We start from the raw sequence: 288,358 nt of genomic DNA, 5'->3' as shown, positions 1-288,358 counted from the left end.
GAACAAAATACCGGCTCTCCTTTTATTGGTATGTGTTTAGATGTAAGTAAATTGATCTTAATACCTATTAATTATTTTGCAGAATTGATTAACTTATAGTAGTCAAAGTCAAATAAACTCTATTCAAATAGGCTTCAACTAAGCGAGGCTTTTGAACAGTCATTATAAATATTTAATTTATTTTACTGAATCAACCATATTGTCGGAAAAAGTAGAGCTCTTGAGAAGAACATACATATACTAATGGCTGTAGTAATATACACAACAAATTAGTTTGTAACATGCTGCATGCAAGATAATATGATTCATGTTCAAAGTTAAGGCGACACTAATTGCCAGCGACCTTGAGCGATATGAGTTCACGGCTGCCGGCCCACCATCTATGTAACAAAGCCAATATTTTCAAAATTCTTGCGTGGAAAACAGTTTATATGCTTACAATCCTCGTTATTCACTACTAATCTGAATAAATGAACCTATACAAAAAAGTACAAGCTATAACAATAACTTTTCTGAGAGAAGTACCTAAAATATGCGTCACGCCATGCCAAAAAACTTGTTTAACTTTAAAGAAATGTGGTAGTTCAAAAAGGCGCGGCAGTGTTAACTAAAACCAACAGCAAGCATTAGCAACCTACAAATAAGACTTAAGGATATGTGTAACAGGATTAAGTAGTGTTCATAGCTCGAAATGCTATACTTTCACCACAAAACTTGTCTAAAAACCCCATGTTTGCGTGTTTTCTGCTTAGTCTGCGCCTTTAAAACCGTTAATATGAAATATTTTTGTAAAGAAATAAAAACTAAACTGTTTAAATATGTATTGTACATTGAACACATCGACCGTAAAATGCTTAAAACTACGACTAGACTACGCTATAATAGAGGTATAATCTTAATATATAAAAATTACGTGACACGTTGTTTGTCCGCGATGGACTCCTAAACTAATGAACAGATTTTAATGGGGATTACTTCATGGAGTGCAGTTTAGTCCAACTTGAGAGATAGGATACTTTTTATTTCGATTTAGGACCTATCATTATTTTTATTGCCAATATTTGTTTTGTACGGAGATCTTTTCTGTGAGAAAATTTATAGACGCACGGTTTGACAGTTCTGCTGTGAAACAATTTCAATACAGTTAACAACAGGGAGCAATAACGTTCTATATTATGTATGACAGGGAGCATATTTTTCTATATTATAATTCTTGGTGTTATGAAATATCATTGACAAATTCATAAAAAAACAGTTCTTTATTTATTATGCACAGAACAACGTCGGTCGAGTCAGCTAGTAATATATAATAATAATATTAAAATCGTAAAAGCTGAAACCAAATTGTAAGCTCTCAATTCTTTATGATTTCGGTTTGTTAGAGTACCCTCCTTAATCCCTTATCTGACAATATCTACGGGACTATAATCGGATTCCTGAAATCGATACTCTTCGTATTGGTCCTGTGTCAACAACATTCGGGCCAGCGGGATTGAGAAGTCCTTTATATTTTTTACATAATATTTATGCAACAATAACTCCTGGAAATCACATCAGGATAGTCCAGGCTCGATTTTTCATGTTCCAATAAAAATTTTGTAATATAATTTTCTGTTGAGAGATGACTGTTTGCATAAAACACTTTTAAAGGATAAAAACGCGTGTAATTTAACTGTTTTAACATTTGATTTTTGCGTAAAACTTAAATTTTTATTTTAGTTATCTTATATAGTTTATCTCGTTTTCAGGGGGATGTTTACGCAAAAATCTAATGTAAAAACAGTCACGTGTTTTAATCCATTAAAAGTGTTTTGATTAAAAGTAACACACGCGTTAATCAAAGAAATTACAATGATTTTTTTTTATGGAATAGGAGGGCAAACGAGCGTACGGGTCACCTGGTGTTAAGTGATCGCCGCCGCCCACATTCTCTTGCAACACCAGAGAAATCATAAGAGCATTGCCGGCCTTTAAGGAAGGTGTACGCGCTTTTTTTGAAGGTACCCATGTCGTATCGTCCCGCACCCGTAACACCCCACAAGGAAGCTTCCTTCCACAGCTTTGTAGTACGTGGAAGAAAGCTCCTTGAAAACCGCACTGTGGAGGACCGCCACACATCCAGATGGTGGCGATGAAATCCTAACTTGTGGCGTGTCGTGCGAAGGTGGAATTCGGCGGCAGGAATCAGGTTAAACAGTTAAACAGCTCTTCGGAACACACCCCGTGATAAATGCGGTAGAAGACACACACATTATTTGCAACATTTAAAAATTAAAGTGCGACATCCAAGAATGTTAAGTCGAGTTAGTAACTCTTTTGTTGGTCGGTGAATAAGCTGTTGCACACTAAATAATATTATGACTGTTCATTGTCAGTACATTTATAAAAATTTAATATACGTTCACAAAAAGCGTCACCTTTTTGCTCTTAATAGTTATTTTCATTATTATATAACACTAGAAATAAGGGATTGCTTGTAACTAATTCTAGTAGGCTTTATAAGATACATAATAGCTTTAAGGGTAAATGTATACACTTTTATAATTAAGTGCCAGCCACTGTGCAGGCATTATCTATAAATAAATTTAAATGTTTTATTAAAAAATGGCCCACTCTCAACACGGCATTTTAGTTTTAATTATTAGCAAATTTTAATATAACATGTCAACGTCACACGTTGTTCGAGACTGGCTCGAGTACACGCACCTGGGCGTAGTATTAGTTGCCGCACTTTGCGACTACCCTGCGGTATCTGGTTGAAGCTGAGCGGAGACCAATCCGTAATCTATGTTATGGGGGTTAGTCACGGCTACTGAGGAAGAAAATTTCCAACGCCGTCTTTGTGCGATATATATTTAGATACATAGATATCCGATAGTCGTTAGTTTTTCGGAAGTTAAAAGACTTTTTTTATATTTAGAACAAATCTTTAAATAAAGTATTGGTACAAATTCCACTACTTTAAATATAAAATGAGCCAAATTGTAGGCTTCGATTAAGAGGCACTAGAAATTAATTGAAAACGGATTCCACTTCCGATCAAGTCCCTCTGAATTGCTCAATTTGTGAATAATAATTGGCACCGAAATAGTTCTGGTAATCTAAATTTCAAATGTTTGTTGAATTACCTATTTTCTCATTCTCTAAGCTAAAAAAAAAAAATATTAGGTTTTTGTACTTTGAAAATCGAAAATAATTTTACTAATTGGGGTTCAAATGTGAAATTGACGTTGGACTGAAGCATTTGTTGAAACATTTTTAACACGCTTATCCGTTCGAGTGACGTATCGTCATAAAATCTTGTATACTTACAAGTACATGAAATTTTGTTTTTAAAATTTTATCTGTGTATTAATCCTAGAAGTGAGGGTTGTCACTTTAAAACATAAAAAATTGTTTAGATTTACAAGCGACATCTCAAGTCAATTTCCTAAAATGTAAATATTGGGGTTGAGCAGGTTATCAACTGTAAAGTACATCCTGTAGATGAAGCCACAACCTGAGAGTTGAACAAAGTATACAAGTGTATCGAACGGTTATACGAGTATTAGCTTCATACGTATGTAACGGGAACAATCGAATTCTGTTACAAGACATGACACATTGTATGTCTGTTTGTATGTAACAGAATTCGACTCCTTCAAAACATCAGATTAAATTGAAACTCTGCACACTGATCATTGCGTCAAAAGCGCGTAGTGTATATCTTCAAAATAAGACATCTTCAAAATGACACTACTTTTAACAATATTTGTGAATAAAACATATGAATCAAATCAATCGAAGCATTTACCCTCTGTATCTGTTTTCTGTCAGAACAGTAAATACAGCGCAGCGCTACAATAGCGACATTAAATAAACACACGTATAAAATTCCTTAACCCTAATAATTAAAAAAAATATTCAAAAATAAAATACATAATTAATTTTCCACAATATCATTTCGGAACAGCCTGTATGAAATCTAGTAGCCGCGCGCTAGCGTTGGCACAGACACCTACTTAGTGCCGTCTTATTCAAACACGTAAGGGTGATTAAAATTTTGTTTCCTAATTTGCCCTTCTTTGAGCGGCAAAATTTAAATACTAAAAACATTAATTACAGACTAAAAGATATATCTATTACAAAAATTATAGCAGTTAAGAGAATTTGAAATTTGTCATATTTATAAGTTATATTTTTTCGTTTTTATGTCTTTTAAAATATTTTCACTGTTGTTCATTTAATTTATAGTATAAGTTGTGAGTTGTGACGTATTATTAAGTGTTATTAGCATTAGTTGTTAACCTTTGTGGTTTTTTTAGATGCTAAGCTGACCTAGTTTTATATCGGTATATGTAATATGATAAAAAAAAAAAAACTATATTTATAAATTTTAACTATTTAAGTTTAATGATTTATTGGCACTATATTACATGAACACACGGGTTATCTAGAGTTATCTAACCTTAATCATAAAAATATAATTTTAAAATTTAAAGCATATGGTAATTGAAATTTTCAAACGAACAAATTATATATTCAGGAAACAAAATTTTATCACCCTTACGTGTTTGAATACGACGACACAAAGAAGGTATCAGTGGCCATGATCGCGCGCGGCTACTATATTTCTTACAGGTTGTTCCGAAATGATGTCATGGAAACTTTATTTATTTTGGTGAAATATGTATTTTAATTTTAAGTTTTTTTTGGAAAATCTTTATGTGCAAAAATAATACTATCTGATTTTTTTTTTAGAAAATACACGTCATATCCGGAAATCAAACTAACACTAAGTAATTCTAAGAACAATTAACCTATACAGGTATTGCTAAACATATCCATTCTATATCTCCCAAAAATTTATAAATTAATTATTGTTAACACCTTTCTTCTTAAATACCGTTCTTAATTTTTTTATATGTGGTGAAATTCAAATTCAAACATTTTTATTCAAAATAGGATGTAAAATCACTTATTGAAAGTCAAAAACTACCACCCATTCCAAAATGAATGCCTCAGGCCTGAGGATAATGGGCGCAACAAACTCAGCGGGCTTTTTGTTTTCATCAAAAATATGTTTCACAATTAAAGTAACATTTACAAAGTAATATTGTACAATTAAACTTATTATTTAATAGCCTGAGGGCGGTCGCTCCATTCCCAAACTGTGGTATCATTAAGAAAGTCATTTATGTTATAGTAACCTTTACCACACATACGTTTTTTAATAATTCTTTTGAATAACGTAATACTTTGAACATTTTCTGGGATCTTGTTGTAAAAGCATATACATCGCCCCCCAAAAGACTTGCTAACTCGACTTAGTCGAGTAGTAGGCATTTTTTTTTTTTTTTATGGAATAGGAGGACAAACGAGCGTACGGGTCACCTGGTGTTAAGTGATCACCGCCGCCCACATTCTCTTGCAACACCAGAGGAATCACAAGAGCGTTGCCGGCCTTTAAGGAAGGTGTACGCGCTTTTTTTGAAGGTACCCATGTCGTATCGTCCCCGAAACACCGCACAAGGAAGCTCATTCTACAGCTTTGTAGTACGAGGGAGAAAGCTTCTTGAAAACCGCACTGTGGAGGACCGCCACACATCCAGATGGTGGGGATGATATCCTAACTTGTGGCGTGTCGTGCGATGGTGAAATTCGGCGGCAGGAATCAGGTTAAACAGCTCTTCGGAACACTCCCCGTGATAAATGCGGTAGAAGACACACAATGAAGCGACGTCTCTACGCAACGCCAAGTGATCCAGCCGTTCACAGAGCACTGAGTCCCCGACAATTCGAGCTGCTCTACGTTGCACGCGGTCAAATGGATCGAGCAGATACTGGGGTGCACCAGACCAGAGATGACAGCAATACTCCATGTGTGGCCGGACCTGCGCTTTGTAGAGCGCTAGAATGTGGGCCGGCTTGAAGTATTGCCGTGCTCTATTGATGACGCCCAGCTTCTTCGAAGCCAATTTGGCTTTGCCCTCCAGATGGCCACGGAATTGGCAATCGCTCGAGATTTCGAGACCCAGTATTCCGATACTAGGCGCGGCTTTAAGAGAAGTGTTCTCGAAGAGCGGTGATACGACAAATGGGGTTTTTTTAGTGGTAACGCGCAAACTTGAGTCTTCTGGGGGTTAAATTGGACAAGGTTCAATTTACCCCATTCCGCGACCTTCTCGAGAGAGGACTCGATAGAAGACACAAGTTTCTCCCGGCACTGGTCGACGATTTCCCGAGAGAGACCTGCATGGCTCGTGTATACGGCATCACCAGTGCTGTCATCTGCATAGCAATGCATGTTGGAGGTGTCCAACATATCATTGATATGCAGAAGAAACAGCGTAGGAGATAGCACACAGCCTTGGGGCACTCCAGCATTCACGGGCTTCGGGTTCGAGCAATATCCGTCGACAACGACCTGTATGCTACGCCCAGTGAGGAAGCTGGAGGTCCACTTGCACAAGCTCTCGGGAAGCCCAAATGATGGAAGTTTTGAGAGGAGCGCCTTGTGCCATACACGATCAAAGGCCTTCGCTATATCCAGGCTAACTGCCAGGCCTTCCCCCTTGCTTTCAATAGCCGACGCCCATCTATGTGTTAGGTATACCAGAAGATCACCTGCCGACCGTCCATGGCGAAAGCCGTACTGTCGGTCGTTGATCAACTGGTGACCCTCTAGGTATACTAAAAGCTGGTGGCTAATTATGCTCTCCATGATTTTGGAGAGCAGGGAGGTGATAGCAATAGGCATTATAAGCTTAAATAAATATAAGTTATAATAATAAGCTTAAATACTCGGAATATAAATGTATTTAAGCTGAAAAAAACGTAAGCAAAAATGCATTCGTAATTCCAACCGTATAATGCATTCAGCGCAATTTTCAATACATCAGAAACATATCATAATTTGTAATACAGAATTGAGGTCAATAGCTAATTCAAAGAGTTCAGACCACAGCATGACCAATGTGACGTAGAGCCCCGCCTTCTGACGTCACCATTACTAGTCTGTTATGACTACTGAACATTATCAATGCGAGTAAAGACTTACTTTACATTAATAATAATAATAATGGTATTTATTAAAATGTATAAACCCAATAAAACTAAAAATTAAATAATCGTATCTGCCTTCATTATAAACACATTATATTTGTAATTCTTGGGGCAGTGAAATGAAAAGATAATACTAAGATTTATACTTTTTTTATGAGAAAAATGAAGATATGAACAAGATTTTAAACAATACGTCCTATTCAAATTGACGTACAATAAACAACTACAACATAGATAATACACTTATATAACTAGAGAACTACAATCACCCTCAAAAATTTTCAGAAGCAAAACTCCGCCTACGCGTCAAGGCAGAGCTTTCGTTCAGTTGTTTCGACCGCGCTTTGAATACAACGCCACGCAATGACGAAGTATTCAGTGAAAGACTGTCCAAATATCAGCATATCTAAACTTAAAAAGGATGGACAGTCGTATTTCGGTTAAGTGCGCGTTTAAATTAATTAGATATTATACACTCACGGACTAGTAAAAGAATAAGGACTCCGTGTCACCTTACATAACAGTGTAGCACCAAAACAAGCCGTTTAACCTGTAAATACATAGCCCCACGCACACACTTACACTACTACAGGCCGATAGGCGGCCATTATGAGAATTGTCATCGTCGGTGACAGATCAGTTTGCGTCTCAATAAAATATTTTAATAATGCCGTCGTGCGTTGTGAAAAAGTGTAAAAACGATACTATATAAGTATTTGTGGCCATATATGATTATTTGAGGGAGAAAAAATTGTGTAAGTAGTATCCCCCGTAACCGCACACACACTAGCATAACGGTGCTTGTCTTGCTAATATCACGGCGCGGAGTCTTTTTTTTTTACTCGTTCGTGCATACACTATAATATATAATTTCAAGAACTGCTACTTATATTAATTAAGAGAAAAACAGTAATAAGTAGAGTGAATTTTCGAAATTCATAGTCAATTCAGGCTTTAAGAAAACAAAATATTTTTGCGATAATCATCTCTCTTATTATGTAAAAATGTTTATAATATTTTCAAGGTAAAATTCCTAGTATAATTCTTTAAGATTAGTAAATCCTTTAACATTTATTCAAAGAGGAATTACTTTAGAAGAAGTAGTTCTTAGTATGTATTACTTAATGGTCATATTGGCATGATTGGCTTTATTTAACCGCTTCAGGCAATTTCAAACTAATGCTACATAAACTTTAAATCTAAATCTATTACGTTGCGGGATCAAACTATTTACAATAATAAACAGAATCTTATATATATTGTAACACTGATACACACATTATTGAACAGTGGAATTTCAGCTTGTAATTGATATCATTAAATTGCCTTTGCTTGTAACGACGTCGTGGGGCGAGTCATTGCTTCTCTAAAATATGGTCAAGGGTGATAGCTGATCCATGTTTCATGGGGGGCGGGAACGGGCGCTGATTTTACTGGTGTCGTTTTTTTTAATTTAAAGTAACATAGTACTTACCAGTTCCTTTGCACAGGATGCCAGCTAGATTATGTGTACCACAACGGCGCCTATTTCTGCCGTGAAGTAGTAATATGTGAACATTATTGTGTATCGGTCTGAAGGGCGCCGTAGCTAGTGAAATTACTGGGCAAATGTGACTGAACATCTTTTGTCTCAAGGTGACGAGCACAATTGTTGTGCCGCTCAGAATTTTTGGGTATTTCTTGAATCCTGAGCGGCACTGCATTGTAATGGGTAGGAGGTATCAATAAACATCAGCCGAACGTCCTGCTCGTCTCGTCTCTTATTTTCTTTAAAAAAATATTAACCAACTGAGCGCAAAGTTGGTTAGAGCACTGGCACGGAACGCCGGAGGTCGTGGGTTCGAGGCCCGCATCGTTCATAAAATTTTGTTGTTTTTAAAATTTTATTTGTGTATTAATCCTAGAAGTGAGGGTTATCACTTTAAAAAACATAACAAATTGTTAAAAAAAATATTATAAAGTGCTCGCATAATATATTTGTTTGTTTTCAGTATGTGTAGATTGATTCATCTACTGTACTCATTAACTCTTGCATTTTTAGGGTTTCGCACCTTAAAAGGAAAAACCGAAACCCTTTAAGGATCACTTTGTTTCCCTTCCATCCATTCGTTCGTTCGTCTGTGTGTCTATCTGTCAAGATCATTTATCATAGGAATGCGTGGAGGTCTCGAGTTGAAATTAAAACGTTAAACTCGGGTCTACAGTCTCTTGAAACTGTGAAATAAAACTAGTTAAAAGGTAACGTAAATAAAAATACGGCTCTTTATGCCGCAAAAAACGTAGATATACTTATTTGACACTCTCAATCATAGGGTATTTTCCGTTGACTTAGAACTATGAAAAACTTGGCAAGTTATACCTTAAGCTTTTTTTTTATTATTTACTCGAGTAATTTATATCCTTTTTTTGTATTACATCTTACACTTTTGTTATTTTCAAATAACAATAATCAAATTATTTTCTATATAAATACATTATAGATTGTAATTAAAATAATTTAAAAACTAGTTTATATTGATTCAAAAGAGTGGCTTGTTTCTTGACTTCTGATTTTAAACTTTACCGGAATTGGTGGTAAATGTAAAAGGTGTATAACTTAGACATTCATAATTAAGTGAAATTGAATCTGAAGTAGGTACGCCGTAATATCTATAAAGTGACTAGTTTTATATTATAAGAGCGCTTATAAATTATCCATCCACGTATTTTTTTTCAGAGCTTTTTGTAATAGAAGCAACCAAAATGCCAATTATATAATCTTTATGAACCGCAACATTAAAAAATAATTGAGTCTTTATACTTAAGAGATCGAAAATATGCATGCTGTTTTTTTTAATGGAAACCTTCAAAAAGATTATATTTTTTTTTATGTTTTAAGTGATTTTATGTGTTAAGTGATCACCGCCGCCCACAATCTCTTGCAACACTAGAGGAATCACATGAGCGTTGCCGGCCTTTAAGGAAGGTGTACGCGCTTTTTTTTTTACCCATGTCGTATCGTCCCGGAAACACCGCACAAGGAAGTTCATTCCACAGCTTTGTAGTACGTGGAAGAAAGCTCCTTGAAAACCGCACATATATATAATATTTATTATTGAAAGTGTATCAACGTAGAAATCGTAGAGGTTGCGCGGGAAGGATAGCGCGAGGGCGAGTAACAGCCGATTTATGAATATAATTGTGAATTCAAACAAATTTGTCATAGATTGATAATTGTTTTTCATCGTTTATTTTTGCTCATAAATGTGCTTAGCAATGATAACAGATAAAACTAGTTCTTTTTTGGTATATTTTAAATAACGGTTTATAATAATTATAAGTATAATGCACGGACTAGTAAAAAAAGAAAGACTCCGCGCTGTGATATTAGCAAGTGAAGCACCTTTATGCTAGTGTGTGTGTGGTTACGGGTTATACCGGTTACACAATTTTTTCTCCCTTAAATAATCATATATCAACAAATACTTTTATATTATTGTTTTTACAGTTTGACGGCATTTTTAAAATATTTTATTGCGACGCAAACTGATCTATCACAAACGATGGCAGATCTCATGATGGCGGCCGATCGATCGGCTTGTATAGTGTAAGTGTGTCCGTGGGGATATGTATTTACACGTTTACCGGCTTGTTTTGGTGCCTCACTGTTATGTAAGGTGACACAGAGTCCTTATTTTTTTACTCTTCCGTGGTATAATGGGACTACTGAAGCCACAGAAAGTATAAAGACGAATTAACCGATCAACTGCAACGGACTAAATCTAATAATTATATTAACCCGAACTACATTATTTAATTTCTATAAATAATTAGTTCAACAAAATACGTACAATATGCAAAAGACGTTTTAATTTTTGCTTAAAAGCTATGTTTAATAATGTTATTGTATATATAGCACCGTGTATCACAGTCTGATTTTAAATATGTAATTATCTTATATCTGTATTGTGTTCTAACTGATACCAAAGCGTAAAAACTATCTAAACTTTCTATCTTCGGACCACGAAAACAATTATTATTATTATAGTTCAGCGTACCTATCGGTTATTGCAACAGAAGTGTCTACAATACATCGATGAATGCCGATAGCGCGCCACTAACAATACGTCAAATTGACATTCAACACCTTGACAGTTGACACATGACCTTTGCGTCGCGGTGACCCCTGTAAGTCTACAAAAACGTAATAACATGATATTCATACGTGGTAATCACAGGATCGAATGAGGTTTTTGTTTTATCACAATCTATTATTTATATATTATTAATATCTGTTAATTAGAGGTTCGAGGTTAGGAGTTCAGTAAGCAAATACATCTATTGTTTATATATTACTCGTAGTTTAAGAGGACCGAATTTATAAGTTTGTTTCTAAAGTCTGATGCTATTTTCAAATGAATATATATAATTAAATTTTTAGACTTTTGGGTAAAATTAACAAAGATAGAACAGCTATCTTACTATAATTTTAAAGAAAACGAAAAGAAAGGAAACGGCGATTTTTACTGTCGTCATCTAGTAAGGTAAATATTCAAATATATTTATTTGAAACGGAAATTAAAATCACTTATTGAACTTGAAAAAACTACCACCTATATGAATGCCTCAGACATTGGAAGAAACTTGAAAGAAATAGGTACAAGAAACAGAGTGCTTCGTTTTTTAAATAAAATGTCACACATTGTTTCATTAGGAATGGCCAAATCAATGGTAGGTATCACGTAATCCGTGGTGGTAAAGGAACTTACGTTTTATACCTTCACCACTTATGCATTATGGATTTCTTTTAAATTCTTAATAATTAACTTCTTTTGAATTTCGTAACACATTCGTTTTGTACATTTTGTGGGATCATGTTGTAAAAGCATATACTTAGATCGTGCAACAAAAGACCCTACAAACTCGACTTAAGGCGAAGGGTAAACACAAAACACACAAACAAGGTGTTTTTAGACAAGTTTTGTGGTGAAAATATAGCATTTGGAGCTATGAACACTACTTTATCCTGTTACACATACCCTTAAATCTTACTTGTAGGTTGCTAATGCTTGCTGTTGGTTAAAGTTAATACTTCAGAGCTATTATGAAGTACCAGTTTTCTTTGCAGTTAAACAAGTTTTTTCTCGGCATGATGCATTTGTTTAATATACTTCTTTCATAAAAGTTGTTCTTATAGCTTTTACTTTTTTTGTGTTGGTACATTTATTCAGATTAGTAATCAATAATGAGGATTATAAGCAATTAAACTGATTGCGCCTGTTAAAACGTTACATTTTCGACACAAGAATTTTGAAAATATTGGTTCTGTTACCTCGGAGCCGTGAACTCATATCGCTCAAGGTCGCCGGCATTTAGTGTCGCCTTAACGGAGTAGTAGCCATAAGTAACAAGATTATGTTGGTTTTTGGCGTTAGCATTATGATTGAGTTTCACAGTTTCTAGCAAATTCGCCAGTTTCTGCAGCACAAAGATTAAGGTATTAATTAAGATATAAATCGCGTATATTTCGGGATTGGGACTGCGATTCGCGTGCTAACCCTAAAGCTTAATCTAGGTACCAACTCTCGTAACTTGTGCCGCAACATTCCCAAATAGAAAACACAACAATTAAAATCCTAAAACATTTAGTCCCGAAAGAAAAAGCGCCGTTGTGTAATTATATTTTAATCAAACTTTGAATATTTCGATTAACGCAAACCTGACATGAAATGTAAATTAGGCAAGGGATCACTTGAAGGATATTTGTAGCTATTGCGAGGGGAAACATTTAAATTATTCTTTTAGAAATGTGTCCTTTGTAATTATTTTTTTAAATAAATGTAAGAGGCGACGTGTGTGAGAGTCTTCATTGCTTTATTTTGTTGTTTTTCAAAGCTCTGCGAGTTCCCCGACAAAGAAAATTTATTCAAATAGAAACGAATTTCTGATTTGCAACAAAATTACAATATCTTCGTAAATACGAATTATTTATCGCGCGTATTTATTTTCTTTCATGTAATTGAATATTTATTACTTTTCATTGCCTCAACCTATAGCATTTCAGCCCGTAGTTCCTTTGTGAATATAATGACTTATCCATCATTATTTCCCGCCATATTTGAATATTTTGGAATGGTTAGGGGAAGAAAAATAATTTCACAAATGCTTTATTTATCAGTATAAAAATAGTTAAATACAATTTTCATTTATTACGCAATCGTTCACAAAATTTACAGTTTATATTGCAGAATAAATTTAACTCTAGAACTATTACAATTATTTTACATTAAAAAGGTAATATCTCAGAAGAATCAACTTTCATCCATAATTTTATCGACTGTCTTACGAATTCTCGATCAGGTCACGTGTTCTGACGCGAGTTTAACATTTTATACCCATCCAAGAATTGTGCTCAATGCCGCTATAGAAGATTTCACTTCAAAAACCTTGACCAGCTCACAGTTTTTCTTTGCATTTTGAACTCTGACACTGATATCGATACTACCAGTGAATGCTGGCTTAAAAATTCCTTTAAAAAAGTGTGTATTTAAGACCGGCAACGCTCGTGTGATGTTACTGGCAAAGCATATTATATATAAGCTAAAGTATATAGGTACCTTAGATTAAGGATTGGTCTACTCTGAACTCTAACTAGATACCGCACTACCTAATAACAACAGCTTTTTTATTACGGCAACTATTAGATGCTTTTGTGCGTGACATCTTGACACTCAATGGCATCTTTCAAATTTTGTAACATACGCTTCGTGTAATTTTACATTGAAATTAATAAAATAGAAATACTGGTGGTATGTGTTACCAGTGTCTTTCTTATTTCTTATAGTATTATTTTGACCACGCAACCCGGCATTTTAGTTTCAATTATTAGCAAAGTTTAACAGAACATGTGGCACGTCAACGTCACACATTATTCGAGACTGGCTCGAGTACGCCCACTTGGGTGTAGTATCAGTTGCCGCACTTGCGACTACGTCTGCAGTATCTTGTTGGAGCGCAGCGGAGACCAATCTCTAATCTAAGCTATATACATAAAGGCTTAGTTCATGTGACCGCGCGGAACTACTAACCGCGCGATACACCCGCGCGCAAATTCTTCAACACCGAGTCACAGTGCGGAGTCGCGCGGTGTAAGTTCTTCCGCGAGTACATTACCGTCACTTGTCATATGAATGCTTTAACCGCGGTCTTAAGATTTCCTTGCGAACTCGTTTACTGCACTGTTACATCTGGCCCATACTTCTATACGGATGTGAGGTGTGGAATATATAAGAAGACCTCGGGAAACGTATAGAAGCGTTGGCCATTAGTTGGACTGACAAAATCACGAATGTGGAAGTTCTGCGCCGCGTCATCAAAAACGCGAACTCATGCAAACCATCAACATGTATGAGGAAAGTCGCATATATGGGGCACGTGCGTAGGCACGAGAGGCAACTCATCATGATGGGAAAAGTTGCCGGAAAAGGAGGCGTAAAAAGTCTTGGCTGCGCAACATCCGAGAGTGGAGAGGAATCGCGAGTGTTGCAAATTACAAAACTGACTGTCAACCTTCACTAGTCGGAGAGACACGCGAAGAAAAAGAAGAAGAATGCTTTAACCCAACAGGATGGCCTGTTCGGTATGAATTTGACCTAAATCTAAAGCTTCACACTGGTGGTACTACAGAGATTTTTTTATCGGGTGACCCGAAATGTCGCTTATTTTCAAATCCCATAATTATTACTTACAAAATGTTTTAAGGTTTGGCGAGTTTATTATTTAGATTTCAAGTAAGACGTGTTTGATATAATAATTCACTGTGGTAAATAAAGTAATATGCTAATATAAATTGAAGATTCCACGAAATTTCGAGGCGTTCTAAATAATTTCACAACTGAATATTCAGATGTGTATTTACAAGTCTGCCTGTACCCTGATGTTAATAATATTCCAACCAAAGTTTATATGCCTTATATAGAGGATGGTTTTTTGAAAAGGGCGGTGAGGGCCAAGTCGAAAACTACGAAACTTAGAGAAAAGCTTAGATATATTTTTTATGGCAATAAGGGACGAGACGAGCAGGACGTTCAGCTGATGGTAATTAGTACGCCCTGCCCATATGCAATGCCACTCCGGATTCTTGAAAGACCCAATGATTCTGAGCGGCACTACAACTGCGCTCGTCACCTTGAGACATAAGATGTTAAGTCTCATTTGCCCAGTAATTTCACTAGTTACGGTTCGCCCTTCAGACCGAAACACAATAATATTTGTTGATTATCTAAATTGTCAGTATCACTTATAGTATAGTATTCCTATAGTAAGATTTCTACCAAAAAGTTTGAATAGGTGAGTTTTCATCCGTGTAAGAATAATAAAATAGAAAAATTGGTATATCCTTTATATTTAAGTAATACATATCTTTGCAATGATTGATCCTTGACAGCAACAACGAGTCTATTGGTTCAATAATACAGGTGAAAAATCAATCCATCAAAAGTTAAAGAAATTAAAAAAAAAACTAAATATGTACTTATTGGTTTCTTATAAATCGAGGGCATTACTCCTTTCACGATTTTTCTCCAAGCCATCACCGCCCTTCTCAAAAAATCACCCATATGTCCAACATCAAAATATTCATATTAACTCACGGACTAGTAAAAAAATAAGGACTCCATGTCACCTTCCATAACAGTGTAGCACCAAAACAAGCCGATTAACGTGTAAATACATAGCCCCACGCACACACTTACACTACTACAGGCCGATAGGCGGCCATTATGAGAATTGTCATCGTCTGTGACAGATCAGTTTGCGTCGCAATAAAATATTTTAAAAATGCCGTCGTGCGTAGTGAATAAGTGTAAAAATGATACGATAAAAGTATTTGTGGCCATATATGATTATTTAAGGGAGAAAAAATTGTGTAACTAGTATCCCCGTAACCGCACACACACTAGTATAACGGTGCTTCACTTGCTAATATCACGGCGCGGAGTCCTTCTATTTTTACTCGTCCGTGTATTAACTTGGTGATGTTTTCTGTCAACAGACTTTAATAGTATGGGTATGATAAAAGTTACTGCAGGTTTTAAGAAGTTAAAAAATACAGGTTAAATATATAATGAAAGAATTCTAAAATAATGCCCAGTTTTGAAATTCATAAGATATTCACTAAAATACGGTAATCGACCATTTAGTCGAAACATGAATGACGTCAGTAATAATCACCTCGTCGATAGAAGTCTTGGTATTTTGTTTTATAATGACGTGTTATCACTTATTTCTGAAGTCTGATGTCATAATTGGGGACCATGACATTTTACGAGTGTCTGTGTTCGATTCAAGTAGGTTTTTAAAAATGTAGCAATTTGTTCAATGTAGCATTAAAGAAGAGGGAATCAAATCGTTATCATCAAAGAGGATGTATATACTACGTAATAAAGGCGGGACTGCCTCAGTAAAAATTGAAATTTAGTTTAGTTTGAGTATAAAACGTGCAGTGATTTGAAATTGTAATTACACTGTGGCGATTGGCGACGAAGTATAATCCGGCTAAGTTTGAAAGCGAACAGTTGCTTAAAACGTATTGGATTGCGGCTATCTCCGTTTTTTACAAGATTATAGCCGTCATCTGTCAATCTATCAATGACTGCACGTTTCATACAATCGACTGAACCGCTCTTTTATTAGTGAATTTCGCTAGGCTGGTTATCATGTTTTATCCTTTTATCAGGCTTTTGATCATATCATTAAGCTTAAAGCCTACATACAAACATATTTTACCAGTGGTAGGCTTCTTAGCACAGGATGCCGGCTAGATTATGGGTATGGGGTCTTTCGGTCTGAAGGGCGCCATAGCTAGTGAAATTACTGGGCAAATGAGACTTAACATCTTGTCTCAAGGTGACGAGCGCAGTTGTAGTGCCACTTAGAATTTTTGGGGTTTCAAGAATCCTGAGCGGCACTGCATTGTAATGGGCAGGGCGTATCAATTACCATCAGCTGAACGTCCTGCTCGTCTTGTCCCTTATTTTCATAAAAAAAAAAACATAATCGTATTTGGTACGGCCAAACCATCAGACGTTGTCTAGTAGCGGACCATATTCGATTGTATGTCGTATTATTCATGGTACAAAAATTATAATTATTACCGTTCGGACCGTACCGAGCACCCTGTTGGACCAATCGGTGCGAGGCGCCCACTGGACCGTCGGAAGGTTCGGCCGTAGCAAATCCGACCATGAGTTTAGGTTACTAGACACATCTGTCGCTAAATGATATTGTGTCTAGCCTTAATGATATAATGATTTTATCAATATTTACGAATTTGTAATTTGAATTTCCTTTAATGTAACTATGAGTTTCTTTCTACTTCTTCTCATTAGCTCAACCCTTTACGAGGTAGCGGTAAATTCAATAAGAAAAAATATTTTTATTTTTTGACATTCATAACTGTCATTTCCGTGACCTACATGAATAAAGTGTTTTTTAATTTGAATCTAATGTAAATAATGCTTTTGTTGAGTAATTATTATTAATTATTACAATTAATAACAATTAATATATTTAATGACATTATTAAGGTCAGGAATCTCACTAGTGGTCAGAAATATTTAATTCTAATAGACGAAGATAATGAAAAAATTACTAACGTCAAACATACATAGGATTCTATTATACTTAAAAATAAGGTTTCAAAAGAGTAAAAAATAACTTTTCACTACAAATTTTTCAAGCTTGTATTTTTTAAATTAATAAAATATATACGAGCCTCCTTGTGTAGTACCTTCTTGTGTTGATTTCCTTTTAGCAATCTGACCTTTGATTCAGGTACTGTTATATCAGTTAAATTTTCGCGAGGCTCATAACTAAGTTACTGTTTATAAAATGTGCTACCTACCAGTGGATGCCGGAACGATCAGAAAAAAATAGAAAATAGTTTTCTGTTACTATTTAAGCATGTATAATATTCGTTTAGTAAAATGGCGTTATTTTCAAATTTATCATCCTTACTCTGTGGTATACCTATCTATAGATAAACAAAAAAAAAATAGCGGGTTGCACTCCGGGAGTGCCGGCAGAAGTGAAAAGTTGAACATTAACGTTGTGCATTTCTGAATATTTTGGAATGGTTAGGGAATAATTTCGCACGAATTGCTTTATTTATCAGTATAAAACTACTAGCATTTATGTGATTAAATACAGTATTTATTTATTGCGCTATCGACCACAAAAATGACAATTTGTATTACATAAAAAAATTAACACTATTACAATTTTTTTACATTAACAATCTTTTTCTCTCAGAAAAATCAACTTTCATCCATAATTTCAACGAATGTCTTATGAATTTTCGATCAGGCAACGTGTCCTGACGCGAGTTCATCATTTTATGCCCATCACAAGAAACGTGCCGACGCTGTGCCGACCGTGCCGACGCCAACGCCGCTAAAGCTGTTTTCACTTCAAAAAAGGTAATTCGATACCTTTGTCCGTCCTGTATAAACATCCTCCCTAAAAACTAGTTAAAGACATAAAAAAATATATTTTCTGTTATTAGTATATATTAATAGACAGTAATGAAATTTTGTAAATTTATTGAAGTAGGCGTTACAAAATACTTATAACATAAAAATGATCGTCTGTACGGCTACGTTCAGAAAATCTATTCGTTTCAATTTATTCCTTCTTATATCACAGCTAAATAGGCATACATGACAAAAAATTCGACGTTAACGAAACAATAAAAAATACAGCGAAATATATATTAACTCTGTATTGAAACTTGAAAGTGATTTATTTATTGGCATTGGTATGGTTTCGTTTCTGACATTTGATGTTATTGCTTCATAATATGCTTTTGAATAAAATGAAATATTTTAATTTGAAAATCATGAAGAGGCGAAACCCGTGTCGAATTGTTTAAAGACAAATATTGGCGGAATTAACACTAAAGAAAACTCAAAACATTTGCATAATTATGGAATTCCGCAAAGTAACGCCTACTTCAATAAATTTTGTTAAGAATATACAATATTTATGGAAACAGCTGTTATATTACCGCTTTATAATTGCCAATTTTTAAAGTATTAAAATGGATATTAAGTATTTGATCCATAAGAGATAGACATATAAGATACACAATTCCACTAAACATTATTTTGTTATATGAAAGGTTTGAGAAATGAAATGAAAGGGTTGAGATAGCGTTTTCGTTGAAAGCTCCCAGACTTTTTCCGACATCCAACAAATCGTTAATTGTATACATTAAATGTAGACAAAACCTTGATAAATTTTATACTTAAACCTTCCTCCAGAACCACGCTATCCATTGGTGAATACCGCATAAAAATCGGTGGATTAGTTTTTGAGTTTACCTTGAACGTGACAGACAGACGCGGCGGAGGACTTTTTTTTATTATATTATTGTATGTATTGAATGTATATTAAATACCGAGGCCTATGAAGGAGCCCTTAACCCTAGCTTTCTTAACATTTGATTACTACATATTATAAAATCATTCCTTTCCGATGGCTTTAGACTACATTGTTTCTGAATACTTAGGTACATCATTATATTTTCTATTGATAGAACAGCGTCTTTTGGGTCAGCTAGTACAATATAACATACCAGTAAACTAAGACTGAGCATGTTTTTATAAAATAAGGCTTACTATAATATAGCAAGATTATATATAAGAGATTTCCACGTATATAGTCACTCATCACGATATCTGTGGAACCATAGGCCGTAGAGACTTGAAATTTGGTAGGAATATTCCTTTCGCCGCGTAGAGGTCAGCTAAGATTTAACGAAATTCCATCCGCAAGAGTTTTTTTTATTATGAACAGAACAACGTCTGCCGGGTCAGCTAGTATAATATATGGTTTCTGACAGTTTCTGCGCAGGCCACCTACATTTTAGAGTATTTATATTAAGTAGTTTAAGTAATTTTGTCATTGTATGATTTAAAAGATGGGCTGCGAGTTTCTTGTTTGTCCTTCTCACGTCACCATGTCAAAGCCCCAAAGCTGATCTGTTAAAGACGTTTACCAAATGTTTTTGCAATATGTTATGTTATTGTCACTCCCTATGGTAAACAAATATATTCTATGCTAACCTGGCCAGACAGACGTTGTTCTGTATATAATAAATAAAATAATGTTTTTTATAAATTTGGCCATAATATTTCATAACATCAAGAATTATTTCATAAAATGTGCTCCCTGTTAATATAATGAAATTGTTTCACAGCAGAACTGTCAAACCGTGCGTCTCAAACAAACAAATAATGGAATTAAAAATAATGATGGGTCCCAAATCTCTCAAGTTTGACAAAACTGCACTCCATGAAGGAATCCCCATTAAAATGCGTTCATTAGTTTAGGAGTTCACTATATATAAACATCAGGACACTGGATTTATATATATTAAGGTAACATATTGCCTCATAGGTGACATATGACTTCTAGCGAGTAAGTCTAAGTAGTGATTTAGTATGAGATTTTAATTTATTCTGTGATCGTATTATCGTCATTTTGCACATAATTTCTGCACATGTCGCTTCATAACCGAAGCGTACGCAGCTATGTAATATAATTATGTATATTACATTTTTTTCTGACAGTAAGGGAGGAGACGAGCAGCACGATCATCTGATGGTAATTGATACGTCCTGTCCATTACAATGCAGTGCCGTTCAGGAGTCTTGACAAACCCAAGAATTCTGAGTGGCACTATATTTGAGCTCGTCACCTCGAGACATAAGATGATAAGTTTCATTTTCCCAGTAATTTCACTAGCTAGGGCGCCCTTCAAACCGAAACATAATAATGCTCACACATTACTTTTTCACGGCAGAAAAAGGTGCCGTTGTGGTACCCACAATCTAGCAAGCATCCTGTGCAAAGGAGCCTCCAACTGCTGAATATAGGCGCAGCCGTAATTTATACCAAATTCGATTCCTGCATCGTCTATAAACTTTGGTAAAAATGAATAAAAAATACTACTCCAAGTACCCTACTTGGGTACCCTACATTGTAGTCTTAAACAGAGTACCACGAAAAGTGACAGCATATAAGGAGTAGACGCCTTTTCGACGTTGGCCAATCGCGTACTAATAATGGCAGACATTCTGTTTTCCACAGGATAGTAAATTTATACGAAAAAAAATTTAAAGATATTGACATTTTTTTCAACAGCCGTAATAAATTTATTAACTCAGTGATCGAGCACATATCCCAAGCTGAGAACGATGCCCATTTGACGGAACACTACACACTACACACAACTCATAACACTCTCACATATTCATACACACTATACACATATCTATTTAATAATCATTGTATCACAAGCACACATTATTCAGGACTTATTCTTCTTTATTTTATATAATTACTTACAATTTATTTGCCAGCGTTATTATTTCATTATAATTTAATCTGCCAAACTTTGGCAATACATGTATATAGTTTATAGAATTAATCTGTAGAATAGAAATGCTGTAAAGTTTGCTGAAAATAAAGAAATAAAAAAATAAAATATCCATGCCAGATAGCTTTTCTGGTTTGAAATTAAATTTTGAACATAAATGATACTGCATTATCCTGTAGTTGGTACGAATAATTTTCTAACCGAGTGCATACTTCACTTTATCGGAGTAATTATAAACAAGTTCGTAAGGTTATTGTTAATTACTTCGATCAAAGTATACAATGCGTATAATTTTATAGATAGCTACTAGGATTTCGTGTTGTAAACAAATTCAATTGATATTAATTGTAGCTACTTACATCCGGTAGGAATTATATTATCTTACACAAATAAAATTTGAAAAACAATATTTTATGAACGATGCGGGTTTCGAACCCACGACCGGCGTTCCGTGCCGGTGCTCTAAACCACTGAGCTAACCGTTTGAGTACCGCCTCGTTATAAAGAGTTGAACAAAGCAAACAGAATTTTATAATGAGGCGCTACTCGAACGGTTAGCACAGTGGTTTAGAGCATTGCCACGGAACGTCGGAGGTCGTGGGTTCGAATCCCGCATGGTTCATAAAATTTTGTTTTTCAAATTTTATTTGAGTATTAATCCTAGAAGTGAGGGTTATCACTTTAAAAAACATAACAAATTGTTAAAAAAAATATTATAAAGTGCTCGCATAATATGTTTGTTTATTTTCAGTATGTGTAGATTGATTCATCTACTGTACTCATTAACTCTTGCATTTTTAGGGTTTCGCACCTTAAAAGGAAAAACCGAAACCCATTCAGGATTACTTTGTTTCCCTTCCATCCATTCGTTCGTTCGTCTGTGTGTCTGTCTGTCAAGATCATTTATCATAGGAATGCGTGGAGGTCTCGAGTTGAAATTAAAACGTTAAACTCGGGTCTACAGTCTCTTGAAACTGTGAAATAAAACTAGTTAAAAGGTAACGTAAATAAAAATACGGCTCTTTATGCCTCATTATAAAATTCTGTTTGCTTTGTTCAACTCTTTATAAAGAGGCGGTACTCGAACGGTTAGCTCAGTGGTTTAGAGCACCGGCACGGAACGCCGGTCGTGGGTTCGAAACCCGCATCGTTTATAAAATTTTGTTTTTCAAATTTTATTTGTGTATTAATCCTAGAAGTGAGGGTTATCACTTAAAAAACATAACAAATTGTTTATATTCTCTTAGCTACAAAATATAATATTATCTGACTGTCTACCAACTTTGGGTTTTAGATTCAATCCACCCTGAATAAAAATGCTTTTGAATTTTGATACATTATTTTCTCCCTTATAGAATGCCAGCGCCACAGAACATAAAAAACAGTTATGTTACCATTTTACAAAAAAGAGAACTAGAATGGCACTACACACTTACATTCTTACCAATATTATAAATATGACTGTAAGTTTGTTTGTTACGCTTTTACGCTGGAGCTACTGAACCGATTTTGAAATTTGGTACAGCGAAAGACTAGATGTTAGGAAAAGACAGGCATACATTTCATCCCGGAAAAAGCAATGGTTCCCGCGGGGTTTGTGAATAACTGAAATTCACGTCGATGAGCTATAAGAATACCAAAAGTAGGTTTAGTTTGCCATAACAATCTTCCTTGAAATAAGATTCATATAATATCTTCGGAACGGGAGCGAATATAGGAACCGGCACCGGAATAGGACATGAGATAATCTGAATTTCAAACTTGCTTATTATTTAAAAAAGCCCTTTATTTACGCGGACCAAGTCGCGGGCATCAGCTAGTAATAAATATATTTATATAGTAGGTAGCTATGTTCACTGTATCTAATTCTTGCGTTATGATAAGCCGAAAATGACGATCATGACTACACATTAACACATTGATTAACACAATATTTTTGTATCAAGTTTTTAAATAAAACTTTACTTGGGTCTCAAATGTTTTTCCCATAAAAAAAGCTTCTGGGAATCTCACTAACGTATTCCATATCTTATTCTTGCTATTAGATGTATTGTTTGACGTCTAAGAGAAAGAATTTCATTGATTCTTAAAATAAAAATGAAGAGTATCTTCTATCTTAAATACCTACTTAATAAAAAAAAATCTAAAACACCATAATGCCTTTAAATTCTTCAGAGGTTACGAATTTAAACCTCCATTATTTCAATTTCTACACTGTCTTGGCTTTCAATAGGATTCTCTAATGAATCACGAAAAAATTAAATAGAGATTAAAAAATATATCACTAGGCGAAACATTATCGTATCGTATCAATCGACAATGTCGATTCGTTTTATGAAATCTCATGTTGATCATTGGCTAGCACATTTATATTCGTTCAGTACGTTTTTATACATATACGGTATTACAAATAAAGGAGAATTGTACTTTTGGGCCTGATGTTAACAAGTTGAAATATTTAAAAAAAAAAGGGTATATTTTTCTGATATGAAATACAAAAAACTAGCTCAAAAAACTAGCTCAAAAAACTAGCTCAAAAAACATTAAAATAAAGAAAATCGATTAAAATGTCGTTTTAAATTTTAAATGGTGCTTGCTACTTTCATCTTGTTATCACCTGAGCCCAGAAATGTATGGAAGCGTTTCAATCTCCTTTGCTATCAAGTTAAACCAAGAATATGCAAAATGTTTACAAATAGACATTTTGCTTATGATTGGTTAATTCGGACGTAACGTTTCCCGCGTTCATTTGAAAAAAGAATTTATTTATTTAGTGGCACGGGATGCCAGTTCAGAGGCCAGAATTGTCATTGTATTGACAGTGCTGCCAGCGCTATAGTCAACATTTTGCATATTCTTGGTTTATTCAAAGGGAAAACTATTTACCAAATTTATTTTTTATTGTGCCAATACGGGACGAGACGAGCAAGATGTTCAACTGATGTTAATTGATACACTCTGCCCATTACAATGCAGATTAATTATTACATTATTTGTAATGCCGATAGATTTTAATGTCAATCCTATATCATTTTAGATATTTTCTTGTATCGTGTTAGTGATAAGAATGCTATTTGTCAGGATCCCACCAAATTTCAGTACTGTTACAGTTTTTTTTGTACAACTTTAGAAAACTTACAGCTAGATACATATTAAAAATTCATCTATTATACAGCAGATAGCTATTTACAAGTTTTCACAAATAATAACTATTTATTGTGTATAGGTAGTTGTTTACCTACATTTAATATAATATTATATAACCTACCTTGCTTTATATTAATTAAAAGTTTTTATTTACTTGACGTCTAAATTGAAATGGTGTCGTCTTGAATAAGTCAAGATCGTATTCACTATTAACTTCATTATAAAGTTTGAATGCTCTTATAAGAAAACTGTTCTGTCTATAATTACATTTTGCTGATTGTTTCATCTGTTGTTATAAGCGCCACCTATATTTAAGTTTACGTATCATTGTCGGTCTGGTTGCCACGTTCAATTATTAAAAAAATATATCACAAATACAAAAATCATATCGCATATAATACGAAAGTTTTTGACAAAAACCCTGCAAACATTTGCTTTAAGAATTTATTGAACTGGAACATTGTTGAGATATAAGACTTAATTTTGAGCATCAGCGATTTCTGCTTTGAGTATTTTTGCCTCTTTGATTTATCGCAATTGAATGGCTGAAGTAACGATAGCCATTACGAAAATTCTAAAATGAAAACGGAAGAGAAGGGTGTTCACTTGACCGTGAGATTTTCTGTCCTTGTTATTCGGATACATGTCAAAGATATCGCTTAGTGCATATTTTTTTAATGAAAATAAGTGATGAGACGGGCAGGACGTTCAGCTGGTAGTAATTGATACGCCCTGCCCATTACAATGCAGTGCGGCTCAGAATCCTTGAAAGACCCAAGAATTCTGAGCGGCACTATAACTGCACTCAACATCTTGAGACGTGATGTGTTAAGTCTGATATACCCAGTTATTTCTCTACCCACGGCGCCCTTCAGACCGAAACACAGTGTAGAGAATTAACCGAATTCCACCTTCGCACGACACGCCACAAGTTAGGATATCATCCCCACCAGGCGGTCCTCCACAGTGCGGATTTCAAGGAGCTTTCTTCCACGTACTACAAAGCTGTGGAATGAGCTTCCTTATGCGGTGTTTCCGGGACGATACCTTCAAAAAAAGCGCGTCTACCTTCCTTAAAGGCTGGCAACGCTCCTGTGATTCCTCTGGTGTTGCAAAAGATTGTGGGCGGCGGTGATCACTTAACAACAGGTGACCCGTACGCTCGTTTGTCCTCCTATTCCATAAAAAAAAATAGAAACCATAACCTAGCCGGCATCTTGTGCAATAGAGCCTCCCACTGGTGTATATAGATATATTATATAAATACTCCCAACCTAATGCTCGGCAGCGCACCTTCACATCTTAATCACATTTTGTTGCAAATACACATGAAAAAGTGTGAAGAATTTATATCATTGCCGTTATAATAATAATAAAACTATAATATAGTAAAATGGATAATAATTTAAGAAAGTCACAATGATCATTGGTAAAATGAAAGGTTAAATTGCAAGAAATATCTCAAATGAGGTACCACTTAGAGTTAAGTGCTTCATCGTCAATACCATTAGGCTTCTAAAAACAGAAGCCGTACATGCACCCGATCCCAATCCACCCTCTTTCATTGAGTTTCAAAGAGCTTCATAGATAATACCTTAAAATGAGGTTATGTAACCGAAATGAGATAATTGAGATATTAGATTTTACATTTTGAAGTGAAAGTTACTTTTTTATTTTTGAAGGTTTAACTTTTATAATTAAAACAAATAGGGTTTTGTTTATGATCAGTATACTTGTTTTCTTACTTTAAATCTAAATAATAAAAGCACGAAATCGAAGCACGTCGTCAAAATCGGCGAGCAGCTTTCCAGTTACCCGACCGGAACACGCAAGTTCTGGTCGTTGTCGAAAGCTGCTCTTGGTAACTTCAACCAGCCGTCCATGCCGCCGTTGCACATGAGGAATGACACCCTGGCCCATACGGCAAAAGAGAAAGCCGAGCTCCTGTGCGCTCTTTTCGCCTCCAACTCGACTCTTGACGACAACGGAAAAACACCGCCGACCATCCCGCGGTGTCAGAGCTCTATGCCTGAAGTACAGTTCAGACAGAAAACTGTTAGGCGAGCTCTGTTTTCGTTGGACGTCAGGAAGTCGAGCGGGCCGGATGGCATTTCTCCAATCGTGCTTAGAACGTGTGCCCCTGAGTTGACGCCGGTGCTAACGGGTTTATTCCGGCACTCTTATTCCAAAGGCGTAGTCCCTGACTCATGGAAGTCAGCCCTTGTCCATCCGATCCAAAAAAAAGGCGACAGTTCGGATCCGGCGAACTACAGGCCTATTGCTATCACCTCCCTGCTCTCCAAAATCATGGAGAGCATAATTAGCCACCAGCTTTTAGTATACCTAGAGGGTCACCAGTTGATCAACGACCGACAGTACGGGTTTCGCCATGGACGGTCGGCAGGTGATCTTCTTGTATACCTAACACATAGATGGGCGGCGGCTATTGAAAGCAAGGGGGAAGGCCTGGCAGTTAGCCTGGATATAGCGAAGGCCTTTGATCGTGTATGGCACAAGGCGCTCCTCTCAAAACTTCCATCATTTGGGCTTCCCGAGAGCTTGTGCAAGTGGACCTCCAGCTTCCTCACTGGGCGTAGCATACAGGTCGTTGTCGACGGATATTGCTCGAACCCGAAGCCCGTGAATGCTGGAGTGCCCCAAGGCTGTGTGCTATCTCCTACGTTGTTTCTTCTGCATATCAATGATATGTTGGACACCTCCAACATGCATTGCTATGCAGATGACAGCACTGGTGATGCCGTATACACGGGCCATGCAGGTCTCTCTCGGGAAATCGTCGACCAGTGCCGGGAGAAACTTGTGTCTTCTATCGAGTCCTCTCTCGAGAAGGTCGCGGAATGGGGTAAATTGAACCTTGTCCAATTTAACCCCCAGAAGACTCAAGTTTGCGCGTTTACCACTAAAAAAACCCCATTTGTCGTATCACCGCTCTTCGAGAACACTTCTCTTAAAGCCGCGCCTAGTATCGGAATACTGGGTCTCGAAATCTCGAGCGATTGCCAATTCCGTGGCCATCTGGAGGGCAAAGCCAAATTGGCTTCGAAGAAGCTGGGCGTCATCAATAGAGCACGGCAATACTTCAAGCCGGCCCACATTCTAGCGCTCTACAAAGCGCAGGTCCGGCCACACATGGAGTATTGCTGTCATCTCTGGTCTGGTGCACCCCAGTATCTGCTCGATCCATTTGACCGCGTGCAATGTAGAGCAGCTCGAATTGTCGGGGACTCAGTGCTCTGTGAACGGCTGGATCACTTGGCGTTGCGTAGAGACGTCGCTTCATTGTGTGTCTTCTACCGCATTTATCACGGGGAGTGTTCCGAAGAGCTGTTTAACCTGATTCCTGCCGCCGAATTTCACCATCGCACGACACGCCACAAGTTAGGATATCATCCCCACCATCTGGATGTGTGGCGGTCCTCCACAGTGCGGTTTTCAAGAAGCTTTCTCCCTCGTACTACAAAGCTGTGGAATGAGCTTCCTTGTGCGGTGTTTCGGGGACGATACGACATGGGTACCTTCAAAAAAGCGCGTACACCTTCCTTAAAGGCCGGCAACGCTCTTGTGATTCCTCTGGTGTTGCAAGAGAATGTGGGCTGCGGTGATCACTTAACACCAGGTGACCCGTACGCTCGTTTGTCCTCCTATTCCATAAAAAAAAAAAAAAAAACTCAACTAACGAAACATTAACCCCTCGTTTACACCAAGGTATTATACACGTATTTGACAAGTTTCATGCAAATTACAAATACAAGTTGTATGCAGTGTTTTCAAAATACAATAACATAAAACTTGTCGTAGACAATATTTGTATGAAACTTGTCTGATGAAATTGTTTGTTACGTATAATTAGTTGTCTACATATATATCATCTCATGTTTTATACTTGTTGCTAAACTTGTTTAAGATATGTCAGTGCAGAAATTTATAAATTTGACACAGACAATAGAAAGTGAAGGTACTGCGAAACTTTGCTTCATGAGTGCAGTATACTTGTACATCATACAGAATGAAATTCACTAAAACTTTTGAGGAGACGACAGAAAGAAGGTGCCTATCGTTCCTTATTGAATGATTTAAGAACAGAAGACAGAAGTGGACTCATAAATTTTGTTTGAACGAGACTAGTAAATTGGAGGAATTTGTTTCAAAAAGTTGCACCATACTTTTCTTAGCAGAATTCACAGTATTGAGATGCCAACACTCCAGTAGAGCAATTATTTTTTATGGAAAAGGAGTACAAACGAGCGTACGCACGGGTCACCTGGTGATACACACATTCTCTTGCAACATTAGAGGAATCACAGGAGCGTTGCCGGCCTTGAAGGAAGGCGCGCGTTCTTTTTTGTTAGCTGTTTACTTGAGATTTCTATCTACTGGTCACTCATATTCTTCTTTGCATTTGCATCGGACATCAAAGGCAAAATGTAGTTAATGCATTATTCATGCTTGCGAGACGATTATAAAAGTATCGAAAGAATATCTTAATATAAGCCGAGATAAATATTGCTAATAAAGCTTTCTGTCTTTGACCACTCCATTTATCTTCTTCTTTTCCACTAAAAAAAGCGGTCTGTCCGGTAAATATTTAAAACTTTATCCACTAAGCATGGATAAGTATAGCATAAGTATTATACATAAACTTCAATAAAATTAACAATACTTGTTAAAAACATGTATGTTTTATGTTGGTATGAACGCTGTCAATGTTTCAGACTGTATCAAACATGTCTCAGATCTATATGTGAACGCAAATGGGTTTTATACTCGTGTAAAACCATGTTGGCAACACAGTGTGAACGCAAAATGTTTCTGACAATTGCAAGACATGTTAAAAACAAATAACTGTGTTTTGACAAGTATTCTACAAGATTTTTTACTTGTTTCTTGGTGTAAACGAGGGGTAACGAATTGTCAATTAACAATGGCCGATCCGCGTGCTGTCTACAACTTATTGTAATTATCAGTTTTTTATTTAAAGACGCCGTTGTGTCTCTTCACTCGCAAAAAGATTATCAGAAAATGCGAAGAAATCCAATGGGATTCAATTTAATCAATATATATATATGTTACATGTCGGTGGGATGTGATAAAAACAGTGATTTGTTTAAATCTCGGAAGATGTTACAATACAACACGATTTTATCATTTCTCCAAACAAATCTAGTGGTTTGACCAAATGCCAGAGTTGGTTCCGTGAAATGACAAAAAGTTTTTTCTTATAAATACACACATCAAAAAAGTCTAAGCAACATGTACTAATTTAAATTTTAGGATGGTTTTTCACATTATAACGTTGTATTTTATTTTTAAAATAATATTTTTAGGGTCCTATGATGTAAAAATAACAGCTGTTGTCTTTATAATAACAGAAATTAACAATATTAGAATATACGTCAGAAACTAAGGTACATAAGCAACTAAACATTTTTTTAACAATATGAAATTTTTAAAGAAAATCAATTTATTGTGAAAGAATAGGATAATTTAATACAAACTATGGCTTCCTCTGCTATTTAGAACTTGTCGGCAACGATTATTCATTGAATTAATGAGAATGTTTATGTAATCTTGCGGTATTCGCTCCCAATGGAATTGTAGCAAATCCTTCAGCTGTTGGGTTGTTGTCACTCCGTCCAGGTCCTTCAAAACATGTCTCTGGAGCCTGTCCTATGCGTGCTCGATGGGGTTGAGGTCTGGCGATTGTGCAGGCCAGGGAAATACCCGGAAGTTCTCCGTTGCCAAGTTTTGACTGGTTCGCTGAGCTGTATGTGAACGCGCATTGTCATGCATTAACGTAAAATCGGAGCCAAAGGTTTGTGCAAATGGATGGACATAAGGTCTGAGAATATCCTTAACGTAATTTTCAGCGTTCATGTTTCCATTTAAAAGAACGACCTCAGTTCGCCTGTTCTTTATAATACCCGCCAATACCATAACTGTTGTGCCGCTGTAAGGATGATCTTCCTGAATGTCGACTGAAATCCGAATCGCGACTCATCGGAAAACATTATTTTATCCCATTGTTCCTGGGTCCATGTTCTGCGTTCTCTACACCATTCATTTCAACGAGCGCGATTCCCGTGACGTCTCGGTGGGAACCTAATTGCGCGTCGAGCTCGTACTCGTGCAGTCGATTTCGCAGTTTGGGGACCTACATCAACACCACTCGAATTTTGTAGCTTCAAACTTATCTCTCGAGCGGTTAACATTGGCTGGCGTCTTGCAGTCAGTTGTATGTACCAGTCTTGCCGAGTGGTTGTACTCCTTTTACGGCCTGAAAGCTGTTCAGCGGGTCCCCTTGTATTATTGTAGCGCTGCCAAAGACGACAAGTAACACTTCTATGAATGCTAGAATGCCGAGATACCTGAGATTGATTACTTTCCGTTTGCAACATCCCTACAGCTCTTTGTATTTCATTTGCGGTCAAATGACGTCGCTCCATTACGTAAAGAATATCTAAAAATTCAATTTTATCGCTAACTTTATTTAAATGGTTGATAAAATTATAAAATCAAGACTAAATGTAGCAATAAAAACACACTTAAATTCAAACAAATTCCCTTTCATTTAATTTTATGAATAAAAGAAAACATAATCGATTTTTTTTTACAACCAGCCAGTATGTCATCAATAACAAAAAACTTTACGTACTTATGCACTTTGAGTGAATAAAGACTTTAATTTTGTAATATCATGCATGTTGCTTAGACTTTTTTGATGTGTGTATATAAGGTTTATTTGGTAAGACTTAGACATAATTTGGTTAGAATTTAGTATAGTGTCACAGGTGGAGGGGGGTAAGAGGAGAAGGGGGCGGGAGGGAGATGTTTTCCGTCCCCTGGCACTCCGCCACTCCCATGAAAAGGTAACGCACCAGTCTCTCTAAAGTCAAATTAACCTAACCACAAAACAGATAAAAGTTACTCTAAAAGACAAGTAGATATGGTTATGAATTGTTGTTAGTAAAAGAAGAATATTTCAATCATTTATAAACATACAATTACAAGAAAAACCGTTAGATTTATGGCCAAAAAAATGTTGATGGAAAAAGGTTAGACCTCCATTTTACATGTTACATAGACATACTGACATATATTAAGTAGTTTGTATGTGCATTTTAATTGGCCAATATTGGACTATGTCATAATATTCAAGATCAAAATAAAAAAAACAAATGACGAACCGGCTAGAAATTTCCATAGAACTTATTAACCCACACATTTACGCGAGTTTAATGACGCAGTTTCGGCCCAGCTGTCATATTAACACGAAGGCTCAGAAGGTGTACTATTAATATTGTTTGACGCAGTCAGTTATTGTTTTCATCCACAAGTTGGCAATTAATTGTTATTGTTGTAATGCTCCTTCGCTTAATGTTACATTAAGCGAAGGAGCATTTGTGTGAATCAGACCTTTTTTACTACTCTATGCGATTAAGTATTTACGTGCTAACTTTACACCCGCTGAGTTAGTTCTTGCTCACGCTAACGTAAAGTTGCATTTCATTAGTACAATATATATATGTATTGTGACACTAAAAGTTTGTAGAACTGGCCACGTGTAAAGAATATAAAAAAAAATTAAGGCGAACTATCGACTGTCTGGGCGCGGGATAAACCTAACGGCGGTTTTTCTAGTAATCGAGTAAACTGATTGAAATATTCTTCGTTTATTGTATTTTGGTTTGAGCTGATGGTCTTGTTACTAATGATCTAAATAAATAAATTTAAACTAAAACTATTTGGCAAGTTCACACATTGAACTACGGCAGTGGTCGGCAAACTTATTAACTGAAGAGCCAATTATGAATATTACAACAATTAAAAATTGGGCGCCAAATAGCCTTGTTTATTAATTTTTTATTTCACTAAATAAGTAGTACACTAAATTTAAATATGTGTGTGTAAATCTACTTGGAAAGTATGAGTAAGTTAGGTTTTTTTTGTTGATGTTTTTAATGTCAGGTAAGCATGATTTCAAGTTCTCATCAATAAGACGAGTTCTCAGTTAACTCTTGATAATGTTCATGCTTGATAAAGATTGTTCGCATATATATGTAGAACCGAAAAGAGAAAGAACAGCAAACCCGAGCTTCTTCAGCTGATAGTAAGAGTCAGTAACGCTACTCCAAGCGTTGAAAATGATCATGATCATATCCGCTCAGAATAGAGTTTTTCAAAAATCCTGAAAAAAAGCCTCCAAAAACTTACATACATACATAAAATTACGCCTCTTTCCCGTAGGGGTAGGCAGAGACCACTTCTTTCCACTTGCTACGATCCTTACATACTTCTTTCGCTTCGTCCACTTTCATTATTCCTTTCATACATGCTCTCCGGTTTAGGGTACTCTTGACCTGGCCTTTTTTCAAGACGTCCCTGATTTGATCTTGAAACGTCCGCCTAGGTCTACCCCTTCCAACACTTTTATTCACAATGGCCTTATACTCTTTCTTCGTCAATCGTTCTTCATTCATTCTCTCGACATGTCCAAACCATCTCAGCAAAAACTTAACACTAATATAAATATTCATTAATACTTTAAATTATTTTCAAGCAGCCATTTTAAGTCTTGGTATAAACATTTTTCACTGTATTTTCAAGTCCTCAGGCAATTTGATTATTTTACCCAATATCATATTTATTTCTTATTCATACTCGTTATTCTGTTGAATACATTTGTCATGCTTTATATCAGAAGGTCTAATAATTGCAATGGCATTAGCAAACATTAGGGATCGATAATTAGTCATTTAAGGAATGTCATTTACATGAAATAAAAGCAAAAGTGGCCCCAATACACTTCCCTGGGGAACTCTACGATTATTATAGAGGCAGATTGATTGGTTAGAGAGGCAGTTTGGCTGGTAGTGTTGAGGATGTCCATATGTCGTAAGCCTCTTGCCCGTTTGCCCCCTCTTATATAAAAATGACAGAAGTTGTCAAGGTAAATAACCTATTTATCCTTTAATTTGTCAGATGTAATTGTAAGGGTGAAATGGAACTCGCTTCAGTCAAAGTAATTAGATTACGTTTTGTTTTCATTTGTAGCCTGATACTCAGTTGATTGAGGTCCCCTTCACTTAAACTTTACAAGGGTTTTTAGGAAAGTTTTAATTAATTATAATGTTTATTCATCAGATAAACTTGTTCTTATGTGCAATGATTTATAATTTCTTTAGAATCTCATTTAAAATCGTTGGAACTTTAACTACCTACACTGCTGTTTTGATGTACTGATATGCAGTGGAAAAGTTTTGTGATAATCTGTTTCTCACGTGTACTTACTTTTTTTTTTGTTTGTCTATTGAATAATTTGACGGATTGCGAAGTTGGCCAGTGTTGTGTTCACTTTGTAAAATGATTTTTGCAATTTATTTGTTGATATTTTAATGGTTTGTTTTAGATTAAGGATTGTCCTCCGCTGCGATCCAATTAGATACCGCACTACCTGAGAACAATAGCTTTTTTATTACGGCAACTATTAGATGCTTGTGTGCGTGGCATCTTGATATATACTCAATGGTATCTTTCAAATATTGTAACTTATGTACGCTTCATATTATTTGACATTCAAATTAATAAAATACAAATTACTTACTGATGATATGTAATCCCAGTGTCTTTCTTATTTTTTGTAGTATTACTTTTATAAAGTTTTAAAAAACCCATCAACATATTACTTGACCGTGCTGTTTATGTGAAATGAAAAGGCCTGTATGACTAATAATATGTTACGTTTTAAAAGTGATAACCCTCACTTGTACGATTAATACACAAATAAATAAAATTAAAAAAAAACATATGAACGATATTAGGAAATTGACTTGAGATGTCGCTCTTGTAAATCTAAACAATATTTGTGTATTAATCTTAGAAGTGAGGGTTATTACTTTAAACACATAACATATTGTTTAAATTTACAAGAGCTACATTTCAAGTCAATTTCCTAATATGCAAATATTGGGGTTGAGCAGGTTATCAACTGTAAAGTAGATCCTGTAGATGAAGCCACAACCTGAGAGTTGAACAAACCAAACAAGATTTTATAACGATACGTTACTCGAACGGTTGGCTCAGTTGGTAAGAGCACCGGCACGGAACCCCGGAGGTCGTGGGTTCGAATCCCGCATCGCTCATAAATTTTGTTTTTCAAATTTTATTTATTTCTGCCTGTATGATTTCCAAAAATTCAAATTAAGATTAAAATATGTTAAGTAAGTTTTATAATATATAAATATATAAGTTCCTTCTATATTTGGATTTTTGATAAAACCTTATCTTGAAGAAACCACATTGATGAAATGGCCAATCACATTGGCATTTCAGCAAACGGACACGTCACAAATGTTTTGGTAATTTTATTGGACGTTTCACAAAATGTTCCGCCACATCATCAATTCTAAGAAAATAGCCAGGGCGTTAGAACATACTTACTTTTTTTAAATGAAAATAAGGGACGAGACGAGCAGGACGTTCAGCTGATGGTAATTGATACGCCTTGCCCATTACAATGCAGTGCCGATCAGGATTTTTGAAAAACCCCAAAAATTCTGAGTGGCAGTACAACTGCACTCGTCACCTTGGGACATAAGATGTTAAGTCTCATTTGCCCAGTAATGTCACTAGCTACGGCGTCCGTCAGACCGAAACACAGTAATGCTTCACTGCAGAAATAGGCGCCATTGTGGTACCCATAATCTAGCCGGCATCCTGTGCAAAGGAGCCTCCCACTGGTAAAACTGCTGCCACGGGGAATGAAAGTGTGAAATAAACTTCTATGCCATGAGGAATCGTTATGTAAAACGAGTTACAAAGTCGTGCGTTAGCACAAAATCCGTGTATAGAGCCATCTGACGGTCGCACAGGAAGATCAGAGGTTTTTTTTTATGAAGTGACGAGACATGCCCTGCTCTTACAATTCAATGGCACTCAGGATTCTTGAGTTCATCGAAAATTCTCGCGGCATCACAATTGCGCTCGTCTGTTTCAGACATAAGAGATTAAATTTCACCTAGAGGGCCCTTTGAACCGAAACACAAGAACCCTTTTACATTTACTGCTTCACGGCCGGCAACCTTTGTAAAGGAGCCTCCTACAGGTGAAACCAATTTGTGGTGAACATTTAATAGTATGGATAGTATTTTTGAAGTAAAAACTTCATTAGCCGCGTTGGACAGTTTTCGGTAATGGAAAATGTTATGGGTTCGCGTCAGCGACAATCTTATAAACGGCACACGCGATAAATAGTTAATAAAAAAATACAAATATATAGTTCGACACTCTTTGGATGGGTGAAATCTCGTGAGTTCGCGTCACCGAAATGCTTATTTATAGCAGTATGTCTGTAGCTATACAGACGAATTGTGCAACATTAGTGACGTGTATAATATCTTGTAAGTGAAATTGAATGGACTTAGCGAAAAGTTCAATTTGTTTATTCTTTCCGTTGTTGAAATAGTGATTTGTTTGATTAATATTATTAGAAAAAAGTTTTTTGAAATTAAAAATGACATTGTTTTTAAGCATTTGAAACTAAAAGTTCTAAGTTTTCACTTCTATCTTGTAGAGACTATAACTAATAACATTTTTTTTGCAATACTGCAAATAAATATATATAAATTTCCTTAAAAGCTTTATCGCGAGAGCAGAGGCGTTGAAAACAACGCCAATATTAAAGGATTCTTCCTACATACGATGTGGGTGAACGAAAATCAAACCAGATTCCATGAATACGTAATCAGAAATGCCATTCATGAATTCGATTTGCATTTACAAAATACAATACACATGGCCAACAAATTTTCACACGCTAAAGCTTTTTTATGTAGAATTTTACACAAATAAAAATGAAAACAAAATTGTATGAACGATGCGGGACTCGAAATCGCGACCTCTATTTTAAGATTTTAATTAATATTTTATATTGTTGTGTTGTGTGTTTGGTGTTGCTAATAAAGTGTTTTCTATTCTATTTATATCAATCTCCGATCGCTACTAAAATTCAACATCGCTGGCCTTATAATAATTATTTTTAGAAATTGAACATACATCCATTGTTTTACATATAACTAGCTGCCCCGACAGACGTTGTCCTGTAGATAATCCTAAAACATGTTTTATAGGAATTTGCCAATAATATTTCAAAACATCAAGAATTTTTTCAAAAAAAATGCTCCCTGTTGTTATAATGAAATTGTTTCACAGCGGAACTGTCAAACCGTGCGTCACTAAATTCTCTCATAGAAAATATGTCCATACAAAACAAATATTGAAAATAAAAATATTTATGGGTCCCAAATCGAAATAAAAACTACCCATCTCTCAAGTTGGACCAAACTGCACTCCATGAAGTAATCACCATTAAAATCCGTTCATTAGTTTACGAGTCCATTGAGGACAAACATTGTGACACGAGATTTATATATATTAAGATTAAGATTATACGTTTTAATATATGTCAATTTTAATAATTTGCTTTAACAAAGTAATAAATTTAAAAGGTTGAAAAGTATAAAGCATTACTGTTATATTGTACCCTAACAACCTTCATATAATAAAATGAAACTCCATTTAATTTTATAACTCCTGTATTTGACGTGACATATTTCGGAAGCTTTACAAACTTTTAAAATGTACTCCATCAGGTTTAGTTAGGGTACTTTACGCAGAGTTCCAATTATCAACGGAGTTTCATAACGCTTTTACAACTTGTTTAATATCCGTGGTTTTTGTAATAAACCCATCATTAAACTGTAATAGGATAGGTTGGAAGTAATTAATGGTAGCTGATCACTTCCTTCTATAATATCGATTATGCATACCCGTTCAAATTTTATATATAGAGGTTTAACAAAAGCACATTTTTATAGCTCAGTACTTTGCAAAGAAATATGAAACCCTTATAAGGATAATATCGTTGTCTGTAAAAAAAATTGGCGGATCTTAGAAGCTAAAACTATTTTGAAAGACTGCTGACGTCTACAGCAAATACAACCTCTGAGGTAATAAATGGCGCTAAACTTCATAATGACAACTATGACCAATATTATCTTTGACTCATCTGAAAACAAGATCTGGATCTTTTACGCAAAAATCTAATGAAAAGACACAGTTACAACTACACGCGTTTTTATCCTTTAAAGTGTTTTATTTAAATGTGTAACACTCGCGTTAATCAAAGAACTATTCCACTATTTCATTCTCTGAGAGCAAAGCCTTCATCCTTATTTCATTTTTATTTTTATATTACGAAGCCCAGTCTCGTCGTACACAATCAAAAGCAATTATCATAGTTATTTCTCTGATGATTCTGAAATTTAGTCTCGCAATATGTTGTCATAAATTAAATTACACACAATATTAATTAATGTAAGCATTCTGAGAATTAATTAAACTATTGTAGACACTTACAGCATGAACAATGTTGGAATTAATAAAATGTATATATCTTAATATATATAAATTACGTGACACGTTGTTTGTCCGCGATGGACTCCTAAACTAATGAACGGATTTTAATGGGGATTACTTTATGGAGTGCAGTTTAGTCCAACTTGAGAGATAGGATAGATTTTATTTCGATTTGGGACCCATAATTATTTTTATTTCCAATATTTGTTTTGTATGGACATATTTTGTGTGAGAGAATCTATCGACGCACGGTTCGACAGTTCTGCTGTGAAACAATTTCATTATAACAACAGGGAGCATTTTATACGAAATAATTTTTAATGTTTTTAAATATTATTGGCAAATTCCTATAAAACGGTATTTTTTTTTATTATCTACAGAACAACGTCTGTCGGGTCAGCTAGTATATATATATATATGTTTAGAGCGGCTTAACATACGAATGGGGGGTCATTTGGCTGTTTGTAATTACCGCCACAAAAATACAAGGACGAAGACATTTGTCGTATCACCACTCTTTGATAGCACTCTCCTTAGCCATTGCCTTGGCAATGACCAACTCCTCGGTCATCTGGAAGGCAAAGCCAAATTGGGTGCGAAAAAACTAGGTAACTAGGTTTGTGAACGATGGGGGCTCGAACTACGATCTCTAGCACTCTTAGCAACTGAGCCAACCGTTCGAGTGACGTATGGTTTCTACATCTTGGTATGTCTTGTTCAACTCTCAGGTTGTGGCTCCATCTACAGGATCTACTTTACAGTTGATAACCTGCTCAACCCTAATAATTGCATAATATTAAGAAATTGACTTGAGATGTCGCTCTTTTAAATCTGAACAATTTTTGGTTACAAATTTAATTTGTATAATTAATCCGAGAAGTGATATCAGTTTAAGAAAAGCAAATTGTTTTAATAGGCGTTATTTTGCGGAATTCCATTCAACGAACGAGTCAACTACTCTTCATGATGCCTCGTGTTGTGGCAAAACAATTGTCGTGATTTTCTAAAATTTAGCGGAATTAACACTAATTATCGTCATTTACAACATTTAAAAAATCTCCTGCATGGTACAGTAGACCCGCAGATACCGTTTCGTTATGAAAAGGATGAAGTGAGAGGATTTTTTATGAAGAAGGAGGTTAAACAAGCGTACGGGTCAACTGATGTTACTAGGTTCATAAAAGGAGCAAGGCTACTTCAAGCCGACCAATATTTTAGTGCTCTACAAAGCGCAGGTCATCTATATGCGGAGTATTTCTCTTATCTCTGGCATGGCGCCCCAGTATTAGCTCGGACCATTTGACCGCGAGCAACGCAAGGCTGCTTGACTTGTCAGGGCTGTAGTTCTGTATGCTACATGATCACTTGGCGTAGTGTAGAGTCGCCTTATTACGTGTCTTCTACCACATTTATCACGGAGAATTCTACTTTCGCAATACACTCCATCCTAGCGAAACTCTCTAAGAAAATAGACAAAATGTGGTGTCGTGGGACACCAGGTAGGAACGAAGTTCCTTCGGCTAATGTAGAATCGACACAATTTGTAAAAAAAAAATCGTGTTCAATTTTATGTAGGTTTTCTTGATTTTTCTCTTAAATTTTGCAGATTAGTTTTTATTTAACTACACGAAAGTATTTAGGAAATTCAGTATTTTAGGAAATAATAAATTACGTAAAATAAAAAGAAATCGTAATCCAAATTATCAATTAAAATAACAAAATATGTCTCTTTATTTTTGTTTGACAACATAAAATTACATAGAAATAGAAACGACTGTCGCGCCTGCGCTCGTCTCATTTAACGGTTTTATTCCACGGACTTTTTCTTACGGTTTTACTATCACATTTTTTTCAGTTCGGTCCCGCAGCAAAATCCCTATCTCCTCCAAGCCTGCCGTAAGGAACTTCGTTCCAAAAAGCGATTCACTCGATTGTATGAAACGTGCAGTCATTGATAGATTGACAGATGATGGCTATAATCTTGTAAAAAAAAGGAGATCCACTACGTTTTATGCAACTGTACGCTTTCAAACTTAGCCGGATTATACTTCGTGGCCAATCGCGATGCTGTTATTACTACTATTTCAAACTTATGTCAAATCACTTCTCGTTTCATACAAAACTGAATTTCAATTTTTACTTAGGAAGTTCCGCCTCTTAGTAGTACTTAGATCCTCTTTGCTATAGCGTACTATACAGACTTATGTCCTCCACATCATATGCATGTTTATCGATCATCCACAGTTAGGTTTTCATGGAAACTTCTTCCCCGATATTATTTAAAAAAAATTGCAGCGGATCTTAGGTAAAGTCATATCATCTGTAGATGCTATTAAAACGACGTACATCACTAGGATTTATAGAAAAAACGTTTGTTTTTTTACGATTATTCTCTATCGCAGGCAAACGTATAGATAGTTACATTTCAACGTAGTATTATATTAGGTACTAATGAAATTGATTGTTTTAAAAACATGAAGTTCAGCAAAAAAATGGCATAAGGCGTATCCACACAAAGCGAAAATAGTTTTTCTTTCTTTTTCACTCGCTTCGTCACACACATTCTGTCACTTTTTTTATTAGTATCCTTTCGCTGTCACTAGTTTTGTGTGGATACGGCCTCTTAATAAATAATGTTTAAAAAAAACTAAATAGCACGCTTTATATAAAATTCAACTAAAAAATAGAAAATAAGTAGAAGAATTATTATTTTAATAATATCATAAAAAGCACCCGTAGTGTAGAGTTTTGTAGTTGAATTTTATGTAAAGCGTGCTTTTTAGTTTTTTTAACTATTATTTATTTTTCATTTTTTAGTTAAATTTTCTATAAAAGCGTATTTTTAAAACTATTAAGTACTTTAACATCAATTCCTGCCTTATCGACTACAGATGAAAATTATATCAATTAACAAAAATCATATTTTGCAAATTGAAAAATTGAATAATTTTATCAAATTAGTGTAATGTCATCGGTCCTCGATAAATCTACAAGGTTTGAACGAAATCTAGCCGTTTAAAGTAGGTCAAAATCGCGCCCAAAGAAGTCGGTTACAAACATACATACAAACATACAGGTGAAGCTAATATAAAGCGTATAAAAATTATGTTATAGCTGTAATCTAATTAAAACATTTTAATTCCAGTATCGTCCACATGACCCACCAAGATGCTACCAAGTTGAAATTATCGAAAGAAACACACTAAAATGGATATAGACGAGAAGGTCTCTGGGCCGGGCGGAGCTTCGCAGAAGAACTGGACCCATCCGAACTCCAGTGATGAGCTCCCGTTGGATATGCAGTTTAACCATGGCCATGTCATTTCCATCACAGTGTACAGTGTGTTGATGGTGGTGTCTGCCACTGGGAACCTGACTGTACTGTCGCAGCTGGTGCGACGAAGACGTGCAGGCAGAGCGAGTAGACTTGATGTTCTTCTGATGCACTTGGCTGTTGCAGATCTTATGGTAAGCGTTATTCTTTTTTTTTTATTGTATAACTAGTATGTCAGTTTTTAAAATATTCAGCTGTTAATAAATGGACTAATGATGCTCACATGATAGATCCAGTAGATTTGATGAATGGATAAAATTTTATCCTATAAACAATTGAAGTGTCCATTTTTTTTTAATATTTATATATAAATACTAGCTGACCCAGCAAACGTTGTATTGCCGATATTAAAATCGCGATACAAAAGTAACTGTTGATCGTAGATGGGTAAAAATTTGAAGTTGTATGTATTTTTTAATGCTGACTCATAATCAAACAAATTTAAAAAAAATGTCAAAAAAATTAAAACAATAATTTCGTGTGGACCACCCTTAACGTTTAGGGGTATGAAAAATAGATGTTGTCCGATTCACAGACCTACCCAATATGCACTCAAAATTTCTTGAGAATCGGTCAACCCGTTTCAGGGGAGTTCAAAGTTTAACACCATGACACGAGAATTTTATACATTAGATGTAGTTTATAGCTTAAAATAATAACACATACTTAAATATTAAGAAGCTTATCTGTTTGTGAAGCCACTTCAAATTAAATTTCATAATTATTTATACAAACCAACAATTTTCAATTACAGTTATTACAACATAGATCTATTTGTACATATTTGTACATGGTGCTTACACCGGCAACCAAATGTGTTTGTTTCGGCTAATCTAAAATAGCTAGACTGATTTTGGAAGTAAACTAATTGACAGCAGTGCAATAAACTTAAAATGTCAAATTATTGTTTTTGCTTTCAATTATTATAATCAATACTTTCAAATATATAAATTACGTGACACGTTGTTTGTCCGCGATGGACTCCTAAACTAATGAACGGATTTTAATGGGGATTACTTCATGGAGTGCAGTTTAGTCCAACTTGAGAGATAGAATAGTTTTTATTTCGATTTGGGACCCATAATTATTTTTATTTCCAATATTTGTTTTGTATGGACATATTTTCTGTGAGAGAATTTATTGACGCATGGTTTGACAGTTCTGCTGTGAAACTATTTAATTACAGTTAACAACAGGGAGCAATGACGTTCTATAACCTATACATAATATAGAACGCCATTGACAGGGAGCATATTTTACAAAATAATTCTTGGTTTTATGAAATATTATTGACAAATTCATAAAAAAACAGTATTTTATTTAATATGCACAGAACGACGTCTGTCGGGTCAGCTAGTATACTATAAAAACTTGTGATTATATCTCGTAATGTGAACGCCATGCTGTATAGTATAGCATTAGGGCCTTACTTGCTATATTGTTTATCACAATAGTATAGCGTAGTCGAAATAGCCTGAGTCTATTGCGTTTTCCAAACAATTCTCGTACAAATTAGCGTAAGTAAAGCACGCAATGAACTTCAATCATCAAAAAGTGTCCGAACATTGTTGCATACAAGAATAGCGAAAATTATATTGGTAACGTAAAATACGCGCACTCTATTTCAGACTGTGTATCTCTCACGATAAAGTGCAATGTCGCACGCACGCACGCATTGGAGAGCTATTACTAATACGCCATAAAAGGCTGACAAACTAAAAACTCTGCCCACTCCACGTGTTGAGCAGACTTTTGTCTCGGATACTTTGGGCGAGATTGGGAGACTATTGTATTTTATAAATGACGCATATGTCTTGAGAAATCAAGAAAATATATTTTCACACACGAAATAAAAGGAAATTGTTAGAAATTGAGCGTAACGTTGATTTATTTCAGTGGTTAGGTTATTCTATTTGTGATAAAAAAACGGACAGACTTTCTTTCACATTAAAATTAATATTATGTTTTTATTACGTAATAAGTTTTTATCTACGTAATAAATTCACAATGAAAGCTTTCAAGAGGTAGTCGATATATTCAATAAAGGGCCGATCATTGTACGTATTAATTTATCTTATCATATATTCAAATATTAAATGCACAGTATACGGATTCAAATTTAAATATTTTTATTCAAAATGGTGTAAATATTCCTCAGACCTGAGAAGAGCGGGCGCAAGAAATTCAGCGAGCTTCTTTTTTTTCCTAAAAAATATGGTTACAATGTAATATCGTACAATAAAATTTATTATTTACCTGCCTGGGAGTGGTCGCTCCGCTATTTCCAAATCTGTGATTTCACAAAGAATGTCTTTTAAGTTATAGACATACAACACAAACGACAACTTTTTTAACAATTCTTTTGAATATCTTAATATATTTGTTTTGAACATTTTTGGGATCTTGTTGTAAAGGCATAATATAATATATCGCTCCTCAAAAGACTCATTAACTCGACTTCCTTCTGCAAGACTACTGTCACACAGAGAGACTTCTGGAGGTCTTGGATAGTTAGCAGACCTATAAACCGAGAACACCCTATCGTACGCATGTTTTTACACATACACCCTCTCTCTCTCTCTAACACACACACACACACACACACACACATTTATCTCTATCCTTTGGAATTTCAAGCTTTTTAGTCACTGTGTAAAAGTGGAATCCTGGTGACCAGTAATACAGGTATTTTATTACCTACCAAAGGCACCAGCGATCCACGACCAAAACTTATGTATCCCCTGTATTTTTAAGTTTTCGCTATATTGTAATTTTGGTTATTGGTGAGAAATAAAAGTTATTATTATTACTATTACTTAGCCGAGTAGTAGACATAAGTTTATGTCTGTTCCTGGTGTTAAAATTATATGTACATACATAGTATTATCAATAATATATTGACAGGCAACAGTTAAGATGTTTATTTCTTTGAATTTTGCTCTGAATGGTTCTTGTAATAGGTATACTATTGAATCCAGGTAACATTTCTGATGATGCCGCTGGAGATAGTATGGGCAGCGACGGTGGAGTGGCTGGCTGGAGACCTCATGTGCAGAACTATGATGTTCACCAGAACCTTCGGACTCTATCTATCCAGTTTTGTCCTCATATGTATCGCTATAGACAGGTTAGTCGTATTGAAAATAAATAAAATTGCTTTTATTCCCACCTCTATGAAACGCTGATTTTAATTCCTGGTACGAGGGACAAAAGTGGCCGATTCTCTCGCCGATTCGCAAGGCGACTTTTATCCCTCGTATCAGGGACTAAAAGTGAACATTTCATCCAGGTGGGAAACAAATCGTATACGCACGTGAGATAAGTAGGACGTTGCCAACCGCGATTGTCAATATTCCGCGGGTGAGAATGACCTACATTTCTCCCTAGGTAATATACTATTTTTCCAAATAAATATCCATTTTACAATTCACATTCATATTTGATTCATACGAAAATAATAGTGTCAAATTTTTAAATAATTACATATTAATATTATATTTTCAAATAATTATTCTCGACCATGACTCGTCTTAAGTTTCGATTCATCGTTTTATACTTTTTAATAATTTATACGTAATATTTTCATTATCTATGAATAGAAAACAAACAAAGATGAATGAATAAATCGTAACTCAAAATGAATGATTCTCATCATCACAGCGTATATAAAACAACATGGCCACCGTGCCGCGTGGTTGCAGGATTTCCTTCTAAACATTCAAATTGCATTCACACATGCATTATTTATATAAATAGCAGGAAATATTATCATCGTCTGAATACACTTTACTGATTTTATTGTTTACAAATTTGTCTCTGCATGAATATTACGTGCAAGTTATGAAATCTAGACGTAGGTAGATAAGATAATTATGAAGCCATATACATATGCTAACCATATGACCATAACTACATTTTAACCTTTATAAATTTTTATTTACATAAATGAGACTAAATAAAAAACATGGGTGCAATTTGCATGTGGTAGAAGTGAAACCTTCAAAAATGTTGCTATGATAAAATCGTTCTATTCACCATATCATTCGTGGTCTGACAGCGGAACGGCAAAAGACGATGTGAGCTCACTTTTCCTTAGCCGTGTGTCAACTGTCACTGTTCGAATCAAACCTGAACTGAATAAATATTTTTCATTGCTGCTTATTGACCAAAAATATTTTAAACAACCGGAGTAAATGCGGCAATGTAAGATATAGCAGTCGAAGCTTATCATGGTGTAATTTATGGCATGTAGACCAGGGTCGATAATTTTTGAAACCAAAAAAAAATACAGTAGGATGAAACCCATTGGTAAAGGACGAGAATATAACAAAAATTAAGGGAAAAATAAACTACGGGCGATCTGAGGTCGGGAAGTGGAAAAGGGGGGGTGTTTTAGGGTAAAAAACGGTTTATCTCGATTTCCGGCAAAACTACAAGTCCTATGGCAAAAAGTTAATCGGTAAAGTTGTAGGTAATAAAGGGATCTACAACTTTTGTAATTACACTTTTTTCACATCACCTCAAAATTTAGGTGAAAAATTCAAAAAACCAAGTTTTTGGGTTGTTATTTATATCTTTTTCAAAAAAACGAACGAAATTTTGTGAAAACTTACCTTATTATGTCCCAAATACACTGTAATTTATTTGATTTAAAATATTTATTTTTTCGCCTTATTTTAACTTAATATCAAAAAAGCACCCTAATTTTCTTTTTTCGGCTTTTTGTTCGTTGAAATATCTACTTTCTGATGGTGTAAAAAAATATAAATTACAATTGTAAATGTTAGGAAAATTTAAGTCCAACAAAAGGCATTTCATAAAGAATTCATAGCTGTTGTTTCGTAGCAGCAAAAATATGGATTAGAATAAAATTGAAAAAAAAGGTTAAAACAACACTGAATCATTATCCTTTTTACATTTATAAATAGATTTGATTAATCGTAATATAATCGGCACACATTGATCGAGACTGGCTCGAGTACGCCCATTTTGGCGGTATCTAAATTGGTGCGCAGCGGAGACCTACGACCTACATATACAACAAAAGCTCTGTCACAGACACACAATATTGTATTCACCTTTTTGTCAAACAAAAGGTAGTGTTCTAGTCTTGACATGTCAAAAAAAAGCAGTTTTCTCGAATTTGAAATTGATTTTTTTTAAAGGAAATATTGTATTTTGTGATCATATTGATGCACAGTATTTTTATTTGCTTGTCACATCCAGGCTTATGCTTCATCCTAGTTAACTACGCAAACAGATGTCAAACTGTATCAAGGTGAAATAAAAGTTGTACGCGGCGTACCTATTCTTGTACGAGAGTTATGTTTACTCAGACCGGCTTAGCTATGATCATGACGGATCGCTCCATTACATTATTTCGCCAATATCAGTATCAAAAGGAATGCGTAAATTGTCCGATCTATTTCTAATATACGTTCGCTATACCTACCGACATACAGAGTAGAGAAAGAGATTATTATACGTTACAAAGTTGGGTACAATATACTAGCGATATACAGCAAGATAGAAAAGGTACGCGATTCTATTGATGCTGTAACCGATTTTGATTGACAAGTCGTTAATAGTCAGCCACGCATGTCATTAGCTCCTTAGTATTTTGAATATTAAATTTACTAACCACCAGTGGGAGGCTCCTTTGCACCGCATTCCTGCTAAATTATGGGTACCACAACGGAGCAAATTTTTGCCGTGAAGCAGTAATGTGTAAGCATTAATGTGTTTCGTTCTGACAGCCGCCGTATCTAGTGAAATTACTGGACAAATGAGACTTTACATTATGTCTCAAGGTGACAAGCGCAGTTGTAGTGCCGCTCAGAATTTTCGGGTTTTTATTATAATCCTGAGCGGCGCTATATTGTAATGGGCAAGGCGTATAAGTTACCATCAGCTGAACGTCCTGAATAGAACGAGATTAGTTAAAATTGAATTTGTAAATCGATTAAATATTTGGTAAGCCCCATGAGACGTTCTTCTAGAAAAACAAGGAAACGTCGGGTTTAAATAAATAATCTCAGATCATTTATACTTCTAGATAGACTATGACTGTGAAAATGTCGAAAAACGTGTGTTTATAACTAACCTCTAAAAGAGCAATTCATGAACTCTAACACAAAGATTCGTGAATTTCTTAAAGTTATTAAACCTAGCGTGTTTTTATCGGTTGTCTAACAGCAAGAGACTCTATCTAGGCAGACAAATTATCTAAGAGTAATAAAAAAATATGAAAATCTATTTGTAGATACTACGCAATTCTGAAGCCTCTAAACGTGATGTGGGAGGCTCGCGTCAAGAGAGCGTTGCTCGTAGCCTGGGTGTGCGCAGGACTCGCCAGTCTGCCGCAGAGCTTCATCTTCCATCTGGAGGAACATCCAGAAGTCAAAGGGTGAGTAATCTTACACTACAATCATTGTAAAATAAGTAATAATTAAGAATGTTGGTGGATAGCTTCTTAGCTAATTGGTTGCCTTGTGAATTGGTGAATTGATATTATTTGTAGACATAGCGAAGGCTTTTGATCGTGTATGACACAAGGTGCTTCTCTCAAAACATCGATCATTTGGGCTTCCCGTGAGCTTATGCAAGTGGACCTCCAGCTTCCTCACTGGGTACAGCTTACAAGTTACCTTACAAGGTTATTGCTCGAACCTTCGGGTTCGAGCCATCGACGACTCGAGCCCGTGAACGCTGGAGTGCCCCAAGGCTGTGTGCTTGACATTATTTGTAGATAAAACATCACTTCTTTCAGGGGTTGGTTTTTTATAATTTGTTACATAAGTTGGTTTTTTTGTATTTATTTAAAAAAAGAACACAGTACGTTATAGACTTATTGATACTAAAAACCAGACATAGCTTATTATTAAAGTCGTACGTTCTCTCTTAATTTTCGGCATTTATCGTGACCAATCCCACGTCTTCTTTAGCAATATGCTGATATAAAAAATAATATACAGCGCCAACATCAAGTTAATATAAAACTAACCCACCACGAGTATTTCGAATAAATACGTAAGGAAAATCCTTCCAAATAGATAATACAGCATGAAATATTTTAATTAAAGATTATTTTGAACTGCAGCTGTAATCCCAAAAAGAAAAATATTGTACCTAGTACGATTTTTTCCTGATTAAGAAAAATCCGAAAGGTTTTCCTCATTCAATTAATTATTTCTTATTTTGCTCCGCCAGCACATTCATTTCTATACGTCCAGTCCCTTACGAAACGTTTCACGAAAATACAAAGCGCTCCTCTATTAGAATGCCTCCAATGTTGTGCCTTTTATTCACGCTTCTCGAAGGTTCTTCTAATTTATAGAAGTACTGGTCCAGTCATAAGAAGGAAGATGGATTCATTAATGAGAGAGAATGTGGAAAGATGTATTGGGTGAAGCCGAACTGGGAGTACCAACATACCACGATCACAGTAGAGATGTACTGCAGGGGTGAAGATTTCTTATTATTAAAAAAATTAAAAAGAAAAAGTTTTAAATTTGTAACAATATTCTTGGCCAGACGTATATATAGGTAACCCCTGCTATACCTTCCAAATAAAATTTAATAATGAAAAACATCATCATCACTAACGCCTTTTGGATTCTAGTGTTGGATCAAGGCCGCTTCTAACTGTCCACAAACAATACCTGAAGAAATTATTGTATGTTTTGGCCTAAGAGCGTTAATGTTCAAAGCAAAAACTAAGCCGATAATGCCCGCAACATTGACCCATCTTAAGATGATGCTCAATGCGATAAGATCCCAATCACATCAAAATGCGCCGGTCATCGTATCCTGAAAACCGAACACATCACATGTCTGTAATTATATTTGACACTCTCTAGAAGTTTTTGGTCAAAATCCGCGTCCGACCTCTAATGATATGTGCTATGTTAATGTTGCAGGTACTTCCAATGTGTGTCATACGGCTCGCTGCCCACAGAACGGCACGAATTCGCCTACTTCCTCCTCAACATGACGCTGATGTACGTGGCTCCGTTGTTGTCCACTCTCTATTGCTCCTCTGCAGCGCTGCTTGAGATCATACGACGCTCAAACACCGCCAATGGTTAGTAATCAATCTACTTGAATTGTGCTCAAATAACTAAGGTGTTATTCTCACTTCTGTACATCCTAAATCATATTCAAATTGAATTGGATGTGAGTTTTTGTATTTGTTAAACATTCACGTCAAAACTTGCAAACCGATCATCGTTAAATTATGCACACATGTTGCAACAAAAAGGATGCAGTTTATTCCGAAGATTTGAGAGTTACCGAGGCAGTGTTAGATCAGTGTTAGATTTAATGCGAATAAAGTCGCAAGCAAAATATTGTATATTGTAATTATTTGTCCTAACTGACTAGCTGATTCATCAACACAGAGCTTGGAACTAAACGTACCAATTTGCACAAAAGTTCCTTAAAAGATAGAAGAGAACGCTAAGAAGGGATTTAAAACAATAAAGGTTGAAAGGATATTTTTTTTTATAGAAATTTGTCATTTTCAGAGAGACGAGTACGAAAGTTTATATACTTCTTAATATTGATTTCTGACTGGAGTAGATGTTGAAAGTTGCGCGCCCTCAAGGTCCATTAGTTTGGTATATATTTCATTAATACTTTAGATAAGATGCGACGCAGCGGTGTCGGCATTCTGGGCAGAGCACGTTCCAGGACTCTCAAGATGTCGGTCACAATTGTGTTGGTCTTCTTCACTTGCTGGACTCCATATTACTGCTACTGTTTGTGGTAAGCAAGCTTGATTTCAATATAAACTGAAATTTAAATCTAATTGAAAAGCCCAAGATATAAGTTTATGATAATTGATACAATAATATATGATAACTAATCTTAGCCTTTTTTGTTAGAGAGGATAAGTGTCTCCATGGACTTATGACTCTCTTCTGTTGTATAGTTTACCCTTATATACTACAGCATCTCATCAGATCTACTGCTTCTATGGGGCTAATAATATCCCTGGGGAATAAGGCTTCAGTGAATCTCAATGGGAATTCATACTGGCTAGTTTAATTAATAATTAATATTAATAGTAGAGATCCACTGCATTCGTATAGAATGTCAAAAAGTTTTGATCACATACCATCAGACAATTCGTACGCTTATTTAGATGACTGCTACGTAAATAATCGTATCCCACAAAACTGCCATTTTTACTTTTTTTGTGTTTTCTTAATGTGTAAATATCAAAGTCAAATTATAAAACTTTTATATTTTAGTTTTCTATCGTATTTTTTTTTGCAAGCGGCGTAACTGATTACATTTATACTGACAATACTTTACGCCGGAGAATTGTGCGGATGGGGTGATGCGCTGCGTATCGTATATGTCACTTACCGGCTTACACGTTGAGCGTGCACATGTTCTAACCACAACTGTTTATTTAATTTGATGTGATAATTATTAATTGGTTTTACTAGCATTGAGAAAGTCGAATATTATGCAATATTCACGAGCCTATTTGTCCTCCCATCCAATAAAAAAGTCCTGCCAACAACAAAAATTTTTATCTGGGTGATTCGCGTTGCGTTATATAGATATATATTACATTTACCTGATCTCTATTGAAAGAGTCACAGAAACGTAATTTAAAGGGTTCAAGATTTCCCTTGGTTTTCCACTAATGGCTTTAGCTCCAAATCAGCTATAGAGCCTTATATAAGGCCAAGCCATATGGCTGACGTGGTAGTTTTTGGTGTAGTCAAAACCTTATGAATTCTAACTGTTATTTCAAAAAACTTAAAAAACCTGATCTTAAGCGAATATTATATTGGACTAACCCAAACTACTGCTCGTCGAACTGATTTCTTGAATGATGTATGGAAACGTCAATTCAATATCTTAATCTTAAATCTTTAAACGAGCAATTCTTGTATATATATAATCTGAATCTCGGAAACGGCTCCAACGATTTTCATAAAGTTTAGTATACAGGGGATTTCGAGGGCGATAAATCGATCTATCTAGGTTTCAATTTTAATAAATGTAGTTTTATCCGTGTTTTAATGAGAAAAAGCTACAATAACTTTAGAAATTTCGCCTGTATATACAAGACAATAATAGCTCAGGTGATCCGGAAAGCAGAAGACCCCGGTTCGTATCCCGATGTCCTACTAGTTTGTTTTTTTTTTGTAAAATTTTTGTACATTCTTACAAATCTGAGCAAGCCTTGGTCGTCCGGATATTTTGTTTTATACATACTGAATAATTTATTGCCCAGGTACTGGATAGACAAAGACTTCGTAAAGAGTCTGGACCAAGCATTCCAGAAAGCGATGTGGCTGTTCTCGTGCACTAACTCATGCGCTAACCCTATCGTGTACGGGATCTTCAACAGGAATCGTTGGAGTTGGCGAAACGGACGCGTAAGTACAAGATATATTCCAAATTCCAATGTATTAGCAATTTGTTATTTTTTAAGTCCCTCACTTCTAGGACTAATTACTTAAATTAAATTTAAACACTAAAGTTATGAACGATGCGGGTCTCGAACCCGCGACCTCTCGCATTCCATGCGTGCGCTCTTCCACTGAGCCAACCGTTCGAGTGATTCTATGGTTATATTCATCGTTCATAAATTTTGTTTTCAAATTTTATTTATGTATTAGCAATATTTATGGGAAAATTACCACGGAGCTATTTGAAATAGTGGTAAATGTAAAAGAATAAAGTGATAACCAATCTTCATTGATAGCATATGAATTTGTGAGAACCCGTCTTCACATAAGTACCTTGTTATTTTACAAATTTAAAAAGGTTGTCTCCACGGACTAGTAAAAAAATAAGGATTCCGTGTCATCTTACATAACAGTGTAGCACCAAAACAAGCCGATTAACGTGTAAATACATAGCCCCACGCACACATTTACACTACTACAGGCCGATAGGCGGCCATTATGAGAATTGTCTTCGACTGTGACAGATCAGTTTGCATCTCAATAAAATATTTTAAAAATGCCGTCGTGCGTTGTGAAAAGGTGTAAAACCGATACTATATAGTATTTGTGGCCATATATGATTATTTAAGGGAGAAAAAATTGTGTAACTAGTATCCCCCGTAACCGCACACACACTAGCATAACGGTGCTTCACTTGCTAATATCACGGCGCGGAGTCCTTCATTTTTTACTCGTCCGTGGGTTGTCTCATTTATGATCCAGGACACATTTTATCCTTTTTATTTAACACCCAATTAAAGGACTAGCGTCAGGCACACTTGATGGTAGTCCTTTAGTTGATTTTTATTTTTATCTTTGTCGAAAATTCCCTCCAACCAGTAAACACGGATAAATGTGAAACAAGTTTCGATGTTCTCAGCAGGGATAGAATCCCCAAACCTATTATTGGCCTGTATTCACGAAGGTGTTTCCTTTATTTTTTCCATAATATAACTACGGATTATACCAGCTACTAGTATGACAATAAGGTTAAGAGCGCAATTGTAGTGCCACTCGGAATTTTTGGATTTTTCAAGAATCCTGAGCGGCACTGCATTGTGATGGGCAGGGCGAGGGATGCTTTTGAACAATTACCTATATGCATGGTCTGTTCGATCCTGTTTCAGCATACCCGCTATCAAAACGGACGAAGAGACTCCCGGTTCCCTCACGGTGATTCCATGGAGATCTCAGCAGCCACACTCGCAAGAGCCAGGCATTCTCTACATAGTGAGAGAAACAGCCGACGCGATTCAACAAGGAGCTTCTTAACGCAGAACGGAACGCAAAAACACTTAAACAATAATAATAATCTATAGCGAAGCAGGTTGAGGGTCAGTCGCAAGCCTCACTATCTTTAGCCTCAGTCTGAGGCCAGAATTCAAGTGTGTGTCTCATATGATATATATATATATTCATAAATGAGTTGCATTTTGTAATTCAAAAATGAGACAGATATATGGAGGATAAAGGTGAGGAGAATCATCTGTTTATATGAAAAGATGTCCGTCAAAATGTATTATGAATGAGGGTGGCGCCAAAGTAGCACCAGGGTAAATCTTAAAAAAAGCACCAAATATTAAGTATTTCTAATTACTATTCAAGGTAAGGTTATATTTTCTGCATTATTGTAATATATTATATAGTCGACAATAATATTAATTTTTTTAACTCAGCAAACTTCAATTCGTTTACAATTGCTACATTCACTATACTTCATAGTTCATACCATACCCTGTGCCTACCAAGGCCATTGTGGAAGATTTTTGAACTGTTATATACTGCCATAAGCTGGACACTTTTTCAACTTTTCTTCTATATGAGATGATTCTCCTTGCCTGTACAATAGTTAGATATTAAAATACGGGCTTTGAAAATTACAAAGGTGAGTTTTAGTGTACATGACATGCTATGAAAAAGTGCACATTGTATATACAATAATTATGTAGTTTTTAATATTGTAACATACAACACAGTTCACATTTACATAACAATGTGTTTATGATTGCTTTACTTCTCACAAACTAGATGGCGCTAGTATGATATTGTAACACGCTATCTTCTATTAACGCTCGTCTCATGTAACGAATTTGTATTTTACCCTTTAAGTTAGACTCAAGGTCAACGTGGCGAAGACTCAGGCGATTTCCATCGGGCGGGCGCGCTTATTGCCGCCCCCGGTGTCACTTATGGGCGCGACCGTCGAATGGTCCCCGAAGGCTAAATACCTTGGTGTGACCATCGACAGGACCCTCTCGATGCGGCCCCATGTGAAGAACGTGGTCGCCTTGACGCGTGCCGCAAGGAACTTTCTCCGCCCTGTGCTGTCGTCTCACCTGCTTTCTCCGTACGAAGCTGTGCCTATACAAAGCGTACGTTCGCACGCGACTCACATATGCGGCCCCCGCATGGTTCGCGCCATACCTTCGACGACCGCCGGACATAAGAGGACTACCTCGTGACCTAGTCTCCTAAGACACGACTGCTACCTCGCTGCTGGCTGATGGGCGCTTACCGGTTGACTACCGGCGGGCTCGATCGCACTGCAGCAGGACACCACCGGACATTACACCATGGACCAACCGGTCCCACCCAGTGCCCCGCCTGTAATTGCAGGCGGCGACTATATCACTGAAATCGCCATCGCCCCGAACAGTTACCCCGAGGCCCGTGAGGGCCTACGCGGAAGACCCAGGTCGTCCTTTTAGTTAATATGAATACTGTAGTGCAGTGATTATTTGTGTGTATACCTGAGTGTTCGCAATGTAATATTATCTTTTATTATAACAATTATATTACATTGTGTACAGTTACACTCCACAAATATTCACTGGACAACACTGTTCAAATAAACATTAATAATAATAGATATTGGATACAATACAAATTTCTTACATGAAACGAGCGTTAATACTTATATAAGATAGCGTGTTAGGTTAGTAACACATATCTGATATCATCCATGATCCATTCTAAATTCTAATAGAACATAGTTATTACTTATTTATGCCACTGTCATGAGTGTTTAATACTCACGAGTGTTATAATGGCTAATTAGGTGCAGTGGCATACAATACTTTTCATATGACCAAGACCCCATTTTCTATAAATAAGAATATATTTATTAAGGTGCGGATAAAAGTTTAAAAAAATGCACAAATGGTGGGCGCAGAGAGGGTGTAAATACTACGTAATAAGAGGCTGCCTGAGTGAAAATTGAAATTTAGTTTAGTATAAAACGTGCAGTGAGATTTGACATACCTAAGATTGAAGATAGTAATTACAATCACAAGTATAATCCGGCTAAGTTTGAAAGCGAACACTTGCTTAAAACGTAATGGATTTCGGCTATCTCCGTTTTTTACAAGATTATAGCCGTCACCTGTCAATCTATCAATGACTGCACGTTTGATACAATCGAGTGAGTGAATGGATTTTTTAACCGACTTCCAAAAGGAGGAGGTTATCAATTCCATCAGTATTTTTTTATGTATGTACACCGATAACTCTGAGATTTATGATCCGATTTACGTAATTCTTTTTTTGTTTGATGCGAAATAGATGCCACTTGGTCCAGGTGATGCCAATTTTACATAGTTTGGCCCGTAGTTATGAACAATTATATGAAAATTTTCGTCTACCTGGATGACTTAATTGTTTTCTGTGTACGGCTTTTTTTGGAGTTTTCATGCAAGTTGACTATAAATTATTATTAACTAACACTAAAACGTAAAAAATAAAAAAAAACTACGTTTAAAAAAACCAACTTCAAAAACTGAAAAATATCAAACAACTAAAAATTTAATTTAATACACCTCTTATGCAAACCTTTAGCTTTAATATTAATAAAATACTATTATTTGTATGTGCTACATATTGATAGCTTTGAAGTCGGTGCGAAGCCAAATGTAATAAAGGTACCTACACTCGCCACGCGTGACTTTGAACGGGATAGCTTCGTCTAGAAAAAAACAGCCCAAGCGGACAGAAACGCAAGGCCAAACAACCTAAATAAATACAGTAAGTAAGCTGTTTATAATATTAAGTTTTATTTTGTTTAGGGCTTGGCACTTAGTTAAAACCTATCAATAGGTAGCACGTATAAATAATAGTATTTTATTAATATTAAAGGTAAAGGTTTGCATAAGAGGTGTATTAAATTAAATTTTTAGTTATTTGATACTTTTCAGTTTTTGAAATCGGTTTTTTTAAACGTAGTTTATTTTTTATTCTTAGAGTTTCGCTAGGCTGGGCCGGCGTTGCCTGCCGCGCATGCGCGAAGTTAGACAATGCGTATGCGTTTATTGAAATAAAACAAAAATCCTTACAATTTTAAATTCCTCGTTCTATTCTACGCTCGTAGAAAAAACAATATTGTAATAAAGAAGGTATTAAATACAATCAATAAAATATTATTATACCGCATAATTTTGTTAAATAACGTATAATTAATTAAATATCATTAAATTATTTTTATACAATTAGCGAGATATGCTTTTTTTTTATTTTAAAAATTATTGAAATTTATTTAACTCTCGTACATTGGTTGGGGTTCAGTAGACGTATGAGATGAGGCTTGGAAGGTGTAGTTGACCAGCTAACGTCAGGGTGTCGAGTTTGCGTGACGGTTGGATCAAAAACTGTGACATAATTTGGGAAGATAAAATAACTTGTTTTATAACATTGTACATAGCCTGCACTCATCCTAAGAAACATCTTTAATATACGTCATTATGTAACTGATTGTCAACCACACACATTGGATTCTGAACAAGATCTCAAAACAAAATACAAAACAATATTTAAGACTTAGATTACGGATTGGTTTTCGCTGCGCTCCAACTAGATGCCGCAGGCGTAGTCGAAAAGTACGGCAATGCTACGAACAATGTATAACGTTGACGTACCACAATATGTTCTGTTAAACTTTGATAATAATTGAAACTGAAATGCCGGGTTGCGTAGTAAAACTTTGCAAAAATAATACTAAAAAAAATAAGAAAGACACTGGGAACACATATCATCAGGAAGTATTTGTATTTTATTCATTTCAATGTAAAATAACACGAAGCGTATGTTAATAAATTTGAAAGATGCCATTGAGTGTCAAGATGCCACGCACACAAGCATCTAATAGTTGCCGTAATAAAAAGCTATTGTTCTAGATAGTTCGGCATCTAATTGGAGCGCAGCGGACCAATACTTAATCTAAGATTTAAGATTATTGCAACAAATTTAATATATCATATGTTAATGTTTAGCACATAATTGTGCTATCATTGAAGTATATGAAGCCTTACCCCCTTATTCATAATAGTCTGCTAACTTAAAGCATTGCTAATTCTCACTCTGTCTTCTTCTATTGACCTAAGTCAGAATGAGAAAAAACACTCCTTAGCGGCTGTTTAAAGTTAGCGGACCATTATGAATAAGGGGGTTACTCGCTTTTAAGCTACCTAATTGTCTGTAATACCTATGTAAAATATGAGTAAAATTAGTAATAAGATAAAATACTCGTATATATTAATTACATTGTAGAGTTGACTGTGACTAATGTTAGAATCACCTTTATCGACTGTATTTGTTTATTATATCTACTTTTGATTCATAAATTAAACTTACATATTACTTTTGTATCTTTATTTTAAGACAATATAGTTTTGTTTAGGTGTAAAGTAAAGTATCATAAATATACGTAAAATACTGTAAATATTCAGAATCAATAAAATACATTTTAATTCAATCATGTATAGAATTATTATATGAGTATAGAGAAAAACCAATAGTGCCTTTAAAAATCGATTGATTAATTGTACATAATTTATTATATTATTGTTAGGCAGTCTGATTTTCAACTACTCAAAGAATAAAGGTAATGATTAAAATTAAAATAACATTCACAGGGAAGATTAAACATAAAAGAAGTAAAAGTAACGTAAAATTTTTGTAGAAAATGATGATATGAGAAATCTTATAAAGTTGTAGTTTTGTTAGCAATATTCTGCGGTAAATTTACCATTATTCAACGATCTTAAGAGTATTCTCAATATTCCGACGTTATTTCAATATAATTATCCACAATGTATATGATATAGGAGGTCGATAATGGCCTGAACTGTTTCGAGAAAAAAAATTTAGCTGCTTTTGCTCGACTTGGCGATTCTTAACCGAGCGTCTAATATATACAGGTTGTCCCAAAGTTATGGGACATGAAGGGAAAGTACCTTAAATATCGGTAGGGTATTTTACTGAAAGCACACTTTATGTTATTTTTAAAAGTTAGTAACTCTGCATTCAAAGATTTTCTAAAAATTACTTGCCGATCTACGATTTTTAAGGTACTTTCCCTTCATGTCCCATAACTTTGGGACATCCTGTATAATACTCTGCGACCTTTGTACGCAACGACGTACGACTCGTCGGAACGTTGGCTGTTTTTGAACATACAGAAAAATTAAAAATAAGTAATTGAAGGTTAGATTATTAATTACCACATTACATACATATGGCTGTATGGGCTCAACCCCTTTGCATGTCCTAATAATGGACGAATAAACCAAAGACCGGAAAAGTGACATCCTGCCGTAACAGACTTCCGTTACGCCATCTTGCCGTAACCGACTTCCGTTGCATTGTCGCCCAGTTACCTCGTAGTCGCGCCTAAAGAAGTTTTACTTCAAAAAGCCTAGAATAATGGTAAATAGCCTGTTACATATTGTTAACAAAATTATTTAAACTATGAAATCATTACTAATACTACTACAGTTTTTAAATTGTGAATTGTTAAGTTTAATTTCAGTGGTTCTTGATTTGGACGTAATGTAATGTAATTAAGTTAGTAGATGGTAAAATTTATCATTTCTCATTAAGTTAAAATTAATTATTTTTAGTTGCTATTCCATTCCAAAGAAAATTTGTTAAGAAGGTAAATAAAGTCATTTTGTTATTTTCTTAGTTATCCTGTAAAACATAGTTTAAGTTATGAATTGACTGAAAATATATCTATTACTGTCATATGTTTATTGATTTTACGCTTAGATTAATTATTGGTCTCCGCTGCGCTCCAACTAGATAGCGCAGGCATAGTCGTAAAGTGCAGCAACTAATACTACGCCCGTAGGCGTACTCGAGCCAGTCTAGCCTATTCTATTTTTCCTACTGTGGCTTCTGTTGAAGATACACCACAGATTTGCCAGTATCACGTTAAGGCGAAGAGTAAGCAGAAAACATGCAAACAAGGTGTTTTTAGACAAGTTTTTTGATGAAAATATAGCATTTCGAGCTATGAACACTACTTAATCCTGTTACACATATACTTAAGTCTTATTTGTAGGTTTCTAATGCTTGCTGTTGGTTATAGTTTTCACTCCAGAGCCTGATTGAACTACCACTTCTCCTTGCAGTTAAACAAGTTTTTTGGCATGGCATGACGCATCTTTTTAGTACAGCTCTCAGAAAAGTTATTCTTATAGCTTAACTTTTTTGTGTAGGTATATTTATTCAGATTAGTAATGAATAACGAGGATTGTAAGCATATAAACTGTTTTCCACGCAAGAATTTTAAAAATATTGGCTTTGTTACATAGATGGCGGGCCGGAAACCGTGAACTCATATCGCTCAAGGTCGCTGGCATTTAGTGTCGCCTTAAAGTAGACTACCAAGCTTTGAATATGTGTCTCCTAAGTTTAACGGTAATGATCGGTGTTAAGATTACATAAAGTTTTATTTTCTTATAATATCTGAAACAAATAATATACATGCTCTTAGACTATGAAGGACATACACAGATAGAATTACGTAAATGGTGAACAATGTGTGACGTTGACGGTTAAAGAATTTTATTTCTCATAAGAATTTTACAAATTCACTTTTAGAGGAAACAATTTGATAACTTAATTTTAAAAGTAAATGAGGTTGGCGTGTCACAATGTCATGTTCTGTCAAAATTTTAATTAATAGGCATAAAAAGGCATTTATTTTCTCAAAAAATGATTCCTCTCGAATTCTTTTTGATGTCATTTCTAATAACTACTAGATACTACTACCGCTTCGGAAACAAATGGCGCTCTGAGAGAGAAGAAGTGGCGCAAGAAACTCTCCCAGCATTCTTTTTTTGCGTTATTTTCAATAATTATTAATTTCAATGTAGAATAACATGAACCGTATGTTACAAAATTTGAAAGATGTCACAAGCATCTAATAGTAGCCGCAATAAAAAAGCTTTCGTTCTTAGGTAGTGCGGTATCTAGGTGTAGTGCAACGGAGACCAACCCTTAATCTAAGATTTAACCTATTAGTTACTATTTGCCCTTAGATAATTTATACGTCTACATAAACATTGACAGCTGTCAAAACATCAATAAAAATTGAGGTTGACAGTGCTATTTTGACCAATGCACACTAGCACAAAGTGACATACAAATCGCGAGTGTAAGAAGTAGCTTGTCACGCACACTAAAGTAATAAACCTGGCCTGTTTTCATCGGTTGTCTTTTAGCAAGAGGCTCTGTTTAGACGTATAAATTTTCTAGTCTTTGCCATTACTTTGGCTGTGAAGCTTATGAAAATTGTTATCCAAATATTTAATTAAAGTTTATTCTCTGGTTTATTTGTTTATTTTTACTTATACATTAAACCTTCACATTATTATTAGTATCATGTTTAAAAAAATGTCTGTGTGATATTATTAGTTAAAGTGATTAATTTTAACTCACAGAAGACTCAAGTTTACCGACAAGTGGTATACAAAACAGTATCAGCTTGATCTATTTGGCCACGCGGGCCAACGCAGAGCTGCTCGAATTGTCGAAGATCCAGCGCTCTGTGAACGGCTCGATCACTTGTCGTTGCGTAGGGACTTCGATTCAATGTGTCACTTATCACGGGGAGTATTCCGAAGAGCTCTTTAATCTGATTCCTGCCGTCGAATTCCTCCTTCGCACGACACGCCACGAAACGCGTATAATAAAATGCTTTCATGTGCTCCTCCGCCATGCTTCAAGCATCTTTCTGCCACGTATAACGAAACAGTAGAATGAGCTTCCTTACGCGGTGTTTCCAAGCATTTAAAATAAGTGCTACAGTTTTCTAACAAGCCGGTGACGCTCCTGTTTTCTTGGTATTGCAGAAGAATGTGGGCAGCGGTGATCACTCAAAAACAGTGAGAGGCTCCTTTGCACAGGATGCCGGCTAGATTATGGGTACCACAACGGAGCCTATTTATGTCCTGAAGCAGTAATGTGTAAGCATTACTGTGTTTCGGTCTGAATGGCGTCATGGCTAGTGAAATTACTAGGCAAATGAGACTTAACATCTTATGTCTCAAGGTGACGAGCGAGTTGTAGTGCCGCTCAGAATTTTTGGGATTTTTCAAGAATCATGTGCGGCACTGCATTGTAATGGCCAGGGCGTATCAATTACCATCAACTGCACGTCCTGCTCGTATCGTCCCTTATTTTCATAAAAAAAAATACTCGTTTCTCCTCTTTTTCCATAAAATTTTAGAAAAAAAAGAAGCGTCAATAACTATATTTATGGTAACTTTATAAGATACTAGCTGCCCCGACAGACAGTTGTTCTGTAGATAATAAATAAAAATGTTTTTTAGGAATTTGCCAATAATCAAAACATCGAGAATTATTTCGTCAAAAATGCTCCCTGTTGTTATAATGAAATTGTTTCACAGCGGAACTGTCAAACTGTGCGTCACTAAATTCTCTCATAGAAAAAATTTGTACATACAAAACAAATATTGAAAATAAAAATAAGTATGAGTCCCAAATCGAAATAAAAACTATCCTATCTCTCAAGTTGGACCAAACTGCACTCCATGGTGTCCCCATTAAAATCCGATCATTAGTTTAGGAGTCCATCGCCGACAAACAACGTGTCACGTAAATTATATATATTAAGATTTTGTAACTGAATTATTGTCAAACATTTGTATATTTAATGCTCGTCCCGTTGAAGTTAAGAATTTTGCTGATTTTTTTTAACACACACAACAAGAGGTATTCGACTACAATATTTTATAGATTGTCCAATTTAAAAACGTATCAATACTGAAAGTATTTATTAATAAAATAATACAATTGATCTACAGTTTAAACAGTACAATATGTTTATTTACTAATTTACGTATTCTTAATGTAAAGTGTTTTATAAACAAGTTTACTTTTATTACTCAAGAACCCCTAAATGAATGAAATGTTTATTTATAAATATATATTTATCATCATGATTATTGGCTCTGTTAACCATGTATATCCTTAAAACTATAATTATATTTTACAATCAATCATTAAAGATAACAGATAACTTAAAATATCTAATAAAATGTATTTGATAACCGAGCGATCTGTGTGACTCGAAAGTGTCCTAATTTAGACGACAGTAACCTTACTCTGCGCATGTGAAAAACACTGTATTACTTAGAATAATAATTGGTCTCCACTGCGATCCAACTAGATACCTCAGGCGTAGTCGCAGAGTGCGGCAATTAATACTACGAACAATGTGTGAACGTTGACGTTCTGTGAAACTTTGCTAATAGCTGAAACTAAAATGCCGGGTTGCGTAGAAAAACTTTGTAAAAATAATAATACTAAAAGAAATAAGAAAGACACTGGGATCACATATCATCAGTAAGTTTTTTGTATTTTACTAATAACAATGTAAATTAACAAGAAGTGTACAAACTTACAAAATTTGAAAGATGCCATTGAGTGTCAAGATGCCACGCACACAAACATCTTATAGTTGCCGTGATAAAGCTATTGTAGCTTAGGTAGTGTGGTATCGTCGGAGCGCAGCGGAGAACAATTCTTAATTTAAGCTGTCTTATTTTTTCTGTTCACCGCATTCTCATAACACTCTTTTCAACGTGTCACTTAAGCAGAATTTACAAAAAAATCACTATGGCATGTCTTTTATAGTAATTCCTTCGGTAATGACGGAAGACATTAGTGTAAAAGACCGTTGTTTTTTGGCTTTAATTAATACCTACTAAAAAGACAATTTTCATATGAAACAAATTTCTTACAATCAACTTTTTTTTTTTTTACCAAACCTTAACTTTAAGCTAAAATCAGGTAATAATACATTATTATTTTATTACATGTTTTCTACAGTATACACGACATTGGCAAAACCAAATCTACGTACAACAGAGTATATATGTTAATATCTAGCTATATACGGTACAGAAGATATCGTTTAACGACTAAAGCAGATAAAAATAACGGTAAAATAATAAATTAATGGTTTTTGGAATGCAACATTACACTATTAATAGATATAAATAATTAATGATGATATGGCACATTAGCCGCCAGTTGCAAAAAGCATATTTAAAGTCAATGTTTCATTACATGCTATCTTTAACTGTCAAAATGAAAAAGAAAGTGACGGTATTATATTTAATTAAACTTAAACGGCCTCAAAAATAAACTTGATATAAAGTTATACCTGAGAATGAACTAAGAATATGCAAAATGTTGACTATATCGCTGACAACACTGTCAATATAATGACAATTTACGTGCCACTAAATAAATAAAAAAAAAATGACAATTCTAAAGAATTCCAAATTTCAAGCAGCCTTGCAAATAAACGCGGGAAACGTCATACGTCAGAATATATGAATCATAAGCAAAATGTCTATTTGTAAACATTTTACATATTCTTGGTTTGTTCTCCGGTATAACTTTATAGCAAGCTTATTTGTGAGGCCGTTAGGATATATTGGATGCTTTCTGCAACTGGCGGTATGAGTATTTCATACGTACTGTTAACCATACTGTACAATTTACACCACTGGTTTCAAATTACCAAAAAACGTCACGCTATGCAGAATAGTTAAAAGATCGCAGTAAATATGCTGTTGAATAAGGAGATTTTAATGGTAAGAGTGTAATGCCCCGTTTCTAAGCATTACTAAGGGTATGTTCCGATATGCACTGCGACCACTCTACATTGTGACGTCAATTTAGTATACTGTGAAACCGTTCCTTTATAGCCAGTTATACTGGTAACTATTTAAAACGAAACGAAATCCCGTATACTGTCAGCCGCATTTTTTGACGCAGCATTCAAATGAGTGTATTAAATTTTTCTAGTTCATTAAAACAAAATTGTTGTTGGAGTACTGTCAAATTAAAAATATTTGGGATTAAACTGTAGGTATTGTTTATAAAACGTTGGGCACTTGAGTGGTTTTTACTGATCACGTGATCAAAATACTGTGAGTACCTTACCTCGAAAACGCCAGTGCTCACAGGAGAGTATGGCAGCGATTTATGACGTCATATATTTCCCTAGGGTACTGCGGCAGTATACTGGCAGTCCATAACGGAACGAATTTTTCTACAGTGATAGCACTGTGCAGTGCTCGCAGTGCATATTGGAACATACCGTAAATTGTAAAAATTATCAACTCCGCGATTAGGCAGAGCAGAGATGTTTTGCTTATGAACGAGAACAGTATCTCCCTTCATCTCGCGCCGTCTGCTGTTGTACCGGCGTGTTGTTACTCGTATTTTGACCTATCAAGTACACATTGCACATTTTTTGTGTTCTGATGCCACAACAACAATTTTGTTTATGTTAATGTTTATAATTTTTGCGACTAGAGGTCGAAACAGCGGTATACATAATTAGCGGTAGATCAAAGGAATTGACACACTATTTATATTGCATTTCGTAACACATATTATGACTTGGGTTTCACGGATATATTTTGTAAGCACATAAACACATATTGTGGTTATTTCACAAGCTAGTAAGAATAACTATCTTTTGCAATGATAAGGATGATTTAATGCGAAAAACCCAACGATTTCAACCTCATAATATCTAGGTAAAGTATTACAATATCATGTTTTGTGTAGGGATAAGTAAGGATGGAAAACCTCGATCAGTATGAAATATAAAGTACTTTGTACAAACATAAAATACTTTAACAATCATGTTTAGTGAATATTTAAAGTATAGTCACATAGAACACACAAAAAATCTAACAGCTCACAGAACTTCTAGTGATTATACAATACATCATCAACCTTACAAACTAACAACTTTATAATAAACATGACACTGAAAACGATTCAACATATAACCTTTATCATGATATGTACCTAACCAATGTAACTTAATATTTATATTTTGATTACTATATGATTTAACTACCAATTCATCATTTGAATATTCTCATTCTAGATTCTATAAAATAAATAAACTTAATTCGAAACTCACTAACAGATTTAAACTCACAAACCATTTGCATATTGAATCTTTGATAGAACTACGCAGACCTTAGTCAAGATGGAGATTGTAAATTATTCTTAATATTCTCAGCTGATTTTATTAAAAACAACACGAATATTATTTACCACAACAATACCAACAAATGCCCTGAAAAAATAATTATTTAATCTGAACACAGTTGAGTCAATGCTACAGTTATTTTCGTTTAATGTTCGCCCTTCTCTAAGTCGCTTAGTTCGTGTGCTGTGGCAAGTTCTTTGTCGTTATTTTGTCGCGTCTTCTCAATATCAGCTTGTGACAATGAAGCTACTATGATAGCACCCAATGCGTCACAGACAACGTTGATGGTAGTCCGAAACCGATCCCTAAAAAATAAATTTTCAATTTGATGATTTTCAATACTTAAATGATGTAGAATTGAGGATATGAAGTTGATTCAATGAAGTTTTCCTTTCCCTTAAAAGTCCCCCAAAACCTCCACCATATGCTCATTCGAGTAGTACTAGCCCTTGCTAGTAGTACTGTTCGTACATTTCATCTGTTGTAAGAACTTTCCAAAACAACCATTGAGTAATTTCCAAGATCGACAGCTTTTAACCGACTTCGAAAAGGAGGAGGTTCTCAATTGGATCGGTATTTATTTAAATGTATGTACACCGATTAGTCTGAGATTTCTGATCCGATTTACGTATTTCTTTTTTAGTTCGATGTGGAATATTTTTTAGTTTAGTTTTTTTTAGTTTTCATTTTATTAATATTTTTTATGAAAATTTTGGTATACGTGGTACATGATATAATTAAGATTACTATAAAGTTGTGAAGATGGTAAGAACATGTTCCTCAAAGCCACAGAAAAATTTCAAAGAAACGCTTTTAGTTTATGGTAGGTTGAAAGATTTTCAGTAGGAAAAGCCCTAGAATTCTATACTAGAAGTTTAAGTATTATTCGAATATGACTCGATGACTATCGAACATCTTGATTAAAGCGCGGATACTTTCTTATTTTTATTATTATATCTTATTATTGATAAAAATCAACGCTAAATATATTTTATGTGCAAAAGTAATTAAGTCGCAGTAAAGTGATTTACTTACAGGAGCCAATCGACAGCGAGAATGATAGAGACGTCTTCAGCGGGCAAGTTGACTGTATCAAGTACCATCACCATGGTAACCAGTCCTGCTTGTGGAATACCAGCCGCACCTATACTCGCTGCTGTAGCTGTTACACTGAAGAAAATAATGTGATTAACTCATTGACCTGTATAAATACAACTGGACAGGCTGTTTCATATGTTTGACAGCAAATATTTTGTGCCTATTTGAAGCGCCACTCACGAGCGTCCAGAGAACTAATTTTGATGTATAAATGGCTGCGAGTGAAGCGTGCAATACTCTGACATATTTTTGCATTATGAATTAATTTTGGTCGGTTTTCCGTGTATAGTTCAGGAATAAACGTAATAACGTACATAATTTTTTATTTTCTATCAGTGTTTTTTAGCTGCTGAGGTTGTCATCACTATTTTTAGTACCGCAGACTCTCTCTGTAGCGATTAGCCAACAGCGCCAAAATGGCGAATATCAAACAGGCCCAAAAGCACTTTGACAGCCGCCAGTCTAGTAGCATATAGTAGAGGTCAGTTTTAACTTGGTGATTGCCTGCCAACATTGCTGAGAGCAGCTGAAATTGGATCTACCCTCGCCATCTTAAAGATGATTATTGATATTAACTGATATAATTATACAGCAGTTTCAATTGCTGGTACGATCTAGCAAAAATATTATGGCACAGACACTTGCCAATAAGTATACAATTTTAAATGATAAATACATTCGGTTATTTATGCCACAAATATTGCTGAATACAAAGCTGAAGTTATATATTATCGACTATCGTAGATTTGAAGTTGGTTTGCAATAGTGTATTATGATATGGTATTGCGAATTGGCTTCAACCACAGATTGTCCCCAATAATCTTTTGATATCCCCAAAACATAGATGGGTGTCTGCTGGGATGGCAAATATGCTCACCTCACAGCAACAATCTTCCCAAATGACATCTCAACTTTCCTCAGCTGCGCGATGAAAATTGCAGCAACTGCCTCGTATAGTGCGGTGCCGTCCATGTTGATCGTTGCGCCAATAGGAATAACGAAGCGCGTTATGCGAGGATCAAGACCCATCTCATCGCAGCATCCGATAGTTATCGGCATTGTTGCCGAACTAGAACAATAATTATGATAAAATTACAAATAAGATAACTACTAATGCGAAACTCCTGTACGTAGTAATTGAGTTGCCCCCTTATTTTTATGATTTATATGAACAATCACTTTAAAAACCACTGGTCGATAATGATTGTTACAAACGCGAATTTGACACCAATATTTTGGCAAACATTTAATAATAAGTCTTTATCATAATATTATTAGGTTCACGCGAAAAAAAAGATTTGTCGATATGGATCTTACAACAATTTTCTGTATCACGTTTATAATACGCATAGAATAAAATAGATTAATATTGATTTAAAAAGTAAATAGCATGTAGAATAATTAAATATAATTAGACATACAAAATTAGAAATACAATACAAATATAAAAATAAAACTAGCGACCTGCCAGAAAGCGATGGAAAGGAGTATGTTGAAAATCAGAAAAATTCAAAAGATTAGAAGTGACAACATTAGGAAAAGGACAAATTTGATAGATGCTCTTGAGTACGCTGTAACACAAAAGTGGCGCTGGGCAGGTCATGTGGCAAGATTCATGGACAAAAGATGGACAATAGAAACGACAATTTGGGATGGACCATCTGGCAAAAGGAAAAGAGGCCTCCCAAGAAAAAGATGGGTAGATGACATAATAAAAATAGCAGGAACAGAATGGAGAGGAAAAGCACAGAGGAGGGATACATGGAGTAGCTGGAGGAGGCCTATACCCGCATTGGGGTTCCAATAACATAACTTTTATATTTTATATTATACGCGTAGTGTTAAGATTATATTATTATGTATTTGAACGTTGTTGGAATTAATTAAAGGCTTATTATTATTATTATAATTAGACATCACAGGAGACTGAAGAGCTGGCAGCTACCTCGGACAAAGAATTGGTCTAGCTATTCAAAGGGGGAACGCTGCAAGTATATTTGGAACCTTGCCTAAAGGGACTCCTTTTAATAATATATATCAGTTTTTATATTATATGTTTTAAGGTTTTTAGTTTTAAGTTTTTTGTTCTAGTATATATTTTTTTATTTCTGTATTAACTGCTAATTAAATATATTATTATTGTATTGTACTATTACATATTATAGTAAACTAGCTGACTCGACAGACGTTGTTCTGTAAATAATAAATAAAATACTGTTTTTATGTATTCGTCAATAATTTTTCATAACATATGCTCCTTGTTGTTATAATGAAATTGTTTCACAGCAGAACTGACAAACCGTGCGTCAACAAATTCTCTCACAGAAAATATGTCCATACAAAACAAATATTGGAAACAAAAATAATTATGGGTCCCAAATCGAAATAAAAACTATCCTATCTCTCAAGTTGGACTAAACTGCACTCCACTCGCATTAAAATCCGTTCATTAGTTAGGGAGTCCATCGCGGACAAACAACGTGTCACGTAACTTCTATATATTAAGAAGATAAGCATATATAAGTCTGTTATTTAATTGAATTAACTGAATAAACAAAATGGGCTCTTCGCACTCTTATAAATCTAAATTGACAGTTACCTGGACGCCGTACCAAAAGCTGTTGCCATCACTTGTCCCATCTTTGCAATATAACGACACGGCAATTTCTTCGTCGCCAACACGAACAATATGCTCAACGTGCCAAAACCGTGTAGGAACAGACCCAGAAGAACTGTCATGAAATACATTCCAAGTCTTCCCACCAACTCCGAAAACGATTCAATCTCCATTATCTTGGCTGTGACCAAGAAAAACACACCCAAAGGCGATAGCCTGCAAGGAAAGATACAATGATAATCCCATAATTGGTCAATTGTCAGGGACCCCGTGCTTTGTGCGGTAGATTCAATAAGAAAAATATTTTATTTCTTTTGACATTCATAAGTGTCATTTTCGTGACCTACTTGAATAAACTGATTTTGATTTGATTTGATTTGATTTGTGAACGGCTGGATCACTTGGCGTTGCGTAGAGCTGTCGCTTCTTTGTGTGTCTTCTACCGCATTTGTCACGTGTTCCGAAAAGCTCTTTAACCTGATTCCTGCTGCCGAATTTCACCTTCGGACGACACGCCACAAGTTAGGATATCATCCCCACCATCTGGATGTGTGGCGGTCCTCCACAGTGCGGTTTTCAAGGAGCTTTCTTTCACGTACTACAAATCTGTGGAATGAACTTCCTTGTGCGGTGTTTCCGGGACGATACGACATGGGTACCTTCAAAAAAAGCGCGTACACCTTCCTTAAAGGCCGGCAACGCTCCTGTGATTCCTCTGGTGTTGCAAGAGATTGAGGGCGGCGGTGATCACTTAACAACAGGTACGCTCCTTTGTCCTCCTATTCCATAAAAAAAAGTATACATATAGGATGAAACTTTAGCCGACCATTTCCGATAGCCGAAGAAAGAGTGTAGCTATATTTTGTTCGTGGTATTTATGCCGTAGTTTTACATTACATGGGGAGGAATTGTAAAAGACTCGACTTTATTAAAATTTATCTACTAGATTTATCCTACCCAGTAAATTAGGATGGTTATGAATGTCTACTTCCCAGCGGTAGGTTAAAGCAGATCTTATATCTTGGAATTAACTTCATTTAATTAACACTACTTGATTTTTAACAGGCAACACTACTTTCAAAATAGATGTGGGTTAAAATAACCAGCCTGTGGTTCGCTTACAAAAATTCAATTCCTATAAACAGACAATTTATATCTGGAAATTAAAGATGATGCAAATTACTATTTTTTACTCCTTCACGGTGGCTTAAATGTAGAGTTATTATATTGGCCACTTCGATGTGATCACACAGTAATAGCATGATAGTCAAGTAAATGCAACTCCTGCAGGGACTTCAACTTAAATCGATATACAATTTGTGATCGGGGCTTTAGACAATTTTGCAATTTAGGCAGTCAGCGCAGATTTGGCGGAACCCACGACAAAATTAAAAGGAATAAATAATTTACAAAGAAGTATTATTAACGTATAAAGAAGATATCCAAAACAATGCCATTCTCGGTTTTGTAAAGTTTAAACTAAAGTTCGCAAATTTGTCGTCCAACCAGACAATACGTACCACGTAAACACGTACCAGTGGCAGTCTCCTTTGCACAGTATGCCGGCTAGATTATGGGTACCACAACGGCACCTATTTCTGCCGTGAAGCAGTAATGTGTAAGAATTACTTTGTTTCGGTCTGAAGGGCCGTAGCTAGTGAAATTACTGGCCAAATGAGACTTAACATCTAATGTCTCAAGGTGACGAGCGCAATTAGAGTGCCGCTCAGAATTTTGGGCTTTTCAAGAATCCGGAGTGGCACTGCATTGTAATGGGCAGGGTGTATCAATTACCATCAGCTGAACGTCCTGCTCGTCTCGTACCGTATTTCCATAAAAAAAACCTAGCTCTAGAACGTTATACATAATTCCGACCAAAAGATAATTTTAGATGGCGTAGCATTTTAATAAACATCATTTAATTTAAATTGTGGTATAATGATATTATTATCTAATTATTAACTTGAACAACTTGTAATTTTACTACTGAATTTTTATTATGTCCCAGGTTCAGGTTCACATTTTGATTAGAATTTCTAGTATTGTTAGAGCCAGCCCGTATGTGCCCACACTACTTGAATGTCGAAGCAGCACTAAACAGTTCAATAGACCATAGTAATTATGTTCTCATTGCGAAAGAAAATATATATAATATATGAAAAAGTGTGTTGTTCAACTATCAACCATCGCACCGCTTTTCAATTTAAAGATAAAACATTTTATAGATAATATCTGAAGTTAAACTTCTTCAGTCGCGCTGTGCACTTTATTTTGTGGTTGGTTGAATTATTTACCTCACTTTGAACTTATTTTCACTTCTGTCATATTGTCATATCGACTTTTTACGAAGCATTGAATTCCGTTAAATCTATAGTAGTCGCTGTATTTGTTCTAGCGCATTTCCTAAGCCTCCAATGTGTGAAAACGAAGGTAGTACTTTTGGGACTGTTTAGCCCTTCCAAAAAAAACAATAAGATATTTTTACAAAAATAAACAAAGCTCCTAAATAGACAAACCTTGTTTGATCATGTAATCCTTAAATTTACTCAGTTAACTAATGTTACTCCAAATAACCTTTGAATCTTATACTAATTGCGCATTTTTTACAGAAGAGGAGAGTGTGGGTTTAACCGTTTCTGCGCTGACAGCCTCAATTTAAGTATACCAAATAACCCATCCAGTGATGATCATCATAGCTTCAGAGAGGGTGTGGAAGAAGTTCTGCAGCGGTCGGCTCTTCTCCCCCATCTTCCCAAGTGTGATTCCCAGCACGATGCTAAAGCAGACCAGACCGAGAACATTGCTGCCCTTCTGATAATCCCCTTCGATTTTGTACGTCTCCAAATGTCCTGAAAATATACGAAATACATTTTTTCTAACATAACCATATACCATATATGATTGGCCTATCATATTTATGTCCTATAACATTTATTTTTTTCAAAAATATTGACACACTTGTACACAAATTGCCCTAAATTAGCCTTAGCCTGTACCATATCACAACATCTATGGGTGTAAGACAACGATATATTTAATACAATATATATAGTTAAACATATTACAACATCTATGACTGAGAAACAAACATTAATATTCATCATATAAACGTTTCTATCTGTACTGAACTTTTATAGAATTATTCAATGGATCTACGACAGAACAGCTTAAAGAGATCTCTTTAAACTGTTCTGTGGGATATACCTACGGTGTTCGAAGCCGTATTTATATGAATTGGAAAAGATATAACAATTTCAATGATAAGACAACAAAAAAAAAAACATGTTCTAGAAAGGTATGCAAGGCAATTTCTAGAACAAATTAAAAAAAAATCCGTTAGCATGTTAATAAAATTTTAAAATTATAGAATAATACACACGATTTTCAGTAAATCTCACCCAAAGAAATATAAAAATAGGTAAGCATCAATTTATCATCGATTGAATTTAAAAAGGTGCACAGTTAAAATTCAAGTAGTGCATACGAAAAAGTGTTTTACATGTCTCAAGCCTCTCAAGAGAGTTTTCAAGAGCAAGAGCTTATGTTAAACGGTGACCCACTCACTACACGAGAACTCAAATAAAGCTTAGTGTGTTATAATTATTGCTTGTATTATAAAAGGTAGGTAGAGTTTTAAGTGTTTAATAAGTCTTCAAAGTTTATAAATATAGTTTGAAACAATATGTTATTGTTTTTTTTAAAGTGATAACCCTCACTTCTAGGATTAATACACAAATAAAATTTGAAAAACAAAATTGTATGAACGATGCCGGATTCGAACCCACGATCTCCGGCTTTCCGTGCCGGTGCTCTAACCAACTGAGCTAACCGTTCGAGTACCGCCTCGTTATAAAATTCTGTTTGCTCAGTTCAACTCTCAGGTTGTGGCTTCATCTACAGGATCTACTTTACAGTTGATAACCTTATCAACCCCAATATTTGCATATTAGGAAATTGACTTGAGATGTCGCTCTAGTAAATCTAAATATAGTTTTAATACATTGATTTGGAATTTCAGATTCCTAACAGTTTATTGTTGAAGCTATTGCTTAAATGTAAACGCAACCTAAAAGTTTATTTTGTCTGTGCTCAGTGTGACATATGTAATGTCAAATAGACGTCAGCCCTTTAACTTCCTGTTCTCTGCTAATGGTCATTGGTAATGTACGTACTTGTCTTGTTTGTTATCGCTCATAGTATTAAAATCAAGTGTAATCTCATCGCAGTGTTTTTATTCCTATCATTTTTCCTAACATTTATAGTACAGCCAATAGGCAACAAAATGTAATTGATAGGATTAAATTAAATCAATAAATGAAGTAGTCCATAATGCATTTGCCGCTCTTTTAATATACTAGCTGTTTTAGAGCCAAATGGTATACCCGCTGCGATGGCAAGCGTCTTGATGGAATGACCCTTGTGGTTTGGCCAAGGGGAAGGGCGCTGGTGTGGAACTCTGGCTCCTTCTCATGTTAAAGTTAAGGCAGTTGGTGCTGGGGCTGCTGCTTCGACTGCCAAAGGCACTGAGAATGTACAAAGTACGCGCATCAATAGGGCTATGGGAACCCAAGCCCTGGCAGCTATTTTGGTCAACGGGTCAGCCTTGCTATCCAACGCGGAAATGCTGCCAGTATTCTTGATATACTCCCGCGTATCGATAGTTTTAATTTAATGTAATTTTGTAAATATAGTTAATATAATATTATGAATTATTTTAAAGTCTGATGCAATTCAAATTACTAATAAGTTTCTTTAGTTTGAATGATTATTTTTTGATGAAACAAATAAAAAAGTGTGTGTGAACTTATGTATGCACACAAGAAAGTTATACTTCTTTGGCCTAACGAAGCAAAAATCATTAAAATGATTTATTCCTCGTTCTATTCTACGTTCTTAGAAAGAACAATGTTGTGAAAATCTTGCAAAGATGCCTTTGACAATTAATTAATAATGAATACGGCTGTATGGGCTTGAACCCTTTGCCTGTCCTAATAATAACTTCAAAAGACAAACATACTTTTACCAATACGAGTAACAATACTTACCTTTAATCGCCCTCGTGTCGTTTACATCGTAGGCGAGTCTGGTTCGATATGATGCTATAGTTGCCTGCACTATGTTTTCAGGAAATACGTTTCTGTAAAAACAATTATTTCAAAACTTTACCAAGTTCTTAAGGATCTACAATATTTTTCATATACATTCAATCTACAAGAAAAATTAGTTCCGAGACAATAAATGGCGCTAAACTGAATTAACTAACGGCCGTTCCCAATCTACAGATAGAGATAAATTACTACCTTTTACTGTCAGTAATTAGCTGTCAATAATCTGAAGCTGTCGCAATATAACCGATAAGTCATTCTTATCGCCTTATATTGGGACGCGTGAATTGCAATATCCATACAACGTTTATATCGGTGGTAAGCTATACGTCGTCCCATTGACAGAGAGCGTGCACGGATAAGGTGAATTACCGTCGATAAATTTATTGGGACAGAAAAGTCAACGATAGTTCCGATTTTTATGTGAAGTAAGAGATAGACTGAATATTGGGAACGGTCGTAAAGATTTAACTATAACACAGTAGACACATGTGTACTGTGACTATAATTATGACAATTACATTTTCCAGTCCTGTCAACCTTAAACTTTTTGAAAAAGTTTACCTAGAAAGGCAATGAATTTGAAGTTGGAGTTTTTTTTTAACTTGAGTACACAATAAATAGTGTTAATTTTAATCCTCAACCATTTATAGTTATGAAAATGAAGATAGCGTGACTAATCTATGCTAATAAAGGGAGAGTCGTTTTTTCCTACAGTTATGCTGCGAAAACTACTGAACCGATCTGAATAATACTATGCCATAAGATGGAGCGGGTTTCGGAGAAGGTTTATGGTGATTTTTTATCTACTATCTTAGAAATACCTATGTATTCGCAGTAGAAATGATTCATACAATGAGCAGTTTGCCCGGTCAGCACTAGTTATAGCATAGAGTGATAGACGAACGTCCTTAACAGATTATAAGACACAGAAGCGGTCGTCTATTGAAGACTCCATTAACTAAGGTCATGTTTCCGCTATTTAGTAACCACGTGTGCCTTTGGGCCACAGATATAAATCGAAACTAGTATTATAAGGTATAGAGAGGCTAAAGACTTTGCTTTGCGATAGAAATGACTGTACAATATTGTATATTTTTGTTGAAAAGAGCGCAAAAAAAGAATGCAGGGAGAGTTTCTTGCGCTGCTTCTTCTCTCTCACAGCGCCATTTGTTTCCGAAGCGGTAGTAGTATCTAGTAGTTTTTGGAAGTGACATCAAAAATAATTCTAAAGGACTAAATTTTGAGAAAATAAATGCCTTTTATGCCTTTTAAAGAAAAGCTGTGTAAAAAGTATAAGCCAACTTTAAACATTAGATTTATACAAACAAGTATTTCCAAAATATTTCAATTATATTTACAATTATTGCATATCCATATTGCATTATCCAGTAAATTTCTCCCGTTTTGTTTATTATAAACTAAGTAGCCACAACACATTTTTAATTTAAATGGTACGTGTAGGATATAAACAGTTCGGGGTCCAGTCAAATGAAAATTCGACTTCTAAGGTACTCCTGAAACTAACGTAAAAAGATTAAATTAAATCAAATAAGACATCGGAACCTAACACATTAATACGAATAAATTGAAAATTTCCGTTTCCTTTTCGTCGGCGAATTACCTTTAAATAAATAACTTTACTTAGAGGTAACAAATAGCCGACCTGCAGCGATCTTGAGCTGCCAACGAAGAAAATAATCACCTAACGACAGCGTTATACAATGATTCATTGCTCTTTGATACAGGAACAATCAAATTAGGGTCGAGAATCTACAAGTGTATTTTTCCATAGACTATGAACGTGATTAAGAATCCAACTCCAGAGACGTTGGTCCTAATAACACAAAGAACTTAAATTTCTGTATTTTTTTTTTGTATATTGAAACCCAAGAGTACAGTTCGGACAGAAAACTGTTCGGCGAGCTTTGTTTTCGTTGGACGTCAGGAATTCGAGCGGGATAGATGGCATTTCTCCAATCGTGCTTAGAACGTGTGACCCCTGAGTTGACGCCGGTGCTAACGCGCTTATTCCGGCACTCTTATTCAAATGGCGTAGTCCTACGTAGACTACGTTACGGAAGTCAGCCCTTGTCCATCCAATCCAATCAAAAAAGGAGACAGTTCGGATCCGGCAAACTACAGGCCTATTGCTATTACCTCCCTGCAAAATCATGGAGAGCATAATTGACCACCAGCTCTTGGTATACCTAGAAGGTCACCAGTTGATCAACGACTGTCAGTACGGCTTTCGCCATGGTCGGCAAAAAAGGAGATCACTTCCCTGTTACGTGATGCCTATTATCGAAAATACTTTTCAGCGTTGATATATTAGATTTGTTGAGTACGAGCCCTATGAACACTGTATCTAGGGCGCAGTATTAATAGCGGAGTGATGAAGAGTGACGCGGGAATTGTCACACGGCGCTCGATTCACGTGCGCGCTCTAATAGACAATTATCATTTGGTTTCGCACGTCGCTAGTACTTTATGCAGCTCCAATACTGGAACGTACCAGTTGGCTGAACGCATCTTGTAACCCATAGATATCTATATATCTAGTGCCGCTCAAGATTAATGAAAATCCCAAAAATTCTGAGCGGCACTACAACTGCGCTCGAAACCTTGAGACATAAGATGTTAAGTCTCATTTGCCCAGTAATTTCACTAGCTACGGCGCCCTTTAGAACGAAACACAGTAATGCTTAGTGCTTCACGGCAAAAATAGGAGCCTTCCACTGGTGAATCTATATCTTGTATTTCAGATACCGCTTTAGGAATATACTGTGAACAGATTTGTTTTGATTATTTTCTGAACAATAACAGTGATGTGATTATCTGTCCAATGAGCATTCAGTATCTTTCGCCAACTCACCTCCATTGGTCGACTGAATATATTTGCATTGCAAATATATTCGGAGTCTAGTGGTTTGTAGAGTCGGTGTTTGGCGGTCAAATCGACTACTTTTACTGGTTATTTTTGTTAGCCTTTACTAAGATTTCTTTCATTGATGTCACATGTTATTTATTTATTGGTAAACAAAAAATTCTCGGTAAAATTATTAAATGCTGTTCAAAATATGAGGTTATAAAAACAAAAAGCTCAAATGAATCAATCAAAGAGTACAAAAAAGTAATGATCTTTTCTGCAATTGCGGGTTAAGATTACACGAACACATTTTTTTTAATTTGCCTTGGTTAAAATAAAGACGCTTAAATCTAGTACATCAGGATCTCTGCCTACTGAAATAGTGAACTCAAGAAAACAGCCTGCGGGTGCAAAGTACGTGGCAGCCAAAACTTCTTAAATAGGATTAGAAAAAAAAACATCACTTACTGACATTTTTTTTTCTAATTAAGATGATGTCGAGTCCCGTGATTTGCGCTCTTATAGCATCTTTAACCTTTTTTTTATTCATTAGTTATTTATTTATTTATTCTAGATGTACCAACAATAACTCAAGTTAACATTAACAATTGATTTGCACTTACTAATTCTAGGTTGGTTATTCTAATTTGGTACATTCAACATTTTAAATAAGAAAAAGTTAAGTAACTTGATAATAAATCTTAATTCTAGAAACTATGCAATGGTTTTGATATACTTTATCTGTTTAAAACGGCTTTAACGTTTGTCGGAGTTGGTACGACTATTTTATTATTTTAACATATACATAGATATTATTGAAATTCAATCTAATGTATCTTTAAGGCTAATTTATGTAAATTAATTAATTTAATAATTACCTATTGCGTTCATTTTAATTTGTAATTTATTTACATTTTTTTTCAAATATTCAAAACTTACCAGTTATAAGCTAAATAAATTTTTTTAACAAAATAAATTTAAAATACGTGAAGCAAATTTGCATAAAAATACATTTCTAGCATGGTTTAATGTATTGAAAAACATTATGCAATTCCATATTTATCTTGCTTTTCGTGTATTTTTTTCTTCACTTCTTGCCATATTAGAGGAACTCAAAGTGGTGGTACCTAACTGCTTTTTTTACTCATGTCGTATCATATAGAAAAACCTAAGAAGAATGATTGTTTATCAGTACTTTATACAACCAGATTGTTGGAGTGTAAGTTACAAATAAAGTTTATAATGTCTCATGTCAGTTCTAATAACTTTTTACTATACTATTCACTGGCATACCTTATTAAATCGAGTATAGTATCGGCCGTAAGTACATCTTTAGTAAGTTTGGTCCCGGCGGGTTGGCTGAACGCTTCCGAGTTCCGGCCAGGCTTGATGGTGGTCACGAGAGCGATACCGAGCATCACAGCGCATACCGTGGTCGTCATGTAGTAGATAATGGCTCGGAGACCGACCCTGAATAAAAAAAAAATATATTAACTTCTTTATTATAATCACGTCTAATTTCTTAGGGCTATATTACACTGAGACTCCACAGTGGCACACCGGACACCATACAGACTCATGACGCTTCCGAGCTGGTTGCGCCACCAAATTGCACAACCAATCGGACACCAGGTGTGTAACTCTCTATAGAGATGTATACATTTGGTGGCAGGCTCCTTTGATTATGATGCTGGCTCGATTATGAGTACCACAACGGCGCCTATTTCTGCCGTGAAACAGTAATGTGTAAACATTATTGTGTTTCAGTCTGAAGGGCGCCGTAGCTAGTGAAATTACTGGGCAAATGAGACTTATCATCTTATGTCTCATGGCGACGAGCGCAATTGTAGTGCCATTCAGAATTTTTGTGTTTTTCAAGAATCCTGAGTGGCACTGCATTTCAATGGGCAGTGCGTTTCAATTACCATAAGCGGAATTTACTGTCATAAAAAAAAATTGTTGATAGTGGCGACCGGTTCCGCCACATTGGTGTCCGTAAGCTACCAAACTTGACACCATACAGACGCCAGAGTCATGATGCGTCCGAGCCGGTCGCTCCACCAAATTGGTTGCGCAACCAAATGGAGACTAAGTAGTAACTCTGGCGACTGGTTTCGCCATATTGGTGTCCCGGTGAAATATAACCCTTATATTATAAGTAAATACGAACAAAATACGAACATTATGTTACGTTGTTTAATTGTAGTTAGAATTTTGTATCAAATCGACACGTTGTTTACACGGACGAGTAAAATAAGAAGGACTCCGTAATACATAACAGTAAGGCACCAAACCAAGCCGGTAAACGTGTAAATACATAGCCTCACGCATACATTTACACTAATACAAGCCGATCGGCCGCCATTATGAGATTTGTCATCGTCTGTGACAGATCAGTTTGCGTATATTAATAATATTTTAAAAATGCCGTCCTGCGTTGTGCTTAAGTGTGAAAACAATACTATAAAAGTCTTTGTGGATATACGATTATTTAAGGGAGAAAAAATTGTGTAACTAGTATACCCCGAAACCGCACACACACTAGCATAAAGGTGCTTCACTTGCAAATATGACGGCGCGGAGTCCTTCTTTTTTACTAGTCTGTGGTTGTTTAATGTTTCAGTTATTAATTGCATAGTAACTCATACTCACTTGCCAGAAAGACTAAGATCCAGCGAACCTATCGCAGATACAATGGACGACACCAGCAGCGGAACTATGAGACACTTCAGCATCCTCAGGAACAGCTCTCCGGGGTACTGGAAGTACATGACCTCTCGTCTCGTCCATTCGTAGCCTGTCGCCCGAAGGCCCCAGCCAAGCAAGGTGCCAGCGACAACACCAATGATGGTCAGAAGCGTCAATAGGTTCTCCCTCAAGAAGGAGACCACGCCTGCCCTTCGTATTTGGAGCGGCATCTTGAGACACCGTATCTGGAAGAAAGAATATTATTGTTGATTACTTAGCGACAGTATCTGGTATTAACATAATAGTTTTAAGGGTAAATGTAAACACTTTTATAATACAGCCACTGTTGAGGCATTATCTACAAATAAATTTAAATGTTTTATTAAAAAATAGCTCTGTCGTAAACCCTACTACTCCTTAGCTCAATATTAAGTGATCTGACAGCCTGGGACTAGATTATGATTGTTTTATAGCAATAGCAATGACAGTACAATATTGTATATGTGATTAAAAGAGCGCAAAAAAAATGCTGGAAGAGTTTCTTGCGCCGCTTCTTCTCTCTCAGAGCGCCATTTGTTTCCGAAGCGGTAGTAGTATTTAGTATATTAGAAATGGCATGATAAATAATTCTAAAGGAGTCAATTTTGAGGAATTAAATACCTTTTAACCAGTGGCCTATTTTCCCCGTCTAATATGTAAAAAAGCCCCTGCTCTCCTACAATACTATATTTATTTTTTTATGAGAAAAAGAAGAGACCACCAAGATGTTCTATGAGCACCATTAAGGAGTGTGTATCTAAATTTTTTAATGATAATATGGGACGAGACGAGCAGATCGTTCAGTTGATGGTAATTGATACGCCCTGCCCATTACAATGCAGTGCCGCTCAGGATTCTTGAAAAACCCAATAATTCTGAGCGGTACTACAATTGCGCTTGTCACCTTGAGAAATAAGATATCAAGTCTCATTTGCCCAGTAATTTCACTAGCTACGTCGCCTTTCAGACCGAAACACAATAATGTTTACACATTACTGCTTCACTGCAGAAATAGGCGCCGTTGTGGTACCATGATCTAGCCGGCATCCTGTGCAAATGAGCCTCCCATTAAAATTTACACGAAAATATAAAAATTCAATCTTAATTTTATTATATTGTTATAATATAAATATAAATAAGAAAGTTATGTTTTTTATACATTAGTATAATGTTAATTAATTATAATGCCTTTTATTTCTATTGAAAAATTATTGCTAACTAATAAAAAAATATAAAAAAACAGAATTTTAATTCAGTGACCGTGACTTCATCTTGGTGGAGTGGAAAGAAATGAAAAGTTCAAAAAGCTTTTCTCAATAACTTTTGAACACGAAACATATATTTAACGACCCATATAGCCGAATGGTTAGTGACCTTGACTACTAAGCTAGAGGTCCCGTATTCGAATCCCGGTAGGTGCATTCATATATATGATGAATATGGATGTTTGTTTCCGAGTCATGGATGTTTATGTGTATTTTTGTATGTTTAAGTAAGTAGATAGTATTAAATATATCGTTGTCTTGCATCCCATAGTACAGGCTGTGCCTAGTTTGGGGCAAGATAATTTGTGTAAGTGTGTCAATATAATAGAAATAAAAAAATTAGATTCAAGAAAATTTATTGAATTAGGCGGTATTTTGCGGAAATCCATAATTATACAAAATATTTAAGTTTTCTTTAGTGTTAATTCCGCCAATATTTGTTTTTAAAAACAATTCGACTACTGAGATCATTCTCTCGAGAGATTCAGTCTCGTGCCAGATTTTGGCGAGACAACACGTCCTGAGGTTGCCTCGTGTAGAGGCGAAACACGTGTCGAATTGTTTTTAAAAACAAATATTGGCGGACTTAACACTAAAGAAAACTTAAATCATTTGTATAAAATTAGATTCAGCAACTTACAGACTTATTTCTTTCGTATATTACAGCCATTGTAAAATACTCTATTTCATTTAAAAGAATGCCCGTTGAGTTTCTTGTATGTTCATCTCACGACCTCTACTTTTTCCCAACATATGGTAGATTTAGTATAAAAACAAATATATATAATTACAATTCAAAAGCGCATAATATAAGCCTGATTGAATAAAGTTTATTTGACTTTGACAATAATAGGCTTGTAAGTGTAATACTATTATATCTTATCTTATATCTTTAAACGAGCAATTCTTGTATATATATATATATATATATAATTTGAATCTCGGAAACGGCTCCAACGATTTTAATGAAATTTAGTATACCGGGAGTTTCGGGGGCGAGAAATCGATCTAGCAAGGTTTCAATTAAAAAAAAAATGTTTTATCCGTGTTTAATGAGAAACTGCTACAATAATATAAAATACAATGGTAAATTTCGCCACTATATACCAGACTATAATAGCTGGGCGAACCGGAAAGTAGGAGACCACGGTTCGAGAATCAAGATTCTATTAGTTTGTTTTTTGTTAAAATTTTGTACTTTCTTAAAAAGCCGAGCAAAGCTCGGTCGTCCAGGTACTACCTCCTTTAAACGAGCAATTCTTGTATATATAGAATCTGAATCTCGGAAACGGCTCCAACGATTTTAATGAAAATTTAGTATACAGGTGCTTTCGGGTGGTTCCAATTTAAAAAATGTAGTATTATCCATGTTTTAATGAGAAACAGCTACAATAAAGTTTATTTTATTCAAGTTTTGCACATTCTTAAAAATCCGAGCAAGGCTCGGTCGTACGGATATTTTCTATTGAAATTAGAAATAAATAATGCATTTAAGAGTAAAATGTCCAGTATGTAATTATTTTACCAAAATTTGAACAGTCAGAATTATTACGGTACATTGTTGATTATTATTCTAGTGCCAAGTGTTCTATTAATGTGACATAAACACGTGTATTATCTTGTTGAATGCCAACTAGAAAATAATATTGTTGTGGTTATAATGCAGTTGAAATTATGTGTAAAATCAAAACTCAAACAATCAAGGAGGCACGAACTGTAACCAAAAGTTTTGAACAAGAATCAATTAAGAAAAAAAAAATGCATGTGTACAAAGTACACATGTCAGAAGTGAAACCTGCATTGTGCATGAACCTCTAAACTGCATATGAAGTCCTGGTACATGTTGCTAGGATGACACATGATTTCAACCGCTATGAAAGAAATTACTAACACCGCTACCATATTTATGTTCTCCTGGTGTCTATGCAGTTATAAGTCGTGCGTATGACATAAGAATATATTAAGGTATACCTACTCGCGTCATACATAAAAATAAAATAGTATGCATATTTCTGTCCCATTCTTTGCCGGCTTCATCCTACACATTTTTGTATTTGTGTCTCTTACCTGTCGTTTTTCCCGTGGCATCCAGTTTGAAATCCAAACGATTCTAAAGAAGTTTCACTTCAAAAAGGTGTTGGTTTCCATGATTAAAAATTAAAATCTAAATCTATTAAGAATCAAATCAAAATCATTTTATTCATGTAGGTCAAGGAAATAAGACTTAATAATGTCAAAAGTACTACTTCGGAAAATGTTGATTTTTGCATGTAGCTTTAAAGAGAAGAAGTGGCAAGAAACTCATTGCCACTCTTTTTAATCAACATCTACATTTGCTTCATCGTTTTACAAATAATTTATAATATTTTTTTATGTAAAGTGATGCAACAAAAATACTCACACGTCAAATACTCAATGCATTACATATAACATTATGAGTTAATTAAGAATTATTGAGTAAAGTAAAGTACTAAAGACGAAGGTTTTCAACCAGTGTGTGTTGCCAGTGATGACTTACGGTACACAGACGTGGTCGCTAACTATGGGCCTTATGAGAAAGCTCATGGTCCCTCAGAGTGCAATGGAGAGGGCTATGCTCGGAGTTTCCCTGCGAGATCGAATCAGAAATGAGGAGATCCGTAGGAGAACCAAAGTCACCGACATAGTCCAAACGATTGCGAAACTGAAGTGGCAGTGGTCACGGCACATAGTTCGACGGACAGATGGCCGTTGGGGCAGGCCCCCCACAAGATGGACCGACGATCTAGTCAAGATCGCCGGAATACGTTGGATGAGGGCAGCGCACGACCGATCGTCGTGGAAATTTTTGGGGGAGGCCTTTGTCCAGCAGTGGACGTTTTCCGGCTGATGATGATGATGAGTGAAGTAGATGCAATAATCCACACACATCGCAAATAAATAAAGGTATTTTGCGAGCATTTTATTTTTTACATTACCGTTATAAAGTGGTACTTAAAATGGATATAGATATCATATTTTTAAGAATATTTAGAAATGATGGCACATCTTGCACTTTTCATTAGATCTATATAAGATACGCAGTTCCACTATAGATTATTTCAGAATTAATTTTGTTCTTATATCCAACAAATCGTTAGTTGTATACATATACCCCCTTATTCATAATAGTCTGCTAACTTAAAGCATTGCTAATTCTCACTCTGTCTTCTTCTATTGACCTAAGTCAGAATGAGAAAAAACACTCCTTAGCGGCTGTTTAAAGTTAGCGGACCATTAAAAACCCCCTGTAAATGTAGACATAAACATAACAAATTATATACTTAAACCTTCCTCGAGAACCGCGCTATTCTAAAATCTGTATAAAAAATTTGTTTGTTTCCGGTTGAAAAATTTGAGTTTATCGCGAACAGACAGACAGACAGACTTTGTTTTATAATATGTAGTGATAGTGATAACTCACGAATTTTATACCTTAATACGTGCTACTAGTTGAAATTTAGTGCAAAATCGAGGCCAAACATAGCGATGAGTTGTTCGCCCGTGGGATCGTACGGGCACGGTAGGCTCCGCGGATATCTTTATTTACAGTTAGCGATCCGAGCGCGTCCCCTCGCTCACACGCGCTCTAATCTATCCTACACTACCGACCGCACACAGTCTACCTGCGTGATGTACAACACTTGAATATAACTATTTCGCTACTGATATTAGGGTTGGCAAGTGTAAATTAATTTAGGACTACTCATGGAAACTTGTTTTGTTACAAAAATATAAAAAAACCGGACAAATGCAAGTCGGAGTCGCTCACCGAGGGTTTCGTACAATTTTTTTATGATTTAATTCCAAATGTATAGTTTCCAGATTCTTCCCAATATGTACTTGTAATATAATACGGTCTACGGGACATAAATAAATACTGACACACTTTTACACAAATTAACTTGCCCCAAACTAGGCATAGCCTGTATTATGGACACAAGACAACGATATATTTAATACGTGGGTAACACTGAAAATGTTTAGAACTAGCCAGTTAGAAACATTGCTTATGAAAACTTTTTTTGAATTTCAATTTCTCTCTCTGAATATATATATGAACTCTTTGGTAACCTAATGCAGTATATTGCAGTCATTTGTTTTTGTGAATTGGCGGCAAATCTAAAACTCTTTTTACACGTGAAAATGAATCTAACACAATTAATTACAATTTTATATTTTGATTTGATTTGATTTGATTTATATATTAATTACAATTACAAATTAGCATTTCTTAATGAAGCCCCATCTCGTGCCACTATTTACAATTGGTTTAACGAGTTTAAGCGTGGACGTAGCAATCTCAATGATGATCCGTGTGAGGGACGTCCTATAACAGCGACTACTAAAGAGCTGTGCGACGCATGATATAGGAAGATAAGAGAGTGACCTATCAGCAGATACGGGCAAGCCTAGGCATTGGTATGAGTCAAGTTCAAAAAATATTACATGAACATTTAGGCGTCAGTAAGCTTTGTACCAGATGGATTCCCCATACTTTAACCGACGACCAGAAACACCTTCGCATGGGCTGGTGTCGCCAAATGTTAGATAAGTTCAACGGCGGTGACTCAAATGCTGTATTTGACATCGTCACAGGTGATGAAAGATGGATATATTGCTACGAACCCGAAACCAAAAGACAATCATCTCAGTGGGTGTTTCCTTTCGAGGATCGGCCAACTAAGGTAAAGAAAGGAAGAAGTCAAGGAAAAAAGATGATTGCCTCATTCTTTGGTCGGAAAGGTCATTTCGCGACAATTATGCTAGAATATGGAAGTACAGTTACTGCAGACTGGTAAGTCAATTGCTGTTTGCCTGTTGTCTTAGAAAAAATTCGACAGCAGCGCCCACGAAGCAGGATCCTCCTTCACCACGACAATACTTCAGCGCACTCCGCAAAACGGACTGTTGAATATTTGACTATGGCAGATATCGAGATAATGATACATCCGCCATACAGTCCTGACCTCGCGCCCTGCGACTTTTATTTATTCCCAAGAACTAAAGATAAAATTCGAGGTATTCGCTTTACGAGCCCTGAAGATGCAGTGAAAGCGTACGAAATGGCCATAGAAGAGACCCTTAAGGAAGAATGGGCCCACTGCTTTTCTCAGTGGTTCCATCGAATGCGACGATGTGTAGAGAGGAACGGAGATTACTTCGAAAAACAATAAAAGTATTGGCAACTTTCTACATTAAGCCGTTTTTCATTTTCTAAACATTTTCAGTGTTACCTAGGTATTTTATTACATGTATAATGTAGGTATAGATTCGGTGAGGCGATATTAGAGTTTCATGTGAGAAGAGCGGTCGATACTAAATATTATCATGCACACAAATATATATTGTCATGATCACTTTAGCATGGATCTGTTAATACTCGTAACTATTTTCATAATCTTTGTACTGATTGCTCCAACGCTCACTTTGAATTAATTACAGTAATCCGCCTTATAACGCGTTTTCATATTACGCCATTTCAATGCCCCGTATAACACATATAACGCGGGGAAGTAAAAACATATTTCGGCGCACTGAGCATAATTTTTTGTGGGTATTGAATGAGACTGAGCTATTACGAGCTATAAAGTCGGCTAGAGTCCACTAAAGTGCTAACAGTCTGTAAATAATATGGCTTATTGAATAAAGAAAAATAAACCTCGTAAAATGAAATGAAATATATCTTTATTGCACATCACAAAATAATTAAACATAACAAAAATTGAGACTACAAAAAGCAATCGGCGGCCTTATCGCTTAAGAGCGATTTCTACCAGGGAACCTGTAATGAATTAGTTTTAGTTGAAAAGATAACAGAAGGTGGTGTTATCGATATGCATATAATTTAAACATACACATACAGTAAATAATTCCAAGAAAAGAACTAGTAATGAAATTGTCACAGTAATAAATAATAATTATGAAGCATTGTTTTGAAAGATTGGAGAGTTTGAGCCTTTCTGATTTCAGAGGGAAGAGAATACCATAGGTTAACAGCTTGCACAGCAAATGAATTGTTGAAAAAGGAAGTTTTATGAACAGGTGTACAAAGCAAGAGATTAAAGACAGACCGAAGATATAGTTGGTGAGAACTTAATCCTTGAGATATATAGGAGTTTTAGGATCAAATAGGACACGATAGAGATGAGACTCGTATTTTGCCTTATAAACCTCGGCTTTATATATTTTTTTATATTGTTGATGATATTAATATATTTTATTCTTATTAAACTCCTGAACTTAAACTGGCACAAATAAATAAATTCTTCTCCGTAATAAATAGCAATTATAATATAATAAACATATTAAAATTTTATATGAATATTCACACATCAATCCGCAATCTAGGTTGAATACTGCTTTCGAATGAAATATAGGGACAAGTGGGGATTATAAGTGAACAAAAGATTTCAAACAAACGTCTTGTATCTATATTATATGGTGACATAATCTAGCATAGGTTCGTTTAAAAGATGTCTGAAACATTAAGCATGATAAGTATCAAAAAATTGCAGTCCTTAACGGCCGTTCCCAATATGCAATCTATCTCTTACATGAGTAACTATCGTTGACTTTTCTGTCCCAATACACTTATCGATGGTAACACACCTTATCCGTGCACGCTGTCTGTCAATGGAACGACATATAGCTTACCAGCGATATAAAGTTTGTATGGAAATTGCAATCACGCGTCCCAATATAAGGCGATAAGAATGACTTATCGGGTATATTGGGACAGCTTCAGATTATTGACAGCTAATTACTGATAGTAGAAGTTAGTAATTTATCTCTATATGTAGATAGTATATTGGGAACGGCCGTATATGACGTTCAGAGATATCCAGTTTTTTGTATTTCAACAACGTATTGAACGTTTTCGAAAGAGACCACTCTTGTTCAAACTATCCGACAAAGGCATATTGGGACTATTGGGAAATTAAATTTGTATTACTCATGCGGGAAAAAGAAGTAGCTTGGCGCTCGCTATTGTGCTTGAAAAAGAGCCGTTTGCACATTTTAAAATTACGCGTAAGTTTTTTCGTAAATAAAACTGTTGTTTGAAAAGTTTTCTTGTCGCACGCAAATTATACTTGGCACACACAAATTTAGATAAAATTGCTAAAATAAATAAAATAATAACAAAAAAAAAACACAATCGAAATATCAAAACTGAATTGAGGTTGACGCGTCTGACAGTTAATTAAATAAAACTATAATTTAAGATACAATAGTTTAAAAACGAATATGGAGTCGGAAATAATACATAAATCGTCGCATTATTTCGCGGGAGTTGTCTTATCATCGAGCCACAGAGCTTAATTTTTGTAAAGAAGCTGTGAAGTTTTCAGCCAAAGTGTATGAAGTTCTGTCTGAGTTTTCATCACTTCAGCTGGAAGACGTCCACTGGTGGACAGAGGCTTCTCCCAAAGAACGCCATGACGATCGGTCCTGCGCTGCCCTCATCCATCCTATTCCGGCGATCTTGTGAAACTGAAGTGGCAGTGGCCAGCCATTGGGCCGGTAAAATCCTCGAATGGCGACCACGTACCGGAAGTTGTAGTGTTGGTAGGCCTCCCACCAGATCACAGATGGACAGCCATCTGGTTTGAGATTTAGATATTGTAAATCCACTTATCAGTACGATTTTTAAAAATATACCTTGGACTTTGCAGTATGACTGCACCTGGTCACAAGGCACGAACTCCCCAATGCAGCTGGTCAAGTCAACGATCTGGACTTTATCAGAGCTAATATCAGCATTATACGAGGGCAATCCAAAGTGCTGCTAAATAATTTATTTTATAAAGTATATACCTAAACCATTAAACATTTTATGACATTTGTCAAATTGATGTAATAAAAAGTAACTCATTGAAATACTTCTAGATCAATTAGTAACTGTTAATATTGCTACAAAATAGGCCAGAGATGATCCAAAATTTCATCGAAACAAGTAAAGAATCGAAACGTCACAAGGACTGCAGTGACAACAGGAGTACATAATAATTGATTTGAAGATATAGAATGATCTAAATCGTAGGTTCTCAACGTAGGTTTGAGACTTTCGGGCGGGCAGTAAAAGACCCAGAGAAAATTAGGGGGCATTGAGAGGGCGCAGATGAGGCGTGGGTAGATTAAAAAATATAGTCTAAAAAGGCAAAAAAATACACGAAAATACTCTAGAAAAAAACATATTCTCAAAGTGGGCGGTATGCAAAATAAGGTTGAGAAACTATGAATTCTAGATGAATAAAGTTTTATACAACTTAACAGTTTATTATCTATCATTCAGAGGTATAGTATATATATAGTATTGATATAGTATTTTATTGTTTATCATTTTTATACCAACCGACAAACGTCAAAAAAATGTCAAGAAACTTTTATGTTTTCTAGCTTTCATTATACTTGTGACATTAAAAAAAAATCATTAACCAACAAACCCAAGCCAACCCAGCAACTAAGTATAGATTTCAGCGTAGACCTAGGCTCTATATATTCCGTTTAAATTAAATATAAAGAAAAACCACAGGGATCAGCCACTGTTAAAACTTGTTTATCAATGTTTTATTGTTTAAACAGAACAAGGCATAAAATATAAAATTTTTAATTTTAATTAATAAAATAGTTAATTAATTGGTTTATTTTATGAGAAGGTGATTAGGGTATGATAAAGGCATAAAAGGAATTTATTTTCTCAAAATTGATTCCTTTAGAATTCTTTTTGATGTCATTTCTAATAACTACTAGATACTACTACCGCTTCGGAAACAAATGGTGCTCTGAGAGAGAAGAAGCGGCGCAAGAAGAAGACAAGAAGACTCTCCCAGCATTCTTTTTTTTTGCGTTCTTTTCAATAAAAATAGTGTCTGGGACTTTATTATAGAAGTGTATACATTTACCCTTAAAGCTATTATGTATCTTATGAAGCCTACTAGAATTAGTTACAAGCAATCCCTTATTTCTAGTGTTATAATAATGAAGATCACTATTAAGAGCAAAAAGGTGACGATTTTTGTGAACGTATATTAAATTTTCATAAATGTACTGACAATGAACAGTCATAATATTTATTTCTTTAAATTTTTCTTTGAGAGACTGTCTATAACCAAGCTGATATATAGCACGAACAGCTCTCTTTTGCAGAGCATATGAGAGATACAAAAGGCACTTATATTCAAATCATAAACAATTTTGAATTTTGTAGGTATTATTGCTTTATGAATACATGAAGTCTAGGAGTTGCGTGCTCACTAATAAACTGATGAAGTATAATTGTAAAGCTCAGCAAATTGTTCAACTAATTCTTCCGGTCGCAATAAAGGATTCTAAGCTTGCATACGTTTACGTTTAAAAGTAAAATAATACATTTATATTATAATATTTATTCAAGCATTCCTTATAACCTTTATTTTTATGATTATTAACCACTGGGAGGCTCCTTTGCACAGGATGCCGGCTAGATTATGGGTACCACAACGGCGCCTATTCCTGTCGTGAAGCAGTAATGTGTAAATATTACTGTGTTTCGGTCTGAAAAGCGCCGTAGCTAGTGAAATTACTGGGCAAATGAGACTTAACATCTTATGTCTCAAGGTGACGAACGCAATTGGCAGGGCGTATCAATTAAAAACCAGCTCAACATCCTGCTAGTCTCGTCCCTTATTTTCATTTTAAAAGAAATTTGCTGTGCACTCCCTGGTTTTTTAGCACCTGCCATATTCTGTCATGTTCAATAGAATCAAAGGCCTTACTGTAATCTATAAAAAACAGAAGGACGGCATATCATATTATTTGCTCTTTTCCATTATTTGTCTGACTACATGTACCTATATATTCTATTGTTGGATAACTGCTTCTAAAGCTAGCTTGTTCACGGGGTTGGTTTTCATTTTATCGAGTACAGTTCTTATTCTGCTAAGGATTATTTTGGCGAAAATTTTATATATTTTGGACGTTTTTTCGACGATTCGCACCAAATGTCAAAAATGTAGATGGGAATATTTTATTAAACGAAGAGGTGGTATAACCGGTGGAATTTCCTATATTTCTTGGCATTATATTAGTCTTGGATGAAGGATTGGCGAATAGGCTTACCTGTTATGCAGCATATACGGTTAAAAAATTAGACAGTTAACTGACATAGATGCGGCGCTAGACTAGTTTACTTTAGGTATTTTCATAGTAATATGGTATATTGACTGTTGTATTCATTGGTTGCATCTCAAGATATTCTTGATAATGTTCAATAGGCACATTAAGGAATTTGCTAGAAAATGTGACAATCATTATGTTAACCCGAGGAACAAATATAAACTTGTTATGCCTACCTAGTCGGTTAAGTCGAGTTAGTACGTCGGGCGATGTATATGCTTTTACAACAAGATCCAAGAAAATGTAAAAAACAAAAATGTATAACCAAATTTAAAAGAATTGTTAAAAAAACGTTTGTGTGGAAAAGGTTATCAAACTTAAATGATTTTCTCAATGATACCACAGGCTGGGAATAGAGTGGACACCCTCAGACTCTTTAATTATAAATGTTTACTAAATGTAATCCATACTTAATGTAATTCTTATTATTAAAAAAACTCACTGAGTTTCTTGCGCAGTTCTTCTCATTTCTGAGGCACACTATTTTGAATGGGTAGTATTTGCCGTTCAATAAGTGATTTGAAATCAATATATTTGAATTTCAAATTTGGCTTATGGGTCTATTAGATATTATTGTGAAAAGCTTTTGTAAAATAGGAGCGATTATTTCTTTGTAGGATAGGAGCATTTAATTTGTTACACAGTATATTATACGGGTCCAGGGACTTTGTCTCTTTTTTGAGTCTCGATAGCTTCTTCGACCTAGTTAATAGTCGTAGTTAATATATAGTCTATATGAGTTGTTTTACCAATTCTCCATAAATAATTGACACTAATAGAAATCCGTTAAGTTGCAAGTCAACCGAGTGTAATTTATCTATATCGGCTTTAACCACGATTAATCAGTACTATTGGTACAACTACTTTCGGACCATTCTTAGTCTTTCATCAGATGTTTTGAGTTCGCGGTTAATAATAATAATAATGCCATTATATTCTGAACATAAAAACATTTAACATTTGAATAACCAATAATCTTAAGCTATAAAGTATAAACTATAAAATGTCTCGATTGGCCGATTGGCAAAGGCCTCCTCCAACGATTTCCACTCTTTTCTGTTTTGGGCAACTTTTCTCCAGTTAGGAGTTCGCGGTTAAGCCGATTTAAATAAATGTAGTTAATTATTATTAAGATATTTCTCACGAAAGTTTTAATAATAAAATTGAAATTAATTGCTATATCCATCTATTTTTAGATAGAGCAAACTCACTAGCAATGCATGCAAAATGAATTAAACTGATCTCGTGCGGGTATTTCCGGCTATAGTTTGATTCCGCTTTAAAGATAAAGATTGACATAACCTCTTAAACTTGATGTAATGTTCCGGATCTAATTCTCTAGATTGTCTGTTAACTCTAATAAAGACGCCCAACTAATTGTAAGTTAAGTCTTTGTTAAGAACTTTGAACTATTTCTGTTTTAACGTTGAGGCTGTTTGTATAACTTCGTAGGTCCCTTTTCATTCTTAAAAAAAAAAACTCTAACTAGGAGAAGGAGAACTCTAGTAATAACATATAATCAAAAAATATACAAACCAATTTATTGAAAAAAACATTTAAAAAAACACTTGGAGATTTTTTCAAAATATTACTAAGCAATTTGAAATATTTTTTAAAACCATTAAATTATAACGGCTTAAAAATGATCTCAATTATCTTTTGTAGTGCGTGCTACTTCCGTCAGAAAAAAATTCTGAGTTAACCCCAAGTCGTACTTAAAGAAGTTTTACTTCAAAATGTTGTTATTATTTTCATTAACTGTTCTTTATATCAGCCAATCAAATAGAAGGAAAATAACATTACGTAATCACTACATATTATTATAAAACAAAGTCCTTCGCCGCGTCTGTCTGTCTACAATAAATTCAAAAACATGTCTATCTCTTAAGGGTAACATACTATATCCAATTCTTTCTTTTTAACTAAGTAAATAATGATAACTTATTTCCGATGGCTTTACATATATACTGCATTATTTTACTAATTCTTACAACTTATTTTTTGCTATTATTGATCGTTATTCATCTTACTGTTGGGTCGGCTAGTATAATAATAAAATGTCATAAAACAAATAGCATATAATATAGAGACAACTAGAAATTAAAAAACCTACTTTTTTCGAATAAATTTAAAGATCTGTATGGAAACTAAATCATATTTTGACATGCAATTGGGTAAATAATGTATTGTATTGGCACACCTACCTACAAAACTGTTAGCACTGGTAAAAATAAGGAATCTAATAAAATTTAATCAAATCAAAATCACTTTATTCATGTTGGTCAAGTAAATGGCATTTCTGAATGTCAAAAATTTTCTTTTCTTTAAACATTTACCAACACTTTGGAAAAGGTTGGGCTATAACGAGAAGAAATGGCAAGAAACTCATAGTCTTTTAAATCAACATTAACAGCTACATCATTTTACAAAGAATTTCAATTACAATAATTAGATGCAAAGTGATGCAACAAAAATACTCAAACGTCAAATAGTCAATGCCTTACACGAATAAAAAAAACTGAAACGACAGTAGAACATCAACTAGTATGATTAAAAATATATAAAGAAATGAAATACATTGAAAAAGAACTAAAAATTAAGTTCAATAAAATATTGTTTTTAATTTTATTTATTGTTCTTTCTATAAGCCATGAATAACAGGAGCTAACTGGGGTTAGGAAATCACATAGAAGGGAAAACAGCAAAATAAAATGTTTTAAGCCATTCTTCTTTTTCTTTTTTTTCAATGTTTAATAGTCACTTTTAACCCTATACAAAAGGGATTGCTCCGTCCACGAACAATGCTGTCAATGAGTTGACTTGGTTAGGTTACATACTGAAAATCGTTGCAATACTTAATTGCTTATTGAAAAGTCGAAAATTTTCGCTTTTATCTTGCAAATTAAATCAAACAATCCTCTGACCAAAGTCAAGACGTATTTTTCCTGGTTTTTTTTTACCTCACTAGACACTTATTTGACTGGCTTTAAATATTTTGCTATCAGGAATAGTGAGCAGCACAGTTAGTGCTGAAAAAAAAGGAATTATTGTGTGTTTTTTCTATGTTTATGAATTGTAACAAGTTCATTTATATGCTTTCAACTTACATAAAGCTTACACATGAAAATTAAAAAAAACATTATTCAAATGTATATATTCCCCTCTATCCTCTATCTCTCACTCACTCTCTCGCTCCACGTGCCTCTCCACTACTGGAAAATACCCGACAGCAAAGGAACATCGTTTTTTGTTGGCAAGCGAAACTTGTTTTCCACTTTAAGGATTCTAATTTCCTTTTCTGGATGTTACAGGGCCATGATTTCTTTCTACGTCCAGAGTTTCGCTTACACTCTATTTGGACATTATTAGAAGTTGTAAAAGCCCGTATCTCTCATGACGTAAGACTATGAATATGGCCAATTGGTCGTCTCCTTCCCTCAATTTTTTTTTTATGAAAATAAGGGACGAGACGAGCAGAACGTTCAGCTGATGGTAATTGTTACGCCCTGCCCATTACAATGAAGTGCCGCTGAGGATTCTTGAAAATCCCCAAAAATTCTGAGCGGCACTACAGTTGCGCTTATCGCGTTGAGACATAAGATGTTAAGTCTCATTCACCCAGTAATTTCACTAGCTACGGCGCCCTTCAGACCGAAACACAGCAATGCTTACACATTACTGCACTTCACGGCAGAAATAGGCGCCGTTGTGGTACCCATAATCTAGCCGGCATCCCGTGCAAAGGAGCCTCCCACTGTTAAATATTTGCGAAGGGAACGATGGCTGATCCACGCATCTACTCGTGAACTAGCACTGCTTGTGGTTTCAGATCGACCTGTTATAGTTAATCAATCATTGTATTTATTGGATGCGATTACTAATTAGGATAGTAATCACAACCATCATATTCAAACAAAGAAACAAAGAATTAAAACTCTAAAGGCTGATGCATGCAATATGCGACAATTTATATTTATAAATTTTTATGAAATATTATATTTAAACATGATTCATATATTGGATGCAGCATCTTACAAACTATTTACAAAATACTCAAAATTTAATTGAAAAGAGTGGCCTCACGAGCTCTACTTTTACGTTAAGTCAGAATTTTTGCAGTGAAACTACATTGCGCGCATGAGGGTAAATTTTTAACGGATGAAATGCAATAAAGTGTAATGAGGAGGAGGTTTTTGTCCAACGGAGAGAGCGATTGACATCGATTGAGGAAGAGTGGGAAAGGGCGAACGTAGCATGAAGTACATAGCGCCGCTACTAAGTAGAACATCTTCTCTACTAGCGTTGTATTGTGTAGGTTTAGCACGCGGGTGCTAGTAAGTAGAACATCTTCCCTAGAAGCGTTGTACCGCGCAAATCAAGCGTGCGGTTCACAAACATGTTCCCTACTAGCGTGAAGTTCTACTTGAATTACAACAATAAAATATTAATTTCAAAGAAAAATTTAATTAAAAAAAAACACAAAAACATTAGATTTAGAGAACACATTAGTATAAATATAAAAGAGATTTAAAAATTGTATTGCCAAAGAAGTTTCACTTCCGACCAGTGTACTTTGTACAATGTTTTTTACAGTTTCAAGAGACTGTAGACTTGAGTATATAAATTAAATTTTATCTCGATTCCCGTTCCGTTCCCGAGATAAAGGGTATTGACAGACAGACACGCGGACAGTTGGACGGATGGACGGACATCAAAGTTTCGTTGTTTTCATTTTGAGATAGGTACGGAACTGTAAAAATAGTTCTTTGACGTATTATTAACCATGCTTTTGATGAAGTTTTCACTTCTGCCGCATGGTCTGAAGTTTTCACCGTTTTCTTTCCGAACTTCTGAGTACTATCATCATCTGCGATATCACCCATTTACAAACAAGCGATAAAAACCGCGATTTTCTCCGTAAGTTGTAAGTATGAGTGTAAAAAATATCTTGAAAACTCTTTTTTATTCTTGACATTAAAAAAATTTTTCGTTTCCTATCCACGGGTTTTTCTAAACTAAATGTTCGGAAAATATAATTGAAAATACTGCAAACTTAAATCTTCGGTCACTTAGGTTTTTGTATTATCACGTGTCCAACTCTCCTTTCGGAAATAAGGAAATTGAACTCTCCGAATGCGATATTTTCATATCGTATGAACAATTACGGCTAATGAGCATAATAGATAATAGATATATTAGCTTTTTTTCCATTTGGAAAATCAAATCTAAAAAACACCTTGAACCACACTATTTACCACAACGCAATGTCTTATAGAACAAATAAATGGCGGAAAATCTGAAAATCTAAATTTTTACACGTATATACAGAACGCGAGTCCGACAAACGCTTGATTGGTTTCTTAATGAAACGTTAGAAATGGATAATATTGAAACTAACATGGGACGAATTTCAACCAGTACAGTCAGCACCAAATTGATAATTAAATTACGAGAGAGAATGCGGAATTATATTTTGATTACAAACTCCCTTTCAATGTGGGAATGCACCCATGGGCACGTTGCCATTGAGTGTCGACTTCCTAGTTCTAATTAGAAAACAACATATTTATAAAACTATCCACCGTAATAAAATAACAGGTGAATTAAGAAAAGAACAAGAAAAAGAAATGAATTAAAATAAAATAACGGTTTTTTTCGGAAATCCGTAATTATCCAAAAACTTGCAGAAAAACACTCACGATAAACTAACATTTGGATTGTTTTTTAATTTTTTTTGTTTTATTATTTTGCTTGTTTTTGTGACGCAATAATTTAATTGATTATTCATTTGTTTTGCATCATCATCATCATAATCTGCCGGAAGACGTCCACTGCTGGACAAAGGCCTCCCCCAAACTAACTAACTAACAAACAACGATCATTTGTTATTAAATTAACACATTTCAATTATGTGTGGCTCAGACGGTGGATTATCACATTCTAAAAAATATATTTATTGTAAATTCAGATATCGTTAGAATTTTTACGATCGCATTTTGTTAATCTATTTCTATTATAAATTTAAATTGTATAAACAGACGCCTAACTAAAAACAAAATTCATAAAACACAAAAAACACACTGTTGCTACATTTTGGGTTGCACATCTTTTAAGATATTTCAAAACAATCAATTATGATATTTTAAAGTGTAAACTCAATTCAGCATATTCTGACTGTAAATCATCTAATTTGTCAACCTAGTAAAAGGAGAACAATCGACAGAAACCTACGAACAATTGACCTACGAACTAAATCTACGCAAAATTAATTCATGAAGATGAAAATTCAACAATTTAAAAAAATAAATAAAACAATTCAACATACCAAATTATATTAACTGCGCCGTACACTCACCGAGAAACGTCAAACACTGAAATATATCACTGCATTACTCCACGTTAAATTAATACGTGTGGCTTTTTTGAGCGTCGGGAGGCAACTGAAGCCGGGATCCTGATTTCTGATCCTGGGGGACTAGGGAGTACGGGTACGTACCGTCGTACACAAAGGGGGAGGCCGATTGATCTGCGATATATCCTGTGATCGTGTCCTCAATGACTCTCGACGCACTTTTGTAACGGACATGCGTCAATTAGCAATCATTTGTTGCAAAACATACGCCACATCCTATCTCAGCTTCGGCATTCGGGAAACAAAGTAAAATTTTGAATACCTCAATTAATGTTACGTAAAATAAATCTATATTTATAAAAATTAATTGCTGTTCGTTAGTCTTGCTCAAACTCGAGAACGGCTGGACCGAGTTGGCTAATTTTGGTCTTGAATTATTTGTGGAAGTCCAGGGAAGGTTTAAAAGGTGAATATATATGAAAGTGTTCGGAATTAAATAAAAACAACAATTTTGTTTTTCCTTTGATGTGTCCCCCGTTATCCGATATTTGTTTTGTATGGACATATTTTCTATGAGAGAATTTATTGACGCACGGTTTGACAGTTCTGCTGTATAACAATTTCATTACAACAACAGGGAGCATATTTTACGGAATAATTCTTGATTTTATGAAATATTATTGACAAATTCATAAAAAACAGTATTTTATTTATTATATACAGAACAACGTCTGTCGGGTCAGCTAGTTTATAATAAATAAGCAATTAAGAAAATTCCAATCATATTAACTAACTTAATATAAGTTTACCGGCACATTTTTGCTGAAATTATATAAACAATATGTTATGTTTTTAAAGTGATAACCCTCACTTCTAGGAATAATACACAAATAAAATTAGAAATACAAAATTTTATGAACGATGCGGGGACTCGAACCCACGACCTCCGGCGTTCCGTGCCGGTGCTCTTACCAACTGAGCCTACCGTTCGAGTAACGTATCCTTATAAAATCTTGTTTGCTTTGTTCAACTCTCAGGTTCTGGCTTCATCTACAGGATCTACTTTACAATTGATAACCTGCTCAGCCCCAATATTTGCATATTAGGAAATTGACTTGAAATGTCGCTCTTATAAATCTAAACAATATCTTATGTTTTTAAACTGATAACTCTCACTTATAGGAATAATACACTATTAAAATTTGAAAAACAAAATTTTAGGAACGTTGCGGGACTCGAACCCATGACCTCCGGCGTTGCGTGCTGGTGCTCTAACCAACTGAGCCAACCGTTCGAGTAACGTATCGTTATAAAATCTTGTTTGCTTTGTTAAACTCTCAGGTTGTGGCTTCATCTACAGGATCTACTTTACAGTTGATAACCTGCCTAGCCCCAATATTTGCATATTAGGAAATTGACTTGAGATGTCGCTCTTACAAATCTAAAGAATATGTTATGTTTTTAAAGTGATAACCCTCACTTATAGGAATAATACACAATTAAAATTTGAAAAACAAAATTTTATGAACGTTGCGAGACTCGAACCCATGACCTCCGGCGTTGCGTGCCGGTGCTGTAACCAACTGAGCCAATCGTTCGAGTAACCTGAGAGTTGAACAAATAACGATACGTTAGAGCACCGGAGGACGTGGGTTCGAGTCCCGCATCGTTCATAAAATTTTGTGAAATTATGTAATCTATGTCAGCTATATTATATGTAATCACATACCGCTAGGTCTTAAAAGACCTGTCGACGAGCAGTCATTGCCGAAGCAAAGACGATTGGAAAGACTTTGAATGAACTGAAACGTGAAGATCAAGATCCTGAATAGAGCCCGACGCCCTCTGGGGCCTCGATAGAGCATCCTTTTCCGCCAGGTAAAATCTTAGGTTAAAGTTCATACATAATCTATCTAAATAAGATTATAGAGATTATCATTTGCGCACATCACGGAAAATCTACTGGATTTATTACAATGAAGCTCAAATGTCACTGCTTGTGGCGGCGACATGGGACGGGTCGTCCCCTTCCCTAAAATATGCTCGAGGGAGGCTATGGCTGGCCCATGCGTTATGCCCGTGAACTGGTGCTACTTGTGGTGGCAGGATGATCCTGTTACCAGATGCTCTGCTTCAGATTCTTAAAATTTATTATATTTTTTTTTATAATCGCTTAAAAAGTGCTCGCAAAATACCTTTATTTATTTACGGTGTGTGTGGATGGTGCACTGTACTCAATAACTTTTGTTTTGTATTCATTTACATATACTGTTTTGCCTTACTCGTGTAAGGCATTAACTATTTGACGTTTGAGTATTTTTGTTGCATCACTTTACATAATACGAGTATGTTGTAATTGAAATCATTTGTAAAACGGTGAAAATGTAAATGTTGATTTAAAAGAGGGGGCAATGAGTTTCTACTTCTTCTACTACTCTTTTCATTAGCTATTTACGAAGTATTTTTGATGTTCATAAGTGTCATTTCCGTGACCTACATGAATATAGCGATTTTGTTTTGATTTGATTTAGAAGTCTTCTAATTATTATATTCCTTAAAAACTTGACCCTTAACTAAAAAAAATATTGTGATATTGTTGTTTAGTATAAATTTATTAATGTTGTAAAAAACCACGATTTTTATAAGTTCTACGTGCTCAATCATGTGTGTCCGCGGACGAATTCGGTTTAAAGATCATTTATCCTCATTAAAAACGTTACTATCAGGTAATTTGTAATATTTCCAGCGGGTAAGTTACACGCAGATTACCAAAGGTTGGTCCAACTATATTAAGTGATTATAATAAAATAAGTTTAACAAATTAAATAACTTTTAAGCCACCCTTGTTCTATCAGAATAAAAAAAAAAACAACAAACGAACCGAGCGTATCGTGCCGCGGCAGTGGCCGGCGAGTGCCAAAACCGAATCGTCCCTTGTTCACTACAGTTTCGACAATAATTTTAAATGGAAAATTGCATACACACTGCAAGTATTTATTATTATTGTTTTGCAAATTGCGTTTGATAAAAAAATTATGAGACCTTACCAAAACCTCGCATTGTCTTATTAATAAACGCAATGTAAATTTACAACAAGTTTAAAATTACTTCTCCCTGTCATTCAATTCTAAAGTGACAAAGGTAAGATAAAGACATTAAGAAATTAAATTTGGAATTACTTTTACTTCGCGTTTATTAACACAGACGGCGTTTACACATCTACGAGTTCAGGCGTAGTAAAAGCGTAGCTTTTGAGTCTGCTACGACAGAATGTCAGAAAGAGTAGTTGTACTCATGAAGCTTTTAATTATTAATATTAAATATATTTAATAGTATTAGGAGTTTTTATATGAAATTGCCGTTTTGTAATAAATATAACTTATATTCACTAATACAATTATTTACCCTCGAAATCCACACATTTCTGCATTTTCAAGGGAAGTTTTTTTTAGCCTTTGCGGTAATACTGGGAGGCTTCTTTGCACAGGATGCCGTCTAGATTATAGGTACCACAACGGCGCCTATTTCTGCCGTAATGTGTAAGCATTATAGTGTTTCAGTCCGAAGGGCGCCGTAGCTAATGATATTAATGGGCAAATGAGGCTTAACACTTTATGTCTCAAGATGACGAGCGCAAGTGTGATGCCGCTCAGAATTTTTTGGTTATTCATCAATATTGCGCGGCATTTCATTGTAATGGCGTATCAATTACCATCAGCTGAATGTCGTGCTCGTCTCGTCCCTTACTGTCATAAAAAAACTCTTGGAGTTTGGAGTCCAATCCTGTTAAGTCAATATTGAATTGCTTCTTGAGAGGAAAATTTTATACCATGTGAAAAAGTTCCAAATAAAAAAAATGGCTGTCGGTTAGAGCCATGTCTGACGAGTACGAAGGATGTCTAAATGTAGGTTCTATAGGGTTAAATCGTTTTCTTATGCCATGAGTCTTACATAATCGTGGAGCAGTAATGGTGAAGATTTTTTGCAGCGATCTCACTGCGAGTTTCGCCGTCATTGTTCGAAGTCTTGACATCTGCCGTCTACCACGAAGTGACTACGAAATAGTTACTATCACTTTTCTATCGTTAAGCTTCGCTTTAGAGCACAGTTGAAGTGTTTGACCTGGAGTCAGCCAATGCGATTTTCACTTGCGACCATCTTTCATCACATATCACAATTTGGCACAAAATCTCATCTTTTCTGTAATGGTTTAACATACGGTAAGGTTTTAACGCGAGCTCCTATCTGTGAGTTAGTTAGATCATGGGGTACCCATTTTTCAAGCTGTTTTATATAACCGATTTGATGCAAATAGGTCAATATTCAATATATTATGGTATGATATTCAGTTTTATAAGCACTAGAAAAAAGATAAAAACTTTTAAATCTCTAGACATGAAAATAACTGCGGATATATGGGGCATTTCTGTTAAAATAATAAGTTCAATAATTGATGTCAGAGCACCATATCTTGCAATAGTATTTAATAATTGTATTAATCGTGGCGTGTTTCCTGACCTTCTGAAACATAGTAAAATTACACAGATATTTAAGTCGGGATGCTCTTCTGACCCGAATAACTATCGTCCTGTGACGGTTTTGCCGACCCTTAGTAAAATTTTAAGCCAAATGCTTACTTTAACTCTAATAAGTTACTTCATATGAAACAATTTAGCTTTACAAGTGGACGTTCAACAACGGATGCAGGTGTTGAACTGATCAAGGAAGGAAGGAATTGCAGAATGCACTTGGTATCTTCTGTGATTTAACTAAAGCTTTTGATTATCTTATTTATTAATACGGCTTTACTCACGTCTTATCGGTGTGGGTACGGACTAGTGTGGGACCATTCGGAGGTCCTTCATCAGGGTGAGTGTGGTGGGTTCGCGATAACGTCCCACCTATTACTGCGGACTTGGGCTCGTAGTGCGCGGCAAGACAGGGCGGGAGTGCGGGGTGGGCCGGTGGTGATGACGAGCACGGTATCACTGACACTGTGTCACTATTGGTGTTCACGGGTGCACAGAATGTACTCATAATGTCCACTACGTGATCATCTGCACTAAGGGTCTTATTGCGAGATGCATTTTGTAACACTGGTTTCCAAGTAGGAGGCAGAGCCCAACCCTTGTCTCTATTAAAATTGGGTCAACGGTCAATTTCTATGGCTTCCAACAGCTTGCGAGACACAAATCCGCGCACTACTAGCCCAAGTCCGCAGTAAGAGACGGGACGTTATCGCGAACCCACTAACACTCACCCTGATGAAGGACCTCCGAATGGTCCGAAAGTCGGTACCCACACCGATAAAAACGTGAGTAAAGCCGTATTAATAAATAAGTTAATTTGATTGTGTTCAACATTCAACACTGGTCAGGAAGTTGTGTCACTACGGCATAAAAGGAACTGTGCTCGACCTTACCACAAAATTTTAATTATTAGATTATTACAAATATTTGTAAAAAAAATAATATAAAGTAATTTATGAGCATATTAATAGTGTAGGTACTTAAGCAACAGCCTTGCTCTAAATAAAATGCAACAAGATACTGGGGATTAATTAATACGAACACATAAAATCGACCTCAACGGATAATTGCTATATCCGATACAATTGCATGTGATCCAGGCTGTACTTAACGTTAATAGAAATAAATGAATCGAAACTTTGATAATTATATTTGAATAAATTCTGTCGTTTCGTTGACGAAAGTCAGAAAAAACTATGTACAAACCAACCGACATCAAATATACATAGATATTCTATAAAATAATACAAACAGAATAAGTATTATTTTTTACCAATTTTCAGCACCATCACCCGATCAGTTCCATGATAAATCAAATCAAATCAAAATCAGTTTATTCACGTAGGTCACGGAAATGACACTTATGAATGTCAAAAAAGGGCATTTGCCGCTCTTAATATACCAGCTGTTTTAGAGCCAAATGGTATTACCCGCCGCGATGGCAAGCGTCCTGATGGAATGACGCTGGTGGCTTGGGCACGGGGAAGGGCGCTGGTGTGGGACGCTACTTGCGTCGACACTCTGGCTCCTTCTCATGTCCAAGTTACGTCAGTTGGTGCTGGGGCTGCTGCTTCGACTGCCGAAGACAGCAAGCGTCGCAAATATGTTGGTCTCAGTGAGTCATACATCTTTGTGCCGTTTGGTGTCGAGACACTTGGCCCGTGGGGCCCAGAGGCGCGGAGAATGTTCAAAATACTATCTTCGCGCCTCAATAAGGCTACTGGAAACCCAAGCGCTGGCAGCTATTTCGGTCAACGGATCAGCCTTGCTATCCAACGCGGTAATGCTGCCAGTATTCTTGGTACGCTTCCACGTAATGATAGTTTTAATTTTATGTAGTCGTAGTATTGTAAATATTGTTATAAGATTTGTTTTACATATATGTTTAATATCATATGTAAAATGTAAAATGATACAACAAAGATCGGTACTCTTTCTTCTCACGAAACATGAAATACTTCACTTTTAAAATGTTTCTATGGTTATTTGTGGACTTCTTCATTAGTTACATTGGCGAGGTCCCTACCTGGCAGGGCAGGGGGGGAGGGGGCAACTGTCTCCCTTAGAGGAGATATTCATATTATAAACGCGCCCTAATGCCCTAGGAGCCCGATGCGTAATGAGAGAAAAGACAACAGACACGGCCAATGTCAATCGCAATTCGCAATGCTCCGTTGGGGACGATCGCCCATATTGTGAATCGAGATTCAATTTCAAGTCAATTTGAGATTTAAAATTATACAAGAAAAAGAGACGAAATTGTACGAGATTTTTTAGTTACATTTTGTAAAGAAACTCGCCGATTGCTCTCTTTTATTTCTTGTTGTTCTATTTTGTTTAAAAAAAATTAACTCACTTCCACTATAAGTAATGTGAGATACTCACATATTAAAAAACTACAATTAAAACAATATAGTCTAGGATTTTCTTTATTTGCCCTCCTCTATATACAAGCCTCGCTACGCCCATGTTCTATATACAAGTGCTTGAGTTGCTGTTGTACCGTAAAATGCTACATGTAAGCCTATAAATTATGAGTTGTTCAGTCAATTACTTATAAGATCTGATATACATTGGGACCAGGGGATTTAATTCTTTTAACAAACGAAAAATTTTCTAAATCGGTAATAGGTTACAAACATACCGAAAAAGGAGAAAAATTCAGTTTAATTTGCAACGAAAGAGAAAGAAATGCCTCTAAAAATCCGTTTATTTTTTTCATTATGTGGTAATGAATTCACGCGATAGATAACTATTATGGAAAAAACACTAAAATAATTAATTTAATAATAAATTAAGAGAAAACCAGGAAAAGACCCCCTTTGTCGTAGTCCTATCGCCCCATTGCATTGTCTTCCTGTTTATTAAAATATGAACATATGATAAAGAAACGGCTGGAATGGTTTGCAGGATCCAAAAAGTTATCGGCCAGAAGTCACTTCGGATTCTGCAATAGAATGGGGACTATGAACTTCATATCAATTTTGACCACCGACATCAAGATCGCTCTGACATAGAATGAGTTTCTTGTTGGAGTGTTTCTCGACATTTCTTCGGCGTAATGTGATACTTTCCTCACTCAGGGGAAAGAGCTATAGATGTGACTCCCATTCCATATTTCCATGACTTAATTGGAAAGGTCTTTCTCAGTGATCCGTACTAAGCCCACTAGTTTATAGCCTTTTCACTCACGAACTTGAGGTGTCTGTCATCCCGTGCAATGAGTTATAAATAGCAGATAATGTAGCCCTGTACACTTCTTCCCACTGGACCGAGGCTTAGTCTAACAGTCTCAACCAAGCTCTACTTTATTTGGGAGATTGGCTTTCTTCTCATAGATTGACATTATCAAATTTAAAGAGCATTGCGATAATTTTCAGAATAAAGAGAGCCATCCCCCTACTAGAAATAGCCTTTAACAACCGATTGATCCCCATTTTCCCATCCCAATCCCCAAAGTCAAATTTTTGGGCGTTATCTTGGACTCACGCCTTTCCGGGACCCATCACATAAATTATACAAATTCAAAAACGTCAATCAAACGTCAATATTATGTGGTGCCTAGCAGGGGTCTGGTGGGGTGTCTACCTAAATTCCCTGAAATTTTTGTATAGTGCCATTGTTCGCAGTGTGTTGGAATATGGTTTCTTTATCTAAGAACATTGTAGCAATGTTGCCCTGGGCAAAATGGACAAAATCCAGTATCAATGTCTTAAGACTATCCTGGGAGCTATGAAATCTTGCCCGACTAACACCCTACAAGTAGACGCTGCGGACCCTTGCTCTTCAAAGTCAAAGTCAAAGTCAAAATATTTTATTGACATAAAATCAAAAGACTGCTCGTCAACGTCAATCACAAAAAATACAATTCAGATATATATATTAATTACATAAAAGTTTAAACATATTTTCAAAACAATGCATACCAGTGAAACAACACAATGCTGAACCATATAATCCATAAAAAACAACTATAATACTATTTAATTCCATATTGTAATATCGTTTACGTAATCTTCAATACTGTAATAAGCCTTCGACATAAGTCTGCGTTTAATAAAAGATTTAAATTTATTTATTGATAATTTAGATACAATTTTTTGGTAATTTATTGTAAAATTTAATACTATCGCATGCAAAAGAATTGTTTATTTTACAGAGCCTAGTAGGCTCGGCTTCGGCGACAATGTCCAACTGACCGTTTAACAATAGATTCTGATTAAATAAGTCTATCTCGTGTGTGATAAACATCGTCCGCAAACTTAATAATCACCCTTTCCCAACTTTTTCTTACTCGCTTTTCCTTCTTTACTCCACTCCCTATGATGATTTAATTTTTCAACCGAATATAATCCTTGATTACGGTATTGCAAAAAAAAAGTGTGTGTGTCAGCTCCGACGCACGACTGGAGTTTACTCCTCAAGAACGATTGTCTTTGAACAGGTACTAAACAAAATCGAGTCCAATGGAGTCGGTTACAAACAGGCATACAGCAGAAGCTAATAAAAGCGTGTTAATTAAAAAAGATCGACATCATATGTAAGGTTAAATAAACGCATTAATGAAAATTCTTAAAGAATATATATATTTTTATTTTATTTACATTTTTTACGACTATACGGCGAAATATATCAAATATTTTACATTTAAGTAGATTATGTAACATCTACTTAAATGTAAAATTATAATGATGTAATCATGTAAGATTACATCATTCGTCATACATCATCATCGAGATATGTCGAGTGGGCCGGATGGCATTTCTCCAATTGTACTTAGAACGTGTGCCCCTGAGTTGATATACAAAAAGCGTAGTCCCTGACTCATGGAAGTCAGCCCTTGTCCATCCGATCCAAAAAAAAAGGGAGACAGTTTGGATTCGGTAAACTACAGGCCTATAGCTATTACTTCCCTGCTCTCCAAAATCATGGAGAGCATAATAAACCGCCAGCTCATGGTATACCTAGAAGGACAGTTGATCATGTCGGTCACACGGTCGATCGGCAGGTGATCTTCTGGTATACCTAATACATAGATGGACGACTGCTATCGAAAGCAAAAGAGAAGGCCTGGCAGTTAGCCTGGATATAGCGAAGGCCTTTGATCGTGTATGGCACAAGGCGCTTCTCTCAAAACTTCCATCATTTGGGCTTCCCGAGAGCTTATGCAAGTGGACCTCCAGCTTCCTCACTGGGTGCAGCATACAGGTCATTATCGACGGTTATTGCTCGAAGCCCAATCACGTGAACGCTGGAGTGCCCCAAGGCTGTGTGCCTAATGATATGTTGGACATCTCCAACATGCATTGCTTGCAAGAGAGCTTAATTTTGCCCGTTTACCACTAAAACACCCCATTTGTCGTATCACCGCTCTTCGACAACACTTCCCTTACAGCCTCGCCTAGTATCGGAATACTGGGTCTCAAAATCTCAAGTGATTGCCAATTCGGCGGCCATCTGGTGAGCAAAGCCAAATTGGCTTCGAAGAAACTGGGCGTCATAAATAGAGCACGGCAAAACTTCAAGCTGGCCCACATTCAAGCGCTATACAAAGCACAGTACCGGCCACATATGGAGTAATGCTGTCTTCTCTGGTCTGGCGTACCCCAGTAAATGTAAGTCACGATTCTTAGAACGACAAAAACAAGATCAGCTTTGGTTGCATTGGTGATGAAAATATAGGTGTAGTCCAATATTATAGATATACGCTCCTTTTAATGCTACTTTTTATTTTAAAACGTCTAATTATATTATTATCGTCTTTTATATATTTAGATTTATATTTATGTCTTATTGAATTATTTATATAAGTGAATTATTTATTATATGGCAAGCGCACTGTATCTCCAAAGTAAAACGGGCACCGCTGAAAATCAGTGCTGTTTCATAGCCACGGCCGTGTCACAGATAATCCTGAGTCGGTGACCCATTTCCTGCACAGGTACTCTCTAATTTTAAATCAATTACTATTTAATTACGTACTTTTTTGGTATCTTTTGTACTTTTATCTTTTTATATTAAGTGTGTGACTGTGTTTTGTGAAATAAATGTTTTTCTTTCTTTCAGTATCCGATCCATCTGACCGCGTCCAACGCAGAGCAGCTCGAATTGTCGCGGACCCTGTGCTCTGTCAGAGGCTGGATCACTTGGCGTTGCGTAGAGACATACCTTCCTTCTGTGTCTTCTACCGCATTTATCACGGGGAGTGTTCCGAAGAGCTGTTTCACCTGATTCCTGCCGCCGACTTCCACCATCGCACGACACGCCACAAGTTAGGATATCATCCCCATCATCTGAATGTGTGGCGGTCCTTCACAGTGCGGTTTTCAAGGAGCATTCTACCACGTACTACAAAGCTGTGGAATGAACTTCCTTGTGCGGTGTTTCCGGGACGATAAGACATGGGTACCTACCTTCAAAAAAGCGCGTTAACCTTCCTTAAAGGCCGGCAACGCTCCTGTGATTCCTCTGGAGTTGCAAGAGAATGTGGGCAGTGGTGATCCATTTTTCAGTTTTACAGTTTTCCATAAAAAAAACAATCCTAATCAATCCTAAAAAATCCATGGCCTACGTAACTAGTATGTCCCATAATATACAGTGCTAGTATGCATACGAACTATATTTATATTGTTTGTATCGGATTACGGGCTGACGACCTGAATAGCGGAGTGGTTAGCGATCCTACCTACTAAGCTAGAGGTCCCGGGTTCGAATCCCGGTAGGTGCAAGCATTTATATGATGAATATGGATGTTTGTTTCCGAGTCATGGATGTTTAAATGTATTTATGTATGTTTATATGAATTTATGTATGTTTAAGTAAGTATATAGTATTAAATATATCGTTGTCTTGTAACCCATAACACAGGCTATATATGCTTAACTTGGGGCAAGATAATTTGTGTAAAAAGTGTGTCAATATTATTATTATTATTAAGGGCGCCAAACTGTAGATTTTATTTGAAACGCGAAGATAATAAATATTTAAGCCGAACCGGCCCTTGTTCGCAAGAAACGACTGCAACAGCAGTTCGTAGTAAAAACGCCATTAGATATCAAAAAATTTACATGTAAATTTTCATGACTGTGCTACTAAGCGTTGAAGAGAAAATCCTGGCTGTACCGTCAGATTATTTTTAATATCATACATATTATTATTGCATTGCAACAGAAATTATGCAGGTGTACAAAATTTTAGCTCAATCAGATATCGGGAAGTGCTATAAACGTTACTTACAATATTTGAACTTAATAGTGAAATACCTTAATAGTTAAATACATACCAACCCACAAACAAATGATTAAAAAAACCTTGCAATCATGATAAAATGTAAAAATTAGTTTTCTGGACGCTCGCGAGTGGCGCTTCAAATAGGCACAAAAAATTGCTGTCAGACATATCGAACAGCCTGTCCAGTGGTACTTATACTGGTCAGTGAAGGAACCATATTAATCACAGAACAGAAAAAACTAGTAGAAGTGGCATCATGTCATTATACTAAGGAAACCGATGTCGCCAAACTCACACATTTATCTATTAAATATGTAATACACACACTTAATTCCTGCTTTATGATAGGCCTTAATTCACAATCACGAAAAGACATAGCTAACTATAATTTATTTACTTACATCAATTTCGAACATAATACAATATATATCTCATATTCTTATAGTGATCATGACAAACTCAGAACTTTTCGTTGTGAAAAATAACATATCACATGAACGTAGTGCTTAAATTCTCTTTGTAAGATATAAGAATTATTTCAAGTAACAAGAACTCTGTAACCATAGATTTAGTCAAATAAAACTGTCAAAATAAAAAATACCTAGTGTTGAACGGCAATGAATAAACATATCGTTAAGTTCCTGAAAACTAGAAATGGTGTCATCAGGGTTGCTTAAGTATATTACCGATAAAGCATGTCGTAAACTAAAATAATAATTAGCCAGTATATTTTCTTTTAGTTAACGACTTTCTATACTTTTATTTAAAAGTATGTACAATATTTAGCTCAAGTCAAATAAAATCAAGACGCGCTTCACGCGGTTCACGAAAGGTCTTGAAAAGTTACAATACCAATAGATATTATTTTTACCTGGGAAGCAATACACTCATAAAACATATTTTTTTTGAAACTTTTAAAGATACTTTTTGGAACATGTATGTTAACCGCAATGGTGCGTTTTACTGAGCAGCAGCGTGCATTCTGTGTATGTTGAACACGTAAATGTCGATTACTGCACTGTTTCATTGTGAACCACTGATTTACATGTTCCTTTGGCTAGGCTTGGCAAGAAAAGTCTGTTAACGAAGTTGCAACATCTGTGTAACACAAACCTGATTCTTGGAAGAGATCGGCAGAGCTAACAATATCGAGGTCACGAATGGGGCTTATTTTAAATAAAGATCTAAAAAATATTATTTACAAACTTCAATTATTGGAAGAGCTGAAGCATGGTGATCACAGTTTACGCCGTATTTCTATTTAGTTCATATTATAATAATTGCACATAATTTTATTTTAACTTTTCAGACGAATAGCTTATCATTGTCACTTAACCTATATTATCATTATACTTTGTATTATGTTGCTTTTAGAGTAATTTGTTAACATAATAATACAATATAATATTATAGGCAATTTCAAGTCATGTGAATATTTACTAAAGATTGTTGCAAAAAATAAAAAGCACAGTCAATATTCACATATAATATTTGTGCTTTTGAAAAAGAAAGGGCAGGGACTTGAATACAGTTAAAAAAAGATTATTAATTAATAAAATATAATTATTTTAACTCAAGTTAAATCGATTAGACGTAAAGGTAAATGAACCATATGTCACAATATTATGGTTCATTTTTAATTATATATTTTCCACAGCTCGTAAAATATTATTAATTTTATTTAAATCGAAAAATTAAATTTCCGGTGATAGGAAATCCCTCCGTTGGATATATTTTTATTGCGGCTATGATTTCTGCAGTCCGAAATGGCACAATAGGGCATAATTTTATTTTTTAAAAGATAATTTTGCTTCACTTGACATCAAATGGCTGGTCTCACTTGAGCCTCGAGTAGCCTTACCTTACCCTGTAGCCACATTTGTACACAAAAGTGGCGATAGGGTAAGGCCCACATGCCACTTCCACTCGTTTTTCCTATTTTGTAATATTAATAGTATAAAATCACTTTTTATGTTACAATATTCAAGCTTGCAATTAATAAAACAATACGTGTGTCGCGCTAACCTTGATTATTAACTGGCTGTGCGATCGTGAACCGGTTACTTGCAGTTCTGGCCGCTTACACAACAAGCTACCAGTGGACACTCAAACATGCCCCGGATCATTGTAGTAGTGTAACTCTTTCACGTTGTGTTATGAAGCTTATCCTCTGTACCATTTAAATTACTCATGTGACGATTGTCTATGATGTGTGTTATATTCAATTTTTTCGTTCTGGACGATATGTACAACGTAATAGACTACAACGTTCCATATTTAATTAATAACTGAATTCACAAATTCACTTCTATTGTTCATCTTCTATCTACGAGACAGTAGCACAGAACACATTAGAAGTCAATTGTTATCTGTCGACTACGACTATGCCTATGTGACAAATGACATGTGCAATTGCGCATCATTATTTTCAAAATAAACAAATCACATCGCTGAAACGGCTGAATAATTAGACGAATTTAGGGCAAAGTGGTGACTGATTAACTCAGAGTTATTTAGCAACATAATACGAGGAAACTACTATGTCTAGCCGAAAGCTTTGGGGAGAACTAGAAGATGAAAACAATGATGAAACATTGTTGCAAAGTGTGAATTTTAACCCAATTATAGAATTAGGCATGCAAAATATACCAGAAATACCTATTACAGTTAAATCGTCACCTATTGAGCTCCCAAAACAAAACTTAATTACAAATACTATACAATTGCATACCTATGCTAGACAACTTACTGCAATACTGGAACAAACTGAGAATGCTGTTTTCGAGGGCGCCAGGCTTGATGCCTTAAGTTTACCCAATCCTCCTCCTGAACCTAACATTAAAATAAAACATAAAACATCACCCCCAATCAATTTCCTTCCAAAGGAATATTGTGACTTCTCAATTGGTAAGGGGCCAGTCATTCTTCCATTTACACCTGAAAGCCATGCGAGAGCTCTAAAGCAATGTGCAGCTATTGCAATTGGCCATGTAGGAATACCAACTTGTACAAACACAGCTTTAAATGCAGTAGCAGATGCTTTGGACTTGTATCTAACAAATATGTGTAAACTGATGCGAACAGTGACTGATAAAGAGGCCAGTGGTGTCAGTTCTGGATATCCTGATATAATTTCCAAGGTCTTTGCAGACCTTAATGTAGGGGACTTGCATGAGTTCTATGAAAACCGTGTGATCAGATATCATGGCAAAGTTAAAAAGAAGTGTGAAGATTTAAGAGCTCAATGTGAAGCACTTACATTAGGAGACATTGCACCTCAATTAAAACTCGAGGAGGTACCTGAATTACATTTCCCTGCTGCGCTGGACAGCACATTCACTCCATCACTGGAACCTGGCTTTCAAATGCTGCAAAGTTTGGAGCAAGAGCAATTACAAGGATTGGATCTCCTTGATACAATATCAACAGATGATATTAAGGTGGAATCTTTAGAATTTGCACAACTTGAATCTTCCAAGTTACCATCATTATCACCTAGTGCCAAGAAAAAACGAAAATAAATATTTTGAAGATGAATATGTCTTACTATAATAACTGGATTTAGGCCAATATTCCATTAGTAATCTCAGTGTTTCATGTAATCCACAAAATGATGTATTGTTTAAACCTTTCTGCATAACTTTTGCATAAAGTACCATTTGTTACTAGTGTCAAGTTGAGTTTCAATTGAGTGATCTACTTGAATATAGGCCTTGGTTTTGTTACATCCTTAACTTGTATGTAATAATTACATGTGCTTTATCTTTGTGAGTCAAAAACATTTTATTTAAACCATTGGATATATTAATTCTTAAGGACTTTCTTTCTTGCCACACTTCTTATTTGGTTCTATTTAGGCCACCTGAAATTGTACATTATATTAAGTAGGGTAAGTTGATGATTTAAAAGATGGACTGGAAGTTATTGTTACTCCCTATGGTAAATAAATATATTTGTATTACTTCACTGCATTGTCCAGGTGTAGTGACTTACCAGGTTTGCCAGTGGGGGCTCCTTTGCACAGAATGGCAGCTAGATTATGGGTACCACAACGGCGCCTATTTCTGCCGTGAAGCAGTAATGTGCAAGCATTACTGTATCGGTCTGAAGGGCACTGTAGCTAGTGAAATTACTCAGCAGATGAGACTTAACATCTTGGCTCAAGGTGCGCAGTTGTTGTGCCGCTCAGAATTTTAAGGGTTTTTCAAGAATCATGAACGAAAAAAAAAAGGCTCAACATCTGGGCAGCCCAAACACACTGTAAGAAGAAGAAGGTTGTTAAGGTTTCTGAAAGGGTTGGGAGTGGCAAGAATAACGAATTTATTCCCAAATACGCAAAATACTCACAGCCTTCGAATTCGAAATTAGCCCGTTTATACCATACTTCATACCAGTGCAAACTTGGCCTTGAATTTACAACATGATAAATTGATAACAACACAGCATGTAGTAATGCAGCGATGAAAGTAATATTTACCCCTGAATCTCAGACAACATTATAATGTCCAATTAGGTAATTGAGTCATAAATATTACAAGTCTTGTTGGTGCTCTAAATATTAAGTACCTACATAAAAAATAGTAGGTATATTCCTATAACTTTAATTATAGATTATACAGGTACCTCCACACATTACGCTCTAACCGATAAGCTACCCATCCATAAGACACATCTCTGTGAATGTAGATGGAGAATAACTGGAGATTATAAAGATTCTTTTTTTTTTTATTTATGGAATAGAAGGACAAACGAGCGTACGGGTCACCTGTTGTTAAGTGATCACCGCCGCCCACAATCTCTTGCAACACCAGAGGAATCACAGAAGCGTTGCCGGCCTTTAAGGAAGGTGTACGCGCTTTTTTTGAAGGTACCCATGTCGTATCGTCCCGGAAACACCGCACAAGGAAGCTCATTCCACAGCTTTGTAGTACGTGGAAGAAAGCTCCTTGAAAACCGCACTGTGGAGGACCGCCACACATCCAGATGGTGAGGATGATATCCTAACTTGTGGCGTGTCGTGCGAAGGTGAAATTCGGCGGCAGGAATCAGGTTAAACAGCTCTTCGGAACACTCCCCGTGATAAATGCGGTAGAAGACACACAATGAAGCGACGTCTCTACGCAACGCAAAGTGATCCAGCCGTTCACAGAGCACTGGGACCCCGACAATTCGAGCTGCTCTGCGTTGCACGCGGTCAAATGGATCGAGCTGATACTGGGTAAGTTTGGAGGCGTTAATTCATAATAACGGTAAGTTAGGAGGCGTAATACCACACGCGCATTTCAAACGCGTCATTTTATGGTACATAACAAATTTGGATATTATATTTCCAGAAAATAACCAATTGCATATTTCGAGTCCTTCTTTTGTTAATAACATTAATAGTAATTTTTGATTATCACAGAGAATAAACAATTTATTGTTACATGGCACCCATAGAGGTCACAACTAATAATTTAGGGCTAGATAATGTGTGGATTGACATCCAGATGGTGGGGATAATGTCCTACTCACCACACACCTCAAGAGACACCAGCTTAGGGAACAAGTATTTGCAATACTCCCCATGATGAAAAGGGTTTGCTGATAGATGAGACCAATATTCCATATTTGGACAAGCCTTGAAGTATTTGTTTGGATTTGCAATTTCTTAAGATTAATCATTTAAGGGTATTTGAGAAGGATGTAATAAATATACTAATTGGAGCATTATTATATCAACTGTTTATATAAGATGATAAAACAACAATAAACATAGCACCAAATAATTTATTTGTAGCCAATTTGATTTCAATTTAACAAAAGCAAGATTGATTAGATAATGTACAAATAACATGTCCAATACAGGGTCAGTTTCACAATGTTCAGACAAACATAACATTATTATTTTCTAACATAAAACTACACACACAAATAATTCCAAAGACAATGCTATTAAGATGAAAGTTTATCACATATCATTATCATAGTATTAAAATAACTTAGCATCATGCATTTTATATTCACAAATATTTAATAGTTTTAAAATATGCATTGAAATGAAACAACATAGATCAAATAATGTTTCGTCCTAGCAAAATGTATTCCACTTAACTTTAAAAAATCTGTCCACATTGGGTTACTTAATAATTAAATTGCCAGGGTACATAGAGTAAGATAGTATTAAATGAAAACATATTATAGGTAAATGTATGTAGCCTGTATATTTTTTTTGACTTTTAAGTTTAAATTATTTCAAAGTCTTGTGGAAAATTACAGAGTAACCAAAATAGTGAATCCAAAAAGTCATTTGAAAACTACTAATAATTAAATATGTTTACTTTAAATGTGAATAAAACACAACTATCTGTTGATTGTAACCATCACTATAAACATTATTTCAAATTGAGAAATGTCTTAGAACTTTATCATTCAAAAAATATTTTATATGTTTATGCTATGTCATGTACGAATTAACAAAAAATTACATTTACTTAGTCTCAAAGTGAGTCATGAGGGAATATTTGTGTTAATCCCACCTTGACCACATCAGTTGATAATAAAAGTGAGAGATCAAGGAACTAAGTTAATAGATAAGAATAGTTCACCACCATGTGTTGATTGAGGACCTATTCTCATAATTCTATAAACTATACTATTACCATTCAACTTAAATTGTATAACTTCATTATTTAACGAATTAACCCAGTTGACTGTTTTCATATTTGCTAACTATAAACTTCAGTCTAGGTCTATTACTTGAAGCATAATATTTCTAATTTGTTAATGATGTAAGGTAAATTACAGTAAGAAAAACAATTATCACATTTCTCTGGCACACAAATCCCCTTAACTTTACAACTAAAGAGAAGACATAAACAAATTTACATTCTAGATCTGAGGCTCATATCATAACCACTTCAATATTTCTACAGGTGCTCTAGCTTGAATATAGACAAAAGTTATTCATAGTGACTTATTATTACAGAACTTTGAGCATCTCATAACAGCTTGTTCTCATGGCAATACATTTTATATTTTATGCAGGACCCCGGCAATATCTGAATTTAATATGAACACCAAACAATTTGCTACTAAAAATGATATATGATATAAAAATGATAATAAATAGGTGTCTAATATTCACAGAACATCCAAAACTTATTTGTAACAGTGTTATATACTTTTTCATCTTGGTTCACACATACTAAGTAAGATCTCAAGTAGGTTTTCAGTAATGCTATGCATGTTCAAATAAAATATCTCTTTAATTTATATATCATTGGCTACACAGAAGACAATAACATATGTTCTAAGCTACAAAGCAGAGGTTCTTAGTAGTGTTTGTGAACATTTCATTCAATATGTGGTACTGGTTATAAAGTTGTTCCTGCAAAATTAGATTGCCATGGGAACATTAAAGCTGATACCATCATTCACTTGATTATAATTAATTTAAAACTAGCAGAGTAAGTTGGAAAAACACAAAACTAGCATCAACACTCTTACATCTCATGTTGAAGAACTGTATGTACACTTTAAAATAGAACAGCATTTTACTTTTTCTCTGGTGGTGTTGTCCTCTTTCTTCGGAACAACAAAATATGGGGTTCTGAAAGTAATTAACAAATACATAAGCAAATAATGTCGCACAACTGTAACTTGCCATCATTTGTTACTATAAATAAAAAAAAGTATGAGTATGATTTGAATGGAAATTCATCATGTTTATCGAATAATACGAAATATTTTTATGCTGTCTCGCTACTAACTAAATTATTATGATAAATATTTATAAGATTACAGATTTTAAGCAGTAAAATTGAGGAATCAGAAAATAATTATTACCTGGTTGATGTGTCATGTAATGGACCCATCCTTGGCTTTGTTGAACCCCAATACTACGCCACTCCTGCTCCGACATCAAATGATTTTTCGGCACCAACTTTACTAATTCTTTTGGTAGTACAACGTGCCTAAAAATTAACACAATATTTTATTTTATTAGAAAATAAATGAAGCGTAATAAAGTAATAGGATTCCGTTACTGGCTAAACTACACACCGATACTCGTTGTCATCGTCGTAATATTTCTCTGAGTAATATATATCCCGTGTCATGGCTTAGCTTTAAATATAACTTAATAATCAGATATATCAATAAGATTATCCTTGTTAAAATCAGAATATTCAGGAAATCACCAAGATCTCTTTCGAAATCATAAAATAACGATTTACATTTCACACATCACGATTCCAGATGGAGACAAAAGAAACGTTATGTTATTTGAAATTCGAAATTTACTTTTTTTTCTTTAATTGATGGGTCTGACTTCTGACTAATTCGAATTATGATTTCTGCCTTAGATGTATTTTATGTGAAAGATTGGCAATGCGGAAGAGTCAGCAAATAGTATAAGATTGTGCTAGAGAAATATTGAAAGATGAGACCATTTCTGTACACGCCATCAGCATATTGTTGTAAAGCCTGATGTTTGTTATTATGAAAGAAATCTAGCTTTTGTGGAAGACTCCGTGATAGTTGAAGTGGTTTGAAATGGTAACGTATGCTACTATTACTACGCTACGTACTAGCTGTTAAATACAATATTTTTAAAAGTAAAGTCTTATACACTAATAAATAGGAAAAATAATCAAGTTTTATTACATTAATACTCTGGATGCATAGAAATTCGGATAAAAATATAAACAAATATGAATATTTGTGCTATTTTCAACCTAGTTTTACTCGCTTAAGGATTGCCACTATCGGTAAAATTTTATAGATATTTCCATTTCTCAAGTATAATATTATAGTTTATACTGAATGCATGCTTAGATGTAAAGGAAAAAATCATCAATCAATATAGCTATATAAGAGTGAAGTTGAATAAACTTTTATTATTGTGAACTACTACTAGCTACTGATTATCATCCATTTTTCACTTAGCTGTATAGGCACAACTAGGTAGGTAGTAGTAGTAGTAGTTGGATTAGAAGGTCTTATATTATATTATAGTATATTAATCCACGCAGCCTTTAACAGGGTTTCCATAGGTATATGTAAATATACATCAGTCATATATTTTATATAAAGTAAATATAATATATTTAAAATTATAATATAATATTAAACATTTCGAAGAAGTTTAAATTTTTCTCACTGTTTCAGATTTCCTAAAAATATAGAAGTTCGACAAAAATAGCTGAAAATGTTAGATAAATGGAATGGGTCCTCAAGAAAAATTCAACTTATAGCAGCAAGTATTTTGAACAAAAATGTTTTTCTCATAGAGGTGAATCAAGAGTAAAGCTGTGTTCTGGTTCAGTACCCACATTATTCATGTCTGTATGTTATTTAATGGTATTCTTAATTATACATTGTATTACAATAGTATTTTATCACAGTTTTTTGTAAATGATATGCTTACGAATTATTTGTTTAATAGAAAAATAGGTTTCGAGACAATGGCTTTGTTGTTCTTTCTGTTGATTGCTTAACTTATTTTGTATACAATAATTTTGTGTATTATTGCAGATTTACTCCAATGTGTAAAGCATCAGCGTATGTTTATAAAGATATATCTCCTGTGCCTACTAACATTGTTGATCTGAATAATTCTCTAAGAAAAAAAAATTTAGGAAAAGTTTTGAAGCTCTAAGGAGACGCTTGGGTGTTAACCAAAAAAATCTAAAAAATAAGCATGTATAAAATAGTGTGTTAGGGCGAGATAGACAGACGAGACCATTTCCATACACGCTATAGGCCTGTAACGTTCTGATGTTTGTTGCATATAACTCATCCAAGAAAGTAAATCTTCAGAATTACACATTTCACACGTAAGTACGACTTCAAATATTTAGCTGTTAAATGCAATATTTTAGAATTATTCCTAGTCTTATACAATCATAGATAGGAAAAATAATAAAGTTTTATCATAATATTAATTGTCTCTAATCCTAAGTTTAGCTAAAATACTGGAGTACAAGCGTGGTTAAGTCGTAAACGACAAATAGTGTTGGGAATCTTTAGAGGACCAAGGTTTTTGAAGAATTTCGTGGTTGGAGTTCGTGTTAAATATTAGAGTTATCCATAATTTGCCTTTGGAACTTTTGGGGACTTGCCATATTATGTTGTCCAGCTTGCCATATGTTGTCAACTTGTCAAGGGTAACATGATTATTGACAATTGACAGAACTTGGCGCGCATTAAATTTCAATTTTTATTTTTTTTTATAGGTACATTGTTAATTTCGTAAACAATTACCTAATTAATAATTTAATAGAATATTTGTGCCACACTTTCTAGTTTCTTCTTATAAATACAGGATTAAAAAAACGCAATGCCTCGAAAAAGAGTGGCGTCTAAAGCCTTTTGTTGGTTAAGTGAAACAGTTATAATTGAGCAAAAAGTTTCAAATTCATTTCAATATTATACGTAAGAATGATTTTATTACTTTTGTGGTACATATTTGGTAACTTAATTTTAGCTTAAACTTCATATTTTTTTATAGAAAGTTTCACTTCAATGATATAATAGCGGAGGTTGGAGATTTCGTGTTAATATCAAATGCAGATTCAGCCGAACCGGACACAGAAGAAGGTTGTGATGCCGCTAAAATAATAACGTTATACGAAGATGCGGACAATAAATATGATCCATATAGAGCAAAAGTTCAATGGTACTCGAAACCAACTGATATACCGAAAGGCTGTTTAAATAATGTACATATAGACTTTTTTGAGAAAGAGGTACTCTAATTCTTTCATGATTATATGTTTAAAATTAATTATTCTGCGGCATGTTAACTTTAACCTGCACAAAGCAATGAATATGCAAATACTGATGTGTTGTACAGAAATGCTGACTTTTGAAACACTCTAATTATGCTGACTTCCACAATACACACGTAAAATATTGAGTGTGCAAAAAATTTGTAACTTAAGTACATTTTACATTTGAGATTGTTGTGACTATATTATCAAACAGTATATTCAATTAACAATTAATATAAAAAATTTCAGGTACTTGAAGATTATAGACCATTTGATACAGATGTTTCAATTGAAACATTTTTCAAGAAATGTCAAATAACACTTACATTTACTAAAGATACAAATGACTACATGAAACACAAATCATACAACTATATCTGCCGCTACCGGATATTACCTATAACTAAAAGAAAATTTAGCATTGAGCCTGTGTTAGAAGAGGAAAGAAAAGCCTTACAATTGTTAGTTACTCCAAGAAAAATGACAAGAACTCCGACGAGTGCAACTCCTACAACACCACCTAGTCTAGTCAAAAGAATGGGTAGAATTTCCATTTCTGAAAGGAGTTGGAGTGTTAGTAAAAATGATGGAACTAAACTTTTACTTAAACGAGCTATCTTAACTGATAAAAATGACAAAGAAATCATCAAAACTCCTATTGATTATCAGTCACCTGTGAAAGAAACACCAAAGAGTTCAAAAAAACTGAGTAAAAAAATCATAGAAGAAATATTGTCCATGGAATTAAAAGAAAATTCTGAAGATGAACTGCCCACATTAATTATAAGACAGCATACACCAAGTACACCAAAACGAAAGACTCCTTTAAAAAAATCTATTGAAGAAACTCCAAAAAAAGTTTTGGTTTTTGAAGATGAAAATAATGACATCTATTCTACTCGTTCTAAAAGAGCAACAAGAAGTATTATCACATACAAGGAGCCTGAAATATCTCCTATTAAAAGAACACCCCAACGAAGAGCTCGCAATGTGTCTGAAGATAATGATGATTTTATGTTAACACCTAAATCTCAAAAGACGCCATGCACACCCAAAACTCCACGGAACAGAGGCTCTATCACTCGAACTCCAAAAAGTGTACGGAGAATATTGACAAAGGATCTGACACCAACCCTCCACACAAGGACACACAGTTTAAATAATGTTGATGGTAAGGTTATATAGCTAACATGAATGTTTTTTAGGTTATATTATTTATTCTTATTTGACTCTTATTATTATTCTTTTTATTATTTGACTTTTATCAGGAAATTACAACACTATGGCATCAGGAACAATGCGCTGACACTTATTAGTTCTTATTTAGAAAATAGAATTCAAACTGTTGATATAAATGGAAAGCGCACCCCTGGATCAACCATAAAAATGGGTGTCCCACAGGGTTCAATTCTTGGTCCATTTCTATTCTTGATCTATATAAATGATTTGCCATATGTTGTTAAGGATAATCATGAAATTGTTCTATTCGCTAATGACACATCCCTTTTATTTAAGATTAAAAGACGTGAATCAGTCTTGGATGATGTAAACAATGCTTTGTCCAAAATTGTTCATTGGTTCAATGCTAATAATTTGCTTTTGAATAGTAAGAAAACTAAATGTATTAAATTCATAACCCCAAAATGTCAGTGAGGTGAATTCAAATGTACTTGTGAACGGGGAGTACTTGGAACTTGTAGACACCACAGTTTTTTTTGGGTATTACTTTAGACGCAAAACTCCAATGGCGTCCACATATAGCTGGTTTGGCGAATAGACTTAGTTCTGCAGCATTTGCTGTAAGGAAAATTTGCCAGCTCACATACGAAGACACGGCATGTGTCGTATATTTTAGTTATTTCCATACTGTTATGTCTTACGGTATATTACTGTGGGGACACGTTAGTGATATTCAAACGATTTTTGTGCTGCAGAAAAGAGCTGTTCGAGCAATCTACAATCTGTCCAGTAGACATTCGTTGAGAGATAATTTAAGGAGATCAATATATTAACAGTACCATGTCAATACATATTTGAAAACCTAATATTTGTGCATAAAAATATAGATTGTTTTAAAAAAAAACAGTGACATTCATAACTGCAACACTAGAAATAAACATAATCTTGCTCTGATTCACACAAGGCTAACGAAAATAGACAAATCATTCAGAGGACAATGTGTCCATTTTTATAATAAAATCCCTGAAGAAATTTGCAAACTACAATTAAAAAAGTTTAAAATATTTGTTAAACAGAAACTTTTAAAAAAAGCTTATTATACAATTAAAGATTATATAACAGATAAAAGTGCATGGGATTAAAGCAATGTAAATAATTTAGCAGTAGGACTGTATTATTCTATTATATGTATATTTTCTTGACTTCAAAAAGTGATGCGGTTATCCTATTTTGAGAAATAAACTATTTGAATTTTGAATTTGAATATTTATGTAACTTTGATATTTACTCATTTTAGAGTATACAAAAGAGAATAGGTCTTTACCTGGAAGAGAGAATCAGTTGGAAGAAATTTTAACTTTTGTTAGATCAAGGTTATTGGCCAATAGAAGTGGGTGAGTAACATTATTAATAGATTTTTTTTTTTGATGTTATGCAATTACTTTATATAATATAGCATGTTTGTCCACTATTTTGCTTGGTGACAAAGTAGCCAGTGGGAGGCTCCTTTTTTGCACAGGATGCCTGCTAGATTATGGGTACCACAACATTGCTTATATCTGCTGTGAAGCAGTAATTTGTAAGCATTATTGTATTTTGGTCTGTGGGTGCAGTAGCTATTGAACTGGGCAAATGAGTACAAAAAAAAGAATGCAGGAAGAGTTTCTTGCACCGCTTCTTCTTTCTGCAGATTATGTATATTATTCTGATTATGCAATTATAATGATATTTAAACATTTAACATGACTCCAACAAATTAAGTTCAATTTAATTTAAAAAATATTTTCTCTCACACAAATGTGTTTAGTACCAGTAATGGTACCTAATATACCAGTTTTTTAAGTAAATTTAAAGAAATCATGTGTATGTACATACCTTTCTACATTTTATATAGTTAAAATTAAAATAGACAATAAATTATGCATACAAACTATGCAATGTTACCTGTGTCAATATCATTTGAGTTGTAAAAGAATATCACAAAACCTTGATAAGACTCAACCGCTTCCTACGACACCCTTAAATATGATCGAAATGTCTAAGCATATAATTACACCTTCAGCTTTCAAAGAATGATACAACAATACAACTGCAATGCTATTTTGCTACAGTACTAGCTATTGTGGGAGTACTCTCTCAGATAAAAATTGCACTGTTATATGTCACCTTGCTTTTGACTGATACTATCATTACAGATGCATGTACATATCGGGAATGCCTGGAACAGGCAAGACGGCAACAGTGAACACTGCACTGAAAATACTAAAAGAAGAGGCTGATTTACCCGAGTTTCAACTTGTCGAAATTAATGGAATGAGAATAGCAGAACCCAGGCAGGCCTATGTGCAAATTTATAAACAACTTACAGGTACACACTGTCAGTGATAATGATAACAATATTCTAATTATTATATACTAATGTCAATCTGCTCAAGGTGCTATGAATATTAGATGATACATAGACAGAATATGCATCTGTAACACATGTGTCTCTCTATTTATTCCTCGAAGAAACAGAGAGTTATTTCTAGAGAAACGAGATTAATTTTGTTGTAATATGGACTGACCATTACAATGCAGTAATTCACGTTTCCATCGTCAAGAGATGCGTTGCTAACCTTCATGGTGGAATATGCTCTATGCTTGTATGTCCCTGAGACATATCTGTTAGGGAAAACTGCAGCTGGTAATTGATTCCACAAAGGGGTATGTGAGGCGAGAATTTCCTCGCAAAATGCGAGTTTGTGGAACTCCAAACCTCAACATGACGCGAATGAAATTTCGCAGGTTGACGTGATGTGCGGTGGGGGGATTCGGCTGCAGGTATCAATCCGAACAAGTTCTCTGAGCACTCCTGGTGATATATGTGCTAGAACATGCAGAGACAACCAAAATCGCCACCCAACGCCAAAGATTCAGGCTTACTGGAGAAGAACTCCAATTGAGGCTAATTTGGCCCTTTCTTTCAAGTGTCGCTTGATATATCCACACCTAGTATGCCGATAGTCGACACAAACTGTGGCAGTTAGAGAATTTATTGCATTATCATATAATTGGTACCTATTTTTAGCGGATCTATGTGTCTAAATAGAAACCCTTATGTTCTGTAAGTTTTAAAGAGAGGGTTATAGTTTTTCTGTCCTTGTGTTTTTAAGTGATTGTGTGACAGAGATAGCGCTCTACTAGCTACTTGGTTAGTGTAGTCAATAATTTATTATTTTCAGGCAAGACAGTGGTATGGGAGCAAGCGAGTACACTGCTTAATAAACGATTTACAAACCCGGGCCCCAGACGAACCCCTACTGTGTTACTTGTTGACGAGGTTAGTTCATATTGTTATTATAAATATTAAATGCTATTCCCAAAACTAAAAGCCTCAACACGTTGCACCCGCCATACTCCCATGTTTTACATTATCAATAAATGTATACACTTTTATAATAAAGTCACAGCCGCTGTTCAGGCTCTGTCGTAAATTCTATTACTCCACAGCTGAATATCTAAGTGATTGAACATCCTGGTACTAGATTATGATTATTTTATAGCAAGAGCAATGACAGTACAATATTGTATATTTTTATTAAAAATAGCGCAAAAAAAAATGCTGGGAGAGTTTCTTGCGCCGCTAATAGAGCGCCATTTGTTTCCTAATCAAAAAGAATTCTAAAGAAATCAATTCAGGGAAAATAAATGCCTTTTAATTAAATAAAAACTACCTACCAGTCAAAACAACTCTAACCAACTGAATTATCCTTTAAAAAACCAGTCATACCTAATATTACCCACACACTCACGCATACACACATAAGCCCACGGGCTCCCTACACAAAAAGGAAGTAAAGTGAATATGCCTACTGTTTCTGTCTATTAAATTTACAAGTTCTGTAATGTGCTGTAGTTTCTATGAGATACAAATAAATATATGTAGCTTCAATGAACAACATAGTTATATATGATTCTTGTTCGTTAAGTAGGTTTCTATTAACGAGTAAACGAATAACAAATAATAAAATATATATCTATTTATTTTCTTCTCACAAAGATCTTAAAAAAAAACAGGACAGTAATCTTAAATTTTTTAATTTATTTTCATTATCATAGTTCCAAAGGTAACTAACTACCAATTTCCTTACGTGTTATAAAACCACCTTTCCATTAGTCTATTTTTATATCAGTTGGAAAGTCGCAACAATATTTGACGTTTTCTAATATTATAATAGCGCCACGTGCGCGTGGTTAAAATTAGAACTACATCTTTCGACTCTTCAACGAATTAACCAGAAAACCAGTCCCAAGTCTTCTAATAGTTCGAACAATTTAAATTTACCTACTAGGTACCTACACTTTTCTTTATGTATTCTTAAAACATTTTTGTGGTAAAGGTTACTACAATATAAATGACTGTCTTAATAATACCATAGATTGGGAATGGAGCGACCGCCCTCAGGCTATTAAATAATAAGTTTTATTGTATGATATTACTTTGTCACCATATTTTTTTTATATTTTTTATTTATATTTTCTACGAAAACAAACGAAGCCCGCTGAGTTTCTTTCGCCCGTTCTTCTCAGGTCAGAGGCAAACTTTTTCGAATGAGTGCTAGTTTTTGACTTTCAATAAGTGATATCATATCCTATTTTGAATAAAAATATTTTAATTTGAATACCGATCACAGTTGGATGCGCTCTGCAACCGTCGGCAAGACGTCCTGTACAGTATAATGGAGTGGGCGGCGAACAAAACCGCCTTGTTGTCAGTACTCGCCGTCGCTAACACTATGGACTTGCCCGAGAGGGCGCTAGCGGCGCGCGTCGCGTCCCGTTTCGGTCTCATCCGACTGACCTTCGAGTCGTACACGTACACGCAGCTCCAATGCATCGTAGCTACCAAGCTGGCCGGGGCTAACGTGACGTCGGACGCAGTACAGCTGATTGCCAGGTAAAGAGTCTGCCCACACCACCGTTTCACACCTTTTATAGTAAGGCCAACCAGAGGAGATAAAGAATGTAAACAAAGATTCAGGGCTTCAAAACATTTTCATTGATATCTTTGAATATTGCAAAGAATTGATATATTTCATAGGGTGTCTAGAGCTTCCAGGCTGTGATACCATAATCAAAGCAAAAATCAACAAGAAATCTAACAGTAACGTATTAATAATAACAAAAACTAAGTAAATATGGAAACGAAAAAATCTGTATCACTTTGAACAATGCAAATAGGAATGAACTTGTTCACAAAATGGCGTGTCAACATTCGACAACTGCGGTACTGACTGCTTTTCCGTAGCACGAAACATGCAACGACAGCTATCGTCGAACAACTGTCGCCATTACTGCGTACGAGTGATAGGGACTGAGATAATAATCGCTCGCTATCGCAATGTAACTCAGTAACGGGCCGTTAGTTTACCTTTTTTATCTAGTCTCGCTGGCTTTAGTATAGAAAGTTACGTTTTTATTATAACGGAAATTATTGTTGTATGATACGCTTTAGTGGACATAGTGGTCCTTGTCGTGAAAGTTATAATCTTTTACAAAATTGATTCATTTAAAACAGTTTTGATGTCGATTAAATAATTACCACCGCTATGGAAACAGATGTAGACCGAAAAATCACTACACATGTATTTATGAATTTGAATACTAATACTATTAACAAAATGTAAATAGGTATTTGATAAAAATAATCATAATTTAGTCGCAGGATGTCCAATCACTGTTGAATAGTTAATTAGAATAACACTCACATGGCTAATTAAAATTCAACGAATAGGTAACTATTATTGACAGATGGACTACTTTTCATGGTCACGCCACGGACGAGTAAAAAAAGAAGGACTCCATGTCACCTTACAACTTACAACAGTGACGTACCAAAACAATCCGGTAAATGAGTAAATACATAGCCCCACGCACTCACTTATACTAATACAAGCCGGTCGGCCGCCATTTTGAGATTTGCAATCGTCTGACAGATCAGTTTGCGTCGCAATTAAATATTTTAAAAATGCCGTCGTGCGTTGTGAAAAAGTGTAAAAACGATACTATAAAAGCATTTGTGGCCATATATGATTATTTAAGGAAGCAAAAATTGTGTAAATGGTATCCCCCGTAACCGCACACACACTAGCATAAAGGTGCTTCATTTGCTCAATATCACGGCGCGAAGTCCTACTTTTTTACTCTTCCGTGGGTCACGCAATAAATTTAAAAATGAATCCGTCATAGGACGCCATATCTGACCATTACATTTTATTATTTTATATTGTTTTTTAAATACATGGCTAATAAATAGCAATTTAAACTTTATATACATATTTTTAAAGTTGTTTACAATAATTATCCTTTGTCATTCGTGGTATATTTTATGTATAGGACAATTCATCATTTTTATGTGACATTTTCGACACATAGGGCGAAACAAGCTTAGAAGTCGAATGTTAGCTGATATTTTTGGCGCTTAGGCGCTTGAACCCTATCCGGAGTCCGGGCAGGTTAACAACCAAAGACGTAATAGATTTTGCGCTGCAGAAGAGAGTCATTCGTGCTATATGTCAGCTCGGTTACAGACTGTGAAGAAAAAATTTATATATGTAAATATTTCGACTGTTCATTGACAAAAATCGTCATCTTTTTGCTGTAAAAGGTACGTGATGGGCGAGAATTGTGCGATGGCACCGTGTTGAGAGTCAATTACTGTTCCACCTATTTTACCACCAACGCTTTTTGCAACTATATATTGAATAACTTTAGGAAAGTGGCAGCAGTATCGGGTGATGCACGTCGAGCTCTAGCCCTGTGCAGCAGGGCGTTGGAGCTGGCTGGGGACAAGCAGGCTGGTCTGAAAGAAGTCCAAGGAGCTCTCGAGGAAGCTGCATCCACTGTGGCTGTCCGAGCTATCCGGAACTGTTCACCTGCTGAGAAACTTATGTTGAGAGCTGTTGCTGCCGAGGTTCGTTCCATCTGTTTATATTATTTATGTAAAATTATAGTCTTGAAGGCGGCTGGAGTTAGTTAATCGCCAAATAATTGATGTTAAAGTATCTCTGAATATCTAATGGGGTGACCACATCACTCACTTCAGCCGGAAGGCGTCCACTGCTGGACAAAGGCCTCTCCCACAGATCTTCACGACGATCGGTCCTGCGCTGCTCTCATGTAACCTATTCCGGACCAGACCATCGTCCATCTTGTGAGGGGCCAACCAACACTTAGCGTTCCGCTACTTGATCGCGATTCGAAGAATTTACTGTTACCATAATCACTCTTTTATGTGTAAAAATCAATATGTATTTTTTAGTTTTTTTTTTATGGAATAGGAGGACAAACGAGCGTACGGGTCACCTGGTGTTAAGTGATCACCGCCGCCCACATTCTTTTGCAACACCAGAGGAATCACAAGAGCATTGCCGGCCTTTAAGGAAGGTGTACGCGCTTTTTTTAAAGGTACCCATGTCGTATCGTCCCGGAAACACCGCACAAGGAAGCTCATTCCACAGCTTTGTAGTACGTGGAAGATAGCTCCTTGAAAACCGCACTGTGGAGGACAGCCACACATCCAGATGGTGGGGATGATATCCTAATTTGTGGCGTGTCGTGCGAAGGTGGAATACTTGTGAATATATATAGTTTAGAAAATCCCCAAAAATTCTGAGTGGCACTACAATTATTGTGCTCGTCACCTTGAGATATAAGATGTTAAGTGTCATTTGCCCAGTAATTTCACTAGCTACGGCATATATATAATATATTATAGTCCTGCTTTGCAGTTCTCTGGATGTAGAAAAGGCTTCGAATGTGTATGGCACTAGATGCTTCTCTCGAAACTTTTATCATTAGGGCTTCCCGAAAGCTTATGCAAGCGGACAGCTTCCTTATTGGCCGCAGTATACACCTAAAATGCTTGTTATGTGGATGATAGTCCTGGGATGCCATATAAAACAACCTGCCATGCAGATCTCTCGGGGTATATTCGACCAGTACCGGAAGAAGCTAGCATCTTCTATCTAGTCCTCTCTTGAAAAGGTCGCGCAATGGGACAAAATGATCAATCAAACCCCCAAAAGATTGCACGTTATCCACAAAAACATTCCCCGCCTAGTATTGGAATACTTGATCCGCGATCATCTAGGAAGCAATTATTCAAATTGTCTTCGATGAAACTGGGGGTCATCGGCAAAGCATCATAAAAACCAGCCCACATTCTAAGCCTCTACAAGGTGCAGGTTTTATATTGAAGTAAAACTGTAAAAGAAGAAGGAGTGAATATAAAAAGAAAAGAAAATAGCCCTACATGAATAAAATGATTTGGATTTATTGTTTGATTTTAGTTAAAACGTACCTCAATAGTTTTTCTTGAATCAAAATAAATTTAAATCCACAAGGCAACTCACTGCACGGCAACAATACATGCCAGGAAGCCTCCATATGTGGGAGGCTCCTTTGCACAGGATGCCGGCTATATACTAGTGGGAGGCTCCTTTGCACAGGATGCCGGCTAGATACCAGTGGGAGGCTCCTTTGCACAGGATGCCGGCTATATACTAGTGGGAGGCTCCTTTGCACAGGATGCCGGCTAGATACCAGTGGGAGGCTCCTTTGCACAGGATGCCGGCTATATACTAGTGGGAGGCTCCTTTGCAGAGGATGCCGGCTAGATACCAGTGGGAGGCTCCTTTGCACAGGATGCCGGCTAGATACCAGTGGGAGGCTCCTTTGCACAGGATGCCGGCTAGATACCAGTGGGAGGCTCCTTTGCACAGGATGCCGGCTATATACTAGTGGGAGGCTCCTTTGCACAGGATGCCGGCTATATACCAGTGGGAGGCTCCTTTGCACAGGATGCCGGCTATATACTAGTGGGAGGCTCCTTTGCACAGGATGCCGGCTATATACCAGTGGGAGGCTCCTTTGCACAGGATGCCGGCTATATACTAATGGGAGGCTCCTTTGCACAGGATGCCGGCTAGATACCAGTGGGAGGGTCCTTTGCACAGGATGCCGGCTAGATTATGGGTACCACAACGGCGGCTATTTCTGCCGTGAAGCAGTAATGTGTAAACATTACTGTGTTTATTGGCGTATGAATTACCATCAGCTGAACATCCTGCTCGTCTCGTCCCTTATTTTCATAAAAAAAAATATCTTAATGACAAACTCAATTTTATTAATTTTGCAATGGATTTGCGCATATAAAGCAAATAATATTTGACAGGTTGAAAGAACAGGTTCGGAAGAGACAACGCTAACCCGCGCCTTAATGACCGCGGCAGCAATAGTCGCACTAGACGGCCGTCCCTACCGCAGCGCGCCCAATATCCGGGCTCCGACACCGTCTCAGGCCTTCGCCATTTGCTCTCGATTAGCCGCCGACAACCTATTGCTGCTGCACCCCAAACCCTCAGAACCGAGGCTCCTACTGGTCTGCACAGCGGACGATGTCCATTATGGCACAAGGCAGATTACAGTTTAAATTATTGACAATTTGTGTTGTAAACACTTTTTAGTTTTAAGAATTCTGAAACAACATGCCGTCGCTAAAACTGCGACTAACCGTGAGGAAAAATTCAAAAACAGAGTTTCGTTCTCGGCAATTCCTCCTCCAAAAAGTAACCAATCGTAATTTTGGAAACTAACTGGAAAGGATATATTCTATGTCGAGCTAATTTGATTTTTTCGCCTATTGTTGTCGGATTTGTATACATGTCCGTCTGTCTACGGCCTGTATGGTTAAGCCGTTTGACAGTTATTTATGTACCATAAACGAAAAAAAGTTAAACACAGAGACTCAGCTGATAATGATGACATTGAACTTATTTCAAAATAATTTTGATCTAAAGTAAGACCAAGGAGAAAAGCGTCAAATACATTTGGAGGGTAAAATGGTTTCCTATTAAATAGCCACTTTCCTTTGCGATCTTATTTGCCATGTGGACTTTCAATGAGCGTGCGAGCCCGCTGAAACGGCGCTTTCAATAATGCAGAAATTATGGGCCTCGAAAGTCCATGTCGCGGAGGATAATGATTAAGTATTTATATTACCTATGCACCTCACGCGGTGACGTCACTCCGAGGACAAGGTTTACAAAAATAATTATCCACATAAATTCTTAAAAATATTGTTATGAATTTAGTAAAAACAATATTATGCACGTATTATGTATGAATTTGTAGAAATTCGTACAGTGGCTTAACTACTTGGAAAACAAAGAACAGTTATAGTGAACTCAATGCAACAATCAACTAGGTCCATATGAAATAAATTTATCTACCTTAATTCATAAGAATTTCTATATCTACAGAATTTTATCTATTTTTTTAAAATATTTTGTATTTGTGTAAAAGTGACATAAGCGTTTTTTTTTAATTAATATGAATTTAGATAGTAAGATTGACATATTAATATTAATGATAATATATTATTATAAATATTGACATAATATAAGATTAATGATTGAATGACGTTTGCGTTATATTTTAATTCTAAATAATCTTAAATTAGGGATCGCTTATCATAAAACAAAATCTGAAAGTAATAGAAACTGTCTGAAGGTAATAAAACTCTACTTTGTAAGACTAAATTATAAGTAATTTAATATGTTTAACCGGTGATTTCAATCAATTGACCTTATAATTAAACAATAATTATTATGTAACAGTGATGAATAAATTATTTTCTAATTATATTTTTTTTTATTTTACAATTTCTCCCACTCGCAATATTTTTATGAGTGCGTCGGTATTGCCATCTTGCACGGCTGTCCTGCACGCCGAAACTACAGCTTTGCTATACTTGCCAACTGAAAAAAAATAGAAATAAAACTATTGTGTTATTGTAATAAAGTGTATGTACATATGTATATATCACTATTAAATAATGTATTATGTAACAATAGTCTTTCGTTTCATCATCAACCGGAAGACGTCCAATGCTGGACAAAGGCCTCCCCCCAAAGATTTACACGACGATCGAACCTGCGCTGCCCTCGTCCAAAGTATTCCGGCGATCTTGACTAGATCGTCGGCGGTCCATCTTGTGGGGAGCCTACCAACACTGCATCTTCCGGTACGTAGTCGCCATTCGAGGACTTTACTGCCCCAATGGCCTGGCCTGGCCTTCTTTTGTTTACTGTACTGCAAATGCAATGCAATTAAATAATGACATAGCATTCCATTTTAGAATTTTATCTACACCCATGCTTTAAATCCTCTATTAAAGATTCTGAACCGGTTAGCTTATTGCCAACATTAAAACACCCAATGTTCTAATAACCATTACGTCACCCAAAAGAGTGTTGTAATGTTGTACTGAATTTCATAACAACACTCCTATGTTTTTTTTAATCCCTTCATGCGCAAAGAGTTTCAACATACAGCCACATTCTTATTGCTCGATGCGCGGTATCTGTATGAATTTCAAAAAAAGAACATTTTCGTTTACGCGCGCTGTAAAAAAAAAAGTAGGTTATTCGAATCGCCGCCATTTTTCTTCGATATTTTTATTGTTTTCTTTACAAAAAATGAGCGATTCATTTTAAACGCTGCAAAAGAACATATATTCGAGTGAATTTTAATTATTGCACTATACAAAATGTAAATTACTACTAAAATAAATAATTGTTTCATTAATACTTATTTTATTTGTATATAATCAGTAACGAATGATATTAGGTTACTACTAGGACTGGTGTTTTAATGTTAGCAGTAAGCTAACTGTTCCAGAATCTTTTATCTTTTAGAGGATTCATATTCTGGGTGTAGATAGTCTTGTATGCAACTGTTGATAATTAGGTATTAAAACACTCATTTTATTTTTATTTATTTATTTTACATTTTTTGGAAAACTTACAGCTAGGTTAAAAAATATAAGTTACATACATAATTACAGAAGGACAATTAAAAGTTTTCACAGATAGAAATCGATATATGATGTAAGAGTTAAGTGGACAACAAATACGAAAATTATATAAAATGATAAAGAGACAAAAATAAATAAACAAAATAACTCAAATTTACAATTACACCTGATTGAAAAAGTTCTCGGTAAGGAGCTGTTTTACCTGCTTAATTGGAGTGGTGAACAAATCCAGGTCTAATATCTTAGACGAGTCATTGAAAGACCGACCAGCCCGCAGTAGATAACTATTTTGTCTATAATTAGTTCTAGCTCCGGGAACATGCAGGCAGCATGGTCTCCGGAGTGAAGCAAACGGAACCTGAAGACCAATGCGCGCGAGCAGTTCAGGACAGTCGACCGAACCCCTCGCTATATTAATTAAGTAAATGAGATCGGCTATACGTCTCCTCTCTTCCAATGGCAGAATATGGAATTTTTGACAGCGCTGATTGTAGTTCGGAAGATATGCTTTTATTTTAAATTGAAGATGACGCAGAAACCGTTTTTGTAACGCTTCAATACGTCTATTGTATATATTGTAGACGGGGTTCCACACTTGTGAGGCGTATTCTAAGTGACTTCTAACATATGCACAGTATAATATTTTTATGGCTTTAATGGATTTAAATTCTGAAGACATACGTAAAATAAAACCTAAGGATTTCGATGCCTTACATATGATCGAGTTAATGTGATCGTCAAAAATTAATTTATTATCAAATACAATTCCTAGGTCGCGAATCGAGTGGACTCTTTTTAGAAACGAATATTTTAATCTATAATTGAATGTGATGGGAGTAGATTTTCTAGTATATGAAGTTATATAACATTTATTAACATTTAAATCTAATTTATTTTCTAAGCAATAATTTTCAAATCTATCGAGATCATCCTGAAGGTGTTGTGCACATTCAAGTGATCTGATAGGAGATAGTATCTTCATATCGTCAGCATATAATAATATTTTTGAATTAAGAAAGCATGAAGAAATATCGTTTATAAATATATTAAAAAGAAGGGGACCTAGAAGTGATCCTTGAGGAACTCCTGATGGGATCAGGATTGTTGATGATGCGTAGCCTTGTAGTACGACGGTCTGGCATCTGTTTTGTATATATGATGTAAACCATCTGAACAGATTACCACGTATACCAACAGACTGCAACTTACGCAGTAATAGTAAGTGGTCAATTCTATCGAAACATTTACTGTAATCCGTATATATGACATCAACTTGTGAAGGTTCTGACATATGGACAGCCAGATAGTCGCTACAAATAATAAGGTTTGAAACAGTGGATCGTCCTTTCAAGAAACCATGTTACTCCGAGCTAAAAGTGTGTTTTAAGCAATCATATAATTGCTTATAAACAACTCTCTCTAAAATTTTGGCAAATAAGCATAATTTAGATATAGGTCTATAATTTGTAACTATATCTTTAGGGCCTTTTTAGTGTATCGGAGTAATGAAAGCCGTTTTCCAAATTTTAGGTACCACTCCCTCTGATAGAGAGCGTTTGAACAACAAGGTGAGGGGAATGACAAGACTCCTGGCACAATTTACAACAAACACTGCAGGGATGTTATCTGGGCCAGCAGATTTGGCTAGATTGAGTGATTTTAATAATTTATACAATTCCTGGGGCAAAATTTCAACATCATGAATATCTGCTGTAAAATTGTTATTTGCAATTTCATGTGAAGAGTAGTCATTATAATTATTATCTAGGAAATTGGAATAGAAGTAATCATTAAACATATTGCAAATGTCTTCCCCATGGTCTGAGGAGCGCTCCCCAAAGCGTAAAACCGCAGGCAATGAGCTATTGTGGTTTTTAGATTTTATGTATGACCAAAAAGCTCTTGGGTTTGTGCAGATATTTTTTTCTATACTGGAAATATAATCTGAGAACATGTTCTTTTCTAAGGCTTTACCACGTTCCCTGAGAGTTATAAAGGAATTGAAGTCTGATCTGTTACCGTACATCTTGTATTTAAAATGGAATTTGTATTTCTCTTTTAGAATTTTAATGAGTGGCTTTTTATACCAAGGAGGATATTTACGTGACGGGGTAATTATTTTTGAGGGTATATACTGATTTTTTAAGTCATTTAAGATGCCATAGAAAAAGGTCACCGCTTGTTCAAGGGATCTATAGGAATGGGATAGTTCGAGATGCCAATCAATTACACTCAGCTTTGATATAATTGAGTCATAATCACCCGAATTATATAAAAACTTTGTATAGGGTCGAGGTCTTAAAGTATGAAGCTGCACAAAGTCGGCTAAAATGCAGAGAGCTGGGTGATGCTGGTCTTCAGGTACTAGGGGGTTAGGACAGGACGAGACAAATACTTCACTATTACAAAAAATTAAATCTAATATTCTGTCATTTACGTTAGGTATGTGGTTATATTGCGATAAGTTACTTAAATTAATATTATCAAAAAATTCTACTTGGTGTGGGCCTTGTACATTAAAAACAGTATAGGACGAATTTTCATTACATTGATTCCACCTTAGGTTCGGCATATTGAAATCTCCTAGTAATATAAACTTATTGTATGGGTTATTTAAAACAAGATCGGTAAGGTGTTCCGAAAAGGATATTAATTGTACAGGTAATGAGTTACCTGAAATTTGGTTACAAAAATAAGCAGTACATAAATGCAATTTATACTTAATTACAGGCTTACGGCATTGCAATGTCAGCGTCACCCATATATCTTCAACATTCGAGCACCAGTCACTGCGACATTCGGAAGCCAGCTCTCTTATTACCGCGATTAATACCCCACCCCCCAAAGTTTGCTTGGTCTTACCATAGTTACGGTCACGTCTATAAACAACGTAGCGATCATCAAAGAGTTCACTGTCATGCACTCCATCAATTAACCAAGTTTCTGTCAAACACACAATATTATAAGTATTTAAGCAAATGTTTCGATAGAAAGCCGATGTTTTAGTACGTAAACCACGTACGTTTTGATAGTAGATTTTGACCATCATTATAACAAATATTGCATAGGTACAGAATAGTTAGAAAATTAAATGACAGAATAAAGCGCAAGAAACAGTCCATAAAACCACAAAAATATAAGTAATAAAATAAAGAAACTAATTTAATTAAATCATTAGTGTCTACTATAGGCACAATGGGAGAAAAGCAGAGATGTAAGGCTGGCCGACCAAAAAAATACGATATTTTTTGCAATTTGAGGGAAAATCTGCACGTGCGCATGGCACGTAAGTAAGCATAGTAATGTACTGCTGGCAAATCGGCCCTTCTGAAACTTACAATACGATTAAAGGGATTATTAGTAGAAAAAATCACAAGCTGAAACTTTATAAAACTATAGCTTACAACTAATTTGATTATGAAATCTTTTTGAGATCTGATTCTGATGCAATTGATATAATATGAGAAGTAGGGTTTTTTCGAGCAAATATTTTGCACCCCTTGACCCAGATGTAGGAAAAATCCCGCTCCTTACCTAGCCTCTTTGCTTTATTTAAGAGCATCTTATTTGTATACGTGAGGTGATCGTTCACGTAAACCCTGTTTACACCCTGTAGGCCCAGGTCGGTGGGTATCAATGTACGCTTCTTTGCTGCAGCAACGAAGTCATCTTTTAGGTATCTGTTATGCACCGAAACTATAATGTTCTTATTATGCTTGTCATTGCGCATAGGGACTCTTGAAATGTAGTTTATTTGCTCATTGGGGATGATGCATCCAATATGGCTCCCTAGTTTGTCAAAGACCTCAAAGAGATTTTCAGATGGACGCATAGGGACACCCTTTATTTCTATATTGTTCATCCTAGATCGTTGCTCCGTTTCATGCATAGAGATTTCAAGATTCGCAAACCGCTGTTGCAACGCTTGAACGTCTTCCTTAGCCTTTATTAAACCTTTCACTTCTTTGTTGACCTCCGTGGAACTACATGTTAGAGACTCCACTGAATTCTGGGCAAACTCTAAAGAAGTCTTCACTTCGCAAAGCTCTGGTTTTAGTAGCTTTAGCTCGGCAATGTCTGCTTTCATGTTTTTGATATCTGCGATATCAGCCTGTATAGCTTTGATGCTAGCGATTAGCGACGGAAGGGATTCCATCTGAGCAGACAGGCGCTTCAACTCGACGGTAATGCTGTCAATATCAGCTGGTGTAGGTGATTTGGGGAGCAGCGGTTGCTTTTCGGTTGAAGATGGGAGGGGGCTGGCAGCTCCGGCACTCCTACAATTCACGCACTTCCAACTGTTTCTTCTACCTTCACCCAGCTTACGGTAGCCACCCTCGGTGATACCAGCACAAGGAAAGTCAAAACGCCCATGACATAAGGAGCATTGGAATCATGTGATACTATTATCACACTCGGCTTCGCCTCGTGAGATAAATCCACATTGGTGTTTTAATACCCCTTATTACACAACAGTTGCATAAGTAACTATTAACCAACGAAACCATATTCCAATACAGGGCTATGTTTCACAAGCCGCGATCGTTGACAGCTGACTTATTTCTATTATAGTACTTTGTATTACCATTGCCAATATAACAACAAAAAATCAAGATGGTGAATTTGCAAAATAGCCAGTATGGAAATAAAAAAAAAATGCTAAAGTATTGAATGAGAAGGTAAGTAAGTAATAAGTTAAGACTTAACATCTTATGTCTCAAGGTGACGAGCGCAGTTGTAGTGCCGCTCAGAATTTTTGGGGTTTTTCAAGAATCCTGAGCGGCAATGCATTGTAATAGGCAGGGCGTATCAATTACGATCTGCTGAACGTCCTTTTCGTCTCGTCATAAAAAAAAAGTAAGATAGTTTCACATTTTTTTCGATTGTCTATGGAAGAATTCCGCCTGCTTTGCAATAAAGGTGTACTGAATTTATTTCTTAAAATGAATTTTTATGTTTGCTTTTTCAGCTCTCACTTCCGCTTAGCAGATTAGATAATTTATACGTCTAGTCTAGTAGTCTAGAGCCTCTCGCAATTAGGCAGCGCATGAAAACAGGCCAGGTTTATTATTTAAGTGTGCATGACAGCTACGTCTTACACTCACGATTTCTTAGTCACTTTGTTTAAGTGTACGTGCGTTACTGAAAATATAAGTTAACAGTTCGCCGCTAAACTCCACCTACGATCGGTACGATTCCTACATTGATACACTTTCATTTATAATTATTATGTTGATATGTTAAGGCAGGATGATTATAAAAATAATGTAAGTAGGATACCTGGAAATAAATTTTTACACATTTAAATCCATATTTGGAAGTTCCAATACCTCCATTTTCATTATTAGTGAGTCAAATTCAAATATTTTTATTCAAAATAGGATGTGACTACACTTAACACTGAAAGTCAAAAAAACTACCACCCATTCCAAAATGAATGCCTCAGGCTTGAGAAGAATGGGCGCAACAAACAGCGGTTTTTTTATCAAAATGTTTACAAAGTAATATTGTACAATAATCAATCACAATCTGTGGTATCATTAAGAGAGTCATTTATGCTATACCCTTTACCACACAAACTTTTTTAAATTCTGTTTCCTTCCTATAAAAAATATTTAAAAGGAAAAGATACACAAGACACTTTTACGTTTTTCGGCTTGGCCAGAAGGTATAGCTGGTGATTGAAAAAAAATCTCAAAAAGATTTAACCAAAAAAAATATAACACAGTAATACTGAGCGTCTCACCTCGAAGACGGGCAGCTTGCTTTAGAATATTGTGAAGGTTTTTGAGTGAGGATACCGTCTGCTCCTGTGACGACCGACGCACGTAGCAACTTGTCAGCAACTCCTCGTTTAACAATATCACTTCTTTGTAACGACTAAGCATCACTTTTCTATAAAAAAAAACATATTTTATATAATTAATTTAGTTGGGAAATTTTGTTGCTCAAGAAACTTCTCTCCACAACTTTTTATTGCTAAGGCAAGAAAATTATTGGTCTTTTGAGAAATCTTAGGTACAATAGGACCTATTTTTAGTATGAATATTATTCTTAGTAAATTCTATTCGAACACATCAAACTTGGGACTCAAACTTGGGAGCAAAATCGAGTTTCGTTTATTTTGTTCAAAACGATTTTTTCATAAGAACTTATTTCTTATTCAAAAAAAGTATGAATTTTCTTCTATTCTATCTTAATGTGTTTAGCTGTACAAGCGCAGGAGCCGTGCCGCTATGTATAATAAATTTCTATTTTTAGTCAGAACAACCTCGAGTCTCAAGTTGTGTAAAATATTTATTAGGTATATGCCGTTCGTCCCATTATCTTAATATATATAAATTACGTGACACGTTGTTTGTGCGCGATGGAGTCTTAAACTAATAAACGGATTTTAATGGGGATTATTTCATGGAGTGCAATTTGGTCCAACTTGAGAGATAGGATAGTATTTATTTCGATATGTGACCCATAATTATTTGATTTTCAATATTTGTTTTGTATGGAAATATTTTCTATGAGAGGATTTAGTGACGCACGGTTTGTCAGTTCCACTGTGAAACAATTTCATTATAACAACAAGGAGCATTTTTTACGAAATTATTCTTGATGTTTTGAAATATAATTGGCAAATTCCTATAAAACAGTATTTTTTGACACACGTCAAATATAGTAAAGGAATATACACGGATATGCAATAAAATGCGGATTCACCACTTATACTAAAATAAGCCCCTTACATAAATTGTTAAAGTAAAAAGAACATTATATTTTAAATGTTCTCAAAAACATTTAGAATCCCTGATTTATTTATTCTACTAGTAAACTAATGTTATCGCCCAGAACTGGCGATCCGATGGCGGATAACTAGCATCGGCTGTGCAGCGACTCAAACGAATAAGGGTGATACGAACAGCACACCGCTGTTCTTTAACTGATTTCTAATGAAATAGGTTGAGAGACGTTCACTAAGTGGACATAATTACAAATTAACTTTTTTATTATTATTATTATTTTTATTAAAATAAGGGACGAGACGAGCATAACGTTCAGCTGATGGTAATTGGTACGTTCTGCCAATTACAATGCAGTGCCGCTCAGGATTCTTGAAAAACCACAAAAATTCTGAGCGGCACTAGAATTATGCTCGTCACCTTAAGACATAAGATGTTAAGTGTCATTTGCCCAGGAATTTCACTAGCTACGGCGCCCTTCAGACCGAAAGACAGTAATGCTTACACATTACTGCTTCACGGCAGAAATAGGCGCCGTTGTGGTACCCATAATCTAGCCGGCATCCTGTGCAAAAGAGGCTCCCACTGGTAGATAATCCATAACAATAATAAAATATTAAAACAAATGGGGGTATTTATACCACAAGGTCAATTGTAACGTAACAACCGACCCCGATAAAACTGTTACAATTGTACCTGGATAGCCATATTGGAAAAATTGGAAAAAATCTGTAATGGAAACGAAACAAATGGCCAAAGGATATCATATAAGATTCTCAAATTATGGTATTTAGAACTGTATGAAACATGCATTATTATAAAATCAATGTAACAATGAATTAGCCTAATTATAAGTTCTTACGGTGGGCTCTTCAATTTTGAATTAAGTGTAGTTAGTACACGTCTGACTCACACATTACACATTAGTTACCGAAATATTGCCAATGTTACTATTTACCCTCGTTACTATTGTCCCCGGTCGAGCCTACCTATATATATTCGCAATTATATATATTACCAACACATTGATAGCAGTGCTCTAGAGATTAAAATAAACTCATACATATCATACGAAGCAGCGTCAATAGCAGCTGGTAATAAAGCTGTTATAAGTTGAGCTTTCTCAGCAGACTCCGCCGCAAGTCGCGATCTTGTCTCGCCTACTTCAGACGAAATTTGAATTTCTTCTTGTAATAATTTTTCTGTGTCCGGGAAATTTGCTGTTGACTGAATAAAAATATATATGATTATAAATTTAGCTAGGACTTAACAAACAAACAAAACAGAGTACTTCGAAAATTTACAGTTTAAACTTTATTACCTAATAAAAATACAATTCTAAAAATATACCTAAGGGCTGACATTAGAAATTCGTATCACGAATTTGGTGTTGGTAATTTTAATTGTATTGAGATTCTTCGTTTTGTTTTAAATTTGCGTTTGACGTTATGTACAACGGAACTAATTTTTCAAATTTATAGTAAAAAAAAAAAATGTGACGGTATAACGGAATGTTTTTCAACATTTTGTTATGACCGCCTTTCATGGAGCTAATAAAAGTTATAAAAAATATTTATTTATTATAATAAAATATTTTTTGTTTTATTTCTAAATTATTACAATGACCATTTTTTAACATTACACTGTGACAGAAGCTAAGCTGTCGACCAAGGTCTGATACTAGTCTGCCCAACCACTAGACTTAGAGTATTTTAAAAAAGCCGGAGGGCGGGATCTGCCGTTCCCGCAGCTCCAAAGACGCGCAGACCCGAATTAGTCTCAAAAACTTATTGTATAATAACATTGTTCCACAGCAATCTGCAAATAGCTTGCTAAACATGTTCAAAAGTAACCTATTAAAACCTCTAAATAAAAATAAAACAAAATAAATAATAATAAAACCCCCAAAGCGTGGAAAGGACTATCCACGCTTTGGGGGTTTAAGGGGGTATATCTCTCCTTTTTCCCCTTCTCTCTAAATAAGGATGCGAGTTTCTAATGTAGACCCCAACATAAAATAAAGTGATTACTGAACTGTGTGAAATAAAAATTAGTAATAATAAAAGACTATACTTAAAGATCTTAATTACCAGGTCATAAAATTAAAAAAAGCCAACTGACAGTGACAACCGTACTGTGTTAATCGAAGTGACTTCTTCTTAGTTTTGTCAGTTGTCAGTTGTCACTTGTCACTTCATAGTCATACTGATTCTTGTGCTTGGCTTGCCGTTTGAGGCTTCTATTTTCTAATTATTGCTAACACGAAACATTATTAAATAAATATGGTTGAAAATAACGACATGGAGTTATCGGAAGCTGAGGCTGAACAATACGACCGTCAAATTCGTTTATGGGGATTAGAATCTCAAAAAAGACTACGAGCTTCGAAAGTTCTCATCATCGGCTTAACCGGTCTCGGTGCTGAAATCGCAAAAAACATCATCCTTTCCGGTGTTAAGAGTGTGTGCTTGCTTGATAATGAAAAACTGCGAGAGACAGACCTATACTCTCAATTTTTATCTCCACCCGACAAAGTTGGCGAGAACAGAGCCGAAGCGTCATTACAACGAGCAAAAGCTCTGAATCCAATGGTAGAGGTGACGACAGAAACAAAATCAGTTGATGATTTACCAGACAGTTTCTTCACTCAGTTTGATATTGTTTGTGCAACTGGATTAAAACAAGAACAACTAGAACGAATAAACAACGCTTGTCGAGACAGCAACAAAAAGTTCCTTTGTGGCGATGTTTGGGGTGTGTTTGGTTATATGTTTGCTGACCTAGTTGATCACGAATATTCCGAAGAGATTGTTCAACACAAGGCTGTCAAAAGAGGTCCTGATGACACAGCGAAAAATCCCTGCGAGAAAGTTACAATTAATGTTAAGCGTCGTGCAATTTACGTACCTCTACAGAATGCTTTATCGGCAGATTGGTCTAAACCAGAGTTACGTTCGAGATTACGTCGTGGTGATCCATCATACTTTGTTATGAAAATCTTATTGCGCTTCCGAGATGAAAATAACAGAAACCCCAATCCATCTAAACGTAAAGCTGACACAGAAATACTGTTGCGGATGAGAGATGAAATAGTTAAAGAATTAAATCTACCTAATGGTTTTGTCAGTGATGCTCTGTTAACTGATGTATTTGGTATAGTATCGGGAGTGGCTGCAGTATTAGGAGGTGTGATAGCACAAGAGGTTGTTAAAGCTGTGAGTCAGAGAGAACCACCTCACAATAACATGTTTTTCTTTAATCCTATCAAATGTGTTGGATTTGTTGAATTATATGGTCAGTAATCATCTCATGATACATTATAATAAAGGTAATAAAGATTATTAATTAATAAATTATGTTTTTTAATGTGACTTAGACTGCTTTATATAGCAATGTGAATTTTTTATACATGCTGGGTATTACTGTTAAATTAAAGAAAGCTTAAGGCAAAGAGTAGTTGAGTGAGGTGAGAGCAATATATCTGTTTGTGACCTATCATTTTTTGTGTGTATGAAGGCCTTATAATTGCCATTAATGTCCCAGTGCATACTACTTGCACTTGTATCCTACTGAACTGCTTTTAATCATGTAATATTTTGAAGCAATAACAAATCTCATACCAATGGAATCTTTTAATTACAAAAAGTGTGAGATGAGTTAGACACCTAGTGGTAAGTGATAGATCCAGCCCCTAACAGTTGTACAGCCACTTGGGTATTATTAGTAAAACCTAAAGTTCTGAGCACCATTGTGAATGTGCTTGTGACTGGGACATAAAAGTTTCAGTCTCATTAGCCTACTCATTTAAGTAGCTATAGCATCCTTCAAACCACAGCATAAATAGTACTCACACACTAATGATTGGTGGCAGAAAAAGGTGTGACTGCTGAACAACTAGACAGTATTCAAAGCAAATATAATTTGTGTAGATGTGGGGGTGAGTTAGCATGCTGTGGTCTGAAAGACGATGTTGTGACAAACGACTGAGAAAGGAATGTTGAAATGGTTTGAACACATGGAGCGAATGACTTATCAAATATATAAGGCAAGTCAGTTGCAGGGGATCTTGTAGAACATTTGTTGACCAAATAGAAGACGTTTTGACAAAAGGTTAGGTCCAAAGCAACCAAAATTGGCGAGCATGGATGTATGTATGAGGTTTGTAAGGATAGAAGCAAGTCTCTGCCTACCCTGATGGGAACAAGGTGTGTGTGTGTGGAGGTGAGTTAAAATATCTCTTTCATAAAATATGGAAGAGAGAAGATTGCTGTGCCATGTTTTGTGACAATTATGTCAACAATAATTACTCTCCTTTTTATATTTTTTATAAAAACTACATTATTATGTTACTAAAATGTTCTGATGATTAAGTATATAATCTATTTGCTGAATCTACTAAACTCAACAAACTTAGGTTTATTGATTTAAATCATTGAGTTTTGGTGGTAAATATAACTTTGATATAACCTTTTTTTGAAGAGTGTTTTTATTTTGAATATTTTTTTTTATCTAAAAACTAGATTAAAATTTATTTTGATTTGATGAGTCTTGGTATAAACCTGCTTCATTAATTCACTAGCGAGCACACATTTTAGTTTATCTGTAACCTTTTTAAAAGCAGAATATAATATTTTTCAGTGTGTCTTCCATAAAAGAATTAATTTCTCAAATGAGTAGAATCTTGTAAAACTTTAGAAATTAAACATAATAGTGCTCTAAGGCCGAAGAATCATCTATGCTTCTTAATTTACCTCCAACCCAAAACTATGGTGTGTGTGTGCATTGTTCTCCCAAACAAATAGGCTGATTCTGATGTGGTTTATGTTTTTGATAAAATATATACTGCTTGTTTCATATTAAATTTGTACAGAACTATAAAACCACGTGAATACAATAATAATATTATTTTTACTGAAAAACAATATGTTATGACAAACATGGGAAAAAAATTATATGAAAAATAAAATACTGACCTGTAAATCGCTAATATTTAGGAAAACGGCCAAACTCTGTATCAAATCCCCAGCTAATCCAATGTTTGTTGTTGTGAGTGTGACCTGACCATCTACCTCAAAGTCAAAATCCAAGCGAGATCTATCTCTAAGACACACAAAACTAAGGTGGAGTTCCTTAGCATCTTCAATTTCTAATTTGACCTCGTCATCCAGTAGAAAGTTCTGGTTAATCCAAATAAGGATTCTTTGAACCCTCTCGGTGATTCGAAATGAAACATAGCTATCATGTTTGAGGGCAGTAGCAGTATGCAACAGTTTATACATTGAAAATCTCGGTAGATGTTTCGTGAGCTCAAATATATGGAATTGTTCACTGTCAGGATATCCTATAAGCGCCTGTAAAATAAACGAATGTTAGTACTTTTCTAAATAAATCGCAATAAGAAAACAAGGAACTTGGTCCCACATAAACCTGGAATCTTTACCCTATACTTCCTTCCAGGGTGGAAACACCCTGGAAGGAAGTAATTCAATAAAAGTATTTCAATATAAAATAGGTACCTAAAAATATTGGTAAATCACCTAATAAAGGAAGCCATACAAAGGATTTCGTGTCATTCCCCAAATCCCAGTAATCTTACCAGTTGAAGTTAACCAATCTTTTTACTGGGAATTTTTTGTTCCTATCAGACTTATTGGTAGTAAGACTTCACTGGTGTTATTTTTTCCGCACTAGTTTCACTTTATCAAAATTTATTAAACATAGATCTCGTAATTGATAGTACCCTTATTAAGTCTCTACATCTTCTAGAGTGCTCAGAGTTGTTCAGGTAGATACCGAAGCCGAATTCCACCACTAGACATTACGTAACAATGGGAAATTCCACCCGCATCCTGTTGACGTCTAGCATTCTATGACCACGCGTTTCGCCAATGATGGTCTGCCGTCTTGCCTCGCACAGCCAGTTTGTGGAATCAATTACTGTTTGCAGTTTTCCGAACCGATACAACTCGGGAACCTTCAAGCATAAAGCATACTCCTACCTTAAAGGTCGGCAACGCATCTCTTGACCCCTGGTTTTGCGGATTTCCACGGTTGCCTCACCTCTTCTCATCATGTGAATCTCTTGCCTGTTTACCCCCTCTTATTATAGATTGTAGATTTTGCCCTAAATGGATGAAACACCTTCTAGATCTGATATATACTTATTATAATACTTATAAGAGGTTGATATTACGCTCCTGTGATTCCTCTGGTGTTGCAAGAGAATGTGGGCGGCGGTGATCACTTAATACCAGGTGATCTGTACGCTCGTTTGTCCTCCTTGTCCATAAAAAAAGAGGTTCCCTTCTCAAGGACACTGTCGACTTAACATAGTATGGATAGGCAACTAACTCAATACTAAAAGATCCATAAGGGTTGCAGTGTCAAGGTTAAGTTATGTCCTTGTAGCCTACACAACGCGTCACTGAGTAGGTGTATAAAATATACCTTGATATGTATATCAACAGGGACGTCTCTAGGCGGCTTCATCGGTATGAAAAGAATTGATCTGAGGCTTCCCTGAGGAGGATGTCTTGCTATTGTCTCCCCTGTCTCAAACACGCCTTCACCAAAAACTAACGCTGCACGGACAACAGTTTCGTTGTTCGTTGATATTGCTAACTGGATACAGCACTAAAATTTTGATTTTAAGATTAATTGAGAATAATTTCTTTCGTCTGCTGATAAGTTTATTTTAAGTAGCACATGAACCTTCCCAGTATTTAGTAATAAGTCTGTAATACGATGTCTATTTTTAATCTATTTATTCAACATTTCAACCACCCGGAATGCATAATGCAACAAACCCATTTGGGTTTTTTGTACTCTATATATTGATATAGAGATAAAGATTTCTACCATATCGGTGGCGATTATTGAGTTTCGAGTATGACAAACTGTCGTGTGTGACTTTAATTAATTTTATTCTCGACCACTCGACTTTATATTCGTGCGCTCGAAAGCTCAAAATTCTCTCGAGGTCTATAGAGCGTATCTACTTAAACTTTGATCAGACTTTATTTATCTAAAGATTAGCTGAGTGTAAGCTTAGCATAATCTTTGATTTAGTTTATAAAGTCATTTGACAGCTGAAATTAAGCTGAGCTTAAGCTAAGACAGCCCAATGCATAAGTCAAGTTCTAGTTTTATCACATTCAGCTATGTTTTACGTAAATCTAAGTACGCTCTATAGATCTCCCTTAGGCCTTAGGGACCTTCAAGCATAGAGCATACTAACAACATTAATGGCCGGCATTGCATCTTTTGACCCCCTGGAGTAGCGGATGTCCAAGGGCGGTTGCCTCACCACGTTCCATCACGTGAGCCTATGTATATAAAAACAAAAGTAATAGTACAATACGATACAAGTGCGCAAATTAGGTCGTTCCCGCACGAGCGAAGCGAGTTCAGAATGACCTACGTGCGCACGAGTATCGTATACTATTTTTCCCATTAAATTGCGCAAAGTTGGACCACTATAGTTATTTTCAAACATTCCCGCACACTCACCACATTCCCTACTCGTGCGCACGTATGTCATCCTGCACTCGCTTCGCTCGTGCGGGAAAGACCTACTTTGCGCACTTGTATCGTATACTATTTTTCCTATTAAATTGCGTAAAGTTCGACCACTTTAATTATTTTCAAACATTCCCGCAGGCTAGTGGGAAAGTGGTACATTGCAAATGCAAATGCATGCGCAAAATCGAACTTTGCGCACGATAATAGGAAAATATTTTTATTGCTATTTACTTCGTCAGTATCCGGTTGAACAGCCAATTGCAGCCTAGTATTTGTCGGCATCGCACAAGATGGTCGCTCGATGACGTCGGCATCGGACGCTGCGTTCGCCTCGTAATGCTGAAGTTCCACCAACAGAGCCTGCTTCTTATTCAATAGTTCAGTTATAGCCAATCGGTCCTCTTCGCACTTGAGCTTCTTCGTGCTGTTGAAACTTGACGATTCTTGATATGGTGCGTACCCAAATACTGTCAAGTTAATAAAATACTTTAATTTAGTCTTCCATTGACGGGCGTTACGTTTTTTGACGCCATTTGTAAGACCTACTCTTTCATTCGGCCAATCGTATCGGTCACATGCACTCGCTCTCTTTCGCCGTTGTTGATTATAATATTTGGATCCGCCATAATAGATACGTATTGACTCAGATAATGTCACTGCTATGGCAGAAATCAAGTGGTCGTTCCACCATTAAATCCCGCAATAAATAATTAATGTACTTAAATATTTTCTCTCAGCATTTTTTTTTCCTCTTTAAGTGTTCCAAAAACTGTTTAGTCTGCCCCCAATTTATAATACATCTTTTATGAACTCCTTTTCAAGTGGTAGGCGTGAGGTAGCAAAGGCATGTGTTACATTATTAACTCTTTTGTATGACGTCAGATGGCAGTGGTCAGTTTTCAAACATTTTTCTCAATCCCAAATTTCAGTGATTATGCGATACTGTCAAGTACAATCCGAGTCTAAGAAGTTTCAATGGTGCTTTCTTGCCAGAGATTACCATTTTTATGTATTGCAAAGATAGAAATCTTTGGCGAAATTTCTTGAAATGGAGTCGATTATCATTCTTCCTCACTCACACCCTATTGCTATCTATAGGTATTAGGTACTCACCAAACGAATGGCATAAAATCTTTAAGTCAATCGCAGAGCAGACTTTCAGGCGAAAGCGTAAAATTGACCTTAACAGTATTGACTAGACATATAGGATAAACCTAGAGATAATTTATAACTTAATTCATGTAGGTAGGTATTACGCACCTTCGCCTCTCTCAGAAATACATATCAAGTCCGGTACACCAAGAGATCGGTAGTCGGCCAGCAACATGGCAGCAGCATTCGCTCGCATCTGCACTCGTCTAATGACGCGACCGGCCCCGTCACGCCAGTCCACACGACCGTTCGTCCAACAACACGCTAGGCACTCGCCGGACCATTGCACTGCTATTGCGTTCTGTTTGGACTGCATATTTCACATATTAATCTACTTAAGAAAACCTTGAATTAAACGTAAATTTACTTCTATCTACTTGCAGCATTCATATCGGCAAATCATACATGCACGACTCTGATGCATCTTTTTTCTAACGTGAAAAAGTATTCTTCTTCAGATTCGGTAAAAGGCCAATTTGGCCCAGACGTTATGATAGACTCATATGAGGTCAGAAATGCAAATTGTGTAGAAACGACCGTTTAAATTTCGCTTTTTGTGAACGACGGGGCTTAGCTACAACATGCTAACGTTGACACTCGCAAAGATTAATCTCTCCGCCTAACTAAAGACTAAGTTATACTTGACTAATGGTCAGAAGTTAACGCCAGTGTTTGAAGCTTAAAATCATTTACAATATTGAGAAAATGAAATTAAAATTTATATCATCATACCAGCGAGAAGACGATAAATGCAGGACAAAGTTCTCCCGAAAGATCTCCATGACGATCTTATTAAAATTTTATATGGCATACTTCGACTCTAAAATTAACCTACAATAATTTAATTTTGTATTATTATTTAGTTAATAGGCTAGTGTAATGAAATGAAATGAAATGATTTATTTGTATGAATCGTGGTAACATAGTTGTTAACAATTAATTGGTGTACAGCACAATTTGCCAATATATCGGCATACAAATATTTGATTGTCTATATTGGAATTTTTATATTTATACGTCACTAATAAACATTACATAGTTTTAATTATAATATAATATTAAATAAACATTAGTTTGTAGGTACCTCTCAAAAAATTACATTTAATACTATTATTTTTGGCTAAAGAATTCTTTTAAACTATAAAAGCATTTATTTATTAGCCATAATTTTAATTTTTTATGCATTAATGTTTTAGGCATCTCTCTAATATTCTTTGGAAGGTGGTTAAATACCCTAATACACATAACATTTGCGTTATTTTGAAGAAGCGCTGTTCTACAGTATGGCATCAGAAGGCGAATTGGATCTCTTAATCCTAATATGGAATAGTCCTTTGCTGGTTTAAAAAGTTCACCATGTTTTTAATGAACATACAAATTTCTAATATATATAGACCAGTAAGCGTTAACAGATGGTGCTTTTTGAATAATGGTCTACACGATTCTAGAGGACTGACATTACATAAAGCTCTTATACATTTTTTGTGCCAGAAAAAACATTTGAAATATTAGTGGAGTTTCCCCATAGTATTAACCCGTTCCGTAAAACTGACGCAATATAACCGTGGTATGCAGTAAGTGCAGCATTAAAGGATACAGTTTGTCTGAGCCTTCTTAAAGCGAAGACGAACTTATTTATTTTGCCTGCCACTGTATCACATTGAGCTTTCCAGTTACAATTGCAATCTAATCTAAGGTCTAAAATTTTTATTGTGTTTGTTTCTTTAATCGTTTGGTCAGTGTGTGTTATATTTAAAGATTTCTGTATTGTTTTATAATTAGAAAATTTAGAACTACCTTCATGAATTCACTTTATTTCTTATCACAAAACCAAAGCTAAATTCAGTTAAGTATTAAACCTCGTGAGTGGTTGTTCCGTACTAAAGTGGTTTATGCAAAATACATATCGGTGATAATTCGTTCAAATACACGTATAAATAATCAAAATATAATAATCTCACTATTGTCACAGCCAATCCAAAAATGTATGTGAACGTCGAAATCGTGTGTTGATGCATGTATTCAATATTTAGTGTTAGAATCACTCGTAATTTATTTGTGATAACGTTTATTGTTGAAGCACGGAGTACTTTTAAAAATCAAGGTAACACAGATTTATTTCAATAAAATTTTTACAAACTTTTCCTAACTCGGAGATCGGAGACACCAATACGATAGGAGTGTTTACCTATATGTTTATTCACTGATTTTAAAGGTTTGCCCACAATATATGTTGTTAGTCGCTTATGTATTATTTCACTGCACTTGTTTTTAATTGAGAAATTTATGCTATTTGATTTTTAGTATACAATAAATACGGATTCAATGTTTACAGTGGCTCGCTCACTCGCTCGCTGTAATTGTGAATCATTTAAATAGAGCAATAGTGAATAGATACTGCTTACTTGCTATACGTATACACGTTATAGTATTTTATGAGAAATTTGACGTGATAGACATGCCGCTCACGACTCTTAATTATACCAAAAATTGTGAGCGTTATCGCTATTGCGCTCGTCACTTAAAGAAGTAAGATGTTAATTCTTCAAAGCCCAATAAGTTCACTAGGCACGGTTCCCTTCAAACCGCTTGCACATAACTGCTTCACGATATAAATTCATCGTTGTATTACTCATCTATTTCGTAGCCGATACCATGTCCAAATAGGCCTCCCACTGGTGAAACCTCTTTCCACTTGTTAAGGCTAGGCTCTCTCAGTTAAATGACATTTTGACGAGTTTTTACAACTAAACGAATTATCCTGTCAAATAGAAATTTAAATATATGTATTTTCAAAACTTTGTCTGTCCAATGCCAAAACTGAAAACACGATATTTGTTCGATGTTTTATTAAAATAAAAAACGATGCTTTATCGGCTTGAGAACTACATCTTTCTTAAAAAAATACTAGCACATAGGAAGACGCTTAATGATCCGATACCTAAGGCAAATAATTTATGTAGTTCGTAGTATATTAGTTAGTAATTTATCAAACAAGAATGGTAAAAAAATTACCTTAACGCGCCACAACCTGATTCCTTCTTCATAAATCCCGATTGTTCCGTTTGCTAAGCCGTATGCGAATCTGACATCTGATACTGGCGACAGGCAGAGAATGGGACCCGTTTCCGGAAGCTCAATTATAAACTGGTTGTTTTTCAAAACCCTTATGAAGGAGTCTTCACAGCCAATCAGTAGCTACAAGTTAAAACCTACGTAATAAAACCAGTACGTCATCTAATGTATAAAATTCTCGTGTCATGGTGTTAAACATTGAACTCCTCCGTAACGGCTTGACCGATTCTCTCTGAGAATCGGACAACATCTATTTTTCATCCCCCTAAATGTTAAGGGTGGTGAAATTTTTATTTTTTTTTGATATATTTTTTTAAATTTGTTTGATTATGAGTCAGCATTAAAAATACATACAACTTCAAATTTTCACCCATCTACGATCAACAGTTACTTTTGTATCGCGATTTTAATATCGGCAATACAACGTTTGCTGGGTCAGCTAGTATCTATATAATAAAATAAACTATTAATATGTACTTATTACAAATTAATTCCATCAGAAATAACTTATCCTTTTTGGCGAATATCTAGCTTTCTGATTCGTAGATACATGAAAACTCAGCAGGGTCTACTACGGTCTTATTTAGACGCTTACGTAGAATTTTAGAGCAAAAGTAGATAGAAAAACCAACCAAGTTAAATTAAAAATATGTATATATCTCGATTAGCGCAGCATCAATATTGTTATTGGAGAGGCTTGGAGATTATTTACAGAGGCAAATAAAGGTCACAGTAATATCTGTACTAATACTAACCTCACTCTCGCCATCTTTATCAAAGTCGAATGGTACAACAGCGGTAACTTTTCCGCTGACCACATTCCAGAATACCTCTTCACCGTGACAGTTGAGAGCCATCACAGAGCTGTTACCGCCAACGATCACTAACATGTCATTGTTTTTTCCAAACGTACTTACACTTATCACATTTACACCATCAGCTATCTCTTTGAAAAATATATCGGCATTGTCGTGAACATCGTATGCTAAAATATTTCATTAAAAATCAGTTATAATATTTTTACCGCTTATGCTTACCTATTTTTGATTAAGGACAATAATTTAAATGGTGTAGAATCATCAAGAACTAATATTTGTAAGCGCCGTATATTTTTTGTTAATTTGTAATAAATAATAGATATTTTGAAAGTAGAATAAACATACCAAGATTTTATGAAGGACGCGTTACAAGGATGGAATAGGAATATAGCGTTACGACAGGTTATAAATTAATAGCGCCATTTATGTTGAACAGTATTATCAGAGAGTATTTTCTGCATTTAAGTTTGCTTGAATAATAATATTCACACACTCTTAGAAAAATTATCTTGCCCCAAACCATGGGTGTAAGACAACGATATATTTAATATTATATACATACTTAAACATACATAAATAGGTACAAATATACATCCATGACTTGGAATCAACCATTCATATTCATCATATAAATGATTGCAACTACCGGGATTCGAAACCGGGAACCTGTATAGCTCAGTAGGAAAAACAAACAAAAAATAATAATAAGTATAAAAAGACGAGAATACACAAGTGTACGGGTCACTTGGTGTTAAGTGATCACCGCCGCCTATATTCTCTTGCAACACCAGAGGAATCACAAGAGCGTTGTCGGCCTTTTAGAAAGATGTACGCGTATTTTTTAATAGTGAAGTCGTTTGATCTTACCAAGTATCTGCGTAGGAGATCCAATGAGCAACATATCTCGCGCACATTCTGGCTTTATCTGCCCGGCAGCCAAAGCAATCACCGCTTGACTCAGGTTCAGTTCTGAAACTTCGGCGTGAGATTCTGACCGCTGAGCTCTCCCACCCACAGCGCCGTGCGGATGATGAATTATAACCTTAATTCATATTATTACATTTAATACATAAAATCAAATACAAAAATGGTCCTCCAAAAACAACTTTTAGGTGAACTATCAGTTAGGAAGCCAAAGCCATCGGAAAGACGTGTTGAGCCCTCTGGTGTCTGCCCTAACTAGCTAAAAATTATTTTATGGGAATAAGTGAAAGAGCAAGCAAATGTTAATTTAATTTAAATTCGACACAATGAGCGTGAGACAAAGTAATTTTTTTAGCCAATGGTTAAAAATTATTATCAGGAAGACATAGTAAATGAAATAGAACAACTAAGACCAAGTCCATAACAATTTTAACCTTGGGGAGAAATTACAATAACAAAATAATGAGTGAAAGAGCAAAACAAAACACTTTTGGCGCTTCTTGTGGGTATCCAAACGGGTGGAGAGATTTATTACCATGTGTCGTCTTATTAGCAAAGCTTTATTACTGAGAATATTAAGCATCTATCTCGGACAGTTCAGTATTTATAAAAAAGGCCTGTCTCACTCTCCGTGTATGTATCGAAATTCGAAACGTAATTTCGTGCGGCGAGTAGGTATGCCAGCGTTTTTACCAAGCAGGGTCCCACGTCACGAGCGAGCAGTGAGGCACGTATTACACGCGAACTTTTTTCGTCGATTCTCGATCTACTTTAAAGTGATGATTATGAAAATATCATTCATGAAAAGTATACATAATCGATTTTATAGTTTTTCTTTTATTTATTTATTATGAAAAATAGAATTACAATTTATTATTATATAACAGGCCAAAAATCACAGAGGCTTGTCCGGCATGTTAGAAAAAATACTATTATCGCCTACAATAAATATTAATATTAAATTATAAATACACAATTTAATAATATAGGTACAATAAAAACGACAAAGTTACGGAGGTACAACAACAACAGTACTTATTGTAGCACGGGTGAGTCGCATGGCCTCCCACCGCAATGTATTGAATTTTTGAGTGACCGTCTCTTTAGATATATTAATTAGTAAACAATACTCAACTTTATAGCGAATAGTTAAGTACTCAATTGCGGATAGCACATTACGCTACGCACTAATCATGGCTTCGACAACGAAAGGCAACTCAAGACATAAAGTTATTTATTTTATTTTATTTTATTTATTTAGATTCACCAGTGGTGATTACAATAATACATTTATAATAATTATTATGCTAATTTACAAGGGTCTTATTACTAAATGCATTACATTTTAAGGTGAATACCGCATGCTAAATAACTTTAATTTTGTTTTAATATGTTTTGTATTTATCTTGTTTCTTATTTCTGGATTGATTGTACTAGGGGTACTAGGTATGCTGTAGTTCGCTCACCGTATACATTTCTGGTTTTCACCGTTTTATAAAATTTATTTGTTTGATTGCGTGTAATGGTTTCATGATTATATTTTTTTAGAATGTTCTCATTGAACATTTGTTATTATATTGTAGTAACATTTAGATTGTACTGGTATCACCTTACAGTGTTTGAATAAATTGATCTCATCATTTTGGATAGTTTCTTTTATGTTTTTTGAAACAATTTGTTTTAAAATTCTGTTTTGCAACTTTTCGATCTCATTTAAATACGTTTTGTAAGTTCTACCGTACGAACTAATACCATAACTTACTATTGTATCGGCATTGGCACATTGGTGTTATAAAGCAACACTAAAATTTTATAAGGTAGTTTACTTTTAATTATTTTAATATTAGCGAGGAAAGCTCTAAGCTTATCACAAACTGAATTTATTTGAGGGTGCCAGTTAAATTTATGGTCTATAATGAATCCAAGATATGAGTACGTTGTAACCGAGTCAATTGTAGGACAGCTGCAAATACTAGGGTCCAAGTTGTGATGAAAGCAAATGTGACTATGCACTTTTACTATTTGGGTAGTATCAATTGTTGATTTTATGTACGGGGATGGAATATGTATTAGTTTGGTTTTTTTGTTAGCTAGGTACTTCGGTTACTAAAGTTATAGGTATCTAGTAGGTACTGTTTGTGTATTATTCTTTAACGAATTTATTTGAATTAAGGATTTTTAATGTTTAAGATAATATGACGATCGGTTTCTTTATGGGTAGGTTCTTAAGAACCTATTTATATTTATATTTCACTGTCAGAACTTAAGTTCTGACAGTGAAATATAAATAGTTTTCTGTCCACCTAAATACCTACTAAGTTCACAAAATAGGGTAGGTAATAGGCACATATCTAACTGGTAATTAATTATTCAGATTAAATTATTTTTATTATATTTTAAAAGAAGACAACCCTAACGTCTTCAGAAGAACTTCGCGACAGAAAGAGAGGCAGCTTCTAAGTGAATAATATAACTGAAGGTAATTATCGCTGTGCTATCAGAATTGCAACTTATTATATCATGGCAAGAGTGCAATTTCTTTAATTGAATTAGTGAATCTTCTGTATTTGTGCTATTATTTTAAGAAGATTTTTCTATTGTGGTATTACACAAAAGTAAAATTTTCTCGTCCCAAATACCATAGTGTCTGAAGACGAAGATTTCAACCAGTGTGTGTTGCCTGTGATGACTTACGGTTACGGTACGCAGACGTGGTCCCTAACTATGTGCCTTATTTGAAAACTCATGGTCGCTCAAAGGGCAATGGAGAGGGCTATGTTTCCCTGCGAGATCCGTTATCCGTAGGAGAACCAAAGTTATCGACATAGCCCAAGTGATTGCGAAATTGAAGTGGCAGTGGGCAGGGCACATAGTTCGACGGATAGATAGCCGTTGGGGCAGTAAAGTCCTCGAATGGAGACCACGAACCGGAAGACGCCCCCCAAAAGATGGACCGGCGATCTGATCAAGATCGCCGGAATACTTTGGATGAGGGCAGCGCAGGACCGATCGTCGTGGAAATCTTTGGAAGACGTCCAGCAGTGGACGAGACATTTATTATGTAGCACATAATAAACGTCTTGGGTTCAGCTAACGCTGGTTGTACATGAAGGATAGGATCCGTGATATAGCGTTGTACATTTAGAGAGCCATTTTCTACTCTGTACGGTCTTCAGAAGTTAGGCCACCCCAAAACATGACAAAGCCCTCACTGTAAAATTATAAAAATCCCCTTTTGCTATAAAGCACAATATTTAAAAAGAAATTGCGAGCAATCGCAGTGAAAATGATATTTTTAATTTACTTGAAATTTTCAAATTTGGAACATTTTTATTTACTTGCCAGTACTTTTTAATACGTAGACAGCTAATTTAATTGAATGCAATAAAACGTCTTGTTTAAATTTCCATCGTTGTTCAGAAAAGTTTTGGTTGCCCGATTTTTTGCAAAGGAGTTAAAATACATTATGTGAAACAGGTATACTTTTCTTGCCATTAACTATTTATATTTGAGTTTTTTGTCGTATTTTATCTTCGTACAAAAAGAACTTACACTGTGGTGGCTCCTAAATAATATAATATTATTCTAATTATTACAAAACCCTTAACGGATCCTACCTTATCATAACCGGCTGTAGCAGTGAGACAAGGATGAGTTCCATCATATTTCGCAATTGTTACGATTTTAGGAGTAACCTTATGGTTTAATTCCAGCTTAAAAACTGGCTGCACGGTGGATACTTGCATCCTTATATTTAGCTTTTGAGCAAATGTAAGTATCAAGTTTCTCACAGCTGCTATTTGCGTTCAGTGTTTCCATAGAAACAGGTAAATTAATTTAGTTTAGCGTAGATAGATGTACTTGTACTAAAAGTATCTTAATTAGTTTGTGGGCATAAATTTAATACACTGTTACTTTTAAGGCATTATCAACCGACTTTTTAAAGGAAGAGGTTCTCAGTTTATTTATACGTAACATAGGTAGGTGCTAACCAGTTATTTCCAGCAGCTGAAATATGGTGTAGGTAGGAATGTGAAATGTTAATATTTATGATAATAATATCATCATATTTAAATTTATACCATGATATAGTATAATAAAATACTAAAATAATAATTAAGTATTAATTCTTTGTTTCCATCGCGTGATCCTGCATGCTTTAAATTCTTGAAACGTATCTATTTAGATAATTATCACATTACATTACAAAAATACATATTTAATTTTAATAATCAATCAATCAATCTTTAATATTATCTAGGCATTAAGACATTTTTCCAAGCTTTAATAGCCAATTTAATTACTCAAACATTCAATTAATTATTCTCTTGGCATGAAATTAAATGGCGCTGACCAGACATGGCAATACTAATAACCACATAAATTACACACTGTCAATACCTTAAAATTTACAAATAAGATACGATTATAAACGATTGGTGGTCGGAAGTGAGGTTTGCGACTATAATACAAATTAACAGAAACTCTGAAAGAACTAAAGAAGCCCAAACAGTTTTAAAGTGAAACTTTTATTACATCGTCTCAAACTTTTTCGTCTGTGTGTTGCATGTCGCGTGACGGTCGGGTGGCGCCTATAGATCGCAGCAGCTGGCCATGTAGTGTATAGACTATTACTCATTTGTGCCAGTGCTCCACGCTATTTTATTTGTTTTTATTATTTACCATTATCATTCCAATTTTCCAAGTATAAAATTAAGATTGATAAAGCGATTTTTATACCCTTGATGGAATATTATTCCAAAAATTTTTAGTTAAATGTCTATAATGTGAAAATAAGTTTCACTTTTACCGTGGTTTCATAAAACCACACAATCATTTTTTGGTATTTTGTGTCTCGTACTTGAACGGAAATGTTATTTGTTGGGTACATGCATGTACCTCATCCTAGTGGGTAAGAGAGAAATGCAACATTGGAGATGCCTTCAAATGTAAATAAGCAATCACGTTGCATATAATAAGAGTCCTGATGCAAGATGGTTCTAGAGTGCCAACCTTGTTGTGAAAAGCACTCACCAGGAAGATCGCAAATGCGTTGTAAAGATGATGGCTAACGGGTTATTGGGCGATCTAGCTCAGATAGGAATACGTGGCGCCAGTAAAAAAAGGCCTTTACCACTATGGTATTACTTTATTTGTATATAATATTAATAATTTACAGAAATAATCTTAAACTAACAAAGTCCCACAAAACTGTACCTGGATCAGTGTAGATGGACAGTTTGTCTGCAGGATCTTATTAGGAATAGGCATTTCTAGGTAAAAAAATAGGTTCTAAATAAGTAATCACCAACACATTATATACTAAAGTCTTCTCCGAAACACGCTGCATCTTTACAAGAATTATTCTGATCGGTTCAGTAGTTTTCGCAGTATAACCGAAGGAAAACACCGGCCATACATTTATTAGTACAATAAAGATTCTTGGGATAGATTCTGACGTCACACTGCGCCTCAACCAATAGCATTGCGTTACGATGTTTTATATTTCGCGCGTATTTATTGCAGTTTTGTATATTTCATATTTATTATTCACAAAGCACAAATTTAATAAAAAAAAAAAATTTAAGATAAAATAAATAATATTAAATATTAGAAAAAATAATATTTCAACTAAATATACGTTACATGCATATACCCTATTATCTTGTAATAAGTATATTGTTACTTAGAAAATAAATATCGATATTATACGAGTGTAATCAACGAATATTGGTAACAATTTAATAAAAGTCTTATTTTAAGGCAGTTTTGGTAAGAAATATTTCTTAAGTTTAGTTTTAAATTTGGTCTTACTGATTTCTATTGGGATGTCTTCGATAAATAAAGGTTGTAGAGAAGAGTGGAGAAAAAGGAGATTTAGAAATCTCTAAGATTATTCAATTCGGAATCTTTGTTTTGGAATTATTACTTAGCATTGGAATTACTTGAATTTTTTTCTATTTTTTTGCTTTAAGGTATGTAATCTATTGTAAACTAATTATGTATATCAATTATGGTCAGCACATGCTCAAGGTAAGTATTGAGAAATCCACAATCCTGCAAGATAGTCTTTATAATATATAAATATAAATGGTGTGTGGCTTCAGTGGTTGGTATTGGCACATCACTAAGTAAGGCATTTCATATTTCGGAAGATAATACAAATTATTGTTTTTAGCGTTTACCAGATCCATAGTTTAATTAATCTATGAAACAATCATAAAACACTAAGCTGTCATACATTGACAATTGACATTCAGACATGACTTTCGATCACTAGCAGTAGGTACATATGCTATCAGTCATACTTTTAACTATTTATCATTTTCTAAATCATCAATGAACAATGATCGTGATCAGTCAGTGATAGTGAAAATAAATCTTAAAAACTGTACCTATGTAGGTCTCGGAAAAAAACTGTAATAAAATAAAAAGTGTATAACTAATTTATTCATCTTGTAATGGTTTTTCTTTTTTCAAATGGGTAGTGAAATAAATATCGTTGAAACTAAATCCAGGTAACTACGCAATTATAAATTATTTTATAACTACATAATAGAAAATTGCACAACATTAAATTTTCTTTTTTGCCCAACTTTGTTTTCTTACGTTTTTTAGATATTAAATCACACAAGTAATTGAAGAACACACAATTCAAAACATCTGATATGTTTCGGATGCTAATTTCATCTTATTACTTATTGGCTACCACATCTATTACGCTATTGTATCGTGTTATTTTCGGTATATTAAGGTACGATGAATTAAATAATTATTATAAGGCAGTGCATACACTCAGTATTAATTGGGATTTATTTTTATTTTATAGTACTTCCTTCTTAAACCTATAATACTATAGTCTAATATATAAAATTCTCGTGTCATGGTGTTAAACTTTGAACTACTCTGAAACGGCTTGACCGATTCTCATGAAATTTTGAGTGCATATTGGGTAGGTCTGAGAATAGGACAACATCTATTTTTCATCCAACTAAATGTTAAGGGTGGTCCACACGAAATTTTTTTGATTATGAGTCAGCATTAAAAAATACAAAGAACTTCAAATTTTCACCCATCTATGATCAACAGTTACTTTTGTATTGCGATTTTAATATCGGCAATACAACTTTTGCTGGGTCAGCTAGTATAATATAAAATATTTTAATTTTCTCAAGTTACTGCATACTGGGGTGATACCTTGTAACATTTTCAATACTCATCATGACTATCAAGTTAGGATAATTAGTTATACATAATTATTATTTGAGAAAGTAACAATGTTCTAGTCTGTTGAGATAACTCAGAATCTAGTCTGTATGTGCCAGAAGGTTCATTGTTAACCACACACACGGACTAGTAAAAAAAGAAAGACTCCGTGCCATGATATATGATATATATAGCAGGTGAAGCATCTTTATGCTAGTGTGTGTGTGGTTACATTCGGAAATAATAGGCGCTCTGAGAGAGAAGAAGAGCTGCAAGAAACTCTCCCAGCATTCTTTTTTTGCGCTCTTTTCAATACAAATATACAATATTGTACAGTCATTTCTATTGCTATAAAATAATCACAATCTAGCCCCAGGCTGTCCGATCATTTAGACATTCAGCAGTGGAGTAATAGGATTTATGACAGAGCCATTTTTTTATAAAACATTTAAATTTATTTATAGATAATGCCTGAACAGTGGCTGGGAGTTTATTATAGAAGTGTATACATTTACCCTTAAAGCTATCATGTATCTTATGAAGCCTACTAGAATTAGTTACAAGCAATCTTATTTCTAGTGTTATAATAATGAAAATCACTATTAAGAGCAAAAAGGTGACAATTTTTGTGAACATATATTAAATTTTCATAAATATACTGACAATAATGGACAGTCATAATATTTATTTCTTTTAATTTTTCTTTGAGAGACTGTCTATAACCAAGCTGATATATAGCACGAACATCTCTCTTTTGCAGAGCAAACAGTATATCAATGTCAGCAGCATGACCCCATATTAAAATTCTGTATGTCATGATGCTGTGAAAATAACTGAAGTACACTAATCTAGCAGTCGCAACATTCATGTACTCTCTAATCTTTCTAACTGCGTATGCAGCAGAGCTAGGTATACCAGTTACACAATTTTTTCTCCCTTAAATAATCATATATCCACAAATACTTTTATAGTATTCTTTTTAGACTTTTTCACAATGCACGACGGCATTTTTAAAATATTTTATTGCGACACAAACTGATCTGTCACAGACAATGGCAATTCTCATAATGTCGGCCAATCGGCTTGTATTAGTGTAAGGATATGCGTGGGACTATGTATTTACATGTTTACCGGCTTGTTTTGGTGCCTCACTGTTATGTAAAGTGACACGGAGTCCTTCTTGTTTTACTCGTCCGTGGTTTACCATAAGTTAATTTCAGATAGATTAGAAGGCTAAGGAGAAGTAAAGCTGAGTGCTTTGAAATGACTTATGGTGATACTATTAATTGTATCATTCTTTCAATCTTGTTGCTTGTTTACTCTTGAAAGAAATAATAAAAAATATTAATGATACTGATCATGTCAACAAAAAAAAATTTGTATACAGTTTCTGCATTCTATTTATATTTAATAACATATTATAATAAAAAAAATGATAATCTCTAGCGAGAAAACAACATGGATACATATACAGTTTGTTTAACCTTGTGGTACTCATAAACATCCTGGGAATCTCAGAATTATTCGATTGGGCTACCACAATTATAAATTTTAACTTGGTTAAGTCGAGTTAGTAAGTCTTCTATTGGGTGATGTATATGCTTTTACAAAATGATGCCAGAAATTTTACAAAACAAATGTGTTAGGAAATTCAAAAAAATTGCTAAAAATTATGTGGGGTAAAAGTTTCTATACATTAATGACCTTCTTAATGATATGAATATTGTAAATGGAGCCACCACCCTCGGGCTATTTAATAATAAATTTTATTGTACAATATTATAATATAATGAAGCTTTATAAAAAAAAAATCTGACTTGAGTTACTGGCACCCATTCCCATCAGTTCTCTGACGAAGTTCAACAAGTGATTGTAAATCCTATTTTGAATAAAAATATTTGTATTTCTATGGACTTTAAACAATTCTTATATTTGTCCAGCCATCATGTAATGTTGTCTGGCAAATATGTATTTGCATGTTAGACACAACATTATTATATTTATATTACAACATTGACGGTAGAGTGATTTTTAAACAATCATTGTTTTTTACCTGAGTAGTATGTAATAGTGTATGACATAAATCTGCCACACAAATATTGTTTAATTCAGCTCTTATACGTAAAGGAATACACTTATAATAAAAAAGGACTGTGTGGTTTTGTGAAACCATTTAACTAAAAATTTTTGGAATAATATACCATTAAGTGTGTAAAAATCGCTTTATCAATCTTAATTTTGTACTTGTAAATTGGAATGATAATAGGAAATAATAAAAGTAGACTAAGTCTCCAACTAATATTTTTATTGAACTCTGTGTCTTAGAGAGTACAACGGTTGACTGTCACACAACATGCAACACACAGACAAAAAGTTTGAGACGATGTAATAAAAGTTTCACTTTAATACTTTTTATAACTAAGATTTAATTTACAGACATTGATCTTATTACACCAATGGGAGTCAACAAGCAAGTCAATAGTTTCTTTACAATATTTTTTCTTGCATGCAGCAGTGTTGTAAATTAACCTCTTTATTATATTGTGTTCTGGTTTTTTTTTAATAAACACATGACTTATGATACATGACATGAGGCTGTCCATTTGTAATTCGCTTGTATAATATTCCCTTGTAAACTCTTAATATTTTTTTGGCATTAATTGCTCATCTATCAGGATATTTAAATATAAAATTTCATCAAAACTGGTTAGGTGGTTTAACGGTGAAGTAGTAACACACCAAAAAAAATCACATAGGCTGCATTCAGCCAATATATACTATTATTCACTAATCACAAATAAAGTCAAGTCAATATTAGCAGATCAGCTTTAGGCCTTTAACAGAATTTGAAATTAATCAGTTTCTGACTGTTATTGGTATCAAGCAAAAGGTTGCGTTGTGTGTTCTGTTGTTATTTGAGGATTGTTGTTATTTCAGACTGGAAGGAATGTTTACATTTACAAATTTCATTGGGGCCATAAATCAACTTTCACAATTTTCTGCAGTGTAACAGTAATGTGTATTCATTATTGTGTTTTGGTCTTAAGGGTGCCGTAGCTAGTGAAATGACTGGGCAAATGAGACGTAACATCTAATGTCAAGGAGACGAGTGCAATTGAAGTGCCTCCAGCATTTTTGGGTTTTTCTAGAATCCTGAGCAGCACTGCACTGTAATGGGCAGGGCAAATCAATTACATCCTGCCAGTCTTCTCCCTTATTATCATAAAAAGATAACATTTTGAGTTTGTGGTTGCTGTTGATGTTTTATAAAAGTCCCAACTTGTATCTCTAAAGATGATAAAAAGTAAATTAAGGGTATGTTCCGATATGCACTGAGAGCACCGCACAGTGCTATCACTGTAAAAAAATTCGTTCTGTTATGGACTGCCAGTATACTGCCGCAGTACCCTATATGACGTCATAAATCGCCACCATATTCTACTGTGAGCACTGGCGTTTTCGAGGTAAGGTACTCGCAGTACTTTGATCACGTGATCAGTCAAAACGACTCGAGTGCCTAACGTTTTATAAAAAATACCTACAGTGTAATCCGAAATATTTTTAATTTGACAGTATTTTTTAATGAACTAGAAAACTTTATTACACTAATTTGAATGCTGCGTCAAAAAATGCGGCAGACAGTATACGGGATTGTGTTCCGTTTTAAATAGTAACCAGTATAACTGGCTATAAAGGAACGGCTTCACAGTATACTCAATTGACGTCACACTGTACAGTGGTTGCAGTGCATATCGGAACATACCGTGTGTATTGAGATTTGAGCAAGTCATCATCCTACCATCATAACATGTACGCTAGGGTTGTCTGCTAATAATATGTAAGACTATATACAAACAACAATACAAAATTAAATTAACGTATTTGTTTGTTATTACAGTATATTAAGCAGAGCATGGATTGGAAATATTTTTTCAGTTTTGTGGAAGTAAGGCCTAGTATAATTTGCAGTTGTATATTTAATATTTTATTTTGCTTTTTGTTTATAAAATAAATGTACAAATGATTTAAGTTTTCTTTAGTGTTAATTCCGCGAGACTGACTCGTGCCAGATTTTGGCGAGACAACACGTCCTGAGGGTGCCTCATGTAGATGCGAAACACGTGTCGAATTGTTTAAAAACAAATATTGGCGGAATTAACACTAAAGAAAACTTAAATCATTCGTATAATTACGGATTTCCGCAAAGTAACGCCTACTTCAATAAATTTTATAAAATAAATATTACTTAACTCTAATCTACCAATTATGATATCATATAATATCTACTAGGCACACATTACATACAATATCTTTTTATTGTCATTTAATTATTGTTTCGAATATAAACTAAACTTATCTCTCAAAAACAATACTATTAGATATTTGTATATGTTACTTGATAACTATTATATTAATTGTTTTAATATTATAGCTTATATTAGCTTAGTATTACATAGTTTGTTTAATATTATACTATTCTATCTTATTAGGATATGTTTTATATTTTTTTTTTTCATTTCATAAAATATAAGTAATTTGTTCACCAAAATGTATCCATCTAAAACTAAGCCATATTTATTGTAAATAAAACAGCTATTGTACTAAACTTAGATAATTTATATGTCCAGATAGAGTGTCTTGCTGTTAGACAACAGATAAAAACAGGCCAGGAATATTAGTTTAGTGTGCGTGACAAGCTACGTCTTACACTCGCGATTTGTGTTAGTGTGCGTGAATTGCTCAAAATAACTGTCAACCTCAATTTTTTTCGATGTTTTCACACCTGTCATAGTCTATCTAGACGTATAAGTGATCGAAAGTACTACCTTCAAACAGTTTTTCTTAAGATTTATTTTATGATTAACATAACTTCTTATACATTAATCAACCTATCCTTGAATGTTGTCTGGTAACCAATCTAACAATGTGTATATTTTTTAGTTGTTTCAATAGTTTTTTTTTGTTTTAATAATGGTTATTGCTGTAACAAGTAATTAATGAGTTTATTGGTGTTAATGAAGTTTTTGTACAAATTTATTTAATGTTGTCCATTTATTATAGCACATGTCTTTTTTTAATTTCGTTATCGTTTCAGTTGGAGTGGGGGATGGTTTAGTTGGACCACACAATCAGATACTATGTTACGGAACATTGAAAAGACCATATTATCATGTAAGTTTAACAGATAGAAACATTGCTTGACTGCACTGCTATGTAACTTTAAGGCTGAGATCTATAGAGATTAGAGCGTACTTAGACTTTGCTCAGACTTTACTGAGTGTGATAAAACGCGAACTTGACATTTGCAATGGACTGCCTTAGCTTGGGCTCAGTATAATTTCAGCTGTCAAATGACTATAAAAACAAAATCAAAGATTATGCTAAGCTCAGGCAGTGGGAGGCTCCTTTGCACAGGAAGCCGTCTAGATTATAGCCACAACGGCACCTATTTCTGACGTGAAGCAGTAATGTGTAAGCATTACTGTGTTTCGGTCTGAAGGGCGCCGTAGCTAGTAAAATTACTGGGCAAATAATACTTAACATATTATGTTTCAAGGTGACGAGCGCAATTGTAGTGCCGCTTAGAATTTTTGGTTTTTTGAAGAATCCTAAGCGGCACTGCATTGTAATGGGTATGGCGTATCAATTACCATCAGCTGAACGTCCTGCTCTCCTCGTCCCTTATTTTTCATAAAAAGAAAATCTATTGTCTTGGCTTAAGCTTAGCAGAATCTCAGCTGTCAAATGATTATGAATACCTAATAAAGATTGCGCTAATCTTGAACTCAGCTGAGATTTACATAAGTAAAGTCTTGGCATAAGAATCTTATATGATATTGAAAAGACTACACTTTCATATATTTTTGACAATTAATACACTTAAAATGCCACATTGTCATACCAGTTTGACAATGTCCTGATATACTTGAAACACCATATTATCAGATCATTTATTAGGCAAAGTACGTTTATCTACACCCATGCTTTAAATCCTCTATTAAAGATTCTGAAACAGTTAGCTTATTGCCAACATTAAAACACCCAATGTTCTAATAACCATTACATCATCCAAACGAGTGTTGTAATGTTGTACTGAATTTCATAACAACACTCCTATTTTTTTTCAATCCCTTCATGCTCAAAGAGTTTTAACAGACAGCCACATTCTTATTGCTCGATACGTGGTATCTGTATGAATTTCAAAAAAAGAACATTTTCGTTTACGCGCGTTCCACACTACCAGAACGTCGCGCGCCGTAAAAAAAGTAGATTCGAATCCCCGCCATTTTTCTTCGATATTTTTACTGTTTTGTTTACAAAAAATGAGCGATTCATTTTAAACGCTGCAAAAGAACATAATATTCAAGTGAATTTTAATTATTGCACTACAAAACGTAAATTACTACTAAAATAAATAATTCTTTCGTTAATACTTAGTTTATTTGTATATAAACAGTAATGGGTGATATTAGGTTACTACTAGGACTGGCTGTTTTAGTGTTAGCAGTAAGCTAACTGTTTCAGAATCTAATAGGATTCATATTCTGGGTGTAGATAAAGTCTTGTATGCAACTGTTGATTATTAGGTATTAAAACACTCATGTGATACTATTATATATAAATCCACATTCGTGTTTTAATACCCCTTATTACACAACAGTTGCATAAATAACTATTAGCAATGGATACGCTAGAAAAAGCATATTGTCATGTGAGTTTGACAGTGTCATGATACACTTGAAAGACCATGCTATCATGAAAGTTTAACAATGTTATGGTATACCCTGTGCCGTGTTTCAAGGTATGGGTATTTTCAAATAACCCGCACACTAATCTAAAGGGTAGTCACTCTTTAGATAGGTGTGCGGCCCTTCTCTACCATCACGTAATCAGTACGGTCATTTGTCCAGCTTTTCCAAAAAAATTAACTAAAAATTTAAACTGTTTTTAATAAATTTGAAGGCTATGAACTTGCAAACCGTTTTAAACGTAACCATGATTATGCAGTATTGATACGAGTCAATATCACGATAACGTCATTATAAAAAGGATATAAATAAAGCAAATATAATATCTTACTTATTTATACGGCGTAGGTACAAATGATGGATTGTATTGGTTCGAAGTTGATGTGTAGGTTTAGTCTGGATACTGATCTTGGATAGGTGGCGAAACTGTTACAGGCACATCAGACATACTGTCTTAACTCTCAGGCTGACAGATGCAGCGTAATATGTTTGGGGTTATACTGCATTACACTAAGCGTGCAACGCAGAGCAGCTCGAATTGTCGGGGACCGAGTGCTCTGTGAACGGCTGGATCACTTGGCTTTGCTTAGAGACGTCGCTTCATTGTGTGTCTTCTACCGCATTTATCACGGGGAGTGTTCCGAAGAGCTGTTTGACCTGATTCCTGCCGCCGAATTCCACCTTCGCACGACACGCCACAAGTTAGGATATCATCCTCACCATCTGGATGTGTGGCGGTCCTCCACAGTGCGGTTTTCAAGGAGCTTTCTTCCACGTACTACAAAGCTGTGGAATGAGCTTCCTTGTGCGGTGTTTCCGGGAGGATACGACATGGGGTACCTTCAAAAAAAGCGCGTACACCTTCCTTAAAGGCTGCTAAGAATGCTCCTGTGATTCCTCTGGTGTTGCAAGAGAATGTGGGCGGCGGTGATCACTTAACAACAGGTGACCCGTACGCTCGTTTGTCCTCCTATTCTATAAAAAAAAGCATTGCGTGGTTTTGTGTTGTGTTACGACTCGGATCACATTGACACTGTTGTGCGCAGATAATCAACCTGTTGTTGAGGGACATGCTTAACAACAGGTGGATTATCTGGTAGTTCTGTCAGTTACTTCCTAGAAAAAACTAGAGGGTAGGTGGAGGGTTGACATTTTTCTTTACAACAACACTACGATTGTACTACTTGTTGCGATTTATGCACGCACCCACCCCTCCCCTTTCACAGCGCCGGCACGGATCTAAGTGGTGAGTCATACTGTGCGTATGAGACAACATTTTCGATATCTGAATATTCAATGACACCACTAATTACCCGTGCCATATAATAGTCGATAAACTTTGATCCATGTACACCACAGGTACCCATCTACGGCTGCCCCCACCAATGACACCCATTTTGTTTACTTCTTTGATTCAGTGACGCTGCTGGACAGCATTCCAGGGCAAAACTATAAAAATATTCAATGGTTTCTGTGACACGTAAATTATTATGCCAGAACATTGTTACAACCGTAATTGATAAATTCGAAAAGAATATATATCTATACTTTAGAAAATATTATATATAAACATTATGAAGCACTACTGGGGTGGTAGAATTGTTTGTAAAAATAAAATATAAATTAAGTAGTAAAATAATTAAAAAAATAGGCAACACGAAGTAATAATAACAATAAATAACGTGATGAATGAATAATTACTACGTTGTTAAGCTAACAAAAGAAGTGTGCGTGTATGGCCTTGTCCATAAACAATGATCCACGGCAACAAAGACAGATAATCGTCTCCCTTCTCTTTCACTCTCCTCGCTACTCACACTCTTTCTCTATCCTTTCATAACTTTATTTTCTTTAAAGCGATTGTCCACAGATAAACAACGATGCCAACGAAAGCCGGACAAAGATCTCCCTTCTCTTTCACTCTCCTCGCTACTCACACTCTCTATCGTTTCATAACTTTCTTTTCTTTAAAGCGATTGTCCACTGATAAACAACGATGTCAACGAAAGCCGGATAAAGATCTCCCTTCTCTTTCACTGTTCTCGCTACTCACACTCTTTCTCTATCGTTTCATAACTTTCTTTTGCCATTGTTCGTAATAATATTATGTAGGCCTGGCTTATTGCCCCCAAAGACTTACGATCGAACGATAACGCGATATACTTCCCAAGTTTACTTTCCATTCCTTTGCTGTAACATTGATTTGGATACAATACAATATTCTTCCAGAACTAGCAATATATCGAAATGTGTCATAATACTACGACGAATATCGTAGATTTATCACTGTATAGTTTGTTATCGAGGAAGTTACCTTCCGTAATCATTTAACCTTGGCACAATAAGTGCGAAATAATAATTTGTATATATCAGCTAAAAACAATATTTTAATACGATGAATTTGTGTATCATTTGTTGCTTAACTTAAATCTATGGTTAGATGCATCTTTTTTAAACAGGCAAGCGATAAGGCCAGGCTTATATAATAAACCACTCGTACACATCTGTAATACCTCTGGTCTTTGGGGGTCTTGGGCCAGGGTATGAGATGAGACCAGGCCTTAACGTTTTTTTTTTTAAATAAGGGACGAGACGAACAGCACGTTCAGCTGATGGTAATTACAATGCAGTGCTAAGGATTTCGCAGCTTCCTCATTTGACCGCATCAACGAAGAGCGGCTCGAATCAAAGTCACATCCGTTCGGCTTGATTCTATTCACGTTGCGTAGAGATGTGGGACCTCTCTGCGTACTCTCCCACATAATATATCACGGGGAGTGCTGATCAGGTGAATTACACCACAGGACATATCTAAACACGACATTTTATCCACATCACGTCGTCGTCTGGCATTCTACAACCGCGAGACCAGAAACTGTTTGTCTCGTACAGCCACTTTGTGGAATCAATCGGCTAAAGTACCTTCAAGCTTATAGCATACATGCACCTTACCAGTGGGATGCTCCTTTGCACAGGATGCCGGCTAGATTATGGGTACCAACCACTACGGCGCCTATTTCTGCTGTGAAGCAGTAATCTAAACATTACTGTGTTTCGATCTGTATGGCGCCGTAGCAAGTGAAATTATTGGGCGAATGAGACTTAACATCGTATGCCTCAAGGTGACGAGCGCAATTGTAGTGGCGCTCAGAATTTTTGTCTCAGAAATCTTGATCGGCACTACAATGGGCAGGTCGTATCAATTACCATTAACTGAACGTCCTGGTCGACTTGTCCCTTATATATCATAAAAAAAAAACGTAAACGCCATTTTCATTTTCAAATTGTTGTTGTATTATGTTGCAATGTATGAGCAAGTCTCCCAAACTTAATTTTAACGTCTAACATTGCGTCATTAAGTACTAAAATAGTTTTTTATGTTGTTTTTTTCTATTGAAATTAATTTCAATCGTGTTTCGGGTCTAGTTATATATTAATATAGTCAAAAATGATACTTTAAAAACCGGATCTCTCAGTAGATCACAATATGAAAAACAGAAAAATACACTACATATCTTGAAAGTGGGTTACAATTATTTTGTTATCTACAATACGTGGTGAATTACATGTTAAGAAAGTATTTGTATACTAATTAATCGCAGCACATTTTTACCAACTTTATTATGTATCGAATACGTACAGAATATTTACGTCGCAACTAAATAAGTATAGAGAATGACTGATTGTGCAGTTCAGGCATTGTCATCGACAATAATTAGATGTCTGAAGAAATATATTTGACGTGCCGCATTAATATTGAATGGCATCATTGAATATACCTGGTAGAAGTTAAGTCTCACTGATGTCTGTAGAGGAGGAGGGGGGATTGACCTACCCCCTTATTCATAATGGTCCGCTAACTTTAAACAGCCGCTTAGGAGTGTTTTGGATTCTATTGACTTAGGTCAATAGAAGAAGACAGAGTGCGTATTAGCAATGCTTTAAGTTAGCAGACTATTATGAATAAGTGGGTTAGCCCATACATAATATTATACTGGATTTCTTGGTAGGAAAACTATTAATTTTAGTTAGCCTCGTCTAGCAGTTGAAGTAGAGCTCTTTTTAAAACCCAAGACAACTTACTTAAGGCGAAGAGTAAGCAGAAAACACGCAAACATGGTGTTTTTAAACAAGTTTTGTGGTGAAAGTATAGCATTTCGAGCTATGAACACTACTTAATCCTGTTACACATATCCTTAAGTCTTATTTGTAGGTTGCTAATGCTTGCTGATTATAGTTAACACTGCCGAGCCTTTTTGAACTACCACTTTTCTTTGAAGTTTTTTGGCATGGCGTGACCCATTTTTTGGTACTTCTCTCAGAAAAGTTATTCTTATAGCTTGTACTTTTTTGTATAGGTTCATTTATTCAGATTAATAGTGAATAACGAGGATTGTAAGCATATAAACTGTTTTCCACGCAAGAATTTTGAAAATATTGGCCTTGTTACATTGATGGCTGGCCGGCAGCCGTGAACACATATCGCTCAAGGTCGCTGGCATTTAGTGTCGCCTTAACAATCTTATTGTCACAGTTGCCGATGCTGTTTATTATTTAGGTAAGATCAAATACAAATTTATTGTACATTCAGGTGTGAAGACGGCATACAAACGGTTCTACGTGGACATCGGGTCGGTCGTGGGACAGAGCGACAAGATCTGGACAATATCCCTGAACGACGAGGCCTCTCAGACCCCCCTGGTGATGCTGCATGGCATGGGCGCCGGCGTCGCCCTCTGGTGCCCCAACCTGAACGCTCTGGCTGCCACGAGACCGGTCTACGCCATCGACTTGTTAGGTCTGTTAATTTCTCTTTAGTTGTGCTGGCGTTGTGTTTAACATGTGTAGTGTATTGACATCTAGTCATGACATCGACAATGATTGTTAACACATACTCAGTTCAGACTAGATGTCAATACACTACAACATGGAATCTGAATCGGGGCCTATTACAGATTGTCATTGCCATTGTTATTATTGACTCCACTATTAAACATGTCGATTATGGATATGCATGGTGCTTAGCCTTTTATCTAATAGTAATATTAACTACTTTACCTTCTTCCGCTCACCTTAGATGCAATATCGGTTACCACACTTATCCGTAGGTACTCTTCAGAGGGGGGAAACGGCCAAGATACAGCAGATTGCGCTATCAGTCAGTTTCTAGATGTATAGTCTATAATTTTTATGAAAAAGGACGACAAACGAGCTTACAGGTCACCTGGTGTTAAGCGATCATCGCCGCCCACATTCTCTTGCAACGCCAGAGGAATCACAGGCTTTTTTGATGGTACCCATGTCGTATCGTCCCGGAAACATCGCACAAGGAAGCTCATTCCACAGCTTTGTTGTACGTGGAAAAAAGCTCCTTAAAATCCGCACTGTGGAGCCACACATCCAGATAATGGTGGGGATGATATCCTACTAATATCTATGCTAACCAATTACTTCCGCCTATTTCGTTCAAGCGTTGTGTTAAGTACTGTCATCAAAAGCGGACGTAATATCGGAAATTAACCTTAGTACTCGGATCCGAATCTTTATTATTTTACACATCATACATGTCGAAGTACTAACAATGAACGATAGGTAATTTCAAACAAAAGAAGTAATATAGTTATTATGTTGTATAAACATGAACTTGATTCTTTCAAGGGCGATGCACATATTATGTGATTATCGCATGATGAAATGCGTGTAATTTATGATAAAAGTCTATTTAATCACATAAAAATTATGACCGCAGTTTTAGTTTTAATAGCTGCTGCTATATTTTAGGGGCCACCCAAAATATATAAGACTAAATCTTTTTGAACATAAATAAATAGGTACACTAAAGAAATATTGGCACGGGTAATTTGGTACTTTCGTGGTTTTTTAAAGATGATGTTACTATGAAAGATTTTCTTTGCTTTAATATAGAGTCTTGCGTTTTTAGATTTTTTAAATAATTTTTTTTTGAAATAAATTTCGTTTATTTCAAAGATTACATATACATTTTTTAGTGGTTGAGACTTCCCAGTAAGTTGTCTTAGGACACTTGTGTGTGTGTGTGTGAGTGAGTGAGTGAGTGTGTGGATGTGGGTTTGATTGGGTCCATCTATGCAATGCGTGTGTTTATCATGTCAGTCTGATCAGAAGATTATCCACTTCATCATAAGCAAGACAAGTTAGCCAATTATTTAAAGCTTTTCTGCATAGATGCACGATTTATTAAGATTTACGATTATGTGCTGTACGCTGACAAAAATTTGCAAGATCATGCAATACAAACAAAATATGAAAAAGCCCCATGCGTCATCTTATACCTATGGGCGGACTACACGTGCATATAATGCAACTTTTCAAATGCAATTTCTCAGAGAGGGCAATTCTTATCGAAAATAAAGGGCATGAACAATTTTTCATAGTTATTTGTATAACCAAAATAATTTTTCTGACATATTTTGGGATAAAACAGACCGTTTGGCAGAAAACATCACGCGATGGTGATTTGTTTTAATTTGGGATCGTAATATTCGTCCTATTTCTTAGCTTCTTGTGAATCATTGCAGTAAACTTGATCGTGTATTTTGACCGGACTATAACAACTGACAGCGTTTTGGAAGACTAACAGAAAAGGGATAAAAGTATTGAATTTTATTTACAGTAGGTACAGTACAAAATATACTTCATAGTTTGTTATGTTTTTAAAGTGATAACCTCACTTCTGGGATTAATAATTACACAAATAAAACTGAAAACAAAATTTTATGAGCGATGTGGTACTCGAACCCGTGACCTGAAATGTACACGGAAATGCAGGGAACGCGAGAGGTCGCGGGTTATTTGTGTAAAATACTTCATGTCAAACATTCGAATAAAAAATATAATTAGATACATCCTTTCAACTCAAAATTAATTAAATTTAATCTGATCCCCTTCAAGTATATGATTACGATATCTGCTGAATTCAAATTTAACATCCTTTAAGTTCATCTTACAGACATACTACTGAAAATTAGTTTATATTCGCTTAAAGAACCTACTAGTGTTACGAGAATAGAACACCGTGTGTCACTCACTGGATGTGAAGGTCAACTCAAATGACGAATGGACTATCTTCCGTTCGCCAAAAGTGTTTTTTGTATTAGAGGACAGACGAGCTCTTTTGACGTCTTACGGCGACAAACCGTTTGGGCAGACTCCTTCATTTTATTTACTTTATTATTGTTCAAACAGATTTTTTTTTATACAAGGTGAAACTAAATGGGTATACTATGCTTTGAACCAGACATTCCTTAGGTCATCTCTAATGACTATGTGAAGTCAGAAATGAATTAGGATTATAATTTAATGCAAAAACTATGATTCCCTCAACCCTAATCAGCTGTTTTTTTGAACTCTCTTTGACCTTAAACAGATGAAAAACGTAGATGTGACATACTATCAGATAATAGTAAAATGCCTACGATTCAATGCAGCTGTGAAGCAATTTGTGTTCTCATTTTGCCATGAAGACAAAGTTATTTTGTATGTACATTTGCTTTAGCTGACAATGAAAATACTTCTAAATTTGTATTTACTGTAGTTATGTATTACCCAATAAAGATTTTTTAAATTCTAATCTTATTATGAAACTATGTTATGTTATTATTTACTCTGATTTCCGCGAGTGTTACAAATTTTAATAAAACACGTTTAAAAGATAAAAACTAGTGTAATTGTAACTGTGTTTTTACATTTTGTGTTTTTTTAAATATGTTAGGTTGGAAAGATCGGCCTGTCTGCGTTAATACTCTTTGAATTGTGCTTTGAAACACGATATTTACTGCTCTGTGTGTGTGTAAATGTCTATTCTAAAGGCATATACACATACTTCAATGTAGAATTATTTGAAGTTTTCTTCAAGTTACATTGAAAATAATTCCAAATTTGTAATTGTAGATTATGAGTACCACAACGGCACCTTTTTCTGCCGTGAAGCAAAAATGTGTAAGCATTATTATGGATTGGTCTGAATGGCACTGTAGCTGTTCTTATTACTGGGCAAATGAGTCTTGCCATTTTAATTCAAAAATGTTTTATCCAATAAAGATAATTCTAATAGACTCCTATTAAGAAATTGTTTTTCACGGATTTTTTTTGTCAAATATGGATATGTTTGACCATCCTCGTATTAATAATATGTACTTCATTCCCGGACCGGGTTTTGTATCCGGCCTGGGTGTGGAATGGGGCAGTTATTGAGTTTTTCGTAGGAAATTTCTCACTAGCAGCCCATAGTTCAGAAATGTAGATGCTCACCCCCTATTACGTGGGAATTAAACATAGTGAAACGTGGGTGGAAAAATACACCTCTAACCCTTCAGGAATACAGACGTGACACTGTGTAATGTTATGTAATTTCTTATTTTGTTTATTTGTTTCAATAACAGGAAGTAAAAAATGAATGAATAATAACATAGACACAAGCCACAGTTCATGTAGTGTGCATACTCCTTTATCATAGATTATTGTTTATGTTTAAGTCCATAGGTAGGTGACCTCATTCTGTTTATAAACAAAGGCCCCGCCTAAAACTGGCAGTCTCTTTAAATTTAGGGTTGTCTAAGAAAAGAAATTGAAAAATAATATTTTTATTTCGTATGGAAGTCTTTTTCTTTTTTTTATTTATTTATTAAAACTTAAACATCACCATACTATTGCATATGACCCAAATAACGTACCATTGAAGGGATGTTATACCCTTTCTGGTTCACGTTGTATAAGAGGGCAAGAAACTCGCGGGATGGGGAGTGGTGAGGCAACTGCCCATGGACATCCGCAACAACAGGTGTCAAGGGCTGCGTTGCCGGCCTTTAAGGTTTGGAGTATGCTCTTTTCTTGAATGTCGTATCGGTTCGGGAAAACAGCAGCCGGTAATTGATTCCACAAAGTGGCTTTACGAGGCAAGAAATTTCTTGAAAATCACGCGGTTGTGGAATGTCAGACGTCAAAGTGATGCGTTGGTATTTTGCATTTTGACGTAAAGTCCGGTGGTGGAATTCGGCCGCTGGATTCAACCCGAACAGCTCCTCTGAGCACTCCACGTAATAAATACGGTAGAAGATGCAGAGAGAACATCTCTACGCAACGCCAAAGAATAATCCTATACTTACTTATTTATTTATTTATTTAATATCAAACTTTTCGTTATAACTTATATCAAAACTAGGCTAGGGCTGTGTGTTAACTATTTAATCTAATATATAAAATTCTCGTGTCAAGGTGTTAAACTTTGAACTCCTCCGAAGCGGCTTGACCGATTCTCATGAAATTTTGAGAAGGTCTGAGAATCGGACAACATTAATTTTTCATCCCCCTAAATGTTAACGGTGGTCCACACGTTTTTTTTTTTAATTTTTTTTACATTTTTTTTGTTTGATTATGAGTCAGCATTAAAAAATACATACAACTTCAAATTTTCACCCATCTAAGATCAACAGTTATTTTTTTATCGCGATTTTAATATCGGAAATACAACGTTTGCTGGGTCAGCTAGTATATATAATGTTACTATTTAATAAATAAAAATAAATATATAAATAACAGATACAATAATAAAACGTTGCCGAGCATAGATACAACATAACTCACTGCTAAAGAAAAAATAATTATAACTTATGCAATGTATATCTTAGGTTTCATGTAGCACTTACGTTGTTCCAGTTTTTTTTTTCGAGAGGAGTAAAATACATTTACGTATTGAAGACCCCGAAACGGGGCCCATATGTCGGGCTCAGGTGTAAACACCCCCTACAGACTAAAACCTCTCTTGTGCTGATAGCCCTGAAGGCTTTTACAGCGAAGCCGAGCGGGGGCCTTGGAGGCCGAAAATGTAGCTCACAGGCGCGGGGCGTCTCGGAAGGAGACTCGAACCTAGGACCGCCTGCTCACTAGGCTGGATGGAGAGAAGATCACTAACGATCTAATATTAGTTAGTACGTTGTTCTAGTAACATAGGTGTTAATCATAATAAAATATAATTTCCAGGCTTCGGTCGCAGTTCTCGTCCCAAGTTTGCGTCTGATGCCGAGAAGGTCGAGGCGCAGTGGGTGGAGTCAGTTGAGGAGTGGAGGCGGGAAGTGAACCTGAATAACTTCATATTGCTGGGACACAGCCTGGGTGGCTACATCGCTACTGCTTATGCGCTCAAATACCCTGAAAGGTATGGTCTTTAATATCCTTTCATTTGGAAACATTCCTTATATTTGGCAGGAAATTTTAGTTTGAAATTCTATCTTGGACCATTAATTAATATTAATAAAGTTTATATGGAGAAGAAGTACATGCTTTAGAGATTTAACTAGTGGAGCCTCCTTTGCACAGGTTTCTGGCAAGATTACAGGTACCACAACGGCGCCTATTTTAAATAAATATTACTGTGTTGCGGTCTGAAGGGCGCCGTATCTAGTGAAATTACTGGGCAAATGCGACTTTACATCTTACGTCTCAAGGTTACGAGCGCAATTGTACTACCGCACAAAATTTTCGGGTTTTTTCAAGAACCCTGAGCGGTACTGCATTGTAATGGGCAAGGCGTGTCAATTACCATCAGTTGAACGTCCTGCTCGTCTCGTCCCTTATTTTCATAAAAAAAAGTTAGCCAGCCAAGCCAAAAATCATTCCAAAAAATTTATAAACTATCTAGAAACTGCCATAGCGCAATCTGCCATCTCTTGGCCGTTTGCTCCCTCTGAAGAGTAGACGTAGTAAACTAGTCGATGTTACTATTAGACTAAACGGCAAAACACCATGAATAAAAAGTCGTCTTGTTATAGAGTAAGGCACCTAATTCTGGCGGAGCCCTGGGGCTTCCCCGAGAAGCCGGCGAACGTTTACGAGAAGTACCAAGTGCCGCTGTGGATCCGCGCCATCGCGACCGCTCTACAGCCCTTCAACCCGTTGTGGGCCGTGCGCGCTGCGGGCCCTGCCGGCAAGTGGCTGGTCTCCAAGACCCGCCCTGACATCTCCCGGAAGTACATGAGCTACGTGCCCGACGCGGAGACTGTCATCCCCGAGTATATTTACCAGTGCAACTCTCAAACTCCCAGGTCAGTGTTTCAATATACAGTGGTCAACTAATTTGGGACATTCAAGATAGCGTAGAGAAATAACCGGTTATGTACATATAAATGTAAACCCCTATTGATTTCTCAATAACTATTATTTGCATATTTTGGTCCAAATATTAAGTTAGGAAAGTAAAGTAAAATGAAAAATAGAGTTGAACAAAACTTATAATCTGCAGTATTTTAATTTCTCTAACAACTCCATTTTATTAGGTGTAAAATCAGTACCCAATAGCAAAAGCTATGTTTAAAGCGAATGCTCTCTTGGTTGATTTACATTTGTAATGTATTTCAAAGTTTGTTATGTTTAAGTGATATTCCTCACTTCTGGGATAAAATTTACAAATATCCCAGAAGCGAGTGACTTAAAAAAACACTATTGATTTGTGACATGTCAAGTCAATTCCCTGAAATGTAATTATAAGGATATTTATTGGGGAAACTGTAAAGTATTACCGCTGAAATCCCCACACATATTCTTCTGGAGTTGCCAGAATCAGGCTGGGGTGTCTTAAAATACCTTCACTTAAAGCAGAGGACGTTCCCTGCCTGGACCCTCTGAGGATCCTACGCCTTTTAAAAGTAATTGGTCTCGAGGATATAATTTAAATCTCGGCACACTAACACGTTTCCTAATTCCTAGCCTCGATTCTCCTCCTTAACTTCTGAGTTGAGGGTATGCGCTCTAGCGTAAGCAGGGGGCACAATAGATCCTAGGATTTAAGTGCATTTTAATCCCCAAATCATAATAATAATAGTAAAGTGTATCCGTACATGTAAATGGAGCCACAACCTGAGAGTTGAACAAGACATACCAAGATTTATGATAGCTGCGTCATTCGAACGGTTGGCTCAGTTGGTAAGAACGCTCGGATGGAACCCGAGAGGGACGGGTTTTACGAGTCACATATCGTTCATAAATTTTGGTACAAATTAAAAATGTTTTAGCTATTTTTTTAAACACCATGTAAAACTTCGTGGATCGATGCCCTCATTTCACCTCGAGTCCATAAATTACTCCCTCGAAGGAATAGCAATCATTCTCCCCTTGGTCAACAATGTATTATTGGTTGAGCATATATGTTTATTAGGAAGAAGAGGCGAAAAGAGCCCCTCGATCAATTCATGTTAACTGACTTCATCTCACTATGACAGTTTGATTTTAGTCGTATCTCTACTCAAATTCTCTAAGGTCTAACTTTTCCATCGGTTGTAGAGTCAGTATAACAAGCTCGTGCCGGAGATTGCACAACAAGTAGACGTTGCACTTCCATCCCAAATGATCCAAACGATTATACTATAAAAGGCATTTATTTTCTCAAAATTGATTCCTTTAGAATTCTTTTTGATGTCACTTTGAACACCACCACCGCTTCGGAAACAAATGGCGCTCGAGTATTTTTGTGCTTTTTTAATAAAATATGCAATATAGTTTTCATTAATTTTAGCGGCGAGAGTGCTTTTCACGCTCTGGTGCACGGGTGGGGATGGGCTAAAAACCCGATGCTGTATCGCGTGGACAAGTTGGACCCCAACCTGCCGATCACTGTGCTGTACGGGTCCAGGTCGTGGGTCGACAACGGGACGGGGCGCCTCATCACTGAGAGCCGGCCGGGCTCCGTGACCCATGAACACGTATGTATTCTATAAATGTAGAAGGGGTGGGTAATTTAAACGCATTTAAAATTGAAATATCTGTATTACACAGTTATAACTCAATACAAATTGGGCAGCGTTACCCCTTAGAATTCACAATAAGCAATTTTGCCTCGAACTGGCACTACTGTAGTGCCAACTAACTTACACGAATCGACCTAACTAAAGATCTGAATATTATATGCTAACATAGTTATTTCTATTTATAGTGATAATTATATAAAATATTTACTAACACAGTAAGTAGTTAAATAAATGTTATAATATATAAATAAATAAAAAAAAAAATAAATAAAAAATTAACTGGGATTTCTTATGGCAGACCATCACGTTGGTAGCTTTTTGGAATTTTTAACACATGAAGTAATCAATATTATAATATTGCTGACATGCATCGCTACATATTATAAAACAAACTCCTCCGGCGTGTTTGTCTGCCTGTTTTCATTTTCACTAATAGATAGCGTGGTTCTCAAGGAAAGTTTTAGTATATATCAACGATATTTGTTGGAGATGTCGGACAAATATATGCCGTAATGGGAGCTTTAAGCGAAAATGCTGTTTAAACCTTTTGAATTGTGTATCTTATAGTTACAGGTATACAGAAAAGTCCGCGATGGCATATTTCTAATTCTTAAAGAGAACATACTATATCCATGTTAATATTTTAAAAATTATAATGTAAAAGATGTTTAAACAAATACGGTATTAATCCATATAATTTTATGAAGGTAATCAACGGTGCTGGGCACCACATATATCTGGACAAGTCGGAGCTGTTCAACAAGATAGTAATAGAGGCGTGCGCACGCGCCGACCAAGATGGCGGAGTTGCCACGACGCTCCAATTACAGAGTGACGCTACAGATGTCAGGGATAAAGTAAATGAAGATGCGGCTAAAGTTGACAAGAGTGGAGATACTGTGACCAATGATAAGACCAACGAGGACACTGGTCCCAAGGCTAAGACCGGCGGGGACAACATAAGCCATAATAAGCACAGTGAGGCGCCCGTTTCTTGATATATACAAGCTCAATAGTAATTCTATTCTGGAACGCAATGGCAGTATTATGCTAGCTTCATCATGACTACACGGACAGTCGTGTAAAAATAATTCTTATATACCTTTAGTGTTAAAATTATTTTGTTTTTATAACCTTCTATGTTATTGCGTATCATTTATATATTTGTGATAAAATAATGCCTTAATATTTATTAATGTTTACCGATATTTTTTCTTAACGTATTAATGACCGTTCCTATCAATTTTGTACCTCTGCACGATAAGATAGTGTATAAAAAAATTACATTATGCCATAATTATATGTAATAAACACAAATATTGTGTTGGGTCCACTTCTTCGTTCTGTCGCTCAACACTTATGATGTCTCGACGTCAGTCGCTAAAGATATGTAAGGGTTATTAAAAAAACATAGTATCAGATTTTTTCACACAGCATTAAAATAATATTTAAAATAAAAAAGTATCTACTAATTTGATAATAAAATCACTAAGAAGGCAGAAAAATAATATTGTGGCTTTCGTGTATGTCACATGCTTAAATACGAGTACCGACGTGCAATACAACGAACCGGTACAATCGCGGTTAGGGGGGGGGGGGGGGGGGGGGAAACTGCCGAAAGTTGACGCACTGTGTAAAGCATATTTTTTACACTGTGCTAATTAATACACTTATATATATATGAGAATAAGTGAATGAACCAGATTTTGCTAAATGGCAACATCTGGCCCATAAGAGATTATTATCAGTCATAATGCATCACAAAAAGGCGTAGCGAAGTTTGTTACGCCCCCAATCAAATCGTCATTACCAACACAATTACTCTGGCATAAACAGTTTTTACATCACACGACCATTCACCAATCAGTATAAGATACTAAATATTGATTACTATTATGTTTTATTCAAAACGTAAAATGAAACAGGATTAATTAGTAATCAATAACCATATCGCCAACCCAAATTATTGTTCAAATAGATTTTAAAATGTAATTGCGAAGCGTAAATAATTTAGATCATTTGCCTATTTTTGTCCTATTTAAGTATAGGATGTAAATAGGTCAATAATAAGTAGCCCTGTCGCTTCCGTACAATAATTTCTAGATCTCGCCCTCACAGGGGCGGATACTGTCCAACCGCACATTGTAATTTGCAGAGCTATTCTACTGGGACAGTAAAATGGCTGTTTGTTTTTTAGAAATTATAAATTGTAACAAATATTAATTTTGCAAAACTAAGGCAAATGTATTCGAAGTCTTTTGTAAAATAAAAGGCAGTCAGTTTCTTTTATATAAATTGTAATTGCCAAACAAAGAACAATTAAAGAGTACGTTAAATAAAACGAACGAAATTTCGGCCCAGTTATTACCTCAATATAAAAGCACTTTAAATAAAAAATACTGCCTGTTAAAAGCATTTTGTTCTTTCAATTTTGATAGTCAATCTTTAAATGACTCGGGCAAACTTCTAAACGGCCATCACTGGTTGCCTGTGTGCCTGAAATTGATTTTGATACTTTTTCCTGTGTACAGTTTAACTGAATCCTGTTTAAGACAAATTTTATTAAAGATGTAAAACTCAATATATTTTAAAGATATTGTACAGTGTTATATAGTAAAAAAATATTTATGCATGATTTTTTTTATTTTGAGTCGTGATGACCAAGTATTTTATTAGGGTAGTTTTGTAAATTTTACTCAAGAATAAAGATACTTTAAAATACCTACTTTTATTTTTTACCTGTTACATTATTAATGTGATGAATTGTTATCAAGAAACTGGTATGTACCAGTACATCCCAGTATAATTGTTGAATAGAGTTGTTAATTCATTAATGTACACAAAATTCTCTATTTCTTCTTTTTTTGTATCTCAAGTAAGTACGAAATAATACCCCGCATTCCCTAAGTATCAAAAATATACGTCGGATGTGTTGTCTCAAATATCTGCCGAAGACATTTTGCACGCAATGCAGACTTATTGTGTGCCGTAGACTCGATAGCACAAAAAGTGCCGCCTGGGATTAGCCTTAGGATTCTCGATTGAATTAAATCTGAGCGGGATCGCACTTGAGACTAGATGTTAAGTCTCATTAGCTACGGCTATGTGCAACATTTCGTGACGCGCCGCTATGGCCCACCTAGGCAACACCCTGTCCTTATGGTAATAGGACTTAGCACACTACCTTGGGGAACACGTAAGCGAGAAGCTTGCCCTACACGATCATAGCCCTTCGCTATATCCAAAGTAACTGCAAATCCTTCTCCATTGTTTTCAATGGCTGCCGCCCATCTATTTGTGTGTGTGTCTCCAGCCAATCCACTATGGCGAAAGCCATAACGTCTCTAAATAGTAGATATAACAAGCAGACGCTGACTTCAGCGCTTGTCCCGTTAAATTGTCCCGAACTTTTCTGACTATGTGTGCCGGAAGAGATTGGCGAGTTTCTTGCCGATTCGTCTCAACAGCTTTACGAATTGAGTACCTGGCAACATCTAAAAATAAAGTTCAATTGTTTGGTTGAGCTTGGAGACTTGGGCACTGGATGAATAAAACACATGAATTTTTGAAAACTTTTGTTTTATTACAAAAAATCACATTCTTAATCATATGGAATAAAACTTAAACTTTTGTTTATCCAATTTCATTCACATTTATTAAACATAAACAACAACAGTCTTACACAATAGATACTTGGTAGGATAGAGTGGATGAATTGATATTTATTTAGCTTTTAGAAGCTTATTTATTGTTAGAGTATGGGAGCGATAACTTGAGCATTTTGATGTATTGATTTTGATTTATCAAATAGTTCTAAGCTCGTGTTCGCTGCGCAACTTTTTTGTCAAAACAAGTTGGCAAAACAGCTCTTCCGCTGCACCTCTTTTTGTTTCATTTCATCGAAAATGAGTAACATCATCATCTTTAGACTTAAGATTTCTCGCGGTAAACTTGTTAAGAGGTTTTATTTAACAAAATTGTTAAGCCACGCCCCTAATCGGTTTATAAAACATGTGATTGTGTTAACAAACACGAAAACACGGCACAGCGGACCCGGCTTCAGAGTAAATTATATTTTGAATTCGTTATTTGTATTTAGAGCTAGAAATCCCTTTTACTAACATAACATGATTGTAACTGGTAAGGATATCAACAAAGTCTTAAGTGTGTGTGGCTGACCACGACAACTTTCCCCTCATCCTGCAGGTCTCTGAGAGCTTCATCGAGCTGCTCGCGTGTCACCATCTGGAAAAATAATGTTTTATGAGACTTTACAAACAAAATGGTGGTAATACAACAAAAGAGCGGTATTGCCGATGTTGCGCTCTCGTTCACACATAAAACGCTGTTTTTTGAGAATCTGAGGAAGTATTTTATTTGTATTATTTTGTATACTTCTAATAATTTTGTACGTTACGGACGCTAGAGCGAATATACTTGCGTAATGAGTACGTACGTTTAGAACGGTATGCAATATATTGCTAACGTTTGGCACGCGTGCTACGCCCACTTGCCATCTTTCCATCTCGATATATTTCTGTGGTGTAGTGTTACTTACGATCTGGGAGGTGGCGTTGATCTCCTGTAACAGCTTGGAATGCGTGAGCGTGTGCGGCTTGCGGTGCGGCTGGATGAGCTGCTTGATGGCGGTGACCAACTCAGCGCGGCGTCTGCGGCCAGCTGCGCCCAGCCCGGTCGTGAGGATGCCCACGTCGATGCGCCCCGAAGCCGGATCCGTCGCAGATTGCTTTAAGGCTTCTCGGTGAAGACTAGACAAAACCATGTACACCATTTTTATAATAAGTACAACTTCATTACAAATATTTATAACTAGTTTTATATCTTAGATCATTTATACGTCTAGTTAAACTATGACAGGTGTGAAAACGTCAATAATATGTGTAACAATTACGGTGTACATGACTTTGCCAAAACGCTATGAAATAATACTAAGTGACTTAAAATGTTATATTATCTAATAGCAATGATATAAAATAATTTATTAAATTCTCCCAAATCTCTTTCTTAAAACTATATTGAGTCATGAAACACGTCCACTTCGATGCGAGTATATTTTATTTAATTACTCCGCATTCTTGAGGAGTAATTAACCGGGAACTGTAATCCTAGATTTGATGTACACGGTGGGGTATAGAAAATTTTAGATAATTAACGTGTGTTTAGAAATTATTCAATCTGCAATACCAATAATGATTCGCGACTGGCCGAACAAAGGCGTCGTGAGGTGAAAAATGCGAAGATTGGCATCAAGAAGCACCTAATTAGCCCAAACACCGTCACCTTTTTGAGGTGATGACCTGACACTAGGGTAGCTCAGGGTAGGTAGTCTTTGTACATACCGCGCCGCCTCATCCACGTCAGCCAGCTCCACGGTGGACGACAGCCGCAGGCGGGCGTGTGCCTCCGCCAGCCGTATGAGCGACTCCAGCTGGCGCGGGTACGCCGATATCTGACCGCGCCCGCTGCCCACTCGTCTGTAATCAAAATGTTGATTTTTTTTAATATATTATAAAATGATCGTAAAGATTCGATAGCGAACTGCCAAATATTTTAATTTCCTCACAATAATTCCAATTTATTGTAAGAAAAATTGTTTTAAATTTAATGGATAAATAGTCGCGCCAAAAAGGGAGCCGCCATGATCGTTACGTTATAATAACGTAAAGTTTCTTCTAATCCAGTTATACTTCAAATCTCTTTTAAATTTAATCGATACTAAGGAGTCTCGCCAGAATAGAAAACTGGTCGGATACAAAATTCTAGATCATTTATGTATTTTTGGACACTTGACCGGCCTTGTAGGAATCTCGTATATAATATTATGTAGTGTGACGTCACCTCATGTCGACGTAAGCGTCAATCAGCCGCTGCTGCGCCGCGTCAGACAGTACGGGCTGCACCTGCTCCTTGGCGAACACGATGTAGTCGCGCATCACGCTCATACTCTGAAAGATGTTACAATTAAATGAAAAGTAGATCCTAAAGATGGAGCCACAAGAGCGCTCGGACTTATTTTGTGTTGTTAATTGGAATAGGAGGACAAACGAGCGTACGGGTCACCTGGTGTTAAGTGATCACCGCCGCCCACATTCTCTTGCAACAACAGAGGAATCACAAGAGCGTTGCCGGCCTTTAAGGAAGGTGTACGCGCTTTTTTTGAAGGTACCCATGTCGTATTGTCCCGGAAACACCGCACAAGGAAGCTCATTCCACAGCTTTGTAGTACGTATAACTAGAAATAAAAGGAACATCATGAATTTTAACATTTGATGTAAGATTTTGTTCAGTAAAATGAAAAGCTGACATCGCCGTACAGATATACAACTCATTCTCATGTTCAATTCCCAGTCCAATCAGGCAATTATTTAAAAATCTAAGAATGCAGTTTAAATTGTTTTTTAAATTAAAATAAAGTCTTCTTTCAGTAAAATATTACATCTGCAATATTTAAGGTACTTCCCTTCCATGAGGCATACCAGTGGGACATCCTGTATCTACCCCTAAAATGACAAAAGAAAAGCTATTTTTGGTTTTTTACATCTAGTTAAAGTTCAAACAATATCTTACAATGTCATCTTCGTGTTCTTGAGTGTCTGAGGGGTCCTTGTAGTAGAGGGAGACAAGGTGAGTAGCAAGTCTTCTGTCAAACACTTCATCTTGTGGGTCCAGCACTAAGAATATTAGATCAAACCTGTCAAACATATAAAATACATATTCATCAAACGTCATCAACATCAGATCATATTCAAATTCAAATATTTTTATTCAAAATAGTATGTGACATCACTTACTGAAAGTCAAAAACTACCACCCATTCCAAAAGAATTCCTCAGACCTGAGAAGAATGGGCGCAACAAATACAGCGGGAACTTTTTTTCATCAAAAAATATGTTTACAAAGTAATATTGTACAATTAAACGTATTATTTATTAGCCTGAGGGCGGTTGCTCCATTCCCAATCTGTGGTATCATTAGGAAAGTCATTTATGTTATAGTAACCTTTACCACACAAACGTTTTTTAACAATTCTTTTGAATATCGTAATACTTTTGTTTCGAACATAACACTATAATTATAAATAGAGCCCGCAAGGACTTGTACCTTATGATATTTTCTTATGTTTCTAAGTGATCTCCTTCACTTCTGGCGCTAAAATCTAGAGATTTTAATCTGTACCAAAATTTATGGAAGAGATGAGTTTCGAACTCGCACCTCTCGGTATACGCCCTAGCGCTCTTACCAACTAACCATATTATTCGGATGACACATTATGTGTAAATCTTGGTATGTTCGTTCAATGCTCGGGTTTCAAAGTCAATGTCAAATCAACTTTATTCAAATAGGCTTTAAGTCACCACAAACATTTCTTTTATTACTGAATTTAACATATGTTCGTAAAAAATTTAGCTTGTGAGAAGAACATACAAGAAACTCAACGGCCACTGTTTTCAATCAAATAGAGTATATTACAATGGCTGTAATATACATAACAATTTAGTTTGTTAGGTTACGGCGCCATCTACAGGTTGTAGGATTTAATCCCAGAAGTGAGTCATATTGTATTAAGCTTTTTTATTCTGAATTAGAGTATGTCTCTTAACTCAGTGCACCGCTTGGCCAAGGCCTCCCCTAGCTCTTTCCATTGGAGTCTGTTGTGGGTCACTGTTCTAAAGTTCGGGCCCGCTGTGAGTTTGAGTTCACCCTCCCATGTTGTTCGAGGCCTCCTCTGGCTCCATGTGCAACCTTGGATTGGATACCAATTAGTGACAATTTTGCTCCATATCTCCTGGCTATCTCACATGTGGCCAGTCCATCTACACTTCTGCTGATCTATTTTAGTATGTCGGTTACTACTGTTTTTTGTCTCACGGGTCCTACTCCTAAAATCGATATTCGATATATCGTGGCATTAGTCGTGTTGAATCCTACTCTTAGTTACGTCGTATTCAATGTCGAAACGATGATTGAACGAACGAAACCTTTTTCGATATTATCATACCTAACCCTACTCTTAGTTGAAAATGTCAGAGACGAATATTCGAATTTGACTAATAATCAAACGTCACTTTTACGATAATCTCATCGACACCAGGCTGTAATTGCTAATATCGTTTCAAGTTGTATAGATATATTTGCTATACAATATACATACTTAAAAATATTATTAAAATAATTACATGTGATTTACTATTCAACAGGATTTTTTCTACCATGTAATTTAAGTCATTTTGCAAGAAATAGGAAGTCGAAGAGAAGGGTTGAGTTACTTTTCTTTAGATTTTATTATCCGCAAGTTTTGTATTATTTATTCAATTTTAAATGGTCGTATTATATTCATTACATAATATTTGAATATTTACATTTTGTGTAAATGATACCAAATTGGTGGTGCAGAGTCTGGCATGATCTTTAGCGCCTAAACTATGTTTCGACTTTTGACACTTAACAGCGACACAGCACAGATAATAATAAGTTTTTAAGGTTTGAGCATAATTCAAAGTAAATAAAATCTAAATATTAGTCTATGGTTACGTTGTTGTTACGATAAACGATATGGAATACGAACATTTGTTAGAGTAGGGTAGGTGCGATATATTCGTAGTATTATCGTATCATTCCGAATATATCGTTGTCGATTTTGCGAGTAGACCTCCAGATCTTCATTTGTAATTTCCTCTAGTCTATCTGTTCCATAGACCTTTGGCAGTACTTAAGCCTGTCTCGGTGCTCATTGTTGAGTGCCCTTGCCTCACATCCATATTGAGGAAGATCACTATACCAAGATTTAACCAGGAGCGACCCGAGTGAGTAACCCGAGCAGCGAGGGTACCAATCCCTCATCATCCATAAAATTTGATACAAATTAAATTAGTATATCTTACAACATACTATTACAAATGAATACAACAGTTGCAGATGTTCAGTCGTCTAGTTAAGAATAATAAAAGATTTTTCTTCAGAAAACACAGACAGAGTTGTAGTAAAATCTGACCTTGACATCAAAGTATGTGGCAGCTGTACATTCTCCACAATAGTTTTGTTCTTGTTCCACTGCGACTCGGCAGGGTTGGCTGCTGCTAGGATCGAAGTTCGGGCATTCAGCTGACATATTATACCGGCCTTCGCTATAGAAAGGGTCTGTTGTTCCATTACCTGCAAACAATGGTTACTTAAAATTTTAGTATTTTCTTTGATTAAAGCGAGTTTTACACATTTAAATAAAACACTTTTAAAGGATTAAAACGCGTATGTAATTGTAACTGTGTCTTTAGATTAGATTTTTGCGTTGAGTTGAGTCCTCCTGAAAACGAGATTTGGAAAGGCATAAAGGCATCTAGGTTAGGTTAGGTAAAAGTAAACGGTACCTAGTTAAACCCTGGCGGCGGCCGCGAGACGGCGGAGCCGTCATAGTGATTTAAGGAGGTTAATGGTTAGGGGTACAGTCGAATTAATTGGTCGACCACAAAAATTTTTTTCGTAAGTAGGTCAGTGGGTCCAGCCAAATGATCGGTCGACAATTTTTTTTATTTTGAATGTAGGTCGCTGGGTCAAAAACTAGAGCAAAGTGCCGAAAAATCGGTCACGAAGCCGAAAAAGTGCGAAAAATTTAAAAATCGATAACAAGTTAGGTTGGGTGTGGGTAAGTTAGGTTAGGTTAGATTCCCCCCCGATCGTCGAAGAAAACCTCTCCAAAAAATTTCCATGGACGGAGGCGGCGGAGCGGGTGAGGGAAGGCAATCCCCCGTCGAACCCAATCCGCTGCAAGAGAGTGGGACTGAGGCGCTTGGCACATGCGCGCCGCCTTCCCCCTTAATGTGGGTCTCCGGGTGGTGGAACTGGGGGGTACCATCGCCCAGTTGGAGGAGACCCACGAGACGGCTGGCGTGTCCCGTGTTCCAGCACGCCAGGTTGAATGGTGAGTGGCGCCACGGGTGGGCGCCCCAAGAGATGGGTCCGGGTACGGACAACCGTCGGTGGAGCAGCGGAAGTGTGCGAAAGCGTTCCCGCAGCTCCGCCAGAAGACGGTGAGGAGGAACACCGCTGGTTTTTAGCCGGTAAGAGTCCGGCATAACTCGACAGCGCCCCCCGCGCTTGTCGGGTATCCATGAGGATTTTCCAGCGTTTAAAAAAAAAGATTAGGTTAGACTACTACTACTACGATAGATACCGCATACACATACATGTATGCAGTATAAATAAATGAATGCTAAGCAATAAACGAACAAAACTATTGCTAGGCAATAACAAAGAAACAATGTAGCTATGCAATACAAAAAACACAAAACCACCTACCTAACGACCTACCTACCTATCCCACGGGGCGATGAACTATTTTGAACAAAGAAACGGACGTGACAGATGCAAACGCGAAAGGGCAACAAGCAGGTGCATTCGGGATATAAAACGGGCGACCGGGAACGACAAGGCACATCCAGCAAAATGAGCTCACCGACCGATTCCGGAAACTTACTTATTATATTATATTCAATATGTAGAAAATTATAAGTATTTGGGATTGCATATCGATTGTAACTTAAATTTCAAAACACATGTGACAGCGGTATGCAATAAACTACGATCGGTTCTAGGGCAGTTCTATCATCTCGAGCCCGTGCTGAACAAACATACAAAACTGGTAGTATATTATGCACTAGCTGATTCAGTCTTAAGCTATGGTCTAAATATTTACGGTAAAACGTTTAAGACTTACTTAAACGAGATTGAAAAAATTCAAATTAGACTATTAAAACTAATAATTGGAAGCAAGGAAAAGGAAAAATACGGAAAAAATTATGACAATATATTTAAAGACTTAAAAATACTGCCAGTAACTAACAAAGTAAACTATTTAATAACAATAGAAAATTGTTACTCAAATAGATTTAAAAACCCTGTTAATCTGAGGGAAAATTTGAGAAAGAATATCAGGAATATATATATAATACCAAAAATATGTAACTACTATGGGGAAAGATTAAGGGAATATGTTGTGCCAAAAATTTTTAATAGTATAGAATGGTTAAGAGAGGATAAAAAAGACTGTAGAGTAGTACTTAAGAAAAAATTAAAAGAGCACTTTCTTAACGTCTCCACGTAAGCCTTAATATTTAAAGTAGTATAGTTTAGTTATATGTATACAGGTAAGATTTTAATATGTTTTTAGGAATATTATGAATTGATAACTAAGTAATGATATGTGTGTAATGTTATATGTGTATTAGTAATAGTGTATAATATAACAAACAAATTAGATATAATTTATTATAGATGCACAATAGTATAATATTGTCTAAGAGCGTAAACTCGCCAACAAACTGTTGCAACAGTTTGGCGAGATGTAAAATTTAAGTGCAAATATTTATGATTAAATAAATTTATAAAAAAAAAACTTACTGGACGCTGAACTAGAAGAAGAATTCTCACTACGACAGATGATCAGTTCGACGCCGGAGCCAACGGAGAGTCAAGAGTCGTATCAAAACGACGAACCCCAGAAGGAAGAGATTCTAGCCAGCGGAGGGACGATGAGCGACGACGAAGAAATACCCCTGAACCAAGAAGTAGAGGAGATATCTCTGACGGAGACGACAACACCGGAGAAAGTAACGAACGAGAGCACGAAGAGAACGATAGCGGAGCTCCAGCAAGCACCGACCAAGAAGACTGCAAAATACTCAAGGTCAAAATATAAAAACGTACTATTTATAACACATTCATTTTCTTTATTAATATAAAGAAAATGAAAAAAAAGACAACATTCTCTAATGAGAATGTTGTCTTTTTAGAGTCAAACATTACTGGTTTCTCTCTCTCTCTCTCTCAAGTTCGATTGGAATTCCGAGAACTAATGAAAAGGGACGGCTACCTGCGTGCATGAACGCATTGTTGCCAACCGCCCACGTCACGCCAGCGTCACCAGCCAGTCAGTTATCCATGCGACTCTGGCTACATCGGACGATTATCGTGACATTACTCTCTTGTTCTTAGAGTGATACAAAATCAAGTGTGATAGCGAAGCTTTTACGCAGCTCTGTGCAGTTAGTGCGCTAAGGTTGTTAATAAACCACATTGAAACAGAAGTTTTAGATTTTGAGCATTTTGATTTGATCAATAACAAAGAGTTCCACGATTGGACTGGTCTTACCGCTGAACAATTCTCTGATTTATTGGCCAACACTCCGAGCTTCAATCGGAGAAGAAACAAAAAAACAATTTTAGCAGCTTTACTGGCAAAGATCCGAACTGGCGACTATTTGAGTCGCCAGTTCGGATCGCAACGATATTTAAAACGAGCGAATCCATATTCGCGCGAATGCTTGCGACCGGCCAAGAAGCACTTTTACGAGACTTTGTTCCAATGCATTTGGGGTTTGACCACATGACTCGGGAAGATGTCACACGAAGGAATCTTCTTATCCCAGAAAGTCTTTTTGGAAATATTGGAAGTCCTCCCGAAGAAAGAAAAGCTATTACAATTGTGGACAGCACATACATCTACATACAAAAAAGCTCAAACTCATTTTTTCAAAGAAAATCTTATAGTAGTCACATGTTCCGGAAGTTAGTACAACCATTTTTATTTGTCTGCTGTGACGGTCACATAATAGAAGTTTCAGGTCTACACGCTGCTACTTCTTCAGATGCGCAGATAATGCGGAATATTGCTGAAAATGAAAGTGATCATGGCGATGGATTATTCCAATGGTTCTATCAAAGCGGGGACATATTTATTTTAGACCGAGGCTTCAGAGATGCAGTTCCCATTCTTGAAGGAAATGGTTATACTGTGAAAATGCCGGAGACAAAGCATTCAGGAGCATCGCAACTAACTACGGAACAAGCAAACAAGTCACGCCTTGTTACTATTTGCCGCTGGGTTGTGGAAATAGTGAATGGCCGATTTAAAAGCGATTTCCGCCTGCTGAGAAACGTGCTTATTAATATAACATTGCACTAAATGTTTGTATATTTTAGAATCGCAGCAGCATTAATTAATGCTTATTACGTGTTGATAGTGGATAATGTCCATGCATCTGATCTGATGCCCAATACACTGGCAGATCTTGTCGCCAGACGTAACTTGAACAGAATGAGGTCACAGTTCCAGCCCATGTCTGCGGATATGGCAGAGTTTAATGACTTTCCTAAGCTGAGCGAAGAAGAATTAATATTATTTAGCCTCGGTACATATCAGCTGAAACAAGCGAGAAGTTACTATGGAGAGCATGTTCAACCAGATGGAGGTTTTAGCATTGAGCTCAGTGGTGGAATTCCTTTAGAGCTTGTAAGACTTAGGGTTGATTAGAGGCACATGCCATATAGGAAAGAGAACCATCGGATATTGCTCCCATACTATGTCCATAGTCTGGTACATGGGTTATGCTAGACATGACTTACCTTACCTCAGCCCACCCGCAATAAGTTTAGATGACGTATTTGTAAGACTAGAAAATGTTTAATTGGACGTCATTAACTTATTAATTATTACCACTGATTTTAAGCAGGAATGTTAAGGTTAATATTGTTTATTTCTCCCAGCGCCATCACACCTTGCCAGAGAGTTTTTTCTTAGTTAGTAATGTTGCCGTTACCTTGTAATAGCGATCAAACAAATAAATGCTGTTTAGTACTCGATAAATATTTTTTATTTTTATTTTATGACTAAATAGTTTTTTCTAACACTTTTCATCAACCTTACCACTGTGTTTTACTATCAAGTATTATATCATAACGTAAGATATCCATTCTTTTAATAGTGACACTCCCAACCTTTTAATCACCAAAGGTTTTTTTTTTAATTATTTTATTACGACGTAACCATTGTGCCCACAGATTGGACGTCATAGTAAAAAAGTTAGGAATTGTGTACATATTCTATCCGAATATAGTACTTTTTCTTTTTGGCTGGCATTTTCATTTTTTGGTCCAAAAATATATGAAACTTGAATGATGTTCTTTCAGTCACTCAATAGGAAATTTAAAAAAAAACATTGATAGTAAATAAAAAATAAATAAATTAGATAAAATAATAATGCAATTAGTACAATACAATATGTACGCCTATACGCACCTAAACCAGGGAGCATACTAGTCATGCAACTACAGTTACACACGCCTGGAGTAGTCTAGGGTGATGCGGGAATGGGTACGGTTACCTCTAGGGTAACACAGAACTAGTTGTGTAATAAAATTAACTTTTAAAATTGGAAAACAAAATTTTATGAAGATGTGGGACTCGAGCCCACGACCTCTCGCGTACCGTGCGAGTGCCCTCCCGACTGAGCTAATGGTTCGATTGACGTATCGTCATAAACCTTGTATGCTTTGTTCAACTCTCAGGTTGTGGCTTCATGTACAGAGTTGATAATATTGGGGTTGAGCAGGATATCAAGCCCCGCATCGTTCATAAAATTTTGTTTTCAAATTTTATTTGTGTATTAATATCAAAAGTGAGGATTAACACTTTAAAAACATAACCTCTTAAGATTTGCAAGAGCGCCATCTCAAGTCAATTTCCTAATATGCAAATATTGGGGTTGAGCAGGTTATTAACTGTAAAGTAGATCCTGTAGATGAATCCACAACCAGAAAGTTGAAAAAAATACAAGATTTTATGACGATACTTCACTCGAACGGGTGCAGTTGCAGCTCAGTTGGAAGAGCACTCGCACGGAACGCGAAAGGTCATGGGTTCGTGTCCCGCCGTCCCGCGGCTTGTTCATAATATTTTGTTTTCAAATTTTATTTGTGTATGCAACCCAGATATCACTTTAAAAACATAACAAAATTAACTTTATCGCATTTGATAAAAATAATCTTTTTACGATATAGTACTTATAAAATAAAAAATAAACAAATTATAGTTTGGTCTCGGTTTGGTAAAATAATTCACATGACACACATTAATGTGAGTAATTCTTCGAGATAACGGTCACAGCTGTTAGCTCCAAGAGTAAATTTATAAAAACACACTAATCCTGGATAGTGTTTGATGCAAATCAGTATGCAATATAAAATGACACTCACCTCATGAAGCACACTCCGGGTGGAGTCATTCATCTTGTCAAACTCATCGATACAACATATTCCATTGTCCGCAAGTACTAGGGCCCCCCTGTAAAAGTGTATTGGCTATTGCTTTAACTTGATTATCATTCATGTAGCTTTACGTAATCTCAATTTACCCGTTTTAGGTTTAAATTTTTTTTTTCGTTATTTTCTTGAAAACGGTGAATTACCTCGTAATGAGAGTGATGGCATTATAAACGTGGATTAAAGCTATTTACCAAATACAATACTTTTACCTCCAAAAAAATACTAAGTCCGGTTGGACTAGGCCGTATCACTTACCATCAGCTGAGGTCATTGATCATCTTATCCCTAATGTCTCAGAAAAAATCAAGCACTGAATACGTACATAATATTGGCGAAGGAAATGATAAGTACATCTTTCCAGTAAAGTTTTAAAATTTCTAATGGAAGATCGTTGTGAATCTATCCTGTACTTGAAGTCAAAAAGAAAAAAAAAGCAAACCAGTTCAGTTCGGCATCAACGCGTGGGTTTGCATCACTCGACCATTGAATGACAGACAAAATTTTTTGCTGTAATATTGAAAATAACAACATGATAACTTGCTGTTTTTGCTGTTTACAGTTAATAGTCAGTACTCACGTCTGCAGCACCAGCTGGCGAGTGTCCGGGTCCTTGGTGACGTAGGCGGTGAGACCGACGGCCGACGAGCCCCGCCCTGAGGTGTACTGCGCGCGAGGAACCAGGGCGTGTACCCACCGCAGCAGCTGAGACTTGCTGGTTCCAGGGTCACCGCACAGCAGGATGTTGATCTCTGACCTGGAAGTAACATAGAACTAAGGATAACTTTTTTTGTATGGGACGAGACAAGCAGGACGTTCAACTTAGGATTCTTGAAAACCCCGAAAATTCTGAGCGGCACTACAATTGCGCTCGTCACCTTGAGACATAAGATGTTAAGTCTCATTTTCCCAGTAATTTCACTAGCTACGGCGGCCTTCAGACCAAAACACGATAATGCTAACACATTACTGCTTCACGACAGAAATAGGCGCCGTTTTGGTACCCATAATCTAGCCGGTATCCTGTGCAAAGGAGCCACTTCCACTGGTATAACTGAAGTAAGAAATCTGTTTACTATTAACGCAACACAAATACATACATAATGTAAACATAAAAGTCGTGACTACATCAATCCAATCCCTAATAATATATGGCCGCCATACAATAAAACTCCTTATAAAACAACATTACTGTTTGAACTTAATTTCTCAATGTAGGTATTTTTTAGTAACTGTCTGATACATGTTTCACACACACTACTATTAAAGAAAAGAACCGTAGTCTTTAAAACTAGTTCGCAATACACAAATATCGAAGGAAGACGTATCTTTAATTCGCTAAGTATCAAAGTAATTCTGAAGCTCATTAGTGAGAACAATGACCTATCATCATCCATGAAGCCTTATCACTTTCATTTTCCTTGAGCGTGGAGACCGAATCCAGAAATTCCGTAACGAAAAAAAACCTAACACTCCACTTACTCGATGTATATAGATATTTTGCCACGGTCATTACAGTTGCCGTGGAACAGCGGTTATCACGTATGCTTTTTGTGCAGAAGGTCCCATGTTCGAGCCAGGGGTACCTCTTGATTTTTTTTAATTTTGATTATTTTTTTTTATCACGTTTTTTTAATTTTTATTATTATTTACATTTCTCCGAATCCAAAATTGGACGAGGTAGAGCATTTTATTCATCGCACTTTACTGGAGTACACTGAAGAACGGTCGAAAATACTTGGTACAAATGGTAATAAATTTCCACTTATTTTGGCTGGCGATTTCAACATCAACTTCGCTGATAGAAAATCAGAGTGGTTGACAACTTTTCTTTCGAAAATAATGAATTTGAAAATGAATAATGATCCACAAGAATCCACAACAAAATATGGGATCACCATTGACGCGGCATTTACCAGATATTTAGAAGATATCACGTCTGAAAATAATGTGTCTTATTTCAGTTACCATAAACCTATAGTTTCAATGATAAATATTCCTGAATAACCTACATGTATTGTAAGATAATAAAAAATTTCTGAACAATATTAACTTCTCATTTATTTATAAAAAAAAAATTGTTTTCTTATCGGTCACCACGCTCAAAAAGTGTAACTTGAATTAGTATCAAAGAAAAAAAAAATACTGTATAAATAAAATAAATAAATAATTAAAATTGCATAAGTTGATAAAAAATGCTATGCAATAGCTTTACCGCGGCAGTCCCCGAGTGCCACACGTCTTTTTTTATAATTAACATAGTTAGTGGGAGGGAACTAATTTAGGTATGTGCTTGTGTATACTTTAATATACCGCACCGAGACTAGGCATGTCTCACTCCCCGTGTAGGTATGGAAATCGTTAGTACGTGCGGAGGCCTCTATACAGTAGGCCAGCCAATACTCACGAGCGAGCAGTGACGCACGCGCGAGATTTGTTGTCACCTACTTCACAGATCCGACCGGTATTTTATAAATGGAGAAACTTAAATAAAGCAAAGTATATAAAGGTCATTGCGATCCTAATTAAATTTTGTTAAGCTTCCTAAAGACGCTGAAACAATCTAATTTAAAGTGGTTATTATTATAATGAAATTACAATTCATGATATTATTTCATATATACTAAATAGGTTTGACAACGAAGGAATGTTGATTTAAAATAACGATTACATAACAATTTATATTTTAGAAAAAACTGAGATATTTTTATAAGTTGACCTTATACTAGGTAGGTACAGTACTTTTAGGTAAAGAAGTCAACCCTAATGTCGTCAGAAGAGAAATAGAAAGAGAGGCAATTTCAAGTTGAATAAAAATGTAGGTTTGAAGCGCTGTGCGATTTGAATTACACCTTATTGTGTGACCACAAGAGTCCCTATTACTTTAATTGATTTTTCGCAGTGAGACTTCCGTACTTGACTATTATACATTTTTTCCGAGGCATAGGTAAATAGCAAATACAAACTCAGAGCTCCTGTTCAATACTTGAATCGGCAGAGCATCCGTTAATTTCTACGGTCTACCACAGAATGTAGGAGACATTCTATGTTCAACGGCGTACGGCAATTCGGAGTCTCCCTTATTGTCTGAAAAACAAACTCATAAAACTGATGTGGAGGAGTCATAGCGCAGATATTCTACACCGGGCAATATTAATAGACAAACTTTACCTAAAATGTGTCCGACCAGCGGCGTTAAAATTCTTCTTGGTACCTCCAAGCAACTGTAGAAGTACACCTTTCTTGATATCCAGGTTCTCGTATATGGATGGTGCAATGGCTCGTGCAAGACGTTCGTAGCTGTCGGGTTGTGATGCCAGTGCTTTGAACATTTCAACACGCTCTGGTGGGAACTGATGCTGTTTGCTGAAAGCATACATAAATTCAATTAGCATAATGCAAATGGAACACGCCCGTCACGTGCACGACATATCAATGATCTAAATTCAAATAGTTTATTTCTCAAAATAGGATAAATGCATCACTTTTTGAAGTCAAGAAAATATACAAATAATACAATAATACAGTCCTACTGCTTATAAATTAAAATAGTATGCAGACCTTAAATTATTTACATTGCTTTAATCCCATGCACTTTTATCTGTTATATAATCTTTAATTGTATAATAAGCTTTTTTTTTAAGTTTCTGTTTAACAAATATTTAAAATTTTTTTTTGTAGTTTGCAAACTTCTTCAGGGATTTTATTATAAAAACGGACACATTGTCCCCTGAATGATTTGTCTATTTTCGTTAGCCTTGTGTGAATCAGAGCAAGATTATGTTTATTTCTAGTGTTGCAGTTATGAATGTCACTGTTTTTTTTAAAACGATCTATATTTTTAAGCACAAATATTAGGTTTTCAAATATGTATTGACATGGTACAGTTAATATGTTGATCTCTTTAAATTTATCTCTCAACGAATGTCTACTGGACAGATTGTAGATTGCTCGAACAGCTCTTTTCTGCAGCACAAAAATCGTTTGAATATCACTAACGTGTACCCACAGTAAAATACCGTTACAAATAACAGTATGGAAATAACTAAAATATACGACACGTGCCGTCTTCGTTTGTGAGCTGGCGAATTTTCCTTACAGCAAATGCTGCAGTACTAAGTCTATTCGCCAAACCAGCTATATGTGGACGCCAATGGAGTTTTGCAGCTAAAGTAATACCCAAAAAAACTGTGGTGCCTACAAGTTCCAAGTACTCCTGTTCACAAGTACATTTGAATTCACCTGATTGACATTTGGGGTTATGAATTTAATAAATTTAGTTTTCTTACTATTCAAAAGCAAATTATTAGCATTGAATCAATGAACAATTTTGGACTAAGCATTGTTTACATCATCCAAGACTAATTCACGTCTTTTAATCTTAAATAAAAGGGATGTGACATCAGCGAATAAAACAATTTCATGATTATCCTTAACAACATATGGCAAATCATTTATATAGATCAAAAATAGAAACGGACCAAGAATTGAACCCTGTGGGACACCCATTTTTATGGAGCGCGGCGGGCGCGGCGCGGAACACGCCCGTCACGTGCACGACATATCAATGATGTAAGTATCACTCACTCGTCGTCCATGTTGTGCAGCGTGTTGTCGTGCGAGCGGCGGTAGTGCAGCGCGTCGAGGTGCGTGCGGTGCAGCGCCCGCAGCGTGGCGCGGCGCGGGTTGAGCGCGGCGGGCGCGGCGCGGAACACGCCCGTCACGTGCACGACATATCAATGATGTAAGTATCACTCACTCGTCGTCCATGTTGTGCAGCGTGTTGTCGTGCGAGCGGCGGTAGTGCAGCGCGTCGAGGTGCGTGCGGTGCAGCGCCCGCAGCGTGGCGCGGCGCGGGTTGAGCGCGGCGGGCGCGGCGCGGAACACGCCCGTCACGTGCACGACATATCAATGATGTAAGTATCACTCACTCGTCGTCCATGTTGTGCAGCGTGTTGTCGTGCGAGCGGCGGTAGTGCAGCGCGTCGAGGTGCGTGCGGTGCAGCGCCCGCAGCGTGGCGCGGCGCGGGTTGAGCGCGGCGGGCGCGGCGCGGAACACGCCCGTCACGTGCACGACATATCAATGATGTAAGTATCACTCACTCGTCGTCCATGTTGTGCAGCGTGTTGTCGTGCGAGCGGCGGTAGTGCAGCGCGTCGAGGTGCGTGCGGTGCAGCGCCCGCAGCGTGGCGCGGCGCGGGTTGAGCGCGGCGGGCGCGGCGCGGAACACGCCCGTCACGTGCACGACATATCAATGATGTAAGTATCACTCACTCGTCGTCCATGTTGTGCAGCGTGTTGTCGTGCGAGCGGCGGTAGTGCAGCGCGTCGAGGTGCGTGCGGTGCAGCGCCCGCAGCGTGGCGCGGCGCGGGTTGAGCGCGGCGGGCGCGGCGCGGAACACGCCCGTCACGTGCACGACATATCAATGATGTAAGTATCACTCACTCGTCGTCCATGTTGTGCAGCGTGTTGTCGTGCGAGCGGCGGTAGTGCAGCGCGTCGAGGTGCGTGCGGTGCAGCGCCCGCAGCGTGGCGCGGCGCGGGTTGAGCGCGGCGGGCGCGGCGCGGAACACGCCCGTCACGTGCACGACATATCAATGATGTAAGTATCACTCACTCGTCGTCCATGTTGTGCAGCGTGTTGTCGTGCGAGCGGCGGTAGTGCAGCGCGTCGAGGTGCGTGCGGTGCAGCGCCCGCAGCGTGGCGCGGCGCGGGTTGAGCGCGGCGGGCGCGGCGCGGAACACGCCCGTCACGTGCACGACATATCAATGATGTAAGTATCACTCACTCGTCGTCCATGTTGTGCAGCGTGTTGTCGTGCGAGCGGCGGTAGTGCAGCGCGTCGAGGTGCGTGCGGTGCAGCGCCCGCAGCGTGGCGCGGCGCGGAACACGCCCGTCACGTGCACGACATATCAATGATGTAAGTATCACTCACTCGTCGTCCATGTTGTGCAGCGTGTTGTCGTGCGAGCGGCGGTAGTGCAGCGCGTCGAGGTGCGTGCGGTGCAGCGCCCGCAGCGTGGCGCGGCGCGGAACACGCTCGTCACGTGCACGACATATCAATGATGTAAGTATCACTCACTCGTCGTCCATGTTGTGCAGCGTGTTGTCGTGCGAGCGGCGGTAGTGCAGCGCGTCGAGGTGCGTGCGGTGCAGCGCCCGCAGCGTGGCGCGGCGCGGGTTGAGCGCGGCGGGCGCGGCGCGGAACACGCCCGTCACGTGCACGACATATCAATGATGTAAGTATCACTCACTCGTCGTCCATGTTGTGCAGCGTGTTGTCGTGCGAGCGGCGGTAGTGCAGCGCGTCGAGGTGCGTGCGGTGCAGCGCCCGCAGCGTGGCGCGGCGCGGGTTGAGCGCGGCGGGCGCGGCGCGGAACACGCCCGTCACGTGCACGACATATCAATGATGTAAGTATCACTCACTCGTCGTCCATGTTGTGCAGCGTGTTGTCGTGCGAGCGGCGGTAGTGCAGCGCGTCGAGGTGCGTGCGGTGCAGCGCCCGCAGCGTGGCGCGGCGCGGAACACGCCCGTCACGTGCACGACATATCAATGATGTAAGTATCACTCACTCGTCGTCCATGTTGTGCAGCGTGTTGTCGTGCGAGCGGCGGTAGTGCAGCGCGTCGAGGTGCGTGCGGTGCAGCGCCCGCAGCGTGGCGCGGCGCGGGTTGAGCGCGGCGGGCGCGGCGCGGAACACGCCCGTCACGTGCACGACATATCAATGATGTAAGTATCACTCACTCGTCGTCCATGTTGTGCAGCGTGTTGTCGTGCGAGCGGCGGTAGTGCAGCGCGTCGAGGTGCGTGCGGTGCAGCGCCCGCAGCGTGGCGCGGCGCGGGTTGAGCGCGGCGGGCGCGGCGCGGAACACGCCCGTCACGTGCACGACATATCAATGATGTAAGTATCACTCACTCGTCGTCCATGTTGTGCAGCGTGTTGTCGTGCGAGCGGCGGTAGTGCAGCGCGTCGAGGTGCGTGCGGTGCAGCGCCCGCAGCGTGGCACGGCGCGGGTTGAGCGCGGCGGGCGCGGCGCGGAACACGCCCGTCACGTGCACGACATATCAATGATGTAAGTATCACTCACTCGTCGTCCATGTTGTGCAGCGTGTTGTCGTGCGAGCGGCGGTAGTGCAGCGCGTCGAGGTGCGTGCGGTGCAGCGCCCGCAGCGTGGCGCGGCGCGGGTTGAGCGCGGCGGGCGCGGCGCGGAACACGCCCGTCACGTGCACGACATATCAATGATGTAAGTATCACTCACTCGTCGTCCATGTTGTGCAGCGTGTTGTCGTGCGAGCGGCGGTAGTGCAGCGCGTCGAGGTGCGTGCGGTGCAGCGCCCGCAGCGTGGCGCGGCGCGGGTTGAGCGCGGCGGGCGCGGCGCGGAACACGCCCGTCACGTGCACGACATATCAATGATGTAAGTATCACTCACTCGTCGTCCATGTTGTGCAGCGTGTTGTCGTGCGAGCGGCGGTAGTGCAGCGCGTCGAGGTGCGTGCGGTGCAGCGCCCGCAGCGTGGCGCGGCGCGGGTTGAGCGCGGCGGGCGCGGCGCGGAACACGCCCGTCACGTGCACGACATATCAATGATGTAAGTATCACTCACTCGTCGTCCATGTTGTGCAGCGTGTTGTCGTGCGAGCGGCGGTAGTGCAGCGCGTCGAGGTGCGTGCGGTGCAGCGCCCGCAGCGTGGCGCGGCGCGGGTTGAGCGCGGCGGGCGCGGCGCGGAACACGCCCGTCACGTGCACGACATATCAATGATGTAAGTATCACTCACTCGTCGTCCATGTTGTGCAGCGTGTTGTCGTGCGAGCGGCGGTAGTGCAGCGCGTCGAGGTGCGTGCGGTGCAGCGCCCGCAGCGTGGCGCGGCGCGGGTTGAGCGCGGCGGGCGCGGCGCGGAACACGCCCGTCACGTGCACGACATATCAATGATGTAAGTATCACTCACTCGTCGTCCATGTTGTGCAGCGTGTTGTCGTGCGAGCGGCGGTAGTGCAGCGCGTCGAGGTGCGTGCGGTGCAGCGCCCGCAGCGTGGCGCGGCGCGGGTTGAGCGCGGCGGGCGCGGCGCGGAACACGCCCGTCACGTGCACGACATATCAATGATGTAAGTATCACTCACTCGTCGTCCATGTTGTGCAGCGTGTTGTCGTGCGAGCGGCGGTAGTGCAGCGCGTCGAGGTGCGTGCGGTGCAGCGCCCGCAGCGTGGCGCGGCGCGGGTTGAGCGCGGCGGGCGCGGCGCGGAACACGCCCGTCACGTGCACGACATATCAATGATGTAAGTATCACTCACTCGTCGTCCATGTTGTGCAGCGTGTTGTCGTGCGAGCGGCGGTAGTGCAGCGCGTCGAGGTGCGTGCGGTGCAGCGCCCGCAGCGTGGCGCGGCGCGGAACACGCCCGTCACGTGCACGACATATCAATGATGTAAGTATCACTCACTCGTCGTCCATGTTGTGCAGCGTGTTGTCGTGCGAGCGGCGGTAGTGCAGCGCGTCGAGGTGCGTGCGGTGCAGCGCCCGCAGCGTGGCGCGGCGCGGGTTGAGCGCGGCGGGCGCGGCGCGGAACACGCCCGTCACGTGCACGACATATCAATGATGTAAGTATCACTCACTCGTCGTCCATGTTGTGCAGCGTGTTGTCGTGCGAGCGGCGGTAGTGCAGCGCGTCGAGGTGCGTGCGGTGCAGCGCCCGCAGCGTGGCGCGGCGCGGGTTGAGCGCGGCGGGCGCGGCGCGGAACACGCCCGTCACGTGCACGACATATCAATGATGTAAGTATCACTCACTCGTCGTCCATGTTGTGCAGCGTGTTGTCGTGCGAGCGGCGGTAGTGCAGCGCGTCGAGGTGCGTGCGGTGCAGCGCCCGCAGCGTGGCGCGGCGCGGGTTGAGCGCGGCGGGCGCGGCGCGGAACACGCCCGTCACGTGCACGACATATCAATGATGTAAGTATCACTCACTCGTCGTCCATGTTGTGCAGCGTGTTGTCGTGCGAGCGGCGGTAGTGCAGCGCGTCGAGGTGCGTGCGGTGCAGCGCCCGCAGCGTGGCGCGGCGCGGGTTGAGCGCGGCGGGCGCGGCGCGGAACACGCCCGTCACGTGCACGACATATCAATGATGTAAGTATCACTCACTCGTCGTCCATGTTGTGCAGCGTGTTGTCGTGCGAGCGGCGGTAGTGCAGCGCGTCGAGGTGCGTGCGGTGCAGCGCCCGCAGCGTGGCGCGGCGCGGGTTGAGCGCGGCGGGCGCGGCGCGGAACACGCCCGTCACGTGCACGACATATCAATGATGTAAGTATCACTCACTCGTCGTCCATGTTGTGCAGCGTGTTGTCGTGCGAGCGGCGGTAGTGCAGCGCGTCGAGGTGCGTGCGGTGCAGCGCCCGCAGCGTGGCGCGGCGCGGGTTGAGCGCGGCGGGCGCGGCGCGGAACACGCCCGTCACGTGCACGCGCTCGCCCGCGCCCACCGCCTCCACCAGCGCGCCGTGCGACATCACCGACACCGTCGCCGGCGTACGCCCCGCCGGCATGTCGTCTGCAAATACATTATATATTTTTTTAATGACAATAAGGAACGAGACGAGCAAGACGTTCAGCTGGTGGCTATTAATACGCACTGTCTATTAAAATGCAGAGCCGCTCAGGATTCTTGAAAAACCCAAAAATTTGAGCAGCACTACGATTCCGCTCGTCACCTTTAGACATAAATTGTTAAGTCTCATTTGCCCAGTAATTTCCAGCGCCCTTCCGACCGAAACACAATACTGCTTCACGGCAGAAAAAGGTGCAGTTACTCATTTATCAAGCCAGCACCCTTTGCAAAGGAACCTCCCTAGAGCCACTAGAATAGAATAGCCAAAAGAAAATTTTTTAATAAAACACTTTTTAAATTATTAAAATGCATGAAATTATAACTGTGTTTTTAATTAATTTAGCTTTAAAATTACATTCTTACTATCATTTTGGTTAACCCTGCGTTTCGTGATCTTTTTAGAGAAGAGTTCGTATCCACTTAAAAGAAGATAATATCTATATTTATATAGATAATGAAAATGGTCTTTGTTTGAGGCTCTTTCACGCCTTAACCATTAATCGTATCAACATGAAACTACAACCATTCAATGCGAAATTTATCCAAGATGGTTTATGGCTACTTATTTTTCGAATTCCAACGTTCTTTCCCTTTAAAATTCGCCCGGGCGGGAACGGCTAGTAGATTATATAAATAACTAACCCGGTGACTCCTGCAACTTGACCAGCTGCTTGTCACTGAAGTGTGACCTGTTGTGTATGAGTTGGAAGCTGTGTGCTGTGTTGCAGTGTCCACAGTGACTCGGCTCCGGCACCCTGCCTCGTTCCAGCTCAGCCACCGCCGCAGCGCCGCACACCGCGCATTTGAAGAAGGCCTCGCGCATCTCAGGCACGATACTGGACGTTCGGATCACCATGCCCGATATCGTCACCAGCTGGTCAATGTCTGTAATCAAATATTTATAAAGCCATTTATTCAACAATAAGAATACTATTTCTTATATCGAAGTTACATATAATTTAGGTTATCTTCCGCTGATTGCCAAATGGCAATCAAATAGGCCTCCTCCCACCTTTTCCACTCATTTCTGTCTTTGGCAACCCGGTACTACTTCACTCCTGCGAATTTGTCCAGATCGTCCTCCCATCTTTAGCAGGGTAATCAAATATATAATATAATCCATAAAACTGACCTTTAACTTTCGTCGTATTTAGAGCCATAATGCATTCTTTTCATTTGACATTACTGCAAAAATCTTTCCTCGTCTCTTCGAAGAACGTCATAATATAAAACGCGTTTATCATAGTTTGATACACATGATTTTTAATTATTGATATATGGTTTTGTAAGAAATACATCCAGACAAAAAAGTATCGGGAATGGATGATGTGTTTATGATTCTTAATTTAAATATTTGTTTTTTTTTTGTTGTTGTTAGATTGGCACAACTTTTTTCCACTGGGGCGGAGTTGAGTTGGATCTGTTATTTATATAAAATACAGAGCTGTTTTTAGTTATATCGTATCTAGTGTGCATTGCGAATTTCGTAATGGCCAAAAACATCGAACAAAAAGTTTGTCTTAAATTTTGCATCGCCAATGGAATTTCGTGTTCGGAGTCACTGAAAATGTTATAGAAGGCTTACGGTGAATCGACTTTATCAAAAACACGTGTTTATGAGTGGTACAAACCGTTCAAAAGCGCTCAACATGTGATGGAAGATTTGCCTCCTGCCCTGCCATCAATGTCTGCAACTAAAGTTGAAAAATCCTCATTCAAATTTGAGAGAGATAGCCGCCGAACTTTCTGTATCTCACGAGTCGATCCGTACCATTTTAACTAATCCTGTGTGTATGAAACATGTTACCTCCCGGTTAGTCCCAAAAGACCTGGGTTTTCTCGAAAAACTCAATCGCATGAGGGTTGCTAAGGACATGCTAGAACGAGTGAATTCCGAGCCAACATTCATAAAACGCATTGTTACTGGTGACCAGACGTGGGTTTACGAGTTTGACATGCAAACTAGTCAACAAGAACCGGAACCGAAACTGAAAAAACCACGCCAAAGTCGATCAAAAGTCAAAGTCATGTTGGCTGTTGTCTTTGACTATCGCGATGTTGTGCACTCGGAATTCTTGCAGGAATGTCAAACGGTAAATAAATAATATTATTTGAGCGTTATGCGGAATTTAAGAGAGAAAATTCGACTGATTTATGGAACGACAATTCTTGGATTTTTCACCACGATAATGGGCCTTCGCTCAAGGCCATTATTGTCAACGAATTTTTACAAAACACTCAACAAATACCATCGAGCAACCAGCACATTCACCAGATTCGGCTCCAGCCAACTTCTTTCTCTTTCCTAAACTCAAATTACCACTTCGTGGCACCCGTTTTCAATCGGTAGAGGACATAGAGAATTCGCAGCGAGAACTGAACTCAATTCCGGAAGGATTTAAAAAATGTTTTGATGACCTGATTATTTGTTGGCGTAAGTGTATTGTTTCTGAAGGAGCATACTATAAAGGTGATAAAATAAATTTGGATGAATAAAAAAACATTTTGTGTATTATTGATCTTTTTAAAAGAGGTTTTATTTAGGTTAAACAACACAAATTTTAAAATTTTAAAGTTATTAAAGTTACCACACAGTACACACGGGATGTAAATACTGCGTTATAAGATTCAAATTCAAATATTTTTATTCAAAATAGGATTTATAATCACTTATTGAACGTCAAAATCTACCACCCATTCAAAAGAGACTGCCTCAGACCTGAGAAGAATGGGCGCAAGAAACTCAGCGGGCTTTTTTTTTATATAAAATATGGATTACAATGTAATATCGTACAATAAACATTAATAATTAAAGAGCCTGAGGGTGTTCGCTTTAATCCCAGTCCGTGGTGTCATTAAGAAAATCGTTTATGCTATAATAACCTTTCCCACACAAGCGTTTTTTAACAATTCTTTTAAATTTCGTAACACATTTGTTTTGTACATTTTCTGGGATCATATTGTAGAAGCATATACATCGCCCAACAAAAGACTTACTAACTCGACCCAACCGAGTAGTAGGCATAACAAGTTTATGTTTGTTCCTCGTGTTAACATTATGAATGTCACAGTTTTAGAAAATTCCTAAATGTGCTTATGAACATACAAAACATTATCAAAAATGGCAACAGTCAAAATGTTTATTTCTTTAAATTTTTCTCTTAATGATTCTTTAGGACCTAGGTTATAAATCGCGCGAATAGCCCTCTTCTGCAGCACAAAGATAGTATTAATATCGGCCGCACTGCCCCATAACAATATACCATAGGACATAATACTATGAAAATAACTAAAGTATACTAATCTCGCCGTATCTATGTCAGTTAACCGTCTGATTTTCTTAACCGCATATGCTGCAGAACTAAGCCTATTCGCCAATCCTTCAATATGGGGGCCCCCAACAATTTGGAATCAAGAGTAATGCCAAGAAATATAGCAGATTCCACTGGTTTTACCACCTCTCCATTTAATAAAATATTCGCATCTACATTTTTGACATTTGGCGCGGTGAATTTAATATATTTGGTTTTATGATTATTTAACAATAAGTTATTGGCGCTAAACCAGTACACGATGTCAGATAGAGCATTGTTTACTTCGTCATATAAAACTTGGCTTCGTTTCACTTTGAATATAAGTGAAGTGTCATCCGCAAACAACAATACCACCTTGTGTTTTTTTTTCTACAAAGTTAGGTAGATCATTTATATAAATTAGGAAGAGGAAGGGTCCAAGAATAGACCCTTGTGGTACCCCCATACCGAGAGGAGTCCCAGGAGATCTCCTGCCATTCACCTCGACCCTCTGAATCCTATTATTTAAATATGAGATCAGAAGATCGAGTGCAGATCCTCTTATACCATAGTGGCATAGCTTCCTGACCAGCGTTGAATGTTGAACACAATCAAAAGCCTTAGATAAATCACAGAAGATACCAAGTGCATTCTGTGATTCCTCCCAGGCCTCAAAAATATTCCTCATGAGTTGGGTGGAAGAGGTGGGACTGCCTACGTAAAAATTGAAATTTAGTTTATTTATTTATAATAGACACACCAACAAGCTATTCTAAACTAAACAAAAATAAAAAAAATATAAAACGAACATTACGAACAGAATAGCTTTCTTACAGGTATGTACAGCTCTGTATTATTAAAGATAATGTTAGTACAAAAAACGCAAAGTAATTTAAAGATTAATAAATGTTAAAAATACAAATTATTTCTTATGTTGAATATGAGTAAAGCGAACAAACCATATTTATAATTAAAAACTATTATAAATAGCACTGTTGCAAAGTCTTTTAAATTGTAGCACCGACATCCCAAACATATCCATGGAGTCAAAATTATTATTAAGGAGCTCATTAAATGATCTCATAGAGCGCTGCAGTGGGGAGTGAAGACCAATATTAGTTCTCGGAATAGCAAGATGAAAGAATTCACAATTAATAAGCCTTGCACCGGGACGGTGTATATTGAAATCAATTTGTCGTAATATTTCTGGGGCACTAACAATACCATAACATAATTTAAATAAAAATAGCAAATCTTGAATACGACCACGATTTTTGAGAGATTTTAATTTAATAATATTTAGCCTCTGGCTGTATGGTAAACATGAACCGCTATGTTTTGTGTCTTTGTATACCAGAAATCGAGTAAAAGACCGTTGTATTTTTTCCAACCTATCAACATGAATTTTGTAAAAGGGGTCTCAAATCACACAAGCATATTCCAAATGCGACCGAACAAATGCATTGTATAAACACATGACAGAATTAATCTGTTTAAAATCTATTGAAGTACGCTTAATAAACCCAACCATTTTCGTCGCCTTTCCAACAACTTCATCTATGGCCCTAAGAGAGAACCTCGGGGAACTCCAGAAAATGTGGTGTAACACGTGGAGGTATAACCATTCGTGATGACTCTTTGAGACCTACCACTTAGGTATGACTTAAACCAAGATAATAGGGGGTTAGAGATACCGTAGTTGAAAAGCTTAGTCAGGAGTAGATTATGGTCGACTTTATCAAACGCACTACTGAGATCCGTGTAAATGACATCCGTTTGAATACCACTGTCGACGCTTTCAGCTAGGTTAGAAATAAGTTCTTTAAAATGCCAAATCATAAATTTGTGTAGAATTCTTTCAGACTTTCGGAAATATAGATAGTAGAGAAATGGGGCGATAATAAGAAACATCAGATTTATCTCCTTTCTTAAATATTGGTACGACATTAGCTAATTTCCACTTAGTGGGAAAAGAAGATGTTAATAAGGAATGTGAAAATATAATTTTTAGTGGAAGGGCTAGTTGTTTTGCACATTTTTTTATGAATATTGGTGGGATACCGTCAGGGCCAGCCCCCTTTGAAGGATCGAGAGACAAAAGGGTTTTAATAATCACGTGTTCATTGATATATATATTACTCAAAGTGGAGTGCCCGTGAGCTGTATTTACACAATCATAAGAGACATTAATAGGGGTACCTTGATAAAGGGAGGAGAAATAACCAGCGAATAGGTTTACTATATCTTCACCTGTGTCAGCCGTCATATTATTGTAACTCATTAAGTAAGACATGTGCAATAAGTTTGAAATAATAATTACAATATGGCGACAAAGTATAATCCGGCAAAGTTTGAAAGTGAACACTTGCTAAAAACGTAGTGGATTTCAGCTATCTCCGTTTTTTACAAGATTATAGCCGTTATCTGTCAATCTAATAATCACTGCACGTTCGATACAAACGATTGTTTCTTAGAGAGTTTAGTCTGGTTTGTGTTTAGATATTCTGATATCATCAAATAAGAAAGGGGTTTTAATAATCCTAATGTATTTAAGTAAAATTGGTTTTCATGACAAATTTTATACCGTTATATGACAGACAAGACATCTACCGCTGTTAATATAACTCTTCTTCAACAACCGTTTAAATTGGTCATCACGAAGTCCCGACCTCAATCCCATTGAACATCTATGGATGGGACTTTCTAAAACAACGTGTTAGGACTGTACACCCAGCCCACAGAACATCTGAGAGTTAAAAATTCCTTTTAAGGGCGAATGGGAGCATATTACCCCAAGAACTCATAAAAAACCTAGTCCAAAGCATGCCACGAAAAATTGCAGCAGTTATTTCAGCCAGTGGACGCGACACCCGATATAAATGTTTTTATTTTAATGTTTGAGTAATTTCGTAAAATTTAAATTAACCAAATTAAGATCGACTTAATTACTTAATTAAATTAAAAAAAAAAAATTGGCTTGTTAATTTCTACATAATACATTAATATTTACCCTCTGGGTTCAAATCCCTCATGTGACGTTGGGGCGCATTGAATGGCCTCACTTGTATCTGATGTTCCAACACAGCAGCCGGATACTTTTCAAAGAACAACTCGTTTACTGCTGCATCAAAAGCTGGAATTACCTGTAGATAAATTATATATTGACAATATTTCACAATGCAAACATATTGGCAATCTATTAAATATATTGTAATGAAAGTGAAATTTGCAGAGAGTTGACAAGTAGATATTTTTGAAGAAATTTTTCTGCAGTTCAAATGAACTAACAGTGGGACCAAATGAGATATGAATTGCCAGGGACTCGTTAAATTATTTATTTACCAGATACTATATACCTACGGTAGGCAGTCTACAGTTTTTTTTAATGACAATAAGGGACGAGACGGGGAGGACGTTGATCTGATGTATCAATTAGTGGGCGTATCAATTAGATACGCCCTGCCCATTACAATGTTTTAAATTCAAGAATCCTGAGCGGTATCCCAAAAATTCTGATCGGCACGACAATTATAGCGCTCGTCTCCTCGAGACAAGATGTTAAGTCTCGTTTGACCAGTAATTTCACTAGCTATGGCGCCCTTCAGACCGAAACACAATAATGCTTATACATTACTGCTGAAGCAGAAATAGGCGCCGTTGTGGTACCCATAATCTAGCCGGCATCCTGTGCAAAGGAGCCTCCCACTGGTTATTGTTGATATGTATTTGTAATATGCCGTGGGGTATCCGGCAGAGTAGAATAGACCTCCCTCACTCTTACCGAGGCGTCGTAAAAGCCGACTAAGGTATTTTGACGTCCGTAATATCATCAAGCTTTTGACGTCTCCGATCTTAGAGAAGGAAAACTTGAAATAAACCCGGTATTCTGTCCCGCCGCTTAGGGGCTGGCTGTCAAACCCCAAAGACATCATACAGCCTTACAAACAATTACCGTCGGGAACATGGCTGTAGGAAAAAATACTGTAACTGTACCCCAGGGGGGTACCGGCAGAGCCGGAGAATCCCCTCCTCCTCCTGTATCTGCAGGACGAGGCTGCTCCTCGTATTCTGGGGGGAGCAACCTAACAGCTGTAGGCGGCGACGATATTCGCCATACGTCACGCCAAAACCTAAGTCCAAATTGTTCTCGCCGGGGCGGAAAGTGGGCATCGGAATGCCGTTTTGCGACTTTGAATGTTAGAGGAGGAATGAATGAGAAACTGGATGAAATTTACGAGTTAATGAATGAAAGAAAATTAGATGTGCTGTGTGTGAATGAGACAAAACGTAAAGGGAAAGAGATACTGACGCGCGGCCCGTTCACAGAAATATGGTCGGGAGTTCCAGATGAAGAACATGGCAGTAAAGGCGTCGGTATACTTCTTTCAGAGCGAATGGCAGAATGCATGCGAGAGTATGAGTGCGTAAGTCCCCGCCTTATCTGGGTCCGACTGAAAGTAGGTCTGACACCTCTATTTTTGGTAGGTGTATACGCTCCGGACTCTTCCCATAGTACGGCGGTAAGAGAAGAATTTTGGGAACGAACGAGAGAAGTTTTGTTATTGCGTAAGTTGAATGAACGTATTGTCATGCTTGGAGATTTCAATGCAAGGGTTGGAGTGAAGCGTGATGGGTATGAAAATGTGCTTGGGACGTTTGGGGATAAGAGTGTGAATGACAACGGCGTATACTTGTTAGATATATGTGTGGAGATGGGTCTGTCTGTGATGAATACGTGGTTTCAGCATAAGATGATACATATGTACACGTGGCAAAAGAAGGAAGGCAATGTTGTGTTAAGGAGTATGATAGATCTTGTGATAGTCGATGAAAGAATAAAAATGAAACTAGTGGATACTAGAGCCTATCGTGGACCAGATGTCGGCACAGATCACTATTTGGTAATTAGCAGAATAAGTGGTTTGTTTAAGCGCTGGCGGCACAGATCAAAAGGGTCAACTACTGAATTAGAACGTATAAAAGTGGAAAGATTGAAAGATCAGCAAGTAAAAGAGATGTATAAAAAGCAATTGAGTGAACGGCTAGAAAAAAGCTGGAGTGATGTTAATGAGGAAAGTGTGAATGATGTATGGTCGGTATTTAAAACCAACATTATTAAATGTGCTGATGATGTATGCGGTGTGAGTAAAAGAAGGCGCAAGAAATGCCAAAATGCCGACTGGTGGGATGATGAAACTAGAAGAATGGTTGAGGAAAAGAAAAAAGCATGGCTGGATGTCTTGGCAATAGAAGCAACAAATAGAGCGAGTGGCGGTATGAATGAAGATAATGTTAAAGAAATCAAGGACAAATATAGATGCGTGAAAGCGAAAGTTAAAGAATGTATAGAGAAGAAAAGGAATGAGAAAAAGGTGAAATATAAGGAACAATTCGGCGCAAGTTTCCGAGATAATATAAAACTGTTTTGGAAACTCGTGAAAGAAGTGCGGGGAACAAATATAAATTCATCTATGAAACTGATTAGGAATGAACAAGGTGAGGTCTTACATGAAGAAAGTATGATACTAGAGTGCTGGAAGAATTATTTTGAGAGCTTATACGAGAAAGATGTAAGTGAAAAAGAGCAAGAAGAGATAATAGATATGTTTGTGGACCCGAGTGATGAAATAGGTTTGGATGAAATTATGAAAGCGTTAAGAGGTATGAGGTCGGGAAAGTCTGCTGGGTATGATCGAGTGACGACTGAAATGTTGAAGGCTGGCGATGGACTAATAGTGAGCCTGCTGCATCGCCTTTTTAATTTATGTTGGAAACAGGGCCAAGTTCCAGACGATTGGACGAAGGCAGTGATTGTCCCAATTTATAAAGGCAAAGGCTCGCAGCAGGAATGTCAAAATTATCGCGGGATCAGCCTTCTTAGTGTTGTTGGAAAAGTGTATGCCAGAATATTGATTGAAAGAGTAATGAATGTGACTAATGACAAGGTATGGGATGTGCAAGCGGGATTTCGGAAGGGAATGGGATGTACGGATCAAGTCTTTTCCTTACGCTGCATCACTGAAAAATGTCTGGAAAAAAACCAGAAAGTATATTGCGCGTTCATAGACTTGGAAAAGGCATATGATAGGGTGAATAGAAAGGAATTATGGAAGGTCTTATCTATGTATGGGGTGGACAATTTTCTGATAAGGGCTCTGAAATCTCTGTACAGGGATTCTCAAGCCTGTGTTCGTGTTAATGGTGCCTATACGGGCTGGTTTGATATCTCCAAAGGTGTCAGACAGGGTTGTGTAGCGTCGCCTTGGTTGTTCAACCTATTCATGGATAGATGCATGAATGATGTGAGAGAAATGCAATGTGGAATCAATATGGAAGGGTTGTGTGTTAAGTGCCTCTTGTACGCCGATGATCAAGTCATTTTTTCATCATCGGTAAATGAGTTGCAACAAATGATTGACTGTTTGAATGGGAGCTTTAAAGAGAGAGGTTTGAAAGTAAATGCAAGAAAGACGAAAGTGATGGTATTTGAGAAGGATGAAAGGTTGACTGAGTGTACTATCACGATTGAAGATGAAAGGGTAGAACAAGTTACAGAATTCGTATATTTGGGTAGCATGTTTACAAGAGACGGAAGATTTGAAGGTGATATTGAAAGGAGAGTGACTGCGGGAAATTGTGTGAATGGAGCGCTGCATGCCTTTATAAACGGTAAGACTGTGCCAATAGAAGCGCGAATGGCTGTACATAATGGAGTGCTTGTCGCCACGTTAATGTATGGAAGTGAGAGTTGGGTATGGCAGAAGAAGCATAAAAGCAGAATTAACGCAGTTGAGATGCGATCACTGCGTAGTATGTGTGGGGTAAGACTGACTGATAGAATTCCGAATGCGGTAATACGAGCGCGCTGTGGTTTGAAAGAGGATGTTGTGACAAGGACTGAAAAAGGAATGCTTAAATGGTTTGGACACGTGGAGCGAATGAGTGAAGAAAGAATGACGCATCAAATATATAAGGCAAGTGTGTGTGGGCAAGCCGGTCGCGGGAGACCTCGTAGAACATTCGTCGATCAAATTGGGGACGTTTTGAGAAAAGGAGAGGTCCGAAGCACCCGCAACCGGCGAGCATGTATGAAAAGAGTAATGAATGTAGAGGAAGCGCGTGAGGTTTGTAAGGATAGAAGCAAATGGCATTCTATTGTCTCTGCCTACCCCGACGGGAACAAGGCGTGAGTATGTGTGTGTGTGTGTGTGTGTGTTAATCAACACAACATTATTAGTACTTAGTACATACTATGCGGAAAACCTACTTTTCTTTATACATTCGATTATCCAAATGCCTCACTACAACCATTAGTTCTATTAATCGAGTTTATCCTGTATATAGTTTTGATTCATAGATAAAATAAAAATTGGTTCATTCGTCAAGTAACAATCATTCTCCACCACGAATATTTGAATTTGACCTGTCACAACTCAGAAATTGGCTCTCTGAAATGTATTTTCTATTGTTTTGCTTTTGCAGAATTTCTGTTACTGAAATTGCTGTGTATCAAACAGCTTATTAGACTTGGTGATTTCTATCTATCAAAACAATTTACCTCCTGAGGGTAGCATACAAGTTGTCTGTGCAGTTTATTGTCAAAAACCTTGACATGTTCACAGTCAACATCCAGGAAGGGCTCTTCAAGTGTATGGATCTGGAATTAAAATTAAACATACATTAATATTCTATTTATATAGTAGTAGGAATCTACTGTACACCAAAGATAATGTAAATACTACATAATAAGAGGGACTGCCTAAGTAAAAATTTAAATTTGGTTTAGATTTGACATAAGTTTGAAATAGTAATTACCAATACGGCAACATAGTATGATTCAGCTAAGTTGGAATGTGAACAATTGCTTAAAACGCAGTGGATTTCGGCTATCTCCGTTTTTTACAAGATTATAGCTGTCAACAGTCAATCTATCATGACTGCTTGCTTCATACAATCGAGTGAATTCCTTTTTTTTTAGAGAGTTTCGCCAGGTTGTTTTACACAAACAAAACTGTCAAAGTACAATTCACAGTAGGTGCAATCAATTAGTGAAACAAACACTTTGACATTTGCTGTTTTTATGGCGCCTTATTCCTTTCTGTAAAGTAAGTTGTCATTTATAATATTAGGTTTTATTTCAATTTCAAAAGCAGCAAATCAGTGTTTTGGCAACTATCCCAATAAATTTTAACATTACAGCAGTACATGCGCAATATCATATTACTATTGATAGCAATAAGAAATTATCAATTATGTAAGTACAGTACAAATAAAACCAGGGGCATTCCGTATAATCCAAAATCCGGATAACCGATGACAAAGCAAATCAAACAATATTTAAAATTTAATAATTTTTCATTATGTAATGGGTTTTACTTAGATAATATGATATATAATAAACGAGCTATAACAATAGATAATGAATTACATAATACTTATGTTATTTAAAATTTTTGTTTAAAATAACTTGTTATTGATCTTTGACGTAATGCATCACATCTTTTCATTGCAGCCTTTTTGTTGCGCTCCAATTTGTCATCTCTTTCAAACCACTTAAAAGCAACATCTAGACTCCAGAGCTTCAAAAGCTTCTGCGTGAGATGGACATACATCCCCAGTTTCAGTCTCTTCTTCATCTTCTCTCTCGTTATTGTTTAAATCCTCAATGATTTCTTCATCAGTTAATATTAGGAATCCAGGGTCTTCACTATCGCAGTTCAGCCACTCCTTAATATTCTTTTCATCGCACCCTTCACCAAAGCTAAGAATTTTCATTGCTTCTCTTATTTCTTTACAAGGCAATAATAAACTTGTCGTAACATGTCTCGCTGCGCCGTCAAAACATTTTTAAATAGATAATTAGAGCCAAGACGGATGAGTCCGGCTAATCGGATATTCGGGATTCTACTGTAATACATTTAATTCCTGAGTAAGTATCCTTTAAGGTTACCCTGTTAAAGTACAGTGCATATAATCAAAATCGTGTTTTGGTATGCTATACTATTAATCGCTATGTGATGAGTTATGACTCAGTTTATCCTGCCGGTATAATGGGCAGTTGTGCATTCACCACTAAATATCCCCTCGATTCGAAATCACTTCTCTTACAGCCACAGCCTGTATCAGCATACTGGAAGGTGAACATGGTCACTTGGAAATTTGGAAGAGAAGGCCAAACTACCTTCTAAAACGCTTGGTGTACTCAGTAAGGTGAGACAGTACTACAGCTGTACAGTACAATCATACTGTTACGACCTCCTATGGAGAACTGTTTTTACCTCTGGGAGGGTAATGAAGAGCGAAAAAATGATAAAATCATTCATCAATTCATCTTCGATTGGCTCCATTAATTGGTACTGCATAGAGATGTGTGTGGGTACAGTCTAGTGCTCATATTTATCTTAAATTATGTTTGAAAGTAAAATAAATACATAGCTAACTCACCTCTTCCAACTTCAACTCGTACAGTGCTTCATTAGTAACTGCTGTGGGCTCCACATATCTTTGTATGAACTTAATAAATTTCTCCCGACACTCAGCAATTGCTACATCAGTTCCCCAAACCACTAGTTGAGGCTCACTTGATGTTTCTGGTTGGACTGTTTCTCCCTTTAAAAATAAAAATAACTTTTCTATTATTCTCAAAAACATTATAAACATTACTATTGTACCTTAATAGTGTCAGTAGCCGAAACATCATCTGTTATATATGAACTAGAAGGTGTGTTCCCCCCAGCCATGTACCAAAAAGTTTTGGATTTCATATGTATTTATTCAACTCTCTTACCTATTGCCTATTGGCCCTATAAGAGCAATAATTAATAACTACCAAGATGGCCCCACAATGAAAATAAAAAAAACCTATTATTTTTCAAAATTATTTAGAAATGGTATATTGTTATATCTAAGACCATATACAGAGCCATATAAGACACACAGACAGAAAGTTTGCTTATTTCCGTTGTTGTTTGAAAGAAAGAAAGAAAAAATGTTTATTGATGTCACTATACATTCGATAATAGTTCTTAAAGTTATACTAATCTAATTATGATCTAATGACGCCAATGGGCCCCCAACTCAGCATAGTTGTGGTTTCGAAAGAATCCACAACGCTGGTCTTCCGTGGAAACCCAGAGAGCGCTACTAATGCACAGTCCTGTCACACGAATTATGTATGATTTAGCTACATTTCAAAGATGAATCCATCATCTCTGAAATGCTATCGCACTAAAAGATGGTCATGAAATTTAGTCAGTTTACTTTTAATAAAAACATACTACACTAAGCCAAGGGCCAGACCTGCAGTTACCCTTCAGCCAAATGCGGTCATGGATACTCTCTCTCACCAACAACCTACACAGAGCCCGATGGTCGAATGTCTCAGGCTGTAGAAAGAGATGAGACAGTCGAAAGAGATGATTCCTGCACTATCGCCCAAACTGACATGTCGACATAATATATAAAAATATTGAAATTACTAATTTATATCAATGTACTAATAATTTTAGTTTAGAAATATTCTGGTGTTGCTTACACTTCTGGGAGGTGTTGGTGCTGGTACATTGCGACCTTGCTGATGACCTCTCAAGTCTGCTCTCTGTCTGGCTGGTGTCATAGCACCCCTCATTAGAGAACGAGGAGTGCTTAGTGAACTTGGTGTGCCATAATTTAATGGAGAGCTCATTTCAATATCAAGTCCTGGAAAATAGAGGGAAATAACACTTTTACTGGTACTGTTTTGCCAAGATATATTTTATAACAATAAATAATAATTTGTGTTAATAAAACCAATAATAAGTATTTTATTTAAACACTGATTTTTCACAAGTCTGTCTGTCTTTAACTAAAGAAATGCTTGTAAAATCTTGTTGTTGACTAACTATACAGGATGTCCCAAACTTATGGGACATGAAGGGAAAGTACCTTAAATATCGAAGATAGGCTATTTTACTGAAAGAAGACTTTATGTTATTTTTAAAAAGTTAGTACTTCTGCATTCAAAGATTTTCTAAAAATTACTTGCCTCGTCTGGGAATCGAACCGACTGAAATGTAAAAAAAAAACACCCCTACTTTTATAATGCCAATCGAGAGAATGGCCAAAAACTAATAACTCTTCTTGAGTAACATAGGGGACGTAACATAGTATTTTAAAAGAAAGGAACAACGTAAAATGAATGTTTTCCTACTTGGATTGGTACGAATGGACCGATTAGATGGCCGGCCAGATCCCCGGACCTTACACCATTAGATTTCTTCTTTTGGGAATATGTGAAACGATACGAGAACGTGGGCGAGTTACAAACAGAATTGTGCCATATCATATCGAGTATTCACCATAAAATGATAAGAAAATCAACAGGCAGCGGACTCATTAAAAGATTGGCGATTTGCGTAAGACAAGAGGGGTCACATTTTCAGCATTTAATTAATTAATTTACAAAAAAATACCCACTTAATTGACTACTTTCTTTTAAAATACTATGTTACTTAAGAAAAGTTATTAGTTTTCGGCCATTCTTTCGATTGGCATCATAAGAGGCGGACCAGACGAGGCAAGTAATTTTAAGAAAATCTTTGAATGCAGAAGTACTAACTTTTTAAAAATAACATAAAGTCTTCTTTCAGTAAAATAGCCTATCTTCGATATTTAAAGCACTTTCCCTTCATGTCCCATAACTTTGGGACACCCTGTATATTATAGCCAAAACAATAATTACTAATAAATTACAAAAATCATTGATATACAATAACAACTAGACTCCCAATTAGCTATTAAAATGTTGTCAAAAAATGTCTGAGTAGTGATGTTTATACATATCATACATTACAACACTCATTCAAATTAATCCTTATTTCATGGCAGTAATGTTTAAAGTGTATTGTGTACACTAATTAGAAGTGGTAACAGTAGCAACATTAAAAGTGTCAAGTTAGTTGCACAATTATGTTACCTTTTTTAGTTTGGATATGCTGTTATTTGGACAGTTATTCACTGAAAACTCTATTATTGTGTGGCAATGTATTGTAAGTGCGGACAAAACAGAACTGAACGAAAACTCTGTCTAATAGATGCATAGGCAGAGTTTTGGTTCAGACAAATTTATGAGCGTGATTGTGGGCCTAGTTGATTATTTTATGTCAATGAAAAAAATATTTTTAAAAATGTATCTACAATGAAATTTATTCCAATTACTTACAAGTAATAACCAAGTATAAAATGATAAATTTAGTTCTGATATAGTAAAAAGGAAATTTAAAATAATAAATTTTAATAGCATTAGAACTAATCAAAACAATGTTGTTAAATATTGTTGACTATTCATTTACTATATGACTATATATATATATATTCTTGTCTAACAAGTACTTTCAAATGATTGAAGGGAAACACAGTAAACTTAACAAAAATTGTCTATTCTTTGGTAAACTTTTGGAAGGCTGTTGAATGTACAGACAATTATATTAAGTGTGTGAAAGTGATCAAGGTTCAAGTTTGCATTTGTTCGGAAAGTATCATTCAGGCTCATTTTCGAAGTCTCAAGGGAGTGGATACATTAATTAACAAAAGAATATCGGGACCATCACTTCGATTATTATATTCATTAAAATTGAATGAACACAGAAAGAGACAACCCAATATATTCCTCCTATCCAACAGTAATGGTTCAAAGAATATCAGAAACGGTCAGAATAGCTGCTGAATTAAATATTTTTGGATGTTTTCTAACTTATTATTTAATATTTGGTAGGAAGCACAGATACTGTAGAACAACATTCCAATATACTGCAAAAGAAAGTATAGTAAATAATTATTTGAGCTTGAGGCTTTCTTAGCCATAGTGTCAATGTGTAAATTAAACATAAGCTCTCTGTCTTATATGACAATTGAATCAAATTAAATAGAATCCACGGGAGTCAAGAAACTCCAACTACATAAAATATTCAAATTGATCTTTTTTGATAAAAATTTTGTCACTATTCATTTTGAAGTATTTAGGATTTCATCATTATTCATACATAATAAATATTAAAGTATACATTTTCTAACACATAAGGTGGGTTTTGGGCATTATTGTAACCATTTATTTTTTTAATTCTTTATCTTTACAAGCCAAACATCATTTTGATTAAATTGGCAATTATCTATAATCATATTTTTTTTTAAATATACAACCATATTCTGACAAGTAATAATATAGAACAGATAGTAATATTTTAAGGATTCTTATTATAAGATAGATTTTTTCATTTTTAAACATTCATATTTAAACATAATGGACATTCTTTTTTTTACATGCATATTTGAAATGACTGGTTGGTTCAGGGCAGGGTTTCTTTTTAAGCCCTCTAGTCTTTTTGTTATACTATTAGTATTAGCATCATGAATGATCATTTTGTAATAATAATTTATAACTAAAATTTATTGTAATCTTAAAATAATAATAATAATCATTTATTTCAGCCACTATACATCCATAAGTATTAGTTATTAAGTTAGTAACAATTTTTCTTAGACTAAGTTAGTAATGTTAGTGGTAGTATTAGTAATTGTATGTTAGTTACAATTTTTCTTAAAAATTATGTTAGTAAGGTTAGTTATTTTCACAATAAGTTGCACGCAGCTAGAGGCGCATGCAAACCTATCCAATGCCTCAGCAGTGGGGAGTCCCACCTGCATGCCAACGCGCTCAGGATAGTGTTGGGGCTAGCCTGGAGCCTGTTCATTAATGATGCGCATCTATTTCTAATGATCGCGTAAAAATCATCAACGCGCGCCTCCGCAAACATGCCGGATGCACTACAAAACCTAGGCAGCCCCATCACTACCCTAAACGCGTCATTATATTGCACTCGCAGCGCGTTGTATGCCCTCTGCGTATAGCCGGTCCAAAGGCTGCACGTGTAAAATGATTGGCAACAAGCCTTAAGCAGAGTTATTTTGACATGTTCACTACAACGCGCAAACCTTCGGGCCAGCATATTACACCGGAAAGCCAACGCCCTACGTTGCCTCTCTAAGTCTAGGTTATCACTTAGGTTGTCGGAGACCCAGTGGCCAAGATATTTAAACTTCGTTACCATATTTATTGGTGCGTTACACAGCGATAGAGGTTCTTTATGTTTGTAAATTTTATTACCCAACTTAAATATCATAAATTCGCTTTTAGTTGTATTGTATTGAAGACCATGGACCTCCGCATAATGTTCACATATTCTCAGCAGATTTCTTAAACCCCTCATTAAGGGGCTCAGCACAACCATGTCTGCGTAGCTGATGTTGTTAACACATACACCAGCCCCGTGAAACCCAATCCTGGTACGGCTGAGCTCCTCAATGAGGGAGTTTATGTACAAATTAAAAATACGAGGCGAGCTGATCCCCCACTGTCTCACCCCGCACTCCAGACCAAAGGCATCCAAATAGGCACTAACCCACTTAACCACGTTTTCTTGATTACCGTACCAGAATTTTAGGAGCGAGATAATGTCATCTGTTACACTAGTATCACCACGTAATTTTTCCCACAAGATATTATACAACACCATATCGAACGCCTTCGATAGGTCTAGATAGCAGGTGTAGACTGGCGTTTTTCTTACTGTGTAATATTGGACAGTTTGCTTGAGACACAGTATCACAGTTTCGGTTGATAAGACTGGTCTAAAACCAAATTGGGCATCATTAAGTTCTATACCACTGCTCAACCGCTTGTCAAGCAAACTGTGTAATACCTTAGCAGTGACTGTCACTAATTAAAATAGGCCTATAGTTAGACATATTTGCCACATTGCCAGTTTTGATTTTCACAATTGGTACAACAACTGTATACATTAGGTCTTTTAGTAAGTAAGAATGTCCCACACATATCATGAAAAACATGGCCAATACTTGATATAAATGAGGACCTGCGTATTGCAAATGTTCAATGCTGAGACTGTCATGGCCCGGAGATTTACCTCTAGTCATATTTTTAACCACACTAGCGACATCCTTGGCAGTAAAGTGTGTAACACAGTCATCCATAGAGGCCTCAGCATTCAACATCCGCTGAGCTGATGATGAGGATGATGACAGTGGAGATTCCATCCTAAAGTGGGTTCTGAAAGCATTTGCTATCTCAACAGCATCATATTTGTCAGCAATGCAGACGGGAGCACCTGAACCTGAATCTAACTCTTTTGTGCATTTCCAAAATTTGCTAAAATTTCTGCCAGTGATGATTAGAGATGGCATCCATTTTTACTTTATGCTCATTATTCTGGCACCACTTAAGTTTAGTCTTGAATATTTTACAAGAATCTTTCATATTTTCATAAACTTAACCACAATCGGGTTTATTGTAGGACAACCATAGCTTATACCAGTGTCGAGCTCTCCCGTGTGCCTCCCTGACATAATCATTCCAGCCTGTGACATGTTGAAATTTATTCTTAGCGTTTTTAAAATTACTGCTTATTGAGGCGTCTGTTAAGATCTTAATTATTTTATTACACATGATATCTATACCCATTTTACATTTTAAATTACTACATCTCTTATCAGCACAATCATGAAATTCTAATGGAAAATCAAAGTCTTTTAAATCATTATTACATTTGTCAAAATAACTGTTTATTTCAGAAACATTTCTGCGGCCCCAAATTACTTTATTATACAAATATTTTTTTATATGAGACTGCGAAACCTTGGCTTGAATTAAGTCCAGGTTACATTCAATCATTAGAGGTAAATGATCAGATCAGAATAAGTGTCGTTCAACACTGACACACCGAGTATTGTTTGTCACACAGCACTAGTGACGAGACAATGGTCTAGCCATCGTCTACAGCTATGAGCGTCACTGATTAAAAGAGAAATAAAAATTATTTACCCATAGGGCTAGAAGCCAGAGTTTGAGCTGGAGATGTCCCTGGGGGCTGATGAGTTGGTGTTCGTGGGGTACCACGAGGTGTTCCTGGAGTGCCATCTGAAAATATTACAGTGTTGTGTACATTCAAATAGAGAAAATATTACAATATACACATTAAAGGCAAACCATCTTATGCTTTGTAGAATATAATAAAATAAAGTTATGTCACCCAGGTAAACAGTCATAGAATAATGTCAACAATTTATTGTCAATTACAGCCTATGGTTCCAGAAAGGGACCAATCAATATTATTTTTTTATGAAGAAAAGTGATGGGACAAAAAAAATGTTTACCATATATTTTTGACCACTGATGTAAACAAGGGTTGTAGTTTTTTTATTAAAATTTTACACAAGTATTTGTTTACAGCATAGTAACTCCAAAACATAGATATACACTACAGTAATAAATAATAAGTAACATTAAAAAATAGACAAACGCATACCATTATAACCTCAGTCAATATGATTACCTAATTAAATTAAAGATAGAACTAACTTTTAGAGGGTGTTCCACTAGAACGCTGTGGAGTTTCGGGTACAATAAGTTGTTGTGATGATCGCGTCCTTCGTGACGGCGTAGGAGCATCAGACGATGCTCTTGATGACGGTCTTTTCGAAGGAGTAGACATTTTTACTGACCAACTTCTTTGCTGTTTACACTTATCACATTCATAAAACCTTGTCTACTTTCAATTAAAATTAACTATTCTTGTCGCAATGATGTGCTTAAAACTACATTAAAAAATTAGAAACTTTAAAAATTGAAGGTGTTATTTTTATTATTTTGCCGGTAAGTGAGCAGTTAACTGTTAGGCGCCAAAATTTGACGGCTGTCATTTCACTTATCGGGTATTTTAAGTATAGCTATGAGGCCATCAGCACAAACCAATATTTAAAAGAAATAGCAAACAAGAATATTACTTATTTGAAATTAAGGACACTTTTATTTATTGCGATTATTCTGTTTATATATATATAGGGATATAAGTTCGAATTCCAAAATGTAATGTTTTTTAATAGTCACCTTTGCGTAAGTTATTAAGTGGTATTTCAGTTTTACTTTTTTAAATAAAGATCTTCATTAAGTCAATAATTTCAATAATTATTGTTGTTTTATTTCGGGAATATCACTAATCTCAAAGAGGATCACGCATCTTGTGTCTATCGAAAATGGAAATGGTAACACTGCACAGATATACTTCCATAGATATTGCTGATAGATAATAATATTAAGAATGTTTTTAGTTAAGAAAATTCAAAAAATGGATTGATATTTTTTTATTGTTTTTATAGAGATATTTATTTATCTAAGCGCCAATAAATTTATCAACTTTGAATTATTAACAGTAAGGAGTTTTGTTTCGACGGAGAAGTAAGTACCACTGTATTTTTTTTTTGTAGCGGAACTATAGACAACACTTTCGTTTTTTAATCAATTGATCGTTCATTGACTTCATTCACCGCTGTTGTTTTCGTGGTGTTTTATTGATAATAAATAAATACACACTTATTGCGAATTAATATCAATGTAAAGCTTTGGTCAGCTGTATTTAAAACTAGTGCAATAATTAGTAACATAGTTAACTTCGATGTCTATCTCATAATTCCAAGTTTCAACTTCGTGCAATCTAGTGTCTACCTTCTTAAAATAATTGCTTTGACTTCGTACTCAATAACTTTTTATTTTAGGACGTGTAAATAGAAATTATAGTGTAATGCGTATTTATAATAAGAAAACGTAGCCGATTTAAAATTCTATCGGACCTGAATACAGTATTGGTGAGTATATTATATTGTTTTAACATTTGTTATTTTTGTGATTCATTTTGCAATCTACATCCATTATGACATTGTGACTCTCGGATCATACAAGAAAAGACCGAAATCTCGCTTTGTTATCAATTTTAAAGATACTAATTGCGTACATCAGATTTCTCTAGAAATTAAAAAAAAATCTATATTTGTAGGTATTCAAAGAAAGTGTTAAATTTTTTTTTATATTCTAGGCTCACCACACAGCTCTCTAGACAATGAATATACAAAAATATATTAGTATTTTAATGTACTTAAATAATATATGTTTCAGTAAAATTATTTCAGAAACATTTGGAGTATATTTATAGAATATGGAGTGAAGTTCTCTGATATTGATTGCACTTTATTGCATTGTCATGCATTAGTGCAAAACAAAGAACAATATTAACATATTCTCATATAATTTGTTTAAATATAATTCTTAGACATTTCATTGTTCGAATTTTATTACATTAAATAAATATGTAAGTTATTTTTTTTATTTTACATATTTTAACTCTTGCATGTAAATTATAGTTGATTAATAGCAGGATTGTACGTAATGTGTAAATGGTATATACAAATACATACTGGGCTAAAAATAATGTTTAAAATTACTAGTTTTTTTTCAAATGCACATTTAATCCTCCATTTATTTAAAAAAATAAATAATCATGTTTATATTTACATTAGTAGTATAATATTCAGCATATGCTAAAAGAAAGTTATATCATATCAATCATGCTATTTTGTATATCCATTAAGGCACTATTGTGACCTTCAATGTAAAAAGCTGTTATTATGTTCTGAACTAGAAGTAAATGGAGTATACTGATGGGCCATATAGATGCCTTAATTGTGTGCATTTTGTGAGCAGTGTTGCCCAGCTACTCCAACTGTCCCAAGACATCTAGCTCATCTGTTGATGATTAAAATTAAAAAAATGTCAATTTCTGAATGAGTCTATAGAGAGAGAGTCTTGAGAATAATCTCAAGGATACATCATCCTTTATTACTGATTACACCAATAGATAATGCCATCAATATCATGCAGCCAAAAATTTCACTTTTACTTCTCCCATTTTTGGAAAGTTCATCAAACCAAGTCAACTATATCCTGGCTTTGTGATAAACAATTTTAATCGCCTTACAGGAAGAGTAATACTTATGATAACCAGATCTCATAATAACAAACTGTAGCTCACAAGCCGTAATATAAAAATATTTCATACTACACCATGATTTGACCAGTATTCCTATTAATTTATTATTTATACATCACTAGTTGTTGAATACCAAAAAAGGTCGGGTTATGTAAAAAGGTTAAGGGATTGTGAATATGCAATCAATTTTTATTTTTTACTGGAAATTAGCAGAATTATTTCATATTAAATATTTTTAAAATCATGGTCATATAACTCACTCAAAAATACTATATAATATGTTTTACTAATGAAAGTATAGAAAATGTAGGAATTGTAATAACAGTTATTTAACATTGTTAATGTTTTGATATTTTTGTGGAAGTGATGGAAATAAAATTGAGAGTCAACTGTTCAATGTATGTACTTTTAATTAATTCATATAAGTCATTGTACATAAAAATATTGAAGGGAAATGAAGACAGAAAATGTTCTCACATCTCTTTCCTTTACTTCACTATATATATATATATTCTTTCTTTCCATAGCTTTCCTTTAACAATGTTTGTTCTAGTATGCGGATCAGACTTAATAATTCTGATTGCGTACCTCAAGATATAAAAAACCCTGTAAACTTGTCTATTAGGTGGTGTACCCTTCATTATGATCTGTTGAATTGTTAGGGCATGAAAATCAAAATAACAAACCAACTCACATTCATATTTATAATACTAGTAAAGATTATTTTATTACTAGCTGGCGTCCGCAATATTGTCCGCTAGGACACTTTAAAGCAGTAAATATACTGTCTGCATTTATTGTGACAATATGTCTACCGCCTTTTTGATGTTCCATGGAAAAAAAATACTCTATGAACAATTTTTTGGTTGGTTTTAGAACACTCAGAAATGTATTCTTAAATTAATATTATACAGTTATTTTTTGCTATGATTCTATTACATGCTTTGGATAGATAAATACTGTCCAGTGTAAGATTTATGCTACAATCTAATTGTAGTGAAAATTTCTTTAGAGGTGTTGAACACTTTTCTTAATCTCGCGTCGTAACACGTGACCCTGATCGAAAATTCGTAAGAGAGTCTTTGAATTTATGGAACATGATCTTTCGGTGAAAGTGCACTGCGTTATTTTTTTTATATAAGAAGGGGCAAACGGCTCATGGGATGGAGTGAGGTGAGGTAACCATCCATGGACATTCGCAACAACAGATGTCAAGAGATATGTTGCCTGCCTTTGACGTGGGACTATGCTCTTTTCATGAAGGTCCCTAAGTCGTATCGGTTCGGGAATACAGCAGCCGGTTATTGATTCCACAAAGAGTCTGTACGAGGCAAGAAATTTCTTCGCGCGGTTGTCGAATGCCAGACGTCAACGTGATGCGGGTGGTATTTAGTATTTCGACTAATGTCCGGTGGTGGAATTCGGAACAGGTCCCCGTGATTAATTCTGTAGAAGATGCAGGGACAACCCACATCTCTACGCAACACCATAGAATGAAGCCGATTAGAGATGATTCGAGCCGCTCGAGAATGTAGAATTATCAGTATATAATACAAATATTATGAAGTTTTAAAAAAAAGTTGGTTGATTTTTTAAATTTTTCACCTGTTAGGATGGTATATTGTCACTGAGTAAGATTAACCCTATTCAAAAATCCCAACGTATAATTCAATCTAAAAGTAGGTTAACATCACAGTCTATGTTTGTTTTGCCACTCTTTTAGCAGTGGGAGGCTCCTTTGTACAGAATGCCGGCATTGGGTACCAAAGCGGTGGTCTTTTGTTGCCAAGCGTAAAGAGCAAGCATTATTGTGTTTCGGTTTCGGTTAACAAGTGAAATTACTGGGCTAATGAGACTGAACATCATATGAAAAAAATATTCAAAACAAATGTATTACGAAATTCAAAAGAATTGTTAAAAAACATTTGTGTGGTAAAGGTTAATATAACATAAATGACTCTCTTAATGATACCACAGATTACTAAGCGACCGCCTTCAGGCTAAATAAGATTTTTTTTGTATCGTATTTTTATGAAAAAAAAAGCCCGCTGAGTTCCTTGCGCCCGTTCTTCTCAAGTCTGAAGCATACTTTTGCAAGTGGGTGGTAGTTTATGACTATAATTTATATAGTGATTTCATCTCCCATTTTGAATAATAATGTTTGAATTTGAATGAAGCTCAGAATTTGGGGTTCAATCAAGAATCTTTAAGAAGCCGGAGCGAGCGCCGCGTTTGATAATATGTAACAATTCTTCGATCCAATCTTCCAAAATGATTTCATTCACAGGAATGCAAGTGATTCTGAAATCGCCACAGTTCCTTGACCCCTTTTTGTGCTCAACACTGTGGGTATTGCGCATGTGCAACAATGCTCGGCTCCCGCCAGACCCCACGTCTTAATAGTTACGCGTCTCGATTGAAAACATTCCGATTCACGTTGTATAGTGCGCCACGACATTTGTCTATTGTGAAGGTAGATAGCATATATTCGTATATTATAAAAATTGAGCATTCATTAGGCCTTGCCACTAAAACTCCGTTGTCCGTTCTGTATCTGATGAACTGCAATACATAGTTACCCCCTTATTCATAATAGTCTGCTAACTTAAAGCATTGCTAACTCTCACTCTGTCTTCTTCTATTGACCTAAGTCAGAATGAGAAAAACACTTCTAAGCGGCTGTTTAAAGTTAGCGGACCATTATGAATAAGGGGGTTAGTGTTTTACCTACTATTAATGAGGTGTATTATAATATGTATAGAATAACCAATGTTATTCTATAAATATAGATAAATCACGTCATATCAACGAAGCTGAAATATGGAACATGCCACAAATAACACCATAATAAGCTTGAACATATATCATAATAACGTATATATATATATATATATATCTTTAACATAAATCTCTACAGAGGCGCATTTGCTTCTGTTTTTTAAAATATTCTTGCTCTATTAAACTTTATTCACATTGCCTCTAATAAGAGTAATAAAGTTTAGGTTGTGTATGTTGAATTTAGAATCCGATGCCGTTCCCAATATATCTACATATAGAGATAAATTACTACCTTCTACTGTCAGAAATTAGCTGTCAATAATCTGAAGCTGTCCCAATATACCCGATAAGTCATTCTTATCGCCCTATATTATTGGGACGCGTGAATTGCAATTTCCATACAAACTTCTATCGCTGGTAAGCTATACGTCGTCCCATTGACAGACAGCGTGTACGGATAAGATGATTTACCGTCGATAAGTTTATTGGGACAGGAAAGTCAACGATAGTTACGAATTTTAACTCAAGTAGGCCACAACTGGAGATAGACTGAATATTGCAAATGGCCGTAAGGTAAAAAGTTTTCTTACATCTATCTATGTTCTATCTATCTATATATAATTAAAATTGTCTTTGTTTGAGCCTCTTTCAAGCCTAAACAGTGGTTTAGGCTTGAAAGGCTTACGATCAGTGGATCGTAGATCGAAATACCTGAAATTCATGAACTATACCAATAGTAGGTTTAGTTTGCCTATCACGACAGGACACGAGATAATCTTCAATTCTAAACTTGTTTATTATTTTTAAAAACCCTTTATCTACGCGGACGAAGTCGCGCGCATCAGCTAGTTGTTGATGAACACACGTTTGCTGTTCCGCTATCTGACTGCGAATATAATAATAATAATAATAATATTGACACACTTTTTACACAAATTATCTTGCCCCAAGTTAAGCATATATGTATAGCCTGTGTTTGGGTTGCAAGACAATGATATATTTAATACAATATACTTACTAACATACATAAATTCATATAAACATACATAAATACATTTAAACATCCATGACTCGGAAACAAACATCCATATTCATCATATAAATGCTTGCACCTACCGGGATTCGAACCCGGGACCTCTAGCTTAGTAGGTAGGATCGCTAATCACTCGGCTATACAGGTCGTCAATATAGATAGTATACGTCATTAGTCACAATAACTATCAAAAACATATATTTCTTTTACAAAAGTAAAACGTAGTTACATTGCTTTCAAATTATGTTGGGTACTAGGGTACGGAACCCTTCTTAAAAGAGTTCGACTCTCATTTGTCCGATTGCTACGTACTTTTATCTACACCCATGCTTTAAATCCTCTATTAAAGATTCTGAAACAGTTAGCTTATTGCCAACATTAAAATACCCAATGTTCTAAAAACCATTACATCATCCAAACGAGTGTTGTAATGTTGTACTGAATTTCATAACAACACTCCTATGTTTTTTTTTCTATCCCTTCATGCGCAAAGAGTTTCTTGCTCGATGCGTGGTATCTGTATGTATTCAAAAAAAGAACATTTTCGTTTACGCGCGTTCCACACTACCAGAACGTCGCGCGCCGTAAAAAACGTAGGTTAATCGAATCCCCGCCATTTTTCTTCGATATTTTTATTGTTTTGTTTACAAAAATGAGATAACCCCATATTACACAGCAGTTGCATAAATAACTATTACTCTACCGAGTTTGATGATACTTAGAATGGTTCGAGGTTAAGCGGATTAAAAAGATTGCTTAGGAAGCGCGATGTTAACTTTATTCCATGCGAATCAAGTTGTCTATTATTACTTTATTATCCGGATGACCGACCCTTACTCGGATTTTAAGAATGTACAAAACTTGAACAAAAAAAAACTAATAGGACATCTGGATTCGAACCGGGGTTTTCTGCTTTCCGGATCACCCAATCGCCTATATGAGCTACTATAGTCTTGTATATTGTGGCGAAATTTATCTTTGTATACTAATGTTATTGTAGCTCTTTCTCATTAAAACACGGATAAAACTACATTTTTTTTTAAATTGAATCCTAGCTAGATCGATTTATCGCCCCCGAAATTACCCGTATACTAATTTTTATGAAAATCGTTGGAGCCGTTACCGATATTGTTACCGTTACAAGAATTGCTCGTTTAAATACATAAGATATACAAAGTATGATTATGATTAGTGCGTTAGTGACGCGATATGAAGGGGCGGGTCGTGCGTTCGATCCCCGGCTGTGATTTGAGACCAAAAATACACCCTGAACGCTGACTATTCGAGAATTTTCCAGATTGTTTAATAAGCAAATAATTGCGGGGCAATCAACCCTAGTAATAGTTTGTGTGAAGGCCGTAAAGTGCAGATTGAATGTTGAAGCCTGTGAACCGCCCAGTAGGATGTTCAAATAAAATCAACCAGCGGCACGTCATTGATAGCCATCAAGTGGACTATTATGTACTGATAGCTTGGATAATTTGTACGCCTAGATAGTGGCAGCCGTGAACACTTTGAAAAAAATAGCGGCTAACTGTTAGCCTCTATTTTTATCAACATTGAAACAGAGTGACTGACGTATTGTGAGTTTGTCTAACGTACTGTCTAGATACCATAATAATACTCCTGGGTTGTTGTCACTTGTCATGCGTTGCCTAACAGCATAAGGCTCTATCTAGAAGTATAAATGATCTAAGTCTGATGCTAAATATAACACAAATAACAAATATATGGTCAGTGCTCACCCAGCGAGTCTTCCTTTGTCGAGTCGAGCCGACTTTACCCGAACGAGTTTTATATAGTTTTGTATAATACTTGCTGTCCCAGCAAACGTTGTATTGCCGATATTAAAATCGCGATACAAAAGTAACTGTTGATCGTAGATGGGTGAAAATTATTATGAATTTATTAATTTTTATAATATTATGAATTTATTATGAAAATTATTATAATATTTTAATGCTGACTCATAATCAAACAAATAAAAAAAAAATACAAAAATAATTTCGTGTGGACCACCCTTAACATTTAGGGGGATGAAAAATAGATGTCCGATTCTCAGACCTACCCAATATGCACTCAAAATTTCATGAGAATCGGTCAAGACTCAAGCCGTTTCGGAGGAGTTCAAAGTTTAACACCATGACACGAGAATTTTATATATTAGATTGTAGTAATTTAGTAGTATGAAGCCTATTTTCATCTGTTTTTAATTTATCAATAGAAAAACAGATCAGGTACGTGTGGGATATGCACACGAGGTTTTCGTGGCACCGTTCAAGATATTTAGGACTATGTTCGAATTTGATTTGTTACAAAACTTATAAACGATGCCTCTGGAGATTATACGCTTCTAACGCTCTAACCGCATCATACCAAATTTTTTTTATCACGATACGGAATGAGACGATCTGAACGTTCGTCTGATGGTAATTGATACGCCTTGCCCGTTACAATTTTGAAATACTCAAATATTCTGAGCGGCACTACAATTGCGCTCGTCACCTTGAGACATAATTTAAATCTTTATTAAAAATTAAAAATATGAAAACAACCATTATACAGCTTCTTAATCTATACAATTAACTAAATACAATATAACTAATTATTATTCAAAGTTAACTTTCATTAGTATAGGTAACTTAGTGGCTGTCATTAAACTGATTAACCCTATCGTTTCGTACTAGTAAAAACTGTATCACGAAAGGATAGTATTCATTGTCCTTAGATCAGTGATATTTAGGTGCGTGTACTTGAAATTAGCAAACTTATACAAACTAGGTACTTGATTGTGTTCAAAATCGAATCAAGTGTTATATTATATTTACGTTATGACTTTTATGTGTGTATGGTGAATGTGTGTACTGTATTTATGTACCCAAGGGGAAGAAATGCTTTTGTGCCTACTGGTCAAATAAGATTTTTTAGTAAATTTTCGGTCTCATTGTAGTCCAATGACTTCAGATATTTATCAATTGTGGTTTTGCATGATCTATGATTAAGATTTTTAAAATTTTATTTAGTTTATTGTAAAGGTAGGGACCAAGATAACCATGATATATTTGAGCATAACATAAGATGTTAAGTCTTATTTGCCCAGTAATTGCACTAGCTACGGCGCTCTTCAGACCGAAACACAATAATGCTTAAACATAACATACTGCTTCACGGCAGAAAAAGGCGCCATTGTTGTACCCATAATTCGGCATCCTGTGCAAAATAGCCTCTCACTGGAGAATATCTACGTATTGTAAATTATCGAATCGAAATTCCCTATCAACGCTAAACATACGTTCATGTCGAAGCAGCCTCATGTCGATTTTTTTTGTAAATAAAAATTTATTGAAATCGGTCATAAACGGCAGGTTTTGTAGGTAACCCAAACTTTTTTTTTAAATCGGTTAGAAATTATATATGAAAACTCGCCCCTAGGTGGATAGTCAACTTTGAGGTTTTTTTATTCATCATACTTTATGCATATGCGAGAGTCATCACGCAAAAAAAATGCATTAATAGCATTCTTATTATTCTATGGACTAATCACAATTGGCTTACAATAAGGCCAGTGTGAATGAAAGTGTTGGAAGGGGTAGACCTAGGCGGACGTTTCAAGATCAAATCAGGGACGTCTTGGAAAAAGGCCAGGTCAAGAGTACCCTAAACCGGAGAGCATGTATGAAAGGAATAATGAAAGTGGACGAAGCGAAACAAGTATGTGAGGATCGTAGCAAGTGGAAAGAAGTGGTCTCTGCCAACCCCTACGGGAAAGAGGCGTGATTTATCTATGTATGTATGTAATCACAATTGGCTACGGCAATTAATATAAAAAATTTCGCTTATAGTCGTACTTCAGAGAAGTAGAAGTTCTTAAATCAGTGTCGAGGCTTAGATGGCTCGACTTATACTGAGTGGGCCCCCGATTGGCAACACTAAAGCGATTACACTGCTCCTAAATGTTATTGTTTTCAAATTCCTTTTTAAATTCCACTAGGTTTGTATTCTTTACTTACTAGCTGACCCAGCAAACGTTGTATTGCCATCATAGTTAACATCTATAGTTATTCTACCAACTATTGGTAGCTAAAATTAAGTTCTGATTCTAATTAGTTATTCATTTTAGAGTATTCTTTAGATTTGATTTCTGAACGACGGGCGACACATTAAAGGAAAAACAAAATTGTTGTTTCCTTTTTTAATTCCGAACATTTTCCTATTTATTCAACTTTTTAAACCTTCTCTGGACTTCCACACATAATTCAAGACCTATATATATATAGATAGATAGATTTTGTTAAAGGTTCCTTTTTTAATGATATAAATTTCAACCTTAATATATCCGGCAGTGTAATTATGTTGCTAATAAAGTTTATTATTATTAAGTAGTTCTTTTGCGTTAATGTATTTATATATATATATATATTTTTTTTTTTTTCATGAAGAGTTAAAGCCTTTGTACAGAATAAGATTATAAGTACAAAAATAATACTTTATTTCACCTCCTTTTTATTACTACAACGGATTCGTAGAGTTACTCATGTTGAAAAGAGGTTCAGCAATTGATTTTTTTTAATAACCGAATATATTGTTTATAATCTAATGTATAAAATTCTCGTGTCATGGTGTTAAACTTTGAACTCCTCCGAAACGGATTGACCGATTCTCATGAAATTTTGAGTGCATATTGGGTAGGTCTGAGAATCGGACAACATCTATTTTTCATCCCCCTAAATGTTAAGGGTAGTCCACACGACATTTTATTTTTTATTTTTTTGACATTTTTTTTTTAATTTTTTGATTATGAGTCAACATTAAATAATACATACCACTTCAAATTTTCACCCATCTACAATCAACAGTTACTTTTGTATCGCGATTTTAATATCGGCAATACAACGTTTGCTGGGTCAGCTAGTGTTAGTATAAAAAAATACACAACTATAAAACATCTCGGGCAGTATGGAATTGAAAACATTCTAGGAATTACGTTGCTCAAGCGAGTGTTTTGATTTCACTCAAATGTCAGCTGATATGTTCCTTTTTTGAACTGTGAATGATTGGTGTTATTAACCTTTACCGACATTACCGGCTCATTGACCCGACTCTGTTCGTGGCCTTGGAAACTTCCTTTTATATTCCCATATTGTGCGTTTTTAGCATCTAGTAGAAAGAATTGAATTTTTAAGTCATTTTTCTCTAAGCACTTTATGGTTATTTATTGAGATTCAGCAATCATGCTCGGCTGTGTAACACTCTTTCAGGTAAAGTCGGCTCGGGCCGTCTATAGAAGCGCGATCATTTTGAGCAATATCTACCAGAGTAATTTACACAAAGTTATATCATGTATACATGTATCATGTATATACTAGCTGACCCGACAGACGTTGTTCTGTACATAATAGATAAAATATTATGAATTTGTCCATAATATTTCATAACATCAAGAATTATTTTGTTAAATATGCTCCCCGTTGTTATAATGAAATTGTTTCACAGCAGAACTGTCAAACCGTACGTCTATAAATTCTCTCATAGAAAATATGCAAACATACAAACAAATATTGGAAATAAAAATAATAATAGGTCCCAAATTGTAATAAAAACTATCCTATCTCTCAAGTTGGACAAAACTGCACTCCATGAAGTAAACCCCATTAGAATCAGTTCATCAGTTTAGGAGTTTACTGGAAACAAACATTAGTAGACTGGACTTATATATATTAAGTTATTGTAAAGTTATATTTTGTTTTATTAACCTCGCCTAATCTTAAAGTTTTCACTTCTGTCGTGCGGTGTTAAACACACTGGTTTTTATTATTGGGTAAGTGTCATGGAATACACTTCAATTGAAATTTTTTTGTGATGTTTTGTCCGGTTCAACCAGTCTTATCAGCAATATCTGGGTCATTTACTTCGATCAATCGATGCACCCAGTTGAGGCAACCCTGACCCGATAGAAAGGGACAAAGATATCTTGTTATTTGTATCTTTTAATCTTCCACGACCAATAGCTACTTTAAAACTTGCAACCTCAAAGAAATAAGGCGAGTTTTTTTACTTTGTGCGTTATTTTAAAACATTATACGTATTATTATTATTATTTATTTATACTATTAATCATTTACCGAAAGAATCTTAAAAGCTAACATAGTCCCGCAAAACTGTTTGGACACGTCTGTATGTGTACTTACTGTACTGTAGGCGTACTTATACTGTGATACTATATGTTATATATATGTTACTGGGTAATCATTAATAATGCTACATTTTATTATGATTATCATAAATTCATTGTGTTTCAAAGTATATTCCTTCACTAATGACACTTTTGCAGTCATTGGAACCATTGTTGTACAACTGGGAGGCTTCTTTCCACAGGAGGCTGCCTTGGTGGGTCTGCGCCTTTTTCTGCCGTCAAGTAGTCTTCATGCGTTATTGTATTTCTACTGAAAGTACTACCCGGTTATATTATGACGACCTGTATAGCCGAGTGGTTAGCGATCCTACCTACTAAGCTAGAGGTCCCGGGTTCGAATCCCGGTAGGTGCAAGCATTTATATGATGAGTATGGATGTTTGTTTCCGAGTCATGGATGTTTAAATGTATTTATGTATGTTTAAGTATTTACTTACAGTTTACTGCAGGCAGTCGTTGTGACAGGACGTGTATATATTATTATAGTGTTATAAAATAGTTTTACTTTTATCTCAAACATCCTAACTAAAGAACTTAATTTCGAGTGCGTACTGCAATAACCGTGTTTCGTTGTGCTACCTAAAGTGCTTATTAATCAACCATTAGAGTAAAAGAAACGCAGTTAAAATCTGGCACCGACGCATCTACCTGAGAGATTATAAAGGTGCGTATTAAGTACTTAGCGGGGTGATAAGCGGGGCGATAAAAAACTTATCAAAAAAAAATGAGTGTCTCTAATTCTCCTACTAAAAAGTTATCAGAGAAGATGATATCAACGGGAAATAACAGCAGTTCCCAACCTGATCTGTCTAAGCTTCTATTAGACGTAGCTGAACCGGTATCAAGAAATGTCTCATTGCGAAAAAGAAAAGCACCTGATAATGACTTTTTTAGCCAACTCAACACATTTAAGAAAGAAGTTCTAGATATACTAAAAGAATCTAGCAGACGTCATAACGAGAGTATCACTACAATAAGTGAGAATACTACCTCCATCCGAGAACAGTTACAGGACATCAAAACCACAACAGAACACCTACTCACTGAAAATAAGAAATTAAAATCGGAAATGGTAACATTAAAAAATACAGTAAAGCTCAACGAAGAAAAAATTTCTGAACTACAAACTGAAATCTCAGAAATAAAGACGTGCTTTCAAACAAACTTACAATTGCAATCTCCAGTAGTAAGTTCTTATAACGATGTAATAACGGAAATTCAAGAACGTGTAGAGCGAAGTAAAAATGTAGTAATATTTGGTATCCCCGAACAGCACCTGGAAAGCCGGGAAGCAAGACAAGAGGTCGATAGTTCTAAGGTAGACGAAATCTTAAAATGTATTTACCCTGATTATTTACCAAATGTCAAGAAAATCCTACGTCTTGGAAAATATAATAATAAAAAAGGACGACCGTTAAAAGTATGTTTTACATCAGAAGAAACGGCTAAATTAATACTACGTAACAAAAACTCTATCAACTTAGAAGGAGTCCGAATCTATTCCGATCAAACTCCGCAACAGATAAAATACTTAACAGAACTTAAAAATAAACTCAAAATACGACAGGAGAATGGTGAAGAGCACCTAACTATTAAATATATCAAAGGAAATCCAAAAATTATTAAACAAGCATCAAAAAACTAAATAAAGACCAAGAATCAACAGATCTAGATATCAATACATACGAAATAACTAATAATTATGCCGACGTCACAATCACAAACAAAACATTAAAATTTCTATATGCAAACGCTCGAAGCTTAGTAAAGCCTGGTCAACACGATGAACTTAGATGTATCATAGAAAGTTTTAAAGCAACATTGAATGTTGTCATTATAACTGAGACATGGATTAAAAATGAACTAGACGCTCAGAGACTTAACTTACCAGGTTACAATCATTACTATAACCATAGAACTACAAGTGTAGGAGGTGGTGTGTCAATATACGTGCACAAAAATTTAAAACAGGAATTTCTAGATGATGAATGTGAAGACTTCAACCACTTTCTATGGATTCATTTGAAAAATCTCTCTCTAGACATTGGGGTCATATATAAACAACCTTCCTCAAATGTGAAAAAGTTTTTGGAGACGTATAGTAACCAACTTTCGCGAAGAAGAAGAGCATTAGTTTTTGGAGACCTAAATCTAAATCTACTCAGTAAAGAAAACTCCATCAAAGAATATAAGATAGTACTAAAGGAAAATGGTATGAGAGTATTGAATAAAATTGACAAAGATCACTGCACACGCAAAACAGAAACCACTGCAACGTTATTAGATCATGTGTGTACCAGCTTAAAAAATAACACTTTCCATATGGCTCTCATCGAAAGTTCTTTTTCAGATCACAAACAAATTTATCTAGAAGTAAAGAGAGTCAAACCTGAAGCAAATAAACGAGTACAGTATGAAGCCGTTAATTATAAACAATTATTTTTCACATTAAAAGACATGACTGAGACTAATCTGTATAAAGACTTTAACTTATTAGAGTCTACTCTATTAAAAGCAATATCACAAAACAAGGCAACGAAAATTAAAGTTCAAAATCAACCCCAGAAAGATTGGATTAACAAGGATTTGATTGCTTCTATAAACAAAAGAAATATTCTCTGGCATCAATTAAAGCGTTCTCCTGAAGACAAAGAACTAAAACAAAATTTCTTGCAGGAAAGGAGCTCGGTACATGTTGCTATACAAACTACGAAAAATCAGTACTACTATGACGCTTTCAATAAATGTGAGAAAAATCCATTAAAAATGTGGCAACTTATAAATAATTTAGCACATAATAAAATAAAAAAAAACCTAATAACACCTGCAAAACTAGATACTCCTTCAGGCCAAATTACAGAAAGTAAAGATATTTGCGAATATTTTAATATATTTTTTTCTAATATTGGAGCTGAACTAGCTGGCCAAATTCCTCAAAAATATCATACAACTCAAAAGATTTTAACGGCTGATAATACTTTACAAAATGACTCAGCCCTACATAAACTGAAACTTGCCACTGTAAACGAGGTAGAAAAAATAATAAATAATTTGGACTCAAACACAAGTTCTGGTATAGACAAAATTACAACTAAAACCATAAAATGCGTTAACTCTTTAATAGTAGAAAGTCTCACTCATTGTATAAATAAGTGCTTTACTGACGGCCATTTCCCCGATTCTTTAAAAATAGCCAAAGTGAGTCCATTACATAAGGCAGGAAGTAAAACCAATCCGAACAACTACAGACCAATATCAGTACTACCTATATTATCAAAAATATTTGAAAGAATTTTACATAATCGTTTAAACGAGTACCTTTCATCTAAAAATTTCTTATTTAAAAAACAATATGGTTTCCGGCCTAAATCAAATACTCTTACTGCGGCAATGGATTTAATTACATCATTAAAACTCAGCATAGATCAGAAACATATAATTCTTGGTATATTCATCGATTTAAAAAAGGCGTTTGACACTGTTAGCCATGAAAAACTTTTAACTAAATTAAAATCCATAGGAATAACTGGATCGGCCTATGAAATCTTTCAGTCATACCTCTCAAATCGATACCAAATAACGAAATTAGGAGATACCCAGAGCAGTCCACAATTAGTAACTTATGGCGTTCCACAAGGTTCAATTATTGGACCGTTATTATTTTTAATTTACATAAATGATATTCATGAAATCGGTTTACAAGGAGATATAACATTATACGCTGATGACACAAGTTTATTCTACACGGGTAAATCAATAAATACCATAGTAAAAAAAGCACAACATGACCTTGATCTTCTACATGAATATGTGCAAACAAATTTACTAACCATAAATACAAGCAAAACAAATTATATTATATTCGCTGCAAAAAATAAAGAAATTGGTCATTACAACCCATTGACTATAAACAGTCAAGTTATTAACAATGTTAACAAAGAGAAATACTTGGGATTAATTCGTGATCCTCAATTAAAGTGGAAACCGCATATAGAAAGTGTGCGGAGCAAACTTACATCCCTAACAGGAGCATTTCGTGGAATGGCCCGATGCCTCCCAAAAAAGGTGCGGTATTTAATATATAATTCCATGATAAAGCCACATATAGAATATTTAGTGGAAATTTGGGGAACGGCGGAAAAAACTAACTTAAAAAGCTTACAAATAAGTCAAAATAAAATTATTAAAACTTTGTTTCGATACAACTACCTAACTCCTACTGTTCAAATATATCGGGAAACAAAATTAATGAATTTAAATCAAATATATAAATATAACACATGTATTCTCATAAGAAAAATTTTAACTAAGGATTTACATACACAAATTACATTCACAAAAAGAATAAACATTCAAAAAATTCTAACAAGACAAGCCCTCAATATTTGCTTAATAAAACCTAGAACAAAATATGGAACAAGAAATATAATGTACGAAGGGGCAAAATTGTATAACAACCTCCCAAAAGATATTAAAGAATTACAGTCATTAAATGTTTTTAAAAAAACGTTAAAACACCACATTTTGAAGGATTTCTCATAACTTATTTTATTAGACCGCTTCCGGCTATGACCATGAACGAGACCTTAATAAACAAATACCCTCATAGCTGTCATTATAATAAATAATAAAATAGTGTAGGTATTTTATTCATTACTGTAAACATTTATTTTATACTTTACCCACCTATTTCGTTATTAATGTATCTACCTAATTAGTATTTATTGTAACTCTGTGTAATTATTGTAACTTTAAATATAACGTCTTAAATTGTGTATAGTATATAACGATTTGCCGCTCAATATATGTATCATGTTAGTTTAAGTATCTCAGTAAGTGAATTTGTATTCTTTTTGAGATAATAAATATTCTGAAATCAAAAAAAAAAAAAAATATTATATTAAATATATCGTTGTCTTTCAACCCATAACACAGGCTATATATGCTTAATTTGGGGCAAGATAATTTGTGTAAAAAGTGTGTCAATATTATTATTATTATTAACTCTGGACCTAAAGTCAATGACGTCACATCCATCGTCGCATTGTTACGGTATGAGACAAGAATCACTTGGTTATTATTATTACGAATAAATAAAATAGAAGATTTGTGTTGTCATTATTATAGATTGATATTTAAAAGTGTTGTGTTGTGATACTGATTATTATTATAAAGATGAAATGAATTATATATGCTTTTAATGCTGGGGAGGTTAAACCTTACTTCATAGGATCATTTCTATAGTAAGCTATCTTGTTCTGGCTATAACATCGAAACGTGCAATCTAGACTCGACTAGAGTCGAAATTTATTAATTGAATATTCCTGCCACTCGGAATATACTTGAGTGATAGCCTATATACCTCAACGCCTATATAAAAGGAAAAAGAAATATGCCTTAGTCCTAGCTGGGATCAAACCAATAACCTGTTGTTTGATATGAAGATATGTGTATTCCAGTCGACCCGTGGGATCATCGAAATACCGTTTAATCCAGGAATTCTAAATAACATCAAAATGCGAGATAATATTTAAACGCTTCTTAATTTATTTCGAATATCATTCTCGACTCAATTTGATATTTCACCTTGCCGGCGTAATGTCATTTGTCGTTAGTATTTCCAATAAAGGTTAAACAAATGACGTGCCACTAAAAATAACTTACTTTACCAGCTGGATCTTACTATAAAGGCTCTCCCACATTGCTGCGTAGCGTTTATATTAGACTTTTATGTTACCCTTAACAATGTCATAATTAAATGTTTATAGTTTTTTATGAAGCATAGAATACATTTCTTCTATTATTAGCCTATCAAATCCTTCTTAGTCGTTGATTCTTAGCAGAGTGATTGTGGCTCGCAGCCATTGTGTTGTTTTTTTTTGAGATTTTTTCCATTCCAGTTGCTTTGCGAGAGCACTCGACGATATGGGACTCTGAAGGACTTTTTTAAACAGATCTGTCTAGCCTGTAATTGCACTATAAATCCGACCTTGATGAAGTTTTTCACTTCTGCCGCCTGGTCTTAAACACGTTTTTTTGTTTTAATTAGTTTCATCTCTCGAATTCAATGTTGATGTATCGATAAACATGTGTTGCTATTTTATTATATCTTTGTTAATTAAACCTTACGTAAAGGCGATAAGGTATAATCTGCGGTAATTAATGTTTATATACTAGCCCCCTTATTCATAATGGTCCGCTAACTTTAAACAGCCGCTAAGGAGTGTTTTTTCTCATTCTGACTTAGGTCAATAGAAGAAGACAGAGTGAGAATTAGCAATGCTATAAGTTAGCAGACTATTATAAATAAGGGCGTTAGTATATCGACATAATATAACAGACAGAAATTTGTTTAAATTTACTAAACTGAAATTAAAAAAATACCTTTATTTATTTCATCAAGTGTTGCAAGTAAATTTAAATAAAAATAATATGCCATTCTCCTTGTCTGTGTGTTTGTAAATTATCATTTCAATAGAGTTATTAGTAAATCTGTAATATTAAAATAATATATCTAGTATAATAATATTATGATATTAACGTGCGATTACTCAATTCATCGTCGACGTCCTGATTTAATATATGCGAAAACGCCGCTTTTAACGCGCCCGTCTGGAAAGTCCTTTACTGAATGTTGTGAAACCTGACGGCTAGCTTTCTCAGTAGATACTGTAGCTATATTATCTGTCGATATGTTATTATATTTTTTCGTTCCGGTTCCACCGGTATTGTAGTTTGTATGTGCAAACTATCGAGTTACTTCGGCGCGGCACATTTGTATTGTCGTGATACGTTGCATGAAAAAAAACTATTGATATTATGAAGATAAACAAATGATTTATACATCTATTATAGTAATAAAAAAAGACTAAAAAACACGCTATTTAGACAAATCGAACTAAAAAAATGGAAAATTTATTTTTAAATATAAAACTAACATCAATTCTTGCCTTATAGCCAATGGACGAAAATAATATAAATTAACAAAAATCTTATTTTGCAGTTTGAAAAATGGAACAATTTCATCAAATAATGTATTGTCATCGGTCCTCGATATAACAACGAAGTTTGAACGAAATCTGACCGTTTAAAATCGCGCCCAAATGAGTTGGTTACAAACAAATATACATACAGGTGAAGCTAATAAAAAGCGTGTAAAAAAGAAATAGCAGTTTATTTATAAGGTGAAATTTATTAATTCATATTTCAATTCATCATTCATTCATAAAGACAAAATAGCCAATTACATATTGAAAAACATATTAATTTAAAATATACAAATGCTTAATATAATTTCAGAGCTCACTAGATACGGCGTCCTTCAGACCGAAACGCAATACTGCTGGCACATTTTTGCTTGACGGTAGAATAAGGGACTACGCGCACTTATTCAGCACCATTCGCGTTTCGCTGAACGATTTTGGTCACACTTATAGAGCTCAGCTTCTATCAGCCGCGTACGGCGTCGTAAGAATCAGAATAATAACTTTAAGGGACTACGCGCACTTATTCAGCTCCATTCGCGTTTCGCTGAACGATTTTGGTCACACTTATACAGCTCAGCTTCTATCAGCCGCGTACGGCGTCGTAAGAATCAGAATAATATCTTTAAGGGACTACGCGCACTTATTCAGCTCTATTCAGCTTTCAGCGTCCATTCTGAGTCGCGAACCATCCCTGTAAAGAGCTGTTCCGCCGCATTCGACGACGAACAGCGCTGTATGCGACGGAACAGCGCCGAACGCTCTCTATAGCATTCGCGTAATAAAAACACATTTATCCTCATTTTATGCTGGTTTGCCGCGAAAGCAGAATGGCCGCGGAAAGCTGAATCGACGCGTACACGTCTCCATACAAAATTGTTGTTTTCTATGTACAAAAGCTGAAAAGAGTTGAATAAGTGCGCGTAGTCCCTTAGGCGTCACTACCTAGCTAGCCTACCAGGCTCTCCTAGGCTGTGCACACTGGTTCCATATCACGAAATCGTGGACTTAGGGTGTGGTCAATTTGAAGGTCAAGGAATCGAACAGATTTTTTTTGAGTCTGCTGAAACTATTACAAACAATTTTTACTGATGTAGTTTTTCTGAGATGTGCATTAATTTAAGAGAAAAAAAAACATTGAATTATTTTTTGGCATCCTGTGCAAAGAAACCTCCCAATGTCAAAAAAAACATTTTTTATGACAGTAAGGGACTAGACGGGCGGGACGTAATGCTGATGTTAATTGATACGCCTTGCCCGTTACAATGCAGTACCTCTCGTTATTCTTGAAAAACCCAATAATTCTGAGCGGCACTACAATTGTGCTCGTCACCTTGAGACATAAGATGTTAATGCACATTTGCGCAGTAATTTCACTAGCTACGGCGCCCTTTAGACCAAAACACAATATTTACACATTATTGCTTCACGGCAGGAATAGGCGCCGTTGTGGTGCCCATAATCTAGCCGGCATCCTGTGCAAAGGAGCATGCAGAAAAATGGCTAAATTTTACCCCTGCTAACTTAAAGCATTGCTAATTCTCACTCTGTCTTCTTCTATTGACCTAAGTCAGAATGAGAAAAAACACTCCTAAGCGGCTGTTTAAAGTTAGCGGACCATTTTTGAGTTTTTTAACTAATCGTAATCACGAGTAGTCTAGTAAACGATGGACTTGCCGTGTCAATTAATTTTGTCCTACTTTTCTGGACGAGCCACGCCTCCCACAAAACAACTCGTCACTGGTCAAGTGGCCTCTGTTTACTGGTTGATCGACTAGACAAGTGCGAACCTGTTGTATTGGTCGAGTTCATTACCATTGGCGCAATAATGTAGTATACTGTACTCGACCTTGAGGCCTTGTTCACAAACAAAGAACTGCACCGGTATTCCTTTTCTTTCTCTCGCCTCGCTATACAATGTACTATTACTTCGTATATTCGTACTATAGTTTTTCCCGTCGTTATCAATTAGTGGAGCACCTTTATGCTAGTGTGTGTGCGGTTACGGGGGATACCGTTTACACATTTTTTTCTCCCATAAATAATCATATATCCACAAATACTTTTATGTTAGTGTTTTTACACTTTTTCACAGCGCACGACGGCATTTTTAAAATATTTTATTGCGACTACAAATCTCTTAATGGCGGCCGATCGGCTTGTATTAGTGTAAGTGTGTGCGTGGGGCTATGTATTTACTCGATTACCGGCATGTTTTGATGCTTCACTCTTATGTAAGGTGACACGGAGTTCTTCTTCTTTTACTCGTCCGTGGGGCAGTATAGCGATATAATACCTGCGAATTCGTCCACGTTGACATGACATCAATACAACAATAGGCATCCTATATGTTAATAACTCTCTGTGTGACATATTTCTGAAATTTCATTGTTATGCAGCCGGTTGGGCGTTCTTACCAAACATACAATTCACATCTTTATAATATTAGTAAAGATATAAAGTTAATTAGGTATATTTGATACTAGCTGACCCGGCAAACGTTGTTTTGCCATATAAATTATTTTTAGAGTTAAACCGTTTCATTGACATTGCAACATTACTTTATTTTTCTAAAATAAAAGAATTTTTCTGAAATAAACGTAGCCTGAGTTACTCCTTATTACATCAGCTGCCTGCCAATAAAAGTCCCGTCAAAATCGGTCCAGCCATTTCAGAGTTTAGCCGGAACAATCAGACAGACAGATAAAAATTGTAAAAAAAAATATTTCGGTGTATGTACCGTGTATATTATTTTCATATACATGTAGTAAAACACGGTTATTTCAATATTACAAACAGACACTCCAATTTTATTTATATGTATAGATTAGTAAAGATATAAAGTTAATTAGGTATGTTTGTTTGATATTTTATGAATATTAAAAATTGTGGAAACGAACACGATCATTCACAAGCTGTCTTTACTAAGATCAAAAAATTATATAATTTTAAATTTTCGTTACGGAATGCCAGTGCGGTTTGGTTGACTTTCTCGATAGTACAATGTTATCTATGAGAGATTAGAATGTTTTACGCGTAAATGCCAAAATGAGTCAAAAGTTAAATTATGTTGAATTATTGTAAGTCGTAACTGTAGCTTTTACGTCGAAATATATTTTACCTTTGTCTTGTGAATATTTTGAGTATTATTAAAGAGAAATCAACATTATATGAATACTTTTTCATTGGAAAGTTTTAACATTTTTATATTAGATCATATCTTTGTAGTATGCAATCTGTTCACGCCGCATTACACTTTTAAGTGAAAACATCTAAAAGTGCTTATTTTATTTAATGAAATCAGTTATTCATTCATTCATTCAGACAATAATTAACCACAGTAATCTATACACGCTTTAATTTATATATTGTAAACTTGCTGTGTCCGTTATTTCGTTAGCGTGGATTTAAATATTTCGCGCCTTAATAATTAAGTAAACAAGATAAAACGAAATATGTCTGAGTTTTTCCGGTGTTTGTTAATTGGGCTCGTTGCAAACGGGATTCACAATAATGTCCGTGCGTACGTGAAGCCCCGAAATCTGTACAATATTGTATATTTTTATTGAAAAGAGCGCAAAATAAGATTGCTGGGCGAGTTTCTTGCGCCGCTGCTTCTCTCTCAGAGCACCATTTGTTTCCGAGGCGGTAGTAGTATCTAGTAGTTATTAGAAATGACATCAAAAAGAATTCTAAAGGAATCAACTGACTCAAACCATCAAAGAGGATGTAAATACAACGTTATAAGATGCGGGGCTGCTTAAAGAAAAATTGAAATTTAGTGTGAAACGTGCAGTGATTTGACATAAGATTGAAATAGTAGTAATTACAGTATGACAATTGGCGACTAAGTTTATATAATCCGGCTACGTTTGAAAGCGAACAGTTGCTGAATACGTAGTGGATTTCGGCTATCTCCGTTTTTTACAAGATTATAGCTGTCATCTGTCAATATATCAATGACTGCACGTTTCATTATAATCGAGTGAATCGCTTTTTTCTTAGAGAGTTTCGCTAGGCTGCAAATATATATAAATTACGTGACACGTTGTTTGTCCGCGATGGACTCCTAAACTAATGAACGGATTTAAATGGGGATTACTTCATGGTGTGCAGTTTAGTCCAACTTGAGAGATAGGATACTTTCTATTTCGATTTGGTACCCATAATTATTTTTATTTTCAATATTTGTTTTGTATGGACATATTTTCTATGAGAGAATTTAGTGACGCACTGTGAAACAATTTCACTATAACAACAGGGAGCATTTTTTACGAAATAATTCTTGATGTTTTGAAATATTATTATTGGCATATTCCTATAAATCAGTATTTTTCTATCATCTACAGAACAACGTCTGTCGGGGCAGCTAGTTGTCATGTGTTGTTTTATTTTTGATCAATGCTTTAAGAACCTTTTAAATTGTTTTAGTTGTACATAATAACATTTGCATGTGTTTGAGGATGGCTACAAAAGTTTCAGTGTATTTGTCGTGCAAAGCCAAGTTGGCGCTAAATTGAAAGTTTTACGTTCGTGAATCTCGAGGACCGCCGCAGAAGTGTCTGGAACAATGCCATTTACTCGAACGCATTTCGCTCTTAATACATATTTAGAGTTCTTTTGGTGACAGTTTTTGCTTCATATTCTCAACTGGTAATACTCTCTAAGTCTAGGTCGTATAATAAAATTTATTATTTAATAGGCTGTGGGCGGTCGCTCAATTCCCAAATCAAATCAAATAATTTATTAATAACACCATGTTACAAGTCAAAAAGCAAAAATAAGTCAATTTAAAATTCAAATTATCATTTAACATAGGTAGGGAAGTCCTACCTCACAATAATACAGTATTATGTAATTATATATAGTTATGTATATATAAAAAAAAATACGTATTGTAAAATAAGTTTTACCAAGTCAAATAACTGGCATCTTGTAGAACTCCTCAACTGAGTAAAACGTATGTTCGAGAAGCCATTTTCGAAGTTGTGTCTTAAACACCGTTGTGGAAGTTGAACTTGATCGAGTTCGGCAGCCTGTTATACACAGATGGACCCATTATGTATACTGATCTCTCCGATTTAGGCAGCTTATGGTCTGGCGTGACCAGTAAATGTGCGAGATTGTTGCTGCGTAAAGATCAATGACCAATCAGTGGTATCATTAAGAAAGTAATTTATGTTATAGTAACCTTTACCACACAAACGTTTTTTAACAATTCTTTTGAATTTCGTAATACATTTGTTTTGAATATTATCTGGGGTCTTGTTGTAAAAGCATATCCATTGCCATACAAAAGACCTACTAACTCGAAATAGTCGAGTAGTAGGCATTATAAGTTTGTTTGTTGCTGTCCAAAGCCAAGTTGGCGCTACATTGAAAGTTTTTCGTTCGTGAATCTCGAGGACCGTCGCAGAAGTATTTCGAACAATGCCATTAACTCGAACACATTTCGCTCTTTATACATATTTACCGTTCTTATGGTGATAGTTTTTGCTTCAAACACTTTACTGGTATACTCTCTAGGTCACCATAAGCTAATGATAAATAAGTCAATAGTAAAAATATCCAGTAGTTCACGACTCTTTTGCGCTTGGAATCCGTGGTTTGTTGCCCAGTCGGATTATTTTGATCGGTAAACTCCTTTACCGTATGCTTTTTTTATAGAAAAGGAGAGCAAACCTGGTGTTACCAGAAGAATCACAGGATCGTTGCCGGCCGGAAGGTGTACGTGCTTTTTTTTTAAAGTTCCCATGTTCGCCGTTCGTTTCGGTTTTCGAATTTATTTGTAAGCTTATAATAAGGTCGCAAACTCTCTTGTGATTCCTGATTCCTCCTTTGTTATAAGAGCCTCTTTGATCACACACCATCAAACACCGTAACGCATGCTCGTTTGTCCTCCTCTGTCATAAAAAAAAAACGTTTGTAATATCGATTATTTTAAACGAATATATTATAATAATTTTATTGTAGCATTGTAATGAACACGTATTGTCTCGTATCTCAAAAGACAGCACAAAATATTTGTGATTAGTTCGCCGAATACCAACAAAGCGTCCCTACCTGCGACGGATGTCGGACTCACTGTGAATGAACATAACAATTGATTCCGTGCAGTGCGTAGTCAGGTTGGGAATTGAAAAAAAAAAACAATGGGAGCGTTCACTGAAACAAAATAATATAGCAAGCAACATTATGCCTGTCCCGTTAGGCCGGTGCATATGTATAGTAGAGAAATGAAAACAGGCCGGGAACAGATGTAAAAATTAGTTTTTTTTTTTTTATAATATGTATATAGGAGCAGCCGCGTAGATTTGCGTTTTTAATTTATCTATTTTTTATTTACTATATACAGACAATTTATCGCATGATAGATTAGACATAGTAATTGTCCCTACACTAGGCATAGCCTTCTTTTTTATGAAAAATAAGGGACAAGACGAGCAAGACGTTCAGCTGATGGTAATTTATACGCCCTGCCCATTACAATGCAGTGCCGCTCAAGATTCTTGAAAAGCCCAAAAAAACTGAGCGGCACTACATTTGTGCTTGTCACCTTGAGACGTAAGATGTTTAGTCTCATTTGCCCAGTAATTTCCCTAGCCTTTCAGACCGAAACACAGTAATGCTTACACATTACTGCTTCACGGCAGAAATAGGCGCCGTTGTGGTACCCATAATCTAGCCGGCATCCTGTGCAATGGAGCCTCCCACTGGTAAAGCCTGTCCCGTAGGCAACCAATTTACATTCTATGGTTACCAATATGAACCGAAAGGTCAAAAAGTGCACTCTGTGTGTGTGTGTGATTGAGTGAGTGAGTTTGAAGACACATTATTGTTTATTGTTTTGAACTGATTGTAATGAAAGACACGTTACGGGGGTTTGCTACAATACATAGTAACCGTTTTTGTGATAATAATGCACAAGTAAACAGACAAAGAGACTAACATTCCGAAAATCTATTTTACGGCCTCGGTTAAATTTAGTATAGCGTGAACAACAATAAAATAAAAACTTACTATGTTGAATGCACACTTACTATTTAATTATATTTTCAAATAATAGGAAAAAACTAAGTAGATGTGAGTCCTATCTTCGTTAAGGGCTTGGAAATTGCTGCTTTTTTACGGATTTTTTTCTTCGAGTGGAGAAAAACTTATTTTTGCGTATAGGTCGTGTGATTGAAGAGCCAATATGTCGGAATCAGATAGAAATCTACTGCCGACTAATAATCTCCTTTGTGCGAGAACTAATAATAATCTCTCTCTAATAATCGCTAAATGCACTGTAGCTTATTATTATTTTTGTGTTTGTATTATAATTAACCTGTGCAGTAATATTATTGACCGAGTTTATATATATACTAGCTGACCCAGCAAACGTTGTATTGCCGACATTAAAATCGCGATACAAAAGTAACCGTTGATCGTAGATGGGTGAATATTTGAAGTTGTATGTATTTTTTAACGCTGACTCATAATCAAATTTAAAAAAAAATGTCAAAAAAAATTTGGCGTGGATCACCCTTAACATTTAGGGGGATGAAAAATAGATGTCCGATTCTTAGACCTACCCAATATGCACTCCAAATTTCATGAGGATCGGTCAGGCCCTTTCGAAGGAGTTTAACTACAAACACCGCGACATGAGAATTTAATATATTAGATAAAGATAAATCTAGAATATCTACCCTATTTATATATTATTATTATATGCCCTATTATAACATTTTATGTCGTATAATATTAGCGCACCGTGGTAGGTAGGAGTTCGTGAAAAGTTCAAAGGGCCGAAATTGTGGCTTAATGTGGTAGTGGTTCCGTGGGGATAAGGGCACTGTGATAGGGATGGCATCGATTTTCGGCACCCTCGCTCTAGCCGCGGGGGCCGCGCGCTTCAAGATGGCGTTGGCGTGAGCAGGCCAACCCGGACCTACCTCACGCGGGCTCGCCTACCAAGGTCACGAGCAGCGTGCCGCGGCCACCGAAATAATGAATATCGATGATCTTGCTCCCTCTCTATGGCCTGCTGTTGCCGTCTCTCTCACGCCGTTAGCTAGGAAATAATGACGCAGGGTTGGCACTACTGACTTATTTAATTTAATTTTGTTGTCATTAAGAGAAATGAAGTAGGTATATAATATTTGCCTTTTTTTATACTTACAAAATTGTTAACAAACCATCGCTCTTTTTTTTATTACCAATTAAATAACAGCGAAAACGTTGCGATAATGAATGGAATTGTTTTTGCATTTATCTGTCCATCAAACTCCTTCGATCAATTAATTCAACTGAATTGTTCCTCAACAAGCCTGAACTTAGTCACTATATTTTGAAAAAAAAATTGAATTTTAGTAGGTCATATTAAAGGTTACACTAAGAACAAAGTGATAGTCGTTTATAGGATTTTTTTTTCTGTGATCACGTAAACTTTCCGAGTCTATGAAATCATAAATATTTATTAATTGTCTTGCTAGCCCTAAGTTTGTTAGCGTGTGAATTGCGATTCGGTATTTGCCAACTTTTTCACTGTTATTAATAAATTTTATTTCGAATAGCGCTTTTGAATTGAGCATTCTTTCGCCTTGTTTTTTCGGAGCATTAATTAATTGGCTTAGATATTTTCGGAGACGCCAACCCTAATCATAGCAAACCTTTATCTAAATTATGGAAAATTTTGGAATGCGTGCGTCGTGTCCCTTTCTAACTCATAGAAAGGGGCCAATATTGTCCTGCTCCCCAATCTCTACCTACTGGCATGGTAGGGAGACGCATAATGTTTTTCGGAGAGCATTTTTTTTCGCAAACTGCACCAAATGAATAGGCCCAGTACAGTTCACGCCGAACCGGGCGACCGCTTTGCCTACGATTTTGTTTTTATTTTTTATCATGTGAATAGTGTTTAGATATTTTCTAGTTAAATGTGGTTCTCGGTGCGTATGTAAGTTTCATTTGTTTCTTTCTTATTTGATTTCGATTTTGACAGGAGAAAGTGTGTGAAATTTTCTTTTTGTTTTTGCTTTGAAAATTACAAACTTCGATACAGAAACCCCTATTTCCTTTCCCTTTATGGTTGAATTTTCCAAAATACCTTCTAAATAAAGGTATTCAACTGTTGTAACTTGAGTAAAATTTCAAGCTGACTTTTTTTTGGCCTAAGCATTATCTTTGATGCCATTTGACAGCTGAAATTTTGCTGATTTTAAGCTGGGACAGCCCAATGCAAATGTTAAGTTCGCGTTTTATCATATTATTATATTTCTCAAAATAATCAGCAACTCAATTTATTTAATTCCACATCAACCTGCTTTCGTCATAATGTCATTGACTTACGCAGGGATAAGGGAGCTAATTTGTAGAAATTACTATTATTTTTGTTACACTACTTTAAATACTCTGTATGTCTCTAACCCCCTTATTCATAATAGTCTGCTAACTTAAAGCATTGCTAATTCTCACTCTGTCTTCTTCTATTGACCTAAGTCAGAATGAGAAAAAACACTCCTCAGCGGCTGTTTTAAGTTAGCGGACCATTATGAATAAGGGGGTTAGTCTTTTGTACATAATATGCCAGTTATTGATATTTTTGCTTGTGTCTTTTCGTTTTAAGTCTCCTTGTTGATATTTTTACATTTGTGCATAAATGTTGTTGGTTTGTCGAATAAAGTAAAGTAAGTCAAAGTCAAAAAATCTTTATTCACTGTAAAACTTGTTAGTTAGGATGAAGTACAAAAGTTACAATAGCATTTAAATGAGTGTGACAATATTCATTAACAAAATTTAGAACATTAATTCCAACTATCTTTATCAATCAAATAATCTTTCACATTATAATAGGCCTTAGATGTTAATTTAATTTCTACGACACATTTAAATTTTTTAATAGGTAATATTTTAATTTCATTTGGGATTTTATTATAAAATATAACACAATCCACTTTAGTAAAATAAAGTAAAAAAAAAATATTGTATTTCTTGTAGTTAACATTCTTTTAGGATTTAACTCACCGGAGACGGTTAAGACGAGTTTTTTTTTCTCATTGTAAAAAGTACGTGCGAGCTTTTGTATTTGTGAGCTATTTTTGTATAGTGTGCGTGTGAAACGGCTTCGGAGTTCACGACGCTTTAGCAGCCGACTAGAAGTTGGAAAAAAATATAAAGTTGCTCGCGTTCTTTTCATAATATTCTAATTTTCTCAGGATGCCGGCTAGATTATGGGCACCACAACGGCGAATATTTCTGCCGTGAAGTAGGAATGTGTAAACATTACTGTGTTTCGGTCTGAAGGGCGCCGTAGCTAGTGAAATTACTGGGAAAAGAGACTTAACATCTTACGTCTCAAGGTGACGAACGAAATTGTAATGCCGTTTTTAGGTTTTTCATTCCGAGCGGCACTGTATTGTATTGGTCAGGGCGTATCAATTGTTATCAGCTGAACGTCGTGCTCGTCTCGTCCCTTATTATCAATCAAAAATCTTTACTTATTCAAATTCAAATATTCTTATTTAAAATAGGATATGATATTATTGAAAGTCAAAAACTACCACTCATTCGAAAAAGTGTGCCTCAGACCTGAGAGAACGGGCGCGAGAAACTCAGCTACCTTCTTTTTTTTTTCATAAAAATAATGGTAACAATGTAATATCGTACAATAAAACTTATTATTTAATAGCCCGAGAGCGGTCGCTCCATTCCCAATCTGTGGTATCATTAAGAAAGTCATATATGTTATATAAAAATGTGTTTGTGTTCTTGTGTACGCACGTAAGAAGTTATACTTCTTGGGCGTAACAAAAGAAAAATCTTTATTTTTTTAGGAATAACCATATTTAATACAACCAATGAAAATATTGTAATACCACCCAGTTAAGTAAAATAACGTTTATTTAAATATCATTAAAAAAGAATATACAATTAGAATAAATTGTTTTTTTTTACAACTTATTGAAATTTATTTAATTCTCGTCCATTGGTTGTGGTTCAGTACACATATTATGAGTTACAAGGGGCTTACGGTAGCTGAAGTATGATAGAATATAAATAGTAGTTAAAAAAATTAAAAAAACATGCTTAATATAGAAAACCGTATTATTAAAAAAATTAAAATTAATTAAAAAATTTAAAATTTGTTTTGATATTTAAAAATTAACATCAATTCCGGCCTTATAGACGATAGATGAAAGTATATAAATTAACAAAAATCTTATTTTGCAAATTGTAAGATGGACTACATTTATCAAATTAATGTATTGTCATCGGTCATCCATAAACCTACGAAGTTTGAACGAAATCTGGCCGTTTAAAGTGGGTCAAAATGGTCCAAATCAGTCGGCTACAAACAAACATACATGCAGGTGAAGCTAATAGAAAGCGTGTAATATGGTCTAGTTGAACAACTAACATCAGGGTGTCTAATTTGTGTGTCTGTGTGCGTGAATTGTATAGATTCATTCTCATAATTTTTCGCTAACGCCTAAACCCCATTACCAGTGGGAGTCTCCTTTGCACAGGATGCCGGCTAGATTATGGATACCAGTTACCGCAACGGCGCCTATTTCTGACGTAGAGCAGTAATGTGTTAACAATACTGTGTTTCGGTCTGAAGGGCGCCGTAGCTAGTGAAACTACTGGGCAACTGAGACTTAACATCTTATGTCTCAAGGTGACGAGCGCAATTGTAGTGCCGTTCATAACTTTTGGGCTTTTCAATAATCCGGAGCGGCACTGCATTGTAATGGGCAGGGCGTATCAATTATCCGTCAGCTGAACGTCCTGCTCGTCTCGTCCCGTATTTTTATTTAAAAAAAAAACAGAAATATGATTTCTGAAGTATTTTTAAAAATATAGCACTTTATGCGTTAAGGTTGTATATTGATACCTTGTTGCAATCAAAATTCGATAATAATATATAGGTCGAGTTTTTTTTATTATTACTATAAATGACTGGAGTGTTGATACATATAAATAGTAATCTAGACATTAAACTGTAAATACGGTGCTAATATGAACGTTTTTGTTACTTTCAGATCTAATGACTTGACCTGCGCCGCGTCGTATTACAATGACGTCGTTCGCAAACATGAGCCAGTCGCTGGCGGCGAGTCTGCCAGCCACCTCCAGCTCATCAGGGTCTAACCACAACAGCACCGAGCAAGAGGACCCGCTTGCCATGTCTAATATCATATGCAGCCTCCTCGAGAACATGAACAAACCCTCGAGTCTACAACAGAGCGCTGCGTCCAACCCCACAGTGCCCTACGACATCTGGGCGCTCCCCTCCTGCAGTACCCTGCAGAACCCAAACATTGGAAACTCTAGTCGTGAGTATGCATCTACGTCAAATAACAACAATCAAAGTCATGTCAAAGAAGACACTTCTAGCGGCTCGCTCGGCACTTCATCTTCCGTCTCTATCACCTGCTTCCGGTGCGAAGAGCGCACACCGACAACCCGCTGTCTGGAATGCAATGATCTGTACTGTCACGACTGCTGCCATAAGGTGACTTCGGACTGCCAACTACGTGAGCACACCTTATTACCTATTCATCAAATATCGCCTATTGGGGCGAGACCAAACTCTGTTACCAACGATAAAGAAGTGATGTACTGCGAGCTCCATTGCGACCCCGTAAGGTATTATTGTGAAGCTTGCATTATCTTTATTTGTCAAGAATGCACTTTATGGGTGCACAAAGATCACTGCTATTCTCCCATAAAAGGTGCGCTTGACATGTGTCGTATTGGAGTATTTAGAGCTATAGAAGACACAAAAACTGGCACAAAAGCGATAAAAACTGCTATCGATCGTGCTGTGGCCATGTCAAAGGCTTATGAAAAGGAAACGGCGGAAGCGAATATGAAAATCAGAAAAGCTATGCGGTGTTTCGCGCAGGCTATTGAGGATCGAGAGAAGTATCTTCTGGATAAGGTTGAGAAAATGCGTCAAGCGAAGATGAATGAACTGACTGATCACATGAACACCTTACGTGGTATATTAGCTGGTCTTGCGCATACCAATGAAACATTAGTTCGCAGTATGGATTCAGAAGGCATCGAGCTATTTATGGCGAAGGAAAAAGGGAGAGCTCAAGTGGATTATTTCTCCTGTATGTTCAAAAATATGTACACAACTGAAGAACGAATTATGTTCATACCACCTAATTATGATCTAGTTGATCAAATAAAAAGACAGTGTGATGTCCAATCGGCTCTTGTTAACCCTATCCATGCCTTAAATCCTTCATCATCAATACAATCTCGTCAATCTTTGCTGCATTCGCTGCAATCTGCTCAATCGTATCCATCGCAAACGTACCAAAATATGTCTGCTAATAGCAGCCTCCGATCGTTGCCAGACTATACAACGAGTCACACACGATCTACCAATTACTATGACCACAGCATTTCATCCAGTATCGCTATGGATTCAAGCGCGGCACGAGGAACAGGACAGGCAATACCTGGATATTGGAATTCTGTGTCAGTGAAGCCGACCAGGAGCCCAGTTCCCGGCGTCCCAATGTTTTCGTTTGGCAGAGAAGGCCAAGAAGAAGGCCAGGTATCCAGACCTTGGGGGTTGTGTGTTGATAGAGAGGGCAACATAATTGTAGCGGATAGAAGAAACAACCGCATTCAAATATTCAACAATCGTGGAGAATTCAGAACAATGTTCGGTTCGAAGGGAACCGGACCTGGCGAGTTCGATTTACCAGCTGGTATAACTACGGACACTTACGGACGTATTATTGTTATAGATAAGGATAACCATAGAGTACAGATTTTTACTTCTTCGGGTAATTTTATCTTAAAATTTGGATCGTTCGGTAAGGAATGTGGACAGTTCCAGTATCCTTGGGACGTTGCTGTAAATACGCTTGGTAGTATAGTTGTAACAGATACTCGTAATCATCGCATACAATTGTTCACTAGTGACGGTACTTATATAACTAAGTTTGTGTTCGAAGGAGCTAATCCCGCTAAGCTATTGAAAGGTCCGACGACTCCTCGCGGAGTGTGCTTTACCACTTCGGGTAACATAATCGTATCCGATTTTGAGAACCATCGTTTGCTGATGGTGGACCCCACGCTGTCCAAAGTGTTACACTGCGTGGGGCGCGAGGGTTCAGGCATCGGCGAGCTTAACCGCCCCTCGGGCATAGTGACGGACGATGGTGGCCTCATAATCGTGGCTGATTCAAAGAATCACCGCGTTCTGGTATTCACGTCAGAGCTCCGGATACTGTGGGCCGTAGACCTCAAGAGCCCCGGGCTCGACGACAAGGACAGGCCGAGTGACGTCGCCCTCACTCCGGAGGGCTACCTGGTCGTACTGTTCGAAACGTTGCCGGACACCGCGCGCGATATTTCCTCCCACGGCAAGCAATACATCAAGGTATACTGACTGACTAGATACGTAAAGGTATAACTACGTTGTGGACCCTAGGTCTCTTTATATGATTATGTTTTTGTTTGTTTGTGTTGTGATTGATTTCATAATGTGCCAATTTTTATTATATTTGAGAAATCCCAATCGAGCATAGCTTGTGCCGGAGAATTGATATTTGTTTACAAAATATATTGCACAAATCAAATTCTCCATTAACCATAGAACTTCGTTACCATATTATTTTCTTTTCCGTATAATGAACTAGTCTTTAAGGGCCAAACGTTAGCAATGTGCATTGTGCACATAATTTGTTTTGTCACACAGCAATTTCCGCTAATCATATCGACGAAATGAAATAACCTATAAAATAGTCGCATTTTTGTAAAGATGAAATACTCGTGCGATCCATGTAATAATAAATTAAAATCAATCGTCAAAATAGCTATTTTATTATGATAGAAGATCACATTGTGATTTAAAAGATGTTTTTTATGTGAGATAATTTAAATTAGCTTAAAAAGTTTTCTTTTTTTCAATATGTTACTTTTGCGTTCTTTTTCTTGTTTAATGAAATATTGGGGACGTTATGATTTAGGTCTTTGCAAGTTGTTTTGCGTATTATTATAAATAATGATTGTGTTTTTATTAGTTCCGTGGAATGAGGCTTTATAATTTAGCCCATATTATATTTAGTTTATACATATCTTTGACTGCTTCGTTTAGACTTTTTTTTTATTTAATACTTGGTTTTGGTGGGGATAAGACAACTGAGCTAAGGAATTAATGCAATAAACTTTGAGACTGACTTTAGAAGACTGTCTTAAAGATGAGGGGAGGAAAGGGCACGTTGCGGTGCGGCAGTAGTAGCAAGGGTAGGCGAGGAGGGATTATGAGGGCAAGGTGGGAGAATCGTACGGTCGTTTAATGAAATTTTAGATATTAAATTTATTTTTTTGCTATCTTGCATTATAATTGGATTCGCGCAACTTAATGTGTTTTGTTTGCATTCGTATTATTTTTATTCGTATTTAATTACTATTGGTACGTGCGACTGGTTTAATTTAATTTCAAAGGACTGAATTAGTTAACTTAATTTGCGGTGTTTTTAAAAAAAGAACTCTTTTTGTATTTTTTATGTGGCTAAATTAAATTTATTTTTTTTAAATATTATCGCGTTAGTCCCGATTAAATTAGTTGATGATATTAGTTAATTCAATAGATATATGTATATGTAGATATTTATAATATTATCTATAATTAATTTGTAGTCGCGTTTCGTTTAGATAAAATATTTTAGCGAAATTCATCCTTGAACTAATATGGATTATAGTTATATTTTAAAACTTCCTAAGTATCGAATGTATTCGATTTATGATGTGTTCATTCTGTATGTGTTCACTATGTATGTAGGTATAGTATAGATTCATCGTTTAATCAATGTCTAGTAAATGCGTGCCGTAGTTGCGTGAAGTAATCGCTTCCAAACTATAGTATTTTGTAGACCAACGCACGGATTTTGTACGGTGTCTCTAAACGCGCTGAAATCAAAAGTAGGGTCTCATTAGAGGAAGGGGCGCGGGGGGTGCCCCGGCGTCCAATCAGTTACTAGTACTTTAGCGCGCAGTGCAGTTGTCTGTTGTACGCGAATCGTTTCCGTTCACAGCGCAATATCCGTGCCGAGGCCTACAATATGTTAACTCGTGCATAATAATATTATCTCACTGGTTTGCCTTTTCAGCACAGAAAGTTAGCTCTTAATAAATCCTATTAAATATAATCGTCCTAATGTTATTCGCCTTCGAATCATGTATCAAAAATACCAAAGCTAATAAATAATATACAGTGCTATCAAACAGTATGTACCGCTTCTAGTGTTAAATTAATTGTCAAGTTAGTTATATAACAGTGACTAGGATAAATACCCTCCCGTAATATTAGTTATGTTAAATTTAATGTGTTAGTGTAGAATTTTTCACGTTTATACTTAGAATTAAAAGTAGTTTTAAGGCGTGACTTCTAACAAAAAAAATTAGCTTAAAATTATTGACATAAAGTTCTATTTGCAGTAGGTATCATTGATTGTAAAATTGATGTTTGAAGTCAAATAGGAATGGTAACAGATCACTTGTACTAATGTTGTTTTTGCTTTATTTCTCTGTTTTGATCTCGTTTTCGTCTGACATGCGTTCACAGTTGGCCTTTCACACGCGAAGAACTTACTCCTTTGTTTTAACAAATTACTCTCCCATTAACAAACGCGACAAATAAAGTTAAGAATGATTTCTTAATCATCATAATTTTTACACTCTATGACGAAATATTTTGACGTTTGCTGTCGGATGGTTGAGTCGTGTGTTCGCCAGCGCCATCTTGAATTGGAATCTAGCAAAAACAATGTATATTATAGAATTTAGTGGCCATGTAGCAGAGTGAGTCTTCAATTACGGTCAATTAAGAATTCCGCATGAATCATAGACTAATTTTTATTTCATATCATAATAACAATTATTAATATTACTTAATTTTGTTTTTTTCAGTGCCATTATTAAAAGTATTATGTTATTTTTAAAATAATATTTTGCATGAAATGCATTTTTTTATATTATTGGAGAATTTTACAAAATTATGGAACTCGGGACGTTAGTTATTTTTGTACTATGTGGAATCTCGGTATTTTGGACGGTGTTTTACATTCTTGCATAACACAAAGTGGAATTGCAAAGCGAATTCTTAATAATATTTTGCTAGTGTATTCAAGCGATTGATTCAGATTTTTACAGTGTCAGATTTTTATCACGACGGTCTGACAACCAGACAGAATTTGTTTAAATAATTATTATTTTGATAACTAATGGAGTTCTTCTGTCGAGTTATTTTTCGGCTTATTAAACTTTGTTAGCCAAGAGTTGATAAAAACGTTGACAACACCTGAACGCCTCGTACCACGAAACTCGTAGTGCGATAATTAAGCGACAGTTGCTCATATTATATTTTATCAACTCTCGGTGAACACGACATATCTCTTTGTTCTTATGAACGGCTAACTCTTAAGGTTTTTGTATAATTTTGAATTTTAGTTTAGATTTATTTCGTTACACGCTTAACGTGAGTGATAGTGGATCGGTGACAGTTGACATGTCCACGACGAACGGCATTGTGTGTGATACGTGCTCTGTTGTCGACCTGTCGCCGATCTAGTAATGACCACTTTGTAAAAGTGAACCAAAATAAAAAAGCATAATATTGTTTATGATGTAATCGCCCAATCGAGAGATTTGATCGAATGTGAGGACCTGCTAGCTACTAGCAGTATAATTGTGGTTTTGTGATAATTACAATGAAATTGGGACATAGAAGCTTGATTTTTTAAGACAGGTTCATAATTTTGTGCTGCTCTACTAACCAATTTGTGTTTTTGATATTTACCTATAGAACTAACTGTAAGAACCAACATTTAACGTAAGACGTATTCTCGTTTGTACTCAGATTAGTTTCTAACAAGTATCGCAAGATGGAGCTTTTTTGTTCGTTATTCAAAAGCGTTATAAAACCGCGAGCGTACTGAGAGCAGCACTCAATAATGAATCAAGGGGCCATATTTTGATAAGGACACCGTGGCGACGCAGCCACTCGTGCCAGCGTGGTGTCCGTAAGCTATCAAATTAGACACTAGTTTGGTAGCCTACGGACAGCACACCATACAAACACCAGAGTCGGGACACCACACTGAGACGGTATCGAAATGTAAATTGATGCTTTGAATTTCGTTAATAAACCTTTCTAAATTATCCATCGTTTGCAATTAACAAACGAAATTTAAAAAAATCACAATAAAGTTGCATGCAATGAGGTGGCATCACTGGCGGCCGGACTGGCGGCCAAGTGAGTGAGACACCATACAGCTCTAGTAATTAGTGGAGGCACGATCAGCGTGGCGTCGCGACCATTAACATTATGTGCACGCGTCCGAGCTGGTTGCGCAACTAATCGGACGCCAGTATATATTTTTTTGATAGCGGCGATTGGCTGCGCCGCCATGATGTCCCGGTGAAATATTGCCCAAATTGTGTTTGAAATGCCGATCGAACGAACACATAAATTATACCCATGAGGCAGATCTGTGTAGAGTCGAGACGCAATACGATGACTGCTTGTAAGAATGTAGTGAGTCACATTGAGAGAGAGATACGTTATAATTGTGGTATTTTTAATGTTAACTTTAGCAGCTTGACATGTGTTAGTCTTAGATTTAATCAGACATTCGTCTCCTCTTGTTTATTCTAGTGTAATCATCTATTTTAAACCATAATATCGATTATAGTCACGCATTTGTAACCGTAGCTGGTTAAAATATATTTCACATATAATCTTGCATTCGTAAATGAGTAGATGGAGTGTTTGCGATGTATGAAATTGTAATAGGACATAGCTAATTATAAAGGGGAGATGAATGTGGACGTGTTTCTATGTATGTGTATTAATTAGGCGTAGATATTTTTATACTTGTTCCTCGGTCAAGGTCATTGCGACTGGCCGTTGGGGAAGTGCGGGTGTTCTAGTCGTTTCTGATGTCAAATTATAGTTAGATATATCTTGCCATATTGATTCTAGTGTTCGTGTAATTATTGGAGTCCGTGTGGCGTGGCCAATTTGATTTGGCTGCGAGGAAATTTTTTAGCATTAATTCGGTTTTTTATTTGATTCGATTTCCTCTTTGTTTCTGGTGTTGGTGGAAAGTTGAACAATATACCGCACATATTGTTAAAATCATAGTCAAAATCTAATGTATTTTAATTAATAAGTTCGCTTAGATTATAGAAACTATATTTAGTTTTTGCATGCAAGTAAGTGACACTGTAAACAGTAGCTTTCTTATTAATAAACGCATTGTGAAGTTACTCCCAAGTTCAAAATTACTTCTCTCTGTCATGTAATTCTGTAGTGACAAAGGTCAGTTAAAGCAAAAAAGTTTTCAATTTGGAATAACTTTACTTCGCGTTTATTAATAACATAGTAGTAGTTTTAGATATGAGACAACAACATTACATAACTTCAGATAAATCACGCATGAATTTACTATTTAGTTTAGTACAGCGTACAGCTATGGAGTCGTACAGGCCAGAGAGTCGAGATTGAGAATGTAAACAATAATCCAGGAAGGTGTGCCAATATCTATAATAGATAAAATTACAATACCGATTATCAATTATGATTAAGTATTATTGTTTTCGAGTGAAATACACCTACGAGCATTATTATGATTATTGTAAATGTATAAGTCGTACTGATGAACTAAATGTTAAAGACGGCTCGATCTCGGATATGTCAGGAGTCAGTCGACCACAAATAGAGGGCGCTTCTGGCGTTCTGACGTGTCATTATTTAATAAATAACAAAATAACTGCACAACAAGCAATAGAATAGTTTTGAGTTTAATGATTTTATAATAAATCATTACTACGTTTTTTGGCACTTGGAAGCTTCTGTTTCGGTATACTTGAAAAAAAAACTTCAAATTTAAATTTATATATATCTATATGTCTATATCTATATGGCTATATTTCACTGGGGCACCACGGTGGCGCGACTGGTTACTCCACCGTGGTGTCCGTAAGCTACCAAAATAGACACCACACAGACACCAGAGTCATGACGAGTCCGAGCTAGTCGCGCCGCCAAATTGGTTGCGCGACCAAACGGACACCAGCTGAGTAACTCTATACAGCTGTATACATTTTGTTGGTAGCGGCGACCTGTTGCGCCACTGTGGTATCCCCACGGACCTGTATAAATACCACTGGACAGGCTGTTTCACAGCAAATTTTTTGAAGCGACACTCGCGAGCGTCCTAAGGACTAATGTACACGTAATACTTGTAGTATTTTTGCATTTTGAATTAATTTTGTTCGTTCTCCGTGTTATTCATACTTCAAGAATAAAGTACATAATTTTTTTTTGCAAATAATTTCCCGCCATCTATCGATGTTTGCTGAGGTTGACATCACTAGTTTTAGCGCTACATGGCCAACAGCGCCAAAATGGCGAATATCAAACGGGCTCAAAAGCACTTTGACAGCCGCCTGTCCAGTGGTATATAGTAGAGATCAGTGGGTGTCCCGGTGAAATATAACTCTAAAAGTCTGTTTATATTCATTATCTCTTCTCGCTGGCATGATGAACAAGACTCGTAGTCACATAATAACCCACCAGCACAACGCCCTTAAATTGATTGTATGATTTTGTATGTACTGCACCACCATTGTCAGATTTATAAATAATTAGTGAAATTGTAGTTGCTTAGGACCGGAAACGACTTGCCCGTATAGATAATGTTAGATACCGTACCTACCTCACTTGCAAAAGCATAAAGACTGACTGATAAGGATTAACTAACGCGCGGTGGTCAAATCACCAGAGCATTAGAGAGTCTGTTGTCTAGAGTAAAGTGGATACTTGCACTCTTTTAATGATTTGATTCACTTTAAATTAAGCGTCCAATGTAATCGAAACTTAATTTTTTGTTCCAACATCGCATAACGAGACGGCAACAGTCTTTTTTTTATATAATTGTGTATATTACGTTACTCTCCTGTAATATTGTTGAAAGAAGACTGATATTTTATAAATGTTCCTATATTTTAATTTAGAATAATTTACTGCCTACCATATTAATTCACTTTATTTTTAACCCTTCGGTAAAGATCATTAATTCAAGTCTTGTAATCTTATCAAATGTGCATGACGCTATATTATGTCGTGGATTTTTTGAAAGTTTTAATGCAATTTTGTATGAAAATTAATCAAGTGATTGAAAAAATAATTAATAATGGTGTTTTATTTTACCCTTTCCTTTTTGTTGTATCACTTCATATTATGCTGACACATATAACGAAATCTAGATTCCTGTGAGCTTTTTCAGTTATTGCAACAATGTGATCCGACATTGACATTTTTGTATCAAACAATATTCTTAAATCCTAACTGCAATGCTATTTGTCCGTGTTAATGGAACTCAAGTAATTTGTATTGATATTCTATTTTGTTTCGCGTAAAGGTGATTTGAATACATTTAAACAATTTGACACCAATACGATTATCATGATAATAGTCACAGAGTCTGATTTAATCTTCTGAAGGCTTAAGAATCTATTTCAGTCTTAATGTGAGCATAAATTTTAGTGTCATCAGCGTTCATAAGAAACTTAACAAACCGGAAACAGTCCGTTATATCATATAAGTAGGATAAATATAATAAAGGTCCCAGAATTGACCCTTGCGGAACTCCACAAGGAACATCCATTAGGTCAGAACAAGGCCCGTCCAAGATCCCAAGTTGCGATCGATTATACCGGTAAGACTTCGTTCATCGAAGAAGATAATCAGGAATTCCCAGTTTCTGCAACTTGCGTAAAAGTATAATATGGTGGACTCGTTCAAACGCCTCAAATTAAGCATAAATTGCGTCAATTTGATAACCATGCTCCATTCCACGCTGGGCGTAAGTAGTGAAAATAGCAAGATTGGTATAAGTGGAGAGATGACGCATGATTATGGGATACAGGTGATCTACTACTCTTTGGTACCACACAATCAATGGAAAGGCATTAATTTTCCTAACGTAACTATTAAGAATAGATATAGGCCTCTAATTTTCAACGGATGCTATAGATCGTTTTTTATGAATTCGTATAATATTATCAGTTATCCTGATTTTTGGGAAATATCCTTCAGGAAAGCAGCAATAAGTGATACAAAACAAGTACCTAACCAGAAAACTTGGTGTAACTTCATCACAATCAGGGCCTTTTGATGTGTCGAGAGTTTTTAGTAACTTATTTACCTCATCAATCCCAATGTTGATCCCAGATTAAAAGCGATTACTAGGCGGTAAATAATTGTAGAATAATAACATTTCAATTAATTTTGTCTATGCCAAGTGGGCAAAGAGGTTGCTGCAATGGCATATATTACTTACTTGGGCAATACAATGACATTTTTGAATAAACACTTCATTAATGTCATTTCCCTGTATAAACTTACAGCTGAGATAGTTTTTCAATCCTGTTGTGTTTAATAATATGGGACACCACGTAAGTGCTTTAATTTCTGGACTCGGTAGGTTTTTCGAGTATCCTGTTAAGAGAAAGCCGATATGTTTTTATCGGCAGGAAGATTTTACAGCGACTGGTAAGCTTATTGTTTCCTACATACATAATTATCGCTGATCACTGAGTCCCCAACTCTTGTAACGCCTTAGGAATCTCATCGTTGCGGGCCTTATTTAACCGTTGAATAAACTTAAATATTATGTATTTGAAAACCGAAACACATTGGCGAGTGAGGATCGAACCGGGGCACCGTGGTGAGAGTATATTTTTTTTAAATAATGGAAGAGAATGACAAATGAACGTACTATAATCACCCGCCCACATTCTCTTGCATCACCAGAGGAATAACAGAACTATTGGCGGCCTATTAAAGAGGTGTACCTACGCTCGTTTTTTTGAGGTACCCACATCGTATCGTCCTGGAAACACCGCATAAGTAATCTCATTCCACAGCTTATACTAGCCTAAACATATGGTCGGATATAGACCAAGGGACATATTTACTTTATGGGCCATCGGACGGTCCAGTGGGTGCCTTGCACCAATTAGTCCGGCGTCGTACTGGGTACAGCGTCCGACGGTTCGGCCGTACCAAACTTGATCCGTGTTGTACGTGGAAGAAACTTCTATTATATTCTACAGTTAGCACAATAGCGCAACGACGCTTTTGTAATTGTAATTTGTAACTATGTATATTTGTAATTGCAAAAGGATTGTTTTTTTAAAGTATACCTATAATATATTCACAGGTGAGCCACAGAAAAAAGTCACAGACCATGTAAAACCTCCAACAACTGATTACGACAAGCTAGTGGAACTGTTCTACAAACGTCTTGCTGAACAGCGGCAGTATAACCAAGTATGTCAACTATATCTGTCTACAGGCCATAAGTACCATAAGTATTTATGATTAGGTTTCTTATTTCTACACCATAAGACCATCGAAAAGCGTACATAAGAATAGGAAATAGAGCACGGCAATACTTCAAGCCCGCCCACACTCTAGAGCTCTGCAAAGCGTAGGTCCGGTCACTTATGGAGTATTGCTGTCATCTCTGGTCTGGCGCACCCCAGTATCAGCTCGAAATATTGACCGCGTGCAACGTAGAGCTGCTCGTATTGCGGGGGACTGGAACTTGGCGTTGCATAGAGGTGTCGCTTAACTGTGTATCTTCTACCGCATTTATCACGGGGAGCGTTCCGAAGACCTGCTTTACCTGATTCCTACCGCCGAATTCCACTTTCGCACGACACGCCAAACAGTACGATATCATTCTCTATTGAGTATGTACTAGAGCTAAGCAAGGGCCTCCTGACCATTTAAAATATGTTAATGTTATTGCATTGATATCCTCAATGGTTATTACTTGAAAGTGTCCCTCAAAACATGTATGTTACGTTCATTAAAGTAAAGATATTTTAATACATTATAACCATACAGATACCATATTACCTGGGTACCTACAGTAGTATTTGGGAAAGATGTGCAGAAACTCTTCTCTTAACTATTTTAGTGTTTTCTTTGATTAACGCGAGCGTAACACATTTAAATATAGCTCTTTTAAAAGTATTAAAACGCATGTAATTGTAACTATTTTTACATTTAATATTGCGTTAAAGTTACATTTATTATTATTTTAGCTAACCCGACGTTTTTAGACCTTTCCAGATCACGTTATTTAAAACGTGATCTGGATAGGTCTCGAATCGCAAAATCTAATGTAAATTACACAAGTTTTAATCCTTTAAAGAGTCTTTTTTAAGTACCTTTATTTGTTTGTGAATAGGAGATGAAGGAGCAAGACCGTAGGTGGAGTATGCAAAGAGTTGTTGAACGTTTCCCTGGCTGGAACGAAGTCACCATTGCCAATCTCCACAGCCTGTTTCTACTGTTTGACAACCAGTCTAATGGAATGCTTGGATTTGATGATTTGTTAGTCTAGTTGCCTTATTTTTGTTTTACAATTTCCAATGGTCCACCATGACACCGATTTACATCAAAGATCATTTTTATTTATTTTTGGTTTGTGTTTTATTTTGAAATCTCACGCACACAAATACACCTTAAATATAAAACTCCAGTTATTCGATACGTATTGGCAGGACAGTAGGAAATCACTACCAGCCCATTGAAGTTGTTTTATTATATATAAATAATTCTATAAAAGAACGTACCTTTTCATCTTAACCCGGCGATATGGCAAATTAAATATTGCTTACCTACGTAGGAGGTAGGCTACCTCACTGTTAGGTCACCTCACTGTTAGGTCGATCAAATTTTTGCAGTCATTTTTATACTCTAGGTATAATTTATTAATTTAGGGTAGGGCAACCGGGGCTACAGCCCACGCCAAACAAGACTTCATGAAAATTCAGACTGGTAAATACTAGTGAACCACTTTTCCTTTGATATTTTCTTTCGCGTTATTCCTTTAGCTACCGTAAATTATGCAAACATGCTATGTTCCATATCAACAGAAATCATCGATCTATATTTGTTCACTCCAGTTAAATAATCTATGCTTAGTTAGTTATTTATTGGATAACTCTACAACTGAAAAGAAAATTATCCATTTCATTTTTAAAATAATTTGGGGCTAGGGGGCTTCCACTCCTTTGTTGCGCCGAGACCTCCAGGCCTCGGGACGATAGTCTAAATTCAGAGGTATCTAATAATTATGCTGTTGTTACTAGTTGTGCTGTACTGGAGAGTCTGGGAGACGAGTCGTCTATGGACATTCGCAAAGATAAGTTTAATGCTACAGATACGGACAACGACGGATGGATTACTTACGATGAATTCTTATCGGTAAATAGGTTCATTTTACATATTATATATTGCATAAGTGCTACCTATATTGTTTTTTATGACAATAAGAAGGGACAAGACGAGCAAGACGTTCAGCTGATGGTAATTGTAATATGCCCTGCTGCGCTCGTTACCTTAGCACATAAGATGCTTTAAGTATCATTGGCCCATTAATCATCAATCATGGCCAATCATATTAGATTGCCCATAATTTCACCAACCACGGCGCCCTTCAGTCCTCAACACATTGCTTACACTGCTTGACGTTAGAAAAGGGTGCCCTTGTGGTACCCATAATCTAGCCGGCATCTTGTGTAAAGAAACCTCCCACTGGTAAATGGCCTAAGTCGCCTCTTACGACATCCTTGGGTCTGGGACTTCTCTATTCGTTTTATGCCCCGAGGAAACACAGGGCTAAACCAGGCTGTTTATACATCTTTAATGAACCGGTTAGGGTCTTTTAAAAAAATACACAATATTTGTCCGATTTTAATCGAGCGGTTTTAGACGAAAAACACATAGGAATGTAAGACTTAACTCATAGGACAAATGAATTCTTTCAATAAACAATAGTTATTGCAATAGCCGTCGCGATCTTCCGGCGATTCAGTAGTGACTAACGATTCGATGATGCGATATATTATGTGGAGATTACCTAGATTGAAGGGCGGACTCGTCGAAATGATTTCGCTCGTGGAAGTAATGCCTTATGAGTATTTATGCAATCATCTTATACGTACATTTGCGTTTAACACGACAGTTTTCAATCCATTTCAATTGGCAATAATCTTAAATTCAGCTTGAATTAAGTATAATTTTTACAGTGAAAGCTTGATTTGCTGATATAGCTTAGGCTTAAATGAATACTTTTCCAGTTGGTATACAACTTCAGCCCTCAAGAAGACGAGCAACTCACTGGACTAGCTCAGCTGTGTAACGACGTCGCAGACAACATACAGTTCGTCAGTAACTTTACAGTTGGAGAGCAATTAGAATATGGGTTGTTTTAACAATAAAAATACTTTAATAATACAAAACCAAAGTCTTATTTAAGCCTCTTATGAAGATTTAAAACTAATTGGTTACTTTGGGATTTTATTTCTTAAAAAATGAATTGGCCACACCTTCGCGTACGCGGCATTCAAAAAATTCTCCATTTATCTATAAGGTTTTTGATGTGTTTGAATACGTTGGTGCGCTTGCAGAGAATGTTTCGGATTGTTCTTTTTTGGGTGATTGCACTCCAGTCTGTCGCGGCAGTTAGCTTTTTAACTTGCCCATTGAATATGGGATGAAGCTCATTTTTATCTCGATATATCGAGCAAAGCAATGCTGGTTATGGTTTGTAAAGCGGCTTTATTGCTGTTCAGTGCAGCCAATGTGATCTATTCTGCAGCTATAGTCGCTGTTAATTATAATAGCTCACTGCTAAGACTGATTCTTTTTATGTATCTTATATCTTTTGCATTGCTGACGTATCTCAAAACACAATATTGGTAAATGTTGAAACACAATCGCTGGGTTTTCGAAGTCAATTAGCCTCTAACTGTCATCTTGGGGCTTTTCTTTCACAGAATTTCACAAGGGTCAGTCAGGCTTTCATGGTATATAGACTTGTAAAATGTAATAATAAGCACATTAGTAATATTACGATTTAATAACTGCTCATAGTTTCAATCAGTTTTCAATGTCTCTGGGGCTGGTCGTCGCTGAGTGAATCCACGTCACTCAATTCATTGAGCACCGGATCACAGGCCAGGCAACTCGACCCTATATCCATCCAACACTCGTCACAGTACACGAAGGGGCAATTGATGCAAATACAGGAATGCCATTTGCCACTCTCTGAAAGTATTCAATTAGTCTGGTAAGCCTAGATTTGCCAAGGTCAACGAAAATAAATTCTTTTAACACTGATCGAAATAATTTTACCAATCCTGACTGCTGATATGGAGGATAAACGATCGGTCACCTGATGGTAAATGATGACCGCCGCCCACCGTCAGAACCAATATGAGGGAATCACAGTTGCTGGACTTTTAAAGTGGTGGGCATCGCTTTTTTTGAAGGTACCCATGATATCGTAATATCGTCACACCACATATTCAACACACAACACTTTGGTAGGATGTGGAAGTACTTAAGGTACAAGTATGATATTTAAGTTTGTGGCTGAGAATAGGACTATTTTTAACATTAACTCGTGCGAGAGTTGCCCATACTATTTTGTATAACTAATGCGACGATTTATATATTATTTCCGACTCCATGTTCGTTTTTAGACTTTTGTTACTTAATTTATAATTTTATTTATTAAATTAAACTGTCAGACGCGTCAACCTGTCAGACGCATCAACGTCAATTCAGTTTTGATATTTCGAAAAACCACAGCTATATCAACCGATCATTTCCTTTTAATCAGCTCTTTTTATGTCTCAATCAGCTAAGTTTAAATAATGAATCTCTCCACCTTGACGTTGGCCGAATCGTTGACATTCAGTCCACGGAGCAATTTACTATAAAAAAAAATAAAAAAATATTGCGTGTGCCAAGTATAATTTGCGTGCGACAAGTAAACTTTTCGCACTCAATGCACGCACGTTATTTTAAAATGGGCAAACGGCTCTTTTTATCCGCAACAGCAAGGGCCAAGATACTACTTTTCCCAGATAAGTAATACAAATGACGTCCCATCATCCATGACTTATTCGCTTTAAAACATCAGATACTACTAACGTTGATGACTTTTCTGTGTGGGTTCAGTATCCCCGCATATAAGACATTTCATCCTTGCGAACGGAAGTACAGAAAGCCAGCTCAACAACTGAGGGAACTTCATCCTCAAGGTTAGAAGATTTTCACCGGACAGATAATGAGCCCGAACGGATTGGACAGCCTTTCTGCGCAAAGTCTTCTGCATTTTAAGGCGTTTCTTTAATATGTCGTTGTAAAGATGTACTATCCTTTGCTTCTCTCGATGCGGATAGAAACTGCTGCAAATTAGTCTGAAATTTGATTTATAAGCCGATTTAACTTGAGCACACGAGACATCGGGTAGTATTGCATTAAACTATTCCCTTAGATCGTTTTATGATGCGTTATGAATCAGATTGTCGCGTCACTAAGTAATTGTTACCTTAAAAAAGTAAACTATATCAGGAGACTGATAATTTTTCTATGAAGGCGCGACGTAGAAACACTTTTCTGAGTCGAATATATAGATATCCAAATTGCATAGAAAAGTTAAGAATAGCGAAAGCTAAGCTATAGCTGAAGTAAAATGTGAAGAAACATACAAGTTTGGCCTAGCATATCGATGATTTATGGCGCGCAGTGTCAAGTTAGTCTTATTCTAGGACCATTATTTTCATCGAAACATATCGCTGCTAAACTCATCGGTTTGCGAGGAATGGCCGCATCTTGTGTGGTAGGTAGGTACTTATCGATAAGCGCCACCGCTTCATCTTTCTAAGCATCATCTGAGTGTCTGTCCTATGTCTATGTTTATGGCACCGCAGCAAGGGCGTGTTTGCTATTGTTTAACAGTTTACTCACCGTCTTAACCGTAGTGTATATGGATTCAGGTAAAGCAGTATGAGAATACATATATAGCCGCCGTATATTTTAAAGTAATAAGCGATGGATATAGCGCGCGGTCTTGGGACACATTCGTCGTTCGACTCTGCGACTGTTGAATGAACGTTTGTCAATTGTTCTACAATTTTTCGCACAATTCCCGCCACAGTGCCCTCGCCTTCTATCTATAACAAATATATAAAATGGTGGGCATTATACAAAAAGGTTGTATATATATAGCACCTGAGATTTAACGTCACGCATTATCGATTGATTCATGACAATATAGCCATTTACTTATGTAAAATTAATTATAATGCCGTAAAAATTTTTGGTAGCGCAAACAAGGCAGTCAAACAATTCAGGTCAGGTTACAATCACAACGTAATATTATCATAAACAATCGCTACTTATCGATTTACATAACAACTGTGTGGTATTTATCTCGTGCCTATTGGTTATAAGGTCTTAGAAAATAGCTGTTAATCGTGATCGAAAGGAAGTTGGTGCCAACGCGTCATCAGAGACAGGAAACCTAACAATGTGTATGTAACAGTTGTATGATAGCACTTATATTCGTTTTCCCTAGGGATACTTCAATTCGTGGTCAGCCTCAATATTGCTTTTCAGCTGGCAATCCTTCAGGAAATATAATTAGGAACTTCTTTTGTACACGTATGGACCATTTTAACAACACACGAAACCAGTGGGATGCTCCTTTGCACAGGATGCCGGCTAGACTATGGGTGCCACAACGGCGCCTATTTCTGCCGTGAAGCAGTAATGTGTAAGCATTACTGAGTTTCGGTCTGAAGGGCGCTGTAGCTATTGAAATTACTTGGCAAATGAGACTCAACATCTTACGTCTCAAGGTGACGAGCGCAGCTGTAGAGCCGCTCAGAATTTTTGGGGATTTTCAAGAATCCTGAGCGGCGCTGCGTTGTAATGTGCAGGGCGTATCAATTACCATCAGCTGAACGTCGTCGTCCCTTATTTTCATTAAAAAAACCCAGTTCATACAATGAGCGGGCGCGGGGTAACTACCCTAATTAAGTAACTACTTAATTTATATGGCAAAACAACGTTTGCCGGGTTATATAGTGTTTGTATATAACGCGATAGTCGTACCGCCAGGAATTGACACAAGTTTCTATAACCTTCTTATTTAGATTTCTAAGCTACGGTAGGAACCAACGTTTTATATGACAAGTTAACAATACTTAATTTTCTTAATTGACCTCAATATTAGAATCACCGAGGCCGCTATTCTGCTCATTGTCCATTATAGCGTACTGCCTCACGACTGCCAACGCTTCATAGAAGAGTCTGTCCAGCATCACGAAGGTTGTGGCGGTGACTGCCTCCAGCAGGACCTTGAGGATGTGCGTCAGAATCTTGTTACGCTCTGACGGGATGTAGGAGGTTGAATATACGTCAATGAATCTATTCCTTTCCATCTGCAGAAAACATTAATTTAAGAGTAAACCTAAACACCAGTACTAACGCTCCGTAAAACAAACGGCGAGAAACTCTCCCAGTTGTCATGTTTGAGTAAGTATTTAAAACACTCAAAATAAAATTTGAAAACAAAATTTTATGAACGATGCGGGTCTCGAACCCACGACCTCTGGCGTTCCGTGCCAGTGGCTCCTCCAACTGAGCTAACCATTCCAGTGACGTATCGTCATAAAATCTTGTATGCTTTGCAATTTCCCAATATGCAAATATTGGGGTTGAGCAGGTTATCAACTGTAAAGTAGATCCTGTAGATGAAGCCACAACCTGAGAGTTGAACAAAAAATATTTACACAATTTATCAGATAGTCATAATTAGGCAGTCTGATTATCCAAGATATATATCTCATAGAAGAGCCGTTTCTAGTATTGAATAATAGAACGTATAAACGAAATTAATTATCAAATTTTATCTCTCAATTCCCTTCGCCACACTGGCATAAGGATCTGTATGTAGAAGAACACTTTACTAACGAGGATTAACTTAACTAATGAGGATTGTGGACTTGTATTGTTCAACTTGGGGGTTGAAGTAAACATAAAAATACACAAATTATGTGACGCTTTCAGAATAAAGTGCTCAGAAGTATTGTAAATGCCCCTGGTACGTAGGAAACGACGATTGTCATTGTCACCTTAAGTAGTCGTAAAAAACATTCAAAATATACGGAGCTCATAAGCTAAGATTTCACCATCATGTAAACGCAGTGGCTATCCAGCTCCTCCTCCAGAGTGAAAAGACTCAAAAGAAATCTTTTGGGTTGGTGTCTAAAACTTAGTGTATCTTAGTGCAGTGAAAAGTGCTAGATTAAAAAAGAATATAGTTTTATATACCTTTCTTAACGGTAAAATTGTATAATTATTCCTTTGTCGTCTTTTTCGATCAATTCTTTTAAAACTTCCAGTAATGTAGACATTGTCAAAATCGATGCTTGTCAAATACTGATCATGGTACGAGTGAGCTGACACCACCATACGACAGAACAGGAGCGCAAGACAAACATTAACCATCAAAAAACATGACTGCATTATTTCGTATTTGTATTCAAACGCGTCGACGATTAGCTCTGCGGTCATTTTAGCATCCTGAAACAAATTTAGATTTATATGTGGCGCATGACATGACACAGGCGTTTTTTTTATGGAAAAAGGAGGACAAACGAGCTTACGGGTCACCTGTTGTTAAGTGATCACCGCCGCCCACATTCTCTTGCAACACTAGATGAATCACAGGAGCGTTGCCGACCTTTAAGGAAGGTGTACGCGTTTTTTTAAGGTACTCATGTCGTATCGTCCCGGAAACACCGAACAAGGAAGCTCATTCCACAGGTTTGTAGTACGTAGAAGAAAGCTCCTTGAAAACCGCACTGTAGAGGACCGCCACATATCCAGATGGTGGGGATGATATCTAAGTATGTGGCGTGTCGTGCAAAGGTGGAATTGGCACGAATCAGGTGAAACAGACGTAAAGTAAATATCGAGAGAAAGCGCTAGAGCTAAAGGAGACAGCATTATAAAGTCATTGAAAAAAATCTTCTCCGATGGATTTTATACCAAACAAACATGTATTAAATTATTGTTTCAATCACATTTTTAAAAATATAAGGCTCAGCTGTATTGGCGAGGGGGGTTATACAAGTATTATGTCAGTCACTTAATTAGTTCGTCAGCTATTTTTATACTTTTAAAATAATAAAGAATATCATCAGCTGTATTTTTGATGGGGGTAAGACCGTCAGTCAGCTTGATAAACATTTTACGCGTTCAATGCGTTTGAGCGTTGCAGTCTCTTTGGAAAATAAACTGACGTATTTTATACGACAAACAATTATTATAGGCCGACCGTTTATCTGAGTCCTCGCCTGCGGGGTACAGGGGCGCGGGGGTATGACGACAAAGAGGACTAGACTGGAGGTCTAATCGCAAAATCGACAACGATACATTCGGAACGATACGATAATACTCCGAATATATCGCAAATATCCTACTCTAACAAATATTCGAATTCCCTATCGTTTATCGTTACCATAGACTAATATTTTGATTTTTTTACGATGTTAGAGTGAATGAAATATGTTCAAACCTAAACATTATCTGTGCTATGTCGCTGTTAAGTGTCAAAAGTCAAAACATAGTTTAGGCGCTAAGGACCATGCCAGACTCTGCACCACCAATTTGGTATTATTTACACATAATGTAAATGTTAAAAAAATATGTAACGAATATAATATGTCCATTTAAAATTGAATAAATAATACAAAACTTGCGGATAATAAAATGTAAAAAAAAGTAACTCAACCCTTCTCGTCGACTTCCTATTTCTCAGGCGGCCATTTGCATTATTTCTACGCATAAACGATCAACAAAATGACTTAAATGACTTAGTAGAAAAAAATCTGTTGAATAGTAAATCACATATAATTATTTCAATAATATTTATTAAGTATGTACATTGTATGGCAAATATATCTATACAACTTGAAAGGATAATAGCATCGACAGCCTAGAAGGTGTCGTTGAGATTATCGTAAAAGTGACGTTTGATTATTTGTGAAATTCGAATATTCGTCTCTGACATTTTCAACTCAGAGTAGGGTTAGGACCGATAATATCGAATAATGTTTCGTTCGTTCAATCATCGTTTCGAGATTGATTACGATGTAACTAAGAGTAAGATTCGACACGACTAATGCCACGATTTATCGAATATCGATTTTAGGAGTAGGCCCCCAGGTGCGGGCGACGGGGGCGCTTAGTGAAATGAGCGAATACAAAAATCCGTGCAGGCGAGGACTCAGATAAACGGTCGGCCTATAGTGGATGACGGTTTTTTGTTTTTTTAACATTCAAATTATCTTCTTCGTCTTGTATTCTTCGTGACGTTGCAATACATGTTAAAATCAAGTCGACATTAAGTATTAAAACTCAAAAAATTATCCAACTATTATAATAAACAACTCGATATCTACATAGACTAAAATACTTAATTTCTTAAAGTTTATACATACAAATCACAGCAAAGTAAACACTTATATATGAGTAGAACATATTCGCGACAAATAGGCGAACAAACAAGTGGGATGAGGCGATGGGGGCAGAGAATGCTTGCCGGCGATCCATAAGTAAGTGCCGGCAGAACTGTCGGGGATAGATAGCGCTTTCGAGTTATTAAAACATAATAATTTAATAAAAAATAATTTTGTTTCGATCTTCCTATTAATCAATTTTAAATGTCACTGTTTCGTGTTTATGTTAAAATAAATATATAATATAATATAATAGGTTAGTGACTTTTCAATAAAAAAAGGATTAAAAACTCACAGAAATTTACGTATGTCTTTTACATTTGATGTTATCTCTGCCACGAACAAAAGATATCGATCGACGATTTGTATGTAGATACAATGTCGACATCCCTACAGGCGTCCCAGGCATAGGGGAAGATGTTCTACTTGTTCGGAGCTACGCGCTCCAAGGGCTTTTGTCTTGATTATGTATTTCATGGCATTTCCTGGTTTGAATATTTTATTGGACTAACCTGCGTATTTTTTATTTCATTATCGAACGGATCACACTGAAGCTTAAGATCTTGCAAATGATCTGTGAATAACTCGGCTTCCTTTTTTAAAAAGATATATTCCTCTCCGAGTCCGATACCTAGCTAAAGAGAAAAATATTTTAATCTATCTGTTTTGGAGTAGTAGGTAAGTAATTACCAATTGTAAAGTACCAAGGTTCACCGGGTAAAAGGAGTGTAATTTTTAAAATTGTGTGGGCAAGAAAGTATTTAATCCAGATAATATTGTTATGAATGTCACGTTTTATGTCAGTCATAAAATTAGATAGATACCGAGCAGTGTTAAGGAATCTCAACGTTATATCTGGCACTCTAAGGTCTAGTATGACATAACATATCCTATTTACTCTCTATATTGTTCGATATCATTTGAGAATAATTCTTAAAGGTATATAATATACTGACCTACTTGATTCATTTATAATCTGAGGGTTCGTGAAGAACATACAGAAATTATAACAACCGATACTACTGGGAGTTATTGCTTGTGATTGCAATTGCCTGTAACGAATTATTGGTAGGTAGTAGTAGGTACCAATAGGAGGTACTATAGTGTGCGCGAAAGCGCTAGTCACCTTTTGAGGTATATGGGGGGGGGGGGGGATCAGACGGGGCGCGATTGACAAGAGAGTGATTAGTAAGAAGTGGACACACAGCTATGACGTGTAACTATAGTGATGTTATCCAGTAGTCCTAACACGTAACAATATTATTAAGTTTACAATAAAACAAACGTGATAAATTTTGAAAGTCACTGGCAAAAGAGCTATATTTCGGAATCAAGTTGCTTAAAACAATTTAAGTTTGACTATAATAGGTACTTGGATTATACATTAACGTAGGGTACTAAGACACAAAAAGTGAAAATTTTCAACTCTTGAATACGGTTTGTGTAAGTTTATAATAACAGTTCACGAATGCACGGCTCGTGGTACGGTTTGCAATTTTCTTAGTGGAGAAACAGTTCCCATGGGCCTCGTGATTTGTATTTGGTTCAAATGCACCAGATTTCCTCCATATTTTCATACCACCTTCCTAAAAGGCCGGCTGCAGTAGTTCTAGTGTTACATGGTAGTGTGAGCGGCGGTGATTACTTAACATTAGGTCACCCGTACGCTGGTTTGCCATCATCTTCCATGAAAAAATAATTGAGGTAAAGCCATTTGTGTTTATAATAACATTATCAGGGGCACATTTTTGGTGGATGATTTAACCACTATCAAGAAGGGCACAAGATGGACAAAACAATCATCAAATTTAATTTCAAGTATTATCTTTAATGTAGGTTCAAATCATTATCAACCATTGCAGTTAAAAATAACACTACCACTGAGGCTATTATAGGCTATATATAGGCATAGTACCTACTAAAATACAAGATGGCCGATGAACAAGTTTAAAAAAATTAAGTAGCAACCTGCTGATTCGCATCACAGAGATCACCGAAACTAGCCTTTATATTACAGATGTTGGATAGCATTAGTGGCCGGCACATCACTGCGGCGTCGCTCGGTACAATATCAAAACATATCCTATGAGACGTCAGGTAGATATTCAAGCAATTCATAATAGAATCCGACAGATGTCTCTGGCAGCGGTACTCAATCTTCATTTTATACGTTTTCAGATATTTTAAGGCTGCATTATCCTTTCGCGATGAGCTAATAATCAAAAAGGAAGTTTTACGAGTTTAGGCAAAGAATATAAAAATAGTACTATTGAGGGTACGTTATGCCTTTAGTTATATTGTTACGGTTAGTATTAGTAAAGTGGCTTTAGTAGTTAGTTCACTTCAGGTTCAGAGTTCAGTGCAACCATGTTTCACTGCGATTAATGCGATTGATAACTATAGCCTACTGCTAAGATTGATTCCTTTTTTTTATGGAATAGGACGAAAGAGCGTACGTGTCACCTGTTGTTAAGTGATCACCACCGCCCACAATCTCTTGCAACACCAGAGGAATCACAGGAGCGTTGTCGGCCTTTAAGAAAGTTGTACGCGCTTTTTTTGAACGTCGTATGTCGTATCGTCCCGGAAACACCGCACAAGAAAGCTCATTCCACAGCTTTGTGGTACGTGGAAGAAAGCTCCTTGAAAACCGCACTGTGGAGGACCGCCACACATCCAGATGGTGAGGATGATATCCTAACTTGTGGCGTGTCGTGCGAAGGTGGAATTCGGCGGAAGTGCTCCCCGTGATAAATGCCGTAGAAGACACACAATGAAGCGACTTCTCTTCGCAACGCCAAGTGATCCAGCCGTTCTTTTCATGAATCTATTAAATATATCTTTTGCAGTCAGCTGACGTATCTCAAATGGTTGAAGAATTGGACTTCCCAAACAGATGCTACGTTCACGCATTGAAGGACCACATTCAGAAAGGATGTGTAACGAGGTTTCATCTGCACTACTTTCACAAAAGAGGCTTAACTGAATGTCAACATTAAGTACATTCTGACACTAGATAGCTATTCACGGGCATTAATTCATCTAACTAAACGACCTTTTTGCATGAAAACTTCTCTGTGTTTAAGCCCTTTTAGCCCAATGCGAGTTGGTCAACTTCACACAAAATCTTTGAATTTCTTAGCAGGTGTTTGCACGATATTTTCCTACATTTTATGTACGTCGAAAAAAAGTAGGAATATGAATTAGGGAAATCGAAAACCCATTGGTAGGTGGGTGGTAGGCACGCGGCGGGCGATGATCGAACTGTTGTGTTTCTTCTTCTTTTTACATTTACCACCACTTCGGAAATGGCTGAGCTTTAATGAGAAGAAGTAGCAATAAACTCTTTGCCATTCTTTTAAATCAACATTTTTTATAGAATTATCGTTTTACAAATCGTCTCAATTACAATTTAAATAAAGCGATGCAACAAAAATACTCAAACGTCAAATACTCAATGCCTTACACGAGAACCTAAGTAAAAAAAAATAGTAATAATGTTAAATAATGTAAGTAAGTAATAATGTTAAATAAGTTAATAATGTTAAACGTCTTTTGTGCGATTAGATACCTAATTCTGAAACGCATACAAAGAGGATAAAAGTTTTCGAAATTGATTTCATTTGACTTCATGAGAACATATTATGTAGGTATCATAAATAGCTACATTTTATAAGAATATATTGTGCCATCAATAATTAAATTACATTGAACGAATGTAAGCCCCGATAAGGACCTACTGTGTTCTATCTAATTTGTTTATGGAATAGGAGGTCAAACGAGCGTACGGGTCACCTGGTGTTAAGTGATCATCGCCGCCCACATTCTCTTGCAACACCAGAGGTATCACAGAAGCGTTGCCGACCTTTTAGGTGTACGTGCTTTTTTGAAGGTACCCATTTCGTATCGTCCCGGAAACACCGCACAAGGAAGCCCATTCCACAGCTTTGCAGTACGTGGAAGAAAGATCCTTGAAAAGCGCAATGTGTTCTATTTACTTTTTAAGGTGAAGAGTGAGGAGAAAACACGCAAACTAGGTGTTTTTAGGCATATTTTATGGTGAAAATATAGCATTTGGAGCTATGAACACAAATTTATCTTGTTAGACATACCCTTAAGCCTAATTCTTAAGTTGCCAAAGCTTGCTGTTGGTTATAGTTAATATTCCAGAGTTATTTTTAACTACTATTATTATTTACAGTTAAACACGATGTTTCTCGGTATGACGCATTTAGCATATGACACACAAAAGGCGCGTGAGTAAAGTTTTAACTTTGAATTACCAGTACTTCTGTTTGATATCCGAATAATTTCTACCAAATAGTATGTCTGTTTCACTCTTGTTCGAATTTATTTCAAATGTATTTTCAATCTCAATCTCGATCGGAGTTACAACTGTTCTAATAGACCTGAAAATGTCAGATGAATAATATGAAAATTTCGCTCCAAGCTTAGACTTGTAAATATTTTATTAGTTGGAAACCTCTGCTCTTCTTTATCACAGAAACTGCAAGCCATTTGTCGGACTTTTAAAAGGAAGTTGTCACTTACATCAAATAATATTCTAAAATTAAATACATTTATTTAGGTGATAAATCAATTTTCCATAATATCATTTCGGAACAACCTGTAAGAAATCTAGTAGCCGCGCGCTATCGTCACACGAGTACATAAAACAGCTGGTATCGTAGGCACTGCCACCTACTTCGTAACGTCTTATCCGACCACGTAAGGATGATTAAAATTTTGTTTCCTAAATATATAATTTGTTTGTATGAAAATTTCAAAACTTCAATTATTTTCTTTAATTTTAGAATTATTTTTTTACGATTAAGGCGTGTGTTCATTTAATATCGCCATTATAGTGCCAATCTGTATAAATCACAAACACGGCGTTGAAAATTTTATTCCTCAGCAAACACAAAATAAACAGTCCCCCGTGATATATGGTTGGAAAGATCTTGATGATGGATTTAACCGGGCATGAGATCGCGAGGGACGCAATTCCGCCTTATGCCAATCACGGAAGTTTACTCGCAGGGTTCAGCTGGTCGCTATCCAGTCAAAGTTTACGCTGAGTTTTTATATAGATGGAACATCTTACACGATCTCATATCGCGATTTGATTTTATTCTCCAAGGTAACCGTGGCTGCTCTTAAACCTGAAGTGAAGTTAAATGTGAAGCTATAAATCAACCAATATAGCAGAGCACTGTGGACGCCCTCTGCGACCTTGAGTCAAGCAAGTCAATTGAACCTCTTTACACTTAAAAATAATGGGGCCCGTGGACCCCAGACCTACACTATTTTATAAAAGCTGAAACATTGTTAGCGCATGCTTACAACACAGGTCAGAACGCCATTATGGAGTTTGGGTAACAGTGGTTTTGGCAGGTAAACGGTACGGTAAAGGTGTGTAAAATACCGATCTAAGTAGATCAAATAATAAAGTGCGATTTTTATTATTTGCTTATTTATTATTAAAAATCACGTCATTCATTGCCAGACTTAACATCGTGGCAAGCTTGCTAGACACCCTTAATGTTTATGAAATTATAATTTTACTAACGTCATAGTATAAAAGCTGATTTTTATGTAATATAATGCTTGGGTAATAAGTAGATGATGTTTCCTCATTAGCCAGACACTTTTGATAGTTCCAACCCCTTGCCAGACAAGCATGTAGGGAGCTATAGGAGAGCGCGAGGTAGTATGCATATGGGTGAGTGCAACTGAGATGGCGAGTTAAGTCTACCGCGGTTATATATATAACCTCACTGCGCAGTTGTTATTTCTACTGCGCATGTATTGTTGCTCTATAAAGATTTGATTCAATCTGTGTTGCAAGAGAAGCGAGTGCAGTGATCACTCACCATCAGGTGATCGGTATACCCACTCCATTGTCGTCCTACTTCAAATTAGCAGTAGAACCACAATAAAGTAATAGAACAGCACGTGGCATTAGTGCTATTTGATGCAGGGTTTTGGGGTGCCTAAATTCAACGGCGTTAAAACCAACACTGTAATTTATTATCTAATTTATTACAAATTTTTAATATAACTAGGTAGCAAAAATCATTAAATTTACAGTTTAATTTCTAAGCCTAAAACAACAAACATACAATAATAATCAAATATTCAAAATATATATTATAGGTTTTGTTTGCTCGGCCCAGATGTAGGTATAAATTTCAAAGTCACCGCTGAGTTACGTGTTCTGTAGTGTGGTAGAACTGTTTAAGCAGTTTGTTGAATCTCATAATCAGCCGGAAGACGTCCACTGCTGGACAAAGGCCTCCCCCAAAGATTTCCACGATGATCGGTCCTGCGCTGTCCTCATCCAACGTATTCCGGCGATATTGACCAGATCGTCGGTCCATCTTGTGGGGGGCCTACCAACACTGCGTCTTCCGGTACGTGGTCGCCATTCGAGGACTTTACTGCCACAACTCACTTTTTTGTATGGCAAACCCTAGGTGCACTTATACTTAATGTTCTACTGAGAGGATGGATGTAATTACTCCTAATAATCTATATTATGATAAAACGTGACGCAAAAACACGCGCACAGAGGGCTGTTTGATTTGGCATAGTGCAAATTTATATGGTCAGGAGGAAAATTATAGCTTTGGATTATATATTAACACAGCATGAATCTATTATTTAAATAATAATTATGGGTTACCCACCTTAAAGTGTTTTTAAAGTCCTCAATTTCCGTCGTGATAGATGTTAGAGCTTTCTGGAAGGGTTTCTCTAATAAGGAATATTTCAACTTGGTCAGGTTGGAAGAGAGCTGTGTACTACACGAAAATACTCTCACCACTTCTCTGGCGTTGAACCCCATATTTGCTATGGGACCTTAAATTCAAAAGACAGTGAGATTTATAACAAACACAATCTACGTATAAGTGTTTACAAAATGATATGTTGATAATCCATGGCAAACTTCGATAAAGAAATATTTTGTTTTTGTTGGTTTTGAGGAACTTCATTAACATGTAGGTATTAAATACCATACACCTACTTACTCAGTTAGTGCAAAGTAAACTAAATTGAACATAATATATTACTATTTATCTCTCAGCAATTCTCAACCAGTTTGGTGTAATCTCTTTTAGATTGCATCATATAGTCCCGTTTGGCACTGCCTTTATTCCAGGATCGACTTGCTGCACAAGCCATGTCTCCTGTATTGTGTACTCATGTGTGCTGTATTGCCTTTTAAGCCAAGTGTTTGTCAGCCCTATCTTTGCTTCCCCAGGACATAAAAAAAATTGGGAAGTCCCAGGCCCAAGGGTGTCGTAAGAGGCGACTGAGAACATTTACCTGTGGGCTGTGGGATGCTCTTTTGCACTGGATGCCGGCTATATTATGGGTACCACAATTCCGCCTTTTTCAGCAGAAATGTTTAAGCTTTAGATATTGTTTTTGGTCTAAAGGGCACCGTAGCTAATGAAATATAAGGGCAAATGAGGCTTAACATATCTCAAGGTGACGAGCGCAATTGTAGTGCCACGGAGAATTTTTGGGTACCTAGTTCAAGAATCCTGAGCGGCATTGAATTGTAATATATTGGGCATATCAATTACCATCAGCTGAACGTCTAACTGGCCTAGTCCCTTATTGTCATATAAAACATCCCTACGATTCGTCTTTCCAGTTTCCTCGGACCAAACCTTAAGCTCAAACATAAGTTGGTAAATTTACTTACAACTGATGTTGAGATACTTATCAGAATCATGAACTTACCAGCTACTACATATGTAAGCACAACTGCTTTCATAAAACCTCGACCAGCCTTGCCACAAAATATTGGCAAAAGTAACAGACAAATGCATCGTATTTGTATAGACACTGCGTTACCTATACCTTAAACGGAAAGTTCTTACATTAACATGTTATCATAATCATTACATCATATTCAAATCTAAAAAGAGGAGTTCCCATTCTTTGAACCATTTTTTCGATGCATTTTCTGTCTGAACGAAACTGCTAAAAGCTCTTATTATAATATGGTTGACAAAGTGAACTTTGTCAAGGTGAACCTTGATACGTTATTAACGCTTATTTCTTGTGACAAATAGAAAAATCGGTGCAAACTGGACATGGTTATGCATTTGGTGTTTTTTTTTATATTCCTTTTAAATAGAAAGATCGCCGGAATAGGTTGGATGAGGGCAGCTCAGGACCGATCGTCATGGCGATGTTTGGGGGAGGCTTTTGTCCAGCAGTGGACGTCTTCCGGCTGAAATGATGAATGATGATATGCTAACAGAATTTGAGAAAATTCATTCTAAACACCCGTCCTCTAGATTGGATACCTTTTCACAGATGTTAATTAACTTGGAATTTTGTAATAGCAGCGCATAATGAATCCTTTAATGGATAGGTTTAGTTTATGGAGCCAATGATTACTAAATATAATTATTTTTATTAAAACTGTGGAATATTGCTAATTTTAGGAAACAAATGAGCATACTGCAAGGTTCCATAAATATTTGGTGTCATGATCTATATATTATGTTTCGGTTTTTCGATAAACCTACACTGCAAACCTGTCGTGGACTGTTGCACATTAAACGTATGGAGTCTATTTTTTCATGGTTTGTCCTCCCCGGCGACACTACGACTCTTATCGGATCATTTATCATTATTAGCATCCTTTTCCCATCCATGCTTCAGGGTATATCCTAGGCTATCTTTTTTTTTTATGGAATAGGAGGACAAACGAGCGTACGGGTCACCTGTTGTTAAGTGATCACCGCCGCCCACAATCTCTTGCAACACCAGAGGAATCACAGGAGCGTTGCCGGCCTTTAATTTTATCTAATTTAATCTATCTTTATAATTTATAATAAGTGTAAGGCGCGGGCAGGGAGTATTTTAGACACAATGCGATGCGTGGAAATGTGATTGAACACTGTTTCTGGTTTGTTCTGTATTCTAAGGTATAAAGTTTCAGCAATACAATCAATCCCAACAAATCAAGATTGCTTACCTAATAATAAACTTAGAATTAGTCCAACAGCATACCCTATTTGATCAGGCAAAGTGTCCTTTATTAAATAGTAGTAATAAAATTGACCAAGACCTACTCCCGAAGCAGTCGCAATGAGACACTTCAATTTGCGCCATTGATGCCTTTCCGAAAAGATAATTAAATGTATTAACGGGCACAAGGTTCGTATAAATGCCTTAGACCAACGTTCTAGCCGTTGGAAAAACATTTTATTATTAAGACAAACATAGAATTTGATAATAATAATTATTGTATACTTATATTTGAAGTGAACAATAGCGTTAATATTCTAAGTCAACAATAGACATTTTTGATTTTTAAGACGTATCTCTTGACGTAAGTCAAGAGATTGTTTTTCTTTTTCAACCAATGTTCTTAGAATAGAAATATTTTTAACAGATGGTGACAATAACATAACATGTCGCAACAACAATTACTATGAAGCTACATTTTGCACATATTACATATTACATGGGGAACTCCCAGCCCAACTTTGATTTGTAACCATGTATAGTTTCTTCAATACTAAGACGAAGTAAATCTTTTATGTCAAAGAAGCTTAAATACATGACATTTACAAAAAATTTCCAAATACAAAAAAGGATAACTCGACAAGCAAATAATATTTATATAAAAACACCTAGAACTAATTACGGAAAAAAGAACATCATGTTTGAAGGGGCGAGACTTTACAACAGCCTCCCCAAAGACATTAAAGAAATCAAAAGCTTAAATACTTTTAAAAAAATATTAAAAGAAAACATTTAAAAATATAAATAAAAAATTGTTACGGTAAATGAATAATTGTTGCTGCAGTGTAGTCACAGCTTTATAATATTTACAAATTGCGAATGACGGTCTGCGCATGCGCATCGCGCCGCTCGATCGCGTAATTCACTAAAGTTCTTGTATTATTGTATTCAGAATAATTGTGTCTTAAGCTGATATTCATTAGTGTAGTGTAGGTTACTTATTTATGAATGTTCTTTAGATTATATTTTGTATAGTTATTTCTTTTTAAGTGTTTCATCTAGTGTGTGTTTACTGTTTTTTTTCCCACTTTACTTACTCTGTTAATATTTATAGTTAAAGAAGAAAAAATAATCAATATATTATAGATATTGTTATATTCTCACGCCTCGCATATTATATTATATAGTAATTAGAATATATTTTCTCTATAAGTGAATATTGTAATATTCTTCTGAGATATAAAATTCTTAAATCGTAAATAGGTATTATATTTCTTGAATTTGTGCTCAATGAGTCGCAGTAGGTATACTGTCTGGTATTTTATTGTAAAATTGAATAGGTATTGATAAATTATAATTACATTACAGAGACTACATTGAGAAGAACAGTCAGATGTTAACCTTAATTATAATGCGAATAGCTGCATCTGAATCTTCTGCAGCACACTTAAAGCTGTCCATTAACGGACGTCCCATTGGTCTCGACGACAAATGGATTGCATAATATTTTGACGATGATATAGCAGTCTTTCTCAAAGTGGGCGTTAACGCCTTGTGGACTTTAGAGACCTAGAAGAGGGCGTAAAAGGGCCCAGAAACAAATGAGTGGCATTGGCGTGGTGTAGGGCAGCGATGGTTGATTTGTTATATCATTTAGATACTTAATATTTAAAATATCGAATGAGGGTCTTTGTGCACTCACCTGTGATTTTACGAATCCATGAAAAAAATAGGAATTGAATTTACGTTTTTGTATGACGGCCACTTTGACAAATCACGGATACGAATTTAAAACGTATGAATGCACAGACGCTTTATTTATTTTATAATTCTGCATATGATGTTTTTTCTGTTCTCTTTCTGTGTATGATGGTATAAAACTAGGAATACTTGTACTAGGAATGCATAAAAATTGGGGGCGCTGGAAAATAATTCATTTTCAAAGGGGGCGGTAAAAGATTGATAATCTCTGTTCTATAGTTACACTTATACAATAGATATGTTTAGAATATCATTGTATTTCGACCACATTTACAGTCTCCAATTAGCTTCGCTTCTTTCCGTACGTGTGTGTTGTTTCGATTGTGACTTTCATTTCTGAAGTGGAATTATTGCATTTAGCTGCAGTTGGTCCCTATTTAAAACTGCAAAATACGAAAAACTGCATGTTTAACATTTACGCGAATAAATGTTCATATTC

General features: G+C 36.1%; 12 protein-coding genes and 1 pseudogene across 22 annotated transcripts in view; 8 read left to right on the top strand and 5 right to left on the bottom strand.

Annotated features, from left to right (window-relative positions):
* LOC126972178 (adipokinetic hormone/corazonin-related peptide receptor variant I-like) overlaps nucleotides 1-60,459 on the top strand; it is a 97,568-nt gene extending 37,109 nt beyond the window's left edge. Inside the window, exons 2-8 of the mRNA XM_050818805.1 lie at nucleotides 41,190-41,512; nucleotides 44,357-44,505; nucleotides 47,641-47,784; nucleotides 49,298-49,461; nucleotides 50,021-50,144; nucleotides 51,634-51,778; nucleotides 52,978-60,459. Of these exons, the coding sequence (XP_050674762.1) occupies nucleotides 41,252-41,512; nucleotides 44,357-44,505; nucleotides 47,641-47,784; nucleotides 49,298-49,461; nucleotides 50,021-50,144; nucleotides 51,634-51,778; nucleotides 52,978-53,169 (1,179 nt within the window). The 5' untranslated portion in view covers nucleotides 41,190-41,251 and the 3' untranslated portion in view covers nucleotides 53,170-60,459. The remainder of the gene's footprint in view (nucleotides 1-41,189; nucleotides 41,513-44,356; nucleotides 44,506-47,640; nucleotides 47,785-49,297; nucleotides 49,462-50,020; nucleotides 50,145-51,633; nucleotides 51,779-52,977) is intronic.
* A 1,449-nt stretch (nucleotides 60,460-61,908) lies between these two features.
* Nucleotides 61,909-97,499, bottom strand: LOC126972171 (excitatory amino acid transporter 3). 2 transcript variants are annotated; one of them, XM_050818776.1, is made up of 9 exons: nucleotides 97,387-97,499; nucleotides 79,516-79,796; nucleotides 78,157-78,333; nucleotides 73,935-74,026; nucleotides 71,555-71,738; nucleotides 68,872-69,105; nucleotides 67,150-67,341; nucleotides 66,210-66,344; nucleotides 61,909-65,479 (listed from the first exon to the last, which is right to left on the bottom strand). In XM_050818776.1, the coding sequence occupies exons 2-9, from the start codon at nucleotides 79,779-79,781 to the stop codon at nucleotides 65,320-65,322; spliced, it is 1,440 nt and encodes a 479-aa protein (XP_050674733.1). In that variant the 5' UTR covers nucleotides 79,782-79,796; nucleotides 97,387-97,499; the 3' UTR covers nucleotides 61,909-65,319. The 2 variants fall into 2 exon arrangements, with proteins under 2 accessions (XP_050674733.1, XP_050674734.1); XM_050818777.1 differs by having other exon boundaries at nucleotides 97,357-97,466.
* A 13,993-nt stretch (nucleotides 97,500-111,492) lies between these two features.
* On the top strand, nucleotides 111,493-112,935 carry LOC126972185 (uncharacterized). Its single transcript, XM_050818812.1, has one exon. The coding sequence runs from the start codon at nucleotides 111,683-111,685 to the stop codon at nucleotides 112,661-112,663; it is 981 nt and encodes a 326-aa protein (XP_050674769.1). The 5' UTR covers nucleotides 111,493-111,682; the 3' UTR covers nucleotides 112,664-112,935.
* A 1,958-nt stretch (nucleotides 112,936-114,893) lies between these two features.
* Nucleotides 114,894-117,387, bottom strand: LOC126972197 (cyclin-dependent kinases regulatory subunit). The gene is made up of 3 exons (XM_050818829.1): nucleotides 117,186-117,387; nucleotides 116,970-117,097; nucleotides 114,894-116,733 (listed from the first exon to the last, which is right to left on the bottom strand). The coding sequence occupies exons 1-3, from the start codon at nucleotides 117,239-117,241 to the stop codon at nucleotides 116,678-116,680; spliced, it is 240 nt and encodes a 79-aa protein (XP_050674786.1). The 5' UTR covers nucleotides 117,242-117,387; the 3' UTR covers nucleotides 114,894-116,677.
* A 1,956-nt stretch (nucleotides 117,388-119,343) lies between these two features.
* Nucleotides 119,344-131,761, top strand: LOC126972157 (origin recognition complex subunit 1). Its single transcript, XM_050818758.1, has 9 exons — nucleotides 119,344-119,558; nucleotides 119,635-119,872; nucleotides 120,146-121,067; nucleotides 122,373-122,469; nucleotides 123,271-123,443; nucleotides 124,300-124,397; nucleotides 125,752-126,014; nucleotides 127,832-128,030; nucleotides 130,293-131,761. Exons 1-9 carry the CDS (start codon nucleotides 119,464-119,466, stop codon nucleotides 130,548-130,550), a joined length of 2,343 nt encoding a protein of 780 aa, XP_050674715.1. The 5' UTR covers nucleotides 119,344-119,463; the 3' UTR covers nucleotides 130,551-131,761.
* LOC126972163 (Bardet-Biedl syndrome 2 protein-like) lies at nucleotides 131,689-152,247 on the bottom strand. The gene is made up of 9 exons (XM_050818765.1): nucleotides 152,173-152,247; nucleotides 151,358-151,554; nucleotides 148,451-148,652; nucleotides 147,422-147,657; nucleotides 146,117-146,302; nucleotides 144,643-145,020; nucleotides 140,733-140,896; nucleotides 138,682-138,830; nucleotides 131,689-131,877 (listed from the first exon to the last, which is right to left on the bottom strand). The coding sequence occupies exons 3-9, from the start codon at nucleotides 148,536-148,538 to the stop codon at nucleotides 131,771-131,773; spliced, it is 1,308 nt and encodes a 435-aa protein (XP_050674722.1). The 5' UTR covers nucleotides 148,539-148,652; nucleotides 151,358-151,554; nucleotides 152,173-152,247; the 3' UTR covers nucleotides 131,689-131,770.
* Nucleotides 141,858-143,022, top strand: LOC126972181 (SUMO-activating enzyme subunit 1). Its single transcript, XM_050818809.1, has one exon. The coding sequence runs from the start codon at nucleotides 141,952-141,954 to the stop codon at nucleotides 142,969-142,971; it is 1,020 nt and encodes a 339-aa protein (XP_050674766.1). The 5' UTR covers nucleotides 141,858-141,951; the 3' UTR covers nucleotides 142,972-143,022.
* A 7,212-nt stretch (nucleotides 152,248-159,459) lies between the features above and the next one.
* LOC126972175 (1-acylglycerol-3-phosphate O-acyltransferase ABHD5) lies at nucleotides 159,460-181,486 on the top strand. Of its 10 annotated transcripts, XM_050818793.1 has the most exons (9): nucleotides 159,460-159,677; nucleotides 159,778-159,913; nucleotides 164,264-164,311; nucleotides 165,461-165,537; nucleotides 171,706-171,912; nucleotides 177,132-177,306; nucleotides 177,920-178,192; nucleotides 179,659-179,845; nucleotides 180,598-181,486. In XM_050818793.1, the coding sequence occupies exons 2-9, from the start codon at nucleotides 159,828-159,830 to the stop codon at nucleotides 180,886-180,888; spliced, it is 1,344 nt and encodes a 447-aa protein (XP_050674750.1). In that variant the 5' UTR covers nucleotides 159,460-159,677; nucleotides 159,778-159,827; the 3' UTR covers nucleotides 180,889-181,486. The 10 variants fall into 10 exon arrangements, with proteins under 10 accessions (XP_050674750.1, XP_050674751.1, XP_050674755.1 ...); XM_050818794.1 differs by lacking the exon at nucleotides 159,778-159,913; XM_050818798.1 differs by lacking the exons at nucleotides 159,778-159,913; nucleotides 164,264-164,311 and adding an exon at nucleotides 162,802-162,835.
* Nucleotides 181,487-183,452: 1,966 nt separating this feature from the next.
* Nucleotides 183,453-224,618, bottom strand: LOC126972154 (DNA replication licensing factor MCM4). The gene is made up of 17 exons (XM_050818745.1): nucleotides 224,298-224,618; nucleotides 223,761-223,856; nucleotides 218,421-218,584; nucleotides 217,331-217,495; nucleotides 215,445-215,543; nucleotides 210,897-211,029; nucleotides 205,236-205,478; nucleotides 204,308-204,536; nucleotides 198,176-198,370; nucleotides 195,585-195,761; nucleotides 194,939-195,026; nucleotides 188,904-189,064; nucleotides 186,479-186,602; nucleotides 185,750-185,856; nucleotides 185,251-185,385; nucleotides 184,449-184,659; nucleotides 183,453-184,135 (listed from the first exon to the last, which is right to left on the bottom strand). Exons 1-17 carry the CDS (start codon nucleotides 224,428-224,430, stop codon nucleotides 184,040-184,042), a joined length of 2,556 nt encoding a protein of 851 aa, XP_050674702.1. The 5' UTR covers nucleotides 224,431-224,618; the 3' UTR covers nucleotides 183,453-184,039.
* A 663-nt stretch (nucleotides 224,619-225,281) lies between these two features.
* Nucleotides 225,282-264,951, top strand: LOC126972158 (protein wech). Its single transcript, XM_050818759.1, has 2 exons — nucleotides 225,282-225,580; nucleotides 255,771-264,951. Exon 2 carries the CDS (start codon nucleotides 255,806-255,808, stop codon nucleotides 258,143-258,145), a length of 2,340 nt encoding a protein of 779 aa, XP_050674716.1. The 5' UTR covers nucleotides 225,282-225,580; nucleotides 255,771-255,805; the 3' UTR covers nucleotides 258,146-264,951.
* Nucleotides 241,975-242,063, top strand: LOC126972259 (small nucleolar RNA U3; annotated as a pseudogene).
* Nucleotides 264,952-266,160: 1,209 nt separating the features above from the next.
* Nucleotides 266,161-270,074, top strand: LOC126972195 (uncharacterized). The gene is made up of 5 exons (XM_050818827.1): nucleotides 266,161-266,317; nucleotides 266,988-267,097; nucleotides 268,026-268,171; nucleotides 268,933-269,047; nucleotides 269,923-270,074. The coding sequence occupies exons 1-5, from the start codon at nucleotides 266,209-266,211 to the stop codon at nucleotides 270,055-270,057; spliced, it is 615 nt and encodes a 204-aa protein (XP_050674784.1). The 5' UTR covers nucleotides 266,161-266,208; the 3' UTR covers nucleotides 270,058-270,074.
* A 631-nt stretch (nucleotides 270,075-270,705) lies between these two features.
* On the bottom strand, nucleotides 270,706-286,453 carry LOC126972162 (protein sneaky). The gene is made up of 10 exons (XM_050818764.1): nucleotides 286,166-286,453; nucleotides 284,917-285,036; nucleotides 283,854-284,025; nucleotides 281,448-281,573; nucleotides 279,133-279,376; nucleotides 277,677-277,799; nucleotides 274,973-275,224; nucleotides 273,862-274,080; nucleotides 272,603-272,808; nucleotides 270,706-270,892 (listed from the first exon to the last, which is right to left on the bottom strand). The coding sequence occupies exons 1-10, from the start codon at nucleotides 286,392-286,394 to the stop codon at nucleotides 270,838-270,840; spliced, it is 1,746 nt and encodes a 581-aa protein (XP_050674721.1). The 5' UTR covers nucleotides 286,395-286,453; the 3' UTR covers nucleotides 270,706-270,837.
* Between the last annotated feature and the right edge of the window lie 1,905 nt (nucleotides 286,454-288,358).

The sequence above is a fragment of the Leptidea sinapis genome, chromosome 25, assembly GCF_905404315.1.
Source record: "Leptidea sinapis chromosome 25, ilLepSina1.1, whole genome shotgun sequence".
In the NCBI taxonomy this organism is placed as follows: domain Eukaryota; kingdom Metazoa; phylum Arthropoda; class Insecta; order Lepidoptera; family Pieridae; genus Leptidea; species Leptidea sinapis.
This window is presented reverse-complemented; position numbering and strand designations above follow the sequence as displayed.

Coding starts and splice junctions, on each gene's coding strand:
- LOC126972171 (XM_050818776.1), bottom strand. CDS start 79,781: ATGCCGCTCCAAATACGAAGGGCAGGCGTGGTCTCCTTCTTGAGGGAG. Junction 78,334..79,515: donor GATCTTAGTCTTTCTGGCAA/GTGAGTATGAGT, acceptor TTTTTTATTCAG/GGTCGGTCTCCGAGCCATTA. Junction 65,480..66,209: donor CTCGCTGTCGATTGGCTCCT/GTAAGTAAATCA, acceptor TTTATTTTTTAG/GGATCGGTTTCGGACTACCA.
- LOC126972185 (XM_050818812.1), top strand. CDS start 111,683: ATGTCTAGCCGAAAGCTTTGGGGAGAACTAGAAGATGAAAACAATGAT.
- LOC126972197 (XM_050818829.1), bottom strand. CDS start 117,241: ATGACACGGGATATATATTACTCAGAGAAATATTACGACGATGACAAC. Junction 117,098..117,185: donor GACGATGACAACGAGTATCG/GTGTGTAGTTTA, acceptor GTTAATTTTTAG/GCACGTTGTACTACCAAAAG. Junction 116,734..116,969: donor TTACATGACACATCAACCAG/GTAATAATTATT, acceptor AATTACTTTCAG/AACCCCATATTTTGTTGTTC.
- LOC126972157 (XM_050818758.1), top strand. CDS start 119,464: ATGCCTCGAAAAAGAGTGGCGTCTAAAGCCTTTTGTTGGTTAAGTGAA. Junction 126,015..127,831: donor GCAGTACAGCTGATTGCCAG/GTAAAGAGTCTG, acceptor GAATAACTTTAG/GAAAGTGGCAGCAGTATCGG. Junction 128,031..130,292: donor TGAGAGCTGTTGCTGCCGAG/GTTCGTTCCATC, acceptor AATATTTGACAG/GTTGAAAGAACAGGTTCGGA.
- LOC126972181 (XM_050818809.1), top strand. CDS start 141,952: ATGGTTGAAAATAACGACATGGAGTTATCGGAAGCTGAGGCTGAACAA.
- LOC126972163 (XM_050818765.1), bottom strand. CDS start 148,538: ATGCGAGCGAATGCTGCTGCCATGTTGCTGGCCGACTACCGATCTCTT. Junction 147,658..148,450: donor TATTTCTGAGAGAGGCGAAG/GTGCGTAATACC, acceptor TTAACTTGACAG/TATTTGGGTACGCACCATAT. Junction 145,021..146,116: donor CTGTTGATATACATATCAAG/GTATATTTTATA, acceptor TTTATTTTACAG/GCGCTTATAGGATATCCTGA.
- LOC126972175 (XM_050818793.1), top strand. CDS start 159,828: ATGTTTCGGATGCTAATTTCATCTTATTACTTATTGGCTACCACATCT. Junction 159,914..164,263: donor GTTATTTTCGGTATATTAAG/GTACGATGAATT, acceptor TTGTTATTACAG/TATATTAAGCAGAGCATGGA. Junction 164,312..165,460: donor ATTTTTTCAGTTTTGTGGAA/GTAAGGCCTAGT, acceptor TTATCGTTTCAG/TTGGAGTGGGGGATGGTTTA.
- LOC126972154 (XM_050818745.1), bottom strand. CDS start 224,430: ATGTCTACTCCTTCGAAAAGACCGTCATCAAGAGCATCGTCTGATGCT. Junction 198,371..204,307: donor CTGCACAACATGGACGACGA/GTGAGTGATACT, acceptor GTATGCTTTCAG/CAAACAGCATCAGTTCCCAC. Junction 195,027..195,584: donor CGCCAGCTGGTGCTGCAGAC/GTGAGTACTGAC, acceptor ACACTTTTACAG/GGGGGCCCTAGTACTTGCGG.
- LOC126972158 (XM_050818759.1), top strand. CDS start 255,806: ATGACGTCGTTCGCAAACATGAGCCAGTCGCTGGCGGCGAGTCTGCCA.
- LOC126972195 (XM_050818827.1), top strand. CDS start 266,209: ATGGGACACCACGTAAGTGCTTTAATTTCTGGACTCGGTAGGTTTTTC. Junction 267,098..268,025: donor AACAGCGGCAGTATAACCAA/GTATGTCAACTA, acceptor GTTTGTGAATAG/GAGATGAAGGAGCAAGACCG. Junction 268,172..268,932: donor ATGCTTGGATTTGATGATTT/GTTAGTCTAGTT, acceptor TGTTGTTACTAG/TTGTGCTGTACTGGAGAGTC.
- LOC126972162 (XM_050818764.1), bottom strand. CDS start 286,394: ATGTTTTTCCAACGGCTAGAACGTTGGTCTAAGGCATTTATACGAACC. Junction 284,026..284,916: donor GCTTACATATGTAGTAGCTG/GTAAGTTCATGA, acceptor TTTGAATTTAAG/GTCCCATAGCAAATATGGGG. Junction 272,809..273,861: donor TCGGTGATTCTAATATTGAG/GTCAATTAAGAA, acceptor TATTTGTTATAG/ATAGAAGGCGAGGGCACTGT.